This window comes from Equus caballus, chromosome 16 (assembly GCF_041296265.1).
Source record: "Equus caballus isolate H_3958 breed thoroughbred chromosome 16, TB-T2T, whole genome shotgun sequence".
In the NCBI taxonomy this organism is placed as follows: domain Eukaryota; kingdom Metazoa; phylum Chordata; class Mammalia; order Perissodactyla; family Equidae; genus Equus; species Equus caballus.
Genome location: NC_091699.1, coordinates 87,037,814 through 87,310,719, shown reverse-complemented (window position 1 = coordinate 87,310,719; position 272,906 = coordinate 87,037,814). Strand labels below are relative to the sequence as shown.

Genomic DNA, 272,906 nt, shown 5'->3' with positions numbered 1-272,906 from the left:
GTAATCACTTAACCCAGCACTGGCCAAGAGAAATATGCAAAGCCGCAGATGGAATTTAAGATTTTCTAGCAGCCACATTAAAAAGGTAAAAAGAAACAGGTGAAATTAACTTTAATAATATGTTTTATTTAGCCCAGTATAGCCAAAATATCATTTCAACATGTAATTGATATAAAAGTTGCTAATTGGATATTTTACATCCTTTTTTGTGCCCTGAATTTTCAGAATCTGCTTTTTATTTTATGCTTAACACCCATCTCAGTTCAAACCGGCCACATTTCAAATGCTCAGTAGCCACATGTGGCCAGTGGCTGCCTTATTGGACAGCACAGACTTAACCCTTCTTTATGTAGCGCTGTCATTCATAAATAAGAGGAAGTTTTTCTTAGTTTGGTTGTTTTCTAATCAGTAATACCATAGACCATTTGGGTAAAAAACCTCACACTCTTAGTAATTAAAAATTATCCGACTGATGAGGATAGAATTTAGAGAATATTTGAACACAAAGTTTAGACGTTATACAATGACTATAATGTTGCCTACTGGCAATTTTAAACAGAGTATCACTATTTTTTAAGTTTTACCTACCTGAAGAAAAAAAGAGAAGTCTATTTATAATGGAACACTTTATGTGATTGCTAACAGCTAGGGTCCAGGGCTTTTCCCAACTTGATGAGACAGTAATTGTAGATCCAATTAAAGAATAGCACTAAATCCTTAGCTTAGACAGAGCCAAGTGCCGGGCACATTCAGGATACCTCGCGCCAGTGGGGAAGAGTACCAGAAATCCTGGAGATGTAGCCCAACGGTTACAAGCACTAACTCCAGCACTGCTTAGGAGAGCTGAGTCCTGGCTCCAGCAGGTCCTAGCTGTGTGATCTTCAGCAAGCTACTTAACCTCTCTCAGCCTCAGTCTCATTATCTGAAAACAGAAATAATAAATGTTGATTCTTGAGTAAGTTCTTGAGAGAAGTAAATGCCAAATAGTGCCTGGCACTAAGAAGTGATCAAAAAGTATTAGCTTTTAAATGATGACTATCAATGATCAAAACCTGATACAAAATTATGCTTTTCTGATATGCAGATTAGAGACAGGAGAGACCTCAGCAATGTGGAAGAAGGTGGGTGCGTGTGTCCAATGTCCCCCTAGCATAGGACAGCCAACTCGGGGTTTCGCGTGAGCTCGGAAAGCTGCAGGGTCTGGTGAAGCTGGAAGACAGGGAGATTAGACTAACTGACATGCGAGATTTCTAACAGCAAACTATTGCAACTAAATGATTATTATGTTCTGTCACATGAAAAGAGGAGATATTTTATTTTGAAAGAAAAATCAACTTTTATGATAGGAGAAAACAACAAAAGTATTTTAGTATCTTTTATGACTAATTTTGTAACCTAGAGAAAAGGAAAAAAATGCTCTTTACCCAGATCTTCCATTACATTTTGCATCATGGTGTTTAAAGCATTATTTATAATGTGTCTGTCCTTACATCTTAAAATGCTCTGATGTCACAACATTAGAAACATAAAGAACATAAAAAAGTTTAGGTTAATGAATAGTAATAAGGTATGCTTGGTTTGTTTCTCTTTCAAAGGATTTTTAATTTTGAAAATACATCCTAGGCTAAGGAACCTTGTAAAGCTAGGTTTCTAGTAAGAATGTGACTTTCCTTCACAACGCACCATTCTCTGCATGGTCCGGTAGAACGTCTATTTGAGGATCAAGAATTATGAGATAACATAACTTGATATTCTATGGTCTCAGAAACAAAAGACATTTTAGCAGTGTAAATTCTGAAGGAGACTAATATGTTAGCATTAGGATACCCACAGAATCCAGATTATTCTTCAACTTCTGATTTAAATCCTTCCATACTAAAGATGTTACTTTTTTTCTTTCAGTAGAAGCCCTCTACTGGAAGGGAAAGCAAAAGAGTCTTTATCCTTCCAACCTAGCTGACCACACTTTATATTTTAATAATTTGGAAAAATCAAGGATATCTTGTTGGTTAAAATTTGTTGACTATAAAACAAAGAAGAGGTGGAGCTAGATAGATTTTAGACTATTGTTTCAATGTGGTCATAGAATTTTTTCACAAAAATTTGGTTTTAAAGCACTTTGTCTTTTAAAAAAATTATTTTATTGAGGCCATATTGGTTTATAACACTGTGTAATTTGAGGTGTATGTAATTATATATCAGTTTCTGTATAGACTGCATCATGCTCACCACCAATAGTCTAGTTTCTATCCCTCACCATATATATGTGCCTCTTCAGCTCTTTTGCCCACCCACCCAGCCAATCCCCTTCCCTCCCCTCTGGTAACCATCAGTCTGTTCTCTTTATCCATGTATTTGTTTATCTTCCATATATGAGTGAAATTGTACAGTGTTTGTCTTTCTCTGTCTGGCTTATCTCGCTTAACATAATACCCTCAAAGTCCATCCATGTTGTTGCAAATAAGACAATTTTGTCTTTTTTTATGGCTGAGTAGTGTTCCATTGTATATATATACCACATCTTTATCCATTCATCAGTCAGTGGGCACTTGGGTGCTTCCATGTCTTGGCTATTGTGAATAATGCTGCAATGAACATAGGGGTGCATAAGTCTCTCTGAGTTGTTGATTTCATGTTCTTTGGATAAATACCCAGTAGTGGGATAGCTGGGTCTATGGTATTTCTATTTTTCATTTTTTGAGAAATCTCCATACTGTTTTCCATAGTGGCTGTGCCAGTTTGCATTCCCATGAGCAATGTATGAGGGTTCCCCTTTCTCCACATCCTCTCCAACAATTATTATTTCTTGTCTTGGTAATTATAGCCATTCTGATGAGTGTAAGGTGATGTCTCATTGTGGATTTGATTTGCATTTTCCTAATAATTAGTGATGTTGAACATCTTTTCCTGTGCCTGTTGGCCATCTGTATATCTTTGGAAAAATGTCTGTCCATAGACTCTACCCATTTTGTGATCAGGTTGTTTTTTTGCTGTTGAGTTGTATGAGTTCTTTAAATTAACCCCTTGTTGGATATATGATTTACAAATATGTTCTCCCAGTTGGTGGGTTGTCTTTTTGTTTTGTTGATGGTTTCCTTTGCCTTGCAGAAGCCCTTTAGTCAGATGTAGTCCCATTTGTTTATTTTTTCTTTTGTTTCCCTTGCCCGAGTAGACATAGTATTCGAAAAGATGCTACTATGACCCATGTTGAAGAGTGTACTGCCTATACTTTCTTCTAGGAGTTTTATGGTTTCAGGTCTTACCTTCAGGTTTTTAACCCATTTGAGTTAATTTTCGTGTATCGTGTAAGATAATGGTGTATTTTCATTCTTTTGCATGTGGCTGTCCAGTTTTCCCAGCACCATTTATTGAAGAGACTTTCCTTTCTCCATTATATGTTCTGGCTCCTTTATCAAAAATTAGCTGTCCATAAATGTGTGGTTTTATTTCTGGGCTTTCAATTCTGTTCCATTGGTCTCTGTGTCTGCTTTTTGTGCCAGTACCATGCTGTTTTGATTACTGTAGCTTTGTAGTATATTTTGAAGTCAGAGATTGTGAGCCTCCAGCTTTTTTCTTTTTTCTCATGATTGCTTTGTCTATTCAGTGTCTTTTGTTGTTTCATATAAATTTTAGAGTTCTTTGTTTGTTTCCATGAAGAATGTGATCGGGATTTGGATTCAGAGTGCATTGAATCTGTAGATTGCTTTAGGTAATATGGACATTTTAACTATGTTTGTTCTTCCAATCCATGACCATGGAATACCTTTCTATAGCTTTATGTCTTCTTTGATTTCTTTCAATAATGTCTTATAGTTTACATTCTATAGGTCTCCTTGGTTAAGTTTATTCCTAGATTTTTTATTCTCTTTGTTGTCACCATAAATGGGATTGTATTCTTGACTCCTCTTTCTACTAGTTCATTATTAGTGTATAGAAATGCTGATTTTTCTAAGTTGATTTTGTACGCTGCAACTTTGCTGTAGTTGTTGATTATTTCTAACAGTTCTCTGGTGGATTCTTTAGGGTTTTCTATATATAGAATCGTGCCCACAAACAGTGAGTGTTTTACTTCATCCTTTCCAATTTGGATACCATTTATTTCTTTTTCTTGTCTAATTGCTCTGGCCAAAACTTCCAGTACTGTGTTGAGTAGGAATGGTGAGAGTGGGCACCCTTGTCTTGTTCTTGTTCTCAGAGAGATGGCTTTCAGTTTTCCCCCATTGAGTGTGACGTTTGATGTGGGCTTGTCATATATGGCCTTTATTATATCGAGGTACTTTCCTTCTATACTAATGTCATTGAGAGTTGTTTTGGTTTTTTGAGGTTTTTTACCATAAGCAGATGTTGGATCTCATCAAATGCTTTCTGTGCATCTGTTGAATCATCATGTGATTTTTATTCCTAATTTTGTTAACATGTATACACATTGATTGATTTGCAGATGTTGAACCATCCCTGCAGCCCTGGTATAAATCCCACCTGATCATGGTGTATGATCCTTTTAATGTATTGCTGTATTTTATTTGCCAACATTTTGTTGAGGATTTTTGCATCTATGTTCATCAGAGATAATGGCCTGTAATTTTCCTTTTTTGTGTTGTCTTTGTCTGGTTTTGGTATCAGTGTAATGTTGGCCTCATAGAATGAGTTAGGAAGTGTTCCATCTTCTTCAATTTTTTGGAAGAGTTTGAGAAGGATAGGTATTAAATCTTCTCTGCATGTTTAGTAGAATTCTCCAGAGAAGCTATCTGGTCCTGGACTTTTGTTTTCTGGGTGGTTTTTGATTACCATTTCAATCTTTTTATTTGTGCTTGGTCTGTTTGGATTCTCTATTTCATCTTGATTCAGTTTTGGAAAGTTGTATGAGTCTAAGAATTTATCTGTTTCTTCTAGATTGTCCAATTTGTTGGCATATAGGTTTTCAAAGTACTCTCTTATAATCCTTTGTATTTCTGTGGTATCCATTGTAACTTCTCCTCTTTCATTTTTGATTTTATTTATTTGAGCTTTCTCTCTTTTTTCTTAGTGAATCTGGCTAAGGATTTGTCAATTTTGTTTATCTTCTCAAAGAACCAGCTCTTAGTTGCATTGATCCTTTCTATTGTGTTTTTAGCCTCTGTTTCATTTATTTCTGCTCTAACTTTTATTATTTCACTTCTTCTGCTGACTTTTGGCTCTGTTTGTTCTTTTTCTAGTTCTGTTAGGTGTAGTTTATTTATTTGAAATTTTTCTTGTTTATTGAAGTAGGCCTGTATTGCTATAAATTTCCCTCTTATGACTGCTTTTGCTGCATCCCATTTGAGTTGGTATGTTGTGTTTTCATTTTCATTTGTCTCCAGGTATTTTTTGATTCCTTCATTGACCCAATGGTCATTCAGTAGCATGTTGTTTAGTTTCCACATACTTGTCACTTTCCCAGCCTATTTTTTGTTGTTGATTTCTAGTTTCATACCATTATAGTCAGAAAAGATGCTTGATATGATTTTAGTCTTCTTAAATTTATTGAGGCTTGCCTTGTTTCCCAGCGTATGGTCTATCTTTGAGAATGTTCCATTTGCACTTGAAAAGAATGTGTATTCTGCTGTTTTTGGATGGAATGTTCTCTATGTATCTGTTAAGTCTAGCCAGTCTAGTGTTTCATTTAAGGCCACTGTTTCCTTGTTGACTTTCTGTCTGGATGATCTATCCATTGATGTAGGTGGAGTGTTGAGGTCCCCTACTATTTTGTGTTGCTGTCAATTTCTCCTTTTAGGTCTGTTAATAGTTGCTATATACTTTGGTGCTCCTGTGTTAGGTGCATACACATTCATAAGTTTTATATCCACTTGGTGGAGTGTCCCTTTTATCATTATATACTGCCCCTCTTTGTCTCTAATTGTCTTTTTTTATCTTGTAGTCCACCTTGTCTGATATAAGTATGGCAACACCTGCTTTCTTTTCTTGCCATTTGCTTGGTGTATCATCTTCCATACCTTCCCTCTGAGCCTATGTTTGTCTTTAGAGCTGAGATGTGTTTCGTGGAGGCAGCATATTGTTGGGTGTTGTTTTTTAATCCATCTAGCCACTCTGTGTCTTTTGATTCAAGAAGTCAATCCATTTACATTTAGAGTGATTATTGATATATGAGGGTTTTTTACAGCCATTTTATCTGTTGTTTTCTGGTTGTTCTATATTTCCATTTTTTTCTCTTCGTTTGTATGTCTCTCTATTTTTGCTGAGGAAGATTCATCCTGAGCTAACATCTGTTGTCAATATTCCTCTTTTTGTATGTGAGCTGCTGCGACAGCATGGCCACTGAGACGAGTAGTGTAGGTCCCTGCCCAGGAACTGAACCCAGGCCACCAAAGTGGAGCATGCTGAATTTAATTACTAGGCCACAGGGGCTGGCCCTCTTCCCTTGTATTTCCAACTGCCATTTCAGTTTGGTGGTTTGCTGTGATGGTTTTCTCAGTTTTCTATTTATTTATGATTTGTGGCTCTATTCTGATTTTCTGTTTAGTGGTTACCATGAGGTTTGTATAAAAGATCTCATAGATGAGATAGTCCATTTTCTGTTAGCCTCTTATCTCACTTAGCCTAAGCAGGTTCTATCCCTTTCCCTTTTCCCTTCTGAGTTATTGTTGTCACAAATTATTCTTTTTTCTGTTGTGAGTTTGTGACTAAATTGAAGTGATTATAGTTAATTTTGATGTTTTCCTTTCCTTTATCTTTTATGATATAACTAAGTGTTTTCTAACCTATTCTGATATAGAGCTGTAATCTTCTGATTCTATCTATGTATCTCCTTTTTCAAAGTTTTGTAAACCTTTGCTTTTTAGTTTCAAATGGGAGGGGTCCTTTCAATGTTTCTTGTAAGGCAGGCCTAGTGGTGATGAACTCTCTCAGCTTTTGTTTATCTGGGAAAGCTTTCATTTCCCCATAATATCTGAAGGATAGTTTCACTGGATAGAGTATTCTTGGCTGAAGGTTTTTGTCTTTCCGTATTTTGAGTATATCATTCCACTCTCTCCTAGCTTGTAAGGTTTCTGCTGAGAAATCCACTGAAAGCCTGATAGGAGTTCCTTTGTAGGTTATTTTCTTCTGCCTTGCTGCCTTAATATTATTTCTTTGACATTGACTTTTCCAGCTTTCTTATTATATGCCTTGGAGAAGGTCTTTTTACACTGATGTAATTAGGAGTTCTATTAGCTTCATGTACTTCTAAGTCCAGTTCCTTCCCCAGGTTTGTTCTTCCCCAGGAAGTTCTCAGCTACTATTTCTTTAACAAACTCTCTGCTCCTTTCTCCCACTCTTCTCCCTCTTGAATACCTATAATCCTTATGTTGCTTTTCCTAACTGAGTTGGATATTTCTCAAAGAATTTCTTCATCTTCTAAAATCTTAGTTCTCTCTCCTTCACCTGAAGCATTTCTATATTTCTATCCTCTAAATCACTGATTCTGTCCTCCATAATGTCAGCTCTATTTTTTATGGTTTCTAGATTATTCTTTATCTCATTAATTGTGTTCTTCATATCCAGAATTTGTTTTCTTTTGGCTTTTTTCAGAGCTTCAATGTCTTTGGTGAAGTATTCCTTCTGTTCATTAATTTTATTCCTGAGCTCACTGAACTGTCTTTCTGACTTTCTTGTAACTCATTGAGTTTCTTTATGACAACTATTTTGAGTTCTCTGTCATTTATATTGTACATTTCCATGACTTTGGGATTGGATTCTGGAGACTTGTAATTTTATTTCTGCTCTGAGGTGTTGCTGTAGTTCTTCATGGTGTTTGATGAATTGACCCTTTACCAGCATCATATTTGTGGTAGTATCAGGTCACAGATCCCACCTGCCACCAGTGGGGGAGGAGAGCAGGAGTTGTATTTTCTGATCCTTCCCCATCTGCTGGAAGTTGTGCTGGTAGGGCTGCTCTGCATTTTGAGGCTGGCTGCAGCCTCTTGGTGGGTCATACATACACATGCAGGGAGAGCCTCTATGCCCTGTTAGTGGGTCAGTCTCATGCTGGTGGACCACTGTGCTCAGCAGGGGACCAGCTGAGCTGCTGTGCCAGGCAGGAGGGGAGGGGAACTTTCTTTCAAACATGGGCTGGCTGTGTGCTTATGGGCAGCTCATCTGAGCTGCTGCACTTGGTGGGCAGGACTCCTTGCAGGGGCTGAGCTGCCACCATTTGGTGGGAGTGTTCCCATGAGCAGGGTTGCTCTGATATGGTGGGCATTCCCATAGTCTGGGCTACTACTTTGAAAGTGTTCACCTTCAGGCAGGGTAGCCCTGGACTCTTCTTACAGTCAGCTGCTGCGTGAGGACCCATGTCCTGGATTGCTGCCACCAGGAGGAGGAGGAGGCGTGTGCTTACCTACTTCCACTGCTTCCTGGAGATCTGGTCCACCCGCCTTCAGATGCATGGCTGTGAGGATCTCTCAGGTGTCCTATTGTGCTGTATAGGGAATCCTCTGTTGCTTAATGAATGTCCATTTAGTTATAACTTAGAGGTGAGAGACAAGGGGAACAACTCACTCCGCCATGATGTAATGACACTCCCCAAGCACTTTTGTCTTTCCTGTTGAAATACTGAACAGGAACTGCCTGATTTTCTTTAGCAGAGTTCTAGAGACAATTGAGGTTTTCTTAGTGAAATTAGGAAGGAGTGCTACACAAGGTATTTTCAGAGAAATAAGTATAAAAATCAAACGGAATAAAATCACCATTTTATCACACTATTTCTAGACATCTTTTTGTTATGGGAAATCTCAAACACAGATAAAAGTAGAGAGAATAGTAAAATGAACTCTCATATACTCAACACCTGACTTTATTATCAGCATTTTGCCCATTCTCTTTCATCTAAAACCCCCACCCCCATTTTTTTTCAGGAAGATTAGCCCTGAGCTAACATCTGCCAATCCTCCTCTTTTTGCTGAGGAAGACTGTCTCTGAGCTAACATCCGTGCCCATCTTCCTCTACTTTATACATGGGACACCTGCCACAGCATGGCTTGACAAATGGTGCCATGTCCACACCCGGGATCCAAACCGGTGAACCCCAGGCCGCCGGATCAGAATGTGCGAACTTAACCGCTGCTCCACTGGGCTGGCCCACCCCCATTTTTTTAAAGACTTAATTTTTTAAGAGCCATTTTAGATTCACAGCAAAATTGAGAGGAACATACAGAGATATCTCATACACCCCCTGTTCTCCACATATGCATAGCTTCCCCCACTATCAACATTCCTCTCCCACAGAGTGGTATATTTGTTACAATTAATGAACCTACGCTGACACTTCATAAACAGCCAAAGTCCATAGTTTACATTAGGGTTCCCCATATCCTGCTTTTTTTTTTTTTGATGGAGTGTTTTAAAGGAAATCCCATGTCATTAATACTTTGGTATTTACACATATATACACATGCATATATGCACATATATACACACATATACTATAGATGTTTATTTTATATAATATAAACAAACATAAACAGGGGTGGGTGAAGCAGCTCAGAGGTTAGCTCTAGCTGAAAGCTACTCCTACCTCTCTGGCTAGAGGGACAAAGGGAGGAGGAGGTTTTACCAGAGCCCATGAGCCACAAACACCCAGGGGACCATGGAACCGTGATGGGGGCTGCAGTGAGTTGAATGATATGTTTAAGTCCTAAACCCTGGTACCTGTGATGTGACTTTATTTGGAAATAGAGATTTTGGAGATGTAATCCAGCTAAAATAAAGTCATACTAGATTAGGGTGGGTCCTAAATCCAATGACTGATGTCTTTATAAGAAGGAGAGAGATATTTGGATACAGAGACACAGAGGAGACATATAGAGAGAAGGCAACATGAAGATGGAAGCAGAGATTGGAGTGATGTGCCTACCAGCCAAGGGATGTCAAGGATTACTGACAATCACCAGAAGTTAGGAAAGAGGCATGGAACAGATTCTCCCTCAGAGTCTTCAGAAGGAACCAACCCTGTTGACACCTTGATTTTGGACTTCTGGTCTCCTGAACCATGAAAGAATAAATTTCAGTTGTTTTAAGCCAAGAAGTTTGTGGTAATTCATTATGGCAGCCACAGGAAGTAATACAGGGGCTGTCTGGTAGGAGCTGGGACCAGGGAGGGAGAGATTGTCCAGTGGCAGCTGAAATATCGGAGGAGATGCAGCACTGCCATAGACACCACAGGAAGCTGAGAGAGAGCATCCTATCTCCATTCACGGAATCTGGCCAGAAGCCAGAAGGTGAGCGCTATGGAATTAATCGTACACCTAACCCCAATTGATATGTTGAAGCTCTAACCCCCAATGTCATTGTATTTGGAAATGGGGTGTTATGAGGTAATTAAGGTCAAGTGGGGTCATAAGTGTTGGGCCCTATAGGATTGATGGCCTTGTAAGAAGTGGAAGATCTCCCACCCCTACCTGCAGCCATGTGAGGACACAGCAAGAAGGTGGACGTCTCCAAGCCAGGAAGAGAGCGCTCACCAGAACTTGATCATGCTGGCACCCGGATCTCAGACTTCCAGACTCCAGAACTGTGAGAAAATAAATTTCTATTTCAGGCATCCAGTCTATGGTATTTTGTCATGGCAGCCCTAGCAGGCTAATACAGCATGGAAAGCTGGGAGGTGAGCCCCCTGAGATACAGATCAGACAAGAGCAAAGTCAGAGAAGTATCTGAGAACAAGCAGGCCAATGATCAGCAATAACTATCACGACATTATCACCCCTAACACAATTACCAACAATCCCTTAATATAATCTAATATCCAGCAATAAACTTTCATCTGTTAAGGCTTGAGATGTGGGGGTTTCTTTATTACCCAGCCCAGTTTAGCTTATTTTAAAATTGTTTATTAGCCTGTATATGTTACTCCTGGCACGTGGCCAAGTGCTATCTGCAAACGTTCATGTGTGCATTCATTTGTTCTGAACACTGACTGGGCACCTACTGTGTGTCAGAGATATAACCAGATCCTAAGGGTACAATGATGAATAAGGTCCTTGCCACCTGCCTTCTTTCTTTCTACCTTCAACGTGTATTTATTGGGGTCTGCCTGCCTGGCATTGTACTGGAACTGTGGCCACAGTGGGGAGCAAAAGCAGATACTCTCACAGAACTTATCATCTATTGAGGAGGACAGAATTAACCATGTGATTTTCCATTTGCGTGAAGTTATCCAACAGAGAGTTATGTGATACCATGGCAAGGTAAGGCAGGGGAGTTGGCCACCTTACCTTGCCGTGGTATCATGGAAGGTCCAGGAAGGTTGAGGTCTGTCCCAAAGGAAGAGTAGAGAGGAGGGAGCATTTGCAGAAGAGGGAGCAGCCCATGAGACGCCAAAGACCAGAGTAGCTGGAGTGTCATGAATGAGGGGGGAGGCATGTGGTACCAGATGAGGCTGTAGGGACAGCCAGGAGTCAAACCGTCCTTTTAAGGATTTGATCTCTGTCCCAAGAACAGTGGGAGGCCACTAGAGTATTTGACCATATAACATGGCCATATCTGTGCTTTTGAGAAGACCCCACTGGCTGCTGTGTGGTGAAAAGAGTGGGAACAAGGAGTCTGAGGGGAGGAAACTGTGGCAGCCCAGTGAGTAATGATGTGGCAGTAGAGATGGAACAAAGCAGAATGAGTCTCAACCTATTCAGAAGGCATAATAGACGGGAGACGGTGAAATGGAGGGTGAGGAAGAAAGAGATGAAGGGATGACTCCAGGGTTCTGGCTTGAGGAAACTGGACAGATAGTTGTATTACTCACCAAGATAGGGAAAACCTGGAAGAAGGCTTGGTTTGAATTCCGTTTGGGACATGTGGAGTTTGGGGTGCCCATGGGACAGCCAAGTGGAGATGTCAGGTGGGCAGTTGGATACAAGGGTTTGGAGTTCAGGGGAGAAGTCTGAGGGGGGGATGCACATTTGCGAGCCATGGTGGTGTAGGTGATAATTGATGCAGTTATTGAAAAACCTATCTAGAGAGTGAGTGAGACCTGAAGAGAGACAAGGTCTGAGCCTTGAGGATCTTCAGCATTTAACAGTCAGAGGGAGGAGGAGGAGCCTGCAAAGGAGACTGAGAAGGAATGGCCAGAGAAGTCAGGGAAAAGTCGGGAAGTATAGCGCTACAAAAGCCAAGGAGAGAGTGGTTAATTATACTGAATGCTGCTGAGAGGTGGAGAAGATGAGGACGAAGAAATGATGACTCATTGGGCAAGACAGAAATCATGGGGTCCTGGTGGCATTGTGGGGTTGGGTTGTAAGCCTGACTCAAGTGGGTTGAGGAGGAAAAGAAGATGAAAAAGTGGGGATCGCAACAGAAGAACTTTGGCTGTGAAGAGAAGGAGAGATGCAATGGGGAGCCAGAGGGAATGTGGGGGAGAGGGGAAAAATTAATGGTAGTGTCTTATGTATGTGAAAGGCTGATGGAGGATCGAGTGTAGAGCGCATGGTCACAATATGAGAATAAATGCATAAGATTCCTGAGAAGATGGGAGGAGTTCAAAGGAGAGGTGAAGGATTTTAGGATGAAGGGCAGCTCTCCAATCATAATGAGAGAGAAGGAGGGTGGGTCTGGGTGCCAGAGTTTTACGTTTGGTATCTCCATTTAACATAATAACCATGACACTGTGTGGCTAAGGCCATCATGGAGCTGGGCACCAAATCCAATGGGAGAAGAGGGAGCAGTTAATTTCTAGTTTTTAGGAAATGTCAGTTTAAACCAAGCATTTTCTTATTAACTCCAAACATTATCCAACAGCCACAGACTTAGAATTGAATGAAATATTACATAAGTAACCTTAGTGTTGACCTGGTCTAAGCTCTCACTGGACCTGAAGAAAACTAAGACCAGAAAAAAAAAAGTGCTAGATCTGGACTACAAACTCAAGGTCCCACTTTTTAGTCAAGGACTTTTTTCACTCTGCCTGTCTCTGTGGCACAGAGAAGCTATGGGGTCAAAAGGACCCAGTATGGGACTGGAAGAAGCTGGGATTGTATTTAGAAATGATTCTTGTGCTTTATTTCTTATCAGAATGGCAGATTTTCTAGTTATGAGTCTTGCAGGGTGTCATGATATAACATTAAGCCTCTAGTTCAGCTCTATTCCAACTGATAATGAAACATTTACCATGAATCTGAAGGAAAAATCCTTTTATTAACAGAAATTCTGACTTTCCTTAAAAGCCATACCAAGAATAGATGGTGAAAAATTGTGCTTTTGAGGCTACTGAAGATAGAAGAAGTTGCAAATACTTTAATAGGTGCAAAAGAATCTGTGGACCTGTTTAAAATTTCTTGTTTTTATCATAAATTAAATTCATAAATATTGAACCTTAAGATCTAAAATCTGGCAGAACATAAACATCTTCCTCTCTAACCAAGACTCTAATTGTTTTAATAATAACTACACATCCTAACAGAGAATATTCTTCTTAAACAAGGAGCCACAGTAGCTGAGAGAGAAAATTAAGTAATTGGTATATTTGAAGGGAATAGAAAATACTTCCTGACAGAGGTTCAATTTGCAAATGAATTATGGCAGATATACAAAAGCAAGTGAATTGTATATGTTCACACAATGAGATAAAAAAATTTAAAACAACTCTCTGGAAAGTAAGAGATTTTATTAAAGAAGACTAAGAGATTATTAGAGAAAACCAAACAAGACAAGGTTAGCCAAAAAATAAATAAAGTCTACAAAACATATATTTGTTATGTGAGGGAAAATGTGGGAATTAGCTGGAAAAAGTTCTTGTGGTTATACTGCAGAATAAAACAGGGAGATAAAAGTCAAAGTTATTTTTAGTAGAACATAAAAGACTATTCGGGAATGGAGAAGTATTAATTGTTTGCTACAAATTTTTGTAATCTGTTTCTAAAAATTTTCTTTTTTCATAGTCAGTAAAGAATAAAAATAAATAAGAGTTGAGAGAATAAGGGAATTATAAGCAAAAGTGAACAAGTTAAGCATTAGACCACAGCTAAATGTCCACAAATGGGGTGGGGGGAGTTATGTTAAAAAATATTTTAAAGTATATGAACACCAAGTTTAATAAAAAAACAGTAACATTAGGGTCATTTGGTAGCGGTAAATCAGATGCAAGCCTTATTTCCATAGATAGTAGGGGTCATAACAGAAGGCTGGACTCCGGCATGTGTTATGCTAAAGAAAATGCAACCCCAGATTCAGTTGGTGAGACTCATTCACCTCATACCTGATATGATGTTGCAAGTAATGACCTTGATGTATAAAGGGGAATTAGTAAAGGCAGAATTGAGTACTAAGTCATACCAACTAAAACCCAGATACCAATTCTTCTGGTGTGCTTTTCATTTGTCTATTGTCTATTCACTTACCTTATTGTTATATAGATATAGGTAGCTAGACAGACAGACAGATAGATAGATAGATAGATAGATAGATAGAGCCTATTATGTCAGGCACTATTCTAGGCGCTGAGTGTGCAGCAGTAAACAAAATAAACAAAAATCTCTGTCTTTATGGAGATTACATTTTAGTGGGTGAGACTGTCAATAAATAAGATAAATGCCATATATAATATATTAAATTGTAGTATTACAAACCACCCCCAAACTTAATAACCTAGAATAATCATTTGTGATTTCTCATGATTCTGTGCCCTGATCCGGCAGCTCCTAGCTGGCTTCACGCAGGCGGCTGCGTTTAGATGGTGGGCGGGTGGACCCTGAGCTCAGCTGGGAGAGCTGGGAAGCCGTGGGAGGTTCTCAGCAGAGCACTGCTATGCTTGGGTGGACATGTCAGGAAAAGCTGGTATCCTAGCAGCTTAGTGAGGAAAGGTGTCAAGAAAGACAATGATCAACTGTGGCAAATGCTGTTGGCAGGTCAAGCAGGATAAGGGACTGAGAATTAACTGTTGTTGACGGTTTTATGTACTGGTTTCTTTGTGACGCTGAAAAGAAACATTAAGTGGGGTGAAAAGTGCCAATTTTATTTATAAAAGTGGGTACATATAAATGAGACGGTATACTATGCATAAAGGAAAAAACAAAACAAAACAAAAACCTAGCAATATCATCAGGTGGGTGGCCCACTGGCATTTATTCTTCGGGTGGATAAAATAATTCTGCTTGAGAGCTCTATGTTTCTTTTAATTTAGGATTTTTCCAAGGTCCAGTTTTTAGTCGCAAACTTGACTTTGAAATATTTCTGTTGGTCAGCATGATCAAGGATATTTGAAACCACCACTGTGTCCTGCTGTGTATTCTTGGGCGAGTGGGAGACAAAATTAACATATTCTTGATTAAGGGTAGTTAAGTATTCTATTTTAATAAAATATTGAAACAAAAAAAGGTACCAATTTGGAGTCACTAGGGAGCTTGACAAGAGAATTTTCAATGGAGTGGTGTGATGAAACCCTTATTAAGTCAGTTCAGTAGAGAATGGAAGGAGGTAAATTTGAAGCAGCCAGTATATTCTTTTGAGGAGTTTTTCTCAAGGGTACAGCCACTGGAGTGAGTGACCAAGGTAGGGGTGGAGAAGGAAGATCACTGGAGAAGGGGAGGTCAGAGGATTGAGAGGCCAGGGTATTAGAAGCTTCACCCACATGAATATTGAAATCACCAAAAATTATCCAGACTAGCGATGGAGAGACTGACAGAGAGCTGGAAGCTAGCGTCTTCATAGAATGAAGGGAGTGACTTGTGGGGCCACAAGAAGACTGCAATGAGTGGTGGTCTAATGACATGAGAGTCAAAGCTGGGCGTTTTTAGGGAGGGAAGCAGCAACAAAGAGAAATGAAGATGTCTCACACAATGCCAGGTCCAGCAGTATAAGGGGAGCAGGAGGGTTGCAGAAGCAGCAACATTCTCAGGGGAGAACCAGGTTTTAGGGAGAATAAGAAAGTGAAGGGAACTTTCAGAGAAGGATGAGGATGGAGGACATTTTGTTGGTGTAAATAGCAGAGGACACAGAGGAAGAGTTTCAGAAGCTGGGGAGGAGTGGGAAATGGAGGAATGAGAGGGAATGTAAAGATCTACTTTGGATTAGATTTAAGAAAATGCGAGGTGACCTGGAAAGTCTGGGTTTCTTATGTTGACTGACTGAACTAGGGATAAAAGGCAGGATAAGATTGATGGTCTCAAAGCAGCTGGTGGTGGCCAGGCCCTGAATTTTCGGGGCAGGGACAGGTGCCTTCCTGGTGTGGGCACCGGGATTCTGGAGCGCCCACTGGATCACTGCTACTAGAGTTGAGAGATGTCTCAGGCGGAGCACTTGGGCCCCTTCTCACCCTGGCCTATGTATGTGGAGCCGGCAGAGGGCTGGTCTGACCTGAGCTGGGAGGACCTGGAGAATTCGCATAGGTAAATGGTGGGTTTGAGGGCTGCGGACAGACTGTACAAGGATTTTCAGAGTAACTCCTTTACTTTGCATCTGCCTTACTTACAGCAGGGCTGTGATGGAGTTGGGACTCCAGCACTTCCAAGCTTTATTAGGGGGTCTGTATGGACCCACAAGACCTCAATTCTGGGCCACCTGTCTGACAGAAACCCAACTCTATGGCCTCAGGGCTGTCAAGGACTATTTTAAGCATGAGGTATGGGAAAGACCCACATCCATATCTTTTATCCTTAAGAAGATCTATCTAAGCCTGTTAGAAAAGTCCAGAGTTAGAATTAGAAAAGTCCAGAGTTAGTGCAGTTAGAGTTTAGAATTCAGTGAAGAATTTCAGGCTGCACTAAAATTTTCATCTTATAACTGGGGGCAGTTCCAAGATTTTGTACATTTAAAACCCTGAAAAACATTCTATAAGAGGATTTGATAAAACATTTCCCCTTTTAAAAAATTGCTTTGTCCATTAGCTCTTTTTTCTGCATTTTGCTAAACTTCTTGAAAATGTAGCACTTCTAATTAACTCCAAGGAGCGTTCTCAGATTAGCTCCACAGGAGACCAGAACAAGATGAGAAGCACAATTATTTTGATTTGAGTGCTTTCGTGAAGAGTTGAACAATAAGACAAATGGAACAACCATTAATGCATTTCCTTGTATTTTCCACTTAGTAGCGAATGTAAAAGGGTGTTGGTTGCGGTCTTAGATAATAATACCCATCTCTCTTTTTTAAAAATTCAGATTTACTTTACATAAAATATATAGCCCTTAAGTGTACAGTCTGAAGAGTTTTGATGAATGTATAAACTCATGTAACCATCACCCAAGTGAATATATAGAACATTTCTATCCCTGTTGAAAGCTTTCTTGTGCCCTTTTCCAGTCAATAACCCACTGAGAAGCAACCATTCTTCTGATTTCTATCACTAAAGATTAGTTTTGCCTGTTCTTGAACTTTATATAAAGAGAATCATACAGTGAAGTACTTTTCTGTGCCTGGATTCTTTTGCTCAATGTAATGTTTTGAGATTCATCCATGTTGTAGCATGCATCAGTAATTTTTTTTTTTTTTTTTTTTTTTACTGCTGAGTAGCATTCCATTCTATGATTATACCACTCTTCTTTTGTTGATGGACATTTGGGTTGTTACCAGTTTGGGGCTGTTATAAATATGAAAAAAATGGCTTTGCATATTCATCTATGTCTTTTTTTGGACATAGGTTTTCATTTCTCTTGGGCAAATACCCAGGAATAGAATTGCTGTGCCAAAGGACAGATGCTATTTAACTTTTACAATACTTCCCTGCTGTTTTCCAAAGTGGCTGTTCCATTTTTCATTCCCACCAGCAATGTATGAGAGTTCTGGGTCCTCCATATGTTCACCAAGACTTGGTAGTATCAGTCTTTTTAACTTGAGCTATTCCAGGGAGTGTGCAGAGGTACACCATTGTGATTTTGACTTGCATTTCTTATGAAGAATGTTAGGCATCTCTTCATGCACTAACCGCCTACTTGTATGTTTTCTTTTGTGAAGTATCTTTTCAATTATTTCCCCCAATATCTCTTTAATTAAGCTTTTGTTGAGAATATGGCCTCATCAGTCAGTATTCTGTTGACTGAGCATGTTCTTTAATAGAGAAGCTGAATGTTGTGCAGACATTGAGGCAGCAATGGCAGAAATAAAATACCTAGGTAAGAGCATTAGATTTAGAACTTTCCAAACAGTTTAAGTTTCTGAGGACAATTATATAAGCAACCATTTTATTTGTAAAAGGCTCCATGTGCTATTTCACTTCAAAGTTTCAACATACAAAGAACAATTACTCTATAATTTCTGCATAAAATTAGAGTTGGGGAAATAGCTAAAAGTGGTGTTACAGCCTCTATAACATGATTCTTTTACAGTTATATTGAGAAATACAATTTTATTCAAGGACTATCCAAATTCGTTCATAATAGACATGTGCCAAAGGCCCATTAAAAATTTTTGCTTTGTAAGTCAGCATATTAAAAAATAAAGAGGAATGATGTTAGCATCATAGTGGAGTGAGCACTTCCCTTAGTCTCTTCCCCCTAAGATACAATGAAAAGGACATTCATAAACCAAAAGAGGACGTTCACACAATAAAATAGATGTCTGAGAGATCTACACAGCTATACGTCTGAAGGTGGGGGTACTGGGCCCCCCTCAACTGGCAGGCAGTGGAAGGAGGTAACTGGATCTCCTCTCCCTGCCCCAGTGGCAGTGGCAGTGATCTAGGGCATGGGATATCATATGGCAGCCAGCGCACAACTCTGAGAGGAGAATGGGGAAAAGGCAGCCCTCTATGGAAATGCTTTCACTCTTGGAGCTGCCTCCCAGCCTCCTGAGGGAACACTCCACACCGAGGTGGTAAAGCAACCACAGGGGCATTCCCGTCAAGCTGAGCAGCCCAGGTGAGCAGACAGTAAGTGCAGAGTGGGATTGCATGGGATCAGGCATGTGAAAGAAAGTCCCCATCCCACCGTTTCTGCTCAGTGCACCAGCTCAGCCAGTCAGCTAGAGGAGGGGATCCCCGCCAGAGAGCCTGTGCCTACATGTGTAAAGCAGCAATGGCCACCAGGCAAAGGCAGATGGGCCCTGTCAGCAGAGCTTCCAACACACCTGCACAACTGCCAGGGATTGCAGTGGGCTCAAAAAAAAAAAAAAAAAAAACAGCTCCTGTCTGCCTGCAGTAGTGGCAGGTGGAGTCAGTGACCAGATACTACCACTATGCAACGGCAAAAGTCCACTCCAACAAATAGCATGAAGAAGTAGATTAACACTCCAGACCTGAAGGAAAATGACAAGCACCCAGAAATCAAACCTGAAGTCACAGAAATTTACAATCTAAATGACACAGAATTCAAAATAGTTATCATAAAGAAACTCAACAAGTTACAAGAAAAACCAGAGACAGTTCAATAAGCTCAGGAATAAAATGAATGAACAGAGGCAATTTTTCACAAAACAGATCGAAACTATAAACAAATCTGAAATGTTGGAGATGAAGAACACAATAAATGAGATAAAGAAAAATCTGGAATCTTTAAAAAAATAGCTATTATGGAGAAGAGAATTAGTAATTTAGAGGATAGAAATACAGAAATGCTTCAGATGGAGGAGGAGAGAGAACTAAGACTAAAAAGAAACGAAGAAATTCTCTGAGAAATATCCAACTCAATTAGGAAATGCAACATAAGGATTACAGGTATTGGAGAGGGAGAAGAGACGGAGAAAGGAGCAGAGAGCTTGTTCAAAGAAATAATGGCTGAGAACTTATAAAACTGGGGAAGGAGCTGGAATTACAAGTAAATTAAGCCAATAGAACTCCTAATTACATCAGTGTAAAAAGACCTTCTCCAAGGCATATATTAGTAAAACTGGCAAAAGTCAATGACAAAGAAAAAATATTAAGGGCAGCAAGGCAGAAGAAAATAACCCACAAAGGAACCCCTATCAGACTTTCAGCAGATTTCTCAGCATAGACCTTACAGACTAGGAGAGAGTGGAATAATATATTCAAAATTCTGAAAGACAAAAACCTTCAGTCAAGAATACTCTATCCAGCAAAACTATCCTTCAGATATGAAGGAGAAATAAAAAGTTTCTCAGATAAACAAAAGCTAAGGGGGTTCATCACCGCAAGAGTCCCCCTGCAAGAAATGATCAAGAAGGCCCTCATATCTTAAAAAAAAAAAACAGAAAGGGTTTACAAAGCCTTGAGCAAGGAGATAAACAGATGACAAAATCAGAAAATTGCACCTATCTATCAGAACAGATTAGCAAACACTTAAACAGTAAATATAAAGGGAAGGAAAGCATCAAATTAAGTATTATCACTTCATTTTAATCACAAACTCATAACACAAAATGGAATAAGTTGTGACAACAATAACTTAGGGAAGAGGAAAGAGATAGAACCTGCATAGACTAAGGAAATAAGAGGCTATCAGAAAATGGACTATCTCATCTAAGAGATCTTTTGTACAAACCTCACAGTAACCACTAAACAAAAAATCAGAAGAGACATAAATGATAAATAAAGAGAAAACTAAGAAAATCATCACAGAGAATCACCAAACTGAATCAGTGGTTGGAAATACATGGGACAAGAAACAAGGAAAATACAGAACAACTGGAAAACAAGAGATAAAATGGTAGTATTAAGCTCTCATATATCGATAATCACTCTAAATATAAGTGGACTGAATTCTCCAATCAAAAGACACAGAATGACTGGATAGATTACAAAACAACAGCCAACAATATGCTGCCTACAGGAAACACATCTTAGCTCTAAAGACAGAGGCTCGGAGTGAAGAGATGGGAGACAATACTCCAAGCTAATGGCAAACCAAAGCAAGTAAGTGTTGCCATACTTATATCAAAGTAGACTTCAAGATAAACAATGAATGAGAAACAAAGAAGGGCAGTATATAATGATAAAAGGGACACTCTACCAAGAGGACATAATACTTATCGATATATACACACTTAATACAAGATCACCAACATACATAAAACAACTATTAATAGACCTAAAATGAGACATTAACAGCAACACAGTAAGAGTAGGGGACCTCAACACCCCACTTACATCAATGGATAGATCATCCAGACAGAAAGTCAACAAGGAAACAGTGGCCTTAAATGAAACACTAGACCAGATGGACTTAACAGATACATAGAGAAAACTCTATCCAAAAACAGCAGGACACACAGTCTTCCCAAGTGCACATGGAACATTCTCAAAGATAGACTATATTTGGGGAAACAAGGCAAGCCTCAATAAATTTAAGAAGACTAAAATTATATCAAGCATCTTTTCTGACCATAATGCTATGAAACAAGAAATCAACTATAAAAAGGCTAGGAAAGTCACAACTATGTGGAGATTAAACATGCTACTGGACAACCACTGGATCAATGAAGAAATTAAAGGAGAAATCATAAAATATCTGGAGACAAATGAAAATGAAAATATACCATACCAACTCAAATGGGATGCAGCAAAAGTGGTCCTAAAAGGGAAATTCATAGTATACAGGCCCACCTTAACAAACAAAAATCTCAAATAAGTAATCTTAAACTACACCTAACAGAACTAAAAAAAGAAGAACAAACAAAGCCCAAAGTCAGCAGAAGGACGGAAATAATAAAAATTAGAGAAGAAATAAATGAAATTGAAACGAACAAAAATACAGCAGAAAAGATCAATGAAACTAACAGCTGCTTCTTCGAGAAGATAAACAAAATTGACAAATCCTTAGCCAGATTCACTAAGAAAAAAATAGAGAAGGCAAAAATAAATAAAATTAGAAATGAAAGAGGAGAAATTATAACAGATACCACAGAAATAGAAAGGATTATAAGAGAATACTATGAAAAAGTATATGCCAACAAATTGGACAATCTAGAAGAAATGGATAAACTCTGAGATGCATACAATCTCCTAAAACTGAATCAAGAAGAAACAGAGAATCTGAATAGACCAATCAGAAGTAATGAGATTGACACAGTAATCAAATCTCCCAAAAAAGAAAAGTGCAGGACCAGATGGGTTCTCTGGAGAATTCTACCAAACATTTAAAGAAGATGTAATGCCTTTCCTTCTCAAAATATTCCCCCCAATTGAAGAAGATGGAACATTTCCTAACTCATTCCACAAGGTCAATGTTATGCTGATCTCAAAGGCAGACAAGGACAATAAAGAAAGAAAATTACAGGCCAATATTGCTGATGAACATAGATGCAAAAATCCTCAACAAAATATTGACAAATCAAGTAAAGCAATACATTAAAAGGATCATACACCATGATCAATGGGATTTATACCAGGGACACAGGGATGGTTCAACATCCACAAATCAATCAATGTGATACACCACATTAACAAAATGAGGAATAAAAACCACATGATCATCCCAATAGATGCAGAGAAAGCAACTGACAAGATGTAACATCCATTTATTATAAAAACTCAATAAAATGGGCATAGGAGAAAAGTACCTCAACAAAATAAAGGCCATATATCACAAACCCAGAGCCAACATTATACTTAGTGGTGAAACACTGAAAGCCAATCCTCTGAGAACAGGAACAAGACAAGGGTGCCCACTCTCACCACTCCTATTCAACATAGTACTGGAGATTTGGGCCAGAGCAATCAGGGAAGAAAAAGAAATAAAAGGTATCCAAATTGGCAAGGAATAAGTGAAACTATTGCTATTTGCAGACGACAGGATTCTATGTATAAAAAATTCTAAAGGATCCATTGGAAAACTATTAGAAATAATCAACAACTATAAGTGCAAAGTTGCAGGGTACAAAATCAACTTAGAAAAATCAGTTGTATTTCTATAATAATGAACTAAAAGAGGGAGAACTCAAGAATACAATCCCATTTACAATTGTAACAAAAATAATAAAATATCTGGAATAAACTTAACCAAAGAGGTCAAAGACGTATAGAATAAAAATCATAAGACATTACTGAAAGAAATTGATGATGACATAAAGAAATGGAAAGATATTCCATGCACATGGATTGGAAGAATAAACATAGTTAAAATGTCCATACTACCTAAAGCAGTCTACAGATTCAACGCAATCCCAATCAGAATCCCAACAATATTCTTCATGGAAATAGAACAAAGAATCCTAAAATTCATATGGGGCAACAAAACACCCCAAATACCTAAAGCAATCCTGAGAAAAAAGAACAAAGCTGGAGGCATCATAATCCCTGACTTCAAAATATACTACAAAACTACAGCAATCAAAACAGCATGGTACTGGTACAAAAACAGGCACACAGACCAATAGAACAGAGTTGAAAGCCCAGATATAAAACCACACATCTACAGACAGCTAATCTTCGACAAAGGAGGCAGGAACATACAATGAAGAAAGGAAAGTCTCTTCAATAAATTGTGCTGGGAAAACGGGACAGCCACATGCACAAGAATGAAAGTAGGCCATTATCTTACACCATAAATGAAAATTAACTCAAAATGGATTAAAGACTTGAAAGTAGGATGTGAAACATGAAACTCCTAGGAGAAAATATAGGCAGTACACTCTTTGACATCATTCTTAGCAGCATCTTTTCAAATACCATGTCTACTCAGGCAAGAGAAACAAAAGAAAAAATAAACAAATGGGACTACATCAGACTAAAAAGCTTCTGCAAGGTAAAGGAAACCATGAACAAAATGAAAAGACAATCCACCAACTAGGAGAAAATATTTGTAAATCATATATCTGACAAGGGGTTAACCTCCAAAACTTATAAAGAACTCATACAACTCAACAACAAAAAAACCAAACAACCTGATAAAAAAATGGGCAGAGGATTTGAACAGATATTTTTCCAAAGAAGATATACAGATGGCCAACAGACGCATGAAAAGATGTTCAACAGCACTAGTCATCAGGGAAATGCAAATCAAAACTACAATGAGATATCACCTTACACCCATCAGAATGGCTATAATTACCAAGACACGAAAGAACAAATGTTGGAGAGGATGTGGAGAAAAGGGAACTCTCATGCACTGCTGGTAAGAATGCAAACTGGCAGAGCCACTATGGAAAACAGTATGGAGATTTTTCAAAAAATTAAAAATAGAAATACCACACGACCCAGCTGTCCCACTACTGGGTATTTATCTAAAGAACTTGAAATCAACAATTCAAAGAGACTTATACACCCCTATGTTCATTGCGGCATTATTCACAGTAGCCGAGACATGGAAGCAACCCAAATGCCCATCGACTGATGAATGGATAAAGAAGATGTGGTGTGTATATACATATGTGTGTGTGTATATATATATATATATATATATATATACACAATGGAATACTACTCAAGTCATAAAAAAAGACAAAATTGTCCCATTTGCAACAACATGGATGCACCTCAAAGGTATGATGTTAAGTGAAATAAGCCAGAGAAAGACAAACACTGCATGATTTCATTCATATGTGGAAGATACGCAAACACGGACAAAGAGAACAGATTAGTGGTTACCAGAGGGGAAGAGGGCTGGGGTGTGGGCATAAGGGGGAAATGGGCACATATATATGGTGACTGACAAATAACGTACAACTGAAATTTCACAATGTTATAAACTATTCTGACCTCAATAAAAAAAAATAAACACAAAGATGCCATCTCAGCAATAAAATGACTTCTAAGATCCTTCCTAATTCTAAGAGTTTATGAAAGTACATGTAGCAGTAAGTCCCCAAATATTAACAATCATTAAATTATTTGTTAATACTAATTGTGACAGATAATCTAGGTTGACTAATTCAACACCTATTCCCAATTACTTTTCCCGTTTTCTTCCTCTGCTGTAAAAGCTGGAAAGCCAAACACTTCATCTCCCATTTTCCTTTGCATCTAGAAGTGGCCATCTGACATAACTCTGCCCAATGAGTTATAGACTAAGGACACCAGGGAGGGCAACCCTTCCCAAGTAAAATTCAAAATCTTGTTAAAGAAAACAAATTCCTTTGCCCCTCACTTTTCCCCAGGAATGAATATGACATTTGAAAATACAGCAGCTCCCTTGGGACTAAGAGGGAAAGGGACTTTAGGCTGAAGATGTCAAAAGCCTGGTTCCTGAGGTATCCACTGACCATTGTACTAGCCCTGGACTTCCTAGCCTAGACTTCTCATTGTGTGAGACCATAACCCCCTATCTGCTTAAGCCAGTGTAGTCAGCTTTTCTGATATTTGCAGACAAATGTACCACCAACTGATTCACTTGCGTTTAAAAGCAGATACCACACCAAACATGAGAGTAACTGTCTATATTATGCACCATTCTCTCCTTATGGAGCCTGGCTTTACTAAGGACACAACTGCTTTCCAAGGAACTCCAAGTATTGAGACCTAATTATATTTTAACATGAGCAGACGGGCTTCACATTTTCACCATATTATCTATTCCAGAAACCAAATTAAAAAACATTGATAAATCTAGTAATAACCTGCTCCAATACTGTTTTAGCATTTATGAAAAATGTACCAAACATTTTGATATATTACTTTTTACCAGTGATCTCTTCATATGTTTCTAGTCTTTGAAAACAAACAAACTCCTTTTTCAGTGCATGAATGTTTGAATTTGGATCAGCTATGACAGCAGTGTACGAGTATGCAACAAAATGGTATAGAACATGATGAAATGCCTTGGCCAATAGTTTGAAAACACGTAGGACACAGCTCTGAAATACAACTATGGATGAAGAAGTCTGCATGTAGCTTTACCGGAATAAAAACGGAAATGTGTGAACAAACTTTAGAAAAGTAATTTTGGAGAAAAATATGTTCAAATAAGGTATTCTATTGAGACAGTACAAGCTGGTGGTGAAGAACATGGATTCTAGAGCTGGTCTGCCTGGGTTCACAGGCTGCTTTCCATTCACTAGCTTTGTAACCCCAGGCAGCTGTCTTAGCTCAGGCTGCCATAACAAAATATCGCAGACTGGGTAGCTTAAATGACAGAAATTTATTTTCTTACAGTTCTGGAGACTGCAAAGTCTAAGACCAAGATGTCAGCAGGGCCAGTGGCTGGTGAAGACTCTTCTTGGGTTGCAGATGGCCACCTTCTCACCGTGTCCTCACACGGCCTTTTCTGGGAGCACGCACGAAGAGAGATCTCTCTCTCCCTTTTCTTATAAGCCACGAATCCTATTGGATTAGGACCCACTCTTCTGACTTCATTTTACCTTAATTACTTTCTAAAGCCTCATCTCCAAATATAATCACATTGGGGCTTAAGGCTTCAATATATATATTGAAGGAGTGGGGGAAATTCCATCCATAGCAGTCAGTTACTTAGCCTCTCAGTGCCTATGTCTTTTTTAGCTGTGAAAAGAGTTAACAATAATAGAAAAGGATTTCTGTGAGGATTAGATGAGTTAATACACGTAACGCTCTTAGAAGAGAATTTGGCACATAGTGTTATACAAGTTTTATTATTATTATTGACAATATTTCAGCAAATTTCTCATAAGGAATTCTAACTTCTCAAAAATATTATCAAAATGTATATAATTACTATCAATCAGGGTTTTCAACCTGGCACTATTTACATTTTGGGCCCAATAACTCTTTGTTGTGGGGCTGTCCTGTGCACTGCAGGATGTTTAGCAGCATCCCTGGGCTCCACCCACTAGATCCTAGTAGCACCCCCATCCTCTGTTGTGACAACCACAAATATCTCCAGACATTGCCAAATGTCCCCAACAGCGCAAAATCACCCCTGGTCGAGAGCCACTGCTATAAACTTACCAAGGACATAAAAGCAGCTACATAAATATATAGCTTAAAATATTGTCACTTTGAAAACATAAGAAATTCTTACAAGACATAAAGAACAGGAAACTGCGTCAACAATCCTTTTTTTATACTTAATACTGAGGTGTTTCACGTAATTTTGGATCTTTATGTTTGCGTTAATTTTTTTCCCTAGGTGCAGTGAATTGACCAGCTAAAAGATTAAAAATGTGTTATCCACTTTGTCAAGGATAAGATTTAACTGTAAAAGAAGGCTCACTGTTCAACATTCTAGTTTCCAGAGATAATCTTTTAAAGGGATAGTGGAAGGTCACTTAAAACAGAATTTCATATAACTGAGGCTCCCGTGATCCCTAAATTCTGATAGAACAGACCTTATCAACAGATGGTCTACACCAGCAGTGTCCAAAAGAACTTTCTTCAATGATGGAAATGTTCTGTTCTGTGATATCCAATATGGGAGCCACGATCCACATGTGATTATTAGCAATGAAATGTGTCTAGTATGACTAAGGGACTGAATTTAAAATTTTATTTTAATTAGCTAAAATTTAAATTTAAATAGCCACATGAGGCTAGTGGCTATACTATCAGATAGCACAGATCTATACCGTTCAAGCAAGAAATGAAAGCTCCATATGCTATGGAGCACAGACATACCATGTGTGGTTAAGTAAAACGGAAATAGGTTTTCATAATCCACACAGGAACTGGTCCTTGTAGCACACAGTCTACGCTGCAGGCGGATGCGGTCTGCCCTGCTACTACCCAGGGCGCTGCGCGTCTCTCAGCAGGTTCACTACAGCAGGGCTCACAGTTCTGCTCTAAGTCTAACGCTCCCTGACAGACCCCTCAGCCTCTGAAGACACAAAACTTATTTGTATTCAAACTCTTCCTATATTATGGCAAAGCCTCATATAGAGGAGGCAAGCAATAAATATTTTTATTATAAATGTACAATGTTATAAATATATAATTTCCCTAAGAGCAGAAAAGGCAGAGCAGGAGTTAGCACAGCAGAGGTTGATTTACAACTAAAGGCTAAGAATCACCACTGAAGAGTTACTGACGATTGTCCCCACCATGCAAAACTTGTTCTATACTATGTATTTTTTTGATTTATAAAGTCACACCCCAGGCAGTCTGGCAAGAATTCGGATTATTCTATTACACTAAAATTTTGATACAAAATAATTTAGTTGCATTTTTTAATATAAGTCCCAATAAATTTAAGTAGTAGGTAGCTCCTTAGAGTCTGGGATAAAATGCAAATGTCACAGAACATTTCGTGTGTATTGAAGTAGTTCCAAATTTTTAACTGAGATTTTCCTCTGGGCAGCTGCTTCCCACTCTCCTCCCAGCCCTGTTCACCACACACTTCGGGAACCATTGTGGGAGGGCCTACAACTGCTGATGGGAACGTGTTTTTCAGATACGTTGGGGTGGTTAAAAAAAAGGTTGAAAACCACTCTCCTAAAAACTCACGTTGGCAGTTCTTCACAGGTGTGGGTGCACACAAACATCGTAACTCTTACAAGAAGCATCACTGCAAACAAGACACCTTCTTAAGAGCCATTCTCTAATTAAGGCAGAGGTCAGCAGTGGCAGCAGTCATCTCAACAATGGCTGACATTTACTGAGTGCTTACTATGTTTCAGGCACTGTTCTAGGCAGTGACATGCAGCAATTCATAGCAACTGTTGAGGTAGATAATATTGTTATTCCCATTTTAGTTGAGGAAATACGCACAGAGAAGTTAAAGATTTTGTACAAGATCACACAGGTAGTAAATGAGAGTCAAGATTCCAGGTCAGGCTGAGTGACTCCAAAATTGCAGCTAAATGCACCCAGGGAAAGCGTGCTTGCAGCCAACCTAGGACAGGCAGGCTGTGTTCTAATCACCGACTCAGGTTCATCAAGTGCATAGATGAGAAAGCAGCAGGTTGACGGTAAAGCTTACTCCCGCTCTGAAAGGCGGGGAAAATTGAGGGCAGTAAAAAAAGGGTTAATTTTCTGAACTATATGGCTATCCCCCAAATCAAGTGGTTAAAAAATGTACCTCTATATTCATACCTGCAAGATTCCAACAAAATATTTCTAAGATGGAAAACCTAAAATTAAAACAAGAGCTCAACATTTACAAAACCTTTTTTTAATATAAAATCTGGAAATCATGCTGACCAAATGATTAGAAAAAATATAACAGGCAAGTCATTCAGGCCTCATTTCCATCCTTCACAAAAGCTCACAGTGCTACTAGTAATGTAACATGTTTACAACAATTAGCTTTTTCTTAGGAAATTTTTATTGAGTACACTTAGGAGTGCTTTACCCCATAACTAAAAGCACATTATTTTTAAAGTGTCACTTTTATTTAAAGGGGCTTCCAAAAATGACTAAATGAAATCGTAACAGTAGCTTAGCACGTGCTAGAAACTGTTCTGAGAATTTTACGTGGGTATTAATCCACTTCGTCTTCAATCCTCACAAGATCTGGTGAGTGAGGTATTATTATGATTACCTACATTGTCCACGAGGAAACTAAGCTTTGGAGAGGTGAAGTAACGTGCTCAAGGTCACACAACAAATGACGGTGCTGTGGTTCCAATCCAGGTGTCGCAGCTCTAAGTCTCAGCTGTTGGCCACTAGGCTGAGGATCAAAATGTAGAGAAGAAACTTTTCCTGTAAGACATACTTTGTTGAACAAAATCGAATCACGGCAGAAATGGAATGACATAAAGATGACAAAATAGGAACTTTCATGCAAACACTTCTCATGCGTTTTTTTATTCCATTCAAACGTTCAACGTAAAATAGCTTAAAATTAAATATATATTTGTACTTTAATACCAATTTTCCTTATATTCAAATAAGTAGTATTTTTCCTTTAAATATTCTTTTGAACAAGGGCTTACAGAACAGTTTACAGTGACTGGCCTCTATGAACTCTACTTTCTAGGTTAGCAGCTACTCAAAAATCTGAACCTTTTATACCTTTTAGTTATTTTGTGTGTGTGTCATTTACGCTGTTTCTGGGAGACTGCTGCAACAAAGTATACACGGCAACTGCCTACTGGACAAGCACCTAGATTAGCGCCCCCAAAGAAACCAATACTACCTCTAAAGGGGATGTTTTGAAAATTTGGGATGGTCTCACACGATGAAACATAGTGCAGCATCCTGCATGACTTTTGAATATCCATTCACATTGTAGAAAAACCTGTTTATCTGAGCCTAGAACCTAACTTTTTCTTACATATACTTTTTTGCACAGCTTTAAAAATCCATGTAAGTTTCCAAACATGCAACTAATACATAAACCAAAAGACTGTACGTTTTTTGTTCAGAACTTTTAAGAACAATCCACCATTTTGGGGGGAAAAAAGTCCTATCAATGGAAATACATGTTTCTGAGTCACAACAGTCTACACTGTTGCTGTCTACACATAGTGATCTCTCTCTCTCTCACACACACACACACACACACACACACACGCATCAGCTCCCTTCATTGTGTCTTCTGGTGTAATTATGGCCAAGCATTTAGATACTGAAATACAAATGAAGTATAAATTACTTTCCTTTTACCTCTATTTTATATTACAATTAAATTATTAAACTCTATGAGTGGAAACATATTTATAAATTTCACTTCAGGATAGCAAAGAGGATGTAATTTTTATAAAAAGGAAGTAATGGGTTTGATAAGGTGAGATTTATTCACTTGGCTATCAGCTGTCCAACTTGTACAGATGGAAAATTAAATAGCTAAAGGCGACAAACGTCTGTTTCCAACCCACTAGTACAATAAAATTCAACAGTTTAGTCAAATGGAAAGGAAAACCTGTTCAGTTCCTAACTTTTGCGTTGAAACTCACAATGAAAGGCCCCAGCGTGTTCTTTCCGATGAAACAGTACGTACTACTTTCAGACGGCTAGGCAGAGGAGCGCTATCACCCAGGACGGGCAGGGTCAGAGCTGCTTTGTCCCAGTCCCTCCTGCTCCTCTGCCCGCAATGCCCGTGTCCAACAGAAACAGAGCTTTGCTAGGTGGTGGGCCTGCAGTTCTGCTGTGTGGAAAATCAAAGTATTACCACCGTCCTCCACATTTCATTTACATACTGTCATACTGACTAAAATAACTCGACATTCTTACTGTTTCTCTCTTCACTGCAAAGCCAAATATTTGGCTCGCATTTTATGGATACAACTTTTTAAAAAGGTCAAAGGAAAAGCTGCCAAAATAGTTCACTGCACAACGATAAGCACATTCAAATGGTCAAACAGTTGTATACTGCAATTAATTTTCTCTGTAGACAACTGTGAAAGAATACACGAGCAAAAATTTCCAAAGAAATCTGATTAATAAATGGTACGCAATGTGACAGCATACACAATTCTAATTTTTATTCTAATTATTGTTTTGTTAACATTCTTTTATCTAGCCACATTCTTGAGATTTAAAAAGATTCATACTGGCAAACTGAAATTGCAGAAGTGGAATGGTCAAGATTTTAAGGTTTTAGTTTTTAAAATTTGTAGCAGCAGCCTCTATTATGGAAAAATTCAAAACGAACTCGTGGCCCATAAATTATTACAAGGTAACCTCTACTAAGTGTAAATGAGTTTGATAAAATTTAATTATTTTCTCACACTTATATGTTTCTAGGTAATAAACTTTAAATTTTACTATTACCAAACAAGAGTATATGAATATTTTTTCAAATGAAATGAAAGCACTCACTTGACAAATTAGTTTATTAAATTTTAAGCTTGTGCATAAAATTGCAATAATGACAATTCAAATGAAGTAACAGAATAAACTATTTATTAAAACACCATGTGATAAAATAAACTTTCTGATCTAACGCTACAGTGGTAAACATTTTCCCCTCATTAGCATTCCACCTAAAACAGTTAAATTACAACATAATCTGACCAGAACTTGAAAATACTTCTGTCCTTTACCACTCAGCGATTGAACAGTGAGGTGAGTGCAGATTCTGGGTTTTCTTGAGGAGTCAAAGGTGGAGAATGATATAACCTAATGACAATCGAAAGCCCATACACCCAAAGGTCAAATTTCATCTGTCCTGTGCACTGGTACAACCTTAAAATTCTCATTATATCAAATAAGGATTTAATGAATCACCCCCTCTTCACCAAAAATAAATATTAGGACAAATTAAGGAGAAGAGTTGGGTTTTAAACTGCACTTTATTTGTTACTGTAACATTTTCTTCTTTTAACTGATCAACTGTAAGCATGCAAAAAATTCTCTTCTGAATGGAACTGCTTCCACAGCCCCTCAGCTATCAATAAGTAAATGATCAAAGTCATTCAATTTGTAGCTCTCTCCTCCTTTATAGCACTTCTAAGCAGTGTATATGACACATACCACAGAGGTAGGAAAGACCATCTTTAATAAATTATCTTCTTAATTGTAGACAATTTCTGAAAATAAAACTGACAAAACGCTAAACCATGCCTTTCATGAGTCCCATAGGACCACAGATCCATTTCCTCCCATTCCAAGAATCAGTCCCCTGGAATGTTCTAGCCTTTGTAGGGCACTTGATGACAAGATCCAACAGGGCTCCGAACAGCTACACTGAGAAGGCCTTCCAGCACTCTCATTTGCCAATTCTCTGGACCACCCAGTCCTGCTGGCAGAGAGGGCAGCGATTGTTCTGTTTCACCCACAGGGACATGCAGCAGTTGTGGAAGGAATGATTACACTCTCCCCAGACCACTGAAAGAAAACAAGAATATCTGACGTTACATATTTCACTTTCAATTACTGAGCTCAGAATTATAGCTTATTTTGTGTTATGAATAATAATCATGGTTCATAATTCTGAATAAACATGGTTAATTGGTCAAAATAATTTTTTCTGTCTACAAAGAAATAGAAACTTACATGTGTAAATTACACTTAAGAAGGGAGATAAGGCACTGTGCTTGGGAGACTCTCCATCACTGTTCTAGATTCTGCGGGTGATGTGGTGGCTCCCCAGTTCCTACATAGCTCCACATGCTGTCTTCCCGACGTTAGGAGGTTAAAGGCTTGAGCCTTCCTTAGATCCTAGACTTTCTCAGTCACGCACTGATCTTGCAGATCTTTTCGGTTTTATTTTATTGAAAAATGTCCTCCTGATTTTTATTTACCGAGATATAAGGAGTTTCAAATGTTTTCAGTTCATAGCAGGTTATTACAAATAGATGACATGCTTCTATACATTATACTTGTACATCCACTGATTTGTTTCCTAGAAGTGCTGATGAACTGTTACGTCATCTGTAAGCAGTGCGACTCTTCACGTAACAAACAGAATAAAATTTTCAAAGTGGCTGTGTGGAAAAAGAGGCCTCTCTGTGATCAAAGAAAGCTGGCCTATACCTCACATTCCCAAACTAATATTTTTTAAACAAACAGCATGAAAGAAAAATCTTAAACCAAGGGAAATCACCCACAATCTGAAATACAATCTCAAACATAAGCTTCATTTGTCCTTTGCTTGACCAGCTGAGCTCTATAACAGAATGATGACAGAAACAGAAAAAAAGGAGAAAAGAAAAAAGTCTTCTTATGAAAACTGGCTGTAGGGGTAGGAAGCAAGAGGGAATCATTCTAAGTGTTTCGAGTGGAAGAAACAGGATTTGATCAAAACTGCTAAGAAGCTGTACGTAAACTACACAAAGTACAAAGTTAATCTTTTATTCTAGGAAAACTTTTAAACACCTATATATAGCAATCTAGAAGTGATGACCTCAAGAACTAGGACAAAAACTATTGAATTGCTTAAAAGATTTAGCCTAAGACAACTTTTGCAGTCCCAGACTCTAAGGAAAATTTATTAGATTTCTATATACAAACTACATTCCAAAAAAAAAATCTGGAGATTTAGAATCTTTTCTACCTTAGTTGAAAAGTTATATACTGTATCATAAAAGAGTACTGAAAACTGAAATGCTTTATTGGAATAAAATCTTATGGAACTGACCTATAACAGTCAAAATTTAAATAATGTTTTGGCAAATTCTTTATTTTATAATTTTCTTAATAGAAGAGAATTATTATTTTTTTTTGATTATCAAAATGTTCACTGTGCCCATGTCAGGAACATATAAACAATTCTTCTTAATTACAGGCAATAAAAGGACTTGAAGATTAATTCCACTAAGGCTTTCTGAGAAACAACACATTTAATATTAACAATGGATCACTGCTTTACAGTTTATTTTTGTGTATTGATAAAGTCAATCTTAATTGCAAATTCAAACATCCCCACTGAGAGAAAACCTTTAGTTGAAAAAGCAAGAGAACGAAATTACAACATACCAACACAATCCTCCTGTTTGTTTTCAGCTTGACATCTAAGACAGGCATCTGAAAGTAAACAAACAGCAATCCTCATTCTGATGCTCTAAATGCAATTTTTAAAACCTAGATACTTCAAAGTCAAATAAAAGCCTAAATGGCTAGAGATGGAGAGAAAACACTCCTACTATTAATTTCTCATCTGAACATTGTTTAAAAATGAATAAAGTACAAGGCACTCCACTAATTTATTTATGACCTGGGGCCATTTCACAAGGGTTACCGACCTTTTATTACAAGCTCTGAAGAAAAGATGTCCTGATGTTTATTTTCAAGACATCCTTTTAAATAAGCCATGCATATATACTGGTATTTGCTTATACATACATAAACTCTAGAAAGATTAATAATAAAGTTTACCTTGGAGGCCATGGAATGGGAAGGAATTTTCATTGTATTTTTTCCTAATTTTTGAATTATGTGACTGTATAATCTACATAAAAATTAAACAAAGAAACCCTCCTAAATACTAAGTTCTCTTTTTTCCCTTAAGAAAATGTTCCCTTTACAAATAAGTCTGAGCCCAAAGTATTTACCCAACAATGGCAAAGTATTTTAATAAAGTATTTGAGAGTAAATACTAGGAATGAGAAACTAAAGGATATGCTAGAAGTTTTCAAAAATCAGTCTGTATTACCATTGGATTGATGAAGGGGGTAACAGAACATTTTAGGGACCAATGTAATGGATTCATTCACTAGCTGGAAAAGGAGTCAAAGTTGGGTAAAAGGAAGTTCAAACCAACAGAAATAAGTAGTTTTTAATATAAATTGGAGAAAAATACTTTGGTTAAACTAGCCCCACGGTGGAGCTGAAGTCTGCTTCTCTTCTTACCCCAGGCGCTGCTGCGGCATTTGAGTACTTCTCTCTGCATGCCCTGATCCTAAAAATCACACTGCCTCTCCAGTACAGATTAAAAACAACCACTGCCTCCGGAGGCTTTCTTCAATCCCACAATTACTGAGTATCCAGTTTGTGCAAGGACTTATGCACTGCAGACACCAAAATGACCAAGTCTGGGTCCCTGGCTCACCAGCAAATGGGAGGTAGACCGGCAAACAACTGAATACCCTAAGGATCGTGATCTAACAGTGAAGACATGGCTCTGGTTCTGTGCAATGACAGAATGAGCATCTGTGATCCCAACTGCCTCTTTTACAAATTAGGAAAACAAGGGCCCCAGAACGTTATGTCAAATGTTTAAATTAACATACAGCCATGAAGGTTACTCTGGCTCTTTAGAACTTGGCAGTACTAGCAAACCTATTCCCCTCTTCCTCATCAGCACTCGCTCACTGTGCCATCTGCTCCTTTCAGAATGAGGGGAGAAGAGTGGAAACCAAGGAAGAGAGAGTTAACCACATGGGAATGGGCTGACAGGTAAATTTTGGATCAAGAAGTCATAATACATCATTTAGGTGTATGAGATGAATTTCAACCATTAAGGAAATGGGATTAAGGTGACTCTTTTTGTAGAATCTACAAATCTCTGAATTGTGCTTATAGTTTTGATTTGGATTATCAAAAACTGACTTAAATGGATGAAATACCTAAAGTTTCAGATAAAAGAAAAACATTTCTTTGGGGGATATTCCTAATATCTAAAAGAGCACTTTCTAAGGAGTATAGTAACAGTAACACCTTTTAGAAGGATGCTAGGGTGATGGGTGGGAAGTCTGAAAAACAAACTTGCTTCTGCAGTCACCTGACCACTAAGTGGATTTTCACACCTCATAAACAAAATACAAAGGTCTAGTCCAGAATACTTTCCTGAACCCAAAGTACAGCTGTTGTCCGTCTGCAACATTAATCCACAGTAGCAGAATATCTGCTATAATTAGAAAGTTAATGTGAGGCATTTATAGCTCATACTTTGACTTGCTTTAAATATCCCAGTAAAGTTTATTTGTTGCAAAATTTCAACCATTATTTTAAATTCTGCATTTCCACTTACTATTTTAAAATTTTTCTTTGGGGAGAAAAAGAAACATTCTTGCAAAAGACCAAAAGATTCAGTTGCCTGGAAAAGTTAAAAATGCCACCCATACTGGAAATTATGATTCTAGCTCTCAAGGGGAGAAATGAGGGGCTGCACTGCAGGCCAGTAAACAAGATGCTTTTAAAACCTAATATGCAAAATAAGTGCATCATGTCTGAAATCAAGCCATTTCAAAAGCAAAAAATAAAAACTACTTGAATCCCATTGTGGTAAATTCTCTTTGAAACAAGCCTTTATGAATAAAAACCGAGAGCATACTAACGAGTATAAATTGAGAAATCTTTCGATTCTGGTAGGTTTAAAATTTCATCCCTCGAGAAGTGAGAGAAATTCTCTTTTAGCTATTTTCTCCAATTCTCTCGTTTTGCAGAGCAAGACAAAGTTTTCGCACTACAGAAACGTCAGGTTTCTTCATCTACCCTCAAGAAACGACATTTAAGATACTCTCTCCGTGATTTTAAACGCCCCATTTCAAAACATAACTTGCATTTAAACAGCCCCTCTTTTTCAAGGTGGTCTGAAATCTTAAAACAGAAACCATATAAAAACATAGCGGGATAAAGCTGTTCTGAAAGGTTTCACTCAGTCCAATATTTTTATTCAAAATATCATAGAAAGAAATAAGACTTCTTTGTAAAAGGGGGTTCTCCATAAAGGCCTGACTCAGAGCAGGGCACTGTCTTCTGCAGGAAACGACGTCCTATGGTGCGGGCAGGCCAGGAAGGGGACGAAGATTTACGTTTTTGAATAAAGCGCTTCCATTCTTCAATTCCCACGAAACTTAAATATTCGTGAACTACCCTGTACCCTCTTCATGCCGAGCGAGTGCCATCTGACCCGTCTTGAATCATCCGGATTTAAAAGCCAGCAGAAGAGCAGCAGCTAATCCAAGAAGGCAATGGCTGGGAACGCTTTTCCTCCCTGCGCCTCTCAGGAGCCGGGCTGAGGGCGTGGTTTTGTGGAAGATGACTCCAGAGCATCACTTTGCTGAGACCAAACCCATTAACGTGCCCTGCTGAATCAGGGCCTTCACCCTGCCCGCTCTGCGGCGTGCTTTTAGAAGAGGGTGCCGGGGCTGGCCACACAAACCGAAGCGGTTCCTCCCAGCTCCCATCAAATCTCCCAGTTTTCTTTTCTTGATCACACCCATCACTACCTCCAATTACCTTCTTTAATTCCTCTGCTTACTGCCAAACGGGCAGTAACGCTCTCTACAGATCGCCAGCCCCCAGCGCTGGGCGCCTGGTGAACGACCCCACGGCCCCAGGCGGCGGCTGCACGGGCGTGGCCCCAGTCCCCTCGCGCCGGCACACGGCGCCCCCGCCCCCACTCCTCCAGGGAGGGGTCTCTCCGAGGCCTCGTCCGTCCCCCGCGCCCGGAGCCGGCCCCGCGGAGGCCGCAGCGCGGCCCGGGCCTCGCGTGCAGCGCTTACCCATCACCTGGACCCTGCAGATGGCGCACGTATCGCACTCCACGTCCCAGCTCCACATGGCCACCGCGTTCCACTTCTTGAGAGAGAACATTTTGTCGCCTCCCGACTTGGAGCCTGCGCTCCCCGAGTGCGAGGACAGGGTGCAGGGTTCCTCGCCGTCTTCCACGTCGGCCATGGCGGCGGCGCGGAGCCGGCCGCGAAGACGTTGGGTCGCGGGAGGCGGGCGGCTATGGCGGCTCCGTGGGGCCGCCCGACGGCCCACAGCGCCGCCCGCCGGCCCGCGGGGCCTACGACAGGGGCTGCCCGCGATTGGCTGGCGCGGCCCAGTGACGTCACCGCACGGCAGCGCCGGCGCATCCCCGCCCCCCGCGCGCAGGCGCTGCCGGCAGGGCAGAGGGATGAGGGTCGCGGGCCGCCCGGCGGCTCCGGGTGAAGGCGACGCGTCGCGTCGGGTAGTGTCACTCCCGGGCGAGCGGGCGCACTCTGCGCAGGAGCACGTGTCCTGCTTTAGCCTTCAGGAGACTCACCGCTCTCATAAATTATCTTGTTAATGTATTCGTTTGTCTCGTCCCTCCCAAAGGTAAACCCCATCAGAGCGGGAACCACGTCTTTATCACCACTTTATCCTCGGTATCTGAAAAATGCCTGGCCTCGGGGGCGCACTTACTTGTTGAGTGAATCTTCTAGAAATCCGCTTCAGTGGTTCGCAAACTTTTTGGTCTCAGGACCCCTTCACACTAAAACATTCTTAGGACCTTAAAGAACTTTTATGTTATATATTATGTATATTATATATATATATCCTATATATATATGTATAATTTAAAGGAAAACTTAAAATGGAGGAAAAATTTAAAACGTGTTCGTTTAAAAATAATAGTAATCATCCAATTACAAGTCATTATTAGAACAGTAACGTCACGTATCGTGGAACTTCTGGAAAACTCCACTGTACACTCATATGAGAGAGTGGAAAGAAACAGCTCTGAATTATGCAAACAGTTTTGACCTCCTTGGTCAAGGCTCGCAGGAACCCTGGGGACCATACTGAGCACCTCTGATCTAGTTTAACCTTCTCCTTTTATATGTAGGAGTAATGGCGTCCAGTAAAGAGCACACCGCTATTAGGTGGAGGTTACAGTGTTTTGAGGCCAGGGTTGTTCTTTTCCTAGCCCAGTGTCAGATTTCCTATTATATTTTCTCAAGCAAAGCAGACAACATCTCCATTTAGAAGACGAGAAAACTGAGGCACAGTGAGCCTAAGGAGATGCCCGATTACCGCCGCCACCTAGTGGTGGACACCTGCTGTGTCAGATTCGGAATTCAGAGCCTCCCGTCTCTTCTTACCGGGCCTCGGCATCCCCTCATCTCCTGATGCCAGGCCCTGTGCCTGGAGGGGCCAACCAAACTCAAGGAGTCTGGCAGAGGAGACAAGGATGCTTAAATGTGTTTGTTATTAGTGCCGTGGAGTCGATTCTGACTCCTAATGACCCTGTGCGCAGCAGAGCGGAACCTGCCCAGTCTTTTGCGCCTCTCACCTTCCGGAGCTGTATCAGACAATGCTCCGCTGCCGTACACAGGGTTTTCACAGCCAGTTTTTTTGGAAGTGTGTGGTCAGGTCCTTCTTCCTGGCATAAATGTGTAAAAATATAAATATGGACACAGGGTCACATTTGACTAGATGCTAATGTGTGCTGTCTGTCGAATGGTGTGTTAAATGCTGTGAGGGACAGAGACATTCCTGAGGACTGACGCAGTGAGGGAGAGCCTTATGGAAGAGGTGAAGTTTGAACTCCGGGGGAGATGGGAGGTCCTGGAGGCCAGGAAATGAGTGAAGAAAGCAAAGCTCTACGAGCTGTCAGCCAGCGCAGAGCAGTAGCAGTGGTGGCGGATGTGAATCTGACCACGCTAACTTTGTGAGCCAGACAGAAATGCCAATAAACAAACCCAGCTGAACCATACAGAACACATGTTTTGTTTGTATTAAGTGACCACACATCTGACTAGAGATGGCTCCACATGCTAGACGGCTAATAAAGAAAGAAGGCAGGTACCAGATGAGGATAAAATGCACCCAGCTGGTGGGAACCGGGCTGTTTGAAAGAGAAAGGGAAGGGAACTCAGAAGAAAGGCTAGAGGATGGTTAAGAGCGAGGAATGGTACCTGCCCCGGCGGAGTCTGAACCTCATCACCCTGCCCCTGGATTATTGAGTGCTCAGTTCCTTCCTGTCTCTCCTCCCCGGTCTAACTGCCTTTCAATCTAACGTGCCTGTTTAATTTTCCTCTACCTCCTTTTCCACCTGGCACTCTCTTGCTTAGAATGTTCCATGGCTCCGCATTATCATCAGAATAAAATCTCAGTGACCCAGTTGGTCATTTAAATCCTGCCACAATATGGCCTCAACCTACTTTTCTAGTGTCTTTCCCAAACACTCCTCTCCGAGATCCTCATCAAATTGGTCTGCTCAGTCATCCAAACACAGCCTGCTCTGTATTTTTTGTTTTTTTCTCACATTTTAGCATTTCTGAAATTGCCCTCCGCACTTAGGAAAAACTTACTCATCTTTGTGTTCTCACCGACCATTCTTTGTCACCATTTATTCATGTCCTTCCAGGAAATCATAGCACATCTCTCTTTTGGCACCAGGTCACATAGCAACTAAAAAATGCTGCTACTGATGTTTATCAAACAATTTTAAGTTTTTTCTAACTGACAGCTCGTAAATGATAAAAACATTAAAATAGTAAAATGAGTATATAATGAAAAAAAAAGCAAGTACTGTTAATGGACTCTCCAGAAATTCCTATATATGTGGAAGCAGACACATAGTACATCAGCTCATTAAAAAAATTTTTAATTTTGGTAAAATACACATAACATGAAGTTTGCCATCCTAGCCATTTTTAAGTGTACAGTTCAATAGTATTAAGTACATTCACATTGTTAACACAACCAATCTCCAGAACTTTTTCGTCTTCCAAAACTGAAACTCTATACCCTTTAAACAACTCTCCATTTCCCTCTCCTCTTCCCCTGGCATCCACCATCCTACTTTCTGTTTCTGAGTTTGACTATTCTCAATATCTCATATAAGTGGAATCAAACAGTATTTGTCTTTTTGTGACTGGTTTATTTCACTTAGCATGATGTCCTGAAGGTTCATCCATGTTGTAGCATGTGTCAGAATTTCCTTCCTTTTTAAAGCTGAATAATATTCCATTGTATGTATAGACCATATTTTGTTTATCCATTCATTTGGGTTGCTTCCACCTTTGACTATTGTGCATAATGCTGCTATGAACATAGATATACAAATAGCTCTTCAAGATCCCGCTTTCAATTCTTTTGTGTGTATACTCAGAAGTGAAATTGCTGGCTCATATTACATCACTTCACTTTTAATATGAGTTTTTCACATATACTATTCTCTAGACTGCTCTTTTTGTTTAACAGTATTACTTTGTCTTTCTGTATAAGCATTTATATATCTACATTATTCCTCTTGATGGCTGCATAGTATTCCACCACATATATTTCCTGTGATTTATTTCCCTGAGAATCCTCTGAGAACATTTAGTTGTTTCCAGTGTATAATAAACAGTGCCTCAGTGAATATCCTCATGTATATTTCTTTGCACAGTGTGAGAGTGTATCTGTAAAATAAATTTCTAGAAGTAGAATATCTGGGTCAAAAGCTATGTATTTTTCATTTTGATAGACACGGCCAAAAGACCCCTAAAGAGAAACAGATTTTAAACTCTCACCCAGTGGATGTCAGTGGCAAATTTCCATTTTTTTTCCAAATTTTTTTTTTTAAATCAGGAATAATTTCTCAGGAGGCCTCACACATTGGATATTTAAATTCTGGAGATTTGCTAAATTGATCTCACTACTCTATAGCCTTTGTTACCCTCGATAATGACTTATATTATTTCAACTCTTATGCTCTATTATTGTTTACTTTTAATGTGTGAGGATCTTGTCTTCCTAGCTAGATGCTAAGATCCTCAAGAGGAGACATAATTTACTATACCCATCCCCACAGTTAGTTTGGTTTCATGAACTTGCCAGTGCTTGTTACATTTGTACATAGAATGAATGACTTTTTTTTCTTTACTTCAAAATACAGAGGTCCTAAGTCTTCATCTTTTTTTCTTTTCTATTTTTCTTGTGTAGCTGTCCTAAGAGAAATAACTGGAATCACTCAATTCTAACATCAACAATAACATCCCCAGTCCATGCTTTTCATTCCTGCACCATATTGTCCTGGCATATAAAATTCAACTAATCCAATTTATCATCCATACATACATCAACCACACTTCCTCCATTTCTGTCTGACATCTTCATGGGGGGTATGGTGATCAGAAGTTTCCTTATTTGGAGGAGATGCCCATTTGGAGGGATGTTGTCTTTTATAAAGTGGTTATTATTTCCAAAAATTACTATTGTTCCCAACTATAGATATATTTATGAAAGAAGATTCTTTCTGTCTTAGATAAAGAACATGACTTCCTTCAAATCATAAATTTCACATGTATAAGAGAAGAAGCTCCAGAAGAGAATCCCACCCATTTTCTCTAAGGCCTACTTGTGAAATTCACATTTTAGAAGTTGACAAGCACGATAGGATTAACACTTCTTTGAATTTTCATAAAATTGTTTTGTCAAATTTTAGAACTTGAAAGGGGCTTGGTTACAGTGAAAAATATTATTATAGAACAAGCAATATCTTTCTAGGCATATCTGGTTGGCCATAGAAATAGATGGCATCCATAGTCAGTTTTTAACCTGTGAAATAGTTAACAGTAAATCATAAATTAAAAAAAGAGAGTAGTACTTAATAGAGAGTAAACATACGTAAATCATTACCCCCTAAGAGGCAGCACATGCTTCATAAAGAGCTCAGGTAAATTCACCATTTCAGCTCCACAATGGGCCACTAGGAACCAAGATTTGCCGGGAGGGTGAGGGAGTTGGAGAAGAGGCAGGGTTTGCACTAATATTTGAGGGAACTATGTTGTTCCCTTATTTCTTGTCCTTTGGTACAGTCATCATCCGTCAGAATGGAACCATGGTTTAGGAGACTGTTACCTAGAACCCAAATTCTCATGATTTTATCAAGTGCAAAATCTGCTGTGAGGGCACCCTCTACCCCAGCAGCATGCCCAGGCTCCATACAGCGCCCCCAATGGCTACTACTGTCTGATACAGACATCCAAGAACATACCTTTTTCTTCTTTTTACGGGTAATATAAGATTTCTTGCTATTTTTCCAAATAGATCGGAAGGTGTCTGAGGAGATCTGAGGAGTGACTGTAAGTTTTAAGACTGGCAGTTTACCTGAGAGGAGAGGAGCACAAGAGAATGTGGGCAGGATATCTCACAGCCCCATTTGACGGACTGGGTCTCAGGCTTCTGAGAGGGGCAGTCTCCCACATTCTTATTAACTGGGCAATAATTAATAACTAAATTTCCTCTCACCTAATACCTTTCCCTGTATCTTCTTGATGTGAGTGATCATAACAATTAGCTTATTTCTGTAATAACTTCTTATGCTAGTCCTTTCTTTTCCATTCTGTTAAAAAAAGGAACAACAGGCCCAAAATTGAGTCACTTGTGCTAAACCTCAGGACAGCAACCACAACTTAATACCTAATCTAATTGTAGTTCAGCCTCTCCCACGAGTGGAATTTTAAGCCAATCAGTCTGGAATTTCCTCATCAACACTAATGAGGTATGCTGCTCGATTCATAACTGTTTAATACAGCCAATTAGATTTCCAGATTTACTCAGTTGAATTCTCTCTCTAGTCCCCAGGCCATGGAGCAGCATTTCATTTCTTCCTCTCTCTTGCTCCTACCCATTTAAAAAAAAAAATCTTTATTGGCATATCATTCACATACCTTAAAGTTCGTCTATATAAAGGGTCCAATTCAATGATTTTTAGTATGTTTCAGAATTCTCAATTGAATTTTGTTTTTGAACAGTTCTCACTGCCCTGTCTCTTAGCTGGATGACACAGCAGCCTTCTAACTATTCCTCCTAACGCCGGGCTTCCCCAACCCCAAATCCATCCTGGACTCTGTTTCCACATTAATCATCTGAAAGCAAAATTCTGATCTTGTCATTCATCAGCTCTAATCCTGTTATTGGCTCTCCATCTTTAGTGGACATCTCTTGTTTTTGCTTGCGCAGCTTCCACTTTAGCTTCTTTCTGGAACAGAACCTTGAGTTTCCTTTGGGGTCCCACTTCAAGGATGGGCACATAATCTGGGACTGGACGATTAGTGTATTCTCTCTGGCACAGTGATTGGTTAATGTGACTTGGGCACGAGTCCCATGTTTCGTGTGACTCATGATGGTCCAGTGAAATCAGGAGAAAGACTCTTTCTTCAGCTTAACCACTTTCAACTCATTCAGCTGTTTTTCATGGTGTTTATTGCCTTACTTCAAAGTGCTTATTATATTATTTCTCGATGTTTCCATTTGAAATTTTACATATTTGCTGTTGTCACTTCCTCTCGCCAAACCTTCCAGTGGAGATATATCACAATTTTTAGTTAAGTCAGCACTTGTTGTATTCACTGGTATGATCATATATATTTTGTTCACAACGTTTCTTCTTAAGTTTATTTTGCTTTAGTTAATAATTGCCTTGTTTTTTCATTTGCATAGTTTTCTGTGTACCTATTCAAAATATTTTCCCCAAAATTCTTTTGTTTCTCATACACCTATCAGTATTTCTTTCAAAATCCTTAAGTATTTCTAATGCTCAATTAATGCAGTTTTTACCCCGGTATTCCCCCTTTCCAAAGTCTTCTTCCATTTTTCTGCTCTGACCCTCAATCATCATCTGGGACTCCCTTTTCTACTTTTCTGTATTGGTCCTCCTAATTTCTGGGTTCTGCATTCTTTGTGGTTTATTCTCTCGTTTTGCTCATGCCTGTTCTCTGGAAGCTTCCTAAGAATGGATGCAGAGAAAGTACAGAGTTTGGGTTCTCGAGTAGTAAACACATCTTCGTTTATCCTCACACTTGGTCAGAAGTTGGGAATGTAGAGTTCTCAGGGAGTTGTCATGGAGATGCTGCAGGGCCTCCAGCATCCAGTTGGGAAGTCTGATGTCCTTCCCATTTCCAGTCCTTTGCATGCAATTTTTCATTTTCTTTTTCTTTTACTAAGTTGTTAGGATCGCCCCTTTATTCCTAGTGCTCTAAATGCCATGATGATAGACCTTTTATCATTTGCTGTGCTGGGCACTCAATGGGCTCTTTCAGTATGCAGATTTATGTCCCTTGGTTCTGAGAAAGTTCTTGATTTATTCCTTTGATAATGCCTCTTCCCACTTTTCTCTCTTGCTGAAACTATGACTTAGACATGGGTGCTCTTAGACTGATCCTCTCTCATATTTTCTCATCAGCTTTTCATCTCCCTATCTTTTGTTCTACTTTCTGAAGAATTTCATGACTTCGTATTTCAACATTTGTTCTGAAATTTTTATTCTGGCTATCATTTCTACTTTCCAAGAACTTTTTCTTATTTTCTAATTACTATTCTTTTTTCATAGCATCCTGTTCTTATTTTACAGATGCATTATCTTCTATTTCACTGAGGGTGTTATAACTAATTTCTTTTTTTAATTTTTGGCATTGTCTCTGCATCTTCAGGGCTTGTTTTTTCCTCTCTGTTTCAGGTTTGGTTTCCTGTGTTGGAGACTTGCCTCAGTTGTCTAGAGATTCTCGGGTTTCTGTTCACAGTGAAGCATGAGGCATCCAAAGGCTGATGGGAAGCTCTTGTGTGTGTGCATGGCTTGCCTACCTGCCAGGCTTCTTTGAATGGTGAGGGGGTGGCCAGCTGTCAGCATCTGGAGTTCCTTCTCTAAGGCTGTTCAGTTTCTCATAGAATACCCCAGTCTTCTACATGGCTATCAGCCTTCTGGAAGCAGGGCAGACAAAGAAGCCTTGGGTAATGGTAAAGGCGGAGTCCCACCTATTCGGTGTGTAGAATTTTCCTTAATCCTCCTCTTTCCAGCTTCTCACCACACCCTCATTGCTGGATGTCCTAGGTCTGCTGAAAGGCTCTGTTTAATTTTTCCAGAGAAACTCCCTAACTGGTCTCCCTGCTTCTGCCCTTGCCTTCAATCTCTTTTCAACATAGAGCTGGAGGGATCCTGTTAAAATGTGGGTCACATCAGGTCCCTCCTCTGTTTAAAATTCTCAAATGCCTTTCTATCTCAAGAGAGTTAAAAACGAAAGTCCTCATAATTGTCTAGAAGGGCCCCTGCCCTCTGTGCTTATTTGTTGGACTTTTTATGCTATTCCTCTCCCATTCTCTCTCGCCCCATCTCAGCCACGCTGGCCTCTGGACTGGCGCTAGAACACAGTAGGTAGGCTCCTGCTTTAAGGCCTTTGCACTTGCTGTTCCGTTTACCTGAGATGCTGGTCCCCCAGACAGCTACACGGCTTGCTCCTCGCTCTTTCTGGTCTTCACTCAAATGTCCCTTTTTAGTATAGCCTTCTCTTGCTGCCTGAACTAAAATTGCAACCCCTGCCCCCGACACTCTATCTCCTTTTCTTGCTTTGTTTTTCCCTTAAGTATGATCCCCATCTGCTGTACAATAGTATATATTTCACTTCTTTTTGTCGTTGTTGGTTTACTGTCTGTCATCCTCCACTAGGACGTAAGCTCCAAAAGGGCAGGAATTCATTGCTCAACTCACCAGTGTCGAGAACAAGGCCCGGCACACAACAGGCATTTAAGAAATGTATGTTGAAGGAAACAAATAAGTAAAGAATGAATAAATGAAATGACCCGGAAGTATTCTGAGGTTTTTTTATTAGTTAAAAAGCAACCCTGTCAGATGTGGATAGCAGTTTGTCTCTTTTTTAACTTTTTCTTTAAGACGTGAGGTTGATGATGTTTCCGAGGAAGCTTTCACTGTGTGTGTTCCATCATTGCATTAAGGACTCCTTGGTAAATAAATGACCTTAGGCTGTTAACTTGAATTTCATGAAAGAAGTGGAATTAGAATTAGAAGTTAGCTTATTCACTTGCAAATGATAAGAACCCAGAAGCAATCAAAAGAAGAAGATTAGTTCTATGAGCAGTGATATTTCTAATTGCTTTTAATGTTTAAAATGATGCCATTAGAGCTAAATGGCAAGACTTTCCCTATGGAATCCAACCGGTTAACCCAGTTTTGAGGAGTCTTTCTTGGTGTTGAAAGTAACAGTCTGATTGAAAGTTTCCATCAGAAACATGCCGTAATTATTTTGGTTCAAAAGGTGGATGCATTAAAGCTACTCATGATATATACATCTGGAAAAGTCCACTTTCTTCTACTATAAATTACTTTTTTTTTTATTAATGTTATGATAGATTACAACCTTGTGAGATTTCAGTTGTACATTATTGTTAGTCACGTTGTGGGTACACCTCTTCCCCCTCTGTGCCCTCTCCCCGCCCCCCCTTTTCCCTGGTGACCACCGATCAGATCTCCTTGTCAATATGTTAACTTCCACCTATGAGTGGAGTCATATCGAGTTCGTCTTTCTCTGACTGGCTTATTTCGCTTAACATAATACCCTCGAGGTCCATCCACGTTGCTGCGAATGGGCCAATTTTGTCTTTTTTTATGGCTGAGTAGTATTCCATTGTGTATATATACCATATCTTCTTTATCCAATCATCAGTTTCTGGGCATGTAGGTTGGTTGCACGTCTTGGCTATTGTAAATAATGCTGCGATGAACATAGGGGTGCAAGGGACTCTTGGGATTTCTGATTTCAGGTTCTTAGGATAGATACCCAGTAATGGGATGGCTGGGTCATATGGTATTTCTATTTTTAACTTTTTGAGAAATCTCCATACTGTTTTCCATAGTGGCTGTACCAGTTTGCATTCCCACCAACAGTGTATGAGGGTTCCTTTTTCTCCACAACCTCTCCAACATTTGTCGCTCTTGGTTTTGGATGTTTTGCCAATCTAACGGGTGTAAGGTGATATCTTAGTGTAGCTTTGATTTGCATTTCCCTGATGATTAGCGATGATGAACATCTTTTCATGTGTCTATTGGCCATATTCATATCTTCTTTTGAGAAATGTCTGTTCATGTCCTCTGCCCATTTTTTGATCGGGTTGTTTGTTTTTTTGTTGTTAAGCCGTGTGAGTTCTTTGTATGTTATGGAGATTAACCCTTTGTTGGATAAGTGGCTTGTAAATATTTTTTCCCAATTAGTGAGCTGTTTTTTTGTTTCAATCCTGTTTTCCCTTGCCTTGAAGAAGCTCTTTAGTCTGATGAAGTCCCATTTGTTTATTCTTTCTATTGTTTCCCTCAACTGAGGAGTTTATAAATTACTTTTTAACGCTATTTAAATGAGTATCTATATTTTCAGGTGGGTATTTCACAATTATCTTCCCATTTACGCAAATTGAACCATTTATTAAGCAAGCACCATGTATGCAGCTCTAAATGCGTACTTGATGATAAGCATTTTCCATGAAATCATCTGAGACTGTCCACCATTAGCACTCACTATAGTAATGGTCAGAAGGTTGCCTGCAGCTTTCTATAATGTCGTCTGCTCAGCAGATAGTGAAAAAGTTACTACAGTGCCAAGAAAAACCTAAAGAAATCATTAACCTGCCTTCAGTTTATCGCGCTTAAATTAAAGTTAAATTTGAATTAATTTTAACAGAATAATTCTGTTGAATTTGAATTCAACTCAAATGGACTAGGAAGTTGATGTTCTATTTCTCTAAAATAAAGGGATAATTTTAAAATCTTGAAATCATTTGATTGGCCAGCAGAAACGGTAATACGATAGTTTTAGTTTAAAAATGGCAATGTAGGGGCCGGCCCCGCGGCCGAGTGGTTAAGTTCCTGCGCTGTGCTTCGGCGACTGAGGGTTTCGCCAGTTCGGATCCCAGGTGCAGACATGGCACCGCTCATCAAGCAATGCTGAGGTGGCATCCCACATGCCACAACTTGAAGGACCCACAACTAAAAAAAATATGCAACTATGTACTGGGGGAGGTTTGGGGAGAAAAAAAAGAAAAGTAAAATTTATAAAAATGGCAATGCAATAGACAGTAATATTGTAATTCTTTTCTCTAAACCTGCCAGTGTTAAAAAAAAATCCAATCTAAAATTATGCCATGTCTCTAAGACTGTTTTATTGAAGAAATGATAAAGACCGAATGCTTGTACTACTTAATTCTCTCCACATAACCTGCCAGATAGTGCACCAAGATTTCTCCCCCCTTTTTTAAACATTGAATTTGGATTTTCAAATCTATTTATGATGTCTTTCACTGAGCTTTATTTAAAATCACATTTCCTCATCTTCTCTCATCAGCAGTAAGACTGGCTATCATTAACTCTGGTCATGCTTATTGGTGAAGGGGGCAAGGGAGATGGCCAATGTTAACTCACTCCATATGTGGTTCTCTAATTTTCAAAGGATTACATGGTCATAAAGTAGATTTAATGCTCTCCTGATGCCAATCACAATTGAACCATTCTTTGATGATCCAGAAAGCACATCAGAATCTTATGAGGGCTGTTACTTGCGTTTTCCAATTGATATCTGGAGAGATATTTGCAGGTTGGGTTGGGAAGGAGAATAGAGACTAGGAGAGAGTTCCTCAGAGAACAGGTGAGGATAAGAGAAAAGAGAGAAAAGAAAGGGTAACAGAGAAAATGTTGCCTAACAACATTCATTGCTTAGGTCAAAGACTACATATGACAGCATAAAAGTTCTTGAATTCTGCAAATCACTGGGCAATTTGACACAAAGATGGCTGGCCTGTGACAGTGTTCCTGGTCATCACATAGCTCAGGCCAGTTGTTTAATGAAAAACATGGAGCAAGTTTGGGGTAGTACAGCATTTGGGAAAGAGTGGATGTGGACAAGTAGAAGGGAACACAAACCAAAACACTCTACCTGCCTTTCTGGCTCGCAGTGCTTCAAGTATGTCAGCAGCAGCCCTTTCTCCCAGGCCGTTGTTTCCAAGGTCAATTTCCCTTAAGTGGGCAGAGTATTTGATCAGGCTGACCAAAGGAAACGACAAAACAAAATGGCATTGTGCCAAGCACAGTTACTCAAAGAAACTCAATCCAGTTATTCTGGAGTATGATTTTTCTTTTCAGGTCCTCTCCACCCCCCCCCCCCATGCCCCCCCACGCCCATGACCCAGGTTGAAGCTGGAGACATCTTGAATACGTTTTTTTCAATTTAATCTCTCTAGTTTGGATGCCTCTCCTAAGTAAGTTGGTAGGATAAGGATTTTCAGTTGCCTTAAATCTTCCATTCATTTATTTATTCAAAAGATGCATAGGGCTTCCCAGTTTTTTAGATTTTACATATCAATAAAATGTCAAAAAACTTGGGGGGACTGATGAAGGTCAGCTTGGCAACTTTTAGTATGTCAAATAAATAACAACTTCCACCCAACAACACTTATAAAAGAACAAATATTTTTACGTAAAATTAGGAAGGGCAAAGACTTGAAATAAAGTATAGCTTTTTAAATCAAGCAAATGTAGTTTTATGAAAAATGAACACTCTAGCTGTCTTTACTTTTTCTAATCTCTTTGAGGATTATTGAAAATTCCTTCATGTCCTCGCACTGGCCTGCCAATTGGTCTTTGAGAATTTCTGGCGTCATGAGTGGACGTGGAATCTGACTGAAGGCCTAGGTCCCGAGTCAGCTTCTTCCTCTTGTCAACCATATGCTCATGGGAAGGCCATGTGCCCTCTTGGGTTTCACCTTCCCCATCTGTAAAATTGGCCTGAAAAGAGCTGTTCTGCCTATTTCACAAGGTTGTGGTGAAAATGGAATGGAGCAGTTCATATAAAGCCTCCTGCAAAATGACATACCAATGATGCTATTATATTGAGTGCATACTTACTAAGTCCGTATTATGTGCTTAACACGGCAGGGATTAACAGGAAGTTAACACATGATCTCTGCTCTGAAAAAATTATCATATGACTATCAGTAAAACAATTTTTAGCCCTTACTATGTGCGGGGGATATGAAATTTCAGTTGGGGTCAGTAGCGAATACAATGCCACTCTCTTGCTCCTTGCACACATTTTCTATGATTCGGCAGCCAGAATTCAAAGCCAGGGCTGCATGACCCTTCCAGACTCTCCCTCTCTAAGATCTTGCTCCCAAGGAAACAGTCTGTCTAATCAGGACTTGACTGGCTTTGGCTTCCTGAACTGCTTATGTTCAATTCCTTCAGATGAGATAAGTAAGAACAGGAATGCTTCAAGGAGGAAGTGGGGGTGCACAGAAGGAGAGTGGAGAGTGTTGAAGGCAAACTTCACAACCTGACTGCATCTAGGTCTGATTCCAGAGGGCATGGATTTACCCACCACACGACACAGCCTCACATGAGCTTCGGTTTTGTGGGGCATTCACTACGCATCAGATGTGATCAGGGCCACCCTTGTGATTAGAAGCACTTGTGCCCAGCACAAAGGGGCCTTCCAATGGTGTGAGTGGGGCTGAAATCCAGCCAAGCTCTGCTTGCCAAGTCCTGGGCCTGAGGCAGAGACCTGGAAAGGGTAACTTCCTCTGACTCATTGGCCAGAGGTGGCCAACTCTTTTAACTCATCTGTCCAGAGGGGCTCTTTTTCTAGTTTGTATAAAGGTGCCAGCTGCAGCCCTGGGTACTATATTTAGCATCTTACATGCATGATCTCATTTAACCCTGTAGCAATCTCTGGAGTTAGACACTATTACTATCCTCAGTTTTACAAGCGAGGAAACCAAGATATAGAGAAGATATAGAGAAGTTAGTTAACTTGCTTAGGATTATACTGCTAGTAAACCGTGGAGCAGGGATGTGAACCCAGGCAGTCTGCTTGAAGATAGCCATGATGCATGATTCACAGACACCAAGAAAATATGTTTCAATCTCCAATAGTTCCCAATTCTTACACTTAAAAAAAAAAGAACAAAAATATTTAAGTATTTAGTATCAGAACTAAAAAAACATGGGAAGGGAATTCCTGGCACTGGCGCGCATTGCTAGTGGTGTTTGTGTACCCTGACACGCAGAGCCGGCTTCACAGGTGTGGGGCCTGAGCTCAGAAGGGCTCCTCACTTGGTTTAGTTCTCTGCTATCAACATCTTGAAATTCTTAATTCATAATATTTGAACAAGAGCCCATGAGTTTCCATCTGCACTGGGTCCCCACGAATCCTATAGCCAGTTTTGCTGTCATGTTTAGCGTGCTCAGAGCAGAAAGCAAAATCTGCCAAAGGGTCAGCCTTAAGTAATTGTACTGTTCTGTTGGCCCCATAGAGCACTGCTAGATGAATCCTGATCAGAGGGAGGCCTGGGTCATGAGAGGGAGAACCAGCAGGGTCATTTGGCTCCTGCCTTAAGCTCAAAGAAGCCACCGATATTGGCTTTAGGGGTATTGGCTTTAGCAGATATTGAAAAAGAAGCCACTGATATTGGCTTTAGTAGAGCTTGGTAAGGCCTCATCACAAACAAAAGGCATGATATCCCATGTCCCTGGACCAGCTAATCCGAAGTTGAGGATAGACCCATGTGGTACCAAGGATGAAGAGGGCCAGTGGGTAGGCAGGTGATCAGTGCTCCATAATCTCCATCACTAAATCTTACCCCAACATAAATGCATATGCATAAGCCACTTTAAGTAAATATTCAATTAAGCAGACCCCAGGAGCTGACTTGCTGGCAGGCCCCCAGACAAGCCCCTTGGCTCCCCATCCATCCACTAAGCTCTTCCTGTGTAAATACTCAGGACGGACTCTCAAGGGTAAAAGTTGAGGAGCCACAAATCTGTTCCCCAAAGTGCTCCTGGAGCCTGTTTGATCATCCTTCAACTCTCTCTCCAGCTAGCCCAGAACTGGGCTAGCCAGGGTAGGGTGGAGTTATGAAGATGATCCTTCTACTTCCAGGACACCAGCCTGTTAGCACTGCAGACAAGTGCCAAGGAGAGTGAGTGTTGAAGCTGAGAAGATGGAAATGAGGGAGGGGACCTGTCCTTGAGGTGAGCATGCAGCTCACTGCACAAGTCACATCAGAAGGTCACCAACTGCCAGTGAGATGCAGTGAGGCTGAAAAGACCCAGAATAGATGAATGATACAAAGACCATGGATGCTAAATTTGCACTAAGCTGCCTTTATGAGTTCAAGTTGGTTAGGTCACTAGAGTAGTAAAGAGAAAGTCTTAAAAGCAGCCAGAGAAAAAAGACAAATTATGTACAAAAAAACAAAGACAAAAGTGACGGCACATTTCTCTTTAGAAACAATGCAAGCAGAAGACAGTGGACCAACATCTTGAAAGTATTAACTGTCAACCAAGAATTCTATACCCCTCCCCCAAAATCTTTAAAAATGAAGGCAAAAAAAAAAGACTTTTTAGACATACAAAAGATTAGAGAATTCACCACCAGCAAATCAGGACTACGAGAAGTGTATAAAGTAAGTCCTTCAGACAGAAGGAAAATAATATTACATAGAAATTTGGATATATCCAAAAGAATGAAGAACACTAGAAATTGTAAATATGTGAATAAATACAAAAGACTTTCCCCTCTTATTTAAAAAAATAAACTGCTTAAAACAAACATAATAATCACAATGTATTCTGTGATTTTTAACATTTGTAAAAGTAGAATATATGACAACAAGAGCACAAAGGATGGGAGGGAATGGAAGCGTACTGTTGTAAAATTCTCATACTATGAGTGACGTAGTATAATATTAGTTGAAGGCAGCCTGTGATAGGTAAAAATGAATGGTGTAAACACTAGAGCGACCACTAAAAAGAAAAAAGACAGAGGTATTAGCTAATGAGCCAATAAAAGAGATAAAAATGAAATTATAAACATTACTGAATCCCAAAACAGGCAGAAAACTAGTTAAAATAACAAATGAGACAAATAGAAAACAAATGGCAAGAAGGTAGATTAAAACCCAACTATATCGATAATCACATTAAGTGTAATGGTCTAAATGACAATTAAAAGACGGAGAATGTCAAAACGGGTCAAAAAAGAAGGTCTCAACTATATGCTGTCTACAAGAAACCCAAATGGAATATAAAACACAGGTTAAAAGTAAAAGGATGGAGACAGATACATCATGCTAATATCAAGAGAAAGCTGGAGTGGCTATATTAATATAAGTCAAAGTATATTTCAGAGAAGGGAATACTACCAGAGATAAGAGATAAATATTACTAGGGATTTCAAATGATAATGAGGGTCAATTTGTTGAGAGATATTACAATCCTAAATGTTTATGCACCTAATAACAGAGCTTCAAAATACATGAGGTAAAACTGATTAAACTGCAAAGAGATATAAACAAAATCACAATAATCCCTCTCTCAATAATTGATAGAGCAAGTAAACAGAAAATTTGTAAAGACATAGAATACCTGAACAACATCGTCAACCAATTTCACCTAATTGACATTTATGGAACATTCCATCCAATAATAGCAGAATACACATTCTTTCCAAGTACACATAGAACATTTACTAAGATAGACCATAATCTGGGCAATAAAACAAGTATGTTCTCCAACCACAGCAGGATTTAATTAGAAATCAACAAGAGAAAAATATCTGAAAAATTTACAAATATGTGCAAACTAAACAGTACTCTTCTAAATAACCCATAGGTCAAAGAAGAAATCAAAAGGGAAATTAGAAAATAGTTTGAATGAAATACAACATACCAAAATTTGTGGGATGCATTGAAAGAGTGCTTAGTGTTAGTACAAACTTTTATATTAGAAAAATAAAACGCTTTAAAATCAATGACTTATGCTTTTACCTTAATAAACTAGAAGAAGAGCATATTAAACCCAAGGTAAGCAGAATAAAGGAAACAATAAAGATAAGGGAATAAATTAATGAAATTGAAGAAAGAAAAACATTAGAGAAAAGGGAAAGCTGGTTCTTTGAGAAGATAAATAAAACTAACAAATTTCTTTTCAGATTGACTAGAAAAAAAGAGAGAAAATAAATGATCAACATCAAGAATGAAAGAGGCAACATCACTACAGATCCTACAGACATTAAAAGGATTACAAAGAAATATTCTGACTAACTTTATGCCAATAAACTTGAAAACTTAGATAAAATGAACAAATTTCTTGAAAAACACAAACTACCACAGCTTTACTCAAGTAAAAATAACCAGAATAGCCTATATCTATTAAAGAAATTGAATTTGTAGTTTAAAATCTTCCCATATAGAAAATTCCAGGTCCAAATGATTTCACTGGTGAATTCTACCAAATATTTAAGGATAAAATAATGCCAATTCTGCACAAATTTTTTAATAAAATAAACAAGGAGAGAACACTTCCTAACTCATTCTGTAAAGCCAGAATTACCTTGATCCCGATACAGATGAAGACACTACAGGAAAAGAAGAGCAAGGACCAATATTCCTCCTGAACATAGATGCAAAAATCCTTAGCAAAATGTTAGTAATATACTAAAAGGATAATATGCCATCAATATACTAAATCTAGCAAATATATTAAAAGGGTAATAAAATGAAATTTATTAACATAATTCTAGAAATAGTAGCAAAGCTATCCATGTGGAAATCTTCCCAACCTTCCTAAGTAAGGAAGTAAAGTATGTTAGAGAAGAAATCTTTTTCCTCTAAAGTAATATGTAGCCATCAATCAAACCCTCGAGCCTCAGATCAAGACTGTGCTCCACTGTCCTTGTCTGCTCCAAGGGGCTGTAAGTACAGATGTCCTGAGATGGTATAGCCTGGAGCCCTCTACACAGCAAGCTTTCTTACAGTGCTGCAAATACTGACTCGTAGCTTGGCCCACTGGGTACCGGGTATGTGGATTCAAGAGAGCTGGACAGGGAGATGTCCAAGTTGTCAAGATAAACATGGCAAGGAAATATTCTGTTTTCCAGAAGCTTTTGAGAATAGCTGTGTCTTTCTGTCTAAGAAGATTGGGACAATTTTGTAATCAAACACAAGAGTGGTCACTTGAGTGGGCTGCCTTTCTTCCTCAGGTCACATTGCTATATTTGACATTATATCCTGATTTAGGGAAGAAGACCCTGGCGGTCATACCTCCTGTCTTTCCTCAGTTGCCAACTTCTTCAGATAGGGCTTCTAGTGAGGTCTTTGAGACCCCTTTGTGGGCTCACATGCAACTGTCTGCAGTGCCGTTTTTATGATTCCAGGCCTTCTCTTAAGACCACGTACCAAGACCAAGATGGGTCACTGCTTCCCTCTCAGAGCTGAAAAACCTCACTTGGCACTGGTAACAAGCTGCAGTTAAACCATCATCCCCATGATTTAACCCAAGCACCTAGTTTTGGAAGGTGAACAAATAGAACCTCTTAATTTTCTACTCACCATGTTAAAATCTGAGTGAATTCCAACAAGCCTTTTTCTCCTTCGTTTCCTTTTCCATCTATGCCATTATCTGCCAAATGCAATTTCACTAACCAAGGACCAGCTTCAGTCAAACCTTTAACTTTTTTCTTGATTCCTACAAGAAAAACTAGAGTATTTTACTATTTTTAGACAACAGTTCCACTGTTTACCACCACCTAAGTTGATTTTATTTTTTAAGATTGTACTTATTTGACTTGTGTGAGCAGACGCATTATGCAATATAGTCAAGGAAATACATATAATTTAAGAAGTCCTTTTAAAAAATACTCAGTACATCCTTTATTCTGTACAACAGAAAGCCCAAAATTGCTCTGTATGAGAGGACATCTCATTTAAGATTTAGATTGCTGCCTTTACTTTGGCTAAAGAGGAAAACCAATGTTTCTGGAAATTTTTTGGTACAAGATGATTAAGTTGTCCGCGGATCCTGGGAAAGTGATAGCCCTTATATAGAGATTCAGCCCTATGAAAAAGCCTGCAAAGTTGTCACATTTTTTGAGTTCTAGAAGGACATGTTTGAAGGGGAGAAACCATCCTGCCTTTGTAGATGTCACGACTGCGGTCAGTGGTCCTGGAGTCTGGTTCACCCTTGTCGGTCTATCCGGTTTCATAAAGTTCAGTGTCAGTGCTGCGGAGTGGCATCACGTACCCGTTCAGCTCACACCAGTTCAAGTTTAGGAGTTTAGCAAAAAACACCAAAAAAAAAAAAAAAAAAAAAAAAGAAACCCCAAAACCACGAAGGGGATGGAGAAAGAGAAATCCAGACACGAGCCTGGCTCACCCACGCAGTGAGTGTGAGATGGGAGATCCGGATCTCCAGTCCCAGAGCCAGATCGCTTCCCGGGAGCCTCCAAGTGTTTGAAATTATATACATTTTGTGCAACATGACCGCCCAAACACTAGCCAACTGCTGCATCTGGGGCTCAAGTGAGAAACAGCGATCTGTTCCAAAGCTGGGGAAGAAACCACGTGGAACTTACAGATAGTATGTCTACATGTCGTATTGTGTGGGCAATTCAAGGGGTTTTAAAGGACCATTTAGCTACACACTAATTGTGCCTAACATACTTGAGAACCTAGCCCCAGGGCTAGACGAGGACTCTTCTGCACTTGCATTCATTCGGCACTCAACAAATCTTTCTGAGCTCCTCTTCTGTGCCAGGCACCGTTCCTGGCAGTGGGACTGCAACAGGCAACAGAAGAGACAAAACCGCCTGGCCTCACGACGCTGACCTGAAGTGAGCCAACTGTGCGCAGGAAGAGAAGAGTCGCTGATAGCCAAGTGTAAGTTTTCAAGTCATGAAGGAGAACTGACCTTTTAGGAAAAGGTGATAACTTTGGATATTGGGCCATTCTAGTTTGCCAGTTCTTTAAAAAAAAAAAAAAGTATGCTTTACAAAAAGTCACTTGGTTTCTTTGGATAGGAATCTAATTTGCTGGGTTGTTGAACGAGATAGACAGGGTTTATTTTCCTTCAAAGCACAGTTGGAGGGAAGAAAACTGCCTCATCCTTTAGTTTTATTGGGGATGAGCCTAATGTGTCCATATCTCATTTGTCCTTAAATCCAGGGCATGCGGCTGATAAGATAACAGTGCTAATAGACTAGAACGTGTCTGGAACATTGTAGGTTTTCAATAACTTTTTGTGGAATAAATGAACGAATCAATGAGCAGGGGAGTGCAGAGTGCAATCATAGCGTGGAAACTTCTATCTCACTGTTCATTGTTTTTCCAAGTACAGCACAGGTAATAATGCCTTGAGACCACTCATGAACATAAAATAGAATATGATTTTTCTATTTATAAAATCTCTTCACAAACATAAATGCCTTTGAAAAGTGAAGTTTATTGCCCGGAATGATTAACGATGTGGAGACTGATTGCATGTGGCACTCATTTCTTTTTGCCCCCTTCTGGCATGCCAGAAAGCAGCAGTGGTGAAACACGAGGCCAAGGGGGCCAAGGCCAAAGGCCAAAGGCCAAATTCCTGTGCAGCCACTCAGCTTTGCAAGGAGAGAAACCCTCTCAGCCAGCCTACGCCCTGGCTTAGCTAGCGTGGCACAGATGTGTGCCCCTGGAGAGGAAAGGGGCTGCCCAGCCTGTGACTGGCCTGGTACAGCTTGCACCCCCGTGGGAAAAACAATCTAAATCTCCCTCCAACTGGGAGGGACATGTCACCTGTGCCTATGAAGAATAAACAGTTTGGAAAATGCTAGTCCAAACCCCTCTCCAGAATTTAGACCTCACGTGAGTCACAGTGCCCTGTTGAGGGGGGAAGGCCGAGGCTGCTTCATACAGGGATTGCCTGCTCCAGGCCTTCAACCAAAGTTCAAGCAGAATTAAATTCTTTTCTCTGGATGGAAAACAAATTCCTTGGAGTAAAAGTGAGTACATGCTGAGCCCCTGGTAATACCTGATCCACTCCAGCTGTATTCACTCCATCCTATTTTTACCTAATCTTACATTTCTCTGCTTTAAAACAAAACCAAGCTCACCAACAACGACCACTTTAACTTACCCCCCTCTGTCTCAGAGAACTTAGTGGGGGCATAGTGATGCCAGTTGTGCCTAAGAGGCAGAGTGGCGTAGAGATAGGAGCAGAGTCTCCAGGTTAAAAACCTCTTTCTGAAAAATGCTGTGTGACTCCCCAGAAAGTCACTTAACTTCTCTGAAACTAAATTTCCTTATTGCTAACATAGAGATCATAATAGTCATCTCCTAGATGCATTGTAAAAATCGACTGGGAAGCATGGTGAAATAATGGTTGTAGAGGCACTTAGTACACAGGAAATATTGCTGCCTAGCTTCCCAGCTTCAGTTCTGGATTTTGTAAGTCATTGAACACCGGCGTGGAGAAGCTCCATGTGTAACAAGTCCTCCCTTCTGCCACTGCCTCCTGAGGATCACACACATATTTCTGCCACTCGCACGCCTCTCCCTGGAAGCCACTCCACAGATCCAAGAGGGACTCACTCAACCTTGGGCTCCCTCCCACTTTCTCTTTAGTTAATTGCCCAGATCCCCAAATTGTCCCTGATTTCAGAATCTTACAGCTCTCAGTGAACTGGCCACTAGGTCCTGTCAATCTCCCTCCGAAACAGATCCAGACTCTATCTTCCCATCACTCGGTTCTGCACTTCCGTGGTTCTACATTCTCTTGTCTGAACCGTCGTAAAAGCCTCTGAACCAGCCTCCCATCCTCCAGACGTTCCTCTCTCTAAAGCACCTTCTGCACAGCTGCCCGAAGTTCTGTTCAAAAATCCACTTCTCATTATGTCACCGTCTTGCTTCACAACCATCATGGCTCCCGCTTTGCACACAGGACAAAGTCTAACTCTTTAACAGCAGTCATGGCTTTCGGCCATGTGGGTCCACTGGCCTTTCCAGCAACATCTCTAGCCACTCGCCCAACGACCGCTCTGTGGTGGACGTCACACTTCCCTCATGCTGACCACTGCCGGCTCTTGGCCCCCTGCACCCTTTCTCCCGTGCTTCCCTCTCTCTGCCTAGAATGCCCTCGCTCTCCCAGATGCCGAGCCTCTGCTCATCCCTTCCCGAGAGAGCTCTACTTCCTGTGTGGGCCAGCACCCAGAGGGCAAGTGGAAACCTTCATAGACCAGAAGTTCCCCCCAAAAGGTTCCTCTTCTCTTCCCTGACTCTCCGGCCTCCTCTGGGACCACGAGGACAGGGGGGCATCCGATTGTTTCACTTAACCACAGCTCTCTCCATCGGTGGACGCCGGGTCCTGGTCAGACCTCCTTGTTGAGGTTGACTCTTTTTAAACCTGTTAAAAATAGCTTCTTTCCATCAACAAGGAACACGCGTGATTTCCTGTGTAATTACCAGAGGTTTGTAAACCAAAACATAAATTCCGCTTGCTTGATTGCAAGACTTAAGGAAGCAGAGGGTAATTAGTGTCAGATGATTTACATCTTGGACCTTGGAACCTGCCTGTAAAGGTTTCCATTGTTTAGCTATCACTCCAGGATAAAATCCCAAAATAATTTCAGGATTATAACTAGTGACTTCCTGATTTGGAACTAATAAAGCTGTTCTGAAGATTACGTGTTAACTTTTGAACTTGACCTTTGCATTCCTTAATGCTGCTAGCATTCCTATGGACTCTGGCTAGGATACAAGTAATAACGCCTTATTTGGGGAAGTGAATTCACCCCTTGGGTGGCATTGGTGCTGTTGTAAAGGTCTGATCAATCCCAAGTGTGTGGACTGACCATTTTATGGTTAGATTTTGTCCCCTGTACACGTCTAAGTCATGCAGTAGCCTTTCCAGTCCTAAATCCTCGAGAATTAAAACAATCCTGGGAGCTACGTGTGGGGCTTGAGCCGGGAAGCAGAGCAGGCTCAGGTGACAGGACACCTCTGCGTCCTTGCTGGGTCTTTCTGGAACTTCTGGGGCTTTGAGATGATGAGGCAGGGCTGGGCGAAAGGGGCTCAGGGAAGCCATCTTCTCTGCAGATGACTATTCCTGACAACCTTTGGGTGACTTCTAGTCTTCGGCCATCTTCTGGCTCTTTATGAACAAGACAGGCTCGTGACTAGTCATAGGCCAAGCCAGACATCACCCACTTGAGTGTCGCCAGGCCTGGGTGGCCCAGGCCCTGTGTACCTGTGGGACAGTGTCACGGGGCTCAGAAGTGAGCCAGGCTGGCTCTAGAAGAGACAGAGAAGATGGAAGAGAAATGGGCCCGGGTGCTATTTGTTCTGTGGTTTCTATGGCAGAGAAGAGGCAGTAGGAGCCTCACTCTGCCCTCTGACTTTCTTTCCTGAGCAAAATAAAGCAAGAGTAGGCAATCTGATTTCTTTCAATTCTAAAACTCGTTCTCAAAGTGTGGACCCTGGACCAATTGCCTCGGCATCACCTGGGAACTTGATAGAAAAGCAAATTCTGCAGCCTTCCCTCAGATCTACTGATTCAGGACCTTGCGGGAGCAGGGCCCAGCAGCCTGTGTTCTAACAAGCCCTCCGGGTGCCTCTGCTGCGCAAGTTTGAGAACCTCTGATCTAATGGTTCCTCATGTTCCGTGGTGCTTTGAGGCAGGTCTGGTATGCACAAACAGATGTGTAACCTCTGCAGGCACAGAAATGGAATACTTTGCCTCTTCTATCAACTTATAAATGGCTGCTAATGTAAAGTTGTTAGGTTCTTATAATTAAACATTCAGAGAGGAGCAATAAAAGGTGTCAGGATTCTGAATAGGGGTTTTGATTTGTACCATATTGTGAGTTCGACTTCCTAAGCAGCAGGCCAAAAGCCTCCTGTTCACAAAGGGGTGAGCATAAAAATAGCTTGGCTGTTTCCACTTGGGACCAAATGGAAACCGTCTGGACTCCTCACCCAGGAGGCTGATGTAAACCAGCTCGGTCTGACTCTTTATTGTGAAACAAGTAAAACTCTCCCCAAGACCAAACTAACCCCCGAACAAACACCTTATGACTGTGAAGGTAATTATCCAATGTGGGAAAATTAACTTGTTTTGTGAACTCTGAAAAGCAAGAAAATGGTCTGTTCTGACAAGAAGCTACAAAATTGTTTTTATTGGTTCGAGGCAAAGGATATCTTGGGAGACGAAAGACTTTAATGGCTCCCATTGTCCACTGGACTAAGTCCAAACTCTCAGCCTGACATGCAAAGTCCTCCTTAATATGACCCACCCCTCTTGACAGGTCCACCCTCCCACATCCTCTTGTTCCAGCTAAACTTGTGTGCTTGTGGCTTGCATTGTTAAGGCCTTTCTTCATCACTTACATCCTTCCTCAGGTTAAGTCCTTTCTTTTTTTCCACCCTGCACCAGCAACTAGCTTATTCACAAAGCCTCCTCCCCGGTTTCAGACCTGGGAGAGAATGCTCTTCTCTGATCCCAGTGTCCATGCTTGGCCCTTGGCAGATGCTGCCTTGTGTGGCTATTTGTGTTCTGGGTGTGTATCCTGTTTCTAAACTGCATGTCCCCTTGTTATGAGTTGAATTGTGTCCCCTGCCAAAATTCATATGTTGAAGTCCTAACCCCCCTTCCCGTTATTCAGAATGTGACCTTATTTGGAAATAGGATTGTGGCAGAAGTAATTCATTAAGAGGAGGTCATACTAGAGTAGAGTGGGCCCCTAATCCTATATGACCGATGTTCCTATAAGAAGGGGAGGATTGGACAAAGGCACACACAGGGAGAATGCCATGTGAACATGAAGGCAAAGATTGGGGTGATGCAACCAGAAGCCAAGGAACACCAAGGATGGTCAGCAAAGCAACAAAAGCTAGAGAGAGGCATGGAAAGATTCTCCCTCAGAACCCCCAGAAAGAACCAACTCTGCCAACACCTTGAGCTTGACTTCCAGCCTGCAGAACTGTGAGACAACATATTTCTGTTGTTTAAGCTCCCCCAGTCTGGTACTCTGTTATGGGAGCCCTAGCAAATGAATACACCCCAAAAAGGCAGGAGCACCCCTTGTGCCCTGCACAGAGCTGGTGCTTGATAACAATTTTCTGTTGAGGCAGCTGCAGTGACCGGAAAGTAAGCTCCTTGGGGCAGGGACCAGGGATATCCCTCACTACATCCCTCACATACCAGCCCAAAATGACCCCGAGGACATTTCATTTCATCAGTGCTGACTGAAACAATGACCAGAGGCAGCCTGCAGTTTGTCAAGGCCTCTGCCTGTTCCCGGGCAGACCTCAAGATACTGGGCTCCTCCAGGGGCCTGGTGGGAGAGTATATCTGGTCATGAAGATGAAAATAAGCATGTCTGGTACTTTTGTAATGGCTGTTAGTAGCTGAAAGGTATTGTGACCTGGGCCTCAACATAGCTATTATTTAAAAGGTGAAGGATGAATAATTGTTTTGCTCTCTTTTTGACTTTTCCCTCAAACTATCCACCTTCTATGAAGGTTTAACATCTCCAGGGCCTACATGTGGGTGGGGAGCGAGGGTCTTGGGTTGGGGGTGGCACACAGGAGAAGTCATATTCGCAAAGGGCCTCATATTCGCATCCTGGTGTCATCACCTAATGAGGTTATGCATGCGTTCTCTGTGTTTTTACGTGTATTAGAAGAGTTTGCTTGTTAAATGTAAAAACTTCAACTATTATGCAATTTTTTTAAACTTCTTTGCCATTAACTAATTTAATTTTTTTTTTTTTTATCAGGAAGGCTCAACAAATTGAAGTGGTCAGAGCCTCACTCCAGCCTGAGAAGCCTTGAAGTTCCCAGATAGATTTTGGCCTTTCGGTCTTCCTGCAATGCCAAGTTGACGCACAGCATGATACAGACATTCAGTCTCTGTCCTTGTTACCAATTTCTGTTGAAAGTCTACATGCAGAGTTAGAATCAGAGACCCAGCACTCCTGCCCTCTCAGATGTCAAATGGCCCAGTGTAAGGACTGTCCTCATGGGGCCACCTGTCCTGGAGATGCCAATCATCCTCATCCTCATCCTCACAGGACCCCAACCAATTCGTCTGAAAGGATATTTGGTTGAAAATATTCCCAAATGGTAACTGTCTAAAACAAATGATAACCTGGCATGGTTCTTTTTTTTTTTTCCTTTTAGTAGATTTCCCAAAATCTGCTAGTACTCTCCAGTGGAAAGACTATATTGACATCAGACAACAGAAAAAATGCCTGATAAATTTTCTTACTTTATATTTTCATTTGGCTTTTTAGATCTTAAGAATTTATATTTTCTAATTCAGTGAGATTTCATGGAGGAGATACATTAATTCAGAGACAGAAAAAAGACCACACAAAACAGACGAAAACTGAGGAAGAGAAAGCCAAAGGGCAAAGAGCTTCATTACAAGGGCTTATTGCCTTTCACACACTAACCTTACAGAAAAAAAATGAAGTGGACTGAAACAGAACAACACGAAGTTAGGTTAGCCTCCATGAACAGTCTCCCAAAGACTGTGCCCAGACACGCCCAGTGATCATCTTGTCCTGTCTCTTTACATCTTCAAATTGTTAAAGCTGGAGTGGAATTTAGGAAGCTGTGAGCGCAAAGTTCTCGAACTGCAGATTAGGATGCTGAGACGCGGGCATCGGGGCAGGTTCTGGGACTAGAATCCTGGCTTCCCAACACTTAGCTGCAAACCCTTAATATTGGACAGCTTCTCATTTAGTTTAATCTTGCTCAGAGGTTGTGGAGTTGGTGATTTCTTAAAATTCCTTCTAACTGGCTCAGTTTCTAAGCAATGAGCATAGGAGAGAAGTCCCCAAGCTGGATTGATCAGGTCCTGCTGGCGGTTTATTGCAGATATTCCCAGACCAGCCTGGGCCCCACCATCGTTTTGTGGCCTTGTTGAGTGTGCCAAGACTAATTCCCCTGGTGGATATGGCTAGCTGTTCTGTTTTTGGGTCATATGAAGCCATAAAAACCCTGAGTATTTTTTTTCTCCGCTTGAGTTTTTCTCTCTGTCTGGGGTAATTACTTCTGTAGTGGGAACACAGAGCCCATGAAAGGAGGAAGTGATGAAGGAAAGGAAGGAAGTGGGAGCAATAGCTGAAACAACACAAAAACAATACCTTTCTTTCTCTTATTCTTCCCTGAAGTAGTTTTCACTGTTACAGCTCCAGATGACTTTGCAATCGGGTTCAAAGTTGAACTTGCTCTGTGGCTGACTGTATGAAAAAAGAAAAGCCTGTTCAAAGTTGCATGGATGGGTTTTTGACACACACTGAAATTGTTTATTGCCTTCATTTAATGTATACTTTGGGCAGAGATATTTCTCATAAGAGAATTATCTGACCCATTGTCAAAACCATATTCACTTCTGTTCAGTCCTGTCTTTTCCCTATTTCTCTCCTCAAAGGCGTGAGGAGAGCCTGTACCCAGGAGGGCCCCAAGAACTGTCATGCAAGGCCTTGTGTTGATTCTTCTTTACATTCCACAGCTGTGCTCTGTAAAAGTCACTCTAAACCTCTGGGATTAGTAAGAATATAGCAGAGAGGAACACATTCGGGGCACATTTTAAAAAAGTATATTAGTATATCATCACTCTGGAGTTGTTCTGGACTCTTCCTTTCCTTGCACCCATATCCATCCCTCAGGAAGTAGTACAGATGCTGAACCTACCACTTCTTACCACCCCGTGCTACCACCCTCTCCTCACCTGGGGAGACACCTCTCACCACCACCTCTCACCTGGATGACGACAGCCTCCCAACAGGCCTCCCTGCTGCCCCCTCAAGGTATCCTTGCCACCCAGATTGAGGGGTCCTTCTCAAACTTAGGTCCCATCAGTCACTCCTCTGCTCTTTCCTGGCTAACAAGGTCCTTGACCCTTGGCCCTTGTTATTGCCCAGGTGCCCTGCTGCTCCTCGTGCATCTTGGGGTCCTGTGGGCCTTGGAGCCGTGGCACAGGCTGTCCGCTCTGCCTGGACTGTTGTCCCCATTTATCTGCGGGCTCACTCCCTCACCTCCTGTGTCTGTAGACAAATGCTACCTTGTCCAGGAGGCCTACACTCAACCATCTATTTAAAATCACACCTGGTCCGACTTCTTCCTCAGACTCCCACACTTGCTTATCTTGCTCAACTTTTTCTTTTTCCACAGCAATCATCACCTTCTAACAAACTATATATAGCATATATATATTTATTATGTTTTTAAAATATTATCTGACTGCCCCCAAACACATACACCCCTGTACCACATGCCTCCTCGGGCCAGGGATATTTGTTTTACGTGCTAACGTATCCCAAGCACAGGGGAGAGTACCTGGCATATATTAGGAGATACACACCCACGTGTGGGCACACACACATTTGACGAAGGAAGGAAGCAGCATCATTACTAAGATTGTGTTTTACACGTTATAACGAGTAAATAAGAAAACAAACTTGTCATTGGATCATGAGGCATTCGTTTCTCTTTGTCAGCAACAGAAAGCCGCGTGCCTGACTCTGTCAGGAAGGAGAAGGTGCTGGAAGGCCTGGGAGCAGCTCACAGAACAGGAGAGAAACCAAACATTTGGGCCTTACAAAGCAGCGGCCTCAAAAAATTTTTGCTCTCATAACACCCCAGAGGCATGTGGAAAAGCTATAGACTATCTTGCACGGTTTTAGGTATGTATTGTGGAAATTAATTAAAGAAACCTTAACTAAATTGGAGTCCAGAGGGCCTGTAGGGGGAGCTCTCCCTCCCCTCACGGTCAACTACACCAAACAACTAGAGATTGAGGGTTGAATTTCTGACAGGAAGTACAACTACTTTACTCCTGAGGGAAGATTTCTCTCCGACCCAGCAACAGCCCAGCTAATGAGAACTGCCACAGCTCAGCCAATGAGAAGCCATTGCTGCCCTGAACTGTTACTTTCCAACCCTGGACTTTCCTTTAGAACAGCCCCTCCTACTTCCACTTTTTCTCTATAGAAACAGCTCCCCTCCTTGTTTTTCTGGATTTGCTTGTGGTTTGCCATAGAATGCACATCCCAAATTGCAATTCTTTTGGCTATTCCTGAATAAACTCCTTTTGAGATAAATAACAGATGAATTTGCTTTTTTTTTTCCCCAAAGATTGGCACCTGAGATGACATCTGTTGCCAATCTCCTTCTTTTTTTTTTTCCTTCTTCTTCTCCCCAAAGCCTCACAGTACATAGTTGCATATTCTAGTTGTGAGTGCCTCTGGTTGTGCTGAATTTGCTTTTTAAGTTGACAATATCTAAAGTTTTTCATCATAAATTTTAAAATTTAAAAGGATGAAATTTTTAGTTCATGGCAAATATTGACATTTAAGAGTATAATCTGTTATATCATTATCTTAAGGGTATCAACTGGACTCTAAGTTCCAAGAAATTTGATACCCAACTTTATCCATTAAAAAATTCCCAAGCAACCCAAAACATGAGGAAACTCTTCTTTAGCAACTGAAAATTTTGCATTTTTCTCTTTTTTTCTTGTGCTTTCATTTGTATTTCCATTCCACTTACACTGCAGAATTTTATGTTTGAAAGTCTTTTCCAGGTCATCCTGTAGTACTTCTCCGTAAAAAAGAGATTCTTAAATTTCTTGGGACCATAAGGCGTTAAAGTTTAAAAATGTCTTTTGCAGTTATTAATCAATTTTTAGAAGTGTATGATTGATTCATACCACATACACATTTTATAGATTTTGATAAATCCTAATTAAAGACAAAAATAAAATTTTATTGAATGTATCTCTCAATGACATGGATAGTGCTGTTTTATTTATTTGTTTTTACAATTAATTCATGTATTCAGTAAAAAATATTACTGCTAAAATGAGGCAGAGTTCAGCATTGATGCTATTTCTGTTTTTCGTTGTTATAGTTGTAAGTGCTGAGAAATCTTGTTCATACAGATGGGAATGGAATAGGACTTCCAGATTTAGCCTCACTCACCCCCCAAGTACAGGACACCCAGTTAAAATGTCAGATAAACAAAGAATAATTGTTTTAAAGTATATCCCAAACATTGCATGGGACGTAGTTATAATAAATTGTTTCTTTATCTAAAATTCAAATTTAACCAGGCAATCCTAGAAGAAGTTTTATCATAGCAGTATTATTCAATTCTTTGAACTCCTGAGTTATAGGCTAAAAACCACACAGTGGTTGATCACACACACAAAGATTTTGAATGAGCTGTCAGTTGATAATTTGATTAGGTCTTCCTTCAATTTTGTTAAAAGCAAAAATTGGAAGCCACTTGATGAGTAAAAAATGGTTTGTTACTGAATTATTTGTCATTCACTTTCTTAACACTTGCATTAATATTTTGAATTGTCTCTTTGTTTTTGCACCCTAGGAAAGACACTCTGCTCAGATACTGGATGGGAGAGAAGTATGCCTTTCTTCCGCAAAGTAGAATGATGATTGTGACCGAGGATATTCATCAGGCACTGGGTCCTATGGAAGCTGAGAATCTGCACATTTCTTTAAAACCATCTACATCCCCTTAAAGACACGCACTAGGAGGTTTTCGTGTGCCTTTATTTCTGGAGCCTGGGAAGTCCAAGATCCAGGCACTGGGAAATTCAGTGTCTGGGAGGCCTGCTTCCCGCTTCACAGACAGCCTTCTCGCTATAACCTCATGTGGCAGAAGAGGGGAGGGAGCTCTCTGGGGTCTCTTTTAGAAGGGCACTAAACCCGCAGGAGGGCTCTACTCTCATGACCTAATCAGAGGCATCGCAAAGGCCTCTCAAAGGCCTCACCTCCTAATACCATCACCTGGGGGATTAAGACTTCAACATAAGAATTTTGGAGGTACGCAATTTTCAGTCTATGGCATCTTGGTTTCAAGACCAGGGTTGAAAAGGACAGGGACCACGGCAGCTTCAGGGATATGGAGCTAAGGCACAGGTTGTTAGGGGTGGGGCATGAGGTTCCTCAGCTTAGGAATAACATTTTAGGGTGGCAAAGTCCAGCTGGTGGAGCTTGGGTCCTATATCTACCCATGGCCAAGGGAGGGCTGGTAATATACCATAATCATTTTTCTTGCCTCATAGGCCTCTTTTATTCTATCATTTAAGGCAAATCCTGCTGGCAAAGAAGTGAAATCAAGATAGGAAAACTAATTTACCCGCGCAGAGGTCTGTCGCTCCATCTCTGACATAGAGGGTACTTTTACTCTGTACTGGCATGTATGTTACTGTTAGGGACTGAATGTTCATGCCCCCCACCCCCATTCATATGTTGGATGCCCACTGTAGACGTGTTTGGAGATGCGAGCTCTAAGGAAGTAAAGAAGGTTAAATGAGGTCATAAGGTGGAGCCCTGATCAGATTGACTAGTGTCTTTATAAGAGAGACACCAGAGAGCACTCCTTCTCTCTCTTCAAGTGCACACACCCAGGAAAGGCCGTGTGAGGACACAGCAAGAAGGCGGCCATCTTTAAGGCCAGGAAAAGAACTCTCACCAGGAACTGAATCCCAGCTGATCTGGGACTTCCAGCCTTCAGAACTGGAGAAAACAAATTTGTTGTTTAAGCCGCCCAGCCTGTGGTATTTTGTTATGGCAGCCTGAGCAAACTAATGCACTCGCCCAAAAGAACGTAGAATAGCTGAAATGCACAAGCTGAACTGGATCAAAATCAAGGTTCAAGTGAATGTGATGTTGGAGACTGTTATAGTTAGCCTTAGGCGAAGAGAAGAACCTAGAAATGTACTTGTTGTGGGTTTTGTTGTTCTTATTGCTGAGATCCTGAGTAATGAGAAGAACTTGAAAGAGATTCTGTCTGTTGACCACTGACCACAGGGCCTGGCCCAGCTGGAGCAGTTTCCATCCCGTCCGGGGTTGCTATGAAGAATGACAGGGCTGGCGCTCTCTGCGGTCAGCTCTGACTTGGCTTTTTTGGCAGTCTGGGAAGACAAATCCAGAACTCCTCAGATTAAGCCTTAATGCTTTTCTGGGCAGAAACCTCTTGGGACAACTGGAATAAGGGGTCTCCACGTTTCTTCTCCACATCTTTGTCACCTCACTTTTCCAGTCCCACACCTCTCACACCTGTCCCTGCCTGCACACACTAAGCCCTTGAGATGGTGCTTTTAGATTTCCAATTATTAAAAAAAAAAATCAGATTCATTAAGTTATTTAGATCCCAAAGTTATAATACAGGACATCATAAATAGGACTGTGGTGTTTTACAGTAATATTGGTAAAAATAGCAAAGGGAAGGTAATATTTGACAGCAATCACTATTTTCCAGCATCCTTTTGTATATTTATTGGGTCGACTGAATTATCAAGTTCAACAAATGACCTATATAATTCTGATACCATGAAAGTTTCTAAAGGAGTGATAGCCATTATATTGAGGAATCTCTGTTAGTTGCAAGTTCTTTGCATTCATTTCCACAAAGTAGACTTGACTTCAGCTCTTTGTTTTTGTTGACAGCATGGTACTTCATTTAATGTAGATATTTACTGGCACAGAGTTAGACTTAATCCACTAGAAATGGAACATTTTCAGCATTTATATTTGATGTGGATATGCGTTATTACCAGAGATATACTATTTTCAATAAAATTTCATTAAAATTTTTTACAAAATGCAACCTTTTTTATCCATTATTCACCAACATTTAACAAATTGTAGCAGAGATTTATGTGTTTGTCTTGAGTTTGCACACGTCACTTTGTTTTGTACCCTGGGGCAAAATCCCCAGTCATTTTGAGGAATCAAAAGACTTGGAGAACACGGTGTCTCATAATCTAAGCGGGGTGTCACCAGGGCCCTGGGCCGGGGGATTGGCTCTGACCTTTAGAAGCTCTGTAGCCTTGAGCTTCAGCCTCCTCAACCAGAAAATGGGGATTATCATATCTACTTTGCAGAGCAATTGTGATGGTTAAATGCACCTTCAGTTAGTTATATCTATGATTTAAAAAAATGGCTACATAATGATTTTGAGTCAACATTTTTAAAAATTGTAGTTTGGAGTATTTTATAGAGAAGAGAAGTTATAAAGCTAATGATGCTAACCCTCTTAACCCTGAGGCAACGAGATACCCGGATTGACAGGAATAAGACCAGGTAGCATCATTTTACCCCCAAAGGTTGACTCCCACTCATTATATGTTTGTGAATATGCACTAGACCGCATAGCAATTATGCCCTATAGTTTTGGCTGAGTTTAGCCTAAGATTTCCTTGGAGGTTCTCATTACATTCTAATTTAGTGATTTTCCCTACCATTTTGGTAAATATTTCTTGGAACTTTAGAACCCCATCTGCAGCTCAGGATGAGATGTAGCATAGTGGCAGGGAGAGAGTCTGGTCAGGAATCAGATCTGGCTCCAGAAGAGCAAATTCAAGTAACATTTCTTAGTATCTGTCACATGCTGACATGCCGTCCAGCACTCCTGCATATACTACCTTTTAAAGTCCTTATAACAACCCTGCGGGATAGGTATTATTATACCCATTTTACTGATGGAGTAGTGGTGAGAAGTGTATAGTTTTTGAGGTTTTTTTAACCCAATTTATTTAAACTAAAAGCAAAGCCAAAAACAGTTCACCCATTTCAGCTCTTTATGTTCATTTTTTCCAGCAAGTAGAGTGATTGTGTTCAACAACGTGCTTCGAGATTTTACTCTCCCAGGAAGAGACTGTTGCTGCTATAACGGTAATGATAATTAATATCCCTCAAGTGCTTACTGTGTGAAGGCATCATGCTAACTGCTTTAGGCTATAACACTTAATCCCCACTATACACCATGGGGTACTTATCATCATTTTTACTTTGCAGCTGAAGAAGCTGAAGTTAGATCGATCCGATAATTTACCCAAAGTCACGCACAGCTAGAGTAGGATTTGAACCCAGGTTTAACTCTAAGTCTGTGCTATTAACCACTTGCTATAGTTTACTGTTACCAATGATTAAAAGTAGTCAGCTTTAAAATGTGACATGAATATGTGTACTTGGGATCTATTAAAACAAATGAAAAGCCTTTCATAGGGGAGTAAGCAGCTGTTGCTCTTGTCAGTCCTGCGTCTGTGCCCCTCATCTGTCTACTTCTTGGGGACTGCCACTTCTCCACTGCAAATCGTGATTCTGGCAGGGCTGCCCCGCTCCACCCCTCCCCACCATGGGTGTGTGATCCATCCTGGCCAATCATGGTTTACCATGACCTGGGCCATAGGGCTGGTCCAAGAGGTAGTGTGTGACCCAAGAAGGGCCAGTTAGGGCCTTCCTATGGGATTCGACCCACAGCCACTGGAAGAAGGAGACTCACCCTTTCTGACTGATTACAAGTCATGATGATACAGCCCTGGGACTGCTGGCAGACATGTCAAGTGCTGTTTCCTGCTTGGAGGAAGATTGGCTGCTCTGGAAGAGAAGGCCAACCCTTGGAGGGGAAGAAGAGTCAAGAGCAGCAAACTCAGGGTCTCCTGCTGACATGATTTGAGCCCCTGACTTCAGCCATCTCTGAAGACAGCCCCACCTGTGGACGTCCCAGTTACTTGGGCCAATAAACCCCAATTTTTCTTTAATTCTGTTTGGGCTGCTTTCACTTTTAACTGGAAGAGTTCCAATTAACATGCTATACTTGTTTCTTTTTGCTGCTGTAACAAATGACTACAAACTTAGTGGCTTAAACAATACGAATTTATTGCCTTACAGTTCTGGAGGTCAGGACTTTGAAACGGGCATTACAGGCAAAAGTTAAGGCATTGGCAGCGCTGGGTTCCTCCTGAGACTCTGGAGAATTAGATTCCTTGTCCTTTCCAGCTACTAGAGGCTCACGGCCTCTTCCTCACATCACTCCGACCTCTCCTTCTACTGTCACATCTCCTTCTCTCTGACTCTGACCCCCTTGCCTCCCTTTTATAGAGATCCTTGTGATTACACTGGACGCACCTGGATGATCCAGGCTAATCTCTCCATTTCAAGGTCTTTAATTTAATCACTTGATTTAATTTAAAAGGACTATAAGGTCCCTTTTGCCATGTGAAGTAACATAGTCACAGGTTCTGAAGAACAGGACAAACTCATCTTTGGGGACCGTCATTCTGCTCCCACACATACTCAGGGAGAAGAGTCTCCGTTGACCACTGGGAAGGTAATTTTAATCCCAAACCAAAGTTTTCCTCTTTTGGGTGGCCCCAAAAGGACTTTAAGGCCAAATTCTCCAGTGCTTACCTCTGAGCAGCTGAGGGGGATTCCTGGCGTCTGGTGAGGATGTGGTGGGCCAGCCTTTGCCCTGCATCTCTGCATACTCTGCTAGGGGTCTGAGCAGAGCCAGAGCTCCAGAACATTGCAAGTAATTGCCGTCGAGGTGCAGCTCACTGGGGAAGGGGGTGAAACACACTGTTCATTTGGTGTTATTTCCACTTCCTCAAATTTGGATTTGAGGTCATCTCATAAAATAATAGATCTAGTTATAAAATAATAAATAATCATAATAAACAGACTATGTCACAAAAAAAATACACCTTGTGACCATGTCATCTGGCCAAAAACATGTATTTGGCCTGCCACCCTTGATTTTCAAAAGTAAGTAAAGGATCTTTCTCTTATAATAAGAAAAAGAAACCAAAAGTAATTAGAAGGGAGAAAAAGATGATTAAAATCATAATGAAAAGTCAGGGGAACTCATAGCTAGTAGGCTCTGTAAACAAGCTGTGATACAACTCAAGACAGAGCAGTGCCAAGATGGGAGGGGGTGGGAAGGGGGACGCGTCTCACCGGACAGCACTCTGGCTTACGACCGAGCCCAGCGCCGGCCCGCTCCGTGGCCCCAGACCACAGTAACGCAGGCTGAGGCCTTGGAGCCTTTGGTTGTTCTCCAGGCCTGAGAAAATACGCTCAATTTCTTCAATTCCAAAGCTAAAAAGAAAGGACAGGCACAAATTAGTGACTTTTAAAAGCTGTGTCACCCACTGGCTTACTGATTTGAAAGCCCTCTGCAGGGCAGGTGGAGGCACATCTGCTGATCACCAGCGTGGGCTGCCTGGGCCGGGGCAGGCTGTGGGGGTGGGCTGGGTGGGCTGTTGGGGGCAGCCTGCGTGTGGAGGAAGGGGCACCCGGAGTCTGCCTCCTGGGCAAAGAGAGCAGAGGGCAGGTTGAAGCGCCCATTCGAGGGAGCGGACGGAGAGCAAGCTCTGACTCCTGAAGACAGGTGAACTGGCTGGCAGGGACGAAGGAGCCTGGGAGGTCTCTTCGAGGAGGGGCCCATTAAAGTGTGTCCAAAGCAGGCTCAGGAAAGTTCAACCTCCCACCCTCCTTTCAAGGCTGGTGCTGCTTCTCGCCTTGCATGGCACAGCCCTTAGAGTTTGCAAAGTGGAACCACAAGCATCGGCTCATTGATGCCAGCCACAGCCTCCGGGAAGGTATTAGGTGAGGGAACTGAGCATGGGGGAGGTAAGAGGACATCTTCAGGGAATGTGGAACATCAAGGCTTGAACTTTAAAATGAGGTGAGTAGTATTAACAGAAATAACTTTTAAAATCTATTAATTCACTTAACAAGTAATTATTGAGGGCCAGCTACCGCACTGATTGTGGGAATGTAGCGGTGCCTGAGAAAAAAGCACATGCTGCCTTCACAGCCTATCTGGGAAGACAGTGGGGAAAGAACTCCATCCCCGGGGACCGGGACCCTGCGATTTCACTAGTGTTGACGTCTCGGGTGTGATTCCCAGCTACCCAGCCCTGACAACTCTGGGTGTCTTAGCAGCAGCGGGATTTCAACTGACAATTAAAACAAGCTGTTTCCTGAAGGTGGCAATTCTTTCTTTCTTTCTTTCTCTTTCCACTAGGGCAGGTCTCTGGGTCCAGCCCAAGGGCTGGGGTCTTGAGGGTTCTCAGAGCAGTGGGGCTGGTTCTGCCCTGTGCAGTGCGGGAAGCCGGCAAGTTGCCTTGCATTAGGAGACCTTGCCTAAGGCTCCTCTCAGCATTTTAGAAACCTAGAGAACCTCCACAGAGAACTCCCTCTCCCCAGCTTTTGCTGACAGACTCGTCCAGTGTCACAACCAGAGCCCTAATAAGACCCTTGTTCCTTGGGAGGGACTTTGAGTCTCTGTGGTGCCACTTCTCAGGCTTGAATCATCTCTGTCACCTCACAGCTCACTGGCCTTTTGAGTACAGGGTACCACCTGGCTACATGGGGATCGTCACAGAAGCATAGACTAGTGAAGTGGAGGAGATCATCTCATTATAGATCAGAGCGGCTGCATGACTTACCCAGATCACACAAGCAGTTTGAAATTGTCCATGGATGGTAAATTATAGACCCCAGTAATCTAGTGTCATGGATCAGAGGTGGGCTCTGATTCACTTCTAGGTTCCATCCCTAAGAGCTGAATGGCCTTGAATAAGCCAATTAATCCCCCGAGTCTTTTCTCATCCATAGTCTAAGGGTAGAAATGGTACATATCTATCATACATCTATATGTCACGGTACATATCTATCTCTTTTTGGGAGAATAAATGAGATAATCCATGTACTGTGCTTGGCACACAGTAAGCACTCAATAACCATTAGCTGGTATTATTATCATCAGTACCCTCTCACCCTGCCCTGACATGGTGGTGTCCCCGCCCTCTAAAGGACTCACTTGGCTCTTCCCTAGCATCACCTTTCCTCCCACATCCTCTCCTGGTGGATATTGACCCATCACCTCAGGAATTGTGCTTTCCGTTATCCAAACTACCACTAAAATGTATATGGACATCTTCTGTGATATTCAGGCTTTCTACTTTGCATTATACATAGTCAGGAGCATGTCTTCTCCTCTACTATCCCCCGGACTCCCTTGGTCAGCGGCATTGCCTTATATATATCTGTATCTTCCTTAGCAATGATCACAGTGTCTCGCACAAATTGGCCTTCAACAAATATTTGTTGAAAGAATAAATGAATGAATAGAGACCCTTTTTGAGAACCCCAACATTTACTCAGGAACATTAACTCTAAGGATGCACTAGAATTCCCTTTTCAGCAGTGACTTGATGAGGCACAAGGAACCAGGACATTGCCCTCCCCTGTCTCTGCCTCCTCCAGCTGACGGAAGTTAACAGCCCTGCAGGATTCACATTCCAGCCTTACTTGCAGTAATCCAGGACAAGAGAGTGCAAACTGCTGAACTGCAGAGCCTCCCCAAGTCTCCCGAGAGACCACGGATCCATCTTGCAATCAACGAGCTCTAGGGTGGTAAACGGGCAGGTGCTGCGCCCCTTCAACTCCAGAAGCAAAGCCTAAGAATGCAAGGTAAAAAGTTCCTACACAATGAAGACAAGAATGTTCTGTGTTTTAATATTGCTTAAAAGTCAATTGTGTTAATTACCTTAATATTTTTGGCTCTAAGATAACTTTCTAATTACCCAAGGAGAAAGTCAGATGAAAATAACATAATTTCCCCTTAGAATGAAGACTCATTGAGGAATTATATGGGAAACACCAAGCTTTATGATGAGATAAGACATTGGAGCACATCTTTTTAGATGTTATCATGGGCTGAATTGTGTCCCTCCAAATTCCCATGTTCAAGTCCGAACCCCAGCACCTCAGGATGGGACTGTATTTGGAGATAGGGCCTTTAAAGAAGAAATTAAGCTAAAATGAGGTCATTAGGGTGGGCTCCACTCCAGTGTAACTGCTGTCCTTATAAGAAAAGGACATTTGGACACAGATGTGTACAGAAGGAAGACGATGTGAAGACACAGGGAGAAGACGGCCATCTACAAGTCAAGGAGAGGGGACTCAGTAGAAACCAACGCTGCCGGCGTCTTGATCTCAGACCTCCAGCCTCCAGAACTGCGAGACAATAAATTTCTGCTGTTTAAGCCACTCATTCTGTGGCACTTTGTCACTGCAGCCTGAGCAACTAATACAGATGTCACTATTCTTTTTTAAAATTTAATTAATTAATTACTTTATTGAGGTAACATTGGTTTATAGTATTATATAAATTTCATGTGTGCATCATTATATTTTGATTTCTGTGTTGACTACATCATGTTCACCACCCAGAGACTATCATTCATCATCACATGTATGTGCCCAGTTACCCCTTTCGCTCTCCTGCCTCCCCCTTTCCCCTCTAGTGTCCGCTAATCTAATCTCTGTGTCTATCTGTTTGTTGTTGTTGTTGTTTTTAACTTCTATTTACAAGTGAGATCATATGATATTTTACTTTCTCTGTTTGACTTATTTCACTTAGTATAATACCCTCAAGGTCCATTCATGTTGCTGCAAATGGCAAGATTTTGTCTTTTTTATGGCTGAATAGTATTCCATTGTGTATACATACCACATCTTCTTTATCCATCTGTCCCTTGATGGGCACTTAGGTTGTTTCCAAGTCTTGGCTATTGTGAATAATGCTGCAATGAACACAGGGGTGAATCTATCTTTATGCATTCATGTTTTCATGGTTTTTGGATAAATACCCAGTAGTGGAATAGCTGGATCACACAGTAGTTCTATTCTTAATTTTTTGAGCAATCTCTATAACGTTTTCCACAGTGGCTGCACCAGTTTGCATTCCCACCAGCAGTGTATGAGAGTTCCCTTTTCTCCACATCCTTTCCAACACTTGTTATTTCTTGTCTTGTTAACTACACCCATTATGACAGGAGTGAGGTGATACCTCATTGTAGTTTTGATTTGCATTTTTCTAATAATTAGTGATGTTGAGTATCTTTTCGTTTGCCTGTTGGCAGCCTGTATATCTTTTTTGGAAAGATGTCTGTTCAGATCTTTTGCCCATTTTTCAATTGGGTTGTTTTTGTTGTTGTTGTTGAGATGTATGAGTTCTTCATATATTTTGGATATTAACCCCTTATCAGACATATGGTTTGCAAATATATTCTCTCAATTGTTAGGTTGTCTTTTGGTTTTGTTAATGGTTTCCTTTGCTATGCAGAAGATTTCTAGTTTGCTGTAGTCCTATTTGTTTATTTTTTCTTTTGCTTCCCTTACCTGGTCAGACATGGTATTTGAAAATATGCTGCTAAGACTGATGTTGAAGAGCATATTGCCTGTTTTCTTCTAGAAATTTTATGGTTTCCAGTCTTACATTCAAATCTTTAATCCATTTTGAGTTAATTTTTGTGTATGGTGGAAGACAATGGTCTACTTTCATTCTTTTGCACATGGCTGTCCAGTTTCCCCAACACCATTTATTGAAGAGACTCTCCTTTCTCCATTGTATGTTCTTGGCTCCCTTGTCAAAAATTAGCTGTCCGTAGACACGTTGCTTCATTTCTGGGCTCTTGATTCTGCTTCATTGATCTGTGTGTCTGTTTTTGTGCCAGAACCATGCTGTTTTGGCTACTATGGCTTTGTGGTACATTTTGAAATCAGGGAGTGTGATAGCTCCAGCTTTGGTATTTTTTTTCTCAGGAATCCTTTGGCTATTTGGCATCTTCTGTTGTTCCATATAAATTTTAGGATTCTTTCTTCTATTTCTGTGAAAAATGTTGTTTGAACTTTGATAGGGATTGCATTGAATCTGTAGATTGCTTTAGGAAGTATGGACATTTTAACTATATTAATTCTTCCAATCCCAGAGCATGGAATGTTTTTCCATTTCTTTGTGTCTTCTTCAATTTCTTTCATCAATGTTTTATAGTTTTCAGGCTACAGGTCTTTCACCTCTTTGGTTAAATTTATTCCCAGGTATTTTATTCTTTTTGTTATAGTCATAAACGGGATTGTATTCTTAATCTCTCTTTCTGCTACTTCATTGTTAGTGTATAGAAACACAACTGATTTTTGTATGTTGATTTTGTATCCTGCAACTTTACTGTACTCATTTATTATTTCTAAGAGTTTTTTTGGTTGATTCTTTAGAGTTTTCTATATGTAAAATGATGTCATCTGCAAATAGTGACAGTTTCACTTCTTACTTTCCAATTTGGATTCCTTTTATTTCTTTTTCTTGCCTGATTGCTCTGGCTAGGACTTCCAATACTATGTGAAGTAAGAGTGGTGAAAGTGGGCATCCTTGTCTGGTTCTTGTTCTTAAAGGGATGGCTTTCAGTTTTTCTCCATTGAGTATGATATTAGCTGTGGTTTTGTCATATATGGCCTTTACTTTGTTGAGGTACTTTCCTTCTATACCCATTTTATTCAGAGTTTTTATCATAATGGATGCTGTATCTTGTCAAATGCTTTCTCTGCATCTATTGAGATGATCACGTGATTTTTATTCTTCATTTTGTTAACGTGGTGAATCATGTTGATTGATTTGCAGATGTTGAACCATCCCTGCATCCTTGGAATAAATCCCACTTGATCATGGTGCGTGATTTTTTTGACGTATTGTTGTATTTGATTTGCTAGTATTTTGTTGAGGATTTTTGCATAGATGTTCATCAGTGATATCAGCCTATAACTTTCTTTTTTTTTGTGTTGTCTTTCTCTGGTTTTGATATCAGGGTAATGTTGGCCTCATAGAATGAGTTAGGATGCTTCCACGCCTCTTCAATTTTTTGGAAGAGTTTGAGAAGGAAAGGTATTACATCTTCTTTGAATGTTTGGTAGAATTCACCAGGGAAGCCGTCTGGTCCTGGACTTTTATTTTTGGGGAGGTTTTTGATTACTGTTTTGATCTCCTTACTCGTGATTGGTCTATTCAAATTCTCTATTTCTTATTGATTCAGTTTTGGAAGGTTGTATGATTCTAAGAATTTATCCATTTCTTCTAGATTATCCAATTTGTTGGTGTATAGCTTTTCATAGTATTCTCTTATAATCTTTTGTATTTCTGAGGTGTCCATTGTAATTTCTCCTCTTTTGTTTCTGACTTCTCTCTTTTTTTCTTGGTGAGTCTAGCTAAAGGTTTGTCAATTTTATTTATCTTTTCAAAGAACCAGCTCTTAGTGTCACTGATTGTTTTTCTATTATTTTTTTGGTCTCTATTTTATTTATTTCTGCTCTGATTTTATTATTTCCTTCCTTCTACTGATTTGGGGCTTCCTTTATTCTTCCTTTTTTCTAGTTCCTTTAGGTGCACTGTTAGATTGTTCATTTGAGATTTTTCTTTTTTGTTGAAGTAGGCCTATGTTGCTATAAACTTTCCTCTTAGAATTGTTTTTGCTGTATCCCATAAATTTTGGTATGTTGTATTTTCATTTTCATTTGTCTCCAGGTATTTTTTGATTTCTCCTTTGATTTCCTCATTGACCTAACAGTAACATTTTGTTTAATCTCTTCATATTTGTGGCTTTTCCAGTTTTATTCCTATAGTTTATTTCTAGTTTCATACTGTTGTGTTCAGAAAAGATGCTTGGTATTATTTCAATCTTCTTAAATTTATTGAGACTTGTTCTGTGGTCTATTTTGTGATCTATTTTGGAGAATGTTCTATGTGCATTCGAAAAGAATGTGTATTCTGTGGGTTTCGGATGGAATGTTCTGTATATATCTTCTAAGTCCATCTGGTCTAATGTGTCATGTAAAGCCAATGTTTCCTTATTGATCTTCTGTTTGTATGATCTATCCATTGGTGTGAGTGCAGCGTTAACGTCTCCTACTATTATTGTGTTACTGTCTATTTCTTCTTTTATGTCTGCTAACAATTGCTTTACATATCTAGGTGTACCTATGTTGGCTGCATAGATATTTACAAGTGTCATATCCTCTTGTTGAATTGTTCCCTTTATCATTATATAGTGACCTTCCTTGTCTCTTGTTACAGTTTTGTTTTAAAGTCTATTTTGTCTAATGTAAGTATTGCTACCCCAGCTTTCTTTTCATTGCAATTTGCATGGAGTGTCTTTTGCCATCTCTTCACTTTCCGTTTGTGAGTGTCTTTAGGTGTCTGAAGTGTGTCTGAAGTGTGTCTCTTGGATGCAGTATATATATGTATATGGGTCTTGTTTTTTAATCCAGTCAGCCACCCTATGTATTTTGATTGGAGCATTTAATCCATTGACATTTAAAGTAGCTATTGATAAGTATGTACTTATTGCCATTTTGTTGCCTTTTTTCTGGGTGCTTTCGTAGTTCTTCTCTGTTCCTTTCCTCTTCTCTTGCTCTCTTCCCTTCTGGCTTGATGGCTTTCTTTAGCATTATATTTGGGTTCCTTTCTCTTAATTTTTTTGTGTATTTATTATAAGTTTCTGGTTTGTGATTCCATGAGGTTCATATATAATAACCTAAATAAACAGCAATCTATATTAAGTTTATGGTTTCTTAAGTTTGACCTCTTGCTAATAGCTCTACTCTTTTACTCCCCTCTTCCTATATTTTATTTTCTTTATTTTTTTTTACACTATGAGCTTCTTATTTACTTATTTTTATTCCTAATGGAGCAAGAGCTCTTTGAGATGATTTTTTTCTTTTGAGGAAGATTAGCCCTGAGCTAACATCTGTGACCAATCCTCCTCTTTTTGCTGAGGAAGACTGGCCCTGAGCTAACATCTCTGCTCATCTCCCTCCACTTTATATGTGGGACTCCTGCCACAGCATGGCTGCATAAGTGGTGCATAGGTCCATGCCTGGGGTCTGAACTGGCAAACCCTGGGCTGCCAAAGTGGAATGTGCAAACTTAACTGCTGCACCACCAGCCTAGCCCCTGATTTTTTTTAAAGGTATGCTCATTTTTTTTTAGTGAGGAAGATTGGCCCTGAGCTAACATCTGTTGCTAATCTTCCTCTTTTTTTTTTCCCCTCCCCAAAGCCCTAGTATATAGTGGTATATCCTAGTTGTAAATCCTTTTAGTTCTTCTATGTGGGCTTGGCTTGATGAGTGGTGTGTAGGTCCGTGCCCAGGATCTGAACCAGTGAACTCTGTGCTGCTGAAGTGGAGTGCGCAAACTTAACCATTACGCCACAAGTCCAGCCCCATATTTTATGTTTATGTTTTTGACATCTCTTTTTTTTGTGTGTGTATTCATTAACCTCTTATGTTAGAAATAGATAATTTTAGTACTTTTGTCTTTTGACCTTCATATTAGCTTTATAGGTGGTTGGTCTGCTACCTTTACTGTATATTTGCCTTTACCAGTGATTTTATTATTACTTTTTGGATAATTTTCTTATTCCTATTTGTGGTCTTTTCTTTTCCACTTAAACAAGCCCCTTTACCATTTCTTGTAAGGCTGGTTTATTGGTGATAAACTCCTTTAGTTTGTGCTTGTCTGGAAAACTCTTTATCTCTCCTTTCATTCTGAATGATAATCTTGCCAGGTAGAGTATTCTTGGCTGTAGGTGTTTTCCTTTCAGCACTTCAAATATGTCATTCTACTCCCTTCTAGCCTGTAAGGTTTCTGCTGAGAAGTCAGCTGATAGCCTTATGGGGTTTCCTCTGTATGTAACTTGTTGCCTTTCTCTTGCAGCTTTTAGGATTCTTTGTCTTTAGTTCTTGACATTTTGATTATAATGTATCTTGGTGTGGGCATCTTTGAGTTTATCTTCTTTGGTGCTCTCTGTGCTTCCTGTACCTGGATATCTGTTTCCTTCCTTAGCTTAGGAAAGTTTTCAGCTATTATTTCTTCAAATAGATTCTCTGCCCCTTTGTCTCTCTCTTCTTCTTCTGGGACACCTATAATACGGATGTTAGTGTGCTTGGTGTCATCCTAGAGGTCTCTTAGACAGTCCTTGTTCTTTTTAATTCTTTTTTTTTCTTTTATCTGTTCAGCTTGGATGATCTCCTCTAATATTTTGTCCAGCTGACTGATCTCTTCTTCTGTATCATCTACTCTGCTATTGATTCTCTCTGGTTAATTTTCCATTTCCATTATTGTATTCTTCAGTTCTAATTGGTTCTTTTTATATTTTCCAATTCTTTGTTGAAGTTCTCACTGTATTTATCAATTCTTCTCCCAAGATCAGTGAGCATCCTTATGATTATTAGTTTGTATTCTTTATCAGGTAGATTGTTTATCTCTGTTTTGTTTAGTTCTTTTTCTGAGGATTTGTCTTGTTCCTTTATCTGAAACATATTCCTTTGTCTCCTCATTTTGCCTATTTCTCTGAGCTTATCTCTATGTTTTAGGTAGATCAGCTATGTCTCGCAATCTTGGAGAAGTGGACTTGTGTAAGAGATGCCTCATGAAGCCCAGCAATGGGCTTCCCTCTCATCATCAGTTCCAAATGTTGCAGGAGTGTTTCCTGTGTGGGATACATGTGTCCTTCTGTTGTGGCAGGGTTGCTCTTACTGCAGGTGCACGAGGAGGCTAGGCTGTCTCCCTGGCTGGCCGGTGGTAAGGCTCAGCTGTGAGTGGCTGCTATGGTCCTTTCAGCCACTTTATCAGGCATGGGGAGCCCCAGCACAGGTTTCTACAAGGTCCAATAGCACATTCTTGCTGCCATTTTTCTGTTAAGTGAGTAGGTGCCACTGTGGCTGGTTGCTAGGCTCAGGGGCTTACAATTGCTGTAGGGCTCTGGCCTGGAAGTCTGTTATCAGCTCTCTCAGGAGTGCAGCTGGGTAGGGCTGGCCCCAGGTGTGGCCACACACAATTGTTTCAGGCATTGGAATGTGGGGCTGATCCCCTATATGGCTTAAGATTTCTCCCAGCTGTGAAGTTCTGGAGCTAGAACGTGGCTTTTTCCCGCTCCAGAAAGGTATTTTTGCCTCTTCCACCTCAGTCAGCACTGTCCCTTGTTGTTGGGGTTCAGTTTCCAGTTCTCAGGGGTAATTGTTCCAAGGGTAGTTGTAAATTTGTTGTGTCCATGGGAGGAGGTGAGTTCAGAGCCCTCCTATACCACCATCTTCCCAGCAATCCCCCAGATGTTGACATTCTAACCAACAAATTTATCCTCCTGTGGTTGTGTTCTTTTCAGTGGAGAAGTGTTGCTATACCAATTTTCCCATAATTAGATAAAAATTGTAATAGTCAAATGACCTCATAAATAATTTATATTCCTAGTGATAGTCATTATTAGGATTTAGAGGTCTGCTCAGAACTGGACTGTGCAAATGCAGCAACAAGGTGCTTCTCATGTTGAAGCAGCTGGACTGGTGGCAACACATGAGCATCTGGCGCCATCTCAAGTTCTCTGAATGGAGGGGTCTGTGGCAAGGTCATTTCTTGTGGTAACAAGGGATCCCAGTCATGGTTAAATCCCTTCCTAATTGACAGGAGAGAGTATGTAAAGCTACAAATCATGAAGGCCACCTTTTAGCAATTAGACTCACCATGACCTGAGGATTCCTTCCGTTCAGAATTTAAGCCTAAAAGAGGCTTTGGTGGCATTTGCAGGATTTAGTGTTTTTCGAGGTAATGACATGTTGGTCAGGGATAGGATTCCAAATTATACCTTGGCTGAAAATTAAAAAGCACTTGCAACCTTAACTACAGAGCTGGTGCCTGTGGCCTCTTTAATGAGAGAACGCCTAGTTTGAATGCTGGATTGGATTTCTCAAGCTGTCCTTCTGACAGAGGAGGCAATGTGGCACGTCAGTGTCTATGTGAACAGTGGGCTGTGCAAAACAGGCTCTTGGCCAGGTCCCAAAGACTTCAACCTGTGGTTTGCAGTGTCGCTTCCAGGGGCAAGACCACAGACATCTACCATGAAGTCCTCAGCAGCCTCCCGACAACCAAGAGGGCTGCATTTTAAGGAACTGTTCAGGATCACTCTTAACATGCATAGACTGCTTTCCATTTCCAGCTTGAATGGACTGGGCACCTTGACTGACTCTCTGAATAAAAACAACTAAAAATTCTGGTTATATACTTAAAATATCTTTTTTTAAATTTATTTTTTAATTGTGGTAAAATACACATAACATAAAATTGACCATTTTAACCATTTTTAAGTGACAGTTCAGTGACATTAAGTACCTTCACATTGTTGTACAACCCTCACCACTTTCCATCTCCAGACTCTTTTCAGCTTGCAAAGCTGAAACTCTGTCCTCATTAAACAATAACTCTCATTCTCCCCTCCCCCCGGTTCCTGGCACCTACATTCTCATTTATGTCTTCATGATTTTGATTACTCTACATGCCTCATGTAAAGGAGTCACGCAGTATTTGTTCTTTTGTGATGGACTTATCTCACTTTGCATAATGTGGTCAAGGTTGATCGTGTTGTAGCACGTGTCAGAATCTCCTTCCTTTTAGAGGCTGAATAATAGCCCGCTGTATGTGTATACTGTATTCTCTTCATCCACTCGTCTGTCAATGGACATCTGGGTTGCTTCCACCTTTTGGCTACTGTAAACATGCTGCTGTGGACACGGGTGTACAAATCCTTCTTCCAGACCTTGCTTTCAATTCTTTGGGGAATATACCCCAAAGTGGAATTGCTGGATCATATGGTGATTCTATTTTAAAAATTTTGAGGAACCACCATACTGTTTTTATAGTGGCCGCGCTATTCTACATGTTCACCAATAGTGCACAAAGGTTTCAATTTCTCCACATTGTCAACACATGTTATTTTCTGGTTTTCTGAGAGCAGCCACCGCAATCATGTGAAGTGGGATCTCATCTCCATTGCTCCAGTGATTATGATGTGCTTTTCATGTACTTATTGGTCATCTGTGTGTCTTCTTTGGAGAATATCTATTCAAGTCCTTTTCCTGTTTTAAAATCGGGTTGCCTGATTTTTTTTCTTGTTGAGTTGTAGAAGTTCTTTATATATTCTGGGTGTTAACTCCTCAACAGGTAGATGATGTGCAACTACTTTCTCCCATTCCATGGGTTGCCTTTTCGTTCTGTTGAGTGTGTCCTTTGATGCGTGGAACTTTTACATTTTGATGTAGCCCAATTTATCTATTTTACTTTTGTTGCCTGCACGTTTGCTGTCATATCCAAGAAATGATTGCCAAATCCAACGTCCTGAAGCTTTTCCTCTATGTTTTCTTTTAAGAGTTTAAAAAATATCGTTTTAAAATGTGTTGACTGACTGGCAGGTTAGTGAGTAAAGACCAAAGGCCAACTAATGAGAGAACGTGGGGACCTGGAGGGGTACGCAGGCCACTGAAACTAGCTCTTCCCTTGAAAGCATCGCTCAAGCAATTGGCTCTGGTTTTCAGGGATCATGCAGTCCAGAGGACAGCAGATAAAGCCCAAGACCACTACAGGTGGAGTCCAGTAGAAAATGCTGCATAAAGGGTGGTCTAAAACATAACGTGGCCCATAGTGTTATGCCCTTAGAGTATGGATAAACTAGGAATAAACCCAATTCTCCCCTCCCCCAAAGGATCCCGGGGGAAAGTGCCTACCTCAAACTGATACTGAGTACACAGAAGACAATCTATCCCCTGAGATCTCACAACACAGGTTTCTACCTTGAATTAATACCACCTGGATGGTTCAAAGAAACCTCAGAGCCAGAATTTAATTTAATGTAGCCCTGAGATGGCAGCTACCTGAGCATGTGGCAGAAGCAAATTCTCTCTGGAGGCAGCTACCTTCAAACTAGAGCTCAGTGAATTGCCACAACTATCTTTCCAGGCAATATGAGTTTACAGTAAAAAAAGAAATCACAAAAACACACAGAGGAATGTCACCATGTGTAAGAGCCAGTAGAAGCAAGAGTCGGCCATACCTGACCCCAAAATAATTGATTACTGAATCCGTTAGACATAGATTATAAAAAAGTTTAACACATTCAAAGAAGTAAAATAAGGGATTTCTAAAAGGCAGGAGACTAGAAAAATGGCCACTAATGCCCTCTCCCCATCTCTACTCCCTCTCACCTCCCTACAACAAGTTTTATGATAAACAAACAGGATAGTTTTACCTGTTTTTTGAACTGTATTTAAATGCATACATACAGGATGTATTCCTTTGTGTCTCTCTTCATTTGTACATTACATTGGTGAGAGTCATCCTATTTTATTTTTGCATAGCTGTAGTTAGTTCATTTTCATTGCTATTTACAACATTCCATTGCTATTCTACAACATGAACATATCACAATTTCTTTATCCATTCTACTGTTGATGGAATTTGGTTGCTTCCAGTTTTGGGCTATCATGATTAATGCTTCCACAAACATTTGTGTGTGTGTCACCTGGTGCCTATGCGCACACCTTTATGTCAGGCACATAGCTGCAGAGTAGAATCGCTGGATCACAGACTTTGGTAACAGTAGATACTGCAATAAAATTTTCCATAGTGATTGCACCAGTTTCCACTCCTACCAAAGCGCATGAAAACTCCAGTCGTTCCAAATCCTCATTAACACGATTTTATTTTCACTATCCCAGTGGCTATGCAGTAGTGTCTCTTCATGTTTTTAATTTCCATTCTCCTCACTCCTCATGAGGTTAAGCACATTTTTATATGTTTATTGGCTCTTTGATATCTTTTTTGTGAAATCCCTATTCAAGTTTCTTGACTATGTTTCTATTGGATTATTCTTAAGTTGATGTATGAGAGTTCTTTATATATCCTACGTATGAACTCTTTTTGATTATATATGTAGCAAATATCTTTTCCAGATCTGTGGCTTGCCTTTTCACTCTCTTAATGGTGATTCTTTTTTTTCTTAAAGATTTAATTTTTTTCCTTTTTCTCCCCAAACTCCCCCCCCCCCCCGGTACATAGTTGTATATTCTTAGTTGTGGGTCCTTCCAGTTGTGGCACATGGGACACCACCTCAGCGTGGCTTAATGAGTGGTGCCATGTCCGCACCCAGGATTCGAACCAAGGAAACACTGGGCCGCCTGCAGTGGAACGTGCAAACTTAACCACTCAGCCACGGGGCCGGCCCCTCTTAATGGTGATTCTTGTTGAACACAAGTTGTTAGTTTTAATGGAGTCCGATTTATCAATATTTTATGGGGGTTTTTTGTGTGCGTGTCCTGTTTGAGAAGTTTTTCTCCACCCAAAGTCATGAGGATATTTTCCTATATTATCTTCCAGAAACTTTAGTGTATTGCCTTTGGAATTTACAGTCCGCTTGGAATTGATTCTGGGTATGATATGAGGTAGGGTCAAGCTTCTTTATCTCTCATACTGTGTATTTCAGCTTATCTTGTTGTCCTCAGTGAAAGGGTTGGTCTGAATGATCTATTTGCCCTTTCCAGAAGTAAAGTCCCATATATGACTTCTCACTCGCAATAATGGAAGTTCAACTGAAAAAAATAATTATGGTTAGTCTCTAAGTGTATATCCAGCAAAGTTATCATTCAAGAATGAAGGTTATCCGTGATATGACAACAGCCAAAATTAGTGAACATGGAGAAATCTCAACAACACAATGTGAGTAAAAAAGTAAGTCACAAAATCATATACACAGTATAATTCCATTTATGTAAGTAAAAACATACACGCACGTGTCCTAAAAGTATAAAAACATGCATGGGGTTGATACACAATAACTTTAGGCTAATGGCACCTCTGGGAAGTAGATGGTAGACAAAAGTGAGATGAACTTTAGCTACTGTATTTGTAAATATCTGCACTTTTTATTCCTTGAGAAAAGTGTATTACATGATGGAGGTGTGGGGTCTCGCATGCTCAGCAATACACTGTGAGCCCTTTAAGAGTCATGTGTCCTTCTGGCCCCCTTCTGGGCAGGACGCCAGGCTGCCGGGATTGGTAAGGATCCAGGGCCTGGCCAGCCCAGATCTTAACTTATCTCACTCATGGAACATCACGAAGGAACACAGAGCCCCTCCGCATGAGCTACTGCTCCTGGGAATGCTGGCCATGCCAGGGACAGCCCCTCTCAGCAAGCACATAGCCTTTGCGTCCCCTCGTAAGAAGCAACCCCCTCCTGCCCGTGGTAGTGGTACACAGCTCTGTCCAGCCGGCCGCCCCTAGACACACCCTCATGTAAGTCCCAATAGCCTTATGTCTCGTACACTGTCTCCAGGTCTTTTCTTCACTCTCTCTGCAACTTATCCCACACTGCCTACACAACTGGGCGTGCAGCCAGACAGGTGGGTACATGGATGTCAGTTCAATTATATTTTGCATGTTTATATGTTTGAAATGTTTTATTTAAAAAAAATGTTTTTTTTTAAAAAGAAAACTTTGCAGCATGTCAGTCAACAACCAAACGACTAAAGTTGAATGCATGATGTAATATGCTTATATTCAATTTTAAGGTTAATCGAAGAAAATTTTTTTTCCTGAGGAAGATTTGCCCTGAGCTAACATCTGTTGCCAATCCTCCTCTTTTTTCGCTTGAGGAAGATTATCCCTGAACTAGTATCTGTGCCAATCTTCCTCTATTTTGTATGTAGGTCACTACAACAGCATGGCTGATGAGTGCTGTAGGTCCGTGCCAGGGATCCGAACCCATGAATCTGGGCCACCGAAGCAGAGCATGTGGAACTTAACCACTACACTATGGGACCAGCCCCTGAAGAAATAATTTTAAAATCCTTGACTCACGAGTCTGGCAATCTCTGGGTTGCTCAGTTGAAGGCCCCAGATGCAGATCTCTTTCCCCAGCGTGTAACACTCTTCTCGAATTGTCATAAGCAAAGGTTCCAAGGAAATCGGTGGGATGCTTGGCGGGGAGTCATCAGGTCTTACAAGTATAAACTGGAATGTAAGAAAAAACTACAGGTGGACATCATAAGGAGATGTCCATGCACCTGAATATGTGGAGAAAGAATATTGTAATTGAACAACATTTGAAGAACATTTAATAGTTATTGACTTTGGATCAGGTACACATTGAGGCGGTAACTCAAGACAAATTCATGCAGTTCCTGCCATGTGCAGAGCTCCAGGGAAAGTCCTACAGGGCAGAGATTTTCCCAGCAGGTCACTATCTATTGTTGGGTCAGGAAATCAGTTTAGCGGGTTGCAAGTAGCTTTTCTTTCTTTCTTTCTTTAATGAAATAGAAAAGGAGAGAAATTATCTGAGTGTATCCTATGCAGTAAGGAATAATTGTCTCACGAGACTTTTAATTTAGTGAGATTCAAAACCAAAATGGAGACACCATCAAAGCAACTCATCCAACATAAACAGTCCTTATGGTCATACCAAGTCACACCAGTACTTATATACTGGGTCATTACGTCAATTGTATTTCCAAAGGTGATTGTAACAAAAAAAAGTTTGAAAACATTGCTGAAGGGACTATAAATTTGAATAAGATTTATGATTTACCTTTATAATTAAATAATGGAAGCTAATTAGAAGAACTATAGTAGAAACAAATAAATTAGTAATTATTTTACCACAAAAAGGATGGCTCTGGGAAGCTCCTCCACTGGGATGAGCAGGGAGATGTGTGGGGAGCCTAGGGAAGGAACTGCAAAAGAAGGGATTAGGAAGACGGCAGATGGGGGAGAGGAGAACGGAGGAAGCGGGGTGAGAGCTGAAGAGACGGAGAGGAGAGGGTGGCAGCTGCCCTGGGCAGTGGAAGTTCAGATGGAAGAGAGAGATGGTTAGAGAGGAACTTCAGGAGGTTCTTTCTGTGTGGCATGCAATGTAATCAATCTCCCTCCCATTCCCAAAAACAGCATTCAGGAAAAACATGGGTGGGATGGATTTGGGTCAAAGTCACCTTAGAATAGTGATGATCTTTTCCTTAAGCACCCGTCTCTATTTAATTATCGTGTCTTGTTTAGCACTCGGCATTTCAGGCAATCAGTAGGTATTTGATTATTAAAACACAGACTGTCTTTCTGGGCTGGTGATAGAAAAGTCGTGAAGTTGGCAGTCTGTCTTTGCGGGCCAGGCTCCCCCTTCTGGCGTCCAGCCGCCCCTTCCCAGGAGCTGACCATTTAGTTTCAGTGCTGGCCTCCTTTCTTTTCCCCTCATACCCAATCCCGAGATTTAGTCTCAGAAGAGATATGACATCAGAATTCTTTCTGAAATCCAGGGCTTTTGGAGTCAGAATTATGTGAATGCTGACCTCACTCTAAGCGAGACGGGAGGTGGGGGTGAGCTCAGGTCTGACCTGATGACACGGGCAAGTCAGCAGTCAGGGGAAGGAGACAGTCACACGGAGGGGTCAGGGCCGTGGCTGCAGTGCTGCGGAGGGAGGTCTCGCAACGAGGAAAAAGTGGTGCTTTTGAGCTGGACTTTCCAGATGCAGCGTGGGAGAAGGGGCCGGTTGGCCGTTCTGGATGTGAAGTGGTATGAGGAAAGGGAGGCCCGTGGGAAGGCCTGTGGGGGCGGGGAGGTGGGGAAGTGCCAGCGGGCCAGGCTTTGGGCTTTGGTCAGGCAGGGATGCAGAGGGGGTGACACCACCACCTCTGGGCTTGGGAGGATGGAGGACCCATGATCATCGGGAGTAAACCCTACTCCATTTCACAGAGGTATAAACAGAGGAGACCATACGCTCACCTTCCTGAGAATCTGTCCATTGTCAATGCCGGCTTTCAGGTCCCTCTTGACGGCCGGGCACACGGACGTCCGAGTCTGTGCACAGTGCTTCTCGTACGTTCTCAGGAACTTCTGGAGAATCGGAACGACGGGCAGGGCTGCTCCTTTAGCTTTTTGTCTTCCTTCCTTCGCTCGCAGCATTGTCTCCCAGTGTTGGATTCCACATGGATTCTGAAAACAGTAACTTGCCCTGAGACCCGTCACACAGATGTCCTTTTAAGGAGCAGATCACACCTCCCTCACTAAAAACTGGCAAACATTGCGGCACATTGTTCTCTGAAAATCTTAAAGTGCTTCATTTATCTTAAAACAGGAGTAAGGAATCAAGAGCGAGACAGTCGAGTGGAATTGTTCAATTTCCAATTGCTATCTTCATGAGTCCATGTTTTTCTTTTAGATTCTTTAAAACGGGGGCAGTACCCATGGAACTCAATTCTAAAGGAATGCAGTTAACATTGATAGTGGGTACTAAATATGACCAAGGCCACATTGATTTAAAAATGGCATAATTCTCTTCATAGACACAGTTCTTGCCAGCCAGTGTATCACAGTGGCTGAGAACATGGGTTTTGGAGGTGAGCAGACTTGGACTTTAGACTTGTCTCCACCGCTTGACTCCCTGGGTGGCCTCAGATAAGTTATGAAGCTTCTTCAAGCCTCTGTTGCCCCATCTGTAAAATGGATTATGGCCATCATAAGGGTCAAGTGACGTAAATATAGAAAGCACTTAGCACGAGGCCTGGCCCATCGTGGAAGCGCTCAATAAACTTATTATTATTGATGTTATTGTTACTCTGCTGGCCACAGGAAGCCACCCGATCAGTACTGATTTTGCTCTTTAAATTATCCAGTCCCAGAGGGCTCCTCCATGTGATAACTTACGTAGCAGTTGGGTCACTGAACCGAGTTCACAGAGACAAAGGTTTATGGGAATTATTGGAGTTTTCCCAAATGGGAAAGTTTCCAGCTAGAGACTGTCCAAAAGTGTGTTTATTATCTTACAGTAAAAGGGGCTCTCCTTGTTAAATCCAGGCCTGGTGGAGCATCCCAAAGAAACTAGGAGGCAGGGGCTGTCGAGAAGGGCAGATATCCAAAGGAATGCCGCTTCTTTGCTACGCTGCCATCACTTCTCCACTTGCATGACTGCAGCAGCCCAGGCCTCTTAGGGCTGTTCTCCACCCAGTCACCAGAGCGATGTTTGAACTGTAAATTAGATCATGTGACTCTTCTGCTTAAACCTCTCCAATGGTTCCCCATTACACTTATCTTGACTGAATTTCATATACACTTATTCTGTCAGTTGTTGAGAGGTATATAAATGTAAATTTGTCTATTTCTGCTATTAATTCTGTAAATTTTTAAAAATATATTTTGAAGCTATCTTATTAGGTGCCTACAAATTTAGAACTGATAAATCTTCTTGGAGGATCTACCCTTTTGTCATTACTTAATACCGTGCATCTCTAGTAATGCCTTGTGTCTTAGAGCCACAGTTCCCAAACCGTGTCCCGAGGTGCTTAGAGGGACTGCAAACCTACAGGGCACTGTGGGGTATTTTAAGTATTCAAGAGAAAACTAGCAACGTCTGTTAGATGCTATTTGAACTACTGGAGGTAGTTCACAGTTTCAGATTAGATCACACTTGTATTGGAATCCTATTGCTGCATAAAAAATTACCCCATCATGAGCGAAAAACATTCTGGAAAGTCAGAATGATCCCAGCAGAATGTAGAGACACTCAGGTACTGGGGTAAGGGAAACTCACAATATTTTAGCTCTGGTTGGGACTTTACAGATTGTCTAATCCCAGGGAGCCATCACGAGGATGACCAACTGTCCTGGCTGTGAGTGCTAAAACCAGGAAAGTCCTGGGCAAACTCTCCTGGGAAGTTGTCTACCCTACCACTTCCCTCACCCATGGCCATTGGCCAGCTGCAGCCTCAGAATTCTGCTCCCGGGTCCGCTCCAGGCTGCTGCAGAGCAACCAGACTTGGCAGCTACCAGAAACCTATTTGCCATCTCGGGCCTGGGCTAACGTCTTGTTTCACACGTGATAAAAGAGGGGCTCAGGAAGGGAAGGAAGGGACTTGATCCAGCTGAGAACAGAACTGGGCTGCTGACTCCCAAGACTGTTTTTGGAAACCATCCCAGGTGAGTCCTACCATCTGGCAATTGGCAAAGACTGGCATGGCATTGTGGGAGCCGGCGGCTCAGGCTTTGGGTCAAGAGGGACTGGTTTGAATCCTGTGCCTGTCAATTATTAGTAGGCTGATTGTGGGAAATCACTTCTCTGAAACTCATTTTCTTCATCTGTAAAAACAGTGGGAATATCACCTCTTTGGTATTTGTGAGGATTAAATGAGACCACATATGCAGTGTTCTTCATCAGTAACATGGGAGTGATGGTGAGAAAGAATTGTTCTGAGGAATAATGAGTTACTACACGACCAATGCTAAGAACAGAGCCTGGCACATAGTAAATGCTTTGATGGGGAATCTGAGCCGGGTTAAGTGACTTGCCTAAGGACAGACACAGGCAAGTAGTGCAGTTGGGATTCCAATTCAGGCCATCTGGCTCCGGAGCCAAATTCTTAAGCAGTGTAAGGTACCACCTGTGCCACCTGTACTCTGTAAGGTACTGTTATGGACTAAATGCTTGCGTCCACCCAAAATTTATATGTTGAAGCCCTAACTCTGGGTGTGATGATATTTGGAGGTGGGGCCTTTGGGAGGTGATGAGGGCTAAGTTGAGATCATGAGGGTGCGGCCTCAGAGCTGGTCAGATGGCTGCCATCTACAAGCCAGGAGAAAACGCCTTAAAATGAAACCTCCCTTGCTGGTGCCTCCATCCTGGATTTCCCAGCCTCTGGAACTGTCAGAAACAGATTCCCGCTGTTTAAGCTACCAGTCTGCTGCATTTTGTTGTGGCAGCAGAGCTAGGACGGGTGCTATACAATATCACTGTGCACAATAGGAAGTATTTTTCACCAGTCCGTTCCGGGTATTTACAGAGGCACAAAGTACACACTGATACATTCTACAAACACTCTGTTAAGACCCTCTGCAATCTTGAGTTTTTCACTTAATATTTTATCATGAGCATTTCTTTATGTCATTTCCATATCCGGTAGGTGTGTGGCCCGAGGCAGCAACCACCTAGGTTCTTAGGGGTAGCATTGATCCGCTGAGTCATGAATGGATGTCTCCTGGAGGTCTAAGGAGTGTGTGCCCCACCCTACGCTAGGTGTGCTTATCCCACCTGAGGTGACTGTCCCCTCCTCGGCATTGGCGGGGTGGGGGCTGCAGGGGTGAGGGTGGGGGCGGGCAGGCGGGCCCTGCCGTCTGTCCCGGCTCTGAGTGCCCTGCTCGCCAGCTCAGACGGCTGCTGGCTGTCCCTCGGAGTCTCAGGGACAAGGAGAGGGCCGGCAGGAGGGGCTGCTTTCCGCTCCCTTTCCAAGGCTCCCGAGGCACGCAACAATTTCAGTAGATTCCGGAGAAAATCCTCACCACCCCTCGAGGCCGGGAAGGGCCCCTGCGGTGCGCCGGGCCCCGGGAGGGCGGGATGGGGAGCTCGGGGCCAGGGGCGGGGGATGGGGAGGCGCGAGCCCGCACCCTCTCGGGGGAGCCCGGGCCCAGCCGTGGCTCGAGCGTTCAACCAGGGGCGCCGGAGCAACCTTGACCCGCCTCGGGCACGCTCCCACCCCCGCCTGCGCCCGCACTCACTCGGCGCACTGTGTCCCCGTCCCTCGCCGACCCGCTTCCCGCGTCGGTCCGCGCCCTGGAGACGGCAGCCGGGGCGGTCACAGCCAGGGGCGGAGGCTGCAGGGGACCGGTGACCCGCGAGGGGCCGGGCGCGGAGGAAGAAGAGCGGGCGCTGGAGGGGGGAGGAGGGGCGGCAGGACATACTGTTCAAGGGCTGGTCGGGGCGCGGGCTGGGCCTGAGATCTCCTGGTGTCCTGCCGCAGGTCAAGGTGGTCGCAGCCAGTGGCCCTGCGAAGGACGGGGTCTAAGAGGGGACAGAAGTTGGGGACCCATGTCCTAGGTCATCACTGGGGCATCGGAGGGACAGAGGTGTCCAAAGGGTGGATGTCCCAGCCTGGTACCGCCGCCGCGAGGTCCGCTGTGGACCGCACCCCAGCCCTAACCCGGTTTCCCATAGAAACCAAGTTGCGAAGGATGGTTGCGTCCGTCAACAACAGGCAGAAGCCGGAGGAGGGGGCTCTCCTGCCCACTGGAGAGGTTTCGTTGTGCGGGTTTTTTTCTTCCCAGGAGGAAGGCGGCGCCAGGATAAGGGAGGCAGCTTAGAGGCTGGGCCTGTGAGAGTTTTTGTGGAGAATATTGAGGAAAGAGATGCCAAAGCAGGTGCAGCTTTCGGAAGAAGTGGAGGGGAGAGGAAAAAGAGGCTTTTAAGAAATCTTGCTGTGGGCACTGGCTTGGGGGCTTGTAAATTTAAGGATTTAGGGGCAGAATAAAAGCCCCAAAGATATCCGTGCCCTAATCCTGAGAACCTGTGAATATGTTACTGTAGATGGCCGAAGTGACTATGCAGATGTGACTGAAGTTACAGACCTTGAGATGGGACTCTCATCTTGGATTATTCCCGCGGCGCCGGGCTAATTGCTTGAGTGGAGAACACGAAAGCGGAAACTTTCCCCGCTGGGTGAGAGAAAGAGACGAGAGATGAGGAGAAAAGTCCCAGAGATGCAATGAGAAGGGCTCCACCCGCTGTGGCTGACTTTAAAGATGGAGGAAGGAGGCAGCCTCTGGAAGCTGGGAGAGGTGTGGAAATGCATTCTCCACAGACCTCAAGAAGGAACCCAGCCCTGCCGACGCTCTGATTTTAGTTCAGTGAGATCCGTGTGGGACTTCTGGCCTCCAGAACTGTCAGATAATAAATTATCTCCATATATCTTAGAATATAGAATAGGCTCTTAATGGATGTTTAATGAAAGAATGAGTAAAAAAGAATTTGGATTAAACTAATTCACAGTAAACTGCAAATGGAAAATAGTCCCTTAATTCCTCCAGGGCTGGCTGTAGTTTTCTAAGTATATATTTTAAACCCAAATGGCTCTAATTTAAGGAATTTTTGGCACAACGTGAAGCAAAGAGATGGGGAAGGCCAAGGAGAGCCAGGAGGGTGTCTTGCTTTTGGACAGATAGGACTTTCCAGTGAGCATGCCCCAGGCGTCATGCCCTGGGTTGTTTCTGCTTTGTGCAGCCTCTCCCTTACCCTCTGGGCCCTAGACCAGCCTTCCTAAGACATCACCACAGAAAGGCAGTGAGGGAGGAGCAGTCTGGAGTGGGGTGAGAGGCTGCACTTGCAGGTCACTGAGGTGGACTCAAAGCCGACGCTTAGGGAGCAGAGAATGAGAAGGAAGGCCAGAGTCCAAGAGGATACAGATGGAGCGAGGGTCAGAAACTAGATGGACCATCAGAAATGAGATGAGGAGTTCTTATGTGCAGTGGGCAGGTTCTTAAAGGAACTGTAACACTAGGATTAGTTTTAGCTAAGAGTGACAAAAACCCATTACCACTGGTTGAAACAATAAAGAAGTTCATTTCTCTTTCATATAAATGGACTTCATGGGCTAGCGGTCCAGAGCTGCTGCAGAAGGTCCTTGATCATGAGGAATCCAGGCTTCTCCTACGTTATTGCTCTGCTATCCTCAATGTGTGACTTCTACCTCATGGCCCAAAATGGTTACTGAGCTCCAGCCATTTTGTTCCTGTTTCAGATAGAGGGAAGGAGAACTGGACAAAGAAAGGCACATTCTCTCCCTTTAAAGATGTTTCCCAGAAATTGCATGTATGCTTTTGCTTACATTTCATTGGCCAGAAATGATCTTACTTAGCTGCAAAGGAGGCTGGGAAATATAGTCTTTATTCCAGGCAGACACGTGCCCAGACGTGTGTCCAGACATGTACCAGCTGAAAACAGGAGCTTCTATTACCTACAGAAGAAGGGAAAGATGGTTATTGGGAGACAACTAGCAACCTGAGCCACACACAGCAGCTACCAGCTACCAGGAGCACGAGGATGGCCGGGGCAGCGGGTGGCATGGGTGCCGGTTTGTAAGTACTGTGTGGGTTCCTCATCCATTGAGCATTTGTTGCAGGGGCAGCCTGGAACTCAGTCCACAGCTGTTATCGTTTTAGGTGGGTCTCACCAGGGCTGAATTACCGGAGAGGCTAGGCGTGTGTTTTCGGTTCCAGCAAAACTGGGAGACGAAACAACAACAAAGGTGGGGAAAGAATTTGATATTGCATATTTCAAAAACACCTGCTCAAAGTAGTTTTGGGAAAAATGAGAACTTTGTCAGACTTCATTATCTGTAGTTTGCTATGTGGTGTTGTTTTGGTTTGTGATTTAAGCACAGAGGGGAGGTGGCTGTGCTGTCATCTTTCTGGTTCTCTGAGCCCTGATGGGGCCCTCAGAACTCAGGTCAGGGTCCGCCCACCCCGCCTGCGCACCTCCACTCCCTGCTGAGTCCGGCCACTTGAACTCTTAGAATTCTTAGCAGGGCTCTGGGTGGATTTGGCTTCTGGGGGAGGGAGCTGTTCTGCTACTAGATACACAGGAAATCATATGCCAGATAGGAGGGAACCCAGGAGAACTCACGAGGGAGAAGACAAAGAAAGGAAGAAAGGAAAGAAAGGAGGCAAGTGAGAAGAGAGGGAAGAGAGACAAAGGAGGTGAGAGGTCAGAAGGGGAAGGGCTCACGGGCGGGCACCCCTGATGCGGTGGTTTGAAAATGCCTCCACAGAGATATCCACTTCTCTGTTCCAGAGGTGGAGCCTACTGCCCCTTTCCTTGAGTGTGGCTGGACCTGGTGACCTGATTCTAACGAATAAAATATGGTGGCAGCAACAGTGGGTGACAGGGTCATAAAAGGCATCACGACATCGTCCTTGCTCTCCCTTTGGGATCGCTAGCTCCAGGAGAAGCCAGTCACCAAGTCATGAGGACACCCCAGCAGCCCAGGAAACGCCCATGTGGCGAGGAACTGAGGCCTCCAGCCAACAGCCATGTGTGTGAGACGTCTTGGAAGCAGAGCCTTCAGGCCCAGTGAAGCCGTCAAGTCTCTGCAGCCTGGTGAGAAACCCTGAGCCAGAGCCACCCAGCGGAGCCGCTCCCAGAAGCCTGACTCTCAGAGGCCGTCTGAGATGATAAGGGTTTGTGATTTAAGCCAGCATGTTTTGGAGTAATTTGCTCCACCACCAATATATATCCAACACACCTATGAACTTCTTTCTCAATAATGGAAGATTTACAGAGACCTAAGGGGAACATGGCCGAGCTGCTGGTGGTGACCAATATCCATTCCCCACTTCTCCCTTGCTAACAGAACTCAATTTGGCATGTGGGCCAGTAAGCCAGGCTAGGAAGACGACATTCCCCAGCCTTCCTTACATGTGGGGTAACCATGTGATGCGGCACTGGCCGACGAGACGTCACCTCAAGTTGGTGGATGAAGCTCCCAGAAAGCCCTTTAAAAGGAGGCAGACCCAGGTGGCCTGAGCTTTTTGTCTTTTGTTCTTCCATTTCCTCTCACTTGGGATACGGTCACTGTGCTGAAAGTGAAGCTGCCATCCTGCACGTACAGAAGGACCAGATGTCAAACATGGCCCGGATGGCTGAGAAGATGGATGGAAGGAGATGGGGTCTCTGATTGCACCGTGGAGCTGCTGAACCTGTCTAGGCTGCCCGCCTCTGGGTTCTCATTACGTAAGGAAAGGAACACCCCAATTTATTTAAGGCAAAGCCATTCAGATTTCTGTTACCCATAGCATATGGGGATTGATAGAAATATGAGCTCCTTGATGGACCTATCTTCAGAAAATGTGCAAACATTCAATTCCAAAATTTAAAAAAGCATGTGGTGAGCAGGTTTCACATTTTTGACTGGGATTGTTTCATCGAGAATTTGTATTGTTGACCTGTCTCTGCAGCACACAGTAACTGTTGTGAAGAGAGCGGGGATTACAGAGGCAAGAAATTCTCAAGGAGAACGCAGGATTTTAACTGGAGACATGAAAACCGGCCTTGCTGGCAGCCAGACCTGGTTTCCCAGCTGCATGTAAGCGATGCTCAGACAAACCTCCCACCCCGCGCCATGTTTGGAGCTGGACGGAGACAAGACCATTCCCCAAACACAACAGGGACTAAATGTCTCTCTATTCTGAGGAATCTGAGTGATGCTGCCCCTTCACCAATTACAACCAACTCGAGTGCTCTTCCTTCTGGGGAAGATCAGATAGCCCGTTACCAAATTGCTCTCCTCTTCTTGACAGCATCCCATCTAGCAGCCCCCTCACTTCCTCCTGCCTCCTGAGAATCACCAGCACGAGCCCCTTCCTATGAAAAGCCCCTCCCAGCGTCTTCTTCCTGGGCCTGGGGGGGGCTTTCGTTCCTGCTACAGCAAGACCGGTAAACCTCATGGCTTTTTTCTTTGACTGCGGTAATCTTCGGTAAGTGGGCTTTGCCAGAACACCTCCAAGAGGGAGCTTTAAGCGCCTCCCACTCAAAAATAGAGGTGCAGGAATTGGGGCAAGGAGCTACCAGCAGACCGCAGCCCTGCAAGGGGCTGGAACTGTTGCTAATTCACTCAACCTTGGTCTCATATAACTGTTCCTCCAGCTATGTGTCTGTTTCTTCCAGCACTGACTGGAGAGATGAGGGAAGGACAGTGGACTCTGAGCCTGGAGCCGCCGCCTCCCCCAGCCCAGCAGCCCAACCAGAGTTCTCAGGAAGCTCCCCTTGCCTGTTTGCTCCTTCCAGAGCCCTCGTTCAGTCCTGAAGGGACCTACGGGAAAAAGAGGCAAAACCGTCAGTGAGGAGACAGTGAGACCCTTCATCGGCGGGGAAGAGGGCATTTCTTCCAGGGTATGCTTAGAGGGAAGAGGAGATTTGGGGCGTGTCTGAAATTCATTGGCACTAGAGGTAGGGGTTCAGTGAGGACTGGCCTCGCAACCTTTGCAGGTGTTTCTAAAACACGGTCTGATTAGAAAAAACATCCCAAATGAAGTTTGTAACTTAAAGGGCCGAGGATTGTTTTCCAACAAAGAGACTCTATGGAGCAGGACATTTGGAAACAAGGTTCAAATCGCTATTCAACGAGATGAACGGGATAAGGGTATAAAACCGAGTCTTCACTGTGGGCTATAGCACTTCTTCTCATCCCCAACAACACCTTAGAATCAGCTGGGAGAGCTAAAAAATGCCCGTGCCCAGGACCCAACCTCGGACCAACTACATCAGAATCTCTGCGCTGGGGCCCGGGCATCAGGGTTTGCTCTCCATGGTCCTGGCCTGCAGCAGGTGGAAAGGCGCTGGTGTGCGGTAGAACACTGAGACCGGGAACCAGGAATCAGCTCTCCCCTTCCTCAGGCAAGGGATTTCACTCCTCTGCTCTGATTTTCCTCATCTGCAAAATGAGTGGGGGCGAAGGTTCGAGTTTCTCAAACTTTAATATGCTCACAAATCACATGGGGATCTTGTCAGCATGAGACTGGTGCAGTAGGTCTAAGGTGGGACCTGAGATCCTGCGTTTTAAGAAGCTCCTGCGTGATGCCGATGCTGCTGGTCCGTGGACCACACTTTGAAGAGCAAGTTGTAGGTTCTCAGTTCTCAGAGTGTGGTTCTCAGAGCAGCAGCAGCATCACTGGGGAACTTGCTAGAAATGCACAGTCTTGGACCCTGTCCCAGCCCTGCTGAGTCAGAAGCTCTGGGGTGGGACCCAGCACCTGTTTTAACAAGCCCTCCAGGGGGTTTGGATGCACACTCAAGTCTGCGGACCGCGGCCGTGTGAATTCCCAAATCTCTTCCCACTCTGGGATTCCTTGGTGCCCAGTCTTTCTCATTGCTACAGAAACTGCTGACTCCTCCTCAGTACCCCAAACTGGAAATCCGTCAACACTAGAGGTGACCCTGGGGGCCCCACTGCATGTTCCTTCCCAGCACTGTCCAAGTTGTAGCTCCCTGAGGAGCCATCCCTTCTGGGAATTTGGAGCTATCACTGCCTCCCTAGTGTGATGGCTAGTTTTATGTGTCAACTTGGCTGGGCCATGGTGCCCTGATATTTGGTCATACGTTATTCTGGATGTTTCTGTGAAGATGTTTTTTGGATGAGATTAACATTTAAATCCACGGATTTTGAGTAAAGCAGATTGCCCTCCATAGTGTGGGTGGGCCTCATCTAGTCAGCTGAAGGCCTGAATGGAACAAAGACTGACCTCCCCTGAGAAACAAGTAATTGTGCCAGCAGACTACCTTTGGAGTCAACTGCACCTCTTCCCTGAATCTCCAGCCAGTGGCCTATTCCATCAGATTCTGGACTCACCAAGCCTCTACAATTGTTTGAGCCAATTCCTTAAAATAACTCTCCGTCTCTCTCTCTCTATCTACATATCTACCTATCTACCTATCTATCTGTCTGTCATCTATTTATCTGCCTCCACATCCTGTAGGTTCTGTTTCTCCGGAGAACCCTGACTACACATCTATCATTTGAAAGTCCTTTCTGCTCCTCCCCATCTTCAATGCCTCTGCTTTTAAAAAATTTTCCCCACATCTTTTTGTTCTCAAGGCCAGCTTCTCTGTGTAATAGTCAAGTATTTGAAGGGAAAAAATATCCAGAAACCTAATAGATCTCTCACCTTAAAGATCACAGTGCAAGAGCAGCATACTAGAAGAGCCCGGCTGAATGGAAATTCATCACCTTTACTTACAGTAGAATCTTTCTAATACTTTACTATCAGTTGCAAAATATCAGGCACTTCTTTTAGTAGTTGTTAATAAACAGGGAAGAATTATAATATTAAAGTCATTGCTGAAGTTGACAATTTTTCTTATTCAAATTAACTCAAATTAAGTTGAATATTCAATTTTTATTTATTTATTTATTTTTATTGATTATTACTTTTTTTGGTGAGGAAGATTGTCCCTGAGCTAACACCTGTTGCCAATCTCCCTCTTTTTGCTCTGTTTTGTATGTGGGATGCCACCGCAGTATGGCTTGATGAGTGGTGTGTAGGTCCATGCACGGGATCTGAACCCCTAAACCCTGGGCCACCGAAACAGAGCATGCAAACTTAACCACTATGCCACCGGGCTGGCCCCTCAATTTCTAATTTGGGTAGTAGGATAGAATTTTTTCCTCCCCCACATTCCCCCCACTGCCTGCACCAGAGAGGGAAAAACTCTATTTGGCCTTCCTCAGGGGTGGGTCCTGTCATTCACAGGCCCATCAGGATCTCAAGGAGCAGGACAGTGGGCTGGAGGGAGGCAGGGGTGCAGTTGCCAGGTGACAGGTGAAGAGGATGCCCATCAGGGAGAAACAGTAACTGTTCCCTGGCATGAGCATCCCGAGGGTAGATATGTTGGGTAGCAAAGCATGCTTTGAAACAGTCCGTCTCAAAAGCTATCTTCAGTTGACATGGTCCTCAGTACCGTTGTCTTTCTTTGTGAAGGATGGCACACTTCTCTGCCGGGTTCCTGTATTCCACGCAGAATGGCCAAATGCAACTTGTTCTTCATGGTCATCTTTTGTGAAAAAGTCTCACAGAAGCGAGTTTGATTCAGGTGAGAAATTCACCCAGGTTCAAATATAAAAATGAGTTAAATAGTCCAGTTTAGAGTAAAAAATATAGAAAGGTGTAGAATTTGACATGATAATGTGCAAGTTATTTCCTGTTTTTGCTCAGCCTCACACCTGCCCTGGTACCCTCTGAACTATCGGGCCGAGAGTCTGCAAACTTCATTCCCAGGCTCTTTTGCCAGCTGGATCTCTGTCGAGTTCTGCCAGTTGGAGCACTGGTGGGAGACCAGAGGGGGAAAGGAGAGAGGAGACCTGCTTTGGCCCTCATGGTGTGGCACTTGTTGGCAGGTCCTAAGAGTTGCTGTCACGGCAGCAGAGGTGGGCTAATTCCTAGGCCCCAGCAGTCCAGACAGAGGAAGAACCTTTCAGTGGTTCCATCTCTTTGATGGGTTTAGCACCAAGTGCAACAGTGGCTCCCAAACTGTAGCAGCAGATGTAGGGTCCCAGGCTCCAGCTCCAGGTGGCATTGGTAGCTTCTGATATCTGGGTCTACCTGCCTTCCTGCCTTCCTTCCTTCCACCCCCCGCCCCAAATCAATAGAGGGCTTTTATTGCATCTTTAAAATATCACAAACAGGTCTTATGAATCATCTGACACCTTGTTGCTTCCATAGCTGGACAACTCTTAGATCCTGTTCATCAGCCTAGGGCACTGATACAGACACCATGCAAACATTTTCTCATATCCTTGTTTCTAATTGTTGTGGCTTGCTGAATCAAAGCAGCTGAATTGGATACAAGTCCATTGCCATTTCCTTCAAGAATTAGCTCATCTTTCTGGGCTTGAGATACTTAAGTATTGCCTGGCCTCATCCGAACCCTGCAGATATATTTTTTGCACAAGAAATTTCAGATTTCAGCAAGAGACCCATTCTGCTGAAAAATGACATTGATGGGGTCGTGAGCATACTCTGAGCTCATCTTGTAATGGAAGCCCAGGGTAACACCCTCCTTCACGCTCTGCACCTGACACACAGAGCGCCAGTGGTAGCCCGGTCCTTTCAATTTCCTACCGTTTGTCAAGCTGGAGCCTCTTCCTCTTTCCCAGGGGACTCAGTTCTACAGTGGTGTGACTGAAGCCCCTCTGCAGGGTTCCTCTGGGGCCCTTCACAAGAACCGTGCGTCCCTTCAGAGTGATGTCGGCGTTCTCTGGAACGTCAACATTCTGATTGCTGAGAATGGTCTTCATTCTCACCAGTAGATGCAGCAAAGAGCTCGCTGTTCCTTTCTTTTTGCTTCTTCTGCACTCCTCATCCTTCCTTTTGCTCTTCCAGTCCTTCTAACATCTTTGTAAAAAATTCCCCGAATTAAATTCCCTCTATTTGAAACACCTGGAGTGTTTTCTGTCTTTCTGACTGAAGCTTGACTGATAAAAAGCATGAGTGTTATTTCTAAGTTTCAAGGTGAGCAAACTTAATTCCTATGTTTAATCTGGCCCTGTTTAATTTTTGAGCTGTTTATAAGAATAGATTTTAGATCATTTTGGCCTCATCCATTTTTCTGTGTTTTGGGTTTTTGTCAAGAAGAGCTCCCAGGGGCAAAATAGCATCTTTAAGGTGATCTCTGGCTGGAAGGACACAGAGCAGAGGCGTAAGTCTGGCTGAGAAGGCACACACCTGTGGTGTACTTTGTGAGAGCTGCTCTGGCCCTTGTCTGGGATCTCTGGTCACCTCCTCCAGGCCTGGCCCAGCTTTACATCCTTGGCCTTCACATTTCTGGCCTCACCTGGAAGAGTTCTTGGTCTCTCCCATGTGAGCCCACTGCTGATCCTGACACCTGGCACTGTGACATTAGATTCTCAACCAAGGAGATAAAAACATCAGGAAACTCACTTTATGCCACTTTCTCTCCTTGAACTTACCAACTCTTTCATCCCAGCAGCTCTGAGGATCTTCACTCTCAGCCAGTCTGAACATTGGGAGTAAGAAACTTCTCCTCAGGGCCTGATCCCCACTGCGCTCGCCTCTTGGGCGGATGCCACGGGGCTCTCGTAGACAAACTCTGGTCATGCCACACTTCACCAGATGGAGGTGAACAAACACTCATTTTGAGGTAGTAAGTTTTGCCTACCAAATTAGCAGTGATTTTCAAAGCAAGATAATACTCAGTGACTCAGTGTTGAGTGGGTTGTGGCGAGAATGTGTCTCATATATGCTGATGGTAGTGTAAATGGGAACTTTCCTGGGGTGAGATTTGTCCGCATATATTAACAATCTGGATCTGGAAATTCCACACCTGGACCCTGCTCTAGGAAATCATTTAAATTTGGGTGCAGGAGTCAGAATGCTTTCAGCTGCCAGGGTCAGGAAACTCTCTAATGTAGCGGCAGTAATCGGACATTGATTGCTCATGTAACATGGAGTCAGTGGTAAGAAGTCCTTGGATTGGTCTGGTGCCTCTACGATGTAATAATGGACGCGGGATCTTCCTTTTCCCACTCGGCCATCCACGGGTTGGTGGGCGATGTTGTCTCCCCTGGTGGTGGCACTATCAGCTGTTGCAGCTCAAGGTGTCCTGTCATCATATGACAATGGTCAAGCAGAAAAAGAAGAGAGTAGGGGTAAAATGGATCTTCCCTAAGAAATGCCTTCCCAGAAGCCTCTGGAACACTTCCCTTCTTATTTCCTTGTTCAAAATGGGGCCACATGCACACCCCCCAGATATCTCATTAACAAAAAGAGGCAGGTTACCATGATGGGCTCAGGCCATCCGTGGCTCATCAGGCACGTGGCTGCCTGAGTAACACTGCGGTATTATTTGTACGGAGGGAGGGTGAATGGCTTTTGGGGAAGTGGCCAACAGTGTCTGCCACAGGGAACCACAATTTTCATGCAAAAATGTTTGATGTAGTGTTATTCATAAATATAAATAAATGAAAACTATGTGGTTTACGAAATTACAGCACTTTTATTTGGATGAGGGAACTACTTAAACTGAGAAGGCGGAGAAGCTGGCTTCCAACAGGGCTGTCTGACTCCAAGTCCACTTGTCAGTTGCCACTTCCTCCTTGGGTTTACAAAGGCATTAACAATGGAAGCAAAAGCAATAGAAAACACTCTAAAACTTAGGTTACTTCATAGAAACAGTTCCTGGATTACAATACCCCCGTTATCCAAGGACTAGGGTTGATCGAGGGGTGTCTGACATCCTTCTCCCCATTGTCACTTTTGAGAGATGAGCAGACTCTTCTGAGACTCTTTGCCTGATTCCTGCTGAGAGACCCAAAGAGCCAAAAGTTAAAACAACGTTGGGGCCGGCCCTGTGGCCGAGTGGTTAAGTTCACATGCTCCGCTGCAGTGTCCCAGGGTTTCGCAGGTTCAGATCCTGGGCGAGGACATGGCACCGCTTGTCAGGCCATGTTGAGGCAACGTCCCACATGACACAACTAGAAGGACCCACAACTAAAACATACAACTACGTACTGGGGGGATTTGGGGAGAAAAAGCAGAAAAAACAAGATTGGCAACAGTTGTTAGCTCAGGTGCCAATCTTTAAAAAAAAAAAAAGAACAACGTCAGTTGAGGTTTCCATGGATTCTGACTGCTTTGCTGGGTCACTCATAGTGTAATTAAAACACCTAACCCCTTCAACCAAACCCGGGCTATGGGAAAAAGACTGACGAAGGAGAAGCAGCTATGGGAGAATTTGGATAATAGTGATATGATTTTCTGACAATAAAGGAAGAGAATTTTCCTAATTAAAGGGATTCTGGTTGCAACTCTTTGCCTCAGGCCCTCCGTCCTGACGTGTCTGCCGGTTCGGCTCTCCGAGGACCGATGGATTGTGCAGGTTGCGAACCTCACTGGCCTGTCACTTTTCCCAGGCCACCGCCTCCTAGAAATGTATAGTCTCCTCTCCCCTTTTGGTTCTTCTCTCAGGGAACAGGACGGGGTGTGGAGGAAAACCGGATGCCAAATTAGTCATCTGGTGAATGAACAGGTCTGGCTAAAGGTTTGATGGGAAAGAAGAATTGCTATCTTTCTTTAGAACCATAAGGTGGTTAGATGTAAAGTATCTAAAATTTAGACAGATCTCAAAATTCAAAATTTATTTTTTGAAATAAATCTCAAAGCTGTGCTGATGTTTATTCAGAATAACCACAACATCTTTCCCGCGCCTTGCCAGCGCCTCCCCAGGCCAGTGTCTGCTTTGTAGGAAGGGATCCCGGGGAACCTTCTGCAGTCGGCCCCCACCCAGAGGGAGGAGTCTGCACTGGTCGGGTTATTTGACAATTTCATGCTTATACCACAATCTTTTTACTTCAGAGATTCAATTTTCAGTTTAAATGTGCTCATGCTTTTGGAGGGGTTTGAAAAACAAGAGTGACAACAACCACCATTTTGCCTTCAGCCTAACGGTGAAAGTAAAAGTGTGGTGCGGATACACCCGTGAGAGCAGAGTCCAAGTTCTTACACAGTTCTCATGATGGTCTCTCCCGCCACACCCCTGGCCCCAGCGCCCACTTTGGAATTCTGGGCCTGCTGTTGTGGAATGTCTCTCTCTATCCCGACAACTCCTGCTCATCCTTCAGGACTCAACTCGAAGTTTCTTTCCTTCCATAGGGCCTCCCCAAGCTCTCAGGCAGAATTAGTCTCTCTCCTCTTGGTCCTCATGGCACATTACACCCACCCACATTGTATTAGGATGGTTTGGTTTTCTGTTTTCGTGACTATATTTCAAGCTCTTCCAGAGTCAAGATAGTGTGTTTATTTCATTTTTGCGGACTAATTAAAAAATTATGTAATGTTTCATATGTGCAATAGAGCATGTGTATATGTGTATACAATAGAATACATGTGTAAAACACATATAAGGTATAATAATGATGATGATGATGATGATAATAACAATAATATAAATATCTGTGTAACCAACCTTCACTCTGTCCAGAGGCTGGGACGCCCGCCCGTGTGCCTCCCTCCCTTCTTCCCACCCTCCTGAGGTAACCGCTGCCCCCAAGTATGTATTCTTCCCTTGTTTTTCTTTATGGATTTACAACATATGTATACACCTTGTGTGAAAGAGTTCCTGTTACTCCCCAATCGTTGGGTTTTAAAATGTCGCCAATCTAGTGAGTGGAAAATGGTACTTCATTGTAATTTTAGTTTGCATATCCACAATTACTAATCAGTCTCAGCAAGGTTAAATGTGTTTATTGGTGGTTTGGATTACCTTTGTCAGTGAAAATCTGTTGCTGTCTTTACTGTATTTCACTATAGAGTTGTTTTCTTTTTCTTATTGATTTGTAGGAATTCTTTATATATTGGACACTAATCCTTTGTCGTTTATGTGTATCGTGAACATATTCTCCTGGCCTTTGGCTTGTCTTTTCATTTTCTTTAATGGCTTTTTCAGGTGAACTCAACTTCCTGATTTTAGTGTGATTTAAGTTGTCACTTATTTCCCTTTTTGCATGACATTTTTGTGTCTTGTCTAAAAATCCTCTCCCCTATGGTCTTAAAGATTTTCTGTATTTTCTTTTAAAAATTTTAAAGTGTTATCTTTCACATTTAACTCTTTAAACTGTCAAGAAAAGCAGTAAGTGGAGAATCTGGATAACAGCAATGCGGACGTAAGGAGCCCGACTGGCCCCAGCACCGTTCACTGAACAGCCGTCTCCTTGCCCATCTGCAGTGCACCTACTGTGTGCCACTCACGTGTGTGGGGCTCTGCTGTGGGCTTGCTTTTCTGATTCTTTGGTATATTTTTCTGTCCTTGGGCCAATACCACACTGTTTAAATTGCTAGAGCTTTATAGTAAGTTGTATTTCCTGACAGGGCAATTCCCCCCAACGTTCAGGAAAATTTTGGCTGTTTTTGGCCATTTCCTCTTTCATAAACCTTTTAAAATGAGCCATTCAAGTTCCATGGAAAGCTCTGTTAGAATTTTGACTGGCATTCCATTAACTCTAAAAGTCAGCAGGGGATAATTAATGATTTGTGCTGTTGATTCTTTCTATCAGTGAACGTTTATTTAGGACTTATCCCACGTCTGTTGCAGAGAACTGTCTGGTCTTTCTCCAGGCCCGCTTCCGCCATCTTTAAATCACGGTTGGACTACAGTTTACCTCCCAGTGCAGTGCAGCCAGCGTGAGTTCTGAACAGCAAGACGAGGGCAGAGCTGGATTAGGTGACACTTCCAGGCCTGGTCCTCCCACGGGCTCCTGCTCGCCCTGGCTCTTCCTCCAACTGTATAAGGATGCAGAGGCTCACAAAGAGGAGTCCGAGACCCCAAAAATGATGAGGCCACAAAATGGAAGATGCTGGGTCCCCCAGTCTCTGTGTGGAAGTCTTCCCACTGAACACCCCCAGTGAGCTGTTGGAAGAGCGGGGGAAAAAACTTCCAGTGTGTTATACCATCGAGCATTTGGAATTTGTAGGAATAGTGAGTTTATACTAATAAATATTTCAATTACGTTTCACAGTTTTTTTCCATGGATGCCTATGTGTCTTTTCTTGGATTTCCTCCTACGTACATTGTCTGTTTTATTGCTGTTATATATGATATTTCGTAAAAAAAAAAAAAAAAAAAGGTTTTTTTCACTGTTGCTGGTATATAGAAACACAGCTGGTATTTGTATGTGATCTATGTCCAAAAATCTCAATCAAATCTCTTACTAATGCTATTAGTTTGGCTGTAGAGTCTTTGTGGTTTTTTATATAGACTATGATTTAATGTCAGTTTGATTTCTTCCTTTCCAACTTTTACATATTTTATTTCTTATTCTTTTCTGATTTGTGCTAGCTACAAATCAGGTTACGAGAGCAGGCATTTTTATGTTGTTCCAGTTTTTAAGCTTTCAGTGTTTCACCATTAAGAATGGTATTTGCAATAGTATTTTTGGGATGTCTTTTATCTGACATCTGGTTCCTAGTTTGTTTATAGTTTTGTATAATCATTATTCAATGCTTTTTCTGTCTTTACTGAGATGATCATCTTACTTTTCTTCTTTAATCTGTTCATGTGGTCAATTGCATTAATAGATTTCCTTTTCTATTTTTCTTTTCTGAAGATTGGCTCTGAGCTAACATCTGTAGCCAATCTTTTTTTTTTCTTTTTCTCCCCAAAGACCCCTCAGTACATAGTTGTATATTCTAATTGTAGGTCCTTCTGGTTGTGGCATGCGGGATGCCGCCTCAGCATGGCCTGATGAGCGGTGCCAGGTCTGCGCCCAGGGTCTGAACCAGCAAAACTCTGGGCCACTGAAGCAGAGCGCGTGAACTTAACCACTCGGCCACGGGCCCAGCCCTTAATAGATTTTCTAATGTTAAAAACAAGACACCAGGCCAAAAATGGAGTCACTCATGCTAAGTCCCATGTCACCAAACCGAGACTTAATTACAATTTCAACTCTCCCAGAAATGGAATCTTAAACCGGTCAGTCAGGAATCATCTGATCAGCACTAGTTAGGTAACCTGCAATAACCAATCTTCTTTTTTGCCAGTGTAACTTCCTTGTTCCTGCTCCCTTCCGCCTATGAAAATCTCCCATTTTGTGCATCTCCTCGGAGTTCCTTTCTATCTCCTAGACTGCATGCTTCCCGACTTACTCAGCTGAATTTTGTTTTTTACCACAAATGTTAAATCAGTCTGGTCTGAGAGAAACCCAGCCTGGTCATGTTGTATTATATTTGCTATTCAGTGCTTGATTTGGTCTGCTGCTACTCTCTTTAGGATTTTGCAGGTGTGTTCACGAGCAAGACGGCCTCAGCTTTTGTCTTGCTTTTTGTCTGTTCTGGGTCTCAAAGCCATATTCACTGCACACAATGAGTTGGAAAGTTAAAGCTTCTCAGCGGGTATTTTTGTCCCTTCTCCCCAGAGTCGAGGCCACTTTGGCAAGTTGTCTTGCCACCTCCCTTTGTGGGGTAGGTGTTTTCTCTGGATCATCCCATCACTCAGGGTGTCTTCTTTAAGGTCCCAGCATATTCAAGACTCTAAGCGCTGACTCCCTCCTTCCAGGGCCTCAGACAGTATTGCTGCGCACCCCACCCCCCAGCCTTGAAAACTGGAGTTTTGCCTCCAGGCTTTGCTGATGCCCGGGTGCCCTCAAGCTTAGCTTTGTTTCACTTTTCTAGCTTCGTGTGTGCTTTTTCTTTAATTTTGGCTTCTGAGGATTTCTCTTAATTTCATGTCAGCTTAGCCATGCATTTAAAAATATTGTTAAAAAGATATTTTCCCAGGGTTTTAGGTGTTTTCTGGTAAGAAGGTTTTAGGATCTCCAGCCCACCATATTGCTCTATGTAGGAGGCTTGTGTTTTTTTCATTAATCTTGTAAAAACAATTTTTTTGAACAATAGGTAATATAATCACATATTTCAAAATTCAAAGATACAGAAAGGTATACAATGAAGAATGTCTCATCCTTCATCCCCGAATTTCCTCCCACCAGTGTTGGTATATCCTTCCAAAGGAATTCTATGCATAAAGAATATAAACGTTTCCACAAATGACAGTGTGCTGACCCCGCTGTTCTACGCGTTGCTATTTTTTTAACTTAATATTAAATCTTAGAGTCAGTTTCACATTAATACATAAAAGTCTTTTTCATTCTTTTTTATTCTTGTGTGGATGTAACAGCATTTCTTTGATCAGACCTATTGGATATTTAGGATGTTTACAATCTTTGGCCATTTCAACCGGGGCTGCAGAGAATAACCTTGTACATGTGATTTTCTGCACATGTCTCTCTGTACACGCATAGGGTGACTGTCTGAGTGGAGCTGCTCAGGCAGTGGGGACGTGCATTTATAATCCAGTTGATATTGCTAAATTCCCATCTGTAGGCACATACTTCTAACAGCAATTTCTATAAGCAGCTATTTCTTCACACTCCAGCTAACACTGTATAAGACTTTCGTATTTTTGCCAAATTGATAGGTGAAAAATGATATCTTGTAGTTTTGATTTGTAATTTTTATTCCATGTGAGATTGAGCATTTCCCTATATGTAAAACCCCATTACATATTAGGGGAGAATATTTATATTCTGAGTAGTTAGCAAACACACATACTAACTACCCTCAAAATGTATACTGAATTAATTTTTAAAAGTAATTTCTGCAATATTGATTGTGATCAGATATAGCGTGTGCCGTGTTTTCTTTTCCCCCTACAAAGTAAAGGATATGGTCCCTTTTAGAAAAATCTAAAATATACCAACAAATAAATCCGCCATTCCTGAGTATTTCATAAAATACTGTTTCATAGGCATAGAGTCATGCCTTTGAGCCTGCATAAGAGTAAAAGTTTGTGAACCATTGGGGAAATTATTATATCAAAAAAGGACTTTTGTGGGGCTGGCCTGTGGCTGAGTGGTTAAGTTCGCGTGCTCCGCTGCAGTGGCCCAGGGTTTCGCCGGTTCGGATCCTGGGCACAGACATGGGACCGCTCCTCAGGCCACATTGAGGTGGCATCCCACATGCCACAACTAGAAGGACCGGCAACTAAGACATACAACTATGTACCAGGCGAGATTTGGGGAGATAAAGCAGAAAAAAAAAAAAAGATTGGCAACAGTTGTTAGCTCAGGTGCTCATCTTTAAAAAAAAAAAAAAAGGACTTTTGTGGGTGACATAGCTGGGGCTCTCTAGAAAGCAAACCCAGGGCAGCAAGAGTGAGGGAAAAGCCTAGAGGGATGAAAAGAAAATGCAAAGTGGTGCCTTCCTGAACCGGCCACAGTCCTGCGGATGTTCACGGCCAAGCCACTGGAAGCACCGCACCTCCGAACAGTCAGGGAGGAGGTGAGAATTGAACTGTCACCTCCCTCCTGTCTCTCATGGGTCCATTCTAAGTCCCCTGCAGTTCTAGGTTGTGCCACCTGGCTCTCAGAGCAGCCACTGGGGAAGCAGAGCCCAGGCTCTGAAGCAAGTGTGTCATCCGAGTCAGGAGGTGGTGGAGGTGGTCTCCGTGGGTTCTGGCATCGTGGACGTGAACGAGGCCAAGCCTGAGCGTGGCCTGCATGCCAGAGGGGGCTGAGACGAGTGTCAGGAGCGTGGCTGGGGGTCCTCACTGAGTAAGCAACTGAGGGCCCAGGAGGCAGGTGGGAGGCACCTAAATTGCACAGATTTCATGCGTATGTGACCATTGGCATGTTAGTATGTGGCTTTCGAGCTTCAGCCCAAGTGGCCTACTGTCATCCCTGGGGGGAGTCTCCAAGCCCTAGAGCAGGAGTTGGAAAACTTTTTCTGTAAAAAGTCAGGTATTAAAGCAGCAGCCATAGATAATTTGTAAGTGAATGGATGTGGATGTGTTCCAAGAAAACTGTTCATGGACACTGAAATTCAAATGTCATATAATTTTCATCTGTCATGAAATATTATTTTTCTTTTGATTTTTTTCAACTGCTAAAAAAATGTATAGGATAGCTACTTTCAACAAAAACTGAAAATAAGTATTGGTGAAGATGTGGGGAAATTGGAACCCTTGTGCACTGTCGGTGGGAATGCAAATTGGGGCAGCCACTATGGAAAACAGTGTGGATGTTCCTCAAAAAATTAAAAATAGAAATACCGTATGATCCAGCAATTCCACTTCTGGATATATATCCCTCCCCCCAAAAAACCCCTGAAAACACGAACTCAGAAAGATACCTGCACCTCACGTTCATTGAAGGATTACTCACAATACCAAGACATGGAAACAGCCTAGGTTTCCATTGATGGATGAATGGACAAAAAAAATGTGGTATATATACAATGGAATATTATTCAGCATAAAAAAGAGTGAAGTCTTGCCATTTGCAACAACGTAGACGGATCTTGAGGGCATTATACTAAGTGAAATAAGTCAGACAGAGAAAGATAAATACTGTGTGATCTCACTTATATGTAGAATCTAAAAAACGCAAAACCAAAACATACCAAACCCAAGCTCATAGATACAGAAAACAGATCGGTGGGTGCCAGAGGCGGGAGCTTGAGTGGAGGTAGGAGATGGGTGAAACGGGGGAAAGGGTTCAAGAGGTACAAACTTCCAATTATAAAATGAATGAGTCATGGGGATATCACGTCCAGCATGGTGACTACAGTGCATAATACTGTATTGAATATTTGACAGTTGCAAAAAGAGTAGATCTTGAAGGTTCTCATCATAAGAAAAAACCATTTCGTAACTATGTATGGTGGTAGATGTTGACTAGACTTATTGTGATGACCATTTCACAGTGTATACAAGTATCAAATCATTATATTGTACACCTAAAACTAATATAATGTTATAGGCAAATATATTTCAATGAAAATAAAAAAATAAAATGACGCAGCTACTATGGAAAACAGTATGGTGGTTCCTCAAAAGTTTTAAGAGAATTACTGTATGATCCAACAATTCCACTTTGGGGTTTATGTCCAAAAGAATTGCACATAGGATCCTGAAGAGGTTATTTGTACAACCATGTTCGTAGCAGCATAATTCACAACAGCCAAAAGGTAGAAACAACCCAAGTGTCCATTGACAGATGAATGGATAGACAAAATGTGTTAAAAACATACAATGAAATATTATTCCACCTTGACAAGGAAGGAAATTCTGACACATGTGACAACATGCATGAACTTTGAGGACATTAGGCCAAGTGAAATAAGCCAGTCACATGAAGACAAACACTGTGTGATCCCACCTATATTGAGTAGTCAGATTCACTGAGACGGAAAGTAGATGGCGGTTTCCGGGGGTTGGGGGAAGGAGGGCTGGGGAGTTGCTGTTTAAATGGGTATAGAGTTCCAGTTTTGCAAGATGGAAAGGGTTCTGGAGTTCTGGATGGTGGTGATGGTTGAACAACAGCGTGAATGTGCTTAATGTCCCTGAACTGTACACTTAAAATGATATGTGCATCTTATCACAATTTTTAAAAATGTAAAAACCATTCTTCACTCATGGACTGTACAAAAACAGGTGTGGGCCACATTTGGCCCGTGAGCCACAGTTTACTGACCCCCCCATCCGATAGGTTTGTGTCAGCATCCAATCGCCCCTAGTTCAGAAATGGTCAAAAATCCCACGTGGCAAGGTAACGCGCAATGCATTCCCTGAGGAAAAGCTTAGGTAGGTAATCTTTGTTTCATAGTGAGCGAAAGAAAAATGTGCTATTTGAAAAGTAGGAATGAACCTTGACAACGCTCCGTGAGCATCAACATGGAGAAACCCTTTTGAGCTTTTCCCCACACCCTGCTGCCCTCTGCCACGAGGCTGAGAGTGCCAATGCCTGGCGGTTCCGTCATGATTTGGGGAGTGAATCACCAGCCTCTAACCACCAGAGCATCTTTCCCCTTCTGTTCTCTCTGTTATTTTGGAGGCTCCTTGATAAATAGCACTGTTTTCTATAAAAAGCTCATTGCAGACCGATTGCAGAGGGAGGACCAAGAAATGATTGTAATTATAGCAACTATGTGAAATATTACACAGCCCTTTAAACAGTGAATGAGAAATCTATGTACTAACATGGAAAATATTGCTCGAATGGTCTGAAGAGGAAAAAATAGAAACAGTGACAGGTGGACGCAGTGACTTCAGCTATGCTAAACGTGTGCACGTGCGGAGTAGACTGGAAGGGGACTTCAGAAGTTAAAACGGCTGTGCAAGCATTTGGTGGGCTGTGGCCGGATTTGGGGCTATGAAAAGGACCAGCGTTCCATACCCAGAGTGTTCTGACTTCAAATCCTGGCTCTCCCACTCCTTAGCTTTGTCATTTTGGGTGCCTAACTCAGCTACTCTGAGCTTCAACCTCCCTTTCTCCATTTGCAGGTAACAAGCAGAGATTAAGCGTGTGGCACTAGATAGGCTCAATAACCAGGAGGAATTGTCCTTACCAGAGAAGAATTTTTAAAGAACTGTTACAAAGTGGTTAAAATAATTTTAAAGACTTAAAAATACTTCTGATTAATAGTAGTACATGTTCATTATAGCAAGTTTGAGAAATACATAAAAATTAAAAAATGAAATAAAATTCACTTGTAATCATACCAGCCAGAGATGGCCACAGTTTCATACCTCAGGGCAGTGCTACTGACCGTTTCAGATCCTGGACCTGCCTGCCACCCCTTAGGAAGTTACTTAGTCTCAGACTTAGTTTCCTCTTCTGTAAAATGGGTCCAATAGCATCTACTCACAAAGTTGCGTGAGCACTAAATAAGGTAATATTTGTAAAACGCTCAGCATGGCAGATAAACGCTCAGATTGCTGATTATTAACGTCACTGTTGCACTGAGAGAGAAACATTTCTTCATGCCACTCCCCTCATACTCACAAACTCACGCACCGTTTGCCCCGGAATAAATACACTTTCTCTCTCTTGGTGTCAACCGTGCACCACAAAAATCCATGATTCCAACTCAGCCAGGAAGAAGAGGGACTCTAGGAGAAATGTGACCAGTGCTAAGAAACAGAATTACCAACCTGTAATTTGTAAAAACTTCATGGACGTGTTACTGATATACAGTAAACTGTCCATCTTTAAGTATATAATGTGATAAGTGTTGACGCATGTAGTCACTGGTGAAACCATTCCCACCGACGGGGGCTCAGCGAGCCGAGGAGTCGAAAGAAAGCTTTCTTGGACTCTCAAGGTCTGGTAGTAGTGCTCCTTTATTCAGAGAAGAGCATGGACAGGACCCACGGGCAGTGAAGAGCTGCAGCACAGGGACAGGACCCGTGGGCAGTGAGTAGCTGCAGGCATGGGGACAGGACCCATGGGCAGTGAGTAGCTGCAGGCATGGGGACAGGACCCACGGGCAGTGAAGAGCTGAAATGGGTTGAGGGTTAGGGCTAAACTTACAAGGCATGGGTATGTGAGTTATTTCTTTACAAGACAAAGGAAAGATTATGTAAAACATCATTAAAATGGTATCAATGCAGGTGGGTCTGCTTAGCGGGTGGTCCTATAACTGTGGATACGAATCAGATCGGATCAGGTTGGGACGTCCTGTGCTCCCGGAGGATGATATAGATCGGTATGCAGGCCAGGACGCCCTGGGCTCCCTCCCTGGGGCAGCCTTGATCCTTGTCATCCATAACCAAGAGGGTGGAGCATCCAACCCTCCTCAACATGGACTCGCGCCCTCAGATCCCCTCCCCCAGAGAGTCACTACAGATGAGTTTGCACTTTCTAGAATCTTGCACAAATTAATCACACAGCACGTACTCTTTCTTGCCCAGCTTCTTTCACACGGAACAGTGACTTCTGAGCAGGGAGGGTCACCCCTGTGTTGGGTGTGTCAGTAGCTCATCTCTTTATGCAGCTGAGCTGCGAGCCTTCCACTGCTGGGATGTGTTACCATGTGTTTATTCCTTCCCCTGTCAGTAGATGTTTGCGTTGTTTCCATTTTGGGACTTTACAAGCAAAGCTGCTATGAACCTTCTGTACAAGTCTTTGTGTGGATATATGTTTTTGTTTCTCCCAATCCAATTTTAAAAACCAGTGTTCTCTCCAAATGCATCATGTCCAGCCTTTTTCTCAAGAACGTAGAGTTGGGGACGGGAGGGAGGTTCACCCTGCTTTGGGGTCAGACTCTCGTTTATTAGGTTTTTAACAGGGCTGTTCCTTTCTGCTATCATCACAGGACACTCCTTTCTCTCACATTAAGGGCACAAGCTACGCAGGTCAGCAGGACTTTTAGGCACGAGGTTTATGGCGGCCACTGTCGGGATCTGTAGTTATAGATTCTTCCCGAGGGCCTGGCTCCAGAAAAGACTGGAGGCCTGAGTCTGTAGCTGTGCCTGGGTTCTCAGCTCCCCCATGAGGCAGAGAAACAAGGGAAACTGAGGCACAGCAAAGGCAGAATCCTTTGAGATTGTTGGGCCAGGCACCTTCTGCCTGGACTGCTTTCCTGTCCCTGTTGGCCTGACCTTGAATTTTATTGAGAAGCAAGATGCCTGGAGTGATGTCACTTAGAAACAGGGGTTGACACATTGGGTCTTCTTAACTGAAAGGGAAGGTTTACATTATTTACCGCTTAACTCCTTGCTCCTCCTCGGGGGCAGGGCCTCAGCCCCGGGTTTCTACAATCACGTAGGAAATATTTCCACTCTCACGATGCTCATCCAAAAATAAATAAATATCAGCACCCCCACAGATGTTTCCTTATTTGCCGAAGGAAAAAGAAGATCAACACAGTTATTGTGACTCACAATATTTGTGTAAAAGGCACCACAGCAGAGCCTTCCCAAGTCCTCCCAACAATAATATTTGGGGAACTTTAATTTTTATCTCGCGTGGCTCCAAGCCACTCTAACTCGGCCTCGGGCTTTTGCCCCGAGGTTAACGCCTGGGGTAAGTCAGAAGAGCTTTGGGGGTCGGCCTGGGGCTTCCAGGCGGGGGTCTTCTCCCCCAGACGCAGGGCTGCCTCCCCTCTTCAGCAGCGTCGGGGAGAACACCCGCAGAGTCCACAGCACTGGAGACCTTTCCAGACCAGCTCACCATCAGCCAGAGCAGGGGCTGTCCAACCTGAGCAGCCGTCAGAAGCCCCTGGATGGCCCATTGACCAGGCCACTAGGCCTCGCCCCAGAGTGTGACTCAGGGTATCTGGGCTGGGGCCCGAGCATTTGCATTTCTATCAAGTTCCCAGGTGACAGTCATGCTGCTGGTCCTGGGACCTCCCTTTGAGAACCACACATCTAATGTTTCTCTTTTGTCCAAAGCTTCCTACAATGTCGGCTCACAGCCGGGGAACCGCCTGGCGGAGGCCTGGGAAGAGGTGGCGCCCACCCCACCCTCCTGGGGATTTGCGCTTAAATAGGGGGTTTAAGCAGGGCCGCATAGGAAAGGCCACTTTGCTGGTTCCCAGGCTTGGGTTAAGGGGTGTTGTCTCAAGGGGTCAAGAGTCTGACTGGCACCTGACAACCTTCTGAAAGGTACCCAGACATGGTCGCTGCCTGGGGAGAACTCTGCTTGGAGTGGTCTGTCCTGGATTCTCCGTGGCTGTCTGAGGTTCAGGGTGTCTGAGGGACCTCAGCGGGGAGGGAGCCTGAGGCCTGAGCCTTGGGTCTAATCTGTCCGTGCTGCCGGAGAGGGTGTCCACGGCTGGGCAGAGAGCTCTGGCAAGGAACCGTTGGGTTCAAGAGTCGTACTGGGGTAGTCCGGCGAGCCGGAGCCCTGGCCCTGGTTGAGGGGTAAGAGGGCTTGTCCCCGGCCACGGCCGTGCTGAGGAGCTGAGCAGACAGAGCGTGGGGAGATGCAGGTGGAGATGGCTCCCTAGCTTGAGGGCAGGCTGCTTCCCACATGGTGCCCTGTCTCAGGGCAGCAGAGGAGGCACTGTGCGGCTCTCAGGCATCGCAGGGCTGACTCAAGGGCTCCAGCCCTGGTCTGGCCAGGCCCCTGGCTGCTGACGTCTGATAGCACCTCCTTACTGGGCCTCCTCAGACTTCAGACGCACATGCTCCTGGATTGTCTGGTGTCAGACACCAAGGGGTCTGTTTTTGCTCTTTCCTAGTTCCTCATCCAGCTTCCCCATTCCTGGCCTCCATGCCCCCTCTGGGCCCCTCCCATTTGGAGGCTGGTCAGTGGGCCTGGCCACATTCCGTGACCCTGCTCCTTGCTTCTCAGTGGGATCTGAGACTCTCTGGCACTGAGGCCCTCACTAGTCTGCTTTCAAGCTCCTTTAAGCCTGGCCCTCCAGCTTCTACCCACCGGCCTGACAAGTGGGACTTCTGGGGCCACACCGTCCTCCTTGGGAAGATCACTTAACCTCTCTGGGCATCAGATTCTCCCTTGGGTGTTAGGACTGTTGTGAAGGTTATGTAAGACAGCTCTCATAAAAAGCATATTAATGCCCCTCTAGTCCCCATCCCCGCTTCTAGAACTGTGGTCCACTTTGACCCCAGTGCCTAGCGCCAGAACCTTGCCCTGGTTGGCAATCTGTAGCTTGAGCAGTAGGCTGGGAGGAAGTGTGCATCAAGGCAGAGCCAGGTGAGGCTAGACATCAACCCATCATGAGCAGAGTCCCTGTCATCAGCGTCAGTGAGCTGGGGGGTCTTCCCATGGGCTCCCTGGAGTCAGAAACCAACTCAACTCAAAGGACAGGGTAACCTCCTCCGTCACCTGGTCAGAAGCCTCCTCGGGGGCCTTCCTGGAGGCAGCCAGGACTCTTTGATGGGGCAATGAGCAGTCGGGGGGTGGGGTGCAGGTAACCTCACAACAGTCACACATACTGTTGAGTGAGGCTTCGTCCAGAGTTCCCACCTGTTTGTGTGCCCATGAAAGGAACAGGCTTTCTTGGTAGAATCAGATGGGACCTTTGGGTCCCAGACCAGCAGATGGTAGTGGACGTAAACATCATGACTGGTATCAGTAAGGCCAAAGGCCTGGAAGGAGAGCACCAGCCTCTGGGGACCTCTTGGGGCAGGAAGTGGGAACAGGTGTCCTTGCCACCCACTGGGCACCCAGGATGCCTGACTAGACTGTAGTGCATGGAGCCACTTCCAGATCTTGGCTGGGGCTGGTTACACATTCATCCACATACAGCTGAAAGGGCTCATGGGAGCTGCCAGCCATGGCAAATTCCACATGGAGCTCAGAGCCCAGGAAGACAGTGCTGGCGTTGGCAGGGTCTGGAGCCTCCAGCATGGCCTCATCCTGCTGTGGAGGAAGGCACAGACCAGCCTGGAATCTCATGCTGAAGTCCAGATGTCCAGCCCCAGCCAGGGAGCCAGTCACCAAGGAGGCTGGGCAAGGTGGGGGCTCCGGGCGCCTGGCCACACAGCTGACTCCATGGCAAAGGTGGCAATGGGGGGCTGCTTGGAGCATCTAGTGGGGGTGTTTAGGCCAGATAGGCATTTTCCCAGAGCCCCTGCAGCTGCAGATACCCCAGAACAGGAGGAGCCACTGATGCGGGGTCGGTGAGCCGAGGAGTCGAAAGAAAGATTTCTTAGACTCTTAAGATCTGGCAGTAGTGCTCTTTTATTTAGAGAATAGTGTAGCATGGGGACAGGACCCATGGGCAGTCAGAGCTTCTGCTGCTGCTTCTGCTGCCCCCGCCGGCATGGGGACAGGACCCACGGGCAGTCAGAGCTGGTGCGTGGGGACAAGACCCACGGGCAGTCAGAGCTCCTGCTGCTGCCCCAAGTTGAGGGTTAGAGCTAAATTTAAGGCATAGGTATATGATTCATCTCTTTACAAGACAAAGGAAAGAACATGAAAAAAAAGTTAAAGTGGTATCAGTGCAGGTGGGGTCTGGTCATTGGGTGATCCCATGACTTTTAGACAAGAATCAAATCAGATTAAGTAAAGGTTAAAAAGGTTAGACGCCACCACCCTAAACCAGTTACATGAGATTGCCAGACAGCAACCAACTTAAGTTCTTGCCTTCCCCATTAAGAGTTTCTAGGGACAAGGTCATCTCTCCTCTTCTTCCTGGTACAGAGAGGGAGGCACGTTTTACAGGTAGAGATTTACCTTACAAATGTAAATGTGTCCCAACAAGGGCAAGTGCCATTCCCCAGAGCCTCCTTCCCTGTCCCAGCCCATCAAAAGCAATCAGCCCAAAACAATCCTGATGCCAAAGAGACATATCCTGGGGTGGACAATTTCAGGTCCCTACAAGGTCATCCCCCCTTCCTTCACGAAGCAAATGTCTCAAAAGGGCAAGCAAAATTCCAGTCCTCGGAGCCTGCTTCTCATCTGCAGTTTTAAAAGTAACCAGCCTAAAAATCCTCATCATAAACCGTTTTAAAATTAAGCATCCTAAAAATCCTCATCACCACGACCCCAGCGCCCTCATCCTGTCTCACCATCTATATTTTATTTTCTAAATCTGGCAACCCTTGCCCAGGTGGAAGCCATGCTGTGATGGAAGCTTCTAGAGCCCTTTCTGTCCCAATTCAGGATTGTTCAGGAACCAGGGAGGATTGGCTTAGAGGCAGTGTTCAGGGACAGAGAGTTGTGGGGAGGACAGAGGACAAGCCTGAGAGGCAGGCAGGGCCTGCATGGGACAGTTTTGGTTCAGCACAGTGGGAAACTCCCTGGTGGCATGGGGCCGCTGTCACAGGGGACCACCCACTCCACAAGGTTCTGCCCACCACGGCCTTGCCCGGGGGCTGATCCCTCTTCTTCTCCTTCTTCTCCAAGGGAGCCCTTTGGCTACACCTTCCCCAGGCCTAGCCGCTGCCTGCAGCTCTTCCCAGGTGTGGTGTGGAGGTCTCTCCCGCTGCTCAAGCCCCACTGTCAGGCCTCAGCCCTCCTGCTGGCGACCAGCACAGCTCCCAACATCTCAGTCAAGGCCAGTCCCCACAAAGTCACCTTTGCTCCGCTGAGGACTGAGGAAGCAGCTCTGAGGACAGAAGGGTTTCTTTGTTCCTCTTGGACAGTACTGACACAGATCTGCTCCGCACAGTGATTTCTGGCTATACTTCTCAGCCCAATGGTCTCTGTTGGGGACTAGAATTGGCCACCCCAAGATATGTCTCTTTGACATGAGTATTATTTTGGGCTGGTTACTTTTAAAAACTGCAGACACGAGAAACTCTGAAAAGCAGAAGTTACCCTTGTAAGAGACATTTACATTTGTAAGGGATATCTCCGTTTGTAAAGGTGTCTCCCTCTCTGTACCAGGAAGAGAAGGACGACCCTATCTCTAGCAACTCTCATCAATGCGTAAGGCAAGGACTTAAATCTGCATAATAACCTTACTCTTGTTTACTGTGCTTTTCTGGTAATCTCCCATATCTCACTGACTCCCCCACCCCCAACATCCTCCTTTGTCTTTAGCTGAAGATGGTATTTAAGGTGGCAGCTTTGGCCATTCTGGCGAGTTACCCAGTTTTCCTGGGTCTCTCCCATGTACACACATTATAAAGCTTTGTTTGATTTTCTCCTATTATTCTGTCTCATGTCAATTTAATTTGTAGACAGGCCAGAAGGACCTAGAGTGAGTAGAGCAGTTCAGTTCCTCCCCTACAAGTGCTACTGTTAGTCCCTCCAGCTCCTTATTTGAGTCCAAATAAAAATCACCTTCACAAGTTGGTGCCAGTTTTGCTGTTCTAAGGCTGCTTTTTGTTTAGAAACTGTTAATAGATAAACTGAGGCATACTAAAGATTTTAAGAGTTTGAGCAAAAATCAATTGCAATTGTGCAACGCCAAACTGGAAGCGGCTAAGAGTCTGCAGACAGGAGCTTGGGGTGTCTTACATAGAGAAAGTGTAAATGAAGAAAGAAAGGAAATTGTTTGATTGGCTGTAGCTTAAAGCCTAGTTGACTGTGATTGGTTGTCCTTAGCGTTTTGATTTCATAATCTTGAGGCATTTATAGGCTTAGATTTTGGTTTGTTTATGTAGGCCATCAGGACTTTAGAACCACCTCAGCCTAATGGCCTCCTTGCTTAATTAATTTACCATCACCTTGGGAGAATGGGTGCTGGGCTCTCTTCCTACACCAGGCTGTCTCATCAGTGAGTCAGTTATTTCATTAACACCAGGACTCTATTCTATTAATTCCTCAAAGGATGATGGGAGGAGGATGGTAATACAAATTACAGGGTCTAACAGGGTCAATAACTTGGTCCATGGTCATGGAGCTTTGGGGGAGAGCTGGGAACATTCTGTCAGGAAGGGTCCACTGAAGGAACTGAATTACCTACACAAATAGTTGGGGTAGGGGTGTGAGTGGATGGCCCCCAAGGGGTTGTCTGGGTACTGAACTTGTAGAAGAATCTTCAGGTCACTCTGGTCCAGTCTCTAGCTTGACCATGAGCAACTTGAGAGCAGTATCTTAGGGTTCCTGGCATTAGCAGAGTGCTTAGTGAACAGCAAGAGCCCAATATTTTGTTCTTGAAGAGAGAACCTTTAAAAATTTATCTGTGCAGGGAAACCAAAACCCAAAGGGGTTATTGACCAAGATCATAAAGGTAATTTCTAGCTGAGTCATGTCTTTCAACCAAGGCCCTAGCTGCTCCACCGTTAGCTGTCATATCATTCATTCATTGAATATTTATTGTCTTCCTCATCTAAAGGCAAGGGGCTGAGGGGTACAGTAAAGTCCCTCCCTAGCCCAGGAATCATTTCCAATCTAGTGAGAAAGATATGATAAATGTATAAAACTAGATAAACATGTGCTTGTACTTACTGATTTAAATGGACCTGGTTTCCAGGAATCATTAATATGGACACAAACTACACACAACTTTCTCTCCTGTAGTCTTTCCCATCACAGCAAACGACCCCTCCTTTCTCCCCATTGCTTAGGCTACTGGATCTTCCTGGACTCCTTCTTTCTCCCACATTCCGTCTGTCAATAAATCCTGTTGGTTCTACCCTCAAACATAACCAGAATCTAACCAGTCCTCACCAGCTGCTGTGCTGTCACCCCGGGAACTGGCCACCACTCTTTCTCACATGTTTAGGACACTGGCCTATCCAGGCTTCCACTACCTACTACCTAGGCCCTCCTGGAGACTTGACACAGCAGTCAGAGCAATCCAAAAAAGCTAAGTCAATCACGTCACTTCCACTGCTCAAAGCTCTCCATCACACTCGTCTCCTGCTATTCCCCCTCACAAATCTCACTCTGGCCACACCAATCTCCTTGCTGTTTTTGAGCAGGCCATGCACTTTATCTCTTCTACCTTGGAGGATCTTCCCCTACATATCCATATGACTCCCTTTCCTCACCAACTTCAGATCTTTGTTCAAATGTCTCCTTCCTAGTAAGGCCTTCCTTGCCACCTAATTTTGAGTTGTATCCCCACACAGCCCTCCCTCATGTAGGCCCATACGTAGTACTCCACCTCCTTTTCCTGCTTCACTTTGCTGTGTAATACTTGTTACCAGCTGACATATTTTACTTGTTTAGTCTTGTTCCTCTCCCCAGAAAGTAAGCTTCAAGGAGGCAGTGACTCTGGCTGTATCCTTGCTCCTGACACGTAGTTTTCACGTAGAGTTTAGGACTGAGACTTGGGGTCAGGATTTAGAATTTACCTTATCTCAGATTCCAGTGATTTCCAAACTTTAAAAACAAATGCCTCACATTAACACAAATATCTCAGGCTCCATATTGGAAAGGGACTCCAGGTGAGAACCATGGTCTCATCTACGCATCTGTATCAGTAAGATTTTGTCAAGATTTTCCAGTAGTTTGAATTACAAAAATAGGTGTTTATTTGCATTTTCAAGTGTAAAGTTATAATATCGACTGTGTCTTTTCAAACTCTATACCTTCCCTCCCTGGAACATTCCCTCGCCTCAGGGAGATTCTGACATGCCTCTCTGGGGTCGTTCACCTCATCTTCATTGAGAATCTACCTAAAATGATGGGTGCTTCTTTAACAGTGCAAGCAATGTGGCCTTCTCAGTTCTCAGTGGAGTTTAGAACTACGTTAAATTTGGAAAACAATGCTGTTAATACCAGACAGACAAATTCTTCCTTGATGAGCAAAAACTTCCCGTATCTAAGACTGAACTCCAAGTCAAAAAGTAGATCAGTACAAAGAAAGCACAAAGGTTTTGATGGTACGAGGAGGATTTCAAATAGTAGGCAGAAAACTAAACAAATCTTGATAGGACTTCAACTTAATTAAACAGGTTACACCTTCTCTGCTGTTAATATAAAATATAGGCATCAGCTTAAAATATGGTGGTAAATGGTGTCACCAAACCAAGAAGTCAAATGGCAAAATGACAAGCCAAAAAAAGAAACCTCAGGTGAGGATGTGTATGAGGAATCAAGACCAAAGTTCTCTGAACACTGGTCAATTTATTTGAAGTATGTCATGTCTACCTAAAATAGGTTATTCTCTGAAGGGTCAGCACTGGCCATTGACTTGGAGTAGTAGAGAAACCTATGCCAGCGGCTGGAACCCAGCAGTGCCAAGCCATGTCTTGTTTCTTATGCTTGTGGCCCCAAAAAGGGACTCTGCTTGGCCTCAGTGTCTCTTGTTTTGGAATCACGCAATTTGGAAAAGGAAACCCAACTAAAGGATGGTCCCCGCTCTCTCTAAAGAACTAGCTTGTTTACATCATAGAGGAGAACCCTGAGTCTTTCATGTTTCTGACAAGTTCTATTCTAATACACGGGCTCCCACAAGCAGGATTCTGGTGTTTTTATAAAAATAAGATCCTTAGAGATTGAGAAGCCTATTCCTTCCTCTTTATTAACTTGAAACTCTTCTGGAATCACAGGGGCTAAGTTTTATGGAGGTTTAATTAGGGATGCTAAGAGGCACTAATAGGGGAGGATTCTGGCACAACTTACTGACGAACCTGGTCTTTGGTGCTGTCACTTTATATTCTCTAGACAATTCAGCAAAATGACACAACATGGTCAAATTCTAACATCCAGAAGGACGCACTGAAAGTCAAGCTGCTGGGTAGACTGACCTGCAGGAGTCAATGCAGGACCTGAGTAACCAGAGGCTCTGATGTTGACTTCTTTGAGAAGAGAGGAACGTAGGATTCTTCAAAGAGTTGAACATAGGCTGAAAAACTCAGCTGTAAACTATTTATCCAGACAGGAGTGGAATATATTCCATACACTGGACGTGCCTGGCTCTAGGCAGGGGTGGGATCCTGCATGGTGCCTGCACCCTGGAGGTCCTCAAAACAAGTCTGCTGAATGAATAAATGAATGACGACCACAGTCCATCAAAAATCAGCCTGGTTAGACGTAAGAAAAGAACACTGAGTCCCTTCCAGATTGCTTCGCTCCTCTGTATCGAGGACTTCTCACTTCCGCCATTCCCTTACTAGTAGGCAAGGTACAATCATTTTAAACAGAAAGAATTCTTAAATCGGTAAGAAAGTAAAGTCTCACAAAAAACAGACAGGCTTCTTGTAATTTATTTGAGTTATTTCCAAGCGACAGTTACAAAAGTTTTTAATTTTTATAATACTCTTGATAAGAAAATAAAATTTAAATAAAAATACATTCCCAACAATACAACATGGTTACACAAATTCACTACATTAAATTCTGATAACTTACATTTTCAAACTGGACACTGTAAAAACCAATATTTACTAACAACATATTAATTTCCAAGTTAAAAAAATGGAAGCAGATAATTGATCAAGACTGGTAATTTAACTCTAGAATGAGTCCCGTATTTTCCACACACCGTAAGGACACCTAAAAGGCTTGATAGCATTCTGTCTTTACAGGATGTACCGTTAGAACAAATTAAAGGTGCTTTTACTTAAAAAAAAAAATTGGTTTGCTAAAACGTGGCACGAATGAGCCTTTCTGATAAATGAATGAAATTAGGCTTCAGAAACAGAAACAAAAGCTACATAATTCGTCACTTTTTTTTGTATAATGAGGAAAGCCTAGTTTTGACACTTAACCATTACCCGTGATATTATAAACATATTTCTTTGGCAAATAAAATCATTCAATTTGATAAATTATATTCCTGGGAGTAAAAAACTTTGCTAAACAAAAAAACAAAACAAACAATAACAACAAGAAAACAAGTGACAGATCACCACAATTTCAACTGATGGAAATAGTTAAACTAAGAACCAGAACTGGCATTTATGGCAAGAGTTTCTCCATATCATCCTTTCTTTTCTTCTTGGGGTTTTCGAGTTTTTAGGGTGAAGTGAGCTGCCATATATTTTTTCAAGTGTGGAAAAGGCAGAGAGAGCAGACCAGTTGGTAAAAATCAAAGTACTCATACTATCAGCAGAGGAACGAGGCCCTTGGAAGCAAGTACCCTGGTTATCTTAGGGTCCTACTGACATGGTCTCTTATTTGAGAAGACTTTCCAAGAAAATTAATTTCACATTAATTCTTTTTAAGCTATGTCAAGCTGGTTAATTCCAGTCAAACTGGCTGTTTAAGAATGTCATGTGAAGAAAATAACGAGATGACTGAACTCTTCCCTTTAAACTCAGAGTTATGTGTTCACACAGCCTTGGTCCCTCTGATAAAAATTTCGTGATCTTTAAAAACAATCATAATTGGGGATTTGATATTAGAAATATTAGAGGAATATTTCTTCTGCCTTGAAAAAACAGCAGAGGATTAAAAAAGCCACTAAAGAGTAATGAGTGGTACCTGGCAATGCTCACATGTCCTTTTCAGATAGACACTTCAGAGACTCTTAAGAGGAACTTTAATCTGAATCAAATTCAACAATGAGAAATTTATTAAATGGTTAAATTCTTTCACATTTATAAATCAGTGTAGTTTATGGAATCTAAAATTCATAAAATTTAAAGGACTCTTTCAAACTTGTCTTCAAAATGGTCCAGGAATAACCTACCATAATGCAGACGAGCACTGATTCTTAAATAAAACCAACTGATTTCTACAAGTCATTTAGAGAAATACATTGCTCAGTTATAATCATTTATGGAAAAATTCTGATTGTGTGTCAATGGTCTTTAAAAATAATTACCTAGTAAAATATAATTTAAAAACAATTACTCACCAATAACATAAGTGGCAAACTGTGTCTTGAAATATAGCTTATGCTCAGGGAAACAAAAATAGCATGGCTAGCTAGACTTACATTAATAAGTCACAGTTTTAAACAGAAACACGTGTAAATACTCCAAGGTTCAAAGTACCACATCTAGAAAATGTTCTGAATTTAAAAAGACAAAATAAGAGTACCACGGTTTTAATACTGATGAAGCAAAGTATATCCCTCTTAACATCAAGGTGGCAACTTGCTTCGACTGCTTATTTACAGTTATGGTTTTTAGGATAAAAGTAAATTATTAGGGAAAAATAAGATTCCAACAGTTGCCTGCCCAAATTCCATTTGGCTGGGAGGCCATAAGGAAACAGCAACGAGATATAAACATTTTCAGGAAAGTACTATTTCTAGACTTAAACACTGATCATTCAACTGATCATAAGATTAGACACCACGGGGTATCTGAAGTAGACTCTGGGCAGCCCAGAGGGTTAAAGTGCGCCGAGTGACTGTTCTGAGTTAGTTCTCAACCTCCCACAGGAGGAGGGCATCCTGATGGTGACCCTTAGAACAATGTGGAGTAATGGTGAAGTCAAGTGATTTTCCCACCACCTTCTTTCACTCTATACTCTCTTCCTTTTCAGAAGAGATGTTCTTAGAATCATGTTAACCTGAACTCTCAAATCAAGAAAATGAGTACCTGATATTTAAAACAATGAAAAAAATTTAGTGGTCTCATTTTATTTCATCTGCCATCACTCTCCCAAATGTAAACAAGCTGCACAAAATAGTACACGTTCCCTGATTCCTCCTGTCTGAGTTCTGTTTACATCTTTAAATAGGCAAAATGATCTACTAACTTCCAAGGATGCTCTGGCAGTTTTCCAAAGTTTCTGTCACTGTCCCTAACATAATCTGCAATGACTAATGGACTAGGGGAAAATCCCTTTTTTCTTTTTTAAAGAGGGAAGGTCTGGAAGAACGAAATGGAAACTCTGGATTGTCATGGGTTGGGATTCTCTAGTAAAACACAATATTGGCAGTATAGAGCAGGCACTAATGGTAGTGAGAAGTCCACAGAACACGCAGTGTTACAAGAAGAGATGGTTTCTTGCTATGGAGGAGTTCTCCTTTTGTTACAAAGCTTCTTTAGGAAGATTCTTTCTATTAAAAAGAAGTGGCAGAAACATGGCTTTTAACACATAAGATATGAAGGGAATCTTGGGTTTCAAATTCTCTAGTAATACATCAATACCAGGATTCCCAAAGAGTTAATTTCAATTATTAAATATTAAATACAATGTGAATACAGATGACATTGAAGCCAATGTTCATTCTTAAATACTATGAACAAAATATATGATGAATTGAAAAACTCCAACAAAAATAATATTTTCCAGTTCTTCTGAATCAATTGGCCAAACTCTAAGATGTTTTCCCAACAATTGGATTTTCCCTAGAAAATAATAAAAGAAAATCATTTTTCAAAAGTTAAAAACATAAAATTTTAACACGTGACAAATACCACATAGTATCATTAAGTATTTATAATTTTCCCTGGATAATCTCTCATGAGTCTTATTTCATCAATTCAACAAGTATTTAATGACCACCTATTAAATGTCAGACACTGTTTTAGAAGCTCTGAATATAGTAGTGAACAAAACAGACAAAACTCTGCCCTATGGAGGCTACATACTGGTACAGGGTAAACAAAATGGACAAGTGAAACATTTAGTACGAGAAAGACTGGCATTCTTTAATAGACAAAAATAAAGCTGGGAAGGGGTAGAGTGTGTGGGTGTGGGGGACGGGGGTACTATTTAAGAAGGATGGTCAAGTATTGACTAAGATCTCATGGAAACTTCCCGGGGCTCCGAAAAAACTGCATTATCACTGTTGGAAGAGAACCAATGATACTAAGGTAGAAAAGACAGGAACAGGATGCTGACAATGACCTTTCTCATGTACTGAGCCTTCCATCCAGAGAGAACATAAACATTTATACCTGTCAAACTGATTTTTATTGTTCACAAATCACAAATATAATTATTAATCCACATAATTTTAAAAGAATACTTACAATGGTGGGGCCGGGATTCAAAGCCCCCTCACTAATCAGCTGTGTAATGTTGGGCAAAGCACTTAACTTTCCTGAGCCTCAGTTTCACTAGCTGTAAAATGGGAATATAGCCATGCTGGGCTGACGTGAGGATCAACAAGACTGTAGCAAACACTTACTTGCTGGTCTAAGAACCATCCTCTCTATTTACTTCTATGCAAACTGGACCCTGATTCTACTGCTACTCCTGGGCAGCCCCATGTTCCAGGGGAAGCTCGGAGTAACTTTAGATAAGGTTCTTTTCTTAGTGTGAAAGAAACAGCTCTTTCTGCCTCTGGACACTGTGAGATAGAAACATGAGGCTCTGAGCTATTGTGGCCCATCTGTGACCAGGAGGGGACAAGCCTGAGGAACACAGCAATCATCTTGTTGAAGATGGCTGAGCGGTTGGATGGTCCTTGATGACAACGTTGAGATGCTGAACTAACCAACTGTAGAAGTTAGGACTTAATGGGTAAGACTAAGAAATTTCTTAGTGGTTAAGCCACTTCAATTGGGATTTTTTGTTACTTGTTGCTTAAAACAATCTAAGTGATAAGATGTAAAGTTAAGTACAGTGCTCAGTGGTACAATAAACTCCTAATACATGATAGCTGTTGCTGTTGTTGCTGATGGACCCACCGTGGTATCCATCTACATCTGAGATGGATCCAAAGAATCAACTATAAAACACTTTTAGCACTTTCATAGCTGATTTTTTTTCTTACTAAGTATAAGTCCCCGTGGGAGATAATAAGAAGGAAGACGATCAGTAAGAACAAAACAAAAGCAGAAAGCTACTAAGTATTCAATTTCATGAATTACATTAGAATATAACATTACAAGTGGTGATAAACTACAGCACCAACATAATGAAATGATACCAGAACTGAAAAGAAAGATCACTGCGTGATGGCCAGGGAAACTCTCGCACAAGAGAAAGGCTCTGAGCTGGGTCTTGAAAGAGGAAGGTGTGGCAGGAGGCCTGCATTCAGGTGTGAGTACAGAGTAGTAGACGCAATCTGAAACTGTGTTTAAAGGATCTTAAAAATACTTACTTGCTCCCATATTTTGCACTACTTGATCTTTTCTTCCTATACTTTTCATGAGGTTCATCTAGCTTCTCTATGATGCTTTTTACTTGCTGAATTGTCTTAAAGGTTGTTACAGAATCCTCGATTACAAAGTTAGAATAATCATCAGGCTCTTTCTGTGGTCCTTGATAGACTGCTATAGTTCCACAAGCCTCTACAAGGAGCAGTAAAATCTCTGATCAGACAACTAAATTCCATAAATGTAATTTGTAGCATAAATAAGAACTTTTCAAGAGTCTCAAGTTGGGGAGATTTCCCCTAGCAATGCATAGATAACCAAAATACATTCATTTTATTAATTATGATCATCACACTTATGCAAAAATAGTATTTTTACTTCATGAATATCTATGAAAAAGCCCCCTTTGGGTGTCTGTCAACTTTCATAGAAGTAACATTTTGGTAAATCTACGAGTATTTTCAACTTAGAGATAATGCTAAAGCAATACTTCAGGAACTGGTAATGAAGGATCATGGTTATATAAAAATATTTATTTTAGTTGTATTTACCTTCCATTTTCTGTAGCTTAGGTAAACTGAGAGTAAAAAGGGAATAAATTCTTTCTGTTTCTCTGTCTTCATCGATATCTATTTGGATGTCTGCAGGGACACCTCTATGGTAAAAATGAAATTAAAGACATTGGAAAAATTTCACTTCGTTAACATGTCAAAGACTTTCGATGGTTTGAGACTAAAAAAAAGAACCACAGAATTTTGCAAAAGGAACCTCAGAAATCTAGTCTCATTTGATAATTAAATAAAATGGGTCCAAAAGAGATTTAGTCATCATATGATTCTAATCAAAAGGAGGGCACTTTTAAAATGAAATCATTTTCATAACCCTTACCCCGTCACAAAAGCAATACATTACTTCTGAAGTCTACAGGGCTATCATGGCTGTTCCATACAATTAGAAAAAGAATGCTAAACCCTTCTCTTGCTCAGGCTTGTGCATCTATTTAAACATTGCCCATTTTTTGACTTGTGCCAACCACTATTTAGTTGAGAACATTTTCATCACCCTTAAAAGAAACCCTGTATCCATTAGCACTCCCCATTCCTTCCTCCCTCCAGCCCCTTACAAGCATTAATCTCTTTGTGTCTCCATGAATCTACCTATTCTGACACTTCATATAAATGTTATCACATAGTATATGGCCTTTGTGTCTGGCTTCATCCACTTAGCATGTTTTCAAGGTTCATTCGTGTTGTAGCATGTATCAGGACTTCCTCCCATGTTATGGCTGAATACTATTCCACCGTAAGGATACATCACATTCAAACACTGCTTTTTAATCAGAAGGAAACTTACGCAGTACATGGCTTGCAGCCGTGAGCATTTTCACTGGTCTCCTGACAGCAGAGCCAGCTTCCGTTTAGATACGCAGAGGGATGATAAGAACTGAGCCTGTTCTGATTGCATCGGCTCACCCTGCAGAGCACATCTATCCATTCATTAGCTTCTACACAATTATTTGCCTGGACGTAGAGTGGTTTCTCCGTATGTATTACTTGGAACATCTTCATAGGCAATTAGGATAAAAAGTTAGTGACAGAGTCTAAAAACCAACACATAGTACCAAACAGGAAAAGGTATATCACAGAAATACAATTTGCTTGGCTAGATAACTGCCGCTCAAGTGTTTTATGAATTGTTACTTTTCAAGCAAGTTAGTCCCCAGGATAATCTGAGTCGCACAGTATTAAGCAGTACAATAGAACAGAATTTTTAGGAGCTACACATGTCGAAAGGGATGGACTATCACACAAATAGGAATAAAGGGAGGGAATTTCAGATGGAGGACAAAGTATGAGTAAAGGCAAAGCAGTGGGGAACTACAGAGAAACAAGGAAACTGTCTTGGTTGGTCTGAGTGTATGGTATGTACTAAGTGGTAGCAGAAAACAAGGTTGACAGATTGGTTGCGACTATACTATTAAAGATTTGAATGTCAAATTGAGAAGTCTGATAACAGGAAGTATTAAGAAAAGTACCTTTAAGTTAATAGGTTAGGCAGACTATATAGCCATCAATAATAATGGACAATTTTAAAACAGAGTTCTAGCCAGCAATTATAAAGTATCAATGATCAATGGCAAATGCTAAAAACAAAACCTCTTGAAAAATTTCAACTAAGTAATATATACGTTTAAAAAGCTTTAAATAATTATTTATATAACTTACATTTTTCTTGTTGAAAGAGCTCTCTTCCAGTTTTTCCACAGCAAGAATGTTTTTCACTGGAATTGTATAAATTGCATCTTTGCCTAAATAATAAAAGTAGTAGAACAAAATTAAAATAATTTCCATCAGAATTACAAAAGTGAGAGGTTAATTCTGCAAGGTTTAAGCTCATCCTCTTGATGCGAGAAGTATAAGTAACAAATAGATTTCCAAATGGTACATAATAAATATTCTTTGCTTTATAGAACAGATGAATTTTGATTGCTTTCTCTAAAATGACTTCCTCTTTACTTTTTTCAACATAAAATTAAAACATTTTCAAGGAAAAATATAGGAATAAATTTGAACTCTATGTAGAAAACATTATAACATTTTGCAACATTAATTATAAGGGGACTGAAAAAAATAATATATTTAGCAATAGAGGGCTATTCAAAACTTGCTGAGACATGGAATTTTCTTTCACCTAGTTATTACACGAGCAGTGAATCTGACTGTACCTAAGTGGATTTTTCTGTTTTGCCAATATAATATTTAATTAAGAGATTAATTCTCAAAACAATGATTTTAAATTGAAAAATTGTTCATTACTATCACATACAGGCTGGTCAGCTGACTAGAGCTACCAAATTTACTCTAAGGATACAGGGAGCAAAAGTAAAAACTTTATTTGGTAGAGTGAATCCTTAATTTAAGAATTTGGAAATTTGAGTTTGCTAACGGAGCTCCACAATAATATCGCATGAGGACATGGGGCAATTCAACATATGATTTACCTGAGAATAGACTATATCTCAGATAGTCATAGAAACTATAAGCAAATATAATTATGACTTTTTCTGGTCGTTTGGTAATGTTCCTGGAAATCAAAGCTCTGCATTTTTTGCCCCCAAACTTTGCTTTGCTTTAATGACATGTAGATTGAAGTGCTGGAGGTTTACATTTTATATCAGTCCATGGATTAATGTATAGCTTTTTTGGCCAAAACAATTATTTGGTTAATAAAGGTTTTCTGACTTGAATAGAGAGGTCAACACAGAATATTTGCTAAGCTTGGTTCCTGGGGTAAAATAAAAAATTTGTGTAATTCAAGCAGATGTGATATACAATTTTTTCTTTTAAAGGACAGTCACTTAATTCAACTATCATACATTGAATGTCTACAATATACTAGATACTGTTTTAACAACTTGGGATACAGTAGTAAACAGAACATACGAGGCCCCTAAAGAAGTCTGCATTTAGGTCTGGGAAGACTGACAAAAGACATAAATATTAGGTAGAGTAGGAGTGGTTAGAAGAGTGCTTCAGGCCAGAGTCAAGGGACACAGAGAGCTGGGGGGGAGGGTTAGAAAAAAAAAGAATTAAGAAAAACAAACTGAGTCCCAGAGAGATCTGTGAGATAATATCAAGCATGCCAACATAAGTATAATTGGAGTCCTAGAAGGAAAGAAAAGAGACAGAAAAAATATTTGAAGAAATAAGTAAAAAAACTTCCCAGATTTGGTGAAAAACACTTGCTTATGCTTTAAAGAAACTCAATATAACTGCAACAACCTTGAAAAATTTTAAGAGCCAAGTAATACATTTTACATCCACTATAACAACAAAAAAGAAAAGAGAAAACGGGGTGATATTATGAAGAAAGGGAAAAATATAGGAAAATTTTTATCTTAATGAAGTTCAATTTATCTTTTTTAAAAACTGCTTAGTGCTTTTAATGTACTCTCGAAGAAATCCTTGCATACTCCATGGTTGCAAAGGTGTTCTCCTATGTTTTCACTGAGGCCTATGATTTTCTCATCTTCAATTAAAATTTGTGTGTAGTGTGAGGTGGAGTGAGGTTCATTTTCCCTCCATGTTTATCCAGTTGTTCCAGCACCATTTGTTGAAAAGCCTTTTCTTTTGCTATTGAATTGTCTTGACATCTTTGTCAGAACTGAACTGACCATGAATACGTGTGTCTTTCTGGATTCTTGTCTGTTCATTGATATCTCTAGCTCTTATGCCAAAAGTACAGTCTTGAATACTGTTAAGTCTTAAAATCAGTCCTCCAACTTTGTTCTTTTTCAACATTGCTTTGGCTATGTTAAGTCTTTTGTTTTTCCATCCATACAAATTTTACAATCAACTTGTCAACTTTTACAAAAAAGCTTGTTGGGAATTGGAGTAGGACTGTGTTAAAATCAAGATGAATCTGAGAAGTGACTTCTTAAAAAATACTGAATCTTCAAATTCACAAAAACCTGATGTATGCCTCCTTTATTTGGGTCTTCTTTGCTTTATCTCTGCAATACTTTGTAGTTTTCAGCACAGAAGTCTTGTACTTCTTTTGTTAAATTCATTCCTAAGTATTTTATGTTTTTTGAAGGGAGCTGCTAGTGTAAACGGGATTTTTAAAAATTTCATTTTCTAACAGTTTGCTGCTAGTTTATAGAAGTACAGTTGATTTGTATATATGAATTATGTATCCCAAAGGCCTTCCTAGATTCACTTCTTAGTTCAAGCAGTTGTTTCGAAGATTCCTTAGGAGTTTCTATGTAACTATGTATGCTTTTTCTTTTCTTTCTTTTTTTGGTCTTATTGCATTGGCTACAATCTCTAGTATAATGTTAACTAGAACTGATGAAAGTGGATAATCCTTGCTTTGTTCCTGATCATAGATATGATGTTACATTTACTGTAATTATTGACATGGCTAGGTTTAAGCTATCATTTTGCTATTTGTTTTCTATTTGTCCCATCTAATTTTTGCTCCTTTGTTCTTCCTCTTCTGCTATATTTATTTATTTATTGGGCAGGAGGAGAGGGGATAGGTTATACTTTTTGTAAAAAAGTTTTGTTCTAGAGATTATAATATACACTCAACTCATTACAATCTACTGAAAATTATTTGTCACTTCATATAAGATCCTTGCAATAATTTACTCCATTCTCTTCCCTTGTGCTACTATTGTCATATATTTTACATCTAGATTTGTTATAAACTCTACAATTCAATGTTACAAATTTTGCATTAAACAATTACTCTTTAAAGAAATTGAGAAAAGAGAAAAGACATTCTTACACATTTACGTGCATGTGTGTCACTTCCAGGGCTCTTCATTTCTTCCTGTAGATCTAAGTTTCCATCTGGTGTTGTTCCACTTCTTCAGCCTGAAGAATTCCCTTTAGCATTTCCTATAGGGCAAGGCTGCTTGCAATGGAGTCTCCAAGCTTTCATGTTATCTAAAGGATATTTTCATTTCTGAAGGAAATTTTCACTAGAATTCTAGGTCGAGAACCTTTTTCTTTCACCACTTTAAAGATGTCATTCCATTGTCTTTGGGCTTCGGTTGCTTCTTGCCTGAAAAGTTAGCTGTGAATTGCACTGCTGTTCTCCTGTATGCAATTTGTCTTTGGTTCCTCTGCTTTTAAGACTTTTCTCTTTGTCTCTGGTTTGATTATTATATGTCTAAGTGTGATTTTCTCTGTATTTATCATGCTTAGTGTTCACTGAGCTTCTTAGATCTGTAAGATGATGTTTTTCACCAAATTTGGGAAATTTTAAGCCACTATTTCTTTAAATATTTTTTCTGCTCCACTCTTTCTCTACTCTCCTGGGACACCAACCATGTATATATTAGACTGCCTGATATGGTTCCATGAGTCAATGAAGTTCTATTCTTTTTTATAAAATCTTTTTTCTCTGTGTTCCTAGAATGGATATTTTCTATTGTTCTGTCTTCAAGTTCACTCAATCTTTCTTCTGACATCTCCAATCTGTTGTTAAGCCCATCCAATAAATTTTTCATTTTTAGATAATGTACCTTTCAATTCTAGATTTCCATTTGATTTATTTTTATAGTTTCTATTTTTTCTTTTGCTGAAATTTCCCATCTCTTTACTCATTATGACTATCTTTTCCATTAAATTCTTGAAATATTTATAACAGCTTTAAAGTTCCTATCTGCTAATTCCAACATGTAAATCATATAGGGATCTACTTCTATTGATAGCTTTTTCTGTTGACTATGTATCATATTTTCCTGTTTCTTCTCAAACTTGTTAATGTTTCAGTGTATAATGGACATTACAAATGATACATTGTAGATGTGGATTCAGTTACTTCCCTTGAACAGTTACATCACTAGTTGATCACCCTGAGGCTTGGTTGTATACTTTATTTATACTACATTTTGTTTATTCTTAATCCTAGGACATAGTCTTTAATCCTGAGCCATCTCAAATCACCTTTTGAGATTTCAATGAAAATCCCAGGTGTTTACTGAGCCCTTCTAAAATTTCAAACTCTGTCTCTCCTAAGGAGGAAAAAGGTTGAAATCTCTGCTCATCTTTTTAAATCTTTCCAGTTACTGCTTTTCACTAGTCTCTTTGAAGTTCCCCTTTGCATGAGCAGTTCAAGAGTCAGCTAAGGATTTCACAGGAGTTCATATGCAGACTGGAGGGCTCCTCCTTTTTATCTCCTAATTTCCAGCTTCTCTGGCAGCCTTTAACTCTGTCCTTTGACATCTCAAGCCAATAAAACTGCAGTTTTTTTTTATTAAGGTTATGAAAGTTAACATCCTTGTGAAATTACAGTTGTACATCATTATTAGTCTTGTTGTAGGTACACCACTTCACCCCTAGTGCCCTCCCCCATCCCCCTTTCCCCTGGTAACCACCGATCAGTTCTCTTTGTCCATATGTTAACTACCACCTATGAGTGGAGTCATACAGAGTTCGTCTTTCTCTGTCTGGCTTATTTCACTCAACATAATACCCTCAAGGTCTATCCATGTTGTTGTGAATGGGACGACTTTGTCCTTTTTTATGGCTGAGTAGTATTCCATTGTATATATATACCACATCTTCTTTATCCAATCATCAGTTGCTGGGCACTTAGGTTGGTTCCATGACTTGGCTATTGTGAATAATGCTGCGATGAACGTAGGGGTGCATGGAACTTTTGGAATTGCTGATTTCAGGTTCTTAGGATAGATACTAAAACTGCATTTTTATGCTTGAATTCTAGCCACCTCATACTGCATAGGCTGGGAGCGCTTCCAGGGGGAGAAGTCATATAAACATAAATCTCACCCAGCATGGTTCCCATCTTTTGAGGGTCAAATTCTTCAGAGAATTGTTTTATATATTCTGCCTAAAGTTTACTTGTGTTATCTATGAAAGAGTTAGTCTAATACAAGCTTCTTTACTATTACTAGACCTCACATGTCTACTTTTTAAAAGGAAATTTCATCAGTCTAGTTGCATAAACCCAAATCCTTGGACTTATCCTTGACTTGCCTCTTTCTCTCACTCTTGATATCTGATCCTCTAGCAAATCCTGTGAGTACTATCTTTAAAATAGATCCAGAATGTGATCCCTTTTTACCACCTGCACTGCTACCAACTGGTCCAAGCTATTATCTTCTCTCCCCTGGATTACTGCAATAGCCTCTTAAAACTGGTCTCCTTGCCCCTCCATTCTTCTCCACATGGTATGAGCAATTGATCCTATTAAAACATAAGTCAAACAATGTCATTCTTCTGCTTAAGACTCTCCAATGCCTTTCCATCTTACTCAGAGGAAAAGTCTTACAACGGCCCACAAAGCCCTATAATATCTAGCTCCTCTGTGATCCTTTTTGACCTCAGTTTCTATGACTATCCCCTTACTCATTTTTTTTTCCCTACCCACAAGAGCTTTCTCTTGTTTCTTGAATACTCCAGGTTTCTGTTTGGGGATCTCTATACTGGCTCTGAGCTATGCCTGTGTCACTACTACCCCAAATATCCACATGGCTCACTACCTCATCATCTTTAGCTCTTTGCACAAATGTTACTTTCTTAGTAAAGCCTTCCCTGGCTAGACTTTTTAATATTGCAGCTCTCCTCATTGAGCCCATCATTCTCTATTTCCCTTCCCTGCTTTATTTTTGTCTATCAGGTTTATTATCCAACATACTATATAATTTGTTTTTTTATCATCTATCCCTACTAAACCATAAGATCCCTGAGGGCAAGGATTTTGGTATGTTTTGGTCACTACTGTTTTCTCCAGAGCCTAGAACAGCACCTGGCATATAGCAGGCACTCAATAAAATATTTGTTGCATGAATGAATGATTGAATCAATGATGTTCTTTAGCTATCAAAGAAAAAAATACTGTAGAGCACTGTGTGTGAAAACATGAGCAGGCGAAAACCTAGTCAACCTAAATGTACTGAAATTTATGTTTAAAACATCTTGGAAGCTTCTTCTATACTGTCCATAGGCAATATGAGCTAGAACATTTTATATCACATGGAAGTTGTGTAGGCTATAACGTATGTATGTGTGCACATCAGGTCTCCCAAAAGTAGACGATATCTAACGAAGTGTGGAGAACACAGAATGTGTTCCACCTAGAGCAGTGGTTCTTAAAGTAACTCAGATGATAGCATATCTAGAAGACACAGTGTTCTTTGAAGAACACCATTTATTAAAATATTTACTAAATGCCTTAATAAAGTTAGTAAAAACATGGTCTCTACTATTGAGGATCTTAAAGACTAGGGAAAGAGATAGACAAAAGTAAGGACCACAGAGTGTGACTGAAGTTATCACTAAAGTGATAAAGAAACACAGTAATGGAATAGCTCAGCTGAGGTGGCTAGTGGCTTATAAATGACTTCCACAAAGAGCTGACACTTGATCTGAGGCTTAAAGGACAATAAATTACACAGGTGAAGAAGGAAAGTAAGGGATTTCTAGGTAGAACTCATGCAAAAGCATAAACGTAAAAGAGCACAAGTTAAAGGAACTGCAAGATCTGGTCTTGTGAAACAACCCATGGAGAATGCAAAAGATGAGGCTGGATGAGACAGGAAGAGGCTGGAACATCAACAATTTGTTTGATTCTGCATACAACTAGGAGAACTTTTACTAGGAGAAGATGACTACATTACAATATAGCAACATAAAATCATAATCACAAGCACACAGATCCATAAAAACTGTCAAGGTAATCATGACTGATAGCTGACTGAGTGCCCTATAATATTCATTTGCCACACATTAATGTAGTTGTATTGAAGATCAGTTGCTTACCATTGCTTAGTAGCAATGAGCAGGCATCAAAAATGTAATAACTTATTTGAGATAAACTCTTAAAATTGAGAAAATTCTATTAGTTCCTTTGCCAGTAAATTGGGAAAAGACCATATTATTTTGATTCTAAGTGGGAGAAACAACACTTGATTCAGAATACTCGTGTCCAGTAAGAGGAGAGAGTAAAAGACTCAATGATTTAGAGCTATGTTACGGGAAATTTGGGAGGCACTCTTTCAGACACCAAAGTCAAACAGGAAGTGTAGCAAGAGACTTAACTAGCCGTCTAGGCTGTCCAGAAAACAGCAAGGAAACACGAAGTAAGCAAAACATCTGCTGAGCCACCAAACAGAGAATCCAAAGCCCATGTACTTTATTCACAGGGAAAAGTCCTGAAGTCTTCAATCAAAGCCTTTAAATCTTATGCATAATTTTAACACACACAGTGCTTGCATTCTCACTCATAGTATATTAGCAGTAAAAAACAGAGATGGGTGACGGAGGTGGGAGTGAGATGTTACATATTACAATTCACTGACAGCACAAGAAATTTAAGGTGACAGCCTGGAACATAAAGGGGATGGAGAAAAACTGTATAAAGCAAACACAGGAGCACAAAAAAGCACAGCAGTCCAAGGCATTTAGCTGGGGAGTAAACAGCTGCACACACCCATAAGCAGCCCTGAAAACATCACCAAATCAGAGCACTACATAATAATTAATATTTATCAATTACAGCCCAAAGTCATCTAGAAAATGTTAACTTACGTTCAATGAACTCTTTTAGAAGGCAGGGAAGCATGTAATACATTTTGGAAAAATCCATCAAAATAGTTAAAAAGCATGGATGCTTAAAACTGTAGGCTTTGGTAAATCTCAAAATTTCATATAACAGAGCTCATTCTCCAATGTCATTCCAACACGTTAAATTTCTTAAGGCTTCGAAACAATGTAACTTCTAACATGTCCATTTTATACCTAGGGCAGCCTAATCATTCTGTAGAACGTTATCCTTCTAAGATCACCGAACAGAAAAGAAGTTCTCTAGGACTCTGGATGGACTCTGGATCTACGAACTCCCTGAAATTATATGCAAAATTTTGGGTCTAGCTTGTGCATTTTTCTAGCAGAAAGGGTACAAAGCTATCATCTGATTCTTAAAGTCTTAAACCAAAAAAGACTTTAGAATATTGGTTTAGATTAGAAAATGCTTTAAATGAGGAAAAAATAGCTAATTTATTCACGGAGAATGACTTAAATTTTATTTCAATGTACTGTTAACGTAAACATAATTAGCACATTATGATAGCTATTTTTAAAATGCTGCTATATATGCGAGAGCACTTATACAGTATTCAACATAAGCTATAACTTCTAAGGCATTCAAAATACACTTAGCTTAAAAAGATGCTGTCTGGAAGGGCAAGTATGTAGCCTACTGATCTTTAGTCATTTAACTATATGCCATAACAAATTATCTGAGTACTGAAAAATAAAATGCATTTGGCTTATGTCTTACTAATATATTTGGACATATGTAGTCATTTTGCCTAAGCCATTCTAAGGAATTATAAAACAAAAAGTTTTTCTTATTCTCTATTCTTCGAGAATCTCCACTGAAGCACTCTACTTAACTGAGTCTACATTCTCTCGAAAGTACCCTATGTCTGGTGTTTGTTTTATCATTTCAGAATTTATAGCAGAAGCTCTCTTAATAGAGCTGCACCTAACAGATTTGATGGATTAATGGAGACTTCATTTCCTCTGTAGCAAATGATGCTCATGGGATGCTGAATGCTCGTGGATGCCAGGCTACTATCTATTTAGCCTGCATGTGTCTGTTTCCACTGGTTAGGCTGTTTTGCTTACCAAGTCCGTTGGGTTTGTCACCAAACCTATTTATGCCCTTTTCCCATGTTGTAATTATAATTTACTTAAACATATATAAAATGACAAAATAAGTGCCCCCTACTCAGAGGTTTATTATTTATTTGAAAATCAGGCAAGTGCTCTGAAGAACCTCAAAAAAGGAGACCCAAACCAACGCAAATAAAGTTGATTTATATGGGGGTGAGAGAGCCGTAAAAGATTAGGGTGACTATCACGAAAATCTAAAAGGATCCTGTACTCGGGTTACTTTACAAGTATTTAAGTTCTAGCTTCACTTTGGAGAAATCACACTGAAAACTGATGCATTAGTGGCATATTTGCACAAGAAAGACAAATGGGAAAGCCAATCTATAGATTCATATTCAAAGAAAAGATCTTGGATCTCTATCAAAAGATTGGTAAACAAATACGTAAACATAGTCATCCCTCGGCATCTGCTGAGGATTGGTTCCAGGACTCTCGCAGATATCAAAATCCTTGGTCCCTTATATAAAATGGTGTAATGTTTGCGTTTAAACTACATACATCCTCCCTTATACTTTAAACCATCTTTAGATTACTTATAATACCCAATACAATGTAAATGCTATGTAAACAGTTGTTACAGTGCATTGTTCAGGGAATAATGACAAGAAAACAAAGTCTGTACATGTTCATTACAGACACGGCCACTGTAGACCCTTTAACCTACGGTTGATTGAATCCACAGATGTGAAATCTGAGGATACCAAGGGCTGATTGTATTTAAGATATGTATGCATCTTTTTGTTTGTCTTTAATTGATTCTTGCTTTAACTGATCTTTTTGACTAAGTGAACATCTTTGGATCCTAATCACTTTTTAAATAAAAGGGCTTCTACGGTATATAACCTATGATCTAGACACTAACTTCTTCTTGCTAACATACGAGAAGGAGCTAATGGGTAACACTTTATCCCATAGGAATAAACTTAAAAGGCAGAGATTTTCAGCAGTGTGTCAGTCCACTGAGGGACAGACTTTGCCTCTCTGAAGCCTCAAATCACACTGTAGGAAGATGGCTCCTTTATCCAAATAGACAGCCCATTTGTGCTTTCTCAGGAGGCAAATTATTAAAATTTCCATCTTGGAGTGAGCTTGGCCAAGAGTCTAGAATGAATCTGATAACTGTATAGGAATCACAGTCTGTGGGACTTTTTGGCTGACATTATCCAGCAAACCACTGAAATACTCTCATTCATTAGACATTGATTTTTACCACTTTGGCTCTGTGAGTTAAAGAAACTTCCAAGTTCTAAGAGGCCTTTATATATTGATTACACAGTAGGGCTTTACCATGGATTTTTAGAAAATAGAGCATGTGTGTGAAAAAATATAATTTACACAGTGTCACTTGTCAAATATTTATTACATTCTTAGTGTGTACGCATCACTGTGAGAAACTATAAACTAGAGTAATATTAATGAAAAGGTTCACTAGAATCACATTAAGCAACAAAAAAGAAGTCTTCACCAAGAACCAGGAAAAGACCCCACAATAGAGCATAAGCACAACTACCTGGCTGTTTGTGGTAGGTGAGCTCTCTGCTTGTTAAGCAGAACCACCGTTTCTTGAAATTCTTTTTTCCAATCCGAGTTCTTCCCTGAGCTCTTTTATACATCTCACTGCCAAAACAACAGATGTAAACATTTAGCTACACATATTAAAATAGTTAATCTAAAACAAAGACTTGCCCTTTAATTTTAAATGACATTAAAGGTTGTGTAAGATTATATTAAGTAAATGAAAATGTCCGGCCATCTAAAACTTTTGCATTTATTTTGGCCACACTGAGGGAATAAAATCTTTAATTAATTTAATACTTATAACTGTGCTATCCAGGATTGAAAGGGCCAAATGAGTGATGTTCCCCTTTACCTTCTAATGATAACACTACTTTAACACTGAATAGTGTTGTTACTTTTTCAAAGTACTCTAATACTCATAATCTCATTACATTTATAAAACACCTCTAGGACAGTATGGACAAGGAGTCCTGCCTCGTAGCAAAGTTTATAGGATAGGGAGGTGACTTACCTGACTGACGTACTTAGGCAGTTCCAGCACAGAACAAAAACCCAGATTCCTCACTGCCAGACCCATGCTCTTTGAGCTACTTAACATCTATACTGAAACACGACTTTACTGTCTAATTTCATTAAATTTACCCTTCTTTCAGGTGCACAGGCTCACTCGTACCACTGGACTCTTTAGTTTCAGTAGATGAAATTTCATCCAAGAACTAAATGGAAAAATGGGCAAATATTATACTTTGTGATAAGGTACATCATAAAATCAGTTTATGTTAAATGTTGATAGTATCACAAAGTTCTTCATTATTAAGGAATACACAAAATTGCAATTTGTAAGGCAAAACACATACTTATTTGTAGAGGAAGTCCCTAATTTACACACGACAGGGATTCCAAAAAGCTTATTTTTAAAAGTTTATTAAAACCCAGACTGTATTTCCCTGTAGAAATAATTCAATCCACAATCCCTTACCTGCAATTCTGAAATCTATAAAGCTCTGAATACACAGAGTTTTTTTGCTTTGTTTTTGATTTGCAGTAAACTCATTTGGGGGTATAACTTAACCTGAACTGGTGTAAGGCTATTTATAGTCTGTATTTATCCCATTTACTGTGAATATTCACACACTGTGCTACATAAACATTAATGTGTTTGATTACAGGGTGCTACTCCAGGCCTCACTGGGGGGTATTATATAGTACATGGCATATACCTATTATCTTTCAAAACTCCGAAAAACTGAATTCTGAAATACTTCTTGTCCCAAAGATTTTGGATATAGGAATTTGAATCTATATTATAGGTCAGGGATCACCAAACTATGGCTCTGTGGGCCAAATTCAACCTGAAGCCTGCTTTTGTAAGGCCCATGAGCTAAGAACAGTTTTACATTTTTAAAGCGTTATAAAAACAAAAATAAAAATGCAGAAGAATATGTGGCAGAGCCCTTATGTGGCCAGCATAGCCTAACATATTTACTTACTGGCCTTTTGCAGAAAATAGTTTGCTGACTTCTATTATTTATAATTGACTTCAGCCTTAAGAGACAGTATTTCACAGTTATGACTGACGTGTAATTGGGTTCTCTAGAATAATCTGGAAACCTAATCACCACTTATAAACTTACTTTGGAGAATGTGGGAATGTGGTGGCTCAAGAAAATATAGAATACCCATCTCTAGCAATGGCAAGCCACCCAGTGAAGAGTATTTAGTTTCATGAATATGCTACCTTGCCTGGTCAAAAGCTTCCTGGCATGTGGCTGTCTCTTCATGGGAAAGGGAAAATAGTAGTTTGAGGAACAACTCTTGTTCTTAGAGAGGAATCCTATTTTGCCCCATAAATGAACTATTTGTTTAGTTCTTGGTGTTTCTTTTTTTACTTTTCTATGTTGTCCCACTCAGGACTTAAAAAAACAAACAAAAACCAAGTACATGCCAATAAAAATGATATTGAGGCACCAGTGCCCTAATATAAAGTAGAATTTGTGGACGAAGCCATTTTTTCCTAAGACTGGCTATAGATTGCCCACCAGAACCAACACTTGTGGGGTTTTCCAGTGGAACATTTACTTCTAGTTTGCTGGAAGGAACGTTTACTTCTAGTTTATTTGGTAAGTGAAAGAACAAGAACAGAGTTTCTTTCACATTATATGTGGGTCATATAGAACAAGTATCCAAGGGAATTAAAGAAGTGTCTTCTCACATCTTCAGTTCTCACAGATGGACCATCCACTAATGGAGTTTAACAGACTTATTTGAATATTTCATTTCTTAGTATTTGCCTGAAGGCACTGATTTATTTCTTTGACAAATATTTCTTATTTATTAATGATAATTATTACATTATTTATTTGTTATATTTACAAGGAAGTGTAGGGTAAATACAGTTATATAAAGTTAAAGAAAACAATAATTAAGATGGACTGTAGGTAGGGTGAATATAGGTCTCAGTTTGCTCAGGGCTGTCCCTGTCTACAATTGTGCTTCCAACATAACCAAAAGTATTCCTTTCCACTCTTTAAAGTGTCCAAGTTTGGATGCTACGTTATATGGTCACTCTGTTTATAGACCTATCCAGGTTACTGTTCCTAAACTCTGTGGGAATAGTACAAGATTCAGAATTATAATCTATTTTGCTTTGGAGCAGGGGTCAATGCCACTAGCGAGAACACCAGTACGAAATGAGAAATTGGGGTTCATAAGCTTTCGCAATTTCTAGCACTGCACATATCCAGATTTAGTTAGTAAATAATTTTTTAAAAACCTCTCTCATATTAGGGCAAAATATCCTATGCTAGTTTAGGAGTCTAGAACCAAATCTGAGACAGGAGAATGCACTATGCTGCATCTCACATCAGGATGTGAGTGGGTGACTCAGGGCAGATCAGGAGCAGACTAAACAGTTGGCACCCTTAAATACTTCCCCCACTGACATTACCAACTCTACATATTCTGATTATATCAGGGGGAAAAAATCAGATGCTACCATAGCCTAGGTCGTAAAAAAACAGAAAAACAACCCTAAAACAAAAGACAGTACATCAGAATCTTGCCAACAAAAGTCTGCCTACGCTATCCCACAAATGTTTCAACAATGTCCTAAAAATAAAAGGGCAGCTTTTCCTTTGCCTATTCTTTTGAAAGATTTCCCCCTCAAAAGCCTTCAGTGGTTGCTTAAAAAAATTTTGGTTGAACTTGCAGTATTCTAGATGAAAAAATTCCAACGGACTTTAATTTTTTAAATGATTTTTATTTACTGAGTTCCTGTAAGAATTTTAAAAGTACAAACATATATTTCAACAAAATATACTCTTAGATATCAACTGTAAATTATACTACAGAAATTGAATGAAATGTTTAAAATTTGGCCTTGCTAATTTGCATTCATTAAGTTAGAACTGTGAAGATAAGATACAGTACTTTCTTCAAGCCAAGTTTAGATGTACTTCAAAACAACTTTTCTTTAGAAATTTTTAGGGTTTTACAATAATGCTGCATTTTGTTTAGGATGATTCAGAACTAAAGACTCAAGAAATTAGAAATTCTTTCCAAACATTCTCAACTTCTAAGTACAGCAAGTTTTCTATGTTGTAGGCCCCATGTTAGGATAGAATATACTGTAGGTTTTTATACATTTTAATTTATAGTAACTCTCCTCAGGTTACTACGATAAACTTATATTGTTTATAAAATGTGCAATAATTCATATATTTTTTACTACGGCAATTAAGTGCCCACTATACATCAGGCACCATATTAAGCCTTTACTCCTAGACCAGAGGTTCTCAGTCAGAGAGGCAATTTTATCCCTTAAGGGACATTTGGCAATGTTTAGAGACATTTTTGGTTGTCAAAACCGGGGGCATGCTAACTGGTAGAGGCCAGGAGATGCTGCTAAACACACAATGCACAAGACAGCCCCTCAACAAGAATTATCCAACCAAATTGTCAAGAGTGCTGCTGTTAAGAAACCCTAACTCTAGATATTTGTAATTTGTGTTACTAAGACACTGGTAACCGGAGCTGTTGATAAAACTCATCTAAATGAATTTTACTCTAAATACTAAAAGGCATTTAAATAAATACTAAAAGGTATTTTCACAGCTTAAAAACCCACAGTTTTGTATGGGAGGAGAAAGGAAGAAAAAGATAGCCTTTTTATATTTGATGGACAGTTTAAACATTATAATTTTTTTAAACTTGGGATTGACTCATAGGAATAACAAGAAATGTTATTTCCCCAATGCTATATGATAAGAAATGTTAATATTTCCAGAGTAAAACAATCATACCTTTTTAACTGCTATAATATATCCTTCTTCTTGAAACATTTTGAAAAACTCACACATGAATGACTCTTTGAAACTTGACTAAGAAAAAAAAACAGGATTTATATATGTTAAGTAGAGAACTAGGAACATAATGGGCTGTGTTTTTAAGCTGACAATTAAGGCTTAAAAGGATTCAAAAATATTTTTCAAGAGAGTTATAGGGCTTGGAGCTGAAGATTTCTTTCAACAGTTGTTAGATGACTATGGTAGGAACAAATAGAAGGTTCTTGCATCTCCCCCTCTTAGATATATTAGTTTAAATGGAACTGTCTTCTTTAACAAGTGACTAAGACATAACATCTATCTAAAAGACAGCTATTGCATTTGTATCTATATATTTTTTGTTTGCTTTGCTTTTAATTTAGAAGGGAGTGAAGGAGGAAGAAGGGATCATAGGGCATAACAACATTTAAAAGTATGAAAACAAGGCCAAAGATGTGAAGACTTACCTTGCTTTTGGACAGACTCCCCCAGCTTCCCAAAGTTTGAATGGTTTTTGAGATAAGAGTCAATGTTCTAATTGTCTGTGCATCCTAAAGAACGTAAAAGAACACACAAAACTCCTGTTAAGTTTTTAAGAAATAGAATTTGTATAAAAAGTAGACTAGAATGAATGGGCTACATTGCTCTAAAACAGTGGTTCAAAAATGTTCATTCAAACCACCAACATAGTTAAAATCTAGCTAAGGATGGGCACAACTCACTAGACTAAAGAATTAAGACACTAAAAAAGCCATATATGATTGACAATTCCTCCCAAAGTAATTATATTTAATGATGCATTACTTTTGAAAGCAATAATTCAATTAACATTATACATATTGTTTTGTATAGTATGGCAGCTTGAATTACCCAACAAATTGTATTCACTTTTGAAATGTCAGTGGCTTATACCTTCTAACCTAAAATGGCAGTTTTCAAATTTTCTGTACTCAACCTACCTCTAAGCATATTCAATAATTTATATAGCTTCTGCAATCAATTCTTTTCACCATGGAAGCAAAGACCTAAATTCAACCTAGGAAATAAGAAGTCACCCAGTTCATGGTAGGATCTTAGCATCTTAGCGTAAGGTAACTACTTGGGTCTATTATCCAAGGTGTTTTTCAGGCCTGTCTACCAGAAAGAAGTAAATACAAATAAAATTGACTAAACACCTTGCTCCTTCCTTTTTTATTGAGTTATAATTTACATACAGTGAAATGAACAGATTTTAAGTGTAGATATAGCCTGATGAGTTTTCACCAATCCATAAACCTGTATAACCAATTTCCCTATCACTATATAGAACATTTTTCTTTGTTTTGGGAATTCAAAAAAACAAAATCTTCCATCAAAGACATACTTAAGGAAATTTAGATAGAGAAATGCTTTAGTTTAGTTTTTGGTTGATATTCCTTAATATTTTAGTATCTCCGCATTGAAAATAGGCAGTGAATGTGAAGCGGAAGAGATGACCAGAATGTAAGGTAATATGGAAAAGAAGGAATATCTGGGATATGATCATTATGATATACTTATGAAACAGTTATACAACTTAATTAAGGTTATCCAGAAATATTTTAGCTAGAACATCCAGGATTCCATTATATGCATAAAAAGTCCCCACAATTCTCTGCCTTTGAAGAATATAAAACTTAACAATGTGCTAATAAACTAAATTTGAACTGAATTTCACCAAGACTTCCCTGTTCAAATCTGGTTTTAAAATCAGTGTTTTAGGTTATTATTTCCCTGAATTAGAAGAAGGGAACAAAGCATATTTTATATAATTTCTGCATATCAGAGATCAACACGGCCCTCACTACTATTTGACAGTCATGTCATTTAGCTACTCTTGATTCACTGGTGTTACTCTACATATAAGCTGTTATAAATTTTTCCCCTGCCACCATCTGCCATCATAATTTTTCACAGACGTCCAGTACTTTAGATATCGGCACCTAGTACAGAACCTGGCACTGGCATATAGCAGATGCTATTTACCATTTAGTAAATTCAACTGAACTGTTGAATTTCTCACCTCAAAACAACATACCCTACCCTTTTTTCCTTATATTAGGTTGAAATATATGATATTACTGTTATTTGACTACTTTTGATCTATAAAAAACAAAATAATTTCACATGGTTCACCATAATATTTCAAAGGAAGAACTGTTCTTTTTCCCAAAGTTTACTCCATCACTTTTTCTTTTAAAGACACTCTTTCTGAATCCTCCAGGATACTGATCTGGTATCAGTAAGCCCCGTTCTCTCTTCAATTTCTCCATTTCTGTTAGTCTGTTCTCCCCTATCTAAACCATATATAGGTTTTCCCATTTTGGAAAAGACTCACCATTTGATAGGCTCCCTCTCTGAGCTACCATCTTTCACTTAACAAACATTTACTGAGCATCTACTTGTCCTAGAAAACGTGCCATGTGCTTGGGATGCGCAAACTTGAAAAAGATTCAGCCCTTGCCTTAAGGTATTGACAGTCCACATGCAGAAACTATAAACAGATGACTATAAAACAGTACGACAAATGCCATGACAGATAGAGCCACAGGGTGCTACAGGCACACATGAGAGACACTAACCCAGAGTGAAGGGCTAGAGAGGTCTGCCCTGGCTGAGTTTTGAAAGGAGCCACCAATGAGAGAATAGGCGATGTGATGAGAAGGATGGTTCAGCTCTTTTTTTTTCCCCACCACGAAACTTCTCCAAAGAGTGGTCTAACCATGTCAATGTTAACAAACCCATATTTTAAAATGAGTGTTTTGTAAAAAAAATTATTCATTCGCGTATGCACACACACGTGTACATGCTTGAATTTGCCTGTGTCTTTTAGCAGTAGAGCAAGATCACTTTTGATACATTTCCCAGGAAAAACTACATTCATCTATTTATTCTTTAATTTTCTGCAATCTGATTTTCTTCTCTTCTACTCTACTAAAACTGGCTTCTCAAAATTCAAAGAACTTCTAAATGTAAAATCTAACAACTTTTAACCAGTTCTTCTCCCCAGTCACACTGTAACTTTCAATACTGGTCTTGACAATGTCAGCACCCCCAGGTCCCAGGGATCATTCCTTGCTCTCAATTTGTGTAGTATGAATTGTCTATCCTCCTTACTTAATACTAATCAGGTGCTAGTTTCAGATTTACATAGGTAGTTTTAGATTATGTATCTTATGCATTTGCTCTATTTTCCCAATTAGAATGAAAAGTTCTTAAAAAGAAGGGATAAAGTTATACTTAAAAGCAAATAATAAAGTTCAATGACAGTATAAAGCAGCCCTTCCGGCATACTGATCAGAAAAGTGACCTAAAATACAGAGTTTGTGGTTAGAAGGACTTTATTGCAACATCTGTTACAGGAATATGCAAACCCAAGTCTGAATTCAAGGCAGGGTCACAAGCTCAGAGGCAGGAGCTCTGTTTATGTCCAGAATGCTGCTACCAGGCTTTCACTGCCCCAGAGTTCAGTACAGCTTCAGTAACATAGCCACAGAAAAGACAGCCCTGTGAACAAAAGGACACTGGTCCACTCTCTGCTGCAGCTACTCAGACTGTTTGTCCTCTGTCAAGGATGTGTTGCTGCCACTGCAGCATGATTCTATCCCATTTGCAAAGTTAAATAAGAGGCCAATGTCATACAACTGTCAAGAGGAGGAGTGGCCTTCAGAGCCCAGCTTAACTCCAAAACCCATGCGTCTTCCCTATACTCTATCAGTCAGTGAGTTTCCCAAGGGCAGGGACCATCTTTCTCATCAGGGCGCCTCAGTGCTGAGCACAGTGTGCAATACATACAGGGGCTCCAACACCTGACTGCCTAAGAGGCTGAAGGAACAGGGGGAAGCGCACAGATTGGGAAGACTGAGTCAGAATTCTGATTTAATCCAGTTCAAACTGAAGGAGCTCAAATCATAATTTATTAGTTGTGACTATGGAGAAGTTATTGAATTGTGGGGATGATAACAGAATCTACCTCACAGGGTTACTGGGAGGACTAAGTAAGTTAAAACATAAAGTACTTAAAACAAGGCCTAGGACAAAGTAAGCACTAAATAAAGTTGGTTATTATTATTTGTTACACAAATCGGCAACAAAAGCAATTATATAAGGTTATAAAATATTTGGAACAGAAAAGATTAAAGAATCAGCAAAATATATTGTATGAAAAGGAAACAGAAACATAGCAAATGTAAGCAGTTTTAAAATGTTAAGAAACATATAAATCCATGCAGTGTAGGTTCAGATTTAAGTAATTAAATAGGACTTCAGAACAAAAAGATTATATGCTTTAAAAAAGTTTTATATTTTATATATTTAAAGTATCATCTCAGGTGAATAAAAAATAAAAATATAGAGCTACCAAACAAATTATGCTCCAATTAAAAGTTTCTACATCTTTCAGAAATGAGCCTCTTCAAATTTCTGTGAGATTTAAAAATATCTGCCAGATTGGGGCTGGCCCCGTGGCCGAGTGGTTAAGTTCGCGCGCTCTGCTGCAGGCGGCCCAGTGTTTCGTCAGTTCGAATCCTGGGTGTGGACATGGCACTGCTCATCAAACCACACTGAGGCAGCGTCCCACATGCCACAACTAGAAGGACCCACAACTAAGAATATGCAACTATGTACCTGGGGGCTTTGGGGAGAAAAAGGAAAAAAAATAAAATCTTTAAAAAAAAAAAAAAGTTTATAAAAAAAAAAAAATCTGCCAGATTAAACCTAGAACTAATGAAAAAAAGACAATCTTTGGACTATAGAAATTTACAAACATACACAACAGCAGAGGGTAAATACACTGAATTCTCTTTGTGTTCATCACCAAACTTCAACAATTATCAACATTTTATTACTCTTGTGTAGTATCTTTTAACAGCAAAAAAAATTCAACTTTCAGCCTTCTCTGAAAGACTGAAATGGCCAAGAAAAATGCCCAGTAAATTTAAGTATCAGTTTTAAGAAAATATAGCTAAGTGAATTTGGCTTGTTTATCTTTTCTTCATTTTAAACAAAAATAAATAAAAATGGAATAAAGCTTTGAGAACAACACTTACTGGATGATGAGGTCGCAAATGAAAAGTATGAGGTGATACTACGGCTACAGCAAAGAAACGAAGAAATACAAAGCTGCTCACGGCAGAATACTGAACATGAGGGTCATCTGCAGGAAAAAAATGGTGAAATGTCATGCACAAAAACACTGAATTAAAAAACAAAGATGACAAAGTAAAAAGTACTGAAAAAACATGTCAACTAAATAGGAGATCAATATTATTTGCCTAGTAAGGATTGACTTGATGAAATGATAGCAATGATTATGACTAAATTAAAGGAAAAAAATCCTGTGACTAAAGAAATCTGAAAGAAATAATAAAGAAAATGAAAGGCAAAGTGCTATGTGTTCAGAAAAATTTTAATTTGGAAAAATACCTCTTTCCTCATCTCAAAGAAGAGACTCGTGAAATTACAACAAACATGAAAGCGGTATCTAGCACTACCTAGTGGTAATATTGAATCCCTCAAGACTAGGACAGGAGATTGTTTTCAGTTTTAGGGTAGTGTTTCAATTTTCCCCTAAAAACTCTTGATAATATCAAGGCTACACACCTTTAAAAAAGCTATCAATATTCCATATAAAAATACAGATGAACTCAAGCTAACTTTTGGCTCTTATCATTTCCCTAAGCTTTCATTTTGACTGGAGTCAACACTTAACCCAACAATCAGATGGTAGAGAAGCAGGTGGTAAGAGAATGTCTGGATTTGGTTTGAGTTTTAACTCTTAAGTCACTCAATAGATAGTCATCAACAAGTCAATTACTTTGTAATTCTTTAAACACACTTGCTTCCCACTTATTGCCTCCTCCCTGCTCCCCACCCATCTTCCCACGCTAGTAAGAACAAACTAGAAAATATGAAAATATTTTATAACAACAAAACTATCACTACTGTAGTCTACTAAGGATATGAAGACATATCAATATTTAAGCCAACATAAAATAGTTAGGGAGATATGTTTGCATTTATTAAAAAAAAATCATAAAATGTGTTTTAGATCATTTACATAAACAAGAATTCAACAGTGAATGCATGCGTAAGGCCAAGATCACTGGGTAGTGTAGAGTACAGCGATTAGCAGCAAGCTTTGGAAGGGGCCAGGCCCAGGTTTGAGACGCTTCTCACCTGCTGGTCATGTCACGGACCTTGGGAAAGTTACTTAACTTCTCTAAACCTCAGTTTCATTATCTACCTGAGGGGAGCAGTACCCCCCTCACGTGGCAGCAGGCAGATGAGAGCAGGCGAGACTGTAGGCTAGCACTGTGCCTGTTCAGTCATTAGGGACGTAATGTGCTTATTACGACCTAACTCACTATTTTAAAATACAATTTCAGTCAGCATTTCATCTTTCCATATGTTGATGTCTCTGCTCCCCTTATCCTTGTTACAAAGACTAGATTTAGTCTACTTATTTGAAGTTAATTGTTTATGTCTTTACTATACTTAGCAGAGACATCTAGGTCTGAATTTATCTACATGTTAGGTGGACAACTCAGTCCCACCACTTTAGCACAGGAAAAATTTTGTGGAGAGGCAGACAGCTATACACACGTGTATGTGCATACGCATATACACACTTAAAAGAACATGATAAAATAACAAAATCTCTTCAGATGGTTACAGAAATAAATACATCGTTTCACATAGCTGGGTAACACTGGTAATTTAAGTAGCTGCATTGCCTCCTCATCCGCCCCCCTATTACAGGCAGATCTGGAAAAATAGCTACAGTAAGTTTATTACTTATCAGAGATGCATAAAATTAGAATAATTCCAAGTACTGACAACAGAGATAGCAACTCCTAATTTTATGAAATGTTTCTAAGCAAAGCCTTGACACAGCTGCTCTTACAAAATTAAAGCATGCCAGTTATTGATATATGTACCTCAAAACTCTATGTATATCGCAACAGAGATGTTTCTAATGTCTAAAATCATTTCTGTAAAAATCTCTCACCAAAAAAACCTTAGCATTCTCAAACTGTCAAATCTAGTCAGTTGTACGGAACTAAAAATTATCACTATTTGAATGCATGCAAGTGGAAAAGGTAGTTGGTACAAATAACAAAGGTGTTTTTGTTTATTATATTTAACAATCTCATAAGCACCTGGTATAAATGTTTACTTATATAATGTTATATAGTTCTAAATTTTTGCCTTTCTTAAAAATAATGGTGATTTTGATTTGCTCTTTGTAAAAAGTTGCCACCATATTGAAAGAAAACCAGAAAATGCTTTCAGATTACAAGAAAATTAAATCAGAATTTTCATAAAAAAGCTAGAACTACTTTGAAAAACTAAAGAAGACTACCAATAAACCTTAAACACTTCACATAAACCAAATCCACAATAAATCTACAAAAAAAAATCAAATATAGAATGAGAAATGGCATGTTTTAGTAAAACAAAGCACTTACTAGGAAATCTCTGAGTAGCCATTTGTCTTAGAGAATAAAAGATATCGCACATTACAGTGGGGCAGCTCATACTTGACTTTACAATTGTGCTGAATAACTTGTCTACATAGTAGCGTAGATTCTCCTGTAGGATTTTAAAAGGTAAACATCAAGATTTTGACTTTTACACACCTTCAGTAGCCTTTATGGGAAAAAATGCAATGACTGCAAAAAAGGCAGTCACTATCTAGTATTCTAAAGCTCTGCTTTCCTTCTCTAAACTCATTCAGTTAAAAGACAATTTACATTCTGACCTCATTTAATAAATTAGATTTAGACTAGCTAGGTATAAGAAGTGAATGTATGGAATAAATTTCCCAAGAAGCAGCCGAGAATAAAATGATCCAAAGGGAAATAACTCAGATATGCAGGCACATGGACATTGTGGCACTGTTGTCTACTGCACTGAAAACTTGTGACTCTAACACAATCATTGTTTTCCCAGAGGCATTTAAAAGTATTGGTTAACCCAGTCATTGTGCCACTTGGCCTGATAAGTTTGACCCCAAAGGAATGGCCAGAATGTGGGGTGCAACTAGATATACCCTTACTCCATTCTTGTTACTAGAGCCAAAAAAAGACAGTCAAGAACAAAAATAAAATGAAACCAAATGAGGAAATAACAACATTCTAAAAATTAGACATAAGAAATGCTGCTAATAGTATGGGCATTATTGTAAAGAATAAAAAGCATTGCTTCCCTCCACATAACATCACTACAACACAGGTGGGAGATAGGTATATCATTAAGGCCAATTTTAATGCAGCTATGAAGAAAACAAGGACTTACCTTGTTATTTTCTACATTATCTCCCTCTTTCAATTTAATAGGATCAATTTCACAGGATTTTGAGGATTCACATATCTGGAAAATATGTTAATTTTTCATTTAATGTTCTTTTCTAAATAATTTGGCAAAATAAAAATAACTATTATTTTTCTGATAATACAGTTAATTATAAAAATTAAAACTGCAACAAAGTTTAAAAGCCCCATCCAGAGATAATGAATACTCCCAAAGAACTATATCAAAAAATATTTCTCATATATTTAAAACTCTAGCTAAAACAGAAATCCCATAACAAAGAAACAATTATGTTGATTAGACTAAAATGTGCCCTTTGAGTAAAAATCCACCGATAGAAAAGTAAATCATTTATTTTATTTCACAAGTGTTCAGCCTTATTTTTTCAGTAATACATGAACAGATATGTCATTCCCATCCAGAGATCACCTGATGAAAGAGATGTTACCATAAGGCCACACAAACTATTATCATCAGAGATATATTCTGTACCTCATCTAAAATAGGTTTTAATGTTACTTTCAGGTAGTGCCCTCCCACTATTTTCATCATCTCATCCAGACATCGGGTAGCCAAGGAGTTTCCTCTAAAAATTGTGTTTGCATCTCTGAAAAACAAATAGAAATAAAGTGAAATCAAGTGTAGTGAACAGAGGCTGTGAAATCAATAATATGAGATACTTGACTTTGGTCATAAATACAATTTTAGTAATTTTTACCATCCATTCAAAAAGTTGCAGCCATCAGGATTTTCAAACTTAAAACTACTTACCGAAAATATAAGAAAATAAGTTAAAAAAAAATAGTAAACCATATTTATGAACTAAAAAAGTGTAGGGAGTGTGAGTGTGTGTGTGTGTGTGTAAAACAGTGTTGGACTATAACAAGAACAAAAGTCTTCTGACTGCTTTTTATAATGTCACACATGGATATAAGGGTGACAGATAATGGAAGAGGAAAAAATAACCTTTTATTTGTGACATTTAAATCATTACAATAAGAAAAAAAGATTTAGTAATAGGAAATTTTGCTGCTGGGTAAAAAAAAATCCTTTCATTACTTGTTTACTATTGGTGGATACTGTTTGCTAACTTAACTGCCTTTTATTACTTGCTAAGCAGTTCTTTTCAGACTATCCTACAGAAAGGCTGATCAATACAAAAGAACCAAAATTACAAAAACAAATTGGTAAACTGAGTTCCATTGTCCACAATGCATAAGTAACATTTAATATAACTCTTACTGTGTATCCTTCAAGTCCAACTCAGCCACCGCAGTGGCAAAAGGAACAAGTCTGTCATGGTGCAGCAGCAGTCGTACAAGGGGCAAAACAGCATCATTCTTATCTCGACATATTTCACCCAGAATGTAAGCAGCTGAGGCAGATATCGGCTAGAATAGAGAAAGGTAGACAACAAGCATAAAATCAAGGAAACATGACCAAATGTTCAATCACTAGCCTGTACAAGTAATTCAAATATCTTCATTAATGATAACCATTGTATAGAATAGTATTTGATTTTCTAAATTTTTATCAGAGATGAAATTTGGAGCACATACTGAAATCACAGTACTGTGGTTCAGATAAATTAAGTATACATATATATATTTAACTGTTTTTATAAGACTTTATACTCTGAAATCTTTTCCTTATCATTTACAGAATTATTTTAGCCTTTTTATATTAAATCATACATTTAAGACTTTTAAAGTACCTGAACATCTGGTGATTTTAGCAGCAAAGTTTTCAAAGGACCATAATACTCTGAAGGAAGCACATAGTCTTCTGTATAACATATATTTAATCGAAGAGACCCCAGGTCATCAGTTTTAGATGACTTGTTTCCATTGTCTCTTGGTTGTAGCAAGTACCTAAAGCAAAAACACAATCAATTCCATGTGATGGTAATGAACATCCAAGCCGATGAGGTAAACAAACAGCTAAACTATAACAAAACTAAACCCAAAAAGTCAATGATGTTTAAGGTTAGGACACTTCATAAGTAGCAGGCTATTAATCTTCAGAGGCTTAATATTGGTGGTATACTGAACTAGAAAGCTATAAATAGATTTTTATCTGGGAAACAAAAAGTATAGATAATACAAAAATTAAGATCTCAAAGAGGGTGAATAAGAGTTTGGCTTGCAGATTTAGAAAAAACTAAAAAGTAAAATAAGATTCAACGTACTATCAAAAATAACTTTTTACCAACTAAATTTAAGACACATTTAGTTGAAATAGATAAGACATACTATAAGAAGGCATAAGTGATCTTGTTTTAAAGTAAATCCTATATGTAAAACTTTGAACTTATGTTTTAAAAAGTTAGTGATTAAAGGTTTATAAATAGATTTTTATATTAGTAAAAGAGTAACAGTGTAACTATACTGAAAATGTCTTTATTTGCAAGAATCAGATTTACATGAATTTTTTCAAGTAAGTAAAAGGCCAATGTATCTGTTATATATATATTTATATATATTATATATATATATATAATATATATAAAAGACAGCTTTAAATAGCCAAGGAAAGAAATGTTAAGAAATCTTTGTAGGGCCAGAATCATAAATCTAATAGTTATTTTGTAATACTGTTTATCACGGAAATTTAGAAACACATACAGAAGTAAAGAGAGCAGTATACTGAACATTCATGTATCCGTCACCTAGTTTCAATAATTATCAACTCAAGGCTATTCTTGTTTCAGCCACACCTCCACTCACTCCTCCCACCTTACTCCTGCATTACTTTAAAGCAATTTCAAGGTGTCTTACAATTTCATCTATAAATATTTCAGTATATACAACTATAACTGTATACATATATAAAACTTGAAAAAAATCATCATTATCCAGTCAGTATTCAAATTCTCCCAAACTTATCATAAACAGTTTTCTACAGTTTGTTCAAATCCAACATCCATAGATTGTAACTGGTTGATAGCTTATAGTTCTTTTAATCTACAGATTCCCTCTACTCCCTAGGAAATCCCATAGAATTTCCCACATTTGGGATTGCGTTAACTCTCTCTCTGTCTCCATGATGTCATTTAACATACGTGTTCCTTTGCCCTCTCTATAGTTCCTGTAGTATACTGGTAGTTAGGTGCAGAGGCTTGGTTAGATCCAGATTTGATATTTTGGCAAGAACATTTCACTGGTAGTCTTGTGTACTTACACCAAAAAGCACTCATGTCTGATTGTTTCTCTTTCATGATACTAGGAGTCACTGATGATTACTGCCTAGAGTTATTAATCTTCACAGGTTACAAAGTGATAATATTATAACTCTATCTCCTCCTTCACTTATTAGCTGGAATGCTTTTTATAAAGTATAGTTTTGATATTTATCACCTATGGCCTCCTCTAACAGACTAGCTTGTTTAAAAATAGAATGGAGGAGGGTTTAATAAAGTATTTATCAGCTTTGAGAAAGATATGACTAAAGACATAAAAAAGAACTAGAGAATTAACCAAGCAAAATTTAAAAGATGAGGGGATGGTAATAACACAACAGGGAGAAGAAATTATATCACTCTGAAAAAGAGGAATTCATATCTTTCAACCTTCAGAACTTTCACTCTCTGATTTGAGAAATAATGACTTAAAGATTTGCCTAAGGAAATATTTGCAAATAAGCCTATTAACAAAGGTGAAGTAGCTTTGAGGGAAGTAGTTTTGAGGGAAGTGTAGCTGGCTGATCATCAAGCATCCTGACAAGGGCATCTCTTTGGTTAATTTCCCAAAATCTGGTGTATGTCCTGTAGTCTTGCAAATTCAGATACCTAGTTTTATCGGCACATCTAAAGGTGAACTTGATTTGCAATGACTGAGCAAAGACTGATATTTTTAAATAGAAGGCCAATTACTCAATTTATTAAAAGAAACACAACAGTCAAGTGGCAAAGACACCTGCACTTCTTGGAATCGATACGTTTTATTATGGAAATGTTCATTCACAAAAGTAGGGAGAAGAATGATAATATTAATAACGAACACCCTCACTATGCCCTGATGCACTTAACCCTTGGCTTCAACAATAATCACCATTTCCCAGAATGTTTCATCTGTATCCCTCACTTCAACTAATACATTTTTTTTACCTGTTAATACAATTTTTAAAATTTGTTTGATTAATACGTTTTTAACCTGTTGGTAAGCTACTTGGAAAGCCAAATGATCAGACGGTGCTGTGGTGAGTACAGAGACACAACACAAAGACTTGAGTAGTCTTAAGAATCTCTCAGCTAAGACAACAGTTCTGCCAAGGAAACAGAAATGCTTCTAGAGCAGAATCCTCTCCCACCTTGATTGTGCTTGAATAGGCAGTACAAATCCAGGGTTGTCTCTTTGGGATCCTTTTTTATCATTCTAATATTCTCCTTCTATTTTAACTAGTGTTTTCCATATATGGTAGAATAAAATTACTCATATTACAGTTCCAATCTGGTTCTGCCTCCCTGAGACTACACCGATCCATCTCAAACAGTGCCCCCATACTCTAAAAGCCACACTTTTCAAGCTTGTCTCTGGTTTCTTTGGAAGGGTAAGAAATCCCTATGGACAAAATATCTCAACTGTGTCTACTTGAAAAAAATACAAAATTTCAAAATATGTTATTGTCCTACCCATTCCTTGAAAAGACCATGTTTTGAGTGAGTAGGGACCATTTTTTATTTTTAATAAAATTTTATAAGCAAGAGCATTTGAATCTTTGCCGACAGCTTAAAACAGAGAATATTTTTGAGTTTTAAACATATTCAAAAATATTTACACCAAAGAACAAATTTATCGTAGTACATTGGTTAAAAGCACAAACTTTGGAGTCAGAGAGTCTAGTCCAAATCCCAGCTGTGTGACCTTGGGCAAAGTGCTTAATCTCTCTGTGCTTGTTTCCTTATCTGTTAAATAAAGGGTAGTAATAGTATCTAACTGATTTATTCTTTACAACAACTCTAAGGAGGTTATATAAGTAAAGCATTTAGAAGAGTGCCTGGTACACAATAAACACCATGTAAATTTATATACATATAACTGTTACCACTTAAGTATATAAATAACTATAGATAATGCAGTTAGTTATTTACATAACTATGTAAATGTGATTGTTATTTTAAAACACTGTTATAAAAGGCTCAATTTAAACCACCTGAATGATCCCTTGTGAATTAAACAATCTTGTATGAATTAGAGTTGGATCCCTTGTGAACTGTATTCTTGTATGAATTAGAGCTAAAGAGAAAAACCTCAAGATTTGTTAAATAGAGGATGTCTGGCATGCCTAAGGTCTAGGGATGCAAAAGAAAAAAAAATCTCAAATATATTTTCCTCAGTTTTTGAATGAAGTGTTTGAGTTTGAAAGAATAAGAAACAAGAAATATAGAGAAATTATTACTGAAAGTGGCATTCAGTTGCTCTACATCTATTTTTTTCATTCGCAATTAGAGAGGCAAAAAAGCAATCCTTATGCTCTCAACAGTCAGTAGTTTTGACAGCCCCTTAATAGAAAAAAAAATCATCATTTGAAAGTTTTTAACCACAAGGTCCATATGATTGAAATTGGGGTAGGCAGGTAAAAACTACAATGATTTGCTCATATTGCTACATAAGCTGGAAAATAACTGTTCAGGGGCAGCTCTACTGCTGGTTCCATAAAGATAACCATCATCAATGGATTTTTAAGAAAGAAAGGAGATTAAAGATAGGTGCCAAAATTAACAAACTAGAAAACCAACTCATCTGAAGTAAAATATGAATCTGGTTTTAAAACTGTACAAAGTGCTTATGTTGGAAAAAACCCCAACCGTTTGTTTCATTTACTATTTGAACCTTACTTTCAAAATTAAAAATTTCAACATGAAAAGATGTTCATATCTATTTTCTTTTCTTAGTGTCTATTTTTACATTCTGGATCATTTGGGGGAAATTGTTGTACTAATTTGTATAATCATACAAAGGTTTTGTACACATGAAGTTCTCTGACACTGAGATAACTCATGAAATGAGACTGAACTAGATTATCTCTAAGGTTCTCTTTATCTATAACATTCCAATCAATGGAATACAGGTGCAAAAAAAGGGATGCAGAAATTCTATATGTATTGCTGTGGCATAATGGTGATGACAGCAGCAATAACTGTAATGGTGACAGCGTGGGTTATACCCATGATCACAGCACCTGTGGCTTACTCTTCCACCCTCTAACGAGTTTGGGAGGCAGGTGCTATCTGTATTATCCCCATTTTATACCCAAAGAAAGCAAGGGCAAACAGGTGGAGTAACTTGTCCTAGGTCACACAGGTAGTTAGTGACAGAGATGGGATTTGAACCAAAGCAGTCTGGTTCTAGAGTTTATGCTCTTAACCAATCAAGAGTCAACAAATATTTACTGAAGTTCTACTGAATTGCTAAGTGAAAAAAACCAAGGTGCAGAGCAGGATACAGTACGTGCCCATTTGTGTAAAGAAGGGGAAAGAAGAACATATATGTATTTGTCTGGATATACATAAAATATTTCCAGAGATTCAAAACAGTAGCTGCCTCAGAAGAGGGAAACTGATTAGCTGGGGAACAGCAGCAGGAGATCAATTTTTACCTTGTGAACTTTGAACCATAAGAGTGTATGACCTATTCAAAGAACCAAATAAAATTCTATTATCTACATAGGTTAAAGTTAAAACTACCTAATGTCAACATTAACAAGTTAATCCTAGCATTTGACAGACGTTTCAGAATAAAGAACACGCATCATTACTAAGGAACTGAACAGTTGAGAAAGAAGTGGGTAAATGACTGAATCATGTTATAATCTGAGAATAAAATTAAATTGGAATCAGCAAAAATCAGTTTTCAGGAAGACTATAATAGACAAATACTAAGTGGGCATTATGTGAAAAGGAAAGCAAACTGAAGCTTTTCAAGCAGTAGGATTACATTACTCATAATTATCCTCTTTCCTAACATCAAGATTAGAAAGAATACGCTTGAAATCCTGAAGGTAAATACAGCTTTTCTTGCTTTATTTTGCTATATTTGTTTCCACGCAGTTACCATCAATCCCACCAGGGGACACTACAGCTCTACAATTGACAAAGAAGGCTAAGAGTTTAATTTCTGACTTAAAAGGAAATGGCACTCACATTTTTATACTTCCTTACATCTATGTAGGTACAAATGAATTAGATGTTTCTATTTCATGCTGTATAAATGTTAGCACTTATACTTTTTGCCAGTTACTCTAAAATCTTTTAAAATACTATTCGTATAAAAGAAATCCATAGGAATAAAATTAATTTCTGTTTGTTACTGTTCTTACATCCTGCCAAGGCAGCTGGACAAAGTTTTGCCAAATTTGGAGGGCCTGTCTGGAGACAAGTCTTACTTAAAATATAAACTACGTGGTACATTCCAAGTTCACTCTGAGGGGCCCTGGGAGGCATACCAACTCACTTTTTATTCTGTACTGAGCAGCGTGGCATATAATTTTAAAGACTTGACAAACTGAGTTCAGAAATTTTCATTTTAAAATGTACGCTACTTTATGGAAGGTGGAAGATGTGTAGGGGTGTAGCGGGGGAGTGTGACAAGCCTCGAATGTTCATCAACTTTTCAGTGACTAAGTTAAAATTTTCCCCCCACTGTGGATGCGCTTTAGAAATTATAAAAAATGCCACTATAAAGACCAATAGATCTTACATCTGCATTAGTAAGAGGTAAAAACAAAATAAAAATTTTGAGAGTCTCAAAATCAGTCTATAACGGATAACCTCTCAAGAACAACAGAGTCCAAAATGAAGAATGTCTGCCAGCCAATCAGGAAAGGCAGGCTCTTTTAAGTCAAAAGAGATTGGTGCCCACAGGAAGAAACATCTGAACACTCAGTTTCAACTCCTCTTCCAGGCAATGGAAACTGAGGTCTAAAAAGTGGGACTCAGGGCTGGCCCCGTGGCCGAGTGGTTAAGTTTGCGCGCTCCGCTGCAGGCGGCCCAGTGTTTCGTTGGTTCGAATCCTGGGCACGGACATGGCACTGCTCGTCAGACCATGCTGAGGCAGCGTCCCACATGCCACAACTAGAAGGACCCACAACGAAGAATATACAACTATGTACCGGGGGGCTTTGGGGAGAAAAAGGAAAAAAAAAAAAAATCTAAAAAAAAAAAAAAAAAAGTGGGACTCAGGGGGCCGGCCCCGTGGCCAAGTGGTTAAGTTGGCGCGCTCCACTTCGGCAGCCCAGGGTTTCGCTGGTTCGGATCCTGGGCATGGACATGGCATCGCTCATCAGGCCACGGTGAGGCAGCATCCCACATGCCACAACTAGAAGGACTCACAACGAAAATACACAACTATGTACTGGGGGGATTCGGGGAGAAAAAGCAGGAAAAAAAAAAAAGATTGGCAACAGTTGTTAGCTCAGGTGTCAATCTTTAAAAATAAATAAATAAATAAAATAAAAAATTAAAAAAATTAAAAAGTGGGACTTAAAAGGCACATGAGAAAGGTCTGTCCTTTTATACTCAGTTGGAACCCAAGTCTAGCATGAGGGCTGCTGGGCAACCTGTTGGACGGGGTAGGATACACATGCTTGTAGGTGCTGGAGACAGAAAAATGGTAGTTCCACATTGACTTTGCTAAGGAACCTAACATCAATTTAACGTCTGAACATTAAATTTAATACAACTCCAGTTTAATGTCACTATTAGAGTCATGAAAAGGTAAAATAATACTGTAACCATTATTGAGCCACCAAAAGTTCCTGAAAAGTGTATTAACTGAATCAGCTCAAAAACATCTAGACCCTAGACATTTAGAAAATAACATCAGGGCCATCCTTCCACAGAACATTTCAATGGGGCATGGTGAAAGAAAATCACTGGTTAGATCCCATAAACAGGTGATTCCCTCCAATAAACCCTTTGCTTTCAAACATTCAAGGTTCCCATGACCATTAATAAAGCTTCTGAACTGCAGACATTGATTTGCGACCAAGCATCTTTCACATGGGTAACTCTTATGCAATGTTTTATGTTTTTCATTTTGTCCTTAGAATTATGATTTAGTTTTTGAACAGAAAAATTTCCTAGACAATTCAGTTCCTTCATCTCAGTACCAGAGGTCAAGTCATAAAACTATCAATGTACTTATATTTCTGCAACAATAAATTAATGACCAAATCAATTAATGTTCATGACTTTTGGCTTATTCCATTACAAATTTAAAATATGCTTATAGTAAGCATACTTTTATATATACAAATGTGCATATTTATCTGCATATACAGTCTATCAAAGGGGATGACCTACTATAGAGTTCACTAGAATTTTTGTCTTCTTACCAGGCTTGATGAGAAGAATCATTTCTTAACACATTCACAGGAACCTTAATCTCACCTAAGAAAACATCTTGGACCAGGTTTCCATTGTTCCACAAGTCGATCCTGAAAATTTTAAACTGGTTTTATTTTTTGCAAACTATGTTTAAGAGAACGCACGTCACCAAACAGCTTCAAATTACTTTGATTTATATTATAGCATTAATTTTACATGCTTAAAAGTGAGATGTTAGCATTGTATATACCTCACTATCTAAACAAAGAAAGCAAAATACTGCAGTAGCTTTTATCTATAAGCATAGAAAGTAACTATTTTAAATATCTAAAAGAAAGTACTTAAGTTTCTTAGTTTCAAAATGTAAGCTTTATAACTGTAGCAATAAGGACTACAGAAGTTACTTTGTTGAATTTGAGAAAAGAAACCAACACAAGACTACCGTTTCTTTCTCAATTAGAACCAGTTAAGTAAGATAGGTGATTTGGAAAAAATATATTACCTGATCATTCCAAACATGTGATTAATACACCCTTTAGATGAACACACTGTTAACACCACACCTATTCATGCATTTATAAAACTTTCCCCTCCCAAACAGCATAGATATTTATGACCTAGGAAACAGCAAACTTCAAACACACGCACCTGTTGAATTATCTTACAAGACTTCTTACCTCACTGAAATTTCTGTTAGACAGCAGATATGTTAAGAAGAATAAAAAAATTATTTCTAAATTGGCTAATATATAATTATTTCTCTACATATTCTTTGCATCTATTATGATTCAGAAATTTAAGGAGTAATTAAATTTGGGAAAAATTAAAAATATAAAATAGGTGAAAATTAGGTCATCGTTGTTTATAAAATAAATACAACTTGACTATTTCTGCAAAGAAATCAGATTTTGGGGAAAAGATAATTTGGATTTAAATTAGATGCATGCTCCTCTAAGTTTCATCAACCAACTTGCAAAAGAGAATTCTATTAAGCTTGGTTCACTTTTTTCAGTTAAATTTAGGACTTCTTTTGGCACAGAAAAAAGCAATTCTGTAAAACCCCAAGACACGTACCTAATTTCTAGCTTTTCAATGTCCTCCTCTTCTACCTGGAACTGTGACTTTCTGGTGTAACTACTGGATCTGGTTACCTGTAAACAAAATATATTAGTAAAAGAAAAATTTTTTTTAATATCTTTTTCCTACGTGAACCTAAAAAGTTATCATCCCTAAAATGTTCAATTGTGTTTATTATAAACAGGAAAATGCCTAGGGAATGTTTTACACAAAGCTATACAAAAATAGCTATGGAAGTAAGAATAAGGTGGTGTAGAAACATCAAAATGCCCTTCCTTATCAACTCAGTACATAGCCACATTAGCTTCTCTGGCTCATATGTAATCTGTTGGTGACTCAAAGAGTAAAGAGTTCTATTTCAGTGAAGCTGCACATGCTAAGAACTGTTGGAAGACTTTCCCACATTTCTCAAGATACCAATGACACTCTGCCACTTCCTTCTCACATTTTTACTGAAAATATCAAGGCCATTGGCAGGAACTTCCTCAATTACCGTCAACCTGAACGTGTCCATTCCCACTAAGGCCCTTCTACCTGATGAGTTTCTCCTCCTCCTCTGAACAAGAGGATGAGATGACCCTCCTCTTTTCTAAGACTACTCCACCCACACACAGTACGCAGGAAGTATGCAGTAAGTGTTTGCTCTATTTTAATTACAGCTTTCTTTACAAGCTTGTTCACCTCACTCAAGTTTAAGAAAAATTCTCCCCTTAAATTATGGTCTTCCTATCTCTTTCCTTTCACAGACAAATATCTCAAAACTGTAATCCATACTTACAGCCTCCACTTCCTCACCACCCACGCACTACAGTAACTCTTTATAATCTGGCTTCCTCACAGATCACCCTCCTAAAACCCCTTTCTTAATCACCAAGTCTGATGATGAATTCTTAGTTCTCACCTTCCTTGACCCCTCTATCTGAACGAGTTATCATACAATTATACCTCCTTTTCCAGAGATCCTCTTTTCTTTGAATTTACCCAGGCATTATCCTGGCAACCTTCTGCTCTCTTTGCTTCTTCCTCTGGTACCTCTTCTTCCTCAGAACCTAAAAATGTGGGTTTTCTCCAAGGCTCTCTTTTATTTTGCTCTAAGAGTTGCACAGTGCTGCACAGTTTACAAAGTGCTTTCACATCCATTATCTCCTTTGTTCATCAGAATGCTGCTCTGAGCAGGCAGGGCTAGATTTATTATCCTCGCTTCGAAAATGAGGAAGCTGAAGTACAGAAATTAAGAGACATCTCAAAGCTGAATACCTAGTAACTGGCAGAACTGAGCTTCTTCATTTTTCTCCCTTATTGTACACCTGGACTTTCCTGACTCTCGGTAAGCGGATCTTGAGTCTTTACCTACAACCACCATCATCTTAAGTTTCAGTAACGAACTGTCTATTGGAGGATTTTACACATCAGACCTTAAGCTCATTATGCCCCAAACTGAATCACTTAAGTTTTCCTTCTTCTTAACTTTTCTATTTTTCCAGATTTAAAACCATGAGGACAACACTTAACTCCTTCTTTGTCTTTTCTTCAATAACCAATTCGTCATCTTGCCCTTTGCACTTTCTTTCTCACGGGGCCCTTCCTCTCTATTTCCATGACTCTCTTGGATCAAACATCCCTCCATTTTTTTTATTAACACCTAAACTACAAAGTCTCTCTTGATCTCTGTTTTCTCTCTTAGCCATCTGCCCCACAGATCATGGTTAATTCTTCCCAAAAAACTGCATCATGACTCTCATCACTTTCAGGCCCAGTAACATTCAATGGCTAATATTTAAGCACCTCAGCCAGGAATTCAAGGCCTTCCATCAGTTTGCCCTCTTTCATCTTTCTAAGCTTAGTTCTCATTATTCCCTTACACAATCTTTCAGTTAAACCACTACTTGCTATTCTTTGGACATAACTTTCTGCTTTTCTGTCTCTACCTCTCTGCTCAAGATGCTCCTTCTCTCTAATACCCTCCTTCCTCTGACTCAACTCAGCTGGAGCAGAGCGCATCTGACCTCCCCGGTATCCAGCTGCATTTTACTGCTCTGTGTATGTGGGCATGTGGGCACTTTGCATCTTGCTCTAGCGAGAGGACAGAGCTTGAACCTTATCCTGATAATCAGCTCAATTAAAGGCCTTCTGAATGTTTCACGGCCTAATAGGTATGCTTGCATATAGCAAGCAGGTTGGGCCTTGAGTTTCAAAGGGCCATCTGCTTGCTGCAAGGTGTCCCTTCTTTGTTATCTCCGGACTAGACGTAATAGACATTAACAATGTAGGACAACTGAACTAAGTCCTTAGCCAGGAAATGGAAACGTCTCACACTGCTACATTTTCTTTTGTTTTTCTTTCTCCCTTGCCTCATACCCCCACAATTTTTTCTACTTCAGTTTTGGCATTTTCTTCAACCTGTGTTCCTTTATTAAAGCACAGTAATCAGTCATGGCTAGATGTGCCCTTACGCTCTCCACTTTGAAATATCAAGAAAAACTCAAACACAAAAGAAGAAAAAACACAAAATGTAACTTTTTTCCAAATCTTCTATATATGTTAATTTCAATTGCAATACGTTCTATGGTTAGAACACAATCTTTCAGAATAGAGTTTCACTTTTTTTCCTGTAGCTTTCAAATAATATGAAAAAGGATTTAACAAATGCTCCACAGTAAAGAACTCCAAGGCACTCTAATTGCAGCAACTTCAAGGCAGCTGAAGATCTCTATGAAAATAAGCACGTGTCCATGGAGTGAATTAGCTAAAAAGAATTTACTAACAAGGACTTAATCATATAGTACTTTACAGTCTCAAAGCATTCTCACACTTGGGTCTCATAAAAACTCCATGACTTAGGTAGGGCTGGTACTGTTTTCTCTTACAGAATTATGCTTTCACAAGATAAGACACTTCAGTCTCACATTTAGTGATTTGTCCAAAGTCAAGAGAGACTAGAACTTCGATCTACCACGGGACAGCACACTTACTTCACTAGTGGTTTTCAAACAGCACTCTGCAGAAGAGTCCTGTGGCCACTCTGCGTGAGGTGGGGGTTTGGATAAGGAGTGGGATATGGAGGAGGGGGTGATACTGAGGATGACTGGGGAGTGGATGTGGCCCTAAACCTCCCCAACCCCAAACCAATCAGAGTTCTGCCTTTATTTGTTTTATATATCGGGCCTCTGCTGCATTACACCACGGTGCTACTGCTTAGTTACGTTAGAGAGCTCTCATAGAGAGAAATGCTTAGCTACGTTAGTCGATAAAATGATTACTATGGCCATGGTTTGAAAATAGAAGTCAACCAGCATTTAATATTAAATAATCAATGTTAACATTTATATAAAACAAAAAGTTACCTCAAAATAAAAGATTTCATTAAACTGCGGATTGCTTGTTTTCTTCTTTACTTTTGTCTTCTTTTGGTCATTCCTGTTCCAATGTGGTAGAGTTTTACCTTGTAGAACTTAATAGCACACAATTATAAAACATGCTATTTCCAACCAGGGAGCCTGACCTCTGTTTAACTGTTAAGATGACTCAGGGAAGACTGTGGTTTTAAATACTACCTGGGGAAAAAACTGAGTATCTAAAAACTCCAATCAAAGAAATACAAGTTTTGTATATCCTATACATGCCAAGATTGTACTGTTCTCTCCATGGTTATATTAGATTGACTGCCAAGCTTTCTTCATAGAATAACATTCTATGACACAAGCAACTCAGAATAAATGGCAGAAGGAAGACAAGTGAGATTCAGAGTACCTTTATCTATGTTGAAAAGTACCTGAGGAACATGAAAAGCATTCTTAACTCAGGTTACTTCTTGGGGTTCAGCTACAACAGTAGCTTCTTAAAAAACTTTTTTTATTTTGAAATAATTACAGATTCAGGGAAAGCTGCAAAGAAATGTACAGGAGAGTCCCACGCAGCCTTTCCCCAGCCTCCCCCAATGTTAACATCTTACACAACTATAGTACAACATCAAAACCACAAATTCTTATGCCAAATAGTTTCTATCTGTATGTTACTAAACAATTACAGTAAAGACTTTGCCTGTCAGGTACAGATTAGAAACAAAAACAGCTCCACTAGGCTAAACATTTTTAACATGCAAAAATAAATCCCTTTGATAATATGAATGTTACAGGATGGAGTATCTGCTTTTAAATTTAAAACCATCTATGATTATAATAGCATACTATTGTCTAAGCACCCAATCGGTACTGGGCACAGAGCTAGTACTTTATATACACATATACAAATACATTTTTCAAAGTGACTTATTGGTGATTTTCTAAAAAATAAGAATACCTAGAGAGCTTGGGGTTGGCGAGAAGGGGTGTGTGTCTGGTGTGTGGATGTATGTGTTTGTGTAGAGGGAACATTGTGTTCTTTGTTTCCTGATTCTAAACCTTTGTAGACAAATTTCAGACAAGTCAGCCTCCAAAAGAAACCATAATGAAATTATAAAATATAAAATATTACAAAGTGCTATAACTTTTTTTATAAATTATCATAAGTAGTTTAAGTCAATGAGATGGTGCACTTCACCATGTTCTGATACTTCAGCGGTTTACCTATAGCTTGGAATTCTCTTCTGCAGAGCACAGATCCCAAGAGCAGAAAAGGCATTTTTAGTCCTGAGCTAATTTACAGGTAAAAATATGGCAACTGCCTTGTTATTCTGAGCTAGCATTTGTTAAAACAGACATTTGAAAGCAGGAAGGCTGATGATGAATGATGAAGGACAAGATGATGTTTTGAAGTAGACATTAACTACTATAAAACTGAGGCTGCTCCCCACAGCCTAAGAGTCTGGCGATGTGAAATGGCACCCAGCTTCTTTCCGTAAAAATAAGACTTGGCTGTTCACAAGTGTATGGCAGAACTCACTACAGATTTTCTTTCAAAGCATTCATTACTTTGTGTCATAAATAGCTATTTAGTATTTGCTCTTAGAACCTGAATATTGTAACTCTTAAATCAAACTTTAAAACTTAAAAATCTAACAATAATTCGATAAACATTACCTAGAAGGGCCCACTAGAGAAACTGTTGCATAAGGGTCACAGCTTTGTCCATTTATGAGAGGCAACCCATGGCATGCCTTGATGCTAAGGAAGAATAAAAGAAAATTAACATATTATACTCAAGTTAAGCAACATAAAACATTATCTTTAAATACAAATTAATATATTCAAAGGTTAAAATCGTTTTCCACATGCCTGCAGCTGTATGCCTATATACTACCTACCCCGAATATACATATATATGCACTTATTTACCTATGCTATATTTCCAAAATAAGACTAAACAGGAATGCCATAATTAGTACTGATACTAATATTAAATAATATTAATATTAAATAATATTATTAAATAATAATATTTAACACACACACCCCACTAAATATCCAACAAGGTACATCTTGTGGTTTGACAATATATCAAAACTGCCGTGGCTTCTAAAAAGGAAAAGAAAGCAGTATGAACCTTAAAGGAGAAACTACCAACCAAGCCAGATCTATAGCATCATATCCTCTGCTAAAGCATGAATGAGAAACAAGGAAACAACTGTGGTTTCCACTTCAAATCTGATTCATACAAAATTCTGTAACCTTTCGTTCTGATTCTCAGTAACAGCTTCTGCATCATTCTGTAGAAAATGTTTAGACCATTAAAACCAAGGTCATCCAATCCACTCCATGGGTAATAGTCATTGGCATTTACAGAGAACATGGAATCTGACAAGGATTTGCTACTCAAATTTTCTCACTAAATATTACTGAGTTCACAAATTTAGTTTAACATCTAAGGGTCTGAATTTCCTAATGCCTAAGAGAAACTCATGAGTGTTGCTGAAAAGTACTCTTGGTTGAAAGATGTGGGATATTGAGCAACATCCTTTTTTCTCTCCACAACCCACAGATCACATATGTGGGGGAAGTGCAAATTGTGTGCTGCCGAGTAAAGAAAGAAATGATAATATGACTCATTTCTGTTAAACTGGGTATCAAAAATCAAATTTAAAACATTTCTGAAACTAACCAAAGAAAGCACAAGCCAAGATAATAATTCCTGTTATCAATGTTAGGCTCAGATACAGTCAAATTTTCCCACTGTACATACTCTTTGAAACTTACACTTCTCAGGCTAAACCTCAAAATGATATCTGACTTTTAAACAGCATTTGCAGTTTACTACGTATTTTCACAAAATGCACCTAATTCTCACACGTGCCTTTGAGAAGAATATCATCATGTCATTTTAAAGAAGAAAGTAAGGCTCAAAAAGGTTATGTGAGAAAGTAACAAAATAAGGCTGAAAGAGGTAATATAACTTCATAAGAAGCAGGCCAAGACTCAACTTCTACTTTCTTAACTCAAAGCCCAGCATCCTTCTACATTCGCACTGTGCCTGAATATATTGTATTACTCTCCTTGTAATAAGAAATTTATCTCCTGTAAATACTAATTATGAGAAGCCTTAATTATAGAAATCCACTATAATTTTATGAGGTATAAGAAAACTGAGAAAAACGCAGTTCAGTATATAAAGACTTCTGTAAGAACACTCACAAACCAAAACGATGTCAATGAACGAAACATATGAGTCTATAAACGGCATCAGAAGCATTCAATTTTTAAACGTAAGACAGTTGAAAACTTGTTTTTTATAACAAACAAGTAATATTATTAAATATAGGTTATTTTACTTGCTATAGATATTATGAAATATTATTTTTCTAAGTATGTAGGATACAGGCATTCTGCTAACTGGCAAATCAAGCAATTTCACATCATAAACATGAATGAGCAGAAAAAAGGTTGAAAACAACCTTAGTATACTAAATTACCTTTTCTTTACATATGACATATAAAGCTTTTGATATTAATACATTGTCTAGAAATTACAAAGGAAAATAAATTTAGTCCAAACTTGTTTATAAAATACAAAATGATCTAAATCTTTCCATAGTTTTCTTTTTTAAATGATGTAAACAAATGTTAACTTGAATGTCCAGCCAAGATGGAGTAACAGGGAATCGATTTACCCTCCTATCTGAAACCAAAAAAAAAAAAAAAAAATGGAAAAAATCAGCAGCACAAAACAGTGTTCTCTGAAGGGGGAATAAACAAGGTGAGCCCTCCAACTGCCTCAGCTTACTGCTACATGGTCTCCCTGAGAGGAAGAGAGAGAGCTGTCAGTTGGGGAAAGCCAGAGACAGGAGTTCTCAGGCAGAGTAACAGAGGAGAGAGCTGCACAGAGAGAAAGAAACCTCCGGAGAGCTACAAGAATCCCCCCAGAGTCTTCAGCCGAGTGCTGATAGGCACATACACATGAGGAATCTAACTGAGCTAGGTAAAAGAGCAACTCCTCTTGAAGAGAGCAGCGGGAACAATTCCTGAAACCCCCAATAGCTAGCAAGAGGTCCCACTGGCCACAGTAGAAAATCTGGCAATTCATGGGCACTGCCTCAGTAGTGGAAAAATGTAAGCCCTAGACTAAAGATCACTCTTGTTCCATCTAAGAAAGCTTAAAATCAAACTGCTAACAAGTAACTTGACTAAGTCCTCAAGTGTATTTGTAGGCATACAAAAATATCCAGCAACTTCACAATGCCTAGCATCTAACAGAAAATAACCAGGGATGCAAAGAACCAAGAAAATACAGTCCATAATGAAAAAGAAAAACAAATCAATAGTAACAGAACCAGAAATGACACAGATAATAGAATTCGTAGACAAGGACATTAAAAAACAGTATAACCATATCTCATATGTTTAATAGAGACAGAGAAGACATTAAAAACTGAAAGTCTAGAGATGAAAAACACAAGGTCTGACATGAAAAACACACTGAATGGGATTAACAGGATACTATATATGGCAGACGAAAATATTAGTAAACTTGAAGATAGAGTAATACATATACACATTAAATAGTGGAGATTTTTAGACTGGACAAAAAAGCAAAACCTAACTATATGCTGCCTATAAGAATCTCACTAGAAATACAAAGATAAAATTAGGTTAAAAGTAAAAGAATGGAAAAATATATACCATGCTAATACTAACCAAAAGAAAGATGATTCTATGGGTAATAACAACCCAAATGTTCATCAATTGTGGTCTGGTTGAATAAATTATGGTAAATCTCTATATAGTTGTCAAAAAGAATGAGATAACTCTGTATTCTCTAATTACTCTGATATGGAGTGATCTTTGGGATATATTATTAAGTGAAAAAAAGCCAGCGAGAACATTTCACTTTGTGTAAGAATGGGGTGAGAAACATTAATATGTTTTTATTTTTATTTATATGTGTGTGTATATGTATTTGTTTATATTTGCAAAAAATACTGGAAAGACAGACCAAAACTTTTAAAGATAAGAGTTAGGTGGGTAGAGGGTTGGAAATGGATGCGATACTTCTCCAAATATACCTTATATAGTTCTGACTTTGGAAACATAGAAAACTATTACATTTCAAAAGTAAAATTAAATTTAAGAAGCAATCCTAAAAAATAAAAAAATAAGAAAACCCTGAGAAAGCACTAAAAAAGAGAGAATTATCTCAAGGGACTAGAACACAGTATTTTGGCTCTATATTGCTAGTGATATATTTCTTAGAACAAGTAGAGCAGTAAGACCTCTTAAACTTCATTCAATAATCTAATTGTCAGTGGTAACATTGGTATTATTTTGAATCTGTTTTCCATACCTTATAAGATAATGTAAATAAAAAAGCTAATGTTGTTAGGGATTAAGATTTTCAAGGTAAGGGGGAAAAGATACAAGTCTAAAATCAAAGTTAGATTAAAAATCTTAAAATACTAACTTTAAATTAGAAACATAAGAAAAACAAAGCCAGCCAGCCAGCCAGAGTGGCTATAATAATATCAGACAAAGTAGACTTCACAACAAAGAACATTATAGGGACAAAGAGGGTCATTTTATAATAGTGAAGAGTTCAACTTATCAAGAGGACATAACAATCCTAAATGTTAAGTGCCTAACATGAGAGCTTCAAAACAAAGGGAAGCGAAAACTAATAGAAACGCAGGGAAAAACAGACAGATCCACAAATAGTTGGAAATTTCAACACCCATCTCTCAATAACTGATAAAACAAGTTGACAAAAAAATTTTAGACAGTGTCACCCAATCTGACATAATTAACATTTATAAGAAACAATCCACTCACCAAAAGCAGAAATACATTGTTTTCAAATGCACGTAGAAGATGGCCCCAAACTTTGGGGCTGAAAAACAAGTCTTGGTAAATTTAAAAGTATTCAAATCATACAAAATATGTTCATAACAGTGGAATTAAAATAGAAATCAACAACAAAGAGACACTTGGAAAATCCTCAAATATTTGCAAACAAAATAACTTACTTCTAAATAATCCATGGGTCAAAGAATAAAACAAAAGAACTATTTTGAACTGAATGAAAATGAAAACTCAGCATATCAAAATTTGTGAGATGCAGCTAAACTAGTACTTAGAAGAAAATGGATATCACTATACACCTACATTAGGAAAGAAGAAAGATTCCAATCGCTGACCTCAGTCTCCATCATAAGAAACTTAAAAATGAAGAGCAGACTAAACCCAAAGTAAACAGAAATAATACAGAGTGGAAATCAATAAAATAGAAACCAAAAATATATATAACAATCAATGAAATCAAAAGCTGTTTCTTTAGGAAGGTTGTTAAAATTGATAAAGATCTAGCTAGACTGAGTAGGAAAAAAAGAGTGAAGATATTATTTACCAATATTAGGAATGAGCAGCATGGCATCACTATAAAGTCTACAGATAACAGATAAAAAGAAATAATGTGAACAACTTTATGCCAAAGAATTGGACAATTCAGATTAAACATTCAAATTCCTTGAAAGATACACGTTATCAAAGATTACTAAAAAAAACAATCTAAGCTATAAAACCATTAAAGAAACTGAATTCCTCGTTAAAAAAATCTTCCCATCAACAAACAAAACCAAACACTTCAGGCCGAGATGCCTTCACTGGTGAATTCTTACACTAATCATGTAAAAAATAAATTATATCAATTCTATTATGCTAAGCGAGATAAGCCAGACTGAGAAAGACAAACACCATATGATTTCACTCATATGCGGAATATAAACAAGTACTGGGACAAAGAAAACAGTTCAATGGTTACCAGGGGGAGGCGGGGGGTGGGGGGGGGGACTGGGGGTGAAGGGGAGCACTTATGTGGTGACAGTCAAGAAATAATGTACAACTGAAATCTCACATTGATGTAAACTATTATGAACTCAATAAAAAAACAAAAATAAATTATATCAATTCTATAAAAACTCAGAAAACTGAACAGGAGAGAATACTCCTCAATTCATTCAATGAGGCCATTATTACCCTGATTCTAAAACCAGACAAAGACCTTACAAGAAAAGAAACTACAGACCAACATCTCTCATGAACACAGATGCAAAAATCCTTTCAAAATTTTAGCAAATCAAAGCCTACAATATATAACAATGATAATACCACATGACCAAGTGGAAGGTTGTCCTAGAAACGAAAGGTTGGTTTAAGACTCAAAAATCAACCAACAAAATTCACCATATTAACAGACAAAAACAGAAAAAGCATAAGATCATTTGAATATCCATCCCTGATAAAAATTCTCAGCAAACTAGGAACAAAGGGGGAACTTTCTCACCCTAATACAGGACAGCTAACATTATACTTAATGGTAAAGAACTGAATGCTTTCCCTCTAGGAAAAGGAATAAGTCAAGGATGTTTGCTCTCACACTTCTATTCAACATCATACTGGAGGTTCTAGCCAGTGCAATAAGGCAAGAAATAGGAACATAAGGTGTCCAGACTGAAAAGGAAGAAATAAAACTGTCTATTCACAGAGGACACAATTGCTCATGTAGAAAATCCTATGGAGTCTACAAAAAAGCTAGTAGAACTAAAAAGTGAGTGTAACAAGGTTGCAGGATTCAAAAAGATATTTTTTAAATTTTTATATGCTAGCAACAACCAACCGTATTTTCAACTTGTCTCTTCTCTCTCTTTCTCCTGAGGTCTGTTCCCTCAGTCTGTTTCTCTAATATAAAAATCACTGCCTAGACCTCATGTTACCCTGTACCTATCTAATTTTTCTGTTTCTCTCTCCAAATTTCTTGACCTCCCATTCACTCCTCACCCTATTGAAATCTACACTTTTTATACATTTGTCATTCCATGGAAACTCTCCTCGCTGAGGTCCCCTCAGTGCCAAATGCTATCCATATTTTTCAGGACTCTTCTTATGACTTCTTGGCTGCATGCAATACCTCTGATCACTCTCTCCTTGAAATTCTTTTTTCTCTGGGTTTCCTTGGCCCTCATTCTCCTAATTTTCCTCATATCACCTGTTTGTCTACTTCAAGATTTCCTCACATGCTAGTCTATCTCTATTGCTGGATCTGTTCTCAGTCAACTTCTTTCTTTACACTATATAACCTCCCTCTAAGCCTATTTCTATCTAACATATCTATTCTTAGGGCCACAACCAACATCAGCTTTACATTTCTATATGAGATCTCACCACAGAGTTTAAGATTTATATATCCAAATATCTGATGGAAATCCCTACCTAGATGTTCAAGGGCAGCTAAAACTCAACTAATTACCATCTCTTATTAAAGTAGCTCCTCCTCCAGTATTTTCTCTCTGCTGTAAACACCATCTACCCAGTAACACAATTTGGAAATCTAGGAGCCACACATAAATTCCTTTTTCTTCCTTACTTTCTCTGTCTAATCAATCAGTAAGTTTTGGTGAGTCTATTCTTTAAGTATTTCTTCATCCGTCCTCTTTTCTCATGTCTACAACTAGTGCTCTGGCGCAGAACCCATCATCTCTCCCTTGGAGCACCCTAACACCCTTCAAATTCATCTATCAGTTTCTTTTTTTTTCTTTCTTTCTTTCTTTTTCTTGAGGTAGATTAGCCCTGAGCTAACATCTGTTGCCAACCCTCCTCTTTTTGCTGAGGAAGACTGGCCCTGAGCTAACATCCGTGCCCATCTTCCTCCACTTTATATGTGGGACACCTACCACAGCATGGCTTGCCAAGCAGTGCCATGTCTGCACCTGGGACCCAAACCGTCAAACCCCGGGCCGCCAAAGTGGAACATGCACACTTAACCACTGTACCGCCAGGCCGGCCCCCATCTATCAGTTTCTATGCTTACTGCTGTCACAAATCTGATCTTTCTAAAATGTAAATTTGTCCATATTATTCTATTGTCTAAAATGTTCCAAGAGTTCCATAAGCTCATATAATATGTTTCATAAATTCATATGGTAAAGCCTCTAGGATATAGCTCCAGCCTATTTCACCAATTTCTGACTAATCTTTCACTCAAGCTTCATATACTATGAAACATCAAACTACTTTTAATTATACACACACATACACACACATACACACAAACACATACTCACCAAGCTGTTTCTTGCCTCCATACTTTTTTTCTAGGCTAGCTACTTTCTATTTATCCTTTAAGAAGACAAATGTTACCTTCTTTCTTCATTTAGTTGTTTCAAAGATTAATTTAGAGCCTATTAAGTGCCAGGCACTAGGATAATGAGGTGAATAAGACAAACATGGTCCCTGCCCTCATGCAACTTAAGAGTCTAATTTAGGAAAAGGTGACAAGCAATAAAGAAAAAATAATAAATAGAAATAGTGGTAAGTACTGTGAAGGAATAAGAACAAGGTGCCCTATTTTAGAATAAGTGATACTTCAGCTGCAACTTGAAGAATGAGAAGGAACTAGCTAGAAGAAGAATGGGAATAAGAACATTCCAGGTACAAGGAGAAGCAGATGTAGATCTCTGAACTGAGTTTGTCATATTGGAGGAATTGAAAGAAGGCCAGTGGGCATGTGAACAAGAGGAAGTATGCCACAAGATGAAATCAAAGAGGCTGCAGGGTCAGAACAGGCTGGATCTTGTGGGTCAAGATAAGGGGCTTCGATTTTATTCTAAATGCAATTAGAAATCACTAAGTGTTTGAGAAGCAGAATGACATGATCTAACTCATGTTGTAAAAGGTTGCTCTGGCTGCTACAAGAGATTGAAGAGTGGAAGACAAGCTAAGAGACTACTGAAACAGTCAAAGTAAGAGATGGTTGGTGGTTTGAAGGAGATGTCAGTAGATATGAAAAATCAGAAAATCCAAGAAATATTTTATAGAATCAATAAGAAATGGATCCAATGTGTGGAGAGAGAGAGGAGAAAAGATAAAAAAATGACTCCCAGATTTCCAGCTTGAGCAATTAGGTGGATGGTAACACCATCTGGTAAGGCTGTGGGGAGGAGCTGGACAGACATGAGAATCAATACTTCTGTTTTAAACGTGTTAAATTTGCAATGTTGTGATACATCCAAGTGGTGTTTCCCAAAAGGCAGGTGGTCATATGAGCCTGCAGCTCAGAAAAAGACCTGGGTTGAAAGTACAAGGTGTAGACAATTTTAACTTTTCATTTTGAAATAATTTCTAAGTTTTAAAAGGTTGTAAAAATAATATATAGAGCTCTTGTATACCCATTATCCAATGTTAACATTCTGTGTAACCAGGTAAAATTATAGAAACAGGAAACTAACATTGATACAATGTTAGTTGGTATTAACTAATCTATAGTAACCTTACTCAAATTTCACCAATGTCCTTTTTCTGTCCAGGATGCAATACAGGATCTCATACTGCATTTAGTGGTCATGTCTTCTAGTCTCCTCCACCTGAGAACAGGTCCTTAGTTTTCCTTCTTTGCCCCATGATCTTGCCAGTACTAACTAGTTATTTTGTAGAATATTACTTAAATAAACTTGTCGGATGTTTGGTCATGATTAGATTGAGGTTTGCATCTTAGTGTCCTCCTCAACACATCATACCATGTCTCATAAGGGGTGATATTAACTTTGGTCACTCAGTTAAGGTGGTTTCTATCAGATATCTGATGGGGAGATTCTTTGAGACTACGCAAATATGTTGTTTGTTATCATATTTAGGCCCATTTACTTAGCATCCATACATGATTTGTCCCTGCACTAATTCTTACTGCACTGTTTTCCAATGGCGATTTTTTTTTAAAAAGAACCTTCCTGTTTAATTATTTATTTACTTATTTTTAAAGATTGGTACCTGAGCTAACATCTGTTGCCAATCTTTCTTTTCTTCTTCTTCTCCCCAAAGCCCCCCAGTACATAGTTGTATATTGTTGCTGTAGGTCCTTCTGGTTGTGCTATATGGGACACCGTCTCAGCATGGCTTGATAAGCGATGCCATGTCTATGCCCAGAATCTGAACCAGCAAAACCATGGGCCACCAAAGTTGAGTGTGCGAACTTAACCACTTGGCTGCAGAGCCGGCTCCCAATGGTGATTTTATATTTCTATCATTTGTCCTACCTTCATTAATTAGAATTCAACTATAAGGAAAAGCAGTCCTTTCTCCTCTATGTATTTATTTGTTTGTTTATTTATATCAGCATTGGCTCATGGATATTTACTTTATCCTACAGGTTTTAACTCATCATTATCATTATTTATTTTGATGCTCAAACTGTCCCAGATTTGTCATTTGAAACTCTTTCAAGTTGGCTTCAATGTCCTTTCTACATGCCCTCATTATTTTTTAATGATCTGGGTTCATCTTGTATTTTCCTTGCACAAGCCCTTAAATGAACCACTGCTAAAAAGGAGTCCAAGTCCATTTTATTGGAGCAGCTCTATCTAATACTGTAGTCATTAGCCACATGCAGTTAGTTAAAATTAAATTAATTAAAACTAGACAAAATTAAAAATTCAGTTCTTTAGTCACACTAACCATATTTCACGTTTTCAATAGCAGTTATGGCTAGTGGCTACCAATATCCATTAGACAATTTTACTTTGAGAAGTCTGCCTTCAAATGAGAGTGGAGAAATGGGGACAACAGCTACAGAAAAGATGAGGTTTAGGCAGGCATGCTATTTAGGATGGGAGAACCCAGAACATGTTTACACATTGATGAGAACGATCTAAAAGAGAGGATAAAGTGATGGAAGAGAAGGGATAACTGAAGGAGTAAAGTCCTTGAGTAGGGGAAACAGAAGGATTCTAGAGCTCAGATGGAAGAATTCACCCCAAGAAGAGATGGGGAACCTCCTCTACAGTAACATAAGGACAAGAAGATGGATGCCAACACAGGTTTGCACATTTGGATTCATGAAGATGTGACCAATTTCCAGTCTGTAGTGATGGAGAATCTCACTGGTGTATTAAGAGAAACACAGTGAAACTCCAGGGCAGTTATAAGTACGAATGATCACGAATTTAAAGTAAAATCACTCTGACTGTGTGACTTTCTCCAGCAATATTCAGGCACAGATTGGACACAGAGTGAGAGGTTGAGTTCATTCATATTCGGGTTGCTCCAGATAAATAAGAGGGATGAAGAGAAGAGCAGGGGAGTTCAGGAATCTGCAAGAAAATGATTATAGTGACAGATTATGGAAAAAGACCTAGAGGGAAGTAAAAATAGGAGCAGGTAAGAATGCAGTGAAGATCAATGGATGGAGGTCTTTCTAAAGTTCAAGAAGTGTTGCAGTAGGAAGCTTCCAGGTCTGAAGGATAACAGCAACTGGATATGAACCTTTCCAGACATTACCCCCCAAAAGTGTAAGTTCAGCAAGGATAACAAAGAAAACAAAACATGAAACCATGCCTTCAGCATTACTACAAAACAGAATACTACAAACTCCAAAATATCTCCAAAGTTGAGAAATCCACAATAAATTCCACAAAGCCACTACAGAAGCTCTGTTGCTGCAAGTCAGTGAGTATGGACAGCGGAGTTTTAAGCGAAAAGAAGAGAAAGAAAAAAAGAATATAGACTAACGTTATGTCCACATAAAGACCTGTTTGTGAACATCTATAGCAGCTTCCTTTGTAATAGCCTCAACCGGAACAACATCGAGCCATGCTGTGGCAGACACCTTACATATAAAGTAGAGGAAGACGGACATAACTCAGGGCCAATCTTCCTCAGCAAAAACGGAGGATTGGTGGCAGATGTTAGCTCAGGGATAATCTTCCTCTAAATAAATAAATAAATAAATAAAATAAAGAAATGAACTGGTTTCCAGTTATAGGACAAGATGAAGTAGATGCATGCCTCCCTATTCCTCCCACTAAGTATAGCTAAAAATCCTGGACATTATATACATAATAAACATAAGAAAACTCTGAAAGGTAAACAGAAGGCAAACCAATTACAGACCCTGGGACCCAAAGAAAGACGGCAGTGAATTCCCTGGGCTTTCTTTTTACTTTATATATCCCAGACTGGGTGCTAGAGAAGCCATCAACCTGGAAACACCAATGGTCATAGACAAAAAATGCCCTAAGAAAAAAACAGCTCTCTCTAGCCAAAGGACCAGAAAATGGGCAGCTTAGCAAGACAGAAACCCTTTTTAGACAATAACCAACTATTCCAATCAAACACCATGAAAAACACCATGGCTCCACCCTCGCCCCCATCAACAAAGGCCAAAGGTCAAGGAGAGAGCCTTGAAGTCCACCTTTGACAGACTGTAATGAGCCCCTTCCCCCCAAGGTGTCAGTAGAGACCACATGGAGAGCCTGGATTTCCATCCCCACCTAGCAGCAATGAGGCTCTCCTCCTTCTCCACACCAGAGTGGTGTCAGAGAAGGCTGAGTAGGAAGGCAAGACTTCATCACCTTCCAGAGGTAACTAACTCCTCCCAACCATTGTGTCAGTTGAGGCCACATGGAGCAGTAATGAGGCACTCCTCCCTCATCCCAGCTAGAATGGTCACAGGAGAGGACCAGTGGGGAATCAGAACTCCCATTCTTATTCAGCAGTAACAAGGAACTCTTCTTACTCCTCCCCCAAGGATGTCAACAGAAGTTAAGTCAGGAATCTGGATTCTACCTCTACCTGACAGTAATAAATAGGCACTCCTCTTCTCCCAGCAGCAAATGTCAGAGAAGTCTAGCTAAAACAGAAGATTTAAACAAGATCCAGAGTCTCACAACATAATACCCAAAAAGTTTAGGATACAATTGAAAACAACTTATCACACTAAGAAAAACAGACAATATTCAACTTAGATGAGAAAAGACAATCAGCAGATGCCAACACTGAGATGATGTGGATGTTGGAATTATCCTATAAGGATGTGAAAGCAGCCATCTTAAAAATGATTCAGGGGCCGACCCCATGGCCGAGGGGTTAAGTTCGTGTGCTCCGCCTTCAGCAGTCCAGGGTATCACTGGTTCAGATCCTGGGTGTGGACATGGCACCTCTTGTCAGGCCACGTTGAGGCGGTGTCCCACACGCCACAACTAGGAGGACCCACAACTAAAAATATACAACTATGTATGGGCGGGATTGGGGGAGGAAAGGCAGGGGGGAAGAAAAAAGAAGATTGGCAACGGTTGTTAGCTCAGGTGCCAATCATTAAAAAAAAAAGATCTAATGAGCACTTATGAACACATTTGAAATAAGTGGGAAAAAAAAAAAGAAAGTTTCACCAAAAAAATAGAAAGTCTCACCAAAGAAATAAAAGATATAAAGAAGAACCAAATGGAAACTTCAGAACTTAAAAATACAGTGACCAAAATAAAAAACCTAATAGATGGGCTCCATAGCAGAATGGAGAGGACAAAGGAAAGAATAAGTGAGCTTAAAGATAGAATAGAAATTACCCAGTATGAACAACAGAGGGAAAATAGACTGGAATAAAAAAGAGCAGAGCCTCAGAGACTATACCAAAAGATCTAACATTCATGCCATTGGAGTCCCAGAAGGAGAGGAGAAAGATGGCAGGGCTGATAAAGTATTAGAAAAATAATAGCTGAAAATTTCCCAGATTTGACAAGACATAAACATACAGACTCAAGAAGCTGAGCAAACACCAAACAGGATAAACCAAAGAAATCTACGCCAAGATACATCATGGGTCAAACTAAAACAGACAGAAGACTAAAGACAAAGAAAAAATCTTGAAACCAGCCAGGGGGAAACAGTACATTGCCTACATGGGAAAAACAGTTTGAATGACAGTGGATTTCTCACCAAAAACCATGGAGGCCAAAGGAAGTGGTACATTTTTCATATGCTGAGTAAAAAGAACTGTTAACCAAGAATTCTATATCCAGTGAAAATATCCTTCAGAAATGAAGCACGAAATCAAGACATTCTCAGATGAAGGAAAACTAAGAGAATGCATCACCAGTAGACCTATCCTAAAAGAATGGTAAGAGGAAATTCTCTAAACATGAAGATAGTGATAAAAGAAGAAATCCTGAAACAATAAGAAGGAAAAAAGAACACAGAAAGAGCAAAATAATGGGTAAATACAATAGACTTAGACTTGCCTTATTTTCTAACCTAAGTTGTGTTAGATGGCTGAAGCAAAAATTATTAACACTGTTTGATGTGGTTCTCAATGTATGTAGAGGAAATATTTAAGATAATTATATTACAAATGGTGGAGGGTAAAGAGATTTAAAAGGTAAGGTTTCCATACTTTATTTAACTGGTAAAATGTCAACACCCATAAATTACAATAAGTTATACGTGTACAGTACAACCACTAAAAAAATTATACCCACAGGAAAAAGAGAAAATAGAAGGACTAGACAACAAAAAATAAAATGGCAGATTTAACCCAAAAATGTCAATAATTACATTAAAAGTAAATGATATAAATTCACTAAATAAAAGACAGAGATTGGCAGAGTAGATTAAAAAAGTGCCCCAATTATATTCTGTCTACAGGAAACTATACACAACAATTGGGTGGATTTGATTGAAAAAAGCTGATCTCAAAAGGTCACATACTATAAGGACAATGGTTATGACAAGAAATAAATGAAATAATACCTAGAAAAGGATGAACTATTGATATATGCAACGATATGGATGAATCTCAAAAACATCACGCTAAGTGAAAGAAGCCAGACACAAAAGACTACATATTACATGACTCTGTTCATATGGCATTTTGGAAAAGGCAAAACTATAGGGACAGAAATCAGATCACAGATGCCTGGAGCTGGGTGTAGGGAGAGGAGATTGAACACATCTCTGAGTAATGCCCTTTGGTATAGTTTTGACTTTTAAAATCATGTTAATATTCTACATATTCAAAAAATAGAAGTAAACCAACAAGGATGGGGGAAAACAACATTAAAGTGAATGGAAACAAACCAAACCAATCCAACTAATTGTACTTCAAAGGTATATCATAACCAAACTAAGCAGGGGAGAGAATAGTGGAAGAGAACTAATCCAAGTATTTTCACCGTATGTTTTCAGTCTGGGGGGAAAAAGCTGCAAATAAATCTTGAACTATTTTTAGTAGGTAAATCCAAACTGAGGAACATCAAAAAAATAACTCGCCTGTATTCTGCAAAGATCTCAATACCATGAAGGACAAAGAAAAGCTAAAAACTATTATAGGTTAAGGAAATTAAAGAGACAAGACAACTAAATGTAATACATGATCTTGGACTGAATCCTTTCTTGGAGAGAAAAAAATATTTTAAAGGACATTATTAGGACAATTGACAAAAGTAAAATATAATAGCTGTTGATTAAAGTATTGAAAAATAACTATAGATTATACTTTTATTATAATAATGTTAAAGGAAACAGACACTGATATATTAAGGGTCATGAAATATGCAACCTTCTTTAAAAAGAGTTCAGAAAAAATTAAGCAAATAATATTACATATAGTAAATATATACATATTTATATAGAAACAGAATGTCTCAAAGGACCTGGAGTGTCCATAATTAGAAGAATAAATTACAGTCTGAGCAGCAACAGAAGTGTAACATCTACCCTACTCCCTGGCTTGAAGGTATGTGGGTATGGTAGAAAACAGCCTCTGATTGAGAAGGCAGTAGAGGAAACAGTACCTTAGGGGATAATCAGATATCAGTTAAGATAAAGATAGAGAAAACATTCCAAAGAAGATAGGACATCCAGTTGTTTGTTGATTACACAGAGGAAGGGTTTTGTGTGGGAGGGAAGAGGTAGGAGATTGTGCCAGAACAGATTTCCAGAGCAGTTAGAAGATTAGAGTCTGGGTGATAAAAAATGACTTAGGGCAAGAGAAGTAAAAGGAATTCAAAGTAAGTGAGAATCAATATCGGTAATCTCAAGGTAGGCATTTAGTTTTAGTCCCAAGGTCACTACTGCTCTGCTCTGTGGTATCAGAGTTTCCAGAGGCTCTCCACACTAGGAAGCCTTTCCAACTCCCTTCTGCCACATAGGTAGACACGCTTGTCTGTGATCCTATAACACCCTATTGCCTATGTCTATCATTTAACCCACATTCAATAAATGCTTGTTGAATGAATTAATGACTCATCATAACCTGAGGAGACAAGATACAAGAAAACAAATTGGAAATCAATTTAACAAAGGAACAGCATGGCAGAGTTCCATTTCTGAAAAAGGTTTCTGAAGTATTTAAAACAAGGAGTTGGCTTAAGAGTCAAAGAATATAAAATGGAGAATTATTTCTAGTTGATTTTGGTAAGAGAAATATGCTTACTGTACAACAAGCTGCTGGCAAACAGTTCCATTCTCTGTTATCAGTTCATTCAGTTTTAATTCAAGGTGAACTTTACCCTATAATGACAAAAAAAAATTAAAAACTGAGTAGTCTGTTTTACTACAAAATATTAATTAAAGGTATGTACTTTTTAAAAGGTTAACCACTAGCACATGGCTTTGCCTACACTAAGTACTTGTAAAAAGACTAACAACCAACAATGTAGATCAAAATTCTGAAAGATAAGAAGCAGTTAAATGTTTATATCAAACATGGTATTCAAATCTAAGAATTTTATGCCAAGTTGAACAAATATTTATGTATCTTAATTATCATGGATTAAAAAGAAAGATAAGATTTATGTTTTAGGAAATTTTGAAATAAAAGTAAATTATAAAATGTAGAAAGTTTTTTCCAGAAAAGATAAACCATCATTAACAGAGAAATCACAGAATTCTAAAACAATAAAACTAAAACTAAATTAAAGCTAGTAAGATTCAAGTTATCAACACTTTTCTCAAATAATAAAGATTATGGAATGGAATATCTACTATATCTTAGAAGGCACTGTGGGAGTGGGTAGGAATCCACAGAGGTATAAGACACAGTCCCTGCTTATAATGATAATCTAGTTGGGGAGACAATAAACAAAAGATAACAATATATTGCTAAGAGCATTGATAAAGAAATGGGATACTGGGGACCAGCCCCACAGCGGAGTGGTTAAAGTTCCACAGGCTCCACTTGGGCAGCCTGGGGTTCACCGGTTCAGATCCTGGGTGTGGACCTACTCCGCTCAACAGCCATGCTGTGGAGGCATCCTACATACAAAAAAGAGGGGGAGTCTGGCACAGATGTTAGGTCAGGGCAAATCTTCCTCACACATACAAAAAAATAAAATAAAATGAAATAGGATACTGAAAATCAGAGTATTTCTTAAACAGCCATTAATAAATGGATTTTTAAAAAAATTCAGTAGTATAAGTTTAAAGCAAACTACAAACTTCTCAGGAAACAAAGCCTTCGGAAAAATATAATCTAGAGTTTGATATTTCTACCCTTGCAATGGCGACAAGCAATTCTAAACCAGGTATGACCATTTTAAACCAGTTAAGAATCAGTGCTGGATCACCTCCACCCAGCTGCCAGAGTGTCAAGTGTTGATTTCAGAGGTGTGATGTCTAGGGAATGATGACACCAGTAATTTCATCAGAGGCAGGAAAGTTCATTATATAGTCACTGCTCCTCTTTGGAACGACTTCCTTTCAAACATTATTTCACAGAAATCTAACCTGAACGAGTCTCACTATTTTATTGGGGATTTGTTATACAAGTGAATCTGAGGTCCACTAACTACAAAGCTCAGGGTTAGATGCATAGTAACTGATAAGCAATAAACATTGATGGATCTCAACACAAAGTCTGCAGGAGAAAGCTAAGCTCTAAAGAAACAGGCATCAGTAGTAGTAAAATTAGCAGTTAGGTGGAACTGGAACTAAATTAAGCAAATCTTCCACTAAAAATCCAGGCACAAATATTTATAAAATCATATATAATTTATAAAATAGGTCTTTTGTTAGTCCTGCATTTAATATTCACAACCCCTGTTATGCAAGAGTGCCCCTGAAGGTCCATGATATGTAGTAATTTGTAATATGACTCAACTAGAATATTGAATGTTTGCTATCATGCCAGCATGTGTGTGCCACTTGGCTAGTGAGTGAGCCTAGATAACTGCACCAACATTTGCATCTGAAAGCAGTTTTACTATTTTAACACGTATGCATTTTATAGTAGAAATTGTATGCTAACAAGGCACTCCCAACGGTCTCCCAGGAAATGTCTAGGATCTACTCTATTTCTAAAACAATAACTGTTAAAATAGAGTAGAAAAAAAGTATAATTTCATTCACAACTAAAAATCATAGCATGTATCAAGTCGAGCCTAGAAATAAAAAGATATTTAATGGGATTCTACTAAGAATCATTATCATTGAGTCAGAGCCTACCTAACATGCTCATTACTCCCACTAGCTGTTAAACAGAGTATTCCTTTGGTATTAATCAACAGTAACATAACTGTCTATTAACTTGATCAAGAAAAGAATGAGGATGGAACAGGTAGACATGAGATACATACTATTAGGGTGGAACACTAAAATTAAAAAGCATTATGAGTTAAATTAAGAAAATTATAATTTCTAAACCGTAAAACCCTACCTTACTGTATACTTTAACATGGAAATATGTACATGATAAAGAAACAAGAAACAAGTTACAAAATAGGGTGTATAATATGTTAATTTCTAAAAGTAAAATAAAGAGACACTATATATATAATTACTACAAGGCCATCTACCAAAACATTGATAGAAGTTATCTTTGGTTGGTAGGGTTTCAGATTTTTTTCTTTCTGCTCATCTAGATTTTTGAAGTTTCTACTACCAAAGTGTGCTGCTTTTTAGCAAAGAAAAATGAACAAAAGTTTTAAAAATTATTTAAAGCTGCTCTTCAGTGTTAGAAACCCAAATCTGTGAACATTTTAGCAAAATGATTTTGTATTCTTGACTACATTCGTACAAAAGTCATTTTACCTACATCTGTCATTTTATAGATTTGGATTGTAGCATACCAAGTTTTTTGGGGTTTTTTTGGAGAGAGCAGTTAAAAGTACAGCAAAACTTTTCCTAGTCTCCCTGATGACATGGATAGTGGCTAAGGATAGCCATATGATACAGTTCTGGGCAATGAGATGTAAAGAGAAGTTGCTGATGGGGCATCTCAAGAAGCTTGTTGAAAGGGACTCTGTAACTTCAGCAGTTGTCTGAGAGGCTTGAGAAGTTTAATCAAAGCATTCCACAGCCTCATGATGCTGGGCAGATAAAAACTGAAGTCCAGGGCCCTTGAAGGTAGACTGGCCCTGGTAAACACCCAGGCTTTCTGTTGGAATCTCTGAAGGACCATGCCTGAGGAGGGTGAAGCCCAGAGACCAACCTTTACAAAGACTCACACTGGGCCTGGCCCCATGGCTGAGTGGTTAAAGTTCTGTGCACTCTGCTTTGGCAGCCCAGCTTTTGCACTGTGCTTTGGGTTCAGATCACAAGCACAGACCTACTCCACTCATCAGCCATGCTGTGGAGGCATCCCACACACAAAACAGAGGAAGACTGGCACAGATGTTAGCTCAGGGCCAATCTTCCTCACACACACACACACAAAAAAACAAAAAGACTGAAACCTAGCCTGGAATCAGCCAAATCCCTAACTGGATTAGGTGATCGGCCTCTAGTCTAGCCACATGCCAAAGGCAAAAGTAAACCTTCTCTGGAGGAAGAAAAAAATACCACCCAGAGCCTCAAATTATCTCTAAAATATTTCATATTTCAATGTCCAGTATGCCATCAAAAATTACAAAGCATGCCAAAAGACAAAACACCAAAAAAAAAAAAAACAAAAACAAAAAATACCAAACCTGGACAAACAGCAGCAGATTGACAAGAGATGCAGAAGTTGGAGTTAACTGACAGAGGTTAAAATAGCTGTTTAAAAATTTTTTTAAGATAGAAAACAAATGAAAAACCCAGAAAATAACTGAAACTATAAAATGAATCAAATTAAAAATGCAAAATTAAGTAATAAAATAACTAAAACGAAGATGTATTTAACAGCAGATTAGCCATAGCCAAAGAGGGCTGGTGAAATGGGAGATAGAATTAGTCAGCAGAAAATATCTACAATGAAGCACAGAGAGGAAAAGAGCATAAGAGACCTATGAGACATAGTAAAATGGTCTATTATCCATGTAACTGGAGTCCCAGAAGAGAGATGGCAAAAAGAATAAGGAAGAAAAGAAAAAATGAAGAGATAATTGCCTGGAATTTTCCAAAATTAAAGACATGAAAGCACAGATTCAAGAACTCCTGGAACACCCAAGTAGTATGAATATAAGAAAACCACATGTAGGCACAGCACAGTAAAACAGCCAAAAACAGAAGATAAGGAGAAAATCCTAAAAGCAACTAGCAAAAAAACAGGGACATTCTCTACAAGGAAGTAACTATAAGACTCTGAGAAGGAACTATGTTTGATGATAAACATGCACAAGTTTTGGTCCACAACTGCTTTCTTATTTTTCAATCTTCTAAGGCAGGTTCAATGACAAATAGTGTATCTTTTATGTATGTCAGAAAATGCTGGACGATCAGTTATCTGGCACTGTATTCTATACTTGTAATTAAAAATAAACCAAATTCTTGGAAAGGTATTATTCAATGTGCATTTCATAAGCACTGACTATGTTACACTGATACATGCAATTATATCATAATTTGTATTAGGCAGCAAATTATTCAGGAACTTATATTACTCTGGTAATGTCTGAAGGTTTAATATTTTATATGCTAACTTTATTTCAATTACTTTTACAAAAATTTCACACAGAAAAATCTGTGGTTATTTTAATTTTATATAATGCATATTCTTGGTACCATATAGAAGATACGTGAATTTTTGCATACAGTTTGGGAAACTCACATGTATTGGGGCAAAATAGAATGCACGCACTTAAAAACCTCTTGAGTTTAAACATTTTTTTTAGTTTTTATCACAAAACACTAAATTCTAATAATCATTCCACATAAAAGAACTCAGTATGTATCAACTGGTGAAATTTTTTCTTCATATGAGAGAAGAAAAAGTCCCAACTTCCCAAACATCTGACAGGTGTTTTTTTATATATAGTAATCACCTTTGTAAATCATTTTGGACACAACTACCTGTCAGATGAAGAACAAAATAAAGGTTTTACTTAACATCTCTTATTTATGGATATATTTGTTTTTCTCCTTAAAGAAGTATTTACCATGCTCTAGAACGGCTCATTCCTTTATCTCATGTTTATAAACTTACAGGTGAAGTTTTAAAATTTTTGTTTTTATTTTTACATATATATATATATATATATATATATATATTTTTTTTTTTTTTTTTTTTTTTTTGCAGGGAAAGATTCCCTCTGAGCTAACATGTATTGCCAATCTTCTCTTTTTTTTTCCTCCCCAAAGGCCCAGGGCTTGGTTGTATATCCTAGTTGTAAGTCATTCTAGTTCTTCTATGTGAGCCATTGCCAGAGCATGGTAACTGACAGATGAGCGGTGTGGCTCTACAAGTGGGAAGTGAACCTGGGTCGCTGAAGTGGTGAGCGCCAAACTGTGACCACTAGGCCATCAGGGCTGGCTCCACAAATGAAGTTTTCTTTTGTTTTGTTTTTTGCTGATTCACTCCAAGCTAACATTTGTTGTCAATCTTCCTCTTTTTTTTGTATGTGAGCCGCCACCACAGCATGGCTGCTGATGAGTGATGTAGGCCTGTGCCTGGGAACCAAACCTGGGCTGCCGAAGCAGAGGGTGCTGAACTTAACCATGAGGCCACCGGGGCTGGCCTCAAATGAAGTTCTTTCATAAATCAACCTGCAACAATGAATTATACCTTTACATTCATTATGTCTTAATTGGGCACGTAAAAAAAAAACTGGTGTATAGTATTAGCTATAATCATTACATTTCTTTAAATAGGTAGAGCAGAGGCCTTATTAAAAAAATTATAAAACAATCAATAACTTATGGCACAATCCAGAAATTCAAGATAAGCTTGTTGGTAAAGACTTATTAACTAAGTAATTACATCAAAAGTGCATGATGGAAGTACATCCGGATTTACTGCTTGTACAAGTTGTGTGAGACAATTTTAATTAATGAGAGCAACAATTTTCCCATATGAGAGATTTGGTTTAATCATTCCCACATAAAGGTATGCTCTTTATCACAGCACCTAAGAAATAAAGAGAGGAAAAATACTTGAAGTTTGTTGTGAGTTCCAGAACCAAATAGCTAACAGCATGGCTGCAGATCACTGAAGCCAAGAGGATTTCTAGGAAGAGGCACCAGTCAATCCATAATAACTTCACTTATGTGGCAAAGAATATGGAGAAAGCACATCAAGTGAAGTAGGATGATAACCAGGACCAGAAACTAAGAAGGAGAATACTTCAAAAAGGACAAAGTAGTCAACGGTACTAAAAGCTGCCAAAAGGCCACATGAGAGGAGGACTGAAAAATGTCCACTCAACTTAATGACACAACGTCATGGGTAACATTAGCGAGAACTGTTTACGCTCTCCCTCTGACCCACTGTGTGGTCTGAAGGCAGATTAGAGTGGGTCGAGAAGAAAATGGTTCAATCCAGAGGGAAAAACTGCAAAACAAAACAAAAAAGTATAGAAAAATGCACTCATGAAATACTACTACTAATATCTTGAATGTCTGAAAAGAAAACTGAAAATAATTAACATTATTAATAGTAATAATAAAGTATCTGGGAAACAATTCAAGGTAAGAGGTTAGAGTTCTTAGCAATTTTTTAACTGTTTTGGTATAAAACCCATCTTATTAGTATTGGGATCTTTTCATTTGAGGGCTGCATGTTACTTCCCTAGAACTTCAGAACTGAAGGGAATCCTATATACCGAAGTTCTCATTTCACAGATGAAGATCCTACTCGATAATAGGTGAGCAACTGTTTTGGGTCTAAGTGCCAAATAGCGGAAGAGCAAGGAAATGAAACATCTGCCTCTGAAGTAGAGATACCAATCATTTCCCCCACTCAAACCCCTTTCTTAGGTAACTTGCCTACTCAGAGCCCCACAACAGACGCTCTGCAGTGACTTTACCCCCAATCATATCAAAGTAGACTGTGGTGGACATCTCATCCAAGTTTGGCCAAATTCTCTAAATTGTGGCAGAGAACTGAGTCAGGCCTTAGAAAGTGAGGGGGCTGGATGGTCAGGTAGACTCAAAGGCTGACGTTGGAGTTTTCAGCTGTCAACAAGAGATTAGAGCGGATTTACAGAGAAGCAGAGGGGAGAGTCAAGTCTCATCAGAAATACAAAAAGAATACAATGGAATTTCACCATTAAAGTGTTTTTTCCTTTCCCTTTCATTTTGCAAAATGAATAGCTATTAAAATGAGAGGCAAAGATAGAGGGAAAACATTATTCACTTTGCAAAATGAAAGGGGAAGAAGAAAACACTAAACAGTGAGCACTTAACACTCCATGAGCACAGTGGGCACACGAGTAGAGAGAAATGACTCAGTGGGCCTTGGTTCCCATGTGCCTCTTGTGGTATCTATTGCCAAACTGAGGGGAGGTCTACAGTTTAAAGATACAAGCATGTATTTTTCATTCAACATGACCCCAAATGCAAGCCAACTATTTTATGTAATGGTCAACCAAAAACAAACCAACCACTCAATGTTTTAGTGTATTTTATGAGAAATTAAGGTCTTTTTAAAAGTAATTTTTACTATGTGAACTGTATCTAGTCTGTTATTGGAAGAACTAGACCTCTACTTAAAATGTAGCTCCTCTGCAAACGCCTGACAACTTTCTAGCGCATACTGGCCATACTGAAGTTCCTGTAATTATACTCCAAGAAGTTCCCTAGGAACTTTCCAATGCCCCCTTCCTTATTCTTTGAGCTAACTTGGGTAGGTTTATTCCTTATACACCCAGATGTTCCCTAAGTGATCCTCCTGACAATCTCTGTTGAAGCCTTTTTATGACCAACAGTATAAAATGGTGAAAGGCAGTAAAGTACTGTAGTTAGGAGTTTTAGAATCAGACAGGATCTCTACTGGAATCATGGCTCCATCACTTAGTAGTTCTGTGACTTGGGAGACATCATTTAACCTCTATGAATCCATTTTCCTTATTTGTAAATGGAGGTAATACTAAATACTTCATGATGCTATTCTGAAGATTAAAGCAGATAATGTACATTAAGTATTTAGTACTGTGCTTGGTATATACTGTTAACAATTACTAATAGTAATTATTAGATTGAGTTCCCGCTGAACTCAATCTGTCTCATAGCTTTCTCCTATGGCTCCATCAACTGCTCTTATTTTCCATGATATTTTTGTAAAGTTTTATAAAATGTATGCAAGTGAACAAATTAATTAACAAAGCAGAATTTGTATAAATCATGCACTGCTTTTCAATCTTTTCTAGACTCAGAAAGTTAATTTAGTATTTCTAGATCAGTGTTGGGGCCAAACAACAATATTCCCAGTGGTACCATATTAACATGAAAAGTGTTATACATCCCTCCTACCTCCACTAAAATAATAAAATCCTCTAAAGTTTATTTTAAATAGTGAGTAGATCTTACTAATCAAGTATCACTTAAGACAAAAGAGCTGTAAAGGTTAATAATTCATGGTCATGAAAATAACTCACAGCAGATAAAAAATGTCGACATTATACCTAACTGGTAAATGCTGCTTCCAGAATTTTCACGTTTCAGAAATGAGTTTAATATATAATCAAATAAAAGCCTATTACCCAGTACTCATCTCTAATACCATCTCCAAGACTTATATAAAGAGCATTCTACACAGATTTCTATTTTTTGAGAGCTAGGGCCTTTAGATCCTCTAGCAAATTTACACTGATTATAAGAAAAAGGATAGACTATAACAAACCACACTTTAAAATAATCCCCAAATTTCATTTTAGACCAAATTCTCAAAGCCTTGTCTTATCTTGCTTTTTGTCAAAACTATTAAAAAGAAAAACTGGTACTTTAATCTAAAACTTTCATATCTGCCTTTTGGTAAAGGCATATCAGGGAAATGGCCACACGACTGTTGGTAAACACATAGTATTTTACAGTTGTATAGCAATTAACAGCTTTCAAAGTATTCTCAGAGGTATTCCACTTAATTCTCATGACCATGTGAGTCAAACATGGCAACTTTTACTCCCATTTTATAGAAATAAAATTCAAGATCAGTAAAATAACCCCATATTAAAATTAGGGCCTAAATTTTCTGACTTCCAGTTTAAAACCCTTTCTGCTTCATCACCTTGCCTCTTACCTGGATCATTTACCAAAGTGTCTAACTGGGATCTGAATAACAGTTATTACACGGAAAGAGAAGAACATTAAAATGGGGTAGAGTGGATAAAACAGGAAAAGTTTCAATTATATTTTGTATTTAAGAAGGTGTTTTAGTATACAAATAATTTTTTGAGAATTTAATCAAAGAGAATGCTTGAGAGGTTATGAGGAAATAGACACACAGGCACTTTGTTTGCAAATATCTGTGAGAATGTGTGCAGCACTTTTTTCTTGTCTCAAAATTCTGTTTGAGTCACAGTGGCAAATTATAATTTCTTTTAGAAAGGAACAATTCTGCTTGCAGTTATGCCCTCGGGAAACGGTTTCACAATCTTTACCATATTTTAAAAATAAATAGAGTTACAAAAAAAGGATTCCTTTTACGTAGAAATAATTTCTAAGAGCAGTTCAGACTTTTCAGAAATAAATACAAAGTTAAGCTACATGGCTGAATATAAGTCTTTATTCACATATTAGAATCAGTAAGCCCTCTTATTTTGGCAAGAGAAAAGAAGAGCTTTAAAAAGAATAATGATAGCCTTTCAAATAAAAAGAAAGGTGAACAACAGGAAGGGTGGGTGTGGGAACGAAGGCTCTGCATGGTGGGCTCAGGCATGGTTTGAATGAATAACATTTTCCCCAAGTCTGGTTTATTAGACAGTAAACAGAGTATCCTGATCAGAATAGATGAAATCACAGACTTCTAGGGATTCTCCTCAAAGTCACAGTTAATAGAACATATCCTTTCTTTTAAAATTTTTTCCCTCTCTAAAAAAAATCAGTAATTTTACTGTGACTCAAAGGCAAGAACTAAGTCAGGAAGAAAATGTCCCCCCCCTCATACAACGTCTCCAAACTCATACACACACAAACATACATTATTGTTGAATTCATGTGGCAGAGATATTTCTTTACACTTATATAATAACCAAAGGTCTACAATATTTGGTGCCAGAATTTTAAAAAACGTATAAGCTTTATCTATACGAACTAGTATAATTAGTTTGCTTTTCACTCATTTTCTGTGTGTGACAATCTCTTCTATCACTTGAGCCTTAATATTTACCTGAACCTCTGAATTGGAGTCCACAGGCTGTAGTGAAAACCAAGTTTCTTTGCCACTGTGGTTACACAAGTCTTCTTTTTTGATGGCTACTTTTCCTACAGGAAATAAGTAAAACAATATGAGGAAACATATTCTGTGTAATCATTAGCATTGTTGTATGTAATATTTTGTAGAAAATATTTTAAAATAATCTGTACATATTGACATCAAGAAATCCACTTTTATAAAGCATTTTTCTGTATTCTGAAGAACGAAAAAGTGCCTCATTCCTCATACCCCTTGGCAGATCCTTCTCTGGGTCATTTTGAATCAGAGGAATAGACAAAAACTCAGTTGTATTTACCTGCAAGTGCATTTTTTAAGTACTTATTCAAAATTCACGTTTTCACCCAGAGTACATTCAGTATAAAAAGCAATGTACAATGATAATGCAAACTAACCCTTCCAATTCTTTAACACTATGAGTAAACCATATGTTCTGTCTGAGCAGACATATACGTATTTATTAAGAGTTTATAGGTTTCAATTAAGAGAAAAAGAAAAACAATATCATACATTACTAACAATATTGAAAACTGACTTAAAAATTATGGGAGATTAAAACAATAATTTTAGTAAAAATTTGCTTTTATCAAAACATCGTAAACACTGCTCATGTTGCTTTAACGCATACAAAAAAAAATCAAGGCAGTTCCCTAAAGAGTTTCTACCTCTCAGAGAAGCTACAGTACAATGTACAAAGCAGTATGAGAGGAAGAAGCAGAAACGTTCTTATTATAATGAAGTATTTGCCATGTTGGTACAAAGCATTTCCTTCCTCAATTCAAGTTTTAAGAAGTAGACGTAGTTTTGCATATGACTGACAATTTATTCCAAGATTCTACATGAAAACTTCAACAAAGGATATATACAGAAGTCAAAAACAGTTCTCTTTCTTATATAAGAATTTTCATTTTAAGTGCGCTAATTATACTTCATACCTTTTCACTTATGACCTGTCTTGGGCTTGCAGTTCAACATTTGAAATCTTTTAGAAAACAGGAAAAAATTTTTCTGTCAAGATATGTCAGTTTTTGTATATCAAATGGAAAGGAAAGGTATGACCAGAAAACGATCACAGAAAAATTATCTTCAAAATTTTATTCTGGAATTAGATAGTGGTGATGGTTGCACATGTAAATAAACTAAAAACCACTGCATTGTACACTTTATAAGAGTGAATTTTATGGTATGTAAATTATACCTCAATAAAGCTCTTATTAAAAAAATCTAACAATATTAAAAATTTCTGATAAGCTTATCTTCCTATTCATGCCTTGGTACTTAAATTATAAAGAAACTACCTTTATATTTACAAAACTACCTATACATGTGTAATTTTAAGGAAAATATTAAAATACACAGCTACATATATTTTCATTACAGTGGGAACCGTATATTAATATCTAACTCGAAGGAGAACTATCAAAAATTCATCAACTGTGTCTATGAACACATGAAGTTTAAAACAAGTAAAACTTTAACAAATTGGTCCTTACCACAAGCATGAATCTTTACAACTTTCTTTTAAATACATTGGATGAAACCTAATGTGAAGACCAAAATCTTCCTATGAATATATAGCAGTTATAATTCATTCAAATCTTACAGGAAACGGCACTAGGAAAATAACACATTTCGGCCTTTTTTTGGTTAAATTTAAGACGCAAGTTGATGGAAAAACAGAACTTCTTCCAGTACTGAATATACAGATTAAAAGCCAAGTAGGGAATTCAAGTACTCACTGGAACACCCAAATATTCTTTCTACTGCTGAAGGAGTTTAGGTTAAGAGCCAAATCACACAAATCTCTTGATATATTTTATCTACAGATTATATCAAATCCCTGGCAAATCAATATAATACAAGGAATGGCTTAGAATACAGAATTATGACAAAGTATTCAATATTGAATGTCACAAATGATTATGATTATCACAATTCTATCAAGTGGTTCCACTTACCATTGATTCCATACCAGATATAAACATGAAGGCCATGTATAACAGCTTAATACACATATATACACATACACACAGAAATAGGTCTATACATCCTATAGCTGAAGACCTTACATTTTGAGAACCACTCACCTCCCCCTTTAAGAATCTTAGTATCTATGTATCTTTTGTGTCCTTTCTCCAGAAAAAGACACAGATGTTATGGCATCTAATTTTAAGAGAGTTTACCAACCACCCAGAGACTCACTGGAAGACTCCTAGTTAAGACCCCTATTCTACAATTTCCAGGATTTTTAGTTTTATACATAATTTATGAATATGTATGTAGATGTACATACATGTGTATGTACAATATATACAAACATCATTAAAGCAAGCCCTCAACTTAAAAACAGAGCTTTTTAAAAAGTTTATTTGGAAGTTTACTGGTTTGATTGATTCATTTATTCATTCAACAAATAATCACAATAGCACTATATTTTAAACAGTGATTTGATTTCCAGACTCCCCTAACTGAAGTCTATTTAACCAGTAACTTCTAAAAACTAGAGTAGGAATCTACCTGTTCCATTTATGACTCACAACTCAGATCACTGGAAATACATCTTCTCTGTCACAGGTGCCTTCCCAAAAGAGAATCCTCTCTTAGTTCACAAATTAAAAATCCCAGAAGCAAGTACCCTCTTCCTCCTAGCTCTCATCTTGCATATCCATGGTACACATTGTCATGAAAGAGTCGAATGGTTCTTGTCTTCTGAGAGGGAAACCCTTCTCTGACTAGCTGCATAAATAAGCCATTCGTAAGTTGAGAAAAATCTGCAATTTTGCTTGTTAGTTCTTATTCTTATCAAGTTCCTTTTTGACATGCCAGTTTCTGAAATGTAAAGGTTTAGTTGCATGAGACCAGTGAGCCTGAAGAAGCAGGGAAGAGCACATGATCCCAAGAAGTCAGAGAAACTGTTATGTAAGAACAACTGAGGAAAATAAAGAAAAATATTTGAAGTCATTAGGTATTAGGATACCTACAACATATTCAGCACTTTATTAGGCAATATAACATATGAAAAAGAAATATATGTCATCAGTCCTACGGAATCAAACAGGATAGAGGGGGGAGGGCAGGGGAGGGAAGGAGAAAGAGAGAGAATCAATGAATGAATGAATGAGAGAAAGAGGTGGGAGGGTGAAGGGTTAGGGAATGGAGAGGAGGGAGAAGAGAGGGACACTGACACAAGGGGCAAGTTTCTGAAACACAACAAAGACCCAAAAATCCCCCATCACTCTGCTTTGTTGTTTTGAGCTATCCTCAGTTAAACTGGTTAGACGGCAGAGATTAACGGTAAAAGGTAGGGAGCCTGATACAGAGGAAAGAGCACTGAACTGAAAGAAAAGCCAGCATGCACTGAATGTCTACCAGGTAGCAGACATTCTTATCTATTTTCTATTTAATCTTCATAACCATCTTGGGGGTAGAGGGTATAATCACCATTTTAGAGAAGAGGAAAGTTGAATGATATTTAAAACCTGACCACTAACAAGTGCTGAAGCCAGATTTCGAAACCAAGGTATGCCTGTCCAAGTTCCTTCCAACACAGAAAATAATTCCGCAGACTAGTGTCAATTCTGTTACTTCTTAGCTGTGTGATGTTGGCAGATTTAGTTAAACTCTACATCTCATTTACCTCCCCTGTTTTACACTTTTTCAGCTCTAATGATCTTAAAACCTATTCTGTGCCTCTAACGGTCCCAAAGATTGTTTTAGTTTAGTGTTTACTATTTTAAACAAAGTTAACTCATTACTTCACTAGCCATGAAATCACCAACCTCAAAAAAAATCACATAAGAATGAACTACCCAACAAATTATTTAAAGGTGCTATTTGACTTCCCCACTGTCCTGACAAATTCAGGCAGAAAGAGCTTAGACCAAACATATACACACATATATACACCAGATGCTGTATTAGTTCCTTAAAAGTAGACAAGGAGAGGAAACACAAAAAGAAATGAAGGAACTGTGGGAACTATTCTTAGCTTTCCAGCACCACTCCTAAGCAGCATTTTCTTGCCATCTGTAAATACGGTGTTATAGTTGAGCCCCATTTTTAGAAACGACATATTCTTAGACATTTCATCCTGATATAGATCCCAACTGATAAAATCTTGGTAACCCTGCTCTTACTTGGACACTAGTAGAAATGCCTGAAAGACTAGATAAAAGTAGTAACAAGTGTGACTGCTTATACAAGATGAAATAGGACCAGAAGACTGAACAAATTCTGACAGACAGTCAACAACAGCAATTCAGTCAACGGTAACACTTCAATGCCTTAGAGTATGGGGTTTGGGTGGATACATTTTGGACTCTGTGGTAGTATGGTATATTAATGGTCTCCAATAAATCATACTTCCTTGGTCTATGCCATTATGTGGTCCCCTCCAGCACTAGCTCTGGGTTTGGCCATGTCATCTGCTTTTGCCAATGGGACATCAGCAAATCTGATTCAAATAGAGGCTTAATAAACACCTGTGCAGTATGGGGCAAGACCCCAACACCATGTGAAGAGGAAGGCCCAGATAACAGCCAACACCAGCCATCAGAGGTATGAGTTACACCATTCAGCCCAGTCAATCTCCAGATAACTGCACATTAGTGACCCGAGATGAAACCAGCAGAAGTATCACCCAGTTGAGCTCTGCCCAGATTGACAGACCATAGGATCATGAGCAAATATATGGGTGCAATATTAAGCCACTAAGTATTGGAGTAGTTTGTCATGTAGCAATATATAACTGATACAGTCCCTATGCAAACAGACACCAAAGTGTAGTCTTGGGCAATTTTTAAACAGTAGGTTTGACTTAAGAGATAAATGCTAGCTGAAATTATAATTCAAAGAGTTGGAAAAGACCTTAGCTATCTTAAACTCAGCCTTATTTTATAGATGAACCAGGCCTAAGAAGGTAAAGTGACTTGTTTAAGGTCACACAGCTAGAGTGATAGAATCATGACTAGAATTCAGGTCTGTGATATCCTAGTGAAATTCTCTTATCTCATATTCTTCTGAACCAACGGGAAAAAAAGTTGCCAAAGGCTACTAAGCTAACCATAGTTTAATTGTTCGAGGCTAGATTCCCCTGAAAACTAAAATAACTAGAAAATACATATTAGCAGGTAAAATACGTATGTTTTAATTTTAATATTATTAGCATCCTCATTGGAAATAAAAATATATTTTTACATAAAGTTTTCTCTTCTCTTTTTCTCTCTTTTTAAGAGAAGACGACACTATACCTTAGGACAATACAGCACACAGTACAAGACTTTTAAAGCCTTAATTTTACAATTTTCTATCTTGTTGTAGCATAGTTCCTAGGTTTTTAATTAACCCACAATTGAGGTTTTGCACTAACTGTTCCTGGTATATAAAGACGGCTAATATGAAAAATTATGCCCCATATTGATAACAGGTATTACTTTCCGGAAAGGGAACGTGGAGGTGGGGTGGTCAGTGGTCAAATTTACTTAGGATTATCTACAATATCATAATTTTTTTTACAAAAAGAAAAATATCCACATATTACTCATACAATTAAAAATAAGAAACAAACAAGCTCTTAAAGCTATATTCAACTTCTACACATTTTCAGATCTTCTTAAGACTGAAAGATGGTTCTCTCAACTCCAGCTCAAATTTCATTTCCAGAAAACTCTATGGCACTGTTTAAGGTACAAGTGGGCAACTCAGAGTTATAAAATAATTGAGGGAAATCAATTTCTAGTAGCTCAAAATTTTAAAAAAACTCAAGTTTATGAGTTAATGACAATAGAAAATACGTTAAACTATAAAAATGTAAAAACATGTAAGTGAAAACACTGACCATTTTCCAACTTCAAATTAAAGGGTATGAACATATTGTGTCTACTTTAATAATAATTCCTACGTGTAAAAGGAAAAAAAATTCCCAATCAATGCAGAAATTTTACCTCTTAATAAGAAGAAACTTATCTGAAAAAAAAGTTCCCACTCTAAGTTATAGCTTTCTGATACGACTCCACAAAGAACTTTTACTTAAAATTATTTTACTTAAAACTGATTTTTACTTAAAAACAAAAGCAACTTTTAGAAATCATAATTATAAACCTCAACTAAAGGCCTTTTCAAGAAATACTATATGATAACTATAATATTATTTGTAAACAATGAAAATTACAAAATATTTTCTTAAAAAGACATGGTAGCCAATCAAAGATATTCTCTCAAAGGTCACTAATAATCACCAACAGCCTCTATCCAATCCTTACCTCACTCTACCTCTCTCTAGTTGTTGATATTAAAAGATCTCCTTACCTTCTATGATATTATTAATCTCTCTCTTCCTACCTTCCTGATACACCTTACCAATCTTCACTGAAGACTCATTTTCCCTGTTTCAGATGAAGCCTCATCTTCCTTATCTGCTCCCAGGGCAATTTCAATCATTCCCACAGAGGCTTCAAGAATCACTTAATGCTAATGACTCTCAGATCCACATCTCCAGCTCCTCTTTTCTCAAAACTTCAGAGCTGCACAGTCACATGTTGCTTAACAAACGGATACATTCTGAGAAACGCACCATTAGGTGACCCTGTCACTATGCAAACATGATAGAGTGTACTGAAGGGGAACAAAATTTGCCATCCCAAAATGTGTCTCTTTAATATAAGGATTATTTTAGGTTATTTTTAAGAAAGAAAAGATTGAAAGTTTTTCTTGTTACCTCCCCCTTAACTGCCTAAAAGAATTCAAATTAAATAAACCTGTCTCAGGAAGCGAGCTATCACCTTAGCATAACACAAACTAGGTGGCAGACAAGAAGAAACCTAGAAAAGCCCATTTGTTGGGCTCCCCACTGTGTTGTTCTATTTCTGAGCGGCCAAACACTCATCTTCCAAATGTTTGTTCCTTTTCACCTATCTGTGAACTGCCTTCCTTCCCTTTGAAGTCTCTGACTCTCCCCACCCCCAACATCTTCTGTCTTTAGCCAAGGATGGTATTTAAGGTGAATGCTTCGCCATTTTGGTGCGTTACTCCATTTTCCTGGGTTTCTCCCATGTACACATGTTATTAAACTTTTGTTTGTTTTCCTCCTGTTAATGTAATTCTTAGACCAGCCAGGAAACATAGAAGGGTAGAGGAAAATTTCTTTCTCCCCTACAGTACTTACACAAACCTAGATGGTACAGCCTACTATACACCTATGCTAGATGGTACTAATCTCATGGGACCACCATGGTATACATGGTCCATTGTTGACTGAAATGTCATTATGTGGCACATGACTATATTTCCAAGTCAATCACTGTGTTCACCTAAATGTTCCCAGGTAATACAAGTTTAACTAGTTTGAAATCAGTCATTCTCTTCCCTTCCCATCTCCCATTCAAAAATGAAAGCTCCTGCTATTCTTTATCTCAATTAATGACAGCCATAGAAACAAGACCATTTTAACTCTTTCCCTTCTCACATCCCCTTAGTCCTGAAGTCCTATTTGAAGCTACTTCTGTGAAGTACATTCCCTCATTTGTGCTTCCACCGCCATTGCCCTATTCATCTCATTTGCTAATAGCCTCCTTGTTGGTCTCCCTGCCCCTAATTTCTCTCTATTGTAAACTATAAACTATAGATTACATACTTAAAGTATACATATACTTTTTAAAAATGTGTATAGTTACACATAATTATGTATGTGCGTGTATATATACATATATACACTTTAAATATGTAATCTATAGATACTGAGTTTATAGTTTGGAATTTCCTGTTGTAGACCACAGGAAGTTGTTAAACTACAATTAAGTATATATAGTATATAAGCTAAGTATATATGCATATACAGTTACATATAATCTTTTAAAGGTTCTTCATTCTTAAAAAAGCTCAACACTACTGTCTATAAGATAAAGTCCAAATTCCTCTTCATGGCTTTTAGAATCCATCACAACTTGGCTCCAATTTATAATCCCAGCTTCACTTTCTACTACCCTCCTCCTAGGTAATTTATATCCAGCAGCTACACCACAAACATGATTCATTTTTTCTCCTCTGCTTCTGCTAATCCCTATTACCTTGAAACTTCCTCCTTTTCCTATGCAGGTAGTCTCTGTTGATCCTCCATCAAACAAAATTAACTGCTCTCCCTTCTATGCCCCCAAGTACTCTGTTCATATCTCCAGCACAGACTCTACTATATATATTAGTATTAGAGTCTGTCTCTCTGATAGCCTGGGAGCAACTTGAGTCTTATTCATCCTAATACTCCCAACCTTTGTACACCACCCACAAGTGTTTGTAAATGTTTCTTTAACTAAACTGAGGATTGAGCCTCAGGGGTGATCCACTATTAAGGGTTTGCTAGAAAGAGAAGAATCTGCATGTAAGTATAGAAGAAATACAACTTGGAAAATACAATGCTAAAAACTGCCTTTTCCTTGGCTTTCAACAAGAGTCAATCAAAAGAGTCAAAGGTGACACAGAGGGAGATGAGGATTGAAAACTACAAAAATGCCTTTTGTGACAAAGTATATGTCATGTATCTAGATGACAAAAATGAACATATTTCACAAATAAGGATTCAGAACAAATAAATAAAAGAACTCAACCCAAAAGAAAAATGGGCAAAAGAATGAACAATTAATTCAAAGAAGAAAAATGTAAGAGACCAATAAATATATGAAAAAATTCCTCAAATTCACGGATAATCAGAAAAATAGAAGTTAAAAAAATATTATTTTTCACCTATCAAATTGGAAAAAATTTTTCTTCCAATGATAATATCCAAGAATGACCAGAGTATGGTGAAACAGTTATGCTCATGCTATGTTTCTGGGAATGTAAATTAGTACAATATTTCTGGGAGCCAACATAAAAATATATACAGAAGAAACCTTAAAAATATTCATACCCTTTGACTCAGTATTTTCACTTTTAGCAATTTATCCTAAGAAAAAGAGACTTGCAAAAATTTATGTGGAAGGATGTTCATAGCACACCATCTAAAGTACCAAGAATCTGGAAACACAAACGGTTACCAACAAAACAGTGGTTAAAATAATACATTTTACACAAAGGACATTATATAATAAATATTTTTGAAAAATATTTAATGACATGGGAAAGGATAATTAGATGATATTAAGTGAAAAAGGAAAAAAACGGAATAAATGGTACAACATAATATTATATAAATGCCTGGAATAAAGAATAGGAAGAAAATACAAATTATTAACTGTAGTTATTCCTGTGCAGTTACTAGTCACTAAGACTATGTAATAGTTTTATAATTAAGAAAAAATATATTGCTTTTAAAAGTTTATTTGATTTGCTCTAAAATGACAGGGAAACTTCAAAAAAGGTTTTTCAGAAAAACATAGAGGCCAGATTATAGAGATTTAAAAAGAAATAAGTGGGCTGGTCCATGGCATAGTGGTTAAGTTTAGCGCAATCTGCTTTGGTGGCCCGGGTTCATGGGTTCAGGTCCCAGGCGTGCACCTACACCACTTGTTAGCCATACTGTGGCAGTGACCCACATACAAAATAGAGGAAAACTGGCAAAGACGTTGGCTCAGGGCGAATCTGTCTCAGAAAAAAAAAAAAGTTAAAAAAGAAAGAAGTAGTAAGCAGAAGGATACACACCACTTGTTAAGGAGTTCAACAGCAAAAGCAGAAACAAATTAGACGGTAGTTAAGAGGACAAAGTCAAATATATATAGCTTAATCATTTAAACTGTAGGAGACCAGCATATTTCAAGTTCAAAAGGAGAGAAGATGATGAAATTCAGGATACTAAAAAGGGAGAGGATAATACAGGTAAATTATAGACCTCTACCTGTTATTAAAATACAAAGATGGTGCAAAGATCATGAATGTGACACATACGTGGCCAGTTAGCTTTGTTCTAGTGCAAGCCCACAGATTACACCCCAGCCTCAGACAAGCATTTAAGAAATAGAGTTATTGGTCACCAATGGAGACAGAGAGAAAACTTATGCCCAGATTAAAGCAAATTATTACTTCTATTAGAAAAACTTCAAAAACAGATGTTCTTTGGGGGGATCAAATACTGTGATCTTTGTATAAAAACACTCTTTGAACCATTCAACAAATACTCATGGAACATTTACTAAATGTAAGGCACTCTGTGACTGATAGTCTCTGCCTTCATAAATATCATACCCACCTGGATATTAAACAATGATGAATACACATAATGAGTACTATGGAAAGGGACCTGTCAGTTACAATGGAAACATATGACACCATGACCAGGGGATCAGTTATGACACTTCCCTGAGGAAGCATCACCTAAGCTGAGCAAATAATTAAAAATCAGATTCACAAATGAATATGAAGTCTAGAGAAAAGGATTAGAGATGTTGAGCATATATCATTCCATTGTTTTCAACACTTTATACTTAGAGAAAGAATGAATATAGACATCAATGTTGTGAATAAAGATAATAATGAAGAGTACATACCTATACGAAGGTCTCTTTGTAAAACATTCTTATCATAAACATAGAAAGACAAATACTGGAAAGTTCTTGGAATCTCAAAGTAAAATTCTTCACTGAAAAATGGGCTAGAGAGAAAAGGGGGAAAGCTCATTAAATTTATATTCAACAGTGTCCTCAAATAATATTATTTTCAATTAAAAAAATTTACAGACTAAAACATCAGAGAAAAGCTCCAAACCCCCAAAATTCTCTATGCTAAGTTTCAACTAAACTTTATACAAACCAAGCTGAACTCTAAAAGGACCTCAATTGCCAGGTTGGTGAACAAACAGCTTTTCAGGAAGCCTGTGGACAGAAGACCCAGTAATTGCCTGGGGCCATGTCAGCTAAAGTGAACACAAATGAGCACTGAGGACAGTATCATTCACACTATCATTGTCTCAGGAATATGTAAATCTCTATTAGTCACAATAATACATAACATCTAAAATGGGTAATGTTATGTAAAAAATTACTGTAAAAATATATTTAAAAAATAAAACCAGGTTTTTTTAAATCAATTTTATTGAGATATAAATTACATATAATAAAATCCAATTTAGAGTATAGTAGTTAATGACTTTTGATAAATTTATAAACCTGTGTAGCCTTCACCCAAATCAAGATACATTAACTTTCTATTGCCCCATAAAGTTTCCTTATGCTCCTCTGCAGTTGCCCCCCCATACCTGCCACAGGCAACCAGTGATCTGATTTCTATCACTATAAATCTGTTGTAGAATTTCATATAAATGGAATTAAATACTATGTACTCATGTACAGCTTCTTTCACTCAGCTTAACATCTATGAGATTTTTCCATTTTGCTGTGTATATCAGTAGTTCATTTGTTTTAATTGCTGCATAATATTCCATTGTACAAATATTCCAAAATCCATTCTCCTCTGATGTCATTTGAGTTGTTTCCAGTTGAGCTATTAAAAATAAATCTGCTGTGAACATTTTTATACAAGGTTTTTAATAGATATACTTTCAACTCTCTTGAGTAGGTGGAAGAGTGGAATTGCTGAGTTAAGGGGTGGTTCAATTTTTAATTTATAAGAAACTCAAACTGTTTCCAACCTAACTGTACCACTTAACACTCCTACCAGCAACGTATGAGAGCTCCAGCTACTCCACATCATTGCCAACTCGTGCTAATGAAGATCTTTTAAAATTAGCTATTATAGTGAATATGATGTGATAAATTTACACACCTGTGTAATCTCTACCCCAGTCAAGATACAGAACATTTCTCTTTCCCCAGAAAGTTCCCCTGTGCAATCACTCCCTCCATACTGTCACAGGAACCAGTGATCTGATTTCTATCATGACACATTATGTTCAAGAATCTAGAGTGACAGAAATGGTTTTAAACTGCTTTTCCCTGAAGACTAATGATGCTGACTATCTTCTCATGTACTTGTCAGCCATTTGTATATCTTCTTTTGTAAAATATCTCTTAAGGTTTTCTCCACATAGTTTAACTGGGTTGTCTGTCTTCTTATTGCCTTTTTTTCTCCTAAATAAATCCTAGGGGCCAGCCCAGTGGCGTAGTGGTTAAGTTTGGGTACTCCACCTCGGCGGCCTGGGGTTCACAGGTTCAGATCCCAGGCACAGACCCAGTATCACTTGTCAAGTCACACTGTGGCAGCATCCCACATCAAAAAGAGGAAGATTGGCTCAGTGACAATCTTCCCCAAGCAAAACAAGGAAGATTGGCAACAAGATATTAGCTCAGGACCAATCTTCCTCACAAAATAAATAAATAAATAAATAGAAATGAATAAATCCTGGATATAAGCGCTTTGTCAGAATATTTTCTTCTACCTGTGGCTTGCCATTTCATTTTCTTGACAGTGTCTCTTGAAGAACTGAAGGCTCTGATTTTGATGACATCCAGCTTATCTATTTTCCTCTTTTATAATTAGTGCTTTTTGCATCCATAGTAAGAAATCTTTGCCTACTCCCACATTGCTAAGATTTCCTCCTATGAAACAGTTTATTTTCATAAGTTCATTTTAAGAAAGCTATTTTGATATTAAATTCCTTTAAGACATACATCTCAGAAGTGCTAGTGAATATTTTTTGTCAGGAGTACCTCTTTCCTGAGAATATTTATTTTAAAGAACAAAAAGATACTTTAAAAATGGCACCATAGGGGGTGGCCCAGTGGCGCAGCAGTTAAGTTTGCACGTTCCACTTCGGTGGCCTGGGGTTCGCCAGTTTGGATCCTGGGTGCAGACATGGCACTGCTTGGCAAGCCATGCTGTGGTAGGCATCCCACATATAAAGTACAGGAAGACAGGCACGAATGTTAGCTCAGAGCCAGTCTTCCTCAGCAAAAAGAGGAGGATTGGCAGCAGATGTTACCTCAGGGCTAATCTTCCTCAAAAAAAAAAAAGCACCATAAAATGCAAGCTCTTCAAGATGTCACAACTTAAAGAGAAGCTGAAACACAAAGTAAAATACTCTTACAGAAGTCATTTCTGATCTTGTCCAGAAAACAGTTAACTCAGCTTTTTAGTTGTTATAATGCCTGGTCAACTTCTGTCAATATATTTTTCACTTCAAATGTAGCCAAAATGAACTTTCAAAAGTTGGTCTGTCAAAATAGCTAGTGTCTTCTAATTAGTCTCAAAACAGAAATCAATACAAAAACAACTATTAGGCAAAGACATGACATGTTTTGGTATTTTTCTCATTTGCATCATTTTATAAACAACTAGAAAAGAGAGAAATTCCTTTATATATCACACATCCATATTCAAATATGATTTTTAAAACACATTCTGAAGTCAAATAAGAACAACATGAGAATTATTAAGTGACCCGTATCACTGTCCCATAACGATCTCACAAACCAATCCCCACATCTGGGTGCCCACCTCTTTATTTCATAAATAAATAAATCCACCTGAAAACTTTTCAATAACGTTGGTAAGAAGCAGTGACCAGATTCACATAGTTTTAAAAACAGCACTCTATTGTTATCACTGATCTGCGATCGTGCCAATGGCTCCTGAGGAAATTCCTGGTGTGGCGAAGAGAAGCACCATCAACAAGTGGTATTGCTGATACTTTGTTTATATACCTACTCCCTAAAAGGATTTCAGGCAAAGATTTAGAAGCTACAGATTCCATATGTGACTCCTACTTTACCCGTTATAAAAACTCTATACCCCGATACCTATAAAAACTATAATATCTAGAATCCATAAACGATCTAAATGGTATCTACTGACTTTTGACTTAACAGTGTATCACAATATCCACAAGGGTAGAAAACACTGAAATGAAAGCAAAGTGAGCAAGAGTTTATACAGCAGATTCTTTTGCCCTACTCCACAAGGAAAAATGCTAGTGGGCACTCAGAATCCAAGCAGCACCTTGTCTAACTATATTGAAATGACCTAAGGTAACCACTGCTAGCCTTAAAATATCTCCCAAGTTCCCATGCATCTAGAAAAATAATTTAAGATGGATAAAGAAAATTGGTTTCACTGTTTTCCTCAACACAAGTATCTGGAAAGGCAAGAGTTAAAAAATAAAAAAAGTAGGCTAGTTTTAGGTGCTCATTTACAAGGCTACATATTAGAAACTATCAAAAGTATCCAATTTATGGACAATTACTACTTTTGCATATCACTGATTATTGTGTGATATGGAATGAGCATACATTAAGCAACAAATTGAGATTTAAATAGTTGCAGGTCCTCAATCTCAGTTTTGCTTCTAACTTCCTTTATTATATGGACAAATTATTTGGCCTCTTGGTGACTCAGTTTCATCATTTCTAACATACAAATAACACCAGAATTCTAATACAACAGGGACAGGTGATTTATGACTAAAGATGGGAAGCATATTATTTCAAATCTTTTTGGGTTACTAAACTATTTTCAGCTTTATACAATCCCCTTCCTATGAAGAACTCAATAGACATTCAAAATTATAAATACTGACAATAAAGACATAAAGGGAAAAACTTCAGAGGACAAAAAAAAGGGCAAGTATAAAGAAAAAAGATATGAAAAAGAGGATAAAAAACAGACACCTGAAATACAATTTATGTAAGTCATGACACTCAATATTTCATCCACCACATGTGCATTCCAACAATTCCTTGTGCCTGAACACAACTGCATCCTTTCAGCACAACTCTGCACTAGAATTATGTCCACAAACACTATTATAGGGCAGAGGTGGCACATTCCAGTTCTATGAATTAGAATTTACTATGAAACTCTCAAAGTGCTATTACACTTTCAAAAGACAAGAAATCTACCTGAGATCACTCCCTTACAATGCCCTACTTAGCTGACTTGTATAAGCTTTAAGAAGTAATTTATCCTCAAGATAAATAATGATGTACTTTGAGAAAAGTACAAACGAACAGGCAAAACTTAGCCTAGAAAACAAATTGAGGGATAACTGTTGAAAGAGTGTCATGTGAAAGATGGATTAAATTTGTTCTCCAGAAATCCAAGGGACAGAATTAGGAAGAATTAAGAGGAAGATATATTTTGAGGCAATGAAAAGCCACATGCAAGCAAGCACTGTGTCTGTCTTGCTCTTGTGGATGTATTAATAAATAGCAGCCAGCAAGTTCTTGGCATGTAGTAGGTCCTTGTTTTGATAGACGTTAATTAACTAAGTGTAAGAGCTTTATAAGAGTCAGAATAGATCCAAGACTGAATAGGCTGCTTAGGAGGCAGTGAACTCCTTGGTCACTGGAACATTATTAAGCAAATGCCAGATGACCACTTGTCAAAGATAATTGTCAGAAGGAACCAAGCATAAGGTGGTTAGTCCAGCTCACTGAACATTAAGGTTCCTTCAAACTCTGAGATTCTGTAAACCTAAAAAAAAATTCAGAATGTAAATTCACTACCTAACGTTCAAATAAACTACATTGAAGGTGAATTCGTTCAACCGATGCCCAGTAAAGTAAAATTTTCAGAGGAAGAAAGTCTTCTTGAAGATTATAGTCTGGAAAATGAATAAAATTTATTAATCAGTATGTATCATATGAATGATAATTTACCAGTTTTTTTTTTTTTTTACAAACCTTAAAGATTTTTCAACAACTTGGGTACGATAAACTTCTTCCTGATCCAAATTTATAGTGCAGAAACAATCTCTCATTTTGTTGGGTCCAAGATATGGCAATAAATTTTTCGCTTCACCTGTTGGCACAAAAATTGAAATTGGTGTTAAATATCACCAGCTAGTTCATGCTAAGCCTTATATAGTATGAATCGAATCCAAAAGAACACATAAGATGTAACACAGAAAAAAAAATTAGTGATTAGAAAAAGAAGATCCACCTGGTCTAAAGCAGTCTGCTGAGACTAAGGGAGGAGCTGTGCACAGGGGCATGTGAGCTCATAGTACATCACTGAATTCCTGCTCCTAGAAAAGGGCAATCCCCCGACTGTGCTGCCATCCCATCCCTCCAGTGCCACCTCAAGGACTTGACTTCACAATTAATCCCCATTTTCTGTATCATCATTAATTTTCCTCTCTAGCGGATCATTCCCATCAGCACATAAACAACCTTTGCTATGTCCCAATTTTTAAAAAGCACAAAAATAAAAAATCTCCCTTGACTCCACCTCCTCCCTCGTGATATCATTCCATTTCTAGACTCCCTTTCACAGAAAAGCTTCTCAAAAGCAATCATCTCCAGTCACTGTCTCTAATTTCTCACCTTACATTCATTCTTCGGCCCTCTCCAATCAGCTTCTAACCCCATGACACTGAAACGGCTCCAGCCAGGGTCATTCATGCCTTCCATATTGCCAAATCCAATGGTCATTTCTCTTGTCCTCATGATACCTGACCTGGCAGCACTATTTAATAAAAGTGAACACTAACATCCCTCCTTAAAATGCCCTCTTTTCTTGGCTTCCACAAGACAGTATTTCTGGCTTTCCTCCTACATCACTGGCCCTCTGCTGACTTCTCTCCTCCTCTTCTCTACATGTTGCTATGCTTCAGGGCTCAGTTCTGGACCACCTTCTCATCTCTCTCTATGCAAACTCCTTCAGTTTACAATGACAATGCTGTTGCCTCCCAGATGTTCATTTTCAAGCCTGTCTCCTACTCAACACTAGATGTGAATATTCAACTGCCTCCTGCCTATCCAGTAGGCATCTCAAATTTAACAAGTCCCAGACAAACCATCTGATTTCCTCCCCTAAAACATGCTCTTCCCCAAGTTTACCACCATCTTCCTCTCTTTTTCTCACCTCATCCTTCCAAAACCTCCCACCTCCAGATTGAGTCCATCAGTAAATTTAGCAGCCCTCCAAAATAAATCCCAAATCCAGCCACCTCTCTTCGCCTTCACTGATATCACTCTACAATCCACTCTCCATCAAGCAGTGTGATCTTTGAAACATATTATTCAGGTCGGTCACTCCCCTGCTCCAATACCATTCCATTTCACTTAGAAAACAACCCCACTTCTAAATTTCCATTGTTTTGGTCTACACAGCCCTACTGAACTGTCCTCTCCTCTCTGACCTCTTCTCCTCCCACACTCCCCAGCGTTCACCTCCTTTCCATTCAAAACCAGGCCAAGCTTGTTCAAGCTTAGGGCCTCTGCCTGGAACGCTCTAACCCTACATCTTCACATAGATGGCTCTTATCACTCAAGTCTCAACTCAAATGTCACTTCCTCAGAGAAATCTTCCCTGACTATCCTATCTAAAGTAGATAATCCTGCTATGATATTCTATTTCTCTGTTTGTTTTCTTGATGTTATTTATAACTATCTGAAACTCTGTTAATTTTTACTTAAGTATTTATTTTCTGGTTCCCTCATTCTTGAGGTCTGAGAACTTGTTGATCTTCAAGGTCTAAAATCATGACTGTCATACAGCAGACACTTGAGAAATATCTGTTCAATGAATATTAAAGAAGCCAGTAAGTCTAGTTTTGAAGTTCTTGTCAGATGTTCAGGGGCCAAAAGGAAACACAGCAGTGTGGGTGCTGAAGTCAGACACCAGAGTACTAAATTAGGAAAGCACGGTAGTGGGCATAAGGGAAGAGTACTGCCCTAAGAATCATGAAACCAATGTTCCTGTCTTACCTCTGCTATTAAGTGGCTAAATAACCAGACAAATCAGTGAAGCACAGCTTTCCTGATGAAAGTCTGGGCTAGATAAACTTAAGTCTCTTTCTGCTTATCAACTTTAAAACTAAAGGCCATTTAAACCAATATATTTTAAAGAAGTCTATCAGAAACTTACAAAATAACTATGAAAAACTCAATAAACAAATAATTTTTAAAAATTAAAATAAGAAAGTCAATGGAAAGGCACCACTAAGATATTCATTGGTATTAAGTTGGTCATTAAAAGATTAGAGAAAAACTAAGCTACCACTTAAACAGAATAAACATACTTATGTTCATCTCAAGTCAGAATGAAGAAATCTGATCTTTTAAATGACCCTAAAATTGCCTAATATGGGCTGGTCTTTACAAATAAACTAGTTTCCTAACAGGAAAAATAATACATATCTGAATTTGTACCCACCCTATCTCCTCTCCCCCAAAAGACTAGATGTCTCTCCTCTTATCCAAAGCTCATCCACAGCTCATCCATCTACCTGTGCTCTCTCTCTCCCGTTCCCTCCCTCTCACTCCAGAGCACTGCCCAGGATTCAATTTTCAACCTTCTCCTTTAAGTCTCTCCTTCTTCTTTAATGTCTCCCCTCTGTATAATCCAAAGGTATTTTTCTTTTTTAACCAAAAATCCAACTAAGTCACCATATAGGGCCTAGAATGTAAACAAATTTGGAATTAAATCATAATAAACATGCTCCATATCTAATGAGGGAATTTGGAACACTAAATCACAGCCCTTGAACATGTTCCTATTTCATTCACTTAAGTGAAGTCTGAGAAAACTACACTGTATAAATGTAGACATGTTCCACTACCCACCTTTTTAAGAGGGAGACAATGGGGATTATTTTGTCTGCAGAATCCAACAAACTTGACATTATCAGATATTTACTTAGAATAAACAAAAACAAGTTCTATGTAATATATAAAATGTACTCAACATCACTTCCTACAAAAGTAGTTATCATAATCTGTACTTTGACTATCTGTCACTAACTAATGCTCAAATAAACTACACTGAAGGTGAATTCATCTAACCAATGCCCAGTTTACCAATCAATCATACAAATATGTTAAGTCAGCTATCAAGACTTTAAACTCTAACTCCCAACTACAGTAGTAATCAATTAGTACTTTACAAAAAACAGAAATCAAAATAATTAACTGCTACTTCATTAAAAAATAATCAGAAGTAAAGTAACCAATGGTTAGAGAACTAAAAATAATGCTATACCCATTATATCTCTAAACAGAAAGACAGTATTTTAACAACACACACTTTATAGCAAGCTACACAAACAGACAAAAGCGAGGAACTTTGGAAGATTGTACTTGTCTTGTGTGTGATATCTGTGTAGGACCTCACTAGTTCTAGTTAATTATGGTATATAAATAAGCAAGTCCATTGGACCAAAAAAAAAAAAAAAGAAAGAAAAAACTACTGCTTCTTAAAAGGCAAGTTTCTTGAAAACTTATTCTATAATCTCTGCTCCAATCCTTCCCCTCCTACTCACAGTCTGAACATACAATTTGGTTTCTGATTCTATTTCTTTACTAGAACCTTCAAGAACACTAACAATACTAAGTGTTACCAAGTCAAATGATAGCTTTTCAGTTCCCACCTTATTTAACCAGGCTTCACTGACTTTTCCTTAGTTTAAGTAACCCATTCCAACAGTTTTTCTTTTACTCTCTCTTTCAGGCTTTTCATCCATTAACCACACTTTAAATGTGAGGAAACTTTTGGCATCCACAGACTGCTAAATTCACCATATAGGTGGAGCACTAATTTCAGATATTTTTTTAAATGTGACATTATAAAACAATAAAAACATAGCAAAAAACAAAGACTTTTAAGTTTCTCAACATTATTTGATGGTGTTAATTGCAATCTTTCTCAATTTATCTATTGCTTATTTGATGATTGCCAGCCTTAAGCAGAATCAAGGTCTGTATTTGCAGGAGATATGGTATGGCGGAGCAGCTTCATCATCCATTTCAATGTCCTTCAGCATATGGCTTCCTATACTGCAGAGACTAGAAAGCTAAAGACTACATTTCCTAGTCTGTCTTGCAGTTGGGGTTTGTGGATGTGACTTAAATTCTGCCAATCAGATGCACTCACTAGAAATTCGGAGGGCAGAAGGGAAGGGAGGTTGCATTTAGGCTGCTTCTACTAGCAAATACTGTTAGGGAGATGTCCAAGTTTCCTACAGCAGCATTTGCAGAACTCCTTGTATCCAGTCACAGGTTTCATAGATATCAAGAAGGGCCCAAGGCATCCATTCCGTTATGCAGGTAGTGGCAGGCGTGGCTTAGCTCTAGAGCCAGCAGCAGTGACGACAGCTTACTGATGAAGATGGCTGCTTGCTGATGGCTGTTTCCTAATAGTGGTAGATTCCTGATCATGACAGAGGTGACAAGGTTCTAAGACAAGCGACTAAAAGTTACAGCTTGCCAATTCTGCAGGTGCCTTTCTGATACTAAAAGAGGTAGTAATTCCCATAGTAGCCCAGCTGCAATATGGCATTTGAATGTCATCCTAAAAGTTCAACCTAGAGTCTAGTTCTTCAGTCTTTCCAAGAATTCTATAAGACACTTAAAATCTTACGTTAAATTTCTTTCTGCTTAAACTAGCTACAGTTGATTCTGTAACCTAATCCTGATTGGATTTTTTTTCTTATCCTTTATTTCCAATAAATTAGAAAATTCCATCTCACATTACCAATCATTAGAGTTTAGTAAATCTGTCACCTAGATGTGGCTCTTCAGATCAAACTGGGACTCAGAAATTATGAAGCAATATCTCACTGAAAACTACTTTTATTCTTTCATCAGAAGTGAGTTGAACAGCATAGTATACTCGACAGGTGAATGCTTCAACTTGGGAAATGGAGATAAACGGATCTTAATTCTTGTATTGTTTTATCTGCCTTTGGAAAACATTTATTTCCTATGGTAGCACTTGGATGTGGTTTTTAAAATATGCTTAATAATACATTATTATGTTTCCATGAATCTGGGAGTGTCAAATTCTCAACATTCAAACCATGTGCAACATTTTGGGTACCTCCATCTTATCCTTAAATTTACACATCATACTTTTACCCTAAAATAATAAGATTAAAGTACTCAAGACATTCAATATATTGCTGAGGTATGACACTTGAGCAAGACAATTGAAATAATGGAAATGGTTTTTACTTACATTCGAAGGAAGGGAAGAAATATTTTTAGCTTATCCTTCACTTAAAAAACTCTGTGCATGCCAGCATACTGCAATATGCAAAGGGAGACATTTGTCCTACAAAGGCAGATACTTTGGCCTTACAGAAAATAGTATAGATCCGATTATATTTACAACTGTCACTATTTCCTTCAACAATAAATCAAGATGAGGAGGGATATTATTGACAAAACAGTTCCTCTATGATGAAAGGAGGCTGGTCTTCAAGCACAACATCTTTTATTCTGTAACAACACCCTTATTTGTTGAATTCATAACTGTTACTCCTTAAGAACTTTTCTTGTCTATGTTACAACTTACAACACAATTGTTATCTAAATTTTTTAAAAATCTTCTCTCTTAAAGCACAGATTTTCAGAGATGAACAAACTAATCCTTCATCAGGGATTACTTCTTCCTCAAAGATATACTGCAAGTATGCTAAGAACATCTTCACACTACCCATCAGTGGTCTTGTCTAACCGTAAAACGAAACAGCCTCTCGCCCATGCATGTGACAGTTAATTGTTTCTCTGCATCATACAAATCTTGCAACATCAAATACATCTTAAACAAAATGCTGTGTTTAGTTTTGATCCCCATCCTTCACATTTGTTAGCAGTTACCTTTTTTAATATGTAAACGTATATTAACACCCATTGCTCAAACATTTTCAATGGCTCCACGCTACCTACCACTGCCCATCTTGCAAGATGAAACCTCAAATTTCCTGGTCTGGCATAGAAATTCTTCATGATCTGGCACCATCTACTACATGTTTGGCTTCATCTACTTACTTAATCTTTACCCCCACAAGTTATGCTCCAGCAGTACTATACTTTCGGTTCCTTGAATACACTGTGTTCTCTTATGCCTCTGGACATCTGCAATGCTACTTCATTGTACAGAATACCCTTACCGTTTTTTTTTTTCCCCAAAAAAGCTCTGCTTAAGGGCACCTTTGTTCATAAAGTCTTCCCTCAATGCCTAGGTAGTCATGTTACTCTATTCTCCATGTTTCTACTGCATCTTATATGTACTTCTACTATAATGATCATATTGTATTTCACTAGTTGCATTTCATTCAACAAATATTTAAGTGCCTGCAACATGCCAGGCACTTTTATAAACTCTGGGAATATAACAATGAATAAAAACAGGTCTCTGCCCACATGGAACTGTTGTACAATCTAGTCAGGGGCGACAAACATCATCAGCTCTTAAACAAGTAAGTATACAATATTTACTGCCATGGAAGAAACAAATATTTATTGCCATAGAAGAAAACAAAGTAGGATAAGAAAGTTCGGCAGTGCCAGGCCCAGAGGGTAGAAAGAGGGAGGAGAGCAATGTTATTTTATATAGGGAATTAGGGAAGGCCTTTCTAATAAGATATTTGAGCAGATATCTTTGAAGGAAGCCAATGAGGGAATGAGCCATGTATTTATCTGGGGAAAGAGATGGACAGGCAGAAAGAATAAAATATGCAAAGGCCCTGAGACAGGACAGCTTGGCACATTGAAAGAACAGCAAGGAGGCCAGTATGGCTGTAAAACAACAAGCAAAACGATGAGAGGGCGGAAATGGTAAGAGACGAAGTAGGGGTGGGGAAGGAGGCAGATTAACAGGGTCTTGCAGGCCAATCGGAAGTCTTAAGCTTTTTTGAGTGAGATGGGAAGCTATTGAAGAATTCGAAGAGAAGAATGCCATGATATAACTCTTGTTTTAGAAAAATAATTGCAGAAGGGAAAGACTGGAAGCAGGAAACTAGACAGGAGGCTACTGTAATAATCTTGATTAGAGATAACTTAGCGTGGAGAGAAGTGGTCAACTGGGCATATATTTTGAAGATAGAGCCAACACCATTTTTGATATTTTGGATGTGGGTATGAGAGAAAAAAGGGTTAAGGAGGGCTTCTAAGAGTTTTAGCCTGAGCAACTGCATGAATAGAGATGCCATTTCCAGAGGGAGGAGACTCTTGTTGTGGGAGGGGCATCAAGAGTTTGTATTGGGCATATTAAATCTGAAATGCCTATTAGACACCCAAGTGCAGATGTCAAGAGGGTAAAAAAGTCCCAGCTGGAGACAAAATTGGAGAGTCATTTACAGGCATATAATATTCATAAAACCAGAAGAATATACAAGATCACAAGGGAAGTAAACATGGATAGAAAAGAAAAAAATTTGAAGACTGAGCCTCAGAGTTCTCTGTCATTTTGAGTTGGTAGAAATGAGAAGAAACCAGCAAAGGAGACAGCTGTATGCCTCTTCACTGAACTATAAACTTCTTAAGGGAAGGGACCAATTCTTAGCACCATGCTTAGCTTCTAACAGATAAGGAAATAGCTACTGAATAAGTATGAGTGTATGTGTGTTTACAACTTTAGCATGGGCAAAAAGGAGCTTCTAATATCTAATAAGTGTTAAGCAGGAATGGACACCATACGAAATAGCAGAGAGAAGGAGCACCAAGGAAGGCTCCACTGCGTAGGTAACCACTGCATCAACACCTGAAGGAACAGAGCAAACAGCTAAATATTTTACAGAAAACAGTAGCTTTTAGTCATTGTCAAAAATTAAACAGTTTAAAACAAGAAGGTAAACACCACTGGGAATCAAAAATGGTAAGATAACTTAGATAAAGAGAAATGAAAATATGACCAACTCTGTGTACAAGATGAATGATTCCATGCAAAGATCGACAGACAGTAAATCCAGATCCTACCATATAAATTTCACCTAGGGCTAGAATTCCAAATATCAGGCTACTAGGTAGAGATTCTGATATATATGCTTCTGGATATGTCTGTGAGTATGCACATATGCGCAAATGTATATGTTTGGGGGAACTGTGTGTGTGCATTTATACATGTAGATTTGTACGTATGTTTCTGTGTGCCCTACAGGAGGACACTACTGGGATAAGTATGAAAAGAAGATAAACATTTATCAAGTAGTTGGGATGCTCCAAGACAGTGTTAAATATTTTCTCTCAAGTATCTCAATTGATCTATACAACAACCTCATGAGGTAAGCATTACTATTCCCTTTTATAAATTAAAAAAAAATTCACAGTTACATAGCTGGAAAGGTGACTTGACATAAATAAAACTCTAAAGTCTAGTCTTTCCATTCCACCTTTAATGTCTTTCGGAATTCAGCAGTGCTGAGGGGAATAGACAGCTATTCCTTTCTGAAATTATCCAGGAAGATGCTGTAAGCCCACATCTATTTCAAAGGATACCTTAAGTTCAGGGATAAGAGCCAACACAGATCCCAGTGGCATTAACCCCAAGAGAAATTGCAAAGGGCCAGGATCCTGGACAAGATGATCCTAAGATAAAGATAACCTGGGGTGGGAGGAAAGCTAAATCATAATAGTAGCTACCATTTACTGAATAAATTCATGCATATATTATACACAGTAGGTTTTTTAGGAACTTCATACACATAACTACACTTAATCTTCAAAATAACCCCTGCAAGTGATTTTTTTCCCCAAATATAGAAACCGGAAGTGGAGAGATAACATTCTAGGAGTAAGGCACAATGTGAACAAGTGCCGGAATTGGGAACAAGAGGAGCACCTTCAAGGAGGCAGGGAATAGTACAACTCGGCTGAAGCATAAAGGGAAAGGGGACTAAGAGCAGAGAAACCTGTAAAGGAAGCTGGCATTCATACAGAGAACATGAAATGCCAAGCTCAGGAGTTCTAGCTTTATTCAGTAACTAACAAGGGTCACTCAGAGTTTCTGTGTGGTCAGAGCTACGCTTCAGGAAAATTACTCCGACAGTTACAGGACCTCAACGAAGGTAATAAAATGGCAATGGGAGGGGAAAAAAATGGAAGAGATACTACAGAGATAGAATTCACAGAACTTGGCCCAAGTGACCCAGGATATGACATTCTAATAACAGGAATATCAACCTAAACAGAGGATTAGAACTTTAGATGGGGGCGCCAGCCCCGTGGCTGAGTGGCTAAGTTTGCACACTCTGCTCCAGCAGCCCAGGGTTTCGCTGGTTCGGATCCTGGGTGCAGACATGGCACCACTCATCAAGCCATGGTGAGGTGGCATCCCACATGGCACAACCAGAAGAACCTACAACTAGAATATACAAGTATGTACTGGGGGGCTTTGCGGAGGAAAAGAAGAAGAAAAAAAGATTGGCAACAGATGTTAGCTCAGATGTCGATCTCTAAAAAAAAGGAAATTTAGATGGGGAAAAGACATTAAAATATGCAAACCATCATTTACATTCACAACAAAAAAACAGAGTGAGAAAGAATGAATCAAATGTACATTTCAGGGCCGGCCCAGGGGCATGGCAGTTAAGTTCACACGTTCTCCTTCAGCGGCCCGGGGTTTGCCAGATTCAGATCATGGGTGCGGACCTACACACCGCTTGTCAAGCCATGCTGTGGTAGGCATCCCACATATAAAGTGGAGGAAGATGGGCACAGATGTTAGCTCAGGGCCAGTCTTCCTCAGCAAAAAGAGGCAGATTGACAGCAGATGTTAGCTCAGGGCTAATCTTCCTCAAAAAAAAAAAAAAAATATATATATATATATAAAATAGTCTTGGTGTTGACAAGTTTAGAGCAAAATTAAAATGCTGTTGTGCCATCTAATTATACAAAAATAAGACAATTCTATATAAAGTTAACATATCCTAAGGTCTTTCAAATTTTCTTATAAAGTTTAATTATAATTTCTGCAATAAGACAAAGGTGCACAAAATTCTGAAAATATCTACAGTATTGGTATAGTACAGCAAGTTAAGTGAATGCATTTTGGAGACAGAGATCTGAGTTTCAACATGAGCTTTGTACTTGATGATCTGTATGTCCTCAGTCTCAACCTCCTGCATAAAAAGAGGTAACTACAATACTTCCGGATTTTTGTGAGCATTAACTGAGGGACAGCACTTAACACAATTCCTAGAACAGAGTAAGCAGTTAGTAAATAATAACTAATAGTGCTCTTCCTTGGTTAGCAATTTCCTAAAAATTAGTACCTGCCCACAATTCCCTTCACCAAAGCCATTAGGTCCTGACCAAAGATAATCAGTAACTTAACAACTGGATACACCAGGGGAGCTCATTTATTTTTTAAAAATGAGACTTTTATTACAAAAGTATTACATTTCTATTACAGGAAATACAAGGAAAAACACCTGGCCTTACTATACCTCAGGCTCTACATCTCTAAAAGTGAGGGGTTTGAACTATAATAGGGGACATAAATTGGGGGTCAGGTAGCCAGAGATTTATTTCGTTTGGCCTGCAGAGTACTAAAAAGGAAATGAAGCCAAAATCTAGAAACTGGGAGAGTTAATAGTAAATAAATCCATATTTCTAGTTTCTCTTAATAATCAAAGACCTGGAAACATGGTTCTGAGTAGAAACTGTAGACAGGCATCCCCTTAATAAATTCTAACAATCTCCACCTGGCTCTACTTTATTATGCCTGGTCTCTGTAGACTGGAGTTTGCAACCCCTTAACTAGTCAATCATCTAGGTTCCTCATAGCTCTAAATTTCTGAGACAATACTTGAAATTTAAAAAGCACATGGTAACACTGATTTCAAATACTTTTAGACATTGCTACCTATTGCAAGTTTAATCTGATGAACACTACAAGAACTAGATATACATTTATATTAGATAAATTACTCATCAAGAAAACTATGAAAATATACTTTGAGTATTACTACTGCTTATGTTACAGCCTACACTTAACTGAGTACAATGTTCCAGGCAGTACACCAAAGCATCCAGTCTTCTCACAACCACTTTGTAAGATTAGCAAAATTACTATTCCCAATTTACAGAAGAGGAAGCTGAGGCTCAGAGAGGTTAAGTGATTACTAGAAAAGTAGCAGAAAACCATGCTTTCAACATGCTACCTTACCATTTATCATTCAGTAGATTTTTATATATGCAATATAATAAATGTTTTGGATAAGATACAGAAATCTTACATAAAAGCTCTCTCTTCTTCATTTATCTTTACAGTTCTCAATGGAGAAAGGAAGAAAAGAACTACCATAATCACTCATGAGCTTCTAAAGAAGCTCATATTCACCCTGTTCAGAGTATGTCAGATTGCCCCAGTGTACGGCAGCAAAAGTGGCGGTGGGAGAAAGGGACACACTACTGAAGAGAAAAAAGTTAGGTAGCTTATTTTGTTATTTCCCTCCTTTGCTGTCACTTTGAAAGCATAACTATTATTCAGGCAGAGAATGAGAAATGGCACCAATAGGTATATGGTGACTGCTGGAATACCTCCCAGTAAGGAGAGTTTTCCAATGTGTGAATCAACATGATCAGATAGCTGGATTGTCAAGCAATTTTTCTCATTCCTAGTGAATAATATATTATCTTTAAAAAATATAATCCAAGAGTCTATAATCCCACTCAACTGGTAATCTTAAAAAAAAAAAATCAACACACTACATAATTCCTGTCAGAAATCTGATTCTGCCTAAGAACAGGCACTGCAATTTTAATCTGGGACTTGGAGGTTAAAGAAACAGGGAATAATAAAATTTCACTAACACTGCACTCTTACTCCATCATGGAAATAAGGTACTGTGCAATCATCAAGGTGCCTAAAACAAGGTAATACCGCTGAGCAAGCACTTGAGTGGGCAAAGGATTCCAGGCATCCAGCATGGTTTAGGTGGTTAGCCTAGACTCAGCGAGCAAAGGCTTGTTTTGTAGCTATAAAACCTGAACAACATATAAGTACAATTCTTGACAAGGCAAAAAGTCAAGGTTAAAGCATAAATTCCAAGGCAACTCCCCAAAAATGTCCTACTAGGTAAGATGCAACTCCTCAGTGGGAAAGTCTGCAGAACATAATTAAGGGCGAGTTGCTTTACACAAGTTATGTGTATAATAATCATCATACAGTTATCTATATTGCTATCATATTAATCATCTCTGACTGAAGCTTAGTCTAGAACAAGAAGTTAGGAAACTATTGTACATGAAAAGGCAAGTTTCGCAAGGTACTGCCAGGAAGCGTCCATGGGTTATAGAGATACGTCACCAAGTTGCAGGCAGGATCTTCCTGTGGTTTGCCTTGCCCACTTCCGGTTTCAGTTTTGAATGTGTGCTGATCCAAGCTCCCGACAGCCCCCTTCTCAAGTAGCAGACCAAACTCTAAAGCACATATGGTAGGAATCTCTCCTAGGATAGGCCAATGGTTCCTACAACTACACGAAGCTTAGCAAGGCTCCTAGGCTGATTAAGAGAGCCTAGTATGGCAGGGAAACCAAAGGGCCAAAGCTAGGTGGTGGCAGAACTAAGGGCTACATGAACAGGCCATATATGGGATATGGCTGCTGTTTCTGGTAATAGCATCCAGGGAGCCAAAATGAGATTCATATGATCTAGTGCTTTTCAAAAAAAAAAGTGGCACCTAGTTATAAAGAAGTTGCACCCACACACGTGCATGTACAAGTGTACATGTGTGTGTGTTCCAGAAGAACCATTCACAAACACAAACTAACATGAGCATAGTCAGGCAGATAAAAGGCTAACATTTTTTTGTGAGTCCCCAAAACAGTACTAAAGACAAATTTTTACAGCATTCCAAGATTCTAATTTTATTGAATATCTTTACATTAGACTATAACTAATTTAGAGATAATTATCAACTTCTTGACAACAGAAACGTATCATCAGTTCCTTCCAATTAACCACCTGACAGGCAACACGGTAGAGAAAAGGACATGAGCTTTGGTAACTTAAAGACCTTCTAAAAACCTGCCTCTTTAAACCCTGAGTAAATAACCTTTGTGTCAGCCTCTTTTTCACTAAAATAGGAATAACAACAATCTTCTTCGTGAAATTGGATTAAATGAAATAATTTGCAAAGTGTCCTAAACAGTACTTGAAAATAGTAAATAACAAACGTTAGTTCACTTCCTCATTCACTAAGAAAATTTTATATAAAATTGTCCAAATTCAAAACTAAGAAGTTCTGCACCACTCACACAAATGTTATAATATTTTAAATGATCAAAACTATTCTTTTTACTACGTTCCTCTGGAAGAAAACACCGAATTTTTTTAAGTCAATTTTTTGAACATAATTAGTGAAAACAAGTGAAATATATGGGAATTCACCAAATTATTATAAATTTTTCTTTTTTGGAAATTATATCAAAATAAAAAGTTACCAAAACACTTGACAGAAAAGTTGACTTTATTTCTATGTGCACTCAAAATGTCACCAAGCCTAACATTTGGTTACCCTTGCTTTTACAGATAGGATAGTCTTCAAGAATAGAGCAAGACAAGCTCTCACAGCTTAAGACTAATACTGTATCAAATTCATTTATAGGAATAGTCATTTTTGGTAACATAGCTAATACACAAATACACTCTATAAAAAATGAAACCATCATAGGTAAGGCAAAGTCCCTTTGTCCACCACTGAGGTAACCAATGTTGTACATCTTTTCAAATCTCTTTCTGTGCATTTTCCCACATACATGTAGAAAAGATAAAACAGATATGATATTACACATATCACTCTAACAACTTGCTATTTTTTACTCAACAATACCTTCTGAAGTTCTTTCCTTTCACACTATAGATATCCGTCATTCTTTCTAGCTGCTATAGAATATGTATACGAACATATTATCTAGCCATTTTCCTACTGATGGACACTTAGGTTGTCTCTAATTGTTTGTTTCACCATCAAGGCAACATTAAACATCTTCATATATGCCTCTTCTGCAAATGTACAAGTGTTTCTGTAGGGGAGATAAGTAGAAGTAGAAATGGATAAGGTATATACATTTGAATTTTTAACGGATATTGCCAAAAGGTTCTCCAATATCGCTTTACCAATTTAAACTTACCCATTTCGCCAAACTCTCACCAAATACTGAAATTAACAAGGTTTTCTTTTTTCACAAAATGACTTTTTAAAATTTGTACTTCCCTGGTTAATTTTTGTTAAACACTACCAGTATTTTCCTATGTTTACAGGCCTTTTATGTCTCCTTTTCTATGAAATGCCTATTCACAGCCTTTATTTTTCTAATGGCCTTTTGCTTTTTAAATTTGCCTGAACTTCTTGTATATTCTGGACACTAACAGAGAGGCAGTATAGTATAGTAGGTTAAGAGTAACAAGACGGACTCGAGAGCCAGTCTGCCCAGTTTGAACAACAGCTCCACCATTCACTATCTGCTTTTGGTCAAGTTACTTAGTTTAGCTATTCTGTGCCTCAGTTTCTTCACCTGTAAAACGTGGATAAAAACTGTACTTACAGAGTTACTGTGAGGATTAAATTAATTAATAAGCTTAAAGTGTTTAAAACAGTGCCTGGCACAGAGAAAGTGTTATCTAAGTATTTTCTTTGTGTGTAGGATTTACTGCAAATATCTTCGCTCAATCTATTGTTCGTCTTTTAACTCCTAAGTCTTCACTTACCTTTTTTCAAACAGTTCTTTTTCCATCTCTACTCTGGTATCAGAAATTACATAAGTAGATGAAACCAACAAGTGAGTGCCCCTCACTGGATCTCACGATCAACTTCTCAAGAATAGGCATCAGCCAAAGCATCTAAATTTTTAAAAATCTTTCCACTACAAAAAATAGCTAACTTTCTTACTGCATAAAGCATAAATCAGTAAGAAGACTGATAATCCAGTAGAAAAAATAAACAGACAAGTTCACAAAAAAATGGAAATAAAAATGGCTCTTAAAAATATGATGAGATCCTTGACCTCATTTACAAGAAGCGCAAATTAAAACCACAAATTAGACGTTCCTTTTCATCTTACAGATCAGTGAAGACCAAGAAGTTTTAAAATACACACTGTGTGGGTGTAAAGAAACAGGCATTCATACACTGCTGGTGGGAGCATAAACTGCTATAGTTTCTATGAAAAGCAATTTGGCATTGTCTTTCCAAAATAAAAATGCACATACCATTCAATTAATCCATTACATCTAGGAATTTATCCCATAAATAGACACATGCACTCATATTAAAAATGACATACAACGTTATTCATTGCAGTAATGTTTGCAACACAAAGACTGGAAGTAACCTGAATGTACATCAATACAGGACTGGTTAAATAAACTGCGGTATATCCAGATAATGATATATTACGCAGCTGTTAAAAAAATGAGGCAGCTCCCTATATACATGGATATGAAAAATCTTCAAGCTACTACTAAGTGTAAAAAACCAAAATCCAAACAATATGTATATTTTGCTATGATCTGTATGTTGGTGAGAGAGAGATATTAATACTCATACATTTATGCTTGTAAATGCTTAAATTATCTCTGTAAGGATACACAAGAAACTGGTAATGTTTGCTTCTGGAAAGGGTATGGCTAGGGGACAACAGAAGTAAGAGAACCTATTTTTCAATGTCTACCCTTTGTGCCTTTTGAATTTTGTACCAGGTATTTGTTATTATCTAATCAAATAAATAAATAAATCTTTAAAAACATAATCAAACAAACTAATGCCACCCTGTGATCACTCCAAACTTTCTATTGGTACCCTGTACATGGTCGTGCACAGCAGGTTACTACCATTCAGGTAATTTGTGGCTAACCTGTTCAACCGGCAAAAGCAGAGGTTTGCCTTCCTAGCTGCCCATTACCACCCTCTGTGGAATGTTTTAAACCTACGGATATCCAAGTACCACCCCAGAAATTCTGATTCAGTGGGTCTGGAGCAGATTCTGGGCATCGGAATTTTTTTAAGTTCACAAGTGATGCTGATGGGCAGTCAGGACTGAAAACTGCTGACTTAGAGCATGACACAAATAGGTAAACATCCGGGCTCACTCTCCACCTAGGTCATCACCATAGTTTCATCACTAATTCTAAACACTTCACAAAGGTCTCAAGAAGAGACAGATGAGAGAGTGTAGATGGTACAGTGAAAATCTATTACTATTTCTGGATATATCACCAAATAGGCAGTGTAATCACCATACAATAAATGCAGTATATTTGCAACATTCATACTAATGAATTCATCCTATGTAACATTTTAGAAAGAACTCTGACAGTAGTGAACTAGTGCCCAACAGGCCATTAACTGTGTGACACTTTGAGTCTCTGAGTGTCAATTTCTTCATTTGTAAAATGAGGGGACAGAATAAGATATGTTCTCTACCTCCCAGCTCTAAACTTCTGTAATTCTCTAAGATTACAGGTGTCTAAAAGCAACTATTACTTAGTACTACAGACTTTAGGATAAACTAGTAAGGACCTTTTTCATCCAATTCACAGCCCAGTGGGCTATGCCCTAACAGACACTCACATACGTGTTAGGTACTGTGAAATAAATAAACTAACGGTCACAGAAAAAAATTTTTTTAGGGTACAATCTTATCTAATAAATCTTAAATATTTTTAAAATAGGGCATCTTATGCAAAATAGGTACACCAAATATATTTAAGCATTAAAATAAAAGCATCTGATGTACTGTCTTAAAGCAAATGGTTCAAGTTAAAAAGCAATCATCAAAGAGTCCTAGAAGTGATGTTAAAGACCACATCCAAACCTCTCAGTTCACAAGTAAGAAAATAGGGGCTCAGAAAAGTTAAAGAATTTGCCCAAAGCCATTCTGTCACTAATGATATTCTTAGAACCAAGCTCACAGTAACAAATTTGTCAATTACAGTTCACTGATGTTTGCATGTGTGTTGGTATAACCATATAAGGTATATTATTTTTAGCTAGGGATTTTTGATGACTAAAATGACATACAAAACTAAAGATATATCATAGAAATTTCTTAGCATACATAAAAAGTTTCTGAATTTACATTAATCGATGGCTCTACAACAAAACTTTCAGCAGCTTGCCAAGGAGCACAGAACTTCATTAGTAGATAAAACACATAATCTGATATTATTGTTAAATAATTTCATAAAGCATATTAACAAGGAAATAGGATTAGCATCTATTATTAACGGATAAAATGATAGTTTTATTTCAGTTACATTAGTTCCACAGTCCCTTAGAGTCTACTCAAAGAGTTCTAAGTTAAAAAAAAAAAAGAAAAAAAACTCTATGAACTCATTGAAGTTCACCTCTTGTCTTCCTCAAAGCAAATGATGAGCAGACTGCTCTGTGAACTTTTACAAAGAACTCTTTTCTCTCATTTCTACCATCTGAAAGATGGATTCTTCCTCTGTGCTAAATAACTCATCATCTCATTTCAAATTTCAGACAATAATAAATTCTTGGCATGAACAAACCCTTTATTAATCTTTCCCTCTTTCTAATAATTTATTAAATAACTCATTTCATTTCAAATATCTGAGAGTAATGAATTCTTAGCATGAATAAACTCTTTTTAATCTCTCCATCTCAATTCTATTGCGTGGTCAAGAAAATGTTTTGATTTATACTTTATTACCAAAAAATTCAAACCTGCCATGACAAATAGAGACATTTAATGTGTAAGGTGTGATTATGAGATTTTTCTTTTCCAGGTTCAGGACTAATTAGTAACAATATTCATGGAATACAGTCAAGTAACAATATTCAAATCCCCTAATAATAAGCAATCAGAGCATTTAGAAAAATTTAATCCTTTTCCTAATGAAGCAACTTTGGCATCAGTTCAAACCTCACCAGTTGGCACCATGATTTTGAAAGAGATGAACTTCCTGCCACAGACCCATGTAGATTTCTTTTAATAATGCTATCATCTTCTCATTTGTATAGCTGTAAAATTTACAGAACACTTTCATATCTAGTATCTCAAATCCTCCTCAGGATAACATAATGAGAGATAGGGCATTTTCTAAAGACCTATTCTGTTCTGGGCACTGTGCTGACAATGGTGCGGTTAAAAAAATGAACAAGAATGAATCCTACCTTGGAAGAGCTCACGGTCTACTGGGGAAAACAAATAAATAATTTCTGTGAAATGTGCTATAATAAGGAAATGGACAAGGAATTGAGATTCCCCAGCAGTACCAAGGGCAAACACCTTCTCTCCAGGGATTGGGGTGGTGGTGCCCCAAAGAAGACTTTGGTCAGGAGATCACATGCAGCAGGCTTTTGAAGGATGAGTAGGAGTTCCCTGATATAAACATGGAGTGGAGGGAAGGAGAAAAACACTCTCAGGCAGAGGGAACACCATGTACAAAATAGCTACTGATGAAGTTATTATTCCCATTTTAAAGATGAGGAAGATAAACTCTTAAGTGAGCTGCATAAAGTCACATGAATAATAATTAACAATGTATGAAACAGAATACAGGTCTTCCGATTTTAATCAGCTTTCTACACCAGGAAATGCCAGTACATGTTGGACAAGAACATCAGATAAAGATTAGGTTTTATCTCCTACTCTAATCCTTCCTAAAAGATGGTCCATGTCCAACCTAGCTCTTGGGTGGAGGGGGAGAAATGATCAGAGAAGGGAATTTATTTATTCCTCAAATCAATCCTGTGAAATAGGTGTTTTTACTATCCTCATTTTACACATGAGAATATCGAGACACACAGAGATTAACAAAAACTGGATATTAAGTGAAGTCTCAAACCCAGGTGACTAACCTGACCAAGCCTCTAAACTCAAGCCTTAACCATACCCCACAGATCCTACTTTGCTCAACAGCCCTAGGTCATTCTTCTTCTGAAGATATCAGGGAGACCAAGTGAGTTCTGGGACACATCATGGTCCCACACATCTTGCACTGTACCACACATCGTAATATTCACACAAATCCTTAGATCTGCCTCCCTTATCAATCTGATCTCCCTTGAAGGTAAACCCAGGCATAAGGTGGCACAGGCTCTTTCAACATTTTTACAATCTGACTTAACTGGACAAGAGTAAACTTGTAAAAACAGCAGTAACCAGAATGGAGGACATCACAAAATAATGGCATGAAGCCTGAAAATATAAAGGAGAAAGCCCCAATCCTCCTCTTTCACTTGCCAGTGGGGCTTTGGGTGGGGGAGGGGAATGCAAAGAGTGCTTCAGGTGGGCTAGCGTACCTGCTACTCACTGCAAAAAATGGAGCCTGGAGTATACCTGGAGTACACCCTTAACTGCCTTTTTCAAGGGTTCATATGACAACTCTAGGACATCCAACAACTAAACCTGCCTCTTGAATATTAAGGAAGCAGACCATTTGGAACTGCCCTGGTTTCCTAGGGCACTAAAACAACCTCACAGAACTGGGGATCAGCATATAAGAAAAAATAATGTCAGCAACACTGGATTTGCTAATGTCAGGGGATTGTGTGAAACTGACCACAAAACGGTTTTTCAATCTGTCACTCTGGTATTTCACCTTGTGAAGTATATGGGAAAATTAATAAATAATGGAATGAAATCCCTAAAGAAGTTTGTGGGCTATTATCTCTAGAATTTTAAAGATATATAAATCAATCCATCTTCGCTTTTTGCTGGTATGATTTGGAGTTGGAGGGTCCTACCCAAGTCCAGGAAAAATGACGTTTCCTTCCAGGCTCACTTTCAGCCCTATGGTTCTCTACTTCTCCAGATGGGAGGCTCTCCATCAGCAGTTTGGAATCTGCCAGCACCTCTCCAGGCTAGTGGGCACTATCAGGTTTCCCCTGAGGTCTCCTAGCATGGTGAAAAGGAAAGCTGACATGGTTACCCACACCCCCACGCTGCTTAATATCTTCACTGTCAGAACCACCACCATCCCATTTCTGTGACTTTAGCACCTGCTATTGACTCTTCCAGCCTCCCAGCCCCCACCCTGCAAAAACCCACATGTCAGTTTCAGGGAAACAGAAAACAGCATCTCTTCACAGGGTTCTGAAGCTCAACCAACTCTGGATTATACCAGCTAAAAGGAGGGCAAAGAAATGGAGAGGGAGAAGCTTCACATGTAAGTATCCTAACATTTTTTCTATGAAGCCGATACTCCAGGACCTGAGCTCTAAACTGAGCAATTCAAAAAGCAAGAAACTGACTGAGATAACAGATGTAACACTTTGCCTCCGGTTAAAGCACTAATGTCATTCCCAGCAACTGGATGATCAATCTCCAAGTCCGGGTGGTGGGGCTGCTCTAAGCCACAGAAACAAAGTTGTGTTTTTTTAATTTGTAGGCCCAAGTTTCACTCACAGTGATATCTCTTACTGTGATATCTTTGCCCTGGAGCAGGTGAAAGTGCAGGGCAGTCAAGTCCTTCTGGAAACAACCCAACCCTAACTCGCAATTCCAAGATCTGTGTACATGTAGTTTCACTGTAGAACCTGCAGCTTTGTAAATCAGTGAGGCTCCAGTGGACGCTGCAGAGCATCAAGTGACACTAAAGTATAAAATGGTAAAAACTTGGAAAATTAGATCAAGGGGGTAACTCCGGCCCATGTATAGTTTCCCCAAATATTAAATTAGATATATGCAAATACTAAGTTTAAGACTTAACCCAAATTCTGTAAAGATTTTATACCCTAGGAGGTGACTTCAATGTTGGGAACTTAGATACAAAGAAGATCGACTTCTTTGGTGTCATTTCCCACATTTTAAGAAGTGTACTCTCTTAAGAGCCCCAAGACTACTTCTGGGAATAAAAAGGTGACAAAATTTAACTTGTCTGCTTCTGAGATTTAATGAAATCCCTAATACTTGAATGGGGGGAGGGAACTTGAAAAAAGGACAGTAGAAGAATCCCAGCTCAATTAATAATATCACTATTCAGGAAGAGGACAATTTTACATTCTTTGCAAGAAAAAGCATTGTTAGTCATGTCAACGCAATTCGATTTTCTTCATACAAAGTAAAAAGTACCTATCACTAAGAGTTATTTACATGAAACATGAAGCACGCTTCCAATCCGAAGACACTGAATAAAGAAAATAAAGCTAAATTTCGACAAAAGCAATAACTTCTATTGATCTATCTTACAAATAGCAAAAAAAAAAAAAAAAAAAAAAAAAGCGTTTCCTCTGAATAAGCCACTGAAAAAACCGGCAACCTGACGCCAAAGAGTCATTTTCTTAAAACAAACGTCCAAATGACTGAACTCAAATGGTCCGTCTATAGTAATGCTCGGAGCCTGTGAGCAAAAATCTTGTATTAAGTCAACCAGTGCGGCTCGCTCACCAAAGTAACAATTAAATGCATGAGAAGGAAAGGAATTAAGTGGGTTAAGTGCGAGCTGGATGACTGTTTTGAGACCTGCTCACAGGAAGCCACTACATCCTGCCTGAAGTCCTGTCAGTCACGCTGTCTCTCGATTCAAGTCCCCGCCGCAGCGAGGTGGGGCGAGGACAGGTGTCCGGCCCGGGCCCCTCCCGGCGCGCTCACCCGCCAGCACCCCGCGCGGCCGCCACTCGCGGCCCAGGGCGGCCCGTGGCCTCCGGCCCAGGGCGCCTTTTTCAACCTCGCGCCGGCGGCGAGCCCCGGGGCCAGCAGCCCCCTCCCCTCGGCGGCCCTGCTTCCCCGCCCTCCTCCTCCTCCTCCTCCGGCCGCGCCTCCCCCTAATTACCGCTCGCCTCCCACCTCGGGGCCGCTCCCGGCGCCCGCGGCCGCCCCGAGGCCTGCGTCTGAGGGCGGCCGGAAGCTCCTCGCGCCCCCCGCCCGCGCCCCCGACCGCGCCCCGGAGCCGAGCCCCTCACGCCGGCGCCGGCCCGGGCGAATTCCCCGCTCCCGCTCCCTCCGGACAGGGCGGCCCCAGCCCACGCCGCCCCGTCGAGGCGACGCCTCCCCCACCACACCCCTCCCAGCCTCGCCCGGCCCGGCCCGGCCCCCGCCCAGGCCCCTCTCGGCCCCGCGAGCCCAGCGCCGCTCCCGCCGCCGCCGCCCCCGCGCGCCCGCCGCCCCCTCAGCCCCGCCGCCGCCGCCGCCGCCGCCGCCGGGTGGGTCCCCTCAGCCCGGCCCTCGCTTACATATCTTGCCCCGCAGGCTCTGCAGCACTCGGACCTCGCGACTGTCCTCGTCGCCGGCCCCGGGCTCTGCCGTCGCCGTGGCCGCCGGCGCCTGGGAAGAAGCCGCCGCAGCACCAAGCGCCGCCGCCGCCATGGTGCCGCCCGGCCCGTGCCGCAGCCCCGCCGCCTGCGTAGCCGGGCGAGGCGGAGCCCAGCGGCGGCCTAGGCTGGGCGAGCCGCGCGCTGGCCCCGCCCCCGCCGCGGCCCCGCCGGCCCCGCCCCCGCCCCCGCCTCGAACCGGGGCCGCCCCGGCGCGAACCCGACTGCTGGGTCGCCCCGTGTCTGCCCGGTGAAAGCCCAGGCGCTGGCCAAGTGAGCTCAAGTCGTGGCTCTGAGCAGCCTTGCCGCCCCACTGAGGGAAAGTCCCGGCCTTCCGAGGTCCCCGCATCCTCCTGGGAATTAGGCTCCCGGCACGAGCAGACTTCCACACCTCCTAACTCTCAAGGGAACTCCCTGTGGGAAGAAGATAGAATGGAATTTGACAGTCGGGTGGACCTCAAGACTACCTTATTCAAAAGGAGCCAAGAGGTGCATTAGAGACTTCGCCGGGAATATCCACACGCCCCTACCCCCAAGCCACACACCACACAAAAATCCTTATTTTGAAGTGAGAACGCTGTTTGCTCTGCAAAAGCTGGTTCAGAGGAAGGACCACAGCCCTCAATTACAACGTGAGCGCAGCGCCTGAGACCCTCCCGTAGAGAAATTCGGAAGACTTTACCACCACTTGTATATTTCGGCAACAGAGCACAGAAGCGTCGGGTCCCATCGCCCCCACCCCAAAAGTGAGCGGGTTAAGAAGTTGATTGACACTAGGAAATTCGTAAATCTTTGACTAGTTGTTAGCTTTATTTCAAGGAACTCTTTACAGTGAGTAAACTGCATGAATAATACCCTGGTATGTGAGGAGGAAGATGATTTCCTGGTCCTGAGGTTGTTAACTGCACTGCCCTAAGAAGGAAGATACCTGACCTAATAGGGCAGGGTAGTTGTTTTCCAGGGCAGCAATAGGAATCAGTCAGTCTGTCAACAAATATTTTTTTGAGAGTCAGACTTAGTGATAGCCTCAGAGACTACACAAAGTTGAGGTGAAGAGATCCCCGCCCTCCAGCGCAGTCTTCCTGCAGACACAGGAAGGGACTAAGATGAGGAAAGTGGGGAGTCAGGGAAGGCCTTCCCCGAAACTGCACTAAGACATGAACTGAAGACAAGCGGGGAGAGGCAGGCAGGTGCCAAGGAGGAGACGCCGCTTGTGCAAAGGCTGCACAGCCAGAGAGACTGGCCTTAGTATGTGTCTGTCTCTGAGGAGTGGCACTCCAGTTCTGTGTGTGTTGCAGGTGGCGTCGATGTGATTTTTACACATGTTGGAGAAAGTGAACCTACCCCTTCTTATATGGATGTTTTACTGTTGTTTCAAACAGCAAGTCCAAAACTTAATTCTCTATCTTCCATTCCAAATCTGAGTTCACAGCCGTATTCTGTTATCTGGGCTAGAAAGCTTGACTCCTTTTTTTAACCCCTCACCCTCATACTGTTTTCAGGTGCCACATCTTTCTGACTCTGCTGAAATCTCTCTTCCTTTCTTTCCGTTTGCTGTCATTGTCCTTGTTAAAATCATCTTCATTTGAGTAGTGTCAACATGTTATGGTTTTTTGGTTTTTGTCTTTAAAAAGATACGAGCTTATGAGACAGGCAGACTTGGGTTGGAGCCTAATTCTACACTTTAACATGTGGGACATTTGGGCAAGTTGCTCAACCTTTCTGAACCTGTTTTTTTAACAGTAAAATGGGAATGCTATGCTTAACTCTTCCTTCTTCAAAGGGTTATTATCAGGATTAAATAATTATTGAGAGTATGTGTGTGAAGTATCTAGTGGAATGCTGGGCTCGTAGTAGGATTAGCTCAGTAAATGTTGCTTCATGTTCTTGACTGGAATTCTTATAATGGGTCTCCCATCCCTCCCCTTCCTCCTACATACCACTTAAATTAATCTTCCTAAAGCAAAAGTTGGAGTTTGTCACTTGTCTGCTCAAAAAAACATCAATGGCTTCATTCATCCCTTCAGCCAGCAAGCAAGCTACACTACAGGCCATGAAGAGTGCTAGAAATGACTAAAGCTCACATTCCTTGGGCAAGTGTTCAGGGTTGGGACTAAACCCAGCCTACCTCACTCCTCTTATCTCTGGCCACGCTGAGCCACTTTTCCCGCAAGTGTGACTCTGTCAGGAGTGACCTTCCTGCCTGGTCAATGCTGCCTCGTCCATCTTGCTCTTTCTCTCTTGGACAGAGTTCTTGTTTGTACCTATTGTGACACTGATCACTTTTCACACGGCATTATGTACCCGTGTCCTTGTTTATCTCTTCTCCTACTTTCATTTTTTCGACTCCCTCAATAAATATCTGGTGAATGAATGAATTGAATCATATTAGCTCACTTACTCCCTCCACTTTGTAGGCTTGAAGGTTCCCTGTTTGGAAAGTTCTGATTTGTATTTATTATTCGTCATCATACCTGTCCATATGGTTAAAGTAGGAATGGGAAACTTTAATAACATCTTATAATTTTAAATTAAAAGCTAGTTTTTAAAGGTCTGTTCCTTTCTTTAAAGTATCAGTATCTGTACCAGATTCTCCTGATATCCCTTCTTTTTCGCCAGCTTAACCCCAAGTCCATAACTCTATTACTAAATTGTTACTAAAGGTACGAAAATGATTTTACATGAAATGATACTCCACTTTTTTTTTCTCCCAGGCAGTCTTCCTGTTGCAGATTTCAGAATTATTATACTGTTTCACTAAAATCCAGAAACTCCATTTTTTCTTCATCTGAAATCATTCCTAATTGCTCTAATTCTGAATAAACATTTAAGAATATTAACAATCTTTTTATTGATACCAGCCTGCTTTACAGAGATCTTTAGCAGAGTCATTGTTTCCTTAATGTAAAATAGTTGGGAAATAAAGTTTTGTGAAGACTAGTAAAATTTACTCAAAGTACAATTACAAGAAGGCTGTTATATCTCCCTGGCTTTATTGGCCTGGCATTATGTTTCAAATTCATCTAGAGTTCCTCTCATTTCTTCATGATGTTTAGTAACTGGAACAATATTGCATCATACACAAACTTGCACTTCACTTCCTTCCTCAAATTATTAATGAATGTGTTTAGAGGCCATCACGCCTATCTCTACCCGCTCCATTCTGATGAGCAACCATTCACTACTATGTCTTTTCCTGTTTCTTCACCAGTTTTTAACCCATTCAGTCATTTTCACCCACAAACTGGCTTGCTTCATGGTGGCTGAGGTAGGAAAACTACATTGCCTCTTAATAAGAATGTGTCCTGCAACTAGAAACTAATTCCAGAACTTGTTAGTTATACAGCATTGTTTTGAATCAGCACCCACCAACCTATAACACGGCAATGTAAGGGTATCTCCTAGTCTTGAGTTATTTATTACCTTCTTTCTGGTGACCCAGGTGAAGAGAATTGTGCTTGCTTTTCAATATTTAGACGTAGATCATTATCACAGGGCTAAACACTCATGAGGCAGAACTATTTCCAGTGAGTGGGTGGGAAGGCAAGTTCTTTTGATGATTGATGACTTGATTTCCCCATCATTTTCAGTTACATTGTACAAACAGTCTCTAAATCCAATCAGCATTTTCTTTTTTGATAAAATTGGAGTGGTGGAAGTGAAGCAAGACCTTAAATATTCAGAATATTTTGAGCAATATTCAAAATATATTTTTAACATCTTACCTCAAGATCAAACAGAGCCATAACAAGGGTATGTCTAAACATATGGACAACTTTTTATTCTAAAACTTCTAGCTCTTCCATTAAAAATATTTTCAAATTTGCTCAGCTCCTGGAGGAGGACATGAAACGTCTGAATGTTGGAGCGTGGGACATCCTATGCCCTCAGGCTAGTCTGACTTCAGTTGTTTCTCAGCCTTCCTCTTTTTGAACTATGATGGCATATTCACTCCACCTCCACTGCACTTTTCTCATCATTTTAGAATTATAAAACAACAGATCTGAAAAGAAAACTAGAAAAGTTGCGTACTCATGTACTTGTTTCATCTACTACTCTGTATTCAAGAAATTTCTGTGTTCGTCTGGACAGATTTGTCCATTCACCGTGAACCCTGGAGACCTGCTTCATCCAGTTGGCGAGAACCAGGCCAGAGGACTTCAGGCCCTGGCCCAGCTGATTTTCATGCTCTGAAGACATGGCTAAGGTCTCCTGAGGCCAACAACTCTGTCATTTGCTTGGCTGGCACACATTTGAATTTGCACCTCCAGCAGTCAGCGAAGGAGGCTAGGGCTAGAGACCCACTTGGCTATACTCATGAAAGGTCAGAGATCGATGTGTCACCTCCCAGTCCCCTCCACAGGGCCATGGGAGAAAATGGAGTGGTGGTTGGGTAGATGATGCCCTTGAGTTCTTCCAAACTCTGAGGAAGGAGAAAGAAGACTCGGGTGGAACTAGAAAGAAGCTGGCTGCAGAGCTGGCCCAAAGGCCCCTCGTGCAGCAAAGCTCCAGGTGGGGAAAACGTCGGTGAGGAGGGAGATTCAACAATGCAAGTCCAAGGTGAACTTCTCTGGAAAGTCTCTCTCCCCTCTGGCAAAACACAGAAACGCACAGTGCCATGTATTGGCACTGACTCTGTGCCAGACTCTTCACATGGACCCATCAGGTTGATGCTATGGTGGTTTATTGTTGTTGTTATTCCCATTTTATAGATGATATCTCTGAGCACAGAAAGGTTAAAAGACTTCCACAGGTTGGACAGCTGGTAAATAGGGTATCTGGCGTTTGAACTGATGCATTCTGACTGTACTACACATTCCCAATCATGCTACTCGAGTGCCATGCTGGGAAGATCTGTTTCCCACTGGGCAGTTTTCCCAGTGGTGAGGGGTTGGGATCGCCCAATTCTGAGAGGCAGTCACTCCTGATGGTGAGAGCAACTTCTGAGCAGCTTCTGTGGTATCTTGGAGGTGAAAAAGCTGGTTGGGTGTTTAGCCCCAAAGCCACCAGCTGGCTCCCAGGGAGAACCATAGGAGACTCTTAGTGGAGCAGAGTAAGCATGGGTTGCTCCTGGAGACAAAAAGGACTCCGGAAGAAGGGGACCTGACTGGAGGAGCAGGGCAGGTTGGAGGAGGAGGAGCCGGCAATCCTTGCATCAGGTATTTTATTGCATAAGCAGAATTCTTTGGGTACAAAACAGTTTTATTTCCCCATCCATGTCCTTTTCTCCCTGCTCTGGGACGACTTCTTTCCCAGCCCTGGGAAAAGTCTCGTACAGATTCCACTGCTTGTTCAGCTACTTTTAGTTACAAAAAAAGGTCTCGTGTCAGTAATCTAAGAGTCCAGTTCAGAATAATAATCAAAACTTCTCATTTCGAAGTTAAAGCTTCTCCTCTGCCCTGACTCAGACCTGCCCAGGCTGGGAGGTTTACAGCGGGAGGGAGGATGAGATTGACTTCTCGCCTTTTTCCTGGGCTCCGTCTGCACTCGCCGAGGTTGCTGACCTTTGGGGTAAGCAGGGTGCAGGGGAATGACACAGTCGTAGATGACCTGTCCTGGCATGAGCCAGCATTGCTGCTCTCTGACCTTCTGATGCTCAGAGAAGCTTCTTTCTTTCATGGGCCACTTATGTGGGCTACTCAGAGATTCTCTGTTCTGAGCCTCAACTCTGGTGGTGTCTCCTCCAAGCATCAGCTGACAACTCCGAACATTCAGTCCCTAGGCTTCCCCAGCCCACCCACCTGCTGAGTCAATTCATCTGGCACCTGCCACTTAGGATGAAGCCCTTTAAATTATGTTTCTAAGTCAGTCCCTCCTGGGAATGGAGTGCGCTCTCAGCGGGAGGGAGTAATGCATCCACTCCTTCTCCCTCTTTCTCACTCTTGCTCTCCCTTTCTGCCACCTTAAGGCAGTAGCCTCAGCCTCTTGCCTTTAGATTTCTCAGGTTTGTCACACCCCAGGGACACCCCCCATGTGCTCTGAGGGGTCACTTTCGCTTGTCTTGACAAGAAATCTTTCTTGCCTTTGCCCACAAGAGGGGTGTGGAGAAATGCCTTGGTACAGTAACAATTCCTCCCAGAAGACTTTCCCATCCTCTTCCTGTTATAGGCCTGAGTAGATGGACAGCTAAAGCTGGCCCACAATGGGTCTCCCAGACTCTTTCAGATTCAGCAGCGGGGGTCTGGCCTCTCTTATTAGGATGTAAGGAGGCACCCATAGTACTGCCCTGTCACATTAGAGAAGTGAGAAGGGAGAAGGGAGGGCCACTCATCACCCCCAGACAGCAGAGGAAGGTAATGGGCCTTAAAAGAGACTGGCCAGGGAAGGCCTCCCTGATCTTGGGATGGAGTGGTCCAGAGACCCTCTCTGGCTCCCTGAAAGGAGGATAGTCCAAGAGACTGAGGCACAAGGGATGAGAGGCTGATGAGGCTGGAACACTGAGTCTGAGCCAGGAGGGCATCAACCCCAAGGCTGCTCCTGTATACCTGCAGAGAGCAGAGCAGGATGCTTCCTCCAGGAGCCTCTTAGGTCCAGAGGACTCTCATCCCCAAGGTTCATGGAGCCTCGGAATCTGAATAACTGGCTATTCCTCAGGAAAGCAGAGTGATGCCCTAGCCTTGTGTACTTCTTCCAGGGGAACTGGTGAGAACTACAAAGGTACATGGAGGGAGAGTGAAGTTTAGATGACCTGAACCTGGTAGGTAAAGTTGCCAAGGGCTCACTCTTCAGGAAGGGAGGAGGAACGATAACCTTTATTCAGTAAAAAATTCACTTGGTCAATAATATTGTAATAACTTTGGTGACAGATGGTAACTAAATTTAACATGGTGATCATTTTGTAATATATATAGATATTGAATCACTACGGAATATACCTGAAACTAATATGATATTGTATGTCAATTATACACCAATTAGGAAAAAAAGAGGGCTGGCCTGTGGCCTGGTGGTTAAGTCCAGCGCACTTTGCTTCAGCAACCTGGGTTTGTGGGTTTGGGTCCTGGGTGCAGACCTACACCACTTGTCAAGCCATGTTGTGGCAATGGCGCACATACAAAAAATAGAGGAAGATTGGCACAGATGTTAGCTCAGGGCTAATCTTCCTCAAGCAAAAAAAAAAAAAAGAAAAAGAAAAAGATTGGTGAATTTTCTTCACCCCTAAAATAAAAGGACAAATATTTCACTGAACTCTGATAACCACAAGCACCTACATCTAACTAGTCAAGTCCAAAAATGTATTCCTTTAAAACACTTTTTCTTCAGATATAATTTTGGGCTTGTATACATCCTTTACCCAATTCTCCAAATGTTAATGTTTAAAAATATTTGCTCTTTTGCTTTGCTGTCCTCTCTCTCTCTCCACCCCACCACACCTCTCTCTCCTGAAATCATTTGAGTATGTGGTCCCTCTGCCCCTAAATATTTGAGCATATATTTCCTAAAAGCAAGAGTTCTCTTACATGACCTAGTGCAATTATTAAAGTCAGGAAATTAACATTGATACAACATGTTAGCTAACCTATAAGCTTTATTCAAAGTTTACCAATTGTCCCAGTAATGATCTTTATAGAAAAAGAAAATCCTGGAGCATGAGTTGCATTCAGTTGTTATGAGTCTTTCCTTTCTTTTTTTTCTTTTTTTCTTGAGGAAGACTGGCCCTGAGCTAACATCCGTGCCCATCTTCCTCTACTTTATATGTGGGATGGCTGCCACAGCATGGCATGCCAAGCGGTGCCATGTCCCCACCTGGGATCAAACCAGCGCACCCCAGGCTGCTGAAGTGGAACATGCGAACTTAACCACTGGGCCACGGGGCTGGCCCCTTTACCTTCCTTTAATCTGGTACAGTTCTTCAGTTTTTCCTTGTTTTTCATAAGCTTGATATTTTTGGTTAGTGCAGGCCAGTTATTTTGCAGAATGTCCCTCAATTTGTATTATGCATTTTTGACAGAAATACTGCATAAGCAATGCTGAGTTCTTCTCAGTACATCCCATCAGGAAGCTCATGGTGAACATCTTTCCCATTACTGGTGTGTTAACTTCGATCCCTTGGTTAAAGCGGTATCTGCCAGGTTTGTCCTCTGTAAAGTCACTGTGTTCCCATATAATTAATAAGTACCTTGTGGGGTGATACTTGAGATTTTGTAAAAGTAATTTGTTTTTCTTCCCAAACATGTTCCTCCTTCTGTATTTCACTGGGATGAATTGTTTCTTCACCTATCCAACTGCCCAAGCCGGAAACTGGGGAGTCGTCACTCTCTCCTCTTCCTTGTCTTTTGTGTTCCATAACCAAATCTTGTGGATTCTGCCCCTTTCATGTCTTTCAAATTGATCTCCCCCCCCCCCTTTCCCACTGCCACTACTTAGCTCAGCTTCTCATCTTCTTTCCTTTGAGTTACTGAGACACCACCTAAGTAGGCTCTCTGCTTCCTGTCCATTCCTCTCCCCAACCCTACCCACTTTGCCACCAGAGTTGCCTTTCAAAAATGTAAATCTGGGGCTGACCTTGGTGGTGTAGTGGTTGAGTTCCCACGTTCTGCTTCGGTGGCCTGGGGTTCACGGGTTGGGACCCTGGGCATGGACCTGCACACTGCGCATCAAGCCATACTGTGGAGGCATCCCACATACAAAAAATAGAGGAAGACTGGCAGAGATGTTAGCTCAGGGACAATCTTCCTCAAGCAAAAAAAAAAAAAAAAAAAAAAGAGAGAGAGAGAGAGAAAGAAAAAGAAAATGCAAATCTGCATTTTCCTGTCAAAAAACCTTTAATGAAGAAGTTGTGAACTAGAGGTTTTCAGGCATTGATGGGAACCACATGACACATGAGCTACAATCCATGGCCAGCTTGAGCTGCCATAACAAAATACTGCAGACTGGGTGGCTTAAACAACACTTTATTTTCTCACAGTTCTGGAGGCTAGAAGTCCAAGATCAATTTTGTGGCTGACTCTATGTCTGGTGAGAGCTTTCTTCCTGGCTTTCAGATGGCGTCTCCTTGCTCTGTCCTCACCTGGCCTTTCTCTTCTGTGTGCACATGGAGGGAGGATGAGCTCTCTCCTGTCTCTTCTGATAAGGACACTAATCCGATGGATCAGGGCCCCTCTCTTATGACCTCATTTAACCTTAATCAGTTCCTTAACGACTCCACCTCTAAATATAGCCACACTGGGGGTTAGGGCCTCAACATATGAATTTGGGGGGACATAGACATTCTGTCCATAACAAGTGCCCACATCTCTCTTTCTCATACCCACGGCACACACTGCAATCCATCACAGCCCTGCTTCCTACTGAATTTGAATAAGCCTCAGAACATCTTGTCTGCCTTCTCAAGGTCAAAGCTCCCTGGAAGCTAGGATGCATATGCGTGACTCGGTGTCCCCCAGGGAGATACAGCCATGAGAGACTTTAATTCAGAGGAGAAAAATAGGAGGAAGAAGAAGACATTGCTGGGAAGGTGGCAAGGCATAGCAGAAGGACCTCAGACAGTCAAAGTAGAGGCCCTGGCCACTGTATCCTCTACAAAGCACAGCGCCTGTGTCTATGGACCAGATGTGTGATTGAGGTGGTGTTTCTGAATGAAAAGCTTTCCAACTTGACTCTTTGAACCTCCAAGAGATTCTTTGTTGCGCAGTACCCTTAATGTGTTTGTTCCCTGCTTAAATTAGCTAAAGTGTGTTCTGTTGTTTCAAAAACAGATGTAACCAATACATTCCTGCACTTGATGTGCTGATAGGCCAGGCTCTTTGCAGTTCTCTAAGTGTGCCAGGTGGATCTGCTGCACTCCAACTGCTCCCTTTGTCCAATACCCTCTCCCCACCAGTCCCCCATCATACCAGTTAGGAAGGTTTTGGCTGCAAGTAACAGATAAACTGTTAAAAAATGGCTTAAACAATTACAGTTTATTTTATCCACAAAAAAGAAGTCCTTATGAGCCCTCAAAAAATTAAAAACAGAAGTACTATATGATCCTGCTATTCCACTCTGGGTATGTACCCAAAATAATTGAAAGCAGAGTGTTAAGGAGAGTTGTACACTTACGTTCATAGCAGCATTATTTACAATAGTCAAAAAGTAGAAGCAACTCCAGTGTCCATTGGATCGACAGATGGATGAATAAGCAAAATGTGGTATATACATACATTGGAATATTATTTAGCCTTAAAAATGAAAGCAATTCTGACACATGATACAACATGGCTGAACCTTGAGGACATTATGCTAAGTAAGATAGGCCGGTCACAAAAAGACAAATATTGTATGATTCCACTTTTTTTTTTTTTTGAGGAAGATTAGCCCTGAGCTAACTACTGCCAGTCCTCCTCTTTTTGCTGAGGAAGCCTGGCCCTGAGCTAACATCTGTGCCATCTTCCTCCACTTTACATGTGGGATGCCTACCACAGCATGGCTTGCCAAACGGTGCCATGTCCGCACCTGGATGCGAACCAGCGAATCCCGGGCCACCGAGAAGTGGAACATGTGAACTTAACCACTGCACCACCGGGCTGGCCCCTGTATGATTCCACTTTTATGTGATATCTAGAGTTGTCAAAATCCTAGAGACAAAAAGTAGAATGGTGGATGCCAGGGGCTGAGGGGAGAGGAATGGAGAGCTGTTGTTTGATGGGTACAGAGATCAGACCTGAGACCTGAACCAAACCAATGTTCTCTTGTGAGAAGGAAAGGGGAGCAATAGCCATAGAGTGGGCAGCCAATTCTGTGCACCATACCAATGTTCCTACTTATCTTTCAACAATAAGTTCAACTGAAAATATGTCAATACATGTAATACCTGAGATTCACCTCCTGGTTTGCCCCATAGAATTGGGGCACTATAGTACCCTGTGTGTGTGTACATTCACTGCAATACTTATGACACTTTTACCATTCCTATCTGTTCACCTGTATGTAAGATTCTCAAAGACCAGACAATGTTTTATTTGTCTTTGCCTCTCATGTGCACAGGAAACATAGATAAACGCAGAAGACACTTACAAAATGTTTGATGAATGATGAATGAATAAATGAATGAATGAGATGGCCTGTTCAGAGAAGCTGTTAATAAACGAGCTCAGAATTCTGAATTTGAAACCCACAAGGGAAACCAGAGCAGACCACATAACCATGCCGGGCTGAGCTTGGGCTTTGCAGAAAGCTTAGGTGCAGAGAAAAGGCAATGTCTCAGAGCTCAGATGAGGAAGAAGAAAGGGAAGGAGGCAGGGTCTGGGGTTTGCAATCCTCCCCCTGGGCTAGGGCTGTATATGTCACAAGCAGCTCATTTTGGGCAGAGATAGCCAAGGAGAGGAGAAGCTCATGCGTCATAAACTGTTGCCTAGTACAGTAGTGGGCTGGCTCTAAACATCTTCCATTTCTTGTGGGTTGTTGTAGAGGCTGGAAAAACTGATTTCAAAGTTACAAGTTGTTTTCATACTTGTTACTATGATCAAATCTCCAAGCAGCCCTATCAGCCTGTGACTACACATGAAGTCCTATTAACGTCATTAACCCAAAGTTCTTGATCTTGCCTCCACCCTCCACTTGCCTGAATAATTCAACCTCTCCCCAGTTATTTATTTCCAGGAGTGCCCAAGGGGTCCGTCAGACTCACCATTGGCAGCGTGGGGGTTACTGGGCTTGCTGTGTTCTTCCTTTCTAGCTCTGGCTTCCCTTTGCCACTGTGTCAACTCAGGAAGTAGCTTGAGGGACTCTCACCACTTTAGGTGCCTGCTGTGACAGTGCCAAGGCCCAAGCCCAGAACATTGTCCTTCAGAGCCCAGAGCTTCCAGGTGTTGACAAAGATGGCCATCTTCCCAATTCCAGGCCCCAAAACAGCCCTGCTTGGGCTCTGATTCTCTCATAAAGTCAGCTCTTAGCTCTGGTTCTCATCCTTTCCCCATCTGGCCTCCAACTAGTCTGAGATGCCAGGCTGAAAACAGCAGACTTACAGTATGGTTAACTCAACAGATACTTCCCACCTCTTCCTCCTTTGCTGCTGCCACCATAGAGGTCAGTAAAGCTTTTCCAGCCTCCCTGGCCGCTAGAGTGGGTTATATGACCCAGTGAGATAAGAGGAGGAGTCCTCTTTGGGCTTCTAGAAGGCTTCTGCTTTTCCTGGTAGAAGGGACAGACGAGGCTGCCACCACCCCTTCTCCCTGTGGCCCCCTGCCTGGAAATGCGACAGCCGTCTGTGACCGTGACAAAAAAGGCCAAGAGAATCCCTGTCCCTGAAATCTTCAAGCCGGCTTTGGACTGCCTTCCTCCAGGCTTCTTGTTATGAGAGAAAACAATGGATACCTATCTGTTTAAGCCACTGTTTGTCAGTTATTATGATTATTTTTTCTTTAAAGATTGCCACCTGAGCTAACAACTGTTGCCAATCTTCTTTATTTTTTTCCTGCTTCTTCTCCCCAAATCCCCCCAGTACACAGCTGCATATTTTAGTTGTGGGTCCTTCTAGTTGTGGCATGTGGGATGCCGCCTTAGCATGGCCTAATGAGCAGTGCCACGTCCGCACCCAGGATTCAAACTGGCAAAACCCTGGGCCACCGAAACGGAGTGTGAACTTAACCACTCGGCCACGGGGCTGGTCCCTGTTTGTCAGTTATTGAAGCCAAAATCATGTTCCTAGCTGTTACAAGTTTGACTTTTGCACATTATGTGCTGATACTATGAAACTATCTCTTATAGTCCAAGTTGTTAATTCATAAATCACCTGACGGAGGATGCTCTTGATTCATCACTTGGGACCCTGCCTGCCATTTATTGTTACTGGGAGAAGGAGGCGGGTCTCCACTAAGTGATGGAGGCATCTGAAGGCAGTTACTTTTGGTGGCATTGGTGCTAAGACCAGGCCTGGTGGCAAAGTCCTTCTGGCATTGTGTCCTGACTCTGAGTTCTTAGTTTGTCCCTACAGAGGAAAGTAGAGGTTTGGGACAACCTGGTCATGTATCCTGGCCCTCACAGTGTGGGCCCAAGGGAAGGGGAGATGCCTGAACTGACCTCCTCAGGTCAGGGCTGTTGGTAGTCTCCCCCTAGGCAGCTGCCTCCTGCCTTCAGTCTGAAAGAGGGTGAGATCAGGACTGTAATGAGAGCAGGAAACCCTCACCCCTTATAATTCATTTCTGGATAGTATTTGTATTGTTGTTGTAAATTGTAATTAATCTAGTTCTGAAGACTTTGGCATTTATTTCATAAAACTGTTTCTTCTGTAGGACTGAATTCCAGAGAAAAGGTATAGATACACAACCACAAAAGAAAGAGGATATTTTGATAATCTGGTGGCCCATTTGAAATAATTGTATCTGGGGCCGGCCCAGTGGCACAGCAGTTAAGTGCACATGTTCCGCTTTGGCGGCCCGGGGTTTGCTGGTTCGGATCCGGGTGTGACATGGCACCGCTTGGCAAGCCATGCTGTGGTAGGCATCCCACATATAAAGTAGAGGAAGATGGGCACGGATGTTAGCTCAGGGCCAGTCTTCTTCAGCAAAAAGAGGAGGATTGGCAGTAGATGTTAGCTCAGGGCTAATCTTCCTCAAAAAAAAAAAATGAAATAATTGTATCAAAATGGCCACCAGTTTGTTGTGTTATTGTTCTAAGCCACACCAAGGTGGTCCTCAGGAGTGAACTCTGGGGCTGTCGGTGGCGAGAGATGGAGCTGTGACCTGAAGAGGAAGGGCTGATGGAGAGAGAGCCAGGGAGATAGGAATCAAAATCCTAAAGACCTTTAATAGAGCGTTTGGACAGTGGGTCAAATCTACCACTATCCCTCACTACCCTTCTCCAGATAATCCTTCCTGTGAGATGTCTTACCTGCAGCCCCACAAAACAAATGTGTTAGTATCTCAGTGAGAGTGTCCTGAGGGGTGGGATGGGAGGAGATCCAGATTCTGAGGATTCTCTAAGTAATGAGCAAAAGATGGAGAGTAACCAGGATTGCTCATATTGATCATGTCTTAAATAGGATAGCTTTTTTGATTGGTGTGCTAGTTTAGTATTTTTATATTGAGAATAAAAATATTTATAAGGGCTTTTCATGAATTTTCTAGCAACTTCCATATTCATCTCTATGTTGCCACAGGGTCTAGAATTCTTCAACAGGAATTCTCCCACTTTAAAGGTTTTTAGGATCCCAAATTCTATGATTTGGCTGATATTACTGTATGTATGTAGTGCTGTTTAAGAATTAATATCACAAACTTGTAAGAATGTTTAAAATGAAAAACATTGCCTTTTACCTAGTCTTTGGGAAGAGATGATGTAAGGAAACAGCTGCCCCTTCCTCCACTTTCTCTATCAGGGTTTCTCTACTGTGGCACTGTGGCACTGTGGCACGTTGGCTGGAATAGTTCTTGCTGTTGGGGGCTGTCCTGTGCATTGTAGGATGTTCAGCAGCATGTGTGGCCTCCACCTGCTAGATACCATTAGCCTCTCCCACTTGTGACAACCAAAAATGTCTCCAGGCATTGTCAAATGTCCTCTGGCAGGCAGAATCACCCCCAGCTGAGAACCTCTGCTCCATAATAACGCATCTCTTGTATAATAGCAGGGCGATTGTGTTTGTAAACCAAGACCTGTCAAAGCTCAGATCCACGTGGCTTAGTCCTTGCGTGGCTGGGTTCAAAGAAGCAAAGTCCTGATAGGAATTCTGCTCTTAAGCTCAAGGACTATAAATGAGACCCAAGTATGTAACCTAGAGCAGCCCTTATCAAAATACCTTTCCTCTTTCACATCCAGCCGTTCCACTCCTCACTCTCTTTCCCCAGAGCAGCCTGCTCTCTCAGCCACCCGTTCTCTCCCTCCATCTCTCTGTCCCTCTCCCACGCCCACTTGATGCCTCTGAACACATTCATGTCCTCTGCTCTCCATGGCCTCTTGCAAAAGGAGCTTGTCTTTTATTTTTTTTTTCCTTAGAATCTACCCATGTGGCTTATACCACTTCTATCTCTCTCCCATTCCCCTGATTCTGCATCAAAAGCCCCAAAGCTCTGGTTTGGACCTTCCAAGCTCTTCTCCACAGTTGGGTGTGGGTGGATGGGAGGAACTGAGCAGCCCAAGCAGCACCAAATTTAGCAGTGGGGAGGAGGACGGGAGAAGCTGGCAACACTCATATGTGTGAAGGGTTGCAGATTTTTTCACCCTACTCACAAATGTGCAAAAAAGACACAGCATTTCATTTCTCTAAAATTGTTCTTGTCTTCCTCATGCGTCTGCAACCACTGAATGGAGGGAAAAAATATTCTGGCACAATTTAAATAGATATTTTAGGTAAATAGATCATCTTTTTAGGTAAAAAGTGCTGTCTCAGGTATCTGCATCCACCTTTTATATCTTTTTGAGAGAGTATCTGGGTTTTTGGTGGAATTGTGGCTAACCAATCCTATAGGAACAGAGAAAAGATGGGATCCTCACTCAGGTCCATGCAGCATCTTCTGCATCCTTGCTGATTTCTGCTCTGAGTAGATGGTCTGGATACTCCTGGGTTGTATCCAACCCGTCCCTGGAAGTTCTATGAGCACTTGCCATTGAGGCTGTGTCTACAGTACCTGTGGTTTGGTCCCTCCTGGCTTGGAAGGGCCTGCTAGTTCTCCCCGATGACTCAGCCACTGCTTGGCTGATGCTGCACACCCTGTATCCTCCATCTGCCTCTTGCCTAGGATGTCTACCCCCAGTCTTGCTGATGACTCACCTTTCTCGCATGGCTGAGGTGTGGAAGCCTGTTGGCTCTCCACTCAGCTACTTTCCAGGCCTCTTCTCTGGAGCAGGTGGGAACTCCTTGGTCCAATTTATTCCATACTGGTCCTGGGGGCAGCCCAGAAAATTATATTCCACCTCTCTCCCTGCAGAATTTTGCTGTGATTGATCCTGTTGAGTTAAACCTTGGTAAAACAACACCTAGGGTGGTGCCAGCCAATCTGCAAGGTGAGCCCCAAAGACGCAAAGATGAAGTCTTCAGAAGCCCTCAACCTTTTCCCCAGCTACTTAACAAACCTCCCACTTTGGGTGGATCGGGAGAAGGGAGGTTAGAGTCACCTCTGCCAGCCTCCCCGGCCTCTCTCTCCTTTTTTCCTAGACAGTCCACTGCCACTGCTAGGGTGGGCGTTCCTCTTTCTCTTCCTGTCGACTCCAGGACTTCCCTGTGCAAAACTCTGTGATCAAGTTGGCTTTTGATATACAAATAAGAGAAATAAAGGAATCTAGAACATCTTTTCTCTCTCTTACAAAGCCTAGCTTTTAAGATCATCTGGCTGAAAAATCCTGGAATCCTATTTGGAAACTGATACTTAACTTTTTCTTCCTCTTTCTCTTTTTCTTTCTACTCCTTCTGTAATAATCCTAAACCTCCCTGAGGCAAATGGAAACCTCTGGAAGTAGGGAGGGAAGGTCAGTATAAGTATATATAAAAGAAAGCAGTGTATATGGGTGTTTCAAAACTATATTATCACCGTTGTATACATTGATCATTTTTCCTACCACATGTCATGTTCTAATGTGGTTGTTCCATAGAGGCCTGCATGGCCGAGACCGCAGCCTGTGGGTAGACCACGTCTGTCCAGTGAATGGCCAGAAGAAGATGCAGGTTCTCAGACAGGAAACCAGAACTCTGAGGGCAAATCTTAACAGACAGGAGAAAGGACTCTCTACCGTCCTCGAGGTCTCTTGGGCTGGACTCACAGGGGCCTCAGGACCAGGACGGTCATCCAAGTGTGGACAATTTTCTCTCCCAAATGGAGTCAGGCCAGAGCCTGCAAAGGGAGATTTCTTTCTAGGGCTGTGCTTCCCTGACTCTACAATTCAAAAGATCAGTATAATAAAATGTTTTTAATGGGAGGACTAAGATAGAGTTAGCAACTTTTCATTTTGCCAAGCAAGTATGTTTAAAATAAACCACTATATCATCAATGTTTATTTAGGAAAAAAAAAGGACTTTTAACACCCAAAAAGTTGGTGATTTTTTTTTTTCCCAAACCCCCCCAGTACATAGTTGTATATCCCAGTTGTGAGTGCCTCTGGTTGTGCTATGTGGGACGCCACCTCAGCATGGCCTGATGAGTAGTGCCATGTCCACACCCAGGATCGGAACCGGTGAAACCCTAGGCTGCCAAAGCAGAGTGTGCAAACTTAACCACTCGGCCACGGGGCTGGCCCCAGATTTTGTTTTAAGGAAAGCATCATTTATTGATAAGAGAGAAAGCCACTTCAGATACCTGGAATGGCGTGGAGCAAAAGAGGCAGGGAAGGGAGATAGGCAATGTCCGTTCCAGTGGTAGTGGGGTATACTTCTTTGCCTATAGGATTTGTACAGGATTGGATGGGAGGCAGAACTGAAAGGAAGTCAGAGCGTGTTGTGGAGATCCTTGAGGAATAGGGTGGGAAACTAGAATGTCAGCTTTGAGAGAGTCAGAGTTTCTAACTCTTTCTTGAGAAGGGAATTGACGTGAAGAAAACCATGTTTGGGAAATTTTAATTGTGCAGTCTCTGAGGGAATCACTGCATTTTGAGGGAGAGAGGCTAGAGGAAGGAAAGCCATTAAGGAGAGAAAGTGTGGAATCCATCCTAGACTTTGGCTGAAGTGTAATGTCTGGTGGGAGATGAATGGGCGCTTTTTCTGTGTCTGTGGGTTATTGTGTCTATTGGTTACCACCGTAGGAGTGGAGGGTGATTTTAAAGAGTACTACAGATACTCCCAATAATTTAATAAATATGCACAGCATAGATTTTAACCTTAGACAATTCCTGTCTCATTCCATACAGAACCTATTCCATATATGCAGGCTTTCTGCCTTGATTCACCTTCTCCTGATGTCTGCAGTGTTATATGGCTTATACTTTTCATTTGGATCACTTACTCCAGTTTGTGATTATTTCATTTAATGTGAACATTTCAGTAATATCTGTTTCCTCCACTAGACCATAAGGTCCATAAGAACAGGGCCCATGTATTTCCTTCACTGTTACATCTCTAGCACCAAGCATGGGGCTGACATATCATAGATACTCAATGAATATTAATTGACTAAGTATTGAGTGAATGAATAAATAAATTTACCTCTAGGAAGAGTGATTGCAATCATCCTCATCAAGTCCACTTTACTAAGTGCCTTTCTGTGTGAGGTCCTGTGTTATGTTGTGTTTTATGACAGAGTGAGGTTCTTGAAGGCCACAATCAAACACTGCCAAATAGTGGATCCCATGATCACTGCTACAGGAAGTGGTCTTGGCGGTTCCTGGCGCCTTCTTTCCCCAGCTAGTGTCCCTGAGGCAGGGTGCTGGTGCAGTGCCACCTGTCGGTCGGATAAAACAGGAAATCCCCCTTTTTATGCAATCACATATCTTTTTACAAATAAACACGTTGTAGTCCCACGTGACTTTTGTTGATGAAGGACCTTCTCTGGTATTTTTAAATTTTCACTTTTCAAAAAAAATTTAGCTTCGTTCTCTTGGCTAAACTTATTGTTTTCTTACTCTTTCTCTATTAAATAGTAGCTTTGTTTAATCCCATTCTCTACATCTCAGATAAAGGAATCTTCCACATTAAATTGTAGTAACATTTCTGTTACACAAAAGTAGTCAGGGAATGGAACAATTAATTGAATTACCTTACATTCCATACAGGAGTCACTTGAAGACACAGATATTTATGATAGAAATACATTCTCTAGTGAGAGTGTGGCAACACTTTCACTAATGAAAAGATTATTGAAAGAAATTTCAAAAATGTGCAGTTCCTTAGTCATTATTGTAAACATCTGTTATTATGCCAGAAAAGCGTGAAAGTAATGTTTAATAGAATCCTAGCCCAAGATGTTACTAATTATGCTTTATAGGGATATATATTTTTTTAAATACTATATATGTCATATATATACATATATATGTATGTCAAACACGTGTGCACACCTTAGTCTATTTATGCATTTTAGGAGAAATGCTTGGTGACTCAAACGATGTTGAGTTCCCACTGTCTCTTGTCAGTGATTTTATCATGTTAATGTTAAAGTGGAGTTATTGGCTTGCTTGTCTCCACTTCTGGACAGATTTCCAAACTCTTTTTTTAAAGTCTTGTATTTGGCATTTGATATTTTATCTTTTCTTCCCTTTCCTGGTTCCTGGTTCTGTATCAGCAGTGGAACCTTCTTAAGATCTTTTTATTTGGGGAGGTTGGCGGGGGGAGGGGATGTTTTCGTATTGATTTCCAGGAAATATTTACCTACAACAGACATGAACCATTCATATGTATATGTGATGTCCTGATATTTCCTCCTAGTCTGTGTGCGTGTTGCCTTGTTTGTGATATTTTCATCATGTAGAAATTATCCATTTTTATGGATCCATACTCAATCTTTTTCTTTGTGATAATTTCTACCATCACTTTTGTGCTCAGAATATCTTTTCTTTCCAGAGGTCAGATATATGTGGACTTAGTTTTTATTTTGTATTTCTGATTTTATTTTTTCCATTGCACTCTAATTCATTTGAAATTTATTTTAGTGTATTGTTTGAACTAAGCTTCACCTATTTCCCCCAAATAGGCAATAATCTCAACACCATTTGTTTAACAGAACATTTGTTCTTTCATTAGTTTGCATTCCTTCCTTTATTATAAATGCTGTAATCTTATACATGAATATTAATTTTACGACTTTCATTTGTTCCCTTAAGCAGCCTGTCAATTATTGTGCCACTACCATGCATTTTTAACCACAATAATTATCTTAGAACTTTCAACATCTAAGTCTTCCTCATCACTATTTCCTTTGGAATTTTTCTTACCTATCCCCGTTTACTTTTTCTTCCAGATGAGCTATTAGAATCATCTTGTCATTTCCCAAGACACAACTATTAGAATTTTGATTCACCCCCTTACACCCTGATGACAGATGTTAATTGAGAATTGATATGAAGGAGCTAATAAATGTTGACCAAATAACAATGGCAGCAACATTTGTAACTGTATATTTCCTTATATTTGCAAGTGCTTTAAATGTTTAAAAGGGTATCTCCTTTCATATTGTCCATGAAGGAGTTTCAGAATGCTTGAACACAAGACAATTAAGGCAGGTGTAAAGAAGGGAAAAATCTCTTCAGTGTAAATCAGGAGAAGAGGCTGGTTGAGTACAAATAGGATTCAGAATCTCTTTAATTTAAATCAGAAAATTAGAAGTTATAGAAGAGGTTAAGACAGAAATTTGGAAAGGGGATATATGGGCTAGAGAGTCTCACATTCTAAAATGAGGCTCAGCATATAAACAGGCATCAAGTGGCAGCTCAGTGAAGTGCATCCCGGGTCCTGGGTTCATGTTGCAAGGATCCAAGATTGCAGCTCTGCACGTGCGTTGGAAAACTGCCTTCTGCAGCTGTGGGAAGATAAGAACATTTGGGCACAATAAAGTAAATCAACCCATACTATTTAAAAATGGAGTTAAATATAAATTTCTGTGTTTCCTTATGCTACTGGGAAAATTAAGAGATTTTCATTAGAAACTATTAAGATAATATAATTAAGTTTGTAAACAGAGTTTGAATGTTTAAGTGAATTTGACTTACTACATCTATAGTATTTGATTTAATATATTTATTACTTTTTGATGAATTTAGTAAGATTTTGTTTGTTAAATTTATAACTCTATTCTGTGAGGCAACTGAAATGCCTGAGAGGATCCAACATTAAATTTGGAAGTTGTTGTTTAATGTTTAAGGAAATTTAGTTAAGTCAAATTATATAAAGAGTTATTTGTTTAAGGGAACATAATCCTTTAAATTTACAAATTAATGCAACATTAGTTCAAGTATGAAAGAAGATGATTATTCTTATTTTTATATATAATATGCTTTTACATATACTTTTGAACATATATACTTATGAATAAAATAACCTTATTTATAGATTGATTTCAAGCTTACATTTTTAAAATTTAAATTTAAATGAATACTGATTCGGACACATGTCAATGTCTGTGCATCTTTCCATGCTCCAAAGTCTATCTTGGACATTAAAAGTCAGTTGGTAGTAAGATAACCAACTCATTCTGGTTTTCTCCGGGCTATTTCAGTTTCAAAACTGAAAGTCCCACATCCCAAGAAACTTGGTAAATTGGGACTGTGGGTCACCGCTATTGGCAGACGATCCTCTGACCTTCGCAACAGCCTTGTGGCAACAGGGTGTGAAGTCTGCGTGCAGGGTTAATATTCTCATCAACTGAGGCAGCAACTGGGCTCAGAGAAGTTAACGTGGCTTGGCCAAGTCCATGGATTGGATTATATTTATCTTCCTTCCTCACACCCTTTTTCCACTTAATTTGATTGGCTGATTTATTTCTGGGGTCTTCACCCCCCTAATTCCCCCATAGAGAACTTAGTTTCTTCCTTTGAGAATGAATGAAATCTGTTTTCACCAGGAAGGGCCTTGGCCGAGGATTAACCTCAGCAGTGATCTCTTCAGATTCCTTCGCAGAGACTTCCTGGGGGGTTGCCTTAGCCTTTGCAAGACAGGGAGAAATGGAAGTTATGAAGATGTTTGGGGCATGGATTACAGTGCATTTTTATCATTTTGCTAATTATTTAAAATACGTTACTACTTAGAATTCCCTTTTTAATAACAGCTTTATTGAGATATAATTCATATACCATCAATTCACTCAGTTAAAGTATATAATTCAATGATTTTTAGTATATTCACAGAGGTCTACAACTGTCACTGCAGTCAATTTTATAATATTTTCCTCACCCCAAAAAGAAACTCCATACCCATTCAGAGTCACTCTCCATTTCCCTCCACCCAGCCCCAGGCATCTTGAATCTGCTTTCTATCTTTATAGATTTACCTCCTCTGGACATTTTATACAAACGGAACCATGCAACATATGATCTGCCGTGTCCAGCTTCTTTCACTCAGCGTAATGTTTTTAAGGTTTAGCCATGTTATGATGTGTATCAGTACTTCATTCCTTCTTATGGTCAAATAATGTTCCACCGTGTGGATATATCACATTTTATTTATCCTTTCATCAGTCGATGAGCTTTTGGATTGTTTATACTTTTTGGCTATTATGAAGAATGCTGTTATGAACACTCAAGTACAAGTCCGTGTGTAGGTATATACTTTCATTTCTCTTGGTTATATGGCTAGAAGTGGAATTGCTGGGTCATATGGTAACTCTATGTTTAATCTTTTGAGGAACTGCCAGACTGTTTCCAAAGAGGTCGCCCCATTTTAAATTGCCATCAGTGGTGCACAGGGGTCCAATTTCTCTACATCCTTCCTAACACTTGTTATTAAGAGTTATCTTGATATGAAAACATTATTCATTATGTGATAGAAATGAATACATGTTATTTGTGTATATACTTTTATATAATATACTTTATATTATAAAAATATTTTATAATTTATAGTTTATAAAAATACTTCATATATTGTATAATATATATATTTTATATATTACACAAAATAATTATAAATACTTTGAGTTTATATGTACATTCTTAGTGACTGGAAATCCAGAAAACAAAATGTGACCCTAGACTGAAATGCCATTAAAGAAGAGGGGCATTTCATTAAGACAATTGCTTAAGAAAGTTGGAGGAGGATGGGGTGGGACTGGGGGGGGGGAATTTTATCTACTTGAATGACAGCACTGTTACAACAAGAACATTAAATGTGGGAAATATTTCGTGAACTTTTGTGATATGAAAATATTTTTCACCTGGGAAAGAGTTAAGCCCAGGAAGAGCCATGAAAATGTTTTCCAAGATTGGGGAGAAAATTCATAGTTTTACTCACAAGTTCTGTACAGCAGATTTGCTGAGTACTTTAAACCCAAAATGAGTGGAAATTTGTTTTTCTTAGGACTGGACACTAGATGTCTCAGTTACATTGAATGTGCAATAAGAAAAGGGGAATTTATAGAAAAGATTGGCACAAAAATGTGAGCTATGTGATCTTGTATATGATGTAGCTTTTTAATTCGGGTATTCTAATTTAATCTCAATTAAACTTTCTTTGAAACCAGGCTATAGATAGCTATTATCTTTAAAATTCTTAAGTAAAAACTCAGTGAAGTATCAGCAATGTTCTTAACTTCCTGGATGAAGAAATAAAAAGAAAGATATTTGGAGATTTGTTAAATGACTTAGATGAAACTGGAATTAGAAATCAGGCTAGAATTCAGAAATTATCAGCTCCCTATATTGTTTTCTAGAAAGCAAGTATTCCCACTGAGTGATTTACAAGATTTTTGTTAATCTAAAAATAGAAAGTGCTCCAGATGAGACAGATCTATTTAACGGAAGTATGGTGTGCAGAGAGAGGCATTGGATTAGGAGCCCAAAGGCATGATTTTTTTAATACTGAAACCACTGCTTTTATGCTCCCAGATGCCCTTCAAACTCCCTCCATCTGGGTCTTGTTTTCCTCCAGCCTCTAGGCGGAGTTCAACATTCTTCTCTTGGAGGAAGAGCTCAAGAACCAGTGGAATTCTCACAGCCACCATACAAAGGATAATTCTCATTACAATTTTTTTCTTCTTGGTAATGAAAAGGAAAATAAATGCATATCTATTAAACTATAAGATGTTTGTTTGTGTGCCCCTGAAATTATCGTGGGGGCCTCTGGTGTGTACATACTCTGTTCTTGGGGGGCGTGGGCCTCTGACTACTGAGCCATATGCAGAGACAAGGAGAAAGGGCGAGAGTGGAAGCAGAACATGGACGAGGGGAGAAAAGAGGCCAACAGAGCACATGACAGTGACAACGACCCAGCACACATCTGCTCTTTCACCCTGTTGGTCCCATGCACTCCTAGTCCCACCCTGGGAGAGAGGGAAAAGAGTGGCACCCTGTGGAACTAGAGTGATCCCGGGGGTGGGTTACTTACAACAAGTACAACTCACTCTCTGCTCCTCTGGCCCTGCCCACTTCCTTCCCACTGATACACATACACAGATCCTCATCTCTCTCTAATACACACACACACACACTCCCTGCATCCAGGGTAGACTTGGTCCTGCCTCCACAACTGTGGAGAAAGGGTGGAAATAAAAGGCCAATTGTTAGTACATGAGCCTCTTAGGTGACATTTTTGGTACTTCCTGGGAAGTCACCCCATGCCCTCAACCTCTGGCCCTCCCAGGGTCACTGGTCACCCCCACGCGCCTTCCTCACAGGGCCATTTATCCAGGCTCATGTGGGTGTGCTCTGGAGGTGGCGCTAGCAAGGGAAGTTGAAGGGTGCTCAGCTCTGTTCCCAGCCTGCTGAGTTTCACTGAGAAGGAACAAATAATGACTGTTCTGCGAGGCCACACAATGAGCTGCTTTCTCCCTGAGCCGTGACCTCTACCCAGGAAGAGGCCGAGCACACTTATCAAGTCTCTGCATTTGCTGGAGAGAATCTGTGGTAAACAGAGCAAGAAGGCGCTCATTGTCACCAAGGGCCTCCAGAAGCTGCCAGAGCTTTTCACACAGAGCCTTTGGTTGCCTCGTCACTGTCTGTCATCCAATTTTACTGTAGAAATGGATTATTTAAAGTTAAAAAATAATTTATTTAGTTGAATTGGGATTGGCCTGGATGATCACCATTGACTACCAATGTGGCCATGCTATGGCAAACATGTTGGTGGCTCACCCAATTCATGTCTTCTCCATTCGTGCTCAAAGACCCCTGATTTTGTATAGTTATTTGGTGACCATCAGCCCAGTCCCAGGGATAACCCTTACGGTGGCCATCTCTTTCCTCTTTGCAGGGATTGGTCTAAACTGTGGACTGCTGAGGGCCTTTGAGGCAGGGAGAAAGTCCTGCTGTGCTGCACTTTCTCCTTGGTTTTGGGCTTTTGTGGAGACCTGCTGCTTGGACCGGTTTTGGCTGTCTTCTGACTGTGAAGGTGGATATTATAGAGAGAGTTGACATATGTAAATAAAGGCTTGAGTCCTTGTCGATGCAACTGAGTTTCAGAATCGCCTATTTGGGACATCTTGGTAGGTTGGCTTTTCTGCGGATTGAAGTCCAAAGAATCTAACTGATAGACATACTTTTTCCCTAACTCATCTAACATGAGCAGGCACAAAGCAAACCCTTCAGCAAAGAATTGATAAACACTCTGGTTTTGTTATGGCTTAAAGCGAGATTCTGGACCCAGGAGGATTTCTGAGGAGTTTGACTGTGCAGTCACATGACAGAGGAACTGGAAACTAACTTGAACAAAAGGTAGCAGGCTGGACGGCCAAGGAATCTCCTTTTCTGTCAAGACAACAAGCTGCTTACCTCAGAATCAGCTGCTTCTTTGTTTAGTTCTTTTTCTCTTCCTGAAGGATTTGGAACTGAGATCCATCCATCCATCCAGCAAATATCTATCACACCCCCTGTATGTGAGCATTTACCTATGTGGCGGTAATGGGGACCCTGGGTTCCCCTCAACCGGGTGCTGTGTGCACTGTAACAACTGTGGCAGTGCTGTGGGCTGTGGGCTGTGGGCTCTTTTGTCAACAGCCTCCTGCTCCCAAAGCTGGGCCCTTCTAAAGATGGTGTCAGAGAGAGCCCTTGAGGAACTCAGCCTAGCAAAGAGTTATCCAGTGACAACCAAGCAGAGCCACTGCGTCGGGTGTGAAAAGACATGCTGCCAGCGTACTATGGGTGCTATCGCACTGAAACGTGCAGAATGGGTGTCACGGCATGGAAGAAAGTCTCTGAGCAGAGACTTAAGAAATGCAGCCTCACCAACAGTCACTTGACAGATGAGGACACAGACCCAGAGAGGACAAGTCGCTCATCTTACATGTGTTAACCCATCAAGCTGTACACTTAAGACTTACACACTTTACTCTTGGGTATGTTTTATTTCAGTTAAAAAAAGCAAACAGGAACAAAAGAAAAAATGACCCTTGATATTTTTTGCCATCACTGAGAAAAAGGAATAAAGGCAGAACTTTGAATAAAGAGAAAATCAATGATACTTTACATGTTTTAAATTAGTCATTATGAGAATGGTCTAATTAATTTATCATCCCTCTCCTGCTAGAAGCTCTTCTAAATCTTACGTTGAAGTTTCAACTTCGGTTTCAATGAGATGCTTCTAAACTTGTGATGATGTGTAATAGGGGTGCCGGGATCTTCGTGTTGATCTTAGAGTTCAGAGTCATGTCCTGAAGTTGTTGGTTCCCACTCTGGGGTCAGGAGTGGTCACAAAGATTCTGAAGAGTCTAGATGTTTGTAAGATGACAAGCTCTCGGTGACCTTTTGAGCCTCAGCAGTTTGCCTTGGCCAGTTAGGTTTATCTCAGATCAACCTCGATATAAGGAACCCTGAGGGTATCAGATGTCAGCACTTGCTCAGAGAACGAACGCCTACCTCATCTCTCCCACCCCCGGAGGGACAGGAGTGCATTCTAATCTGCACAAGGGGAGTTTGTAGGCTCACTGAAGGCCTGGGGTGGAATGAACTTCCAGTATGTCTGGGTTCAGGGCTCAAACAATGTCATCAGGATTCAATTTCCCTCTACCTTGAGGTTCTTCCACCGTGTTAGTCACAATCTCCGGAGCTCCAATGTTGCTCCGCTCAGCTCCGGGTGTTCCCTCATGCTGACAAGAAGGAGGCAGTGTCTTCAACCTCTGGATCTCCTCAGCTCTAAGTCCAGTTGGGAGAGAAACACACTTTCCCTCTTACAGCATTCTCAGGAGTCATTAGGTCTCATTGGCTCTGAGTGGGTCACATGTGCTGTGCTGAGCCAATCACTGTGACTGTGGAAATGCAATGTATTGATTGGCTTAGGCCTAGGTCACATGCTTCTTCCTCAGAGCTCTTCCCAGATAACTGGACAGCTTCTGTCCCTTCTCATGAGGTTTCCTCCTGCCACTGCCTCTCTGCCTTCTTCTGGTTTCATAGGACCATCACACATCTGTTGCCCAGTGGCTGTGAGGTGCAATTACCTGGCTACCTGGGTGGAGAACAGGCCACACATCCTAATGGCTTGTGAAGTTAGTATTCTCACCTGCCTCTGGGGTTGGCAGCACCTCAGCCCTGGCCAGTATATGAGATGGGTGCCGTCATGAGGCAATCCAATGGTTTTCAGGTGCCCTACCACTCCCTCCCCCATCCTACAAACGCACTTTCTTCCCCTCCACCCTTGATGGATAGAGGACCCCTGGTCACATCTCTTTGCTGTGTTGGTGGCCACTTGAGAATGCTGGCAAGTTGGTCCATTGTATGCAGCTTTTCTCCATGGCTAGCTCTTGTCCATGGGTCCACTGGACCACAGGTGGCTCACAACCTGTCACAGGTTGCAGACAGTCAACAGGCACCTTCTCTTTTCACCCCCTCACTGAGTTGTACCACTCCAGGCCTGACCATAGCAGCCATGCTTACTCTGTAGAGGTCTATGCGTGTTACCTCAGGCCTGTGTGTGTGTGTGTGTGCACGCACCCACGCACAGCAGGGTCACCTCCCAATAATCCAGGCAAGAAGCAAGTGTAACTAGTTTATGGGATGGAATATACCTGGTCAGGTACAATCCAAGGCTGAAGCAAAACCTGACGTTCCATGTCTCAAATTATTGCCTGTCTTATTCTGAGTGTTAACGTGAAACTAAAAACCTTAGGTTTGGGATCTCAAAGGGTCGGTACTACTGATAAAAATTGCTGATTGCATGCATACACTTGGTTAGTGCAACATTGACATGCATTTCCTTCCATAAGCTACGCTGGGAGCAGGTTAATGGAAAGGGGCTGGCACAACCTTCTTGGGATGGGCTGTCTGGCCGGCTGCCACTAAGTCCCAGCTGGAGCATCAGTGACCTCTGCTGGCGAGATTTTTCTCTCTGGTCTGCACAACAGTTGGCATCTCCTCCAGGTCTGTGTGTCCGGTACAGCGTTCTTCAGAGAGAAGCCGCAAGACTGACGCCCAGCGAAGGTAGGGAAGACTGAGATTTTATGCTAAAACATTTACAGGGGTTAGAGGTCACAGCAGGCAGGAGTTTAAGCATTGATCGCATCCCTGCCTTCATCAGCTGTTTCTCAAATGCGGACATTACTCACTCTCCACATATAAACGTGTTTTCTTTCTTTTTTAAAATACTTTTCTCAAGAAGAACATATGCAAAAACAAGTTTCACATAAACAAATTTATGAGATTTCTTAAGAATAACATGTTTGCAAGTTGAGGAAATGAGGTGAAAACACTCTGTCAAAATGAGTTCACTTTTTTACGTGTGTGTCAGGGGATGAGGCATCCTTTACAGATACCTACCCAAATCACACGCTCCACGTTGGCACGTCCTCTCACCCACAGACACATGGGAAATGCTGTTGCAGGACAAGCCCTGAGCGCACCTCTAAGCCAGGCAGACCTTTTGTAACCGGCCGGGTACGTCTATAATGGGAGACTCTGGACAGCAAAGTCGAAGCCATCATGGCAGGTCTTGAGAGTCATGCTGATGCAGAGTTACTGACTTAGCAGCTCTTGTCCCCGTGGGACCATGTGGTGGGCACTTGAGGGCCTCGCCCAGCCTGCCTGCCTTCTCTGATTATTGCGTTTGCCTTCAGGGAGGGGCCTCTGCAGCCATATTCTCACAGGACTCGGTCCCTTTAACCAGAGCTAACAGACCAAGGGGAACCAATCCCTTCAATGGGCTTGAGGGAGGGTGGGAACCAGATATCCTTTTCCAGAAACTGGCAGTCAGGACACAGGGGCGACAGTCAGGCTCTGGTGGACACTTAGCCTGTGAGGTCCTATCGGGCTGGCCTGCATCTTCCACTGCAGACAGAGAGAGGCAGAGAAGGCCGGTCAGCACAGAGAGAAGTGAGCAAAGGTGACAGGAGGGGGACGCAGAGACGATGAGGTGATGTGGAGAGAGAGAAGGTCTCTGCTCCCTGGTTCCAGTTTCCATCCATCCTCCCCTACGTTCTCTCTTACGCTCCTATTTCCTTCCCACGTCCCATTTTGTTTCAACAAAAAAGACCTGGAAGACAGATGCCCTTCTGCCTAGTTTGCATTTAATACAGAGCAAAATAATTCCAAACACTTTTGCTTGAGAGCTCAGAATTTGAATTATATTTATCCAAACTGTCAGGAATCTTCAGGATGGAGTGAGATGTCTGTTAACTGGATTTTCTGGAGAAATGAGAGTTAAGCAGAAAACTGTTTTTCTGTTTGTTACCACCTTTGTTATAGAAATCTGTCTAAAATGCATGAATAAAGAAAAAATTGGAACAACTTAAATGTCTACCATAGGACACTGGTTAGAGATTCATACAATGGAGTACTATGCAGGCATTAAAACAATAAGACAGAGCCATATGCCCCACCATAGAAGGTTCTCCATGACGTATTTTAAAATAAACTAAAGTATTGAATGCTATGTGTAGTGTGCTCTCATTTGTGTAAAAAAAATTAAGAAGGAAATAAAAATATAAAAGTTCATAGATACACATGCATATGTGCTTGGATATGCATAGGATATCTGTGGGGTTACCCAAGATCTGCAACGGTGCATGCCACTAAGGAGAAGCCTGGGGGCAGAACGAGATGGAAACTTATTTTTCTCTGTGTACCCTTTTGTACTATTGGAAAAAACTTTTTTTTAATTACCATGTACATGTATTAGTTCTTTACATACATAATATATTAGCACATTCAAATGCATTAGCCTGCATTCCACTTTTATTGAGTACAGAGCATTCATCTCCCTTAACCATGAGAGTTCCTGGAAATTGGAGCAGAAAGATCTTCAGTAATGTCCACATTGCTGGGGTCACCTACTCTCATGTCTTTGCTTTGGTCTATAGAAGTTGTTGAATCGTCAGATAAAGGCGGTGAGAAGCGCAGGCTGCGCATTGCTTGAACAGCCCAAGTGCGAGGAGAAGGGAAGCAGGAAGGGGTGTGGGCTGAGCACCTGCGATCCGTATCCTGGGTGGAAGAACTACCAGCACACTGGGTTCTCGTTTCCTGTGCGGATTCTCACCACTCAGAATGGAGAAGTCCTTGGACTTGGGCCTTTCTGCATCCATTCATCGGTGAAAACAATACCTTCTTTCCAGGTTCTTCTGAGGAATAAATATTAAGGCATCTGGCACAGTGCCTCGCTCAGTAAGTTTTAGCTGAATGCTGTGTGTTTGTGGTCATTCTGACTGACTCCCTCAACATGTCCTAGAAGGAGGTACATAACCTATATTAGCAGAGAATTATTCTGTGTTGACAATGATTTTTGGGTTTGAATTCAGACTCTGATGTTTAGAATAAGTTATTACTAGAAGTTTCTCTGCTCTCTTGGAAGACGTTTTTTGAGGGATGGAAACTTTATTCCATTCATCATGGCCATCTTTGCCATCAGGGAGAGAACCAGCCTGAGAGGGAAGCCAACATAGAGGAAACAGAGCAGAGAGAAAAGGGAGGGATAGAAGAGGGGAGAGAGAGAGAGAATATAATTTTGCTAGAGTCCTTGGATCCAGCTTTGCTTAGAGCCAACTATTCTGTCCATGGCCATTGAGAAGATGCTGACTCAGTCTTTGCTCTTGTGTTGAGATGTAGAAATACAGTGCACTAGAATTAGGAATTCCCAGTTTCTTTGGTTTTCCGGGCTGGAGTGAGAAAGCATGAGAAGTGCCGGGCCCAGGTCTTCCTCCCATCCCTTCCTACCCCGCTCCTTCTCACACTGCTGGGGACCTTGTGCACACCCATGGGGCCCCTGAAACTGCATCACATGCAAACAGATGCCCCTTACCTGTCCCTGGGACCAAGGGAAGGGATACTGGCAGAGAAGAGGCCTACGCAGACCCTAGAAGTGGGCAGGGAATTCTCAGGTCCTGGTTACTCAGAGTGTGGCCTAGGGGATGGCAGAGACTCTGGGTTGGTACATCCCTGTTGGCCCTGCAGACTCTTTGCCCAATGGAGTGGGGGATCCCTGGACGAGGGCAGTGCGGGGCCTTCTTGCCTGGGTCTGAGAATGATACTGAGTGGGGAGGAGTTCCTAGTGGCCATCGTCATATTCAGTATAAGCAATAGCAGAGGAGGCTGGTTCTCATCAAGATGAGACATGACAAGAATAGTGGCCTAGAGTTCTTGCCTTTCGTCCTTAGGATGAGAAACCTCAGAAATTATGGGGTCTGACTTGGAAAGACCTGGGGAATGGCCTGCCACTCCTCCCACGCACCACATTTACACAGAAGTTGTCCAAGTCCACATGTGGCACCTGGCCTTTTGGTCCAGTAAAACTGAGAAGCTGGACATGAACAGAACCTAAGCTACACACTATCTCAGGTTGTCAGAGTTCAGGAGAGAAACCGGCCACTTGGAAGTGAGTCAGCTTTTCTCTGGCAGTATCACATTGCTCACGTGAAGTGAATTAACCTTTCTGAAGTAGAGATGTCATTTCCTAGCCCTTCCATTTAGTGGGCCGGATGCATATAAAGCAGGCGATGACCCAGACTTTCCGGGCTATGACATTATACAGCAGGGGGCACTGAAGGAGCTTGAAGATCCCTTCTGAGGCTGGTCTACACCTCACATTCTAAATTCCTAGTCCCAGCCACAGGTCCCCCATATCTGACCCTTTTGAGTAACTGACTAAAAGTTCAGATTTCAATTACTTATAAGGAAAAACAACACACACACACACACACGCATACACACATTTCCATTCTTTCCTGATTAGATAGAGACAAGCAAAAGTATGAAGTCTTCCATTTGTCGTGGGCCACACAAGACCATATTTTCACCCCAACATAAAAGGACCCTTGTTTAGATAGTCTTTGAAATTTCACCCAATTTGTACCCTCCTTTCTTTCCATTCATAGCATTTTTAGGATTTCTTCCTCTCTCCCAAATCTCTGATAGATAGCTCCAGGAGCTCTCTGGTTCCACTGTGAATAATGCTGTGGTTTTCACCACCACGGCTTTGCTGTGAGGAGCTGGGCTCCCGTCCCTTTGCCTTTCCCAGCAAGCTCTGGAACTCAGCTGTTTGGGATTAACCATTTCTCCGCATACAGCTGTATGACCTTGGGTAAGTTTTTTAGCTTCTCTGTTCCTTGGTTTTCTCACTGGGAATTATCCCTTGTTCCAGCTTGTCTCTAAAGATGCCTGCCGTCAACTCCTCCCCTCCCTGTACGTGCCTGCCACACCCCGACTGAGATGTAGGGCCCATCCCTCCACCTCTTGAATCTGGGCTGGGTTGTGCCTGCTTTGATGCCCAGAGTGGTCAGGCCTTTCGACAACTCTGGCCCCAGTGCTGTCTGACTGCAAATGCATGAGAGGCCTGCTCGGCTGATCCTAGTCAAACCACAGACCCGTGCGAAATAATAATAAATGGTTGTTTTAAGCCACTAACTTCTGTGGCCCTGTGCGGCAAAAGTAACCACATTAAACTTTGATGGAGAAGACAATAATCATGTCTCCCTCACAGAATTGATACGAGGATTAAATGAGTTAGTATTCATTAGATGCTCAGAGCAGTGCCTTGGAATATTAACTGCCATATAAGAACATGTTGAACAAAAAAATTGAGTGACCTAGGACTCTGAGAGTATTAGAGTCTCAAGCTAATAAACACTCATGTTGGGGAGAGCACAGTAGTTGTCACTGTCCAGGGCCCAGTCCTCCAAAAAATAACTCAGTCAATGTGGAGTCAGTTGGTGATGGTGAAAACAGTGTCCTGCAAACAAAAAGGTGTTGGTCCCACCTCTCTGAGCCTGGGCAAGCCTCCTGACTTCTCCACGCCTCCGTGTGCACAGCTTTCAAATGAAGACGATAATCACTGCCACCACAACAGAAGTGTTGTGAGGGACAAATATGAAAACAGCTGGGAAAGAGCTTTGAAGAACAGATTCTTTAGCCTTTGCTGAGACACTTCATTTCCGACCCCTCCACGTGTGTCAGTCTATCAGACACTGAGGTCTGGACTTCCTTAAATTAAACCCAGGCTCCATACTTCTTGGCTACAACCAGTCTCTCGCCAATACCCCCAGCTCCCTTGCCTCCTCATCCTTTGTTCCACTCTGCATGGTGGAATGCTGGTCTCCAAAATTTAGGTTACACTTGTTGCTACCTTTCTCCATCTTTCTTCTCCCCTTTGTACTCAGCTTCTTGAAACAAGAGTCTTCACTCACTGTCTCCACCTCTACTCTTGCATCCGCCCCTCAGCTTCTACCTGCACCGCCACCTAAAACCACTCTGCGAAGCTCACCAGCTGGATCACTAGAGCAGGCTGGTACCAGCTCTCTTGAGTCGACTGGGTGCCTCTCTTCCAAACTCCACATCCAGTGACATCATGTTGGTAGCTTAAAATCATCCATGGGGGGAGTATATGCACCACAGAAATCAGCAAACACTATAAATCAGGCTGGTTGTTAGCCTTTCCCAGCACACCACTGGCAGTGACCTTCTAGTTACTGAGAGCAAAAGGGCACTTTCCAGACTTTCCTTACTTGGCTTTATCTTCGCTTGACAGTATTGACCAGTCTCTCCTTTCTGAGATATTCTCCATCTCTGACTTCCTAGTTGCCACTTCTCCAACTTTCCTCCTGCTTCTCTGGCCCCCTCTCTGTCTCAGCCTCTTATATAGGCTTTTATTTAACTCCTCTTTCAAATACTGATGTTTTCTGGGATTCTGTCTTTCTCTAGCCAAGCTTCATAGGGGACATCTTGAATTCCCATAGTTTTAACAATTCTGAAACCAAAAGTTTATCTTTGACCCCTCCCTAGCCCTCACTTGCCGTGTTAATTCCATATCAAGTCCTGCTCCCAAACCTTCTCTCTTCTCTCCATCTTCACCGCCTCCATGTAATCCAAGCCACTATCATCTCCAGCCTGGACCACTGCAATAGTTTCCTAAGTGCTCTACTCAGGGCTGCTACTGTCCTCCAAACCATTTTCTACATTTCTGCCACGGTGACTTTTTCACAAAATTGATTAAATCACCTCTCCTTGTCCCAACCTGCTGTAAACAATTCAAGGGCTTTCTGTTGCTCTCAGCATAAGATCCGAATCCTTAGCGCGACCTGGGAGGCCCTGCTCAGCTTGGCTCCTGCCCTCCACCTCACCGCAGATCCATCTCTCTTGCGCTCTGGCCACCATTTGCTTCCAGAGCACTGTGTTCCCTCCAGAAGCAGCCTTCTGTACCTGCCATTCCCTCTACCTGGAAACGCTCTCCCCTTGGACTCCTGTTCATCTTTCAGATCTCACCTCAAAAGTTCCTTCCTCAAGGGTGACTTCCCTTGAATTTCCAGACTAGGTTAGACCCCCCCTTAGATGTCCTTGCAGCACCTCGTAGCTCTTCCTCACGGCACTCATCGCAGCTGTGATTATTCAGCTTTTTGCCTTCCCCACTAGATCCCCGCTGAGCTCCAGGGACTATTTGTTTCGCCTGCCCTTGGATTCCCAGTGCCTAGCTCAAACAGGTTTTGAATGAACGAGACATGACTTTCAGATCTGCGGCTGGAGTCAGTGCCTCTTCTGAACTTCTGCTCAACATATCTAGTTGTCTGCTGGCGACTCCATCCTTCCAATTGCTCAGACCCAAACCTCAGAGTCATCCTTGACTCCTCTGTTTTCCCTCCCCCATGGGACCTAAACCACCCGCAAATCCTATCAGACCGATCTTCAAAGGGCATCCAGTATCTCAGCCCAAAAGGATGTGCCTCCTGACAAAAGAACATAACCCAGCCTAGGAAGCTGTCCTGCTGCTTCCCACATGGTGAGAAACTCTTCAGGACACACCACCTCATTTCTTCACAAATAAATTGCAAAGGGGGGTAAAAAGAGATAGAGGGGGGAACCTATAGATTAAAAGACACCCAGCTACATCAACCAATTGTAGTGTGGGACCTTATGTGGGTTCAGATTCAAATTGTAAACAAAATTATGACAATTGTAAGATAATCAAATTTTAACTGATGGATTTAAGGAACTTTTTTTTTTTTTTTTTAGTGAGGAAGATTGGCCCTGAGCTAACATATGTTGCCTATCTTCCTCTTTTTGCTTGAGGAAGATTGTTGCTGAGCTAACATCTGTGCCAACATTCTTCTATTTTTGTATGTGGGATGCTGCCACAGCATGGCTTGATGAGTGGTGTGTAGGTCCACGCCTGGGATCCAAACCCAGGAACCCTGGACTGCTGAAGTGGAGCAAACAAACTTAACCACTATGCCAATGGGCTGGCCCTAAAGAACTATTAATTTTTCAGGTGTGATAATGATATGGTTATATTAAAAATGCTTATTTTTTTAGAGACACGTTCTGAAATACTTACAGATGGAATGGTATGATGTCCGAGATCTACTTCAAAATAGTACAGTAGAGAAGGGAAGTAGTGAGGGTATAGATAAAATTGGTGATGAATTGTTGACTGTTGAAGTTGGATGATAGGCACACTGGGGTTCACCATACTATTCTGCCTTTTCATGTGTTTGAAATTTTTCCTATTAAAAATATCTATCCAGGGGCCAGCTCCGTGGCCGAGTGGTTAAGTTCGCAACCTCTGCTGCGGCGGCCCAGAGTTCGGATCCTGGGCGCGGACATGGCACCGCTTGTCAGGCCACGTTGAGGTGGCATCCCACATCCCACAACTAGAAGGACCTGCGACTAAGATATACAACTATGTACGGGGGAGTTTGGGGAGATAAAGCAGAAAAAAAAAAAAAGGAAGATTGGCAACAGTTGTTAGCCGAGGTGCCAATCTTTAAAAAGAAAAAACGAAATCTATCCAGAACGTGATCTAGTCTTCGTATTTTTACTACTCCCACCCTTGTCCTAGCCACTGTCATCTGTCACCTAGGCTGCCACAGCCTCCTATCTATCTCCCCACCCCCACTCTTGCCCCATCCTGCCACCTATTCCCCACACTGCAGTGAGAGTGGTCGTTAACACGTCAGGTCGGGTCCTCTCTGCTGAAGCCCTGCAATGGCTTCTCATCTTGCTTGGACCTTGCGGTACCCATCTCTGACCTCATCTCCTAGCGCTCAGCCCCTCACCTGCTCCCCTAATGCCCTTCTGCTGCCAGGATAGAAATTCAAACCCTCTGGCCCACGAGACCCTGGTGATGTGTCCTTGGCATGCCCCTCTGGCTCACCACGCCAAACCCCAGGCTTGGGGAATAATCTACACTCACCCGGGCTCCTTTGTTTTAATGACTCCTATCTGCACCTGACCCCACTGGGAAGCCCAGGCCCCATCAGCTCCAGCTCAGGGTTCTCTGTGTTGGTTCTGAGCCCCTAGGAGCGCAGCGCTTTGTTTCTTAATCACCTATTGCCTTGTCAGTCTCCTTCCCCGGAGTGAAGTTCCCTGAAGGCATAGACTACTGCTTATATCTCTGTAGCCCTGGCCTTGACATAATGCCCAACACTCAAAGTTAAGCATATTTTGAATAAATGAACTAAATTCCTACATAAGTTAGCATTGTTACATCTTTTAAATCTCTGTGTACCAAAGTTTCTTATAACAGCAATAAAATCCCCCTAGAATTACATATAAGTCATAACTTTTAAAGTTATTGAGAAAAGTGCTCACTTCTCAGCCAGGCCTTCTAAATAAGTAGAATTACCTGATGTCTCAGATGTCAAGAAGGAGGTAATAAAAATGTAGTCACATTTCTGTTGTAACCAGTTCTTCCCTTAGTTGTCTAAATTTGGAGTGTTACGTTTTAAAAATTGCACACTAAGCCAACTGGCCCACTCACTGACCGTTTTCTTTGAAGAATCAGGGTCAGGGGTGCACACTGGGGAGGGATGGAGGGAGGGGCCAAAGGGAGCTGTTCTCTCCAGAAAGGGGACTAATAGATGCCAGGATTTAGGGAGGGGAAAGGGGAAGAGTCCTCAGATATGGAGGAAACTGAAGTGGAAGACCCATTGCCTCTGCCAAGAGGAGCTGATGGAGAGAAAGGGAGCAGAACCTAATCGATCAACAGGTGACGAGAAGAGCAGAAGGTGAGCAACAGGAACGAAAGGACCCGAAGTAATGAAAAGAATATTGCTCTGCAGACAGGATTGCTTTGCATAGTTTGTTTTCATGCTTTTAATCCAGCTACTTTCTCAATTGTTGCAAATTCTTTCAATATTAAATCTGTTGTTTTGCTAGACAATAAAGTTAGTTTTAGCAGAGAGCAGTTACCAAGTTTTTGGGAGAATTTGGTTTGGATTGTCCTTCAGATAAAAAATTACTACTACTGGCCAGTCATTTGGATGGAAATCTGAGTTTTTCCCCTGTGTTGGTGATGGATTGTGCTGCCCGAGTCCCTGGCACTCCCTTTCCCATTAGCCATTGGGACTAATTGCATGCATCTGAAGATAATTAGCTAAGGTTAGGAGTACAGTCTGTGATAGTTTTTTTTTTTTTTTTTTTGCTGAGAAAGATTTGCCATGAGCTAGCATCTGTGCTAATCTTCCTCTGTTTTGTATGTGGGTCACTGCCACAGCATGGCTGCTGACAAGTGGTGTAGTAGGTCTATGCCCGGGAACTGAAGCCAGGTTGCCGAAGTGGAGCACACAGAACTTATCCACTGGGTCCTGGGACTGGCCCCTGGAACAGATTTTTTTTTTAAATGTTAAAAATTACTAGCTTATAATAGCATTAAATTATAATTTCACTCCATATTCCAAAAAAAAAGTGTACAAACTCTTAAAACCTGATTTTTATAGGGCAATATCTGAAGATATGAGAAGCCAAAGGCTGCAGTACTGAAGCCTCAGTCAGTAGATTAGCAGCGAGTCCAGGGAAGCTGAGCCTCACACGGCCTCCCAGAAGCTGTCATCCTAACAACTACCATCCTGAAGCTGTATGACTGTGTTGGTCTCCTTTCCTCACTCTCTGTTCAGTTTACATCAAGCATTTTTCTGTAAGGTATTGAGAAGGAACAAAAACACGGGCTTCGGGGTCAGGCAGCCCTGGATGGAAATCCTGGCTCTGTCTGGCCGTGGGATCTTCTCAAAGTCACTA

At 40.1% G+C, this 272,906-nt stretch overlaps 3 protein-coding genes and 1 pseudogene across 6 annotated transcripts; all 4 read right to left on the bottom strand.

The window, feature by feature from the left end:
- Window positions 1-31,431: 31,431 nt before the first annotated feature.
- RNF7 (ring finger protein 7) lies at window positions 31,432-37,955 on the bottom strand. 2 transcript variants are annotated; one of them, XM_014731895.3, is made up of 3 exons: window positions 37,504-37,955; window positions 34,034-34,081; window positions 31,432-32,443 (listed from the first exon to the last, which is right to left on the bottom strand). In XM_014731895.3, exons 1-3 carry the CDS (start codon window positions 37,676-37,678, stop codon window positions 32,325-32,327), a joined length of 342 nt encoding a protein of 113 aa, XP_014587381.2. In that variant the 5' UTR covers window positions 37,679-37,955; the 3' UTR covers window positions 31,432-32,324. The 2 variants fall into 2 exon arrangements, with proteins under 2 accessions (XP_014587381.2, XP_023476802.1); XM_023621034.2 differs by having other exon boundaries at window positions 37,511-37,813.
- A 3,505-nt stretch (window positions 37,956-41,460) lies between these two features.
- Window positions 41,461-102,476, bottom strand: LRRC78 (leucine rich repeat containing 78). Its single transcript, XM_070236964.1, has 14 exons — window positions 102,323-102,476; window positions 99,278-99,415; window positions 94,515-94,614; window positions 94,332-94,482; window positions 90,570-90,779; window positions 88,658-88,828; window positions 75,457-75,605; window positions 73,096-73,236; window positions 72,550-72,695; window positions 64,474-64,569; window positions 55,901-56,036; window positions 49,450-49,556; window positions 42,735-42,847; window positions 41,461-42,295 (listed from the first exon to the last, which is right to left on the bottom strand). Exons 1-14 carry the CDS (start codon window positions 102,474-102,476, stop codon window positions 42,284-42,286), a joined length of 1,824 nt encoding a protein of 607 aa, XP_070093065.1. The 3' UTR covers window positions 41,461-42,283.
- Window positions 102,477-102,846: 370 nt separating this feature from the next.
- On the bottom strand, window positions 102,847-103,396 carry LOC138917962 (large ribosomal subunit protein uL6 pseudogene; annotated as a pseudogene).
- A 22,550-nt stretch (window positions 103,397-125,946) lies between these two features.
- RASA2 (RAS p21 protein activator 2) lies at window positions 125,947-235,147 on the bottom strand. Of its 3 annotated transcripts, XM_023621030.2 has the most exons (25): window positions 234,924-235,147; window positions 212,738-212,855; window positions 207,650-207,753; window positions 197,133-197,227; window positions 187,107-187,183; window positions 171,509-171,592; window positions 169,835-169,907; window positions 166,488-166,564; window positions 165,422-165,523; window positions 157,803-157,959; window positions 157,331-157,479; window positions 156,581-156,695; window positions 156,074-156,148; window positions 155,245-155,368; window positions 152,824-152,930; window positions 148,225-148,308; window positions 147,737-147,814; window positions 144,078-144,151; window positions 143,428-143,534; window positions 140,769-140,780; window positions 132,930-133,012; window positions 132,058-132,266; window positions 131,256-131,359; window positions 130,710-130,899; window positions 125,947-129,006 (listed from the first exon to the last, which is right to left on the bottom strand). In XM_023621030.2, the coding sequence occupies exons 1-25, from the start codon at window positions 235,054-235,056 to the stop codon at window positions 128,976-128,978; spliced, it is 2,562 nt and encodes an 853-aa protein (XP_023476798.1). In that variant the 5' UTR covers window positions 235,057-235,147; the 3' UTR covers window positions 125,947-128,975. The 3 variants fall into 3 exon arrangements, with proteins under 3 accessions (XP_023476798.1, XP_023476799.1, XP_023476800.1); XM_023621031.2 differs by lacking the exon at window positions 140,769-140,780 and having other exon boundaries at window positions 143,425-143,534; XM_023621032.2 differs by lacking the exon at window positions 140,769-140,780.
- Window positions 235,148-272,906: the final 37,759 nt, after the last annotated feature.

Coding starts and splice junctions, on each gene's coding strand:
- LRRC78 (XM_070236964.1), bottom strand. CDS start 102,476: ATGAGGGCCAAAGCAGGTCTCCTCTCTCCTTTCCCCCTCTGGTCTCCC. Junction 88,829..90,569: donor ATGGACAGATTCTCAGGAAG/GTGAGCGTATGG, acceptor GTCCACCTGTAG/TTTTTTCTTACATTCCAGTT. Junction 73,237..75,456: donor CTTGTCCTGGATTACTGCAA/GTAAGGCTGGAA, acceptor CTTTCTTTTTAG/CTTTGGAATTGAAGAAATTG.
- RNF7 (XM_014731895.3), bottom strand. CDS start 37,678: ATGGCCGACGTGGAAGACGGCGAGGAACCCTGCACCCTGTCCTCGCAC. Junction 34,082..37,503: donor CTGCAGGGTCCAGGTGATGG/GTAAGCGCTGCA, acceptor GTTTACTTTCAG/ATGCCTGTCTTAGATGTCAA. Junction 32,444..34,033: donor CAAACAGGAGGATTGTGTTG/GTATGTTGTAAT, acceptor GTTTTCTTTCAG/TGGTCTGGGGAGAGTGTAAT.
- RASA2 (XM_023621030.2), bottom strand. CDS start 235,056: ATGGCGGCGGCGGCGCTTGGTGCTGCGGCGGCTTCTTCCCAGGCGCCG. Junction 157,480..157,802: donor TAAAATCACCAGATGTTCAG/GTACTTTAAAAG, acceptor TCTCTATTCTAG/CCGATATCTGCCTCAGCTGC. Junction 132,267..132,929: donor GCTCTTTCAACAAGAAAAAT/GTAAGTTATATA, acceptor TTGCCTATGAAG/ATGTTCCAAGTAATACATAC.